The sequence below is a fragment of the Phalacrocorax carbo genome, chromosome 1, assembly GCF_963921805.1.
Source record: "Phalacrocorax carbo chromosome 1, bPhaCar2.1, whole genome shotgun sequence".
Lineage (NCBI taxonomy): Eukaryota > Metazoa > Chordata > Aves > Suliformes > Phalacrocoracidae > Phalacrocorax > Phalacrocorax carbo.
In genome coordinates, this window is record NC_087513.1 from 214133291 (window position 1) to 214409961 (window position 276671).

A 276671-nucleotide genomic window follows, 5' to 3' on the forward strand; every position below is an offset into this window, starting at 1 on the left:
ATAAGTGAAAGAGTGGGGGCACCAGACCAGCATGTTCATCAGACTGAAGGACCAGCTGTGGTTGGCCTAGCAGTGCAGAAGAGTTGTGGACATCAGCAAACAACTAGTCCTTTTGCTGAAGTGTTAAGGATCTGCACTGTGGCATTGAAGGTTTGGCCTCAAACGGCATCAGCCACCCTTGATTCCAGTTTGGGGAAACCTTCCAGGTGAGCTTTTGAACAAAGTAACATCTTCTACTGCTCTTCACCCTTCCCTAGTGAAAAGTCCAGCCATCCATCCAGTTCTGCAGCTGCAGATGAGAAGGTTGTCATGTCCAGCACTGAAGACATGCCATACAGAGCGAGCTTGAACTCCACCTCTGTCAGTTATATCCAGGACATTTTCTGAAGCAGCTCCGTAAGCCAGCCCAGCGAATGGGATTTACAGGAATCAAAGGACCAGAAGATGCAGATCTTGCCTAATAAGAAATTATTCTTCTCCCAAGTTACTAGTGACAGGATGAGAGGAAACAGCCTCAAGCTGCGTCAGGGGAGGTTTAGGTTGGATATTAGGGAAAATATCTCCCTGCCAGAGTGGTCAGGCCCTGGCACAGGCTGCCCAGAGAGGTGGGGGAGTCACCGTCCCTGGGGGGGTTCAAACACCGTGTAGCCGTGGCACTCAGGGACATGGTTTAGGAGTCCTGGGGGTGTTGGTTTGGGGGTTGGACTTGATGATCCTAGAGGTCTTTTCCAACCTTAATGATTCTATGATTCTATGATTCCAGCTCTCTCTGGAATAAGCACTGATTTATTTTCCAATAAGCACTGATTTTTAAAAAATTATTACAAGTCATGAAACCTAAGTAGACCTCACTAGTGCATCCAGCACTATTAATTCTCCCGGTCTGACAAAGGAAAAACTCAAGCCCTTCTATTCAAAGCAGCACAGATAAGTCAGACATAGGTTATTACTGAGAATCCCTCAGGATGCTTTAGAGCAGCAGGAGCAAAACCTAAGTTGGGTTCAATGAGAGGTTCACCCAAACGTACAAAGCATTCAGAAGAATCTGGGACCAGCTTTGATGGAGCCTTGGGTGAGGACTGGCTTTATTCTGAATGAGTGCAAATTATAACGCTTTTTGTTCCGTGCTGCAAACTTCTGGTCAGATCAATGCTGTCTTCTGGCAGGATATAGATCCAGCAAAATCCCTGGAGGGTGCAAAACCAGCAAAGCTGGGGTCCGTGAGGACAATGCAGATTTTGTGCAGATGGTTTCCTTATATATCACGCTGTCATTTGTCATCATTAAAATCACCCCCAGGAAGATTTTTAGGAAGCATTGTATTTGTCTGAGATTTTCCCTTTGGTTGCTTCTATCAGGAAGCAGCTTGAAATGAAAAAGAGAGAGGCAAGGCTGGCAGAAGAGATAACACCTTTTATTAGACTAACAGAAACAGGAAAGAAACCCCAAGCAGTCTGAAACAGAAGCTGACAGACCTGAGAAATCCTCATGTGCCCTAAAGCTTGGATGTTTTTACCCATCTATATCAGCTGACCTAATAAAAGATATCGTCTCTCATTTCAAACATTGACTTACACCTCTGGACAATCATCACCACAGCAATTCTGCCACCAATGGAACAAAGACACAGAAGTGACGAGTGGTCTGAAGATAAATTTGAAAGAAAGAGTGCTCTCAGAAACACCGAGAATAAAACCAAGGTTTTGGTTTGGTACAGATCTGGAGAGGTTATTTAGGCTCACTCTGATTTGAACCTCTGCATTAAAAAAAAACAAAAACGTAATGAAAACAGGCATCTGTGAGTGTTTCAATGCTGTGAGAAACAGTCCCACCAGCACTACATCTGTGGTGCTCTCCACTTCTGATATTTGGTGGATATAGGATATTAGAAAACAATGTCATGCAAAGATACTAAGCAAATATTTATGACCAATTGAAAAGAATAGCTCACGCTCAAGCAGGGTTTCAGGTTTGGTTTTATTTACCTTGCACAAATTACTCAGTGCCCAGAGATTGGGTTGGCAAGGAAGAAAATGCCACCCCCTTGGACAGATTGTAGACACTCTGATCTGACGTCGATGCATATGACAAATAGGGTCAGTGAGATGGTTTGGGATAAACTGTGCTTTAAAACAGCAGCACACGGAGGCCAAAAAGCTGTAGAAAAGTTTACTGGTTTCGATACGATCAGTTCGCAAGGCAGAGGCGGTCACGCAGGTGTGCGTCGCGGGGCTCCTCAGGGGTGCTCTGGGCACAGGGCCTCCTTTGGAAAGGATTATTTGGCTCTTAGTCACCACACAGATAGTATTACAGGAGGTGTGCGGTGGCAGCCAGCCCGAGTCCACCCTGCAACTTGCTGGTTGCCAGAAAACTAATGAGCAAACACTTCCGCTTTCAGGCCGTTCCCTCCCCTCTCCCTACACCTGCAACCTGCACCAGGGCTGTGCCTGGAGCAAACTGGAGCCTCCACAGCAGCGGCTGGGCTGGGAGCTTGGAAAAAACTGACTCAACAAAGGAAAAACAAGGGAAAGAGGACTGGAGCACGGCAGGGAGCCATCCTGCGTGTGGGGCAGGACCCGAGCACTGAGCAGCAGGTTTTCCCACACTGCTGAGCCGTCAGGTCCCGAGGGAGATGAGCATTTCATCAGAACACAAGCCCCTTGGGAAGCAGGTCACTGGTAGCCTGCATACGGTAAGATAAGCGCTCCGAGGCACGGTTTCCTCCTGTGGGATCAAAGCATCCCCTTTGGGCTATGTTAGAAGGTTTTTTCCCCCCACCTCCTATTTTGAAGACATCAGGGCATGCCAGGTACGTGACCAAGAAGAGGAGTCTTCTGTGTCTGACTGCGACCTGTTTGCACCAGTTTGCTTACAGAAGGGCCATGTCCCTCGCAGGCATACAAGATCTGGCAACAGCAAATAACCCTCCTTCTCCTTTGACAAGAGGTGGAATTAATTTAATATGAACTTTAATTGGTCGTATCCCTAAATAAAAACCTGTTGCGAGTTTTGGGGGTTTTCAAAAGTCCTTAGAGCCTCTAATGATGCAAAAGCTGCCTTGTGTTGTGGATGTGCAGAATCATCAGCTGGAAGCAGTAGTTTTCTAGCTCTAAGGGAAATGAACGGCAATCTCAAGACCAGCAATGTACTACCTAGGCAGAAATCAGGAACAAGATCAGATGATGTTTTCCTTTCCCACTCTTCTGCCCTCAGTCTGTTGCTGACCAGTGTGTCTTCTCTGTTGTAGCTGTACAGCCCCTCCACCAGACCCCTCTGTCTTTAAAAGATTCAATGTTCTTGTGTTTCATTTTTCAGGTGTAGGTTGCAAAATGCTTCCCCAAGGAGGTAACTGTTTTGCAGATTAAAAACTGGGGCACAGATAGGTGGAATGATGTCCCAAGTGCCACCTCACCGGCTAATTACAGAGCTAGCAATCAGCTGGTGCCAGTATTACCAGTCTGCTGGGAACCAGTTCGGTCCCAGGCTAAAACCATTAATCAAGATCTGAGAACATAAGGTTAGTTGGGCTACTGTATTAATGAGGGACATGTTATCCATTTGTGTTAGGGACAAGCAGCATGAAACATCTGACTTGCCATGTGAAAAAGGAGCAAAGGCTCAAAAGCATGAGACCCTCCTATCAAATAATCCCTGCTGGGGAAAGCTGTTATTATCACTTGGACTAACGACAAATCTCCTGACTGAGAGACTTTGCTACAGAAACAGCTTTGGGCTATGTTCTTCAGTGGGTGGAAATCACCAGACAGTCTCAGACAGAATAATTTTTTATGTCTCCTTGGCCCTAGTGTAGATGATTGCCCTTGAGACCGAGCCACCCACACTAGGGCAAAGCAATATTCCAGCTGGGTCTTTGGCCTGAATTTTCTGTTGTTTCCCTGGCTTGCCTAGGCTGTGAGCGATTTTCTGCTAAATCTGACAGCTTGCTGCTGTTTAAAGGGAAAGTCTCCCCCTGCTCCAGGTTGTCTGTTCCTAGTTCTTTTCTTTTGACAGCTCTGGTGCTTGTTAAATCCTCTGTGAGCCAATTCAGCTCACTAAGATGAAAGAGAGGCAGAGCTGGCACGAGGTGAGCAACAGAAACACGTAGGTAGGTACAAGTGTGGAAAGGGGAGCGGGCAGCACGATCTCCCTCTCCTCTTGGTGTGAGCTGTGAGATCAGCTCACTTCATCCCGTGGGTCTGTACCTGTGGGGTCCAGCTAAGCCCTTAAGTACTCACTTCACGTCAGGCATGTGACTAGCAGCACCCAAGCAGATCCTGGCATGATCAGATCCAAGAAAGAGCAGGTGAGCTCCTGGAAAAAAGGACCATTTATTGACTCATGCCTTCGCAATGGCAGGTGTGGCCGTGGCCAGGCATGTGACTTGCATTACAGCTGTGACGACAGGAGGGAAAATAACTGCCTCCTTTCTTCCCCCTCCTTTTCCTCTACTGAGTACTACAAAAAAATGACAGAGTACAAAGGGAGGCTGTTAAAACTCTTCAGCACTGGACTGTTGGGAAGGTCAGACTAGACACCAGGTCCAGCTTTCTGGGCATTCAGGCCTCCTCCAATGTGTTTCAGGCAGCAGTGGCGTTAATGCATGGTGAAATAAATCCAAACAAAACTCCAACCTTTATATTCTTCCTTCTTAAATCCATGTCAGTTGGCATGAATGATTTCCTTTACTTCCTAGCTAAAGCTATCATACATTTTTAAAGTGCTTCGCTAAACAGCTTCTGTCCTCCCCCTCTGACATGCTTGATTTTTGTGCCTTACTTCAGTATTTATAACTAAACCCCCAGATAAGCGGAAGCCAATTCCACCCATTTCTAAAGTTTCAAAGAGCTTTTGTTCCTCCTCTGAAGAGAAAACATGAGCTCAGGTGAGAGGAGTGGGGCTGCACAGCTTTGAGCTCGGTCCTTGTCCCTCTGCACATGGGGAGGGTGAGAGCTCAGGTCACTCTCGCTGGAAGGACAGGGACCAGCAGGGACAATGCTTGTGTGGGGCTTAGATCAATGTCAAATCCTGTGGTCTCTGACAGATTCCCTGGGCAGGGTACTTCTCTCTTCTTCATGGGCAAAACAACATTTTTGTATGTCCCAAGGATGTGGCAAGCACTCAGCCATTTGGAAGTGCACAGGTCTCTGCTACTCTGGTTAGGAGGCCTGTATAAACATCCTGCTTTTAGCAATAAATGGGGTGGATGTTCGCATCTGATCCCCAAGAGATGGGGTCTCACACCTCCCTTCACACTGTCATTTCAATTTCCATTTGCAATGGCTTTTTTTTTTTATTATTTTCCTTGACACTTCCATGTTGATGGCCTCGGATGGGTAACACACGTGGCTTTTTGTCCCCTTGTGATATCTGCAGTTGTCACCAATCGTGGAGTTAAATGTCGGCGGGGAGATGTACACAACAACGCTGAGCACCTTAAAGAAACACCCTGGCTCCAAGCTGGCAGAGATGTTCACCGGCCAGCCCAAGCTCAGGACTGACTCCGAAGGGAGGTGGTTCATCGACAGGCCAGGCACCTATTTCAAATACATCTTGGAGTACCTGCGCAGTAATCAAGTGCCCACCCAGTGCATTCAGGACGTCTACAAGGAGGCATTGTTCTATGACATTGAACCTCTAATCAAGCAGCTAGAGGACTCCCCGCAGATTTTTGGGGAACTTGTGGCGAGGAAGCAGTTTCTGGCTCGTGTGCCCAACTATAATGAGAACATCGAACTGATGATCCGCATTGCGAGGGCAGAAGCGGTCGCATCCCGCCGGTCCAGCGTCATCGTGTGCGTGGTCAGAACTGAGGAGGACGCGGCCAGATGTCAGGATGCCTTGAACAACTTGGACATGGATAAAAAATCTGTGGTGAAGTTTGGCCCCTGGAAGGCAGCGCCAAGTATTTCTGATCTGCTGGACTGCATTCAAATGGATGTTGAAGCCAAAGGGTACAAAATATCCTTTCAGCCCCATGTTGCTGAAAAAGGTTTTCGCTTTAAATCGCATGACTTCTTCTACAAGTTCCTGTTCACCTGGTGGTAGCAAAGTGCCACCATCAATGGGGAACAGAAGAAAGCAATTATTAAAATAAACTAACTTGTTCCATGGAGACTAAGCCGTGGACTAACGGAGGGACAGGAAGAAATGCATGGCCCAATGAAATGATCTCTTTGGGTCATTTGCCAAGTTAAAGAGCACTTAAGAGCTACTGTTTTGTTGGGCTTTAGGGGATAACTGTAGGATTTAAAAGGTACCAGGAAAAGGAGGAACTTTACCCTTTCAGCATTGCTGACTATTAGGTAAGTTCAGAGGACCAGATCTGAGGGTTGAGCCAACCTCACTCCACCTAAGAGAAATGAGTAATCCCAAATGCGTCTCATGAACATGTAGAGTTGGTCTCTCAGTGCAAACAGGAACAGGTCACATATGTGCAATTCCCGACAGAAACACTGATCGCTGCCTTAACACATGCTCCAGTTAAATTTGGATCCTTAGTGAGAAAGCAAAAGCTCTTCTTCTCATTGCTTTCTACACTAGAACCTAGGTTAAAAAGGATTTCAGTGTCCCATGCTCTCTTCTTGTTCCTCCAGCAGACAGCCTACTCTCTAGCCAATGTATTTATTACCATTATTTATTATTTATTCTGAAGGAAAGGTGGAAAACCTCAGCTATGGTCCAGGACCAACAAAAGGTAAAAATACCATTGCTGATCTGAGGAGTTTATAATCTAAGGACACGCACTCCTCTCTCATTCCACACTATTTCAATCTTTTTCTAGTGTCATTCATTATTACTATGACATTATCTCTAAATATATAAGTTTCTGGAAGAATAGGGAAAACCCACCGCGATTTGACGGGAAGGAAGTGCTACTGAAGTGACAGTCTGGGATCTTAGTGCAAATTCTCCTTTACAGAAAATGAATTGAGTCCTACACTGTGTTTTAGAAATCTTAGTATTCAAAAGTTTATTTTTATACTGGAGATGGCTGTTAGCTTCATTTTAATCACTCTGAAAACCATAACGGCTAATTTGACTATGTTCATACTTCCTTTATTTCTCAGAACATGGATTTCTTCTAGTTAAGGACAGCAACCTCTGGGATGTTAAATAAATAACTTTTAAAAGCTCTTTGAATAATACAAAAGTACTTTATTTACTTACACCCCCCCCCCAAATCCCTAATTCCTAAAACCCTGAAGTTTTATGTTTATGCTAATGGATTTGAATCTTTCCTAATTAAGCTTGGTTTCAGATGTGCTCATCCTAGCATAGATTTCCCCACCATGAAAATCATGAGTCACGCCACCGATCTGCTGTAGGTATATAGCGACTCTCTGAGACCTCTCGCATTTATAATCTTGGTAAGAACTGATACAATCAGGGTCTGAGAAGGCAAAAAGGTTTAGAAATGATCATATCTATGATCATAACCAAGAGGTTGGTGGTGCTTAGCCTACAAGAAGAGAGACCAAGGATGCCTCCAAATAGGCAGGAGGCTGCTTTAAGGAGGAAATCAGTTAGTCCTTGTATGTACTAAGGTTGGAAGAAGGGTTAACTGGCTTAAGTCACAACAAAGGTGATTGAAATTAGATATTAGGAAAAAGAACCTGACTGTAGAGTAGTTAAAGCCTCAAGCCAACTAACCTCCTAAGACTCAGGCTGCTGTCATGAGAAACTTTAACAGTTTTATCAAGGATGGTCTTATGGAACAGCCCAGGCTGCAAGGGATCTCAAAGGATCATCTGGTCCAATCTCCGGTGGGAAGGGGAATCTGGATGAGACTACTGAGCACCCCATTCCATCACATCTTGAAAATTCCCAGTGATGTGGACTCCAGCATGTCCATGGGGAGGTTGTTCCAATGAATGATGGTTCTCACTTTTCTTTCTTATCTTGAGAAGAAACCTCTCCTGTTGCAACCTGTACCCGTTGACCCTTGTTTTCTCCACATGGCTTCTTGTGAAAAGAGAGCCATCATCCTCTTTGTGGACACCCTTTAAGTACAGGGAATGCTGTGCTGAGGTCCGCGCAGGCAGAAGAGACCCAACTCCTTAAATCTTTCCTCATAGGGTAGTTTCTTCAGACCTTTGATCACCTCCCTGGGACTCCATTGGAGCCTTCAGCCCCTTCCCAAATCACCTTGTCCCCAAGATGCCACTGAACTGTGGCTGCCCCTGGCTGCCTCTAGCCATGCAGCACCACAGATGTACCTGCTGCCTGCATCTCCTGACATCTAAACATAGCTCTGTCAGGAGACTCCTCAGTGCCAGGGCCTCCTCCCCCTCTCCTCGAAGGAGACATGTTTGAAGGCTGTGATAAGCTTTCTTGTGCGTCTAATACAAGCGGTGTCTAAAATGAGCAGGGCTCAGTTTTGAGGCCAGTCTTGTTTAATGTCTTTATCAATGATCTGGATGAGGGGATCGAGTGCACCTCAGTAAGTTTGCAGATGACTCCAAGTTGGGAGGAGTGTTGATCTGCTCGAGGGCAGAAAGGCTCTGCAGAGGGACCTGGACAGGCTGGATCCAGGTGTCAAGGACAATTGTATGAGGTTTAACAAGGCCAAGTGCCAGGTCCTGCCCTTGGGTCACACCAACCCCAGGCGACGCTCCAGGCCTGGGGCAGAGGGGCTGGGAAGTGCTCGGCGGAGAAGGCCCTGGGGGTGCTGGCTGACAGCGGCTGGGCATGAGCCAGCAGTGCCCGGGTGGCCAAGGAGGCCACCAGCCCCCGGGCTTGTGTCAGCACTGGTGTGGCCAGCAGGGGCCGGGCAGGGATGGGGCCCCTGTGCTCGGCCCTGGGGAGGCCCCACCTCGAATGCTGGGCTCAGGTTTGGGCCCCTCGGGACAAGAAGGACCTGGAGGTGCTGAAGCGTGTCCAGAGAAGGGCAGCGGGGCTGGGGCAGGGTCTGGAGCACAAGTGTGCTGGGGGGCGGCTGGGGGAGCTGGGGGGGTTTAGCCTGGAGAAGAGGGGGCTGAGGGGAGACCTTCTCACTCTCTGCAGCTGCCTGAGAGGGGCTAGAGTGAGGAGGGGTTGGTCTCTGCTCTGAGATCACCAGTGACAGTGTTGTAAGTAACTAAAGGGTTAACTTGAAGCTTGAGCCATTATTAATCTAAACCCACATCCTGAGAAATATAAACAACCCAATGAGCCAACTTGTGAAAGGAATTCAAGGTTCACGAGCTGAGAAACTTCAAGGACCGATAACAGAAAGAAACATTCTCCCACAACGAAGATCGAGAGATGCCACAACCATGAAACAATGAAACCAGTGAGAATCACAATAACTGGGGGAAAAGTAACTCTGGCAGGGGGAGATTGTGACCACTGACTCAGTTGAGGGATGAGAATACTACTCCCTGGCTCCTTTCGAGTATGCGCAGTGAATTAAAATCACACTGTAGCTTTAAACTTAAGTGGAGAAGATACAGACCAATGGAAGAAGAGGGTGCTCAGTCGGGTCAATGATTATGTATTAGATAGGCATGGTGTGTTAACTTTCATGTATAAATGTCAAAAATGAACTGCAGTAGGTGTGCCTGTTAGGAGGAAAGGTCCCATGCAGCTGGCGCCGAATAAAATAATACCTGCTTTTTAACATGCCCAGTGTTAAGGAGTTTTATTCCTGGTTTTAGGTGACAATAGGACAAAAGGAAATGGCCTCAAGCTGCGTCAGGGGAGGTTTAGGTTGGATATTAGGAAAAATGCCTTCCCTGCCGGAGTGGTCAGCCCTGGCACAGGCTGCCCAGAGAGGTGGGGGAGTCACCAGCCCTGGGGAGTGTGTGTCAAAAAACGTGTAGACGTGGCACTTCACGGCATGGTTTAGGAGTCCTGGGGGTGTTGGGTTGGTGGTTGTACCTGATGATCTTAGAGGTCTTTTGCAACCCTAATGATGCTATGCTTAAGTTTGCCTGGAAACAACAAGCCATATTATTTATATTTTGGTCTCTATATGGTCTAACATCCCATACTAACGAAACTGGTGGGTATCTTGGGGGAAAACTGAGCGTGGCTGAGCCCCTGGCAGGGTTTGGCTGCGGGTCAAGCCAGGCCGCAGCCGCCATGTTCGGCCTGAGTTGCCATGGCAACGGGAGGCCGCCCCCTCCGGGGCCCTCCCGCCTGACCATAGAGCGCAGCCTCCAGTTGGGAAGGGAGAATGCTCCTTCTGCCTCCTCCTTGCTGGCAACTCTGTGGTTTCTCTTCCGGGTTTCGCGTACGGCGGCCGCGGAGGGCCAGGCGGCGGTATGGCGGCGCACCTGAAGAAGCGGGTGTACGAGGAGTTCACCAAGGTGGTCCAGGTAACGCACCGCCGCCAGGCCGGGCCGAGCGGGGCGGGGGGACAGTCCCGGGCTCTGCCGGGCGGCGGGTGAGGCGGGGCTGTGGGAAAAGCTGCCGGCCTAGCCCTAAGGCCTATGATCAGGGGAAGGCCTAGGCCTAGCCCAGGGGTGCCCGACGCCTTGAGGCGGGGGCCTCGGGACCGGGGAGCAGCGGGACGGGTTGGACCCGGGTTTAGGGAGGTTGGAGGTGGCGGGAGGGAAGGGGGGTGTGGAGGGATAGCGCTGTCCTCGGGCGCGGAGAGAAGAGGGGAAGGACCCGGGCTGCCCCCAGCCCGGGGTGGGATCGAGGGAGTGAGTTTCTTGGGTGCTTCAGGCCGGTGGGCGTGGGGGAAGCCGTGTTTGCGCTGGGGTCGTATTCTGGGGTTTGTCCCAGGCTGGGGTGGGGAGGGGCTGTGATTCTCGGGGGTGGGGGGCACCCGTGTAGGGCAGGAGCAGCCCCAGGGGGGTGAAGGTGTGTTCCTGTTCCTTCCCGGCCGAACATGAGCCAGCAGTGTGCCCAGGCGGCCAAGAAGGCCAACAGCCTTGGTCTCTTCTCCCGAGTCGCTAGTGATAGGATGAGAGGAAATGGCCTCGAGCTGCATCAGGGGAGGTTTAGATTGGATATTAGGGAAAATTTCTTTACTGCAAGAGTGGTCAGGCACTGGCACAGGCTGTGCAGAGAGGTGGGGGAGTCACCATCCCTGGAGGCATTCAAAAAAAAGTGTAGATGTGGCACTTCAGGGCATGGTTTAGGAGCCCTGGGGGTGTTGGGTTGGTGGTTGGACTTGATGATCCTAGAGGTCTTTGCCAACCTTAATGATTCTAAAATTTTAGGATAGATGAGTGAGACACCAATGACTGCCTTGGGGCACAGGAGCTTTCTCCGGCTTGTTCACTCTGGGAAGGAGTGGGTCAGTGTTTGTGGTGTGTTTCTGAATCTCATCTCTCTGCCCGCAGCAGCAGCACGAGGACCTGTCCGCTAAGAAGCTGCGGCTGACCAAGCCCAGCAAGTCAGCGGCGCTCCATGTCGACCTGTGCAAAGCCACCTCATCTGCCGATGCCTTGCAGTACCTGCTCCAGTTTGCCAGGAAGCCTGTGGAAGTGGAGAGTGTGGAAGGGGTTGTCAGGATCCTGCTGGAGCATTATTACAAGGTAGTGAAGCTGGGAAGCAGGTGTGCTTCCAGAATCCTCCTTTTGGTTTTGTTTTCTTGGTATTGGATGTGGAATAGAGCCACAGGCTTCTGGTCCTGACTCAGCTGCCAGCAGCCTGGGCTGTTGGAAGCCCTCTGTGAGGGGAGCAAGGGACTATAGTGCTTTACTTGAGTGATTCCTGATCATGTTACTTGGTCCCTTTAGCTGGTGGCTTCAGGAGCTGGTGACAGGGATGTGACTGTGTTATCCCCGCAGATGGCCTGTGTGACTAGTCTTAAATTAACAAGGGACAAAGACATGACAAGTTTTCCAGGGAACCTGGCTGTCAAAGCTGTCTCAGCTCCATCTGAATCATTCCTGACTGATGTTTCCTTACCTTGCTCTTAATTTCCTCTAATAGCAGAGAAACTTTTTACCTGTTGCGCTGCAGACAAAGCACTTCTAAAATGATGCTTCTGAAAAACTTTTCAACAAAAAATTCTTAACAGCAAAGAAACAAATAAGAGAAGCAATATATGCTTTGTAGTGTCCTGGTGTTGATCCTTCACTTGATAAAGCAAAACTTTATTGTGGCTGACAAAGCTGCACTGTAGGCTGAAACATTTCTCATAGAAGTCCTTGGGCTGTTCTTTTTTACTTATTTATTTGTTTGGGTTCTTTTTGGTTTTGGGTGTGTTTTGTGAGTTGTTGTTGTTGTTGTTTTACGATTGAGCCAATTTTGTTTTGAACTTGCACTGAAACCATTAAGCTGAATTTTATCTATTTCTGTACTCTACTGCTTTGGCTTGTGTGTTGAGACTGTTTTACTTTTTTTTTTTGAGTGGGAACTTACTTTCATTATTGGACTCAAGAGTCCACTCAAAAGAGTGTACAACTCAAGGAGCCTAGTGGTGTATTTCCATAGCTTTCTATGAAGAAAACTGATTCCTGATCAAATAACACAAGTTATTTGGTGTTTGAAGTTTGTGTTGTAGCCTATATTAGAAGGAGACTCTTAAATCTACAGATTAGGTCACGTTTTCAGTGCACGGCCTGTTACAGAAACCAACTTTTAAAAAGCTACAGGATTACAAAGCATTGTAGCAGCAGCGGGGACAGGATACCGTAAGCTGGTGTTTCTGTCAGCAACCATGTGTCCTCAGACAGTGCCTTGGGGTGATTCTGAAAGTCCCTTCCTGACTCCTGAGGGTGGTCGGGAGGAGGGTTAGAAGCACCTTCACTTACTGGTGTTTTGGTTGTGGAGATGACGATCAGACCTGTAAACTAGAAAGATAAGTTCCTCTGATTTCCTGCTCATGAACCGTTAGGAGGAGGGAGAAAATGACATTTGGAGTAGGGGGCTGCTCAGAACCTGGTAACGAAAATGTTGCAGACATTATTCGCAAGGCTTTAAAAAGTGCCTTTGTAAGTCATCTGTGTTTGTGGAGAGGGTTGTTCTTTTATTACAGGAACATGAGAAATGGTGAGTAAATATCAAATGTGTTACACTGTGGGAATCTGTGCATCCTACTGCTGATGTGCACTGTCCAATGACAGTAACTGTTGTTCAAACACATAATTTTGGCCCTGAAAAAATGCTTCTCGGCTCAGTCGAGAAGGGGATTACTCCCACAGGTCTCACATTTGTCACCTGGGGAATGTGTGTGGCGCTGAAGTCTCCTAAATGCTGTTGAAAACCATAAAAGTTGTAATCGTAGTATTTCTGCACCTGTTCAGAGATGTAATATTTGTAAGTGTAATGTTTCTGCACCTCTGCGTTCAGCGTTGCAGAGTTGCTACATAAGATCTAAGCATGAAATCCAGACTTGTTTTTGTCTTTCTACCCTGTATTGGGTATCATTGGCGATACAATGAAGGAGAGAGCTTCTTGTCATGACCAGAAGTCTTGTGAGCACAAGTCTGTAGAAGACTCAAAATAATAACTTTGAAATGCATGAACTTAAAAAAATTCATTTAAAATTAATACGAATTTGTGAAGCTTATTTCTGTAATTATCACCTGTGACGGTTTCTGCTGTTCCTGAAATGAACAGAAATGAACAGACATATGCAGTTAACATATGCTTCTATTATTATTTTTTTTTACCTTGTTGGGCTTCTTTCTTTTAAAAAAGTTTGGCAGGATTCCTCCCCACGGTTAAGAAAAACAGTTGTTTTCTGTACCTTGCTGCTTGGCAGAGGCCAAGAGCGTTCATCTTCTAAAATCCTACCATTTGTTCATTAAAAACATTGCAAAGACATTAATGTTACCAATACTGAATTTTCCAGCATGTGAGGGTAATTTTGAGGAATTATGAGTAAAAGAATCCTTTTGACATGTACTGGAAGCTGCCACGTAAACATTCTGGTACAGTTAATTTTCTGTGGGGTGTGCTGTGGATGTATGGAGGAGGAAGTACCCTGAGAGTAAAATTCAGACCCTTGTGCTGAATTGTCCTGCCTGTGCGTCATGTTTTATGCTCTTCAAACTGGAAAATGAACGAGGGTGTCTGCCGTTTCCTTCCAGGAGAATGACGCCTCTGTAAGATTGAAGATTGCTTCTTTGCTGGGCTTGTTATCGAAGACTGCAGGATTTTCCCCAGATTGCATTATGGATGATGCCATTAACACTCTTCAAAATGAGAGTAAGTCTCGCTTTTCAGGTGGTGCTTGAGGTCGAGGCAGAATCACATAGTCTTTAGGCATTTAGAATGGTGGCAAGGCCCTTATATTTCAAGTGTATAATTGGGAATTGTTGCTCAGAGTATTTATTTTCTGCTTTTGTGAATGATGACAGAAAATACCATGTTCTGAGGAGGAGAAAAATGTTCTTCAAACCTGCCTGCTCTATCCCTCTGTTTTAAGGCAGTGCAAAGTTCGGTTTTCCATCTCTGAGATCTGTTGTTTCTGAAGTGCTCTGTTCTAGACAGCAGTCTTGGTTAAAGTGGAATCTTGTTTGAAGAGTAGGTTTTTTTCTTCCCATGCGGCAGGCTAGCTTGTCAGAGCTAATGCAAGAAGTTATAAGTTCATTAGCATTGGATTAGTACTAGACAGTAAAATATAGGTTGTCCTGTTTGTGGCTTCATTAAGGTCCATTTTTATTTTCTGTGTTATATTTTCAGTTTGTATGTGCTTTACTTGATGCAGTTTAACTTTATTTTAAAGAATCAAATAATGGTTTGGGTTGAAAGGGACTTCTAAAGGTCGTCTAGTCCAAACCCCCTGCCATGGGCAGGGACATCTTCCACTAGACCAGGTTGCTCAGAGCCTCGTCCAACCTGGCCTTGAACACTTCTAGGGATGGGGCATTGACCACCCCTCTGGGCAACCTGGGCCAGTGTCTCACCACCCTCAGTGTAAAAAATTTCTTCCTTATCTAAACCTACCCTCCTTCAGTTCAAAACTGTGCCCCCTTGTCCTGTCCCTAGAGGCCTTGCTAAAGAGTCTCTCTCCAGCTTTCTTACAAACCCCCTTTATAGATTGAAAGGCCGCAATAAGGTCTCCCTGCAGCTGTCTCTTCCCCGGGCTGAACAACCCCAGCCCTCCCAGCCCGGCCTCGCAGCAGAGGGGCTCCAGCCCTCGGAGCATTTCTGTGCCCCCTCTGGCCCCGCTCCAACAGCCCCATGTCTGTCCCGTGCTGAGGAGCCCCGAGCTGGAGGCGGCGCTGCAGGGGGGTCTCACAGAGCGGGGCAGGGGGGCAGCACCCCCTCCCTCGCCCTGCTGCCTGCGCTGCTGGGGATGCAGCCCCAGGCATTGTTGGCTTTCTGGGCTGCGAGTGCACATTGCTGGCTCGTGTCCAGCTTCTCATCAACCAACACTCCTAAGTCCTTCCCTGCAGGGCTGCTCTCAATCTGTTATTCACCCAGCCCGTATGTGTGCTTGGGATTGCCCTGACCCATGTGCAGGACCTTGCACTTGGCCTTGTTGAACCTCACGAGACTCACACGGGCTCACCTCTCACGCCTGTCCAGGTCCCTCTGGATGACATCCTGTCCCTCAGGCGTGTCAACTGCACCGCTCAGCTCGGTGTCATCGGCAGGCTTGCTGAGGGCACACTCAACCCCACTGTCCATGCACTTGATGAAGATATTAAGTAGTATTGGTCCCAGTACTATTGTCCCTTGAGGGACACCCATTGCTGCTGGTTTCCACTTGGACACTGAGCTGCCAGCTAACTGATTGGACACGGCCGCCCAACCAATTCCTTATCTATCTAACGGTCCATCTGTCAAACACTTTTCTGTCCAGTTTAGAGAAAAGGATGTTGGGGTGGTCCATGTGAACAGTAGGCTAAATGTGAGTGTGCAGTGAAGGCCCACTGTGTACCAGGCTGTGTCCGCAGGAGCGTAGCCAGCAGTCAAGGGAGGGGATTATTGCCTTTACTCAGCACGGTTAGACCACATCTGGTATATACCGCACCTGCTTTAGGGCTCTGGAGAGCCAGATAAGTGTTGGTAAGGTTGAGTGAGCTCTGCAGATGGCTGCTGACATGGTTGGGGGCTGGATGTGCAAGGAGATGCTGAGGGAACTGGGCTTGTTCTGGCCTTTGAACTAAGGCGGCTTCAGGAGGACCTTCCAACCGAAACGATTCTGTAGCTGGTGAGGAGCTCACTGAAGAGGTATGCAGCCTTTCACTGTTTTGTTTTGCAGAGTCTCACCAAGTCCTTGCTCAGCTGCTGGACACCCTGCTGGTGATCGGCACGAAGCTCACGGAGAATCCCGCTGTCAGGATGAGGCTGGTAGAGGTAGCCTGCAAGGTAAGGCGGCCTCCCTGGGGCAGGGAGCTTTTATCACTGCCACAGGGGAAAAAAAATGGTAGTCAGTGTTTGATTTATTTTTATTTTTCTCAATAAACTGTTATAATATTAACATTTTTTAACTGCTAGGAATCTTAGTATAATTAGCTGTTTCGAAGGGGTGAAAGAAGAATAGAATCCACTTAAGAATAACAACATCCAGTTACGTCTATTCTTCTCTTCCATTCCACAGCATCTGACAGATTCTTCCCATGGTGTAAGAAATAAGTGTCTTCAGTTAATTGGCTGTCTTGGACCAGTGGAAAAAGGCATTGCAAAAGAAGCTGAAAGCCAGGCTGCTAAAGATGTCCAGAAGATAATAGGAGATCATTTTAATGACCAGGACCCTCGTGTTAGGACAGCAGCTATAAAAGCCATGGTAAGGATTGCTCCTACAGTGGAATAAATTGTCTGGTGTTACATAAGGAAGCTGATAAGGGGTTGCAAACTAATCCAAAGAGGTTTGGGTTAGAGATTATTTAATTAATGTAATAAAAGTCCATTTAGCATATCAAAATTACTAGGAAAAATAAGCTCGGTTGTGAAATGTCAGAGTAGTGTGAGATCTCGAAGGGAATTTTAGTGATTCATAAAAATTTCTGTTTCAGCCATAGCTGAAGAAGCTTTTTAATTTTTTGGCTTTTTTGAGTGTATGTAGGTTCTTTTTTTATGAAGAAATATGTATTTCTTGATTTAGCATCGGTTACCATGATTTCAACAAGGCACTAGTACTCCAACGGACAGTAGAAAGCTGCTTATGACAGGAGACCTGAGTGATAAGTCCAGAAAGAAGTCTGTCTGTTTTTAAACAATGTTTATGTTTTGCCCCATGGTTGCATTCTCATTAGCATTCCTTACCTGGTTATGAGGTTAACTGGTTATGAGGTTAACTGGTTTTCACATGGGCTGGAGCATGGTAAGCTTTCGGAAGGTTTTAGCTTTGCAGAAATGCAAGCAAAGATCATGCACTTGAGAATTTTGCTTGTGAGTATATAGAAATCCCTCTGTTACCTTGAGGTTTACAACAATATCCCATCTAACCTGATGGTCAACAAGGGTATTTGAATTAATTATATTAAACTCCAAAGAAAGAAGCAGAATGCATCTGAGGAGATTGGATTGCACTTGAATCTGTCTGGGGTCTCCCTCTGCTGGAGGTTGCACTCATCCTTTTTTGCTTCCATCGGGGATTTTTCAGTACAATTCTTTTTTTTAAAGTCATTTGAGTGACTTTTACAAAGCCATTCAACCAAATCCATAGCAAGATTTATGACCTTGAATTGATAATTACAGCACAAAGTCAACTGTCTGTCACTTGCAGAAGCATCCTGAATGAATTCGGGGTCTCTAACCGCTCCTAGGGTTCTTGATCGTGGTTTTCCTTGCTACTGTGTGTGCGTTGTTTGAGTTTTTTTGGTTTCTGGTTTGGTTTTTCCCCTGAATTTTGTCACTGGCCTGTTTATTTTAAAGAAGGGGATCCAGAAAAGTAACCGTTTGCTTTCTTTTTGACAATATTCAACCAGATATTATCCCTTTGTTTATAAGTCAGGTTCGTGATACTATTTTATTCCAGATAGAAACAATGTTTAGCATGACAGTTTTTGCTATTCTTCTGGTTCGGTAATTGAAGAGGTTTACAGGGTGTGAAAATTAATCGGCAATGCTGCTTTTGGGCCGGTGTTTTAGGAGTGGTAGTAAACTGATCATTTTGAAGTTACCCGCATCAGTTGTAATTGTGGTTGAATATGGCTGGCGCTAAACAATTGTTGGAAGGTTGGGAGAATGGGCAGACAGTATTTCTATAAATTGTATTTTCCTAATCAGTCGCAGTATGAATGGCTGTGAAGTTTAAAAAAATTCTACTGAAGTCAAAATTATGATTTAAAATACTAAGATCATGAAATGCTTTAATTATAGCAGCAATTAAGAAATGCAGGCAACTAAGTTTACTCCAAGCAAGAAAAACAGTGTTGAAAACCTAGTCTCTGTCACTCAAACCTATAGTTACACCTTCCTGTGGCTTTTTTTTTTCCTGTAGCTGCAGCTTCATGAAAGAGGATTAAAATTACAGCAGGCTATTTACAGTCAGGTAAAACCTTGCATTAATTGGTATTTATTTGGTACTTGTTTGCGTATCTTGCTTTTTAGATTCTGTGACAACGTGCTTTGAGAGGAGGAGGGCATTGAACATAGGCGGGGGATTTTGCACTTAGGTTGCCTATATTCCCTGTTGCCCTGTGGCAGCATCTCAAGCAGTGCTTGAAGGCACTAAAGCATATGCTTTGATTGGAATTTATTGGTTATTGGGGGAGGTAATCATGGGAAGGGCGAGGCGTTATGTAATTGTTACTGTCATTTGGCAATCTCAAGTCTTAAACCCTTGTTCATTGGAGAATACACGTTAAGCCTGTGTGTGTTACGTCAATAAGGTTGCGCAGCTGAAGCCTGTATCAAATTAGTTCTACTACAGAGTCGCATTTTGTGCTTCCTGCATAGTACGGGTAATTCTGGAGTTTTACAGCATGTTCCCGATTGACTTTATTAGGACTAGCTTACCTAATCAACTTGGAAATACTAGGGGGTATGGGGGAAGGCTGAATTCATCCTGACTTCTAGTCTGCCTTAACTGATTTATGGTAAGGATCCTGGATCCGCTGTGGGAGTGAATGACAGCTCAGCTGGAGATGTTTCGGGTATATTGGACTGTGAATCTTCTTTCAGGCCTGCAAGCTGCTGGCAGATGATTATGAGCAAGTGCGCAGTGCTGCAGTTCAACTAATTTGGGTCCTCAGTCAACTTTACCCTGAAAGGTATGAGCTGTATGCAAAGTGATTCAAAGTGTTGCCATAGTAATCATCCTAATCCTGAGAGTTTTGTGCCAGTGAGTCTCAAGAGTAGCTGTTAGAAAACTGATGGGTACAAATTGCTGATACCTGATAAGAATGCACTGATCCGGACAAAGTTTTGGGTTTTAATGTTTGTTGTGCATCCGTAGGAATTCAGCACAGTTGTTTCTTGCTTGCTGCCATCCAGCATGGCATCGGATCAGCGTACTGATCTGTGTTTCTCTGTTAGCATCGTCCCGATTCCTTCTTCTAATGAAGAAATTCGCTTGGTTGACGATGCATTTGGAAAAATTTGTCATATGGTGAGCGATGGTTCCTGGGTTGTTAGAGTACAAGCTGCGAAGTTATTGGTAAGTTGCGTTCTTTTGTTTTCTCTGTCTGAAAATAGTTCGTCTTATGTTACTTCACTTTTCACATGTATTTGAAAAGAAATGGCAGGATGTTTAAAAACTGTATGGGTAAATGTCTACCAAAATTCTGAGAAGAAGGAAATGAGAGAGGTTGAGGAAACCCAGAAGTTTCTCAGCTGAACTCTGCAGTGATTGTTTCCTTGAGCATAGAGGGTTGGGTGTCCAAGAAAAAAACAAGTACTTACCATAATTCCCTCCCCCTGCTTCTCCAGCACAGGACATGTAAACCAGCTGAACTCAAGAAAGACTTTATTAACCTCAGTGGGAAAATAAGATGTTCTGACCATCTTAGAAACCGCTCGTGATGCTGGCATATGGTAGTTTAGAGCATTGTATGAAGCTGTTAGAATGGGTGGATAAGATTGGACGTAGTGTTTGGATAAATCAGGAAATTATGTGGCGTCATTTAGAATAATCCCATTTCTTTTGATTATTTTATTTTCTCTTTAGGGGTCTATGCAACAAGTTAGCTCCCATTTCTTAGAGCAGACCCTTGACAAGAAGCTTATGTCGGATCTGAGGGTATGTAAACGTTTAGGTTTGTTTTTACTGTGTGCAATGTAATAAAATCATGCAACAGGTATGTTAATGTTAAGTGTGTTTGCTTACCGCGTCCTTGCCCCAAGGCTGCTGAGAGTTAATTGATGATGACAAGTTCTTTTAGATTAAAGTCAATGAAGCAATTGCTAGTTTTAGATTTCATTAGCCGGGCATGTAATAAACAGCTCTAGGCTATTTGGGTTTTGCAAATGAGAGGTAAACGTTTGTGTTCTTCTGACAGCCTTTTGGCTAAAAGCTTTATTTATTGCATACAGAAAGATTGCATCCTAGTTTTAGGAGCCAGCTTATGGGAAATTCCTGCAAGATCTGACCAGTAGAACCAGGCATTTCAGGAGACGTGAGTAGCCAAAGGCTAGGACCCCTGAGCCCTACGAGCAAAACTCTTCAGTAAAATCCCTTCCTTAGGCAACTCGCTCGAGGTATTAGGTCCAGTTTTTCTGCCTAAAAAAGAACGATGAAGCTTGAGCTGCTAGTTTTTTGTGGGCTGCTTTGTGAAGTTCCTTAAAGAAAGTGCTGCACAGCTTTCGTTACGGTGTGGGGGGAAGGAAGATGGACTAGTGAGCATGCCAAATGAATAACCCATTTTACAACTGCTGAACACTCTGTAGTATTGATAGTCATTAAAGTATTTAATTGCTGTTTAACAAGTTGAACTGCAAAGTGATAGCATCTGGTTTTGCAGATCAGTTATTGGATGCTTAACTAGATGGGCCTTTACTCTGGCCCAGTTTGGCTGTTCTTTTAATGGAAGTCTAAGAATACGTTAATTAAAATGTATTAGCTGTTACCCTTTCCCAGCATCAGAAGTACAGAGAGTTACTGGCAATTAGAAATATTCATCGATGAGAAGGTTTTATTTGCTTTTCCTAGCATTTGCCTGTCTCTGCCCATGTCTAAGCCTCTAGCTACATTTATTTTCAAATCCAATAAAGCCATATAATATTTTGTTCAGTCATCTTTAAAGTTTACCATGGTTGTAACTGAAAAAATTATTTGGACAGAGGAAGCGCACTGCGCATGAACGAGCCAAAGAACTCTACAGCTCTGGGGAGTTTTCAAGTGGCAGAAAGTGGGGAGATGATGCTCCCAAAGAAGAAATTGATACAGGTGCTGTAAACTTGATTGAATCAGGAGCTTGTGGGGCTTTTGTTCATGGCCTGGAAGATGAGATGTATGGTAAGTGTTAACTTCTTATGGAATGGCTAAAGGAGGGGATGTGTGCTGGCTAATAAGCTTTGGGGTTTAGGGGTTGTTTTTTGGTCAAAATGGATCACTTGGCTGTTGTGTTTGGGTATTTTTAACCAGTTGTGGACTTCGGGGTGGTGAGTTTAGTCCGTTGTGATCTCTGATACGACGTTTGTTTCAAAGATGCTATGGTGTGGCACAGAATTTTGGACAGAACTGCTCCATCGAGTGGCCAAACCCAAATAACTTCCTATAAACGGTAAAGTTTTAGTAAAATATCTGGTAAAGAAGTGGTTGTTTATATTATTCAGAAACCTACTAGGATTATTATTATTTTCTTTTAATTGACTTAAATTTAACAGTTGCATGTGGCTCTAAATTGGCAGCATTAGTTGCTGCTGTTTGAAACTGGAATTTTCCCTGCGGGAAGGAAAACCAAAATTTACAGAACTTGTAGTGCTGTATTTTAAACAACCTGTGGTGTCCATGGAGCCCAGCAATCATTCATTTTGTTAACATAGCAGCTTCCATCCTAACAACGGTTAGAACTAGTGGAGACAAACCCATGTATCTGTCAAAATATGTCAGAATCTGCCAGCTCCAACAAACAGAAGTTTTCTCTTGATTTCTGACCCGGTTTCTTCCACTGCCAATTTATACCCATTTGATCCTAGCCAGTGGAAGGTTTCATATTAAATAGTTGCTACTTCTCTTGGGGTCTGGCTTCCCAATGAGTTAATAGACAGCTCTACTCTGCCCTAGTGAGGCCACATGTGGAGTGCTGTGTCCAGTTTCGGGCCCCCCAGTTTAAAAGGGATGTGGAACTGCTGGAGCAAGGCCAGCGCAGAGCTGCCAAGGGGATCAGGGGACTGGAGCATCTCCCGTGTGAGGAAAGGCTGAGAGACCTGGGTTTGTTCAGCCTGGAGAAGAGAAGGCTGAGGGGGATCTCATCAATGCCTATAAAAATCTGAAGGGTGGGTGTCAGGAGGATGGGGCCAGGCTCTTTTCAGTGGTGCCCAACGCCAGGCCAAGGGGCCACGGGCACAAGCTGGAACACGGGAAGTTCCCCCTGAACATGAGGACAAACCCCTTTGCTGTGGGGGTGCCAGAGCAGGGGCACAGGCTGCCCAGAGAGGCTGTGGGGTCCCTTCCCTGGAGACATTCACCCCCCGCCTGGACGCGGCCCTGTGCCCCTGCTCTGGGGGTGCCTGCTCCAGCAGGGGGTGGGACGGGATGAGCTCCAGAGGGCCCTTCCAACCCCCACCAGTCTGGGAGTCTGGGATTTTGCAAGGGGCTAAACAGGCTAGGCTCCTTTCAGTCTCTGCTGCTATAAAAGCTTTCCTCTTGGCCAGCTAGAATGCATTATTCTTAAAAACTGGTGACTAGATCTGTATGTTTTCAGGTACTTGAATTTCAAGTGAGGTCTTGCTGACATCTTTAGCAATGTTATTGATAATTCCTTAACGGAAATACCTGTGTTCCAAGATCACATTTACCTGTTCCACAGCGCTATTGTTTTGATCTCTTGAGGACTTGCTATGGTGGATTTGGAGGCCACAGTCTCCTTCCAGCAGATTAGATCTCATCTGTTCTTCTAAAGGGGGTGTGAATTATGAGTGTTGAACCGGAACACGGGATTCCTGAGGTCCTAAGTTTGGCTGTAGCACTGGCCATACTGACGGCCTCAGGAAAGTCTCTGTGCTGCCCCCTAAAGTGAAGATTTATATTTCTTAAGGCTATTGAGAATGGCTGGTATTTGCGCAGAACTGTGAAAATGCCGAGCTCTGAACGTTATTCCTGAATTTGCTTTTAATGTTACTGGAAGGACAAAGCTAAATTAGAAAGTATAAAATCACCATAATAAAAATATCGCTGTAGATTGTGTTGTAAAAGTTGGTTTATTGTTCCATGACTGCTGCAAATAAAAGCATGTTTCTTATAATGGCTAAACTCTCCTGAAGCTTGAAAATGCAACTTGGAGTTTTTTCTGACTAGCAGTAAAAAATTTTTCCCTGGCTCAGTCCATTGACCCATGAAACACGTTCCCCAGTTTCCTGTGCCGTAGGTCTTGTGGCAGCATGGTGCTATTGGGGAATGTCGATCAGATGGACGGACGTGGAATACGCACAGACCTTTTAATAATGGAGATCCCTCTCCTCCGGCTGCAGCATTTTTAAATACTGCTGAGCTCTCTTTCTTACTCACAGGGCTGCTTCATTTCTTGAATTCCATCTTGTAACTTAAATCTAGATTACTGTGTCAGCTTAGGAAAGCAACACTGGCAAAATGTTTTTCTTCTCTAATACCTTGGTCTTAATGACCTCAGAGACTCGTAGTTGTGACAAAGGCTTCATAAGCTGGGCTCTTGCTGTGTGTGCATTTTTCTGCTTAATCAGAATCATCAGGAATTGAATATGTTCTTTAAGAACAATAGGCCTAAAAGCTACACATGAGTTTAAATGTTTTCAAGATGAGCTAATTTGAATGAAAAATAAAAGTATGTTTAAAACAATAACGTTTGCAAGACATCAGATTAATTCTTATTTATGTGCCGGGATCATAAAAGTGTTATGGAAGCTAGCGAGGATGGCTGCAGGGAAGAGGATCTCATCTCCGCTAAAGCTTGTTATATTTGGGTATTCTTTGAATTCCTGCTATGTTTTACAGCATGAATATACTCTGGACACCTTTTGATGCTTTTTTGCTTAAATTCTGAGTAATTTTAATAACTAGGTAGCACCTTTTTCCTTTCTTGTGAGGAATCCAAAGTCACGAAGCAGGGGGACTTCATTCTGTTTACTGCCAAAATGCCGATACTCCAGGGCTTTTCAGCAATTCATAAAGTGCTACAGAGCAAGTTAAAAATGCAGTGAATGCTCTTGAGCAATTAAAGTGTCAGGAGGAATAAAACAAGCAGAGTTTAATTATCTAAATTAGTTTGCTGAAGATACTGGGGTTATAGCTACACTTGCAAAAGTGCTATGAAATACATATTATTTATTGCTGGATAGGAGATGTTTATTTTCACCCTCTCCTGATGCTTACGACAGCAGCAGACACTGTATTAGAAGTGAGGCTTTTGATTTGAAGACTTGCCTGTGAAAAGATCCCTAATGGCATGGGTCGTTGCTTAATCTCCAGCATCCTCAGTGGTCCCTTAGCATCTCCTGCCCTTAGCCCAGTGCTTGAATAATATGAGGCCTGGCTGTTAGGTGGTACGTCCTTTTAAACAGCACTGCTGATTAATTCCCTCCCTCCTTTTTAACAGAGGTTCGGATTGCTGCCGTTGAAGCCCTCTGTATGTTGGCTCAGTCGTCGCCCTCTTTTGCTGAGAAATGCCTGGATTTTTTGGTTGACATGTTTAACGACGAAATTGAGGAGGTGAGATTGCAGTCGATACACACAATGAGAAAAATTTCCAACAACATCACGCTGCGGGAAGACCAGCTGGATACTGTGTTAGCTGTCTTGGAGGTAAGAAATTCCTCAGGAGTTAAAAAATTGTATTCCGGCTTTCTTAGAGGTGTTACTATTATATAAACCTAATCAGTCCCTTCCTCTGAGCTGAAACTGTCCACCTTTCTGTTGGTTTTTTTTTTTTTTCCTTCTCCTTTGAACACCCCCAGAGGCTCCTGAGGTCTAGTAGCTTGTATATCTCCAGGACAACAGAATACTTATGAAATAGATGAATTTCACGTGAAAGCTCTTCCCTTCATCACTGTGCTGTTGCCTCATGCGTGTTTCCCTCTGTCTTGTTTTGTGGTGCAGCGCACTGCACCACTTCACATCGAATACAACTTTGTTTTCTTTCCGTTTCCTTTGTTCAGCTGCTTTGGCTACACCTTTGCTCGCCAAGCAGACAGGGCGTGGGCCCAAGATCTCCCTTCTGACTCTCAGTGGGTTTGTTAGTGTGCTCTGTGGTACAGATTTGGCCTTTCTCAGCCAGGATCCAGGGGACAGCATGAGTCAGCTGCTGTTCCTAGTTGATGGCTTTGATCGGGAAGGGGAGGAGATTTCACCTGTATGAACAGTGCTGTCTTAAACTGCTCCCCCTCAGACCTGATTCATTTGCTGAGCTATAGCCCCTGGGGTATGGTTTTTCGTTCTGCTGCCTGTGGAAGGCAAGTTTCTGCTTCTTTTGGTTAGTCTTCCAGCCTCAGGCAGCGCTGCAAATCTGCTATTTCTGCCTTTTCACCTGCTGTTTGTTTGACCCAGGGCAACAGTGGCTTCTTTCAGTTGTGCCCCAGTAAGAAGCAAACGAACTAACCTATTTTATCAGTCTAACAAACGCTATGGGATGTGATCTGAATTAGCAAGCGCAACTATGAGTTTCAGGTGCCTCGAACTTTTGTGTAGTTGATTTACATTTTTCAAGCTGGGGGCTTTTGCATCAAGGTATAAAGATGTCCCAGTTAGGCTGGGGTTCCATCTTACGTTTCTGTGCTGACTCACCACGTATGATAAATCATATGGGTATTATGGTTTATATTTTCATAATTATTATCAGGTATTAGCATAGCAAAAGTGCGAGAATAACATTTTAATGGACTTGTCTGACTCTGGAAGGTGCTTGCTTTCTGTAAAATCTATCTTCCTGTACCAAAATAAAGGATTTGGAAAAATAGCATTAACTTTGGTGCCTAAATTTGTTCTGAGTGTGTAAATAGGGAGCAGATGGGGATGGGGTAACTTCTGTTTTCACCCCACCACTTTGATTTTATCTGAATAACTCTACCAGCTATTCCTTGCTTTTCTGACCAGGCTTTGGATTCTGCTTTCCCTGGTGTCCTTGATCTCGGTTTCTGTTGACTTGTGCTCATCTCTGTCACTTCATAGTCTTCTGCCTCGCTTTTCTCAGTACTGCCCTTCCAGTGGTCCGTACAACTCACCTGGAGTATTTGATCTCCATGGTCATTTCATTGCAGTCCTTAGAGTACGTCCTGTCTTCTGGTCATAGTCTGCCTTCCACCGCCAAAATAAGGAATGGCTGCGCAGCCCTGCTGTGCTTTTCTCCTTGGATCATTTATGCGTGTTGGCCGTCATTTAAGAGTCTTTACAAGAGGCCTGCTCTTTCTTCTTTTGTGGAAGACTGTGATGAATGAGCTGTTGATACTTTGCAAATTATAATTAAAAAAAAAAAGAAATCCACCACTGAAATGCATCCAGTTCTTGTATCCTGTCAAATTTTCACACTCTCTCCAGCAGTGCCACACAAATGCTGATAGCAAGGAAGTATAATACATTGATATGGAACAACAAGGTGGGTTTTGACAGAAGGAACGTAATTAATTAACCTGGAGTTCAGCCATAGCACTTCTAAAGACACGGCTCGGAGATTGCAAAAGCTCCTCTGTACAACGTCACGCTGGCCTGAAAAATAAAATGGGTGTGATGTGACTTTAGGAGTGGTACGTTAGGGAGCCCCTGCGATAGTAACAAAGTTCCTGACTGAACTTGTAAGTGTGTAGGGCTTTTTTTTGTTTGTTTGGGTGTTCTTTTTGTTTTTGTTTTTGTTTTTTTTTAATTGCCCATTTATAAACCCGTAGTTAGGTCAAATTCCATTATCCTATAGATGTTCACTGTCAGTCTGGTCTCTCCAGCCATTGATGTGTCCCCAGTGCTTACGCAACCCCCCTGGAGGCTGGGCCCTGGGTTAAAGGCTTGTGGAATTGAGCTTCAGCTGTTGAATGACAACGGCTTCTCCGAAGGCGATAAAACAATCTTTGGTGATTGTTTTGCTGAGTTACCCAGCGCCTTCCTTTTCTGTTACTGCATATGCCTAAGGGTACAACATTACCCGAACCAAATAGTGAACTTTTTGCTCTTCTTGAGAAGGTCAGCGGTGAGGCAGTTCCCATTCGTTCAGTAAATGAAGCACGTGGGTGGATGAGACCAGCAGGAGACGCTGCGGCCATGGCCTGGTCTGCCACTCCATCTGTTCTTAGCTATGATAACTAGAGAGGTGCGCTGTTTTTCAGATGCCTCCAGCACGAATTCAGCGAAGGAACAGGAACTGTATGCGCAGGCACGTCTCCTCTCTTGGCACTCAAAGGTGTCTGGGTTGGTTTTGGTTTTTTTTTGTTTTAGGATTCTTCAAGGGACATTCGGGAAGCGCTTCACGAGCTGTTGTGTTGCACCAATGTCTCAACTAAAGAAGGCATCCATCTTGCGCTGGTGGAGCTGCTGAAAAACCTGACTAAGTATCCCACAGACAGAGAATCCATATGGAAGTGAGTGTGCTCAGTGTCCTTGCGCGTCTGCTGATTTTCCTGTTCTTTTTAGTAGTTGAGGCATTAAGCAAATATTGAGCTAGCTAAGGAGGTAACAGGTACTGCAGGTATACAGCCCTGTTATTCTATATATAATTGGAATAGTGACTCTACTAAGCATTGTACGTATTCGTGACTGATGTGGAGACTCTGTGGTGTTCTTGCTTGTCGATACTTGTACTCGCAGCCCAGAACTGATGACTGCTCCTGGAAACAGCCCTATACTACCAGCACTCAAAGCATTCCCAGAAAAGATTAATTCAACCTTCAGTTTAAAACCTCATCTCTTCTATGCGACTAATGTTTTGTGCTTACTTGTCACTGCATTAAATAGTAATATTTACCAGCAGCCGATTGTGTCAGTTGTGACAAGTGGATTTGGCGATGTGGCTTTATGCTGTTGGAGGGACGACTTCTGTCTGAGCAAAAGTAACGAACGTTTGTGTGGGGTGTTTTTGGTTGTTTAATGGAAGCGACGAAGGAAGTGGTGCTGCAGCACACGTGGTTTGAGATGGAATTCTTGGGTATTGTTAGAAACCCTTATTGTAGCCTGCTTTGTCTTCCAGTGTGCTCTTATATTGTTTTTGGAGTTTGAGGTTTTTGGGTTTTGTTATTTGGTTGGGTTTTCACCCCCTCAGTCCTTTATTTCTGGAGGAAAAAAACACACTCATTTGTTAGTGTTTAGGATTAAAGCTTTTCTTGGGTTGTATAGCTCCAGGTGCTAAGTATTTCTTGGACAGTTTAAATAAACAATTTATATTACTGCTTGTTTTTTCAAGCTGCCCTCTCAGTTTTCTTGGATCCTATCAAATATTAATGCAAATACTCAGCCGTGAGGAGATGGTGGGCTTGGACAGTAGGATTTTGATGCTGACAGGCACCTCAAAGTACCCCTGCAACATAAAGTAATAATGCTTTAAAATGTTGTATTTTGCAGTGTACATGTTTACTAAGAAATACTTCGATCTGTGTATTTTCAGATGCTTGAAGTTCTTGGGAAGCAGGCATCCCACCTTGGTGCTTCCGCTAGTCCCAGAGCTGCTGAGCACACATCCCTTCTTTGACACTCCGGAACCAGACATGGATGACCCAGCCTGTATCTTTTTAATTAAGCCAGTTGATCATTTTGGCTGTAATAGATTTATATTTATGTTTTCCTGATGCTCACATTTGTTAAACCATCTCAGACTGCACAGACAATCCTGTAGCTATTTCTGAATCCCTTTGCCCCTTAGTTTTATTACTCAGCAACTGGTGGGATAACTGTTATCTGGAACCATCTTCATAAATACCAGTGTGGCATAATTGGCCTTTTTTTATGCTATGATGAATAATCTGTTAATAATCAAGCAATTTGTCAAGGTTTAGGCATTGCAGGTGAGTCCTTTGATGCGAAAACATTTGTCTAGTTAGTACTAATTTTGAAGATGCTTTAGCTTTTAGATAAGAAGGGTGGGTTTCCTTGTCTGTTCTCTGTTTAGGTAGAATATCTCCTATCCTCACTGTTGTGCAGTGCACAGAACAGCACCGTCTCTTAGTACAGCAGTGGCTGAATCCCCATAATGCTATAAATTTATCATCTTTTTGAAATAATTCAAAATCAGAAATCCTTATATTAATGTTAGCTCTCTTAGTGCTTTAGAATACAAACTATTATTGTAATACCATTATCCTTAACAATAGGAGATGCCTTGGAAATGCAAAATCCCATTTTTCCATTGTTCATTCTCCCTGCTTCCCTTCTGTGCAATTGCAGAATGTAATGTTATTTCTGATGCGTGCTGAGGCATGTTAGACTGGAACAACTCCCTTCCTCTGTGAAACTGCTCCGTATTTCTCTCACCAGTCACAGGCCAGCAGCTAGAAATTCTATACAGATTAAATAAATACTTTGTGGGAACTGAAAAGGGCTAGAATCGGATGGAGAGAAAGATTAATCCTTAATCAGATGCTTGAGTAATAATTTGAGTATATTTGTCTTATGAGTTCAGAACTGAAGGAATATTGGGGCAGGAGAAAGGTGTTGTTTAGCTCAATGCACCCTCCTGTCCCGAACCAAAAAATATTAGTTTAGAGAATGTTCTGGAGGTAACTTGCCACCGCATTTTACGGAGGTATATTATGTTAAGACAGGCCTGGGAGCCAGAAACTACAAGGTAGACCTGAATGGTATGTTTCCAGAGTAAACTGTTAATTAGAAACAGGGTTTTGTTTGATTCAAAGCACTTAGCAGGTTTGAATCAGGTTAGTTGAATAGCTTCAGCTGAAAATTTAGAAAGGATTTGGGTAAAGAGGAGAAGTTGGTTTGTCAAGTGGAAACCTTTATGCTTGGCAGCCCACGGATGCGGAAGATTTTTCAGGAGGTGAGAGAGTGGATTCAGTCCCTTCTGTGGCTGAACCTACCTCTTCCCTGTGCAGGCGAGTGCCCAAACGATCATAAGCTTTGCATGGGGATCCTTTCATGCTCTCCTGTTAGAGATCTTACGCTTGGGGTCAGCCCTGGTGCAGGTGAGTGCCCCCAGCCTTTGGGATAACTGATTAAAGCCTTTGGCTGCCATCCGCATTTCTTGGGCTCTCAGACTGTGAAGATGCTTTTTTTTCTATTCCAGAATCATCTTTCCGTGTTTGATTCTTTGGTTTGTTTTAAATCTGTGTAAGGGGGTTGTTGATCAGGACATCATAGGCAATGCAGCAATTTTCAGAGACTCGGGCGTAAATGTTTCATTTTAGGTGGTGCCTGGGTACCAAACTGGTAAGCACGGCGTAAGCTTTGAGGAAGAGTGGAACTCCACCTAATGAGCCTGTTCTGCATTTATAATCCCTGGCTCCTGTCCTTTGTGTTGTCTCTGAGCCATCCCACATTGGCAGTAACATCCTTCCTCCAATATGGCCCATCCTGTGATGTTTGTGCTCTGTACTTGTTTTCCACTGCTCAGACAGCCGCCTCTTTGGGTTTTGCTCAGCCTTCTCCAACCGTAAAAAACTTCCTAAACAATCTCCAGCAAAGAAAGGGTTGCTGAGTTGTTGTTTTAACTTGCCATCCCCAAGGAGCAATTCTTGCCATTGTTTATTTTTCTTTAACAATCCATTTCAATAGACATTGCCGTTCTGGTTCTGATTTTTAATGCTGCTAAAAGTTGCCCAACAATGCCTGCCCTGTTCTCTGATCATACGTTCAGACATTACGCCTATCTTCGGGACAGTCTCTCTCATCTGGTTCCTCCGTTAAGAGTAAGTTGAGCCGCTTTGGTTTGCACTTTGCCACTCTGTTACAAATATCGCTGGTCTCTTCTGTGTCTGTCAGTGTGTAACACTTCGATCCTACAAGGTTTTTCTCCCAGGCACCAAGCGAATGAATATTGAAATGTACGTTAAGTAAGGAGAGCCAAATATTAAATTGTTACAATATGGATTTTGTAATATTTTGGGGAGAATAGCATTCTCAAGTGAGACTAGCACATGGTTTGCTGGTTGGGAAAGAATACTGGGAGGGCAGGAGTCCTGGGAGCTTTCTGTAGCTCTGGCTGTGTGGGGAAGGGGAGCTTAGCCTTTGTAGATCTTCCAACGTTTGACTTGTGTCCTACCTAAATGGTTTACTCATGGGTGAGACATGTTCCCTGCTGCTTTGAAGCATGCTTCTCCTGCATGGAAGTACAGGTTGGGACCGAGGTTGGTCGTAAGTCTTGTTACAGCTCATAAAATGAACTGTGGTTTGTGTGGTCTTGGACTTCCTTTGACTTCACGGTGCCACACTTCATAGATGAGGAAGATGTTTCCCTCAAAGGGATGTTAAAGTTTAACCTCAAGATCTCTGCAAGTGGATTATAAAATGGAGAGTATTAACAAACAGAGGTGCAGAGTTGAGAGCCTTGATATAAATTTTGATATTTGAGAAATAAATTTGAGCTCTCAGTTGGTAGTTGTTAAATAACACGACAGCGTTTTGCAATGTCGTTACTTGTGTTACTGTTCTGTACGTGTGTGTTTCTTCTTGCTTAGTTGCCAGGTAGAAAGCTGGTGTCCTCCCCTGTCTCTCCCAGTATTACACCACATGAAGATCCTTCCCAGCAGTTCTTGCATCAGAGCCTGGAGAGGGTTTATAACCTTCAGCACCTCGACCCGCAGGGCATACAGGAGCTGCTGGAATTTACCATCCGGTAAGGCTGCGAGCTCACCTCTTTGTGGGGAGATGGGTTGCGATTCCCAGCTCCTCTGGAGCAGGTGCTTTGCCTCTGAATGTCAGCGTTGTACTTTGCCATCGGGCGCTTAGTCCGAGCCTCCTTCTGGAGAGTGTTGTGATAAGGCAGCATTCGTGGCCTATTTGAAACAAAACTGATGGTCTCGGCTCTGGCTCTGCTGCACTGAATAATCAGTGTGGGTTTTGCGGGGACATCTTTTCAGAGCATGGTGAGAGTCGGGTAAGGCTGCTCTTCCTGGACTGTTCGCTTATGGTAAAACATGCTCTCAGTTTTTATGGATGGCAGCCTTGTGTGACATTGTTAGTTCTCTGTCCCTGGACGAGCCCCTCATTTTGATCATATTAATTTGAATGTACATGCACAAGGGGGGTTTTTGTTTCATTTTTTCATGGGAAGGAGAGGTTGACCCCTTTGCTCTTCCAGTTTCCACGTCCTGTGGCCTTTCGTTCAGCACGAGAGGACCTGCTTTTGGAGCATCGTTGGGTTCTTAGCACCAGTCCCACTTATAAAGGACTTTGGCATTCTTCATCAGTTTGAAAATCGGAGAGAGATTTCCCTGGAATAGGCAATATTATTGTGTGTTGCTGTCTGCGGTTGTATAGATAAGGGCATATGGTATGGCTTCTGACTGTGGGTTTTAAGCTGCATCTTCCATTTCATCTCTGGACTGATTTGTACAAACAAAACACTTGAAAAGGATCCTTTCAATATGAATCCTCTGCTTGGAAAGAGGAAAAGAACCTTATTTTGAGAGTTAGAAAAACAATCTAAAATGCTTTGCTTGGAATATGGAATTCCAAAAAGCTTTATTATTTTACTTCCTCCCAAATAGGGAGCTGTCTGTGTAGCTGCAAATCGCTTTCACACCCACCTGCAGTGGAGAATAGAGCGTGCTTCTCACTGAAAACCCAACTGTGAAACTATATGGTTTGTCCTCAGCTGTTTGAAGCTCCTGTGCGCAGCCTAAAACATAGTCTCAAAGCATTTAATGCACCGAGCGCTTGAAACAGGTGATCCCTTGGCAGAGCATCCAGAATCTTGTAGGCACGATTAAGGTCTGGAAACCTCACAGGCCGTGAATGTTTTCGGTTTTTGAGCATAGGAATCGCGTTGGAGATGGCTGCGCGTGTAACTTATGTGCAGTAAGGACAGGAATGCTTTGGAGTTGATGGAGATTATTAGCTTGGCTTTTTTCCTGCTGCGATCACTACCCAGGAACCATACTACACCAGCTGCTGTTTTCCACCCTTAAGAAAAGGGAGGATTTCAGACAAAACAAAACAAAACCTTAAAGGTTATTTTGCAGAGGGCAAGAGTTTCCTGCATCAATAGCTGGGCTGCTGAGAGAAGAGGGGTAGAAGAAGCTCACAGCAGTGGGTTCTGCAGTGGGACGTAACTGCCTCCTTTATCGTTATTGTCATCGGGAGAAGTAGAGCAGACCTTGTGGAGCTGGTGTCTGCTTGGGACTTACATTTCTAGCCATGCTCAAGACTGACGCTCTTCCTCCAGGCTCTGCAGCTGAAACTGCAAGACAGGCTTTTTAGCGAATCGGTCTTTGTGGTTTAGTTTCTCCATCTATACAACAGGATGATTTTTTTTGTTTGTTTGTCTTGCAGGGATGTTGAAATCTGTTTAAGATTTGTCAGGAAATAGAATTAGTGGAATTGGGAACCGTAGACGACTGAAAAATGGAGTATCTGCTTGGCTGTTAGCTGAGGGCTGACATCCTGTTCCCCGTTAGCGTGTTGTGATGCATTAAGCGTGGCACGGGAATTAAGCACCCAGGAGTCTGTTCTTTACTCTCTGGGAAAAGATGAAATGGAGTCACTGTGTAGGGCTCAGGCTGGCTCTGCTGTTGTTGCACTGAAGGAAGGCACAGCTCCCCTGCTTCGGAGAGTTCCCCTTGGCTGCATATTCTACAGAAAATCTCATGGGGTTTTTTTTTGTTTTCATGTGTCCGCGCTCAGCAACCTTCTGGTTTGGCAGAATCAAAGTTTCAGAATTGCATCATGAATGCAAAGATAAATCTAAAATAAACAAAAGGAAGGGGTCATCTGAAGAAAAAAACTTCCTTTTTAATAATGCTGTAGGAAACACAGAAGTAGAGTGACAATTCTAGTACACTTTGGATCAAAGCAAAATGCAGAGAGCAGAGACGTGTTGAATCCACATCATCCAACCTATTTTCAGTTCTATAACAAAAAATGAGTTTTGTTTTCTTAATACACGCTTTTGATTTTAAAACATGTCTAAGAGTAGAGAACTAAAGCCTTTTTGGGTTCCATTAACTGTCTTTTTTTTCTGTGAAGTTAAAAGCTACTTCTATTGCTGGGTGATTTACAAGAAACACTTACACCAGACAGCACACAACAGCTCCTCGGGCAAATACCAGTACATTGGATTTCAGCTTGTTTTAAAAAGGCAGCTATATTTCAAATATGCTCGGTTGCCTGAGCCCGACATGTTCCGAACAACCTTTCCTAGTCAACAGGAATAGTTAGATTTCCCAGCAGCGTAACACAAATGGGTCGTTAGCTGCTGTAGAAGTCTGGAGCGTTTTAAGTTAAATCTGGAAGTGCTACGCTGTATGGTTCCCGTAGGGCTGCAGAGTAATGTGGGTTGACAGACTTACTGCTTCCGCTGCTGTGCCTGTGTCAGCCTCCAGCAAGGCAGGAGATGCCAAGTCCCAAGGTGCAAATGGGTTTGTAGGTTTTGCTGCTGTTTCTAGTGCTTGTCCTGAGGATAAGAAAAAAGTGAGGTGCAGAAATAGCTGGCTTCATCATTGCCGCTGCTGCGTTCTGAATGCATTTAGATTAACTTGCTGTCTCAATTGTGTTTTTTTCTTCCTTTTTTTTTTTCCCCCATGCTTCAGGGATCTTCAGAGGCTTGGAGAACTGCAGTCAGAACTGGCAGGGATGGCAGATTTCACTGCAACTTATCTTCAGTGTCAGCTGCTCCTCATCAAGGTTTGGCTTCATCTGGGTGTTTTGGGCTGTTCTTCAAAAAATGCCCCTGGTCCATCTTAGCGGTGCACTTTCGTGTTTTGGAGTTTGTGCTGAAAGCTGATCTCCGATGAAAGCGCGGCTTCTGAGGATTTCTGATAGTCCTGCTTCCCTCCGGTGGCAGCTCATTTATGCCGTAACTCTGCCAGCGAGTACGACAACGCAGAGCTCTGCTGTTGTACCGGGGGCTTATGTTGGTTCACGGGCGTTTTGCCGGCGCAGTTTATTTTCTGACAGAAATCACAATGGAGGCAACCACTCTGTAGCCTTTTATGTTACAAGAATAACTTTTCTTTGCCGGTGGCCGCTGGAATGCTTTTTGCTAAACTGTTGCTATAAGTGGAGATTTTATAGGCAGTGTTTTGTAGACAGCTTTTTTGGCACCAACGTTGAAGGAATTCTTGAGCCTCTCTTTTACAGTGCCGAAATGGTGTATCTATGAGGTATTAGCAGATGGAGTCGTTACTTTGACACCATGGCAGCGACCCTTTTCAAAGTCAGCTTCTTGCTGTAAATAGGAACTGATTTCTTGCTTCTCAAGCTATCAGCTGGCAGTAGGATTTAAGTTAATCTCCTGGCATTCATCAGGTGTTTGAATATAATTTATACGCATGTAAAGCAAGAACTAAACCAAGCAACAAACAGGTTTCCAGAGGGGACTCAATAAAAGCTTTGTTATGTAAAATGAAGGAGGGATTTCAGTTTCTTTGCTAAATGCATAGCTGCCAGTTGGCATATCTCGTGGCAGCCCTCAAATCCTCAGAATACATTTATCACCCAAGGAAGGTATTTTAGCTGAGTGGTGCTACAGTTCAGTACATTCCTAGTGAAATCCAAAACTTTTGCCAAAGGAAAATGTGCTGTCTGGGCAGCGGAGCAGCATTTGGAGGTGGTTTTGTTGCCCTTCTCCAGGGCTTGGCTGGAGCGAGCTGGCGTATGTTAGCCAAGAGAGCCGTGGTTTGCGTATCTGGCAGAGTGCTCCGTTTGGGAGAGGGGGGTAAAGGCTGCACCAGCCACGCGTGGCTCGAGCTGTAGGACAGGCAGTATGTCAGCGAGGTAGAGGAGTCAGTAATGTGGCTGAAATGCAAAGTAACTAGTAATATCATACAATTAGATATTCTGATGTGGCAGAGAGAACCTGAATGTCAGAGCAGCGCTTTTCAGGAGATTTCTTTCCACTTGCTTCCTTCCCCACCAGAATGAAGCAGCTGGGGAAAAAGTGTATCTTCGTTTCCCAGCCTCTCAAGGCTCAAAAGGTTCCAGACCTTTAAAGGCTCTACATACCCTGTGATTTTAGGCGTGGTTAACTGGGATTCTGCGGCCGGCCTAGGCGAAGGATATAGCCTGTATGTTCTCGAGCTTTGGCTACAGCCAGCTTTGTGTTCAGCTGTATCTAAGGACAGGCAGCTTCAAAAAGGAGGCAGTGATATAAATCATCCACTCAAACTCTCTTCATTTTTTTTTAAACATAAATCAAAAAGCAAATAGGGTTTGGTTGGGTGGGTTTGTTTGGGTTTGGTTTTTTTTTAGTATGAATATCAGTAGTTGATTTACACTTGGTATTCTTAGTAACTCCAGGATTTTTGGTGGGGCAGAGACTCTCAACAGGAGCGTGACTGTGTAGGTGTGTTTCTGGGGACAGTTATTGTTTCCACTTTTTGCCTGCAATCTGAGATTACCCTGATCTTGGTTTCGGGGAGGCGATAAAGCAGCAGGCTGTTGTTTTTCTAATAAGTGACTTCATTCTGCATAAAGTTCTCCTTAAAAAGTACCGAGGAATTTGGCTCAGCCTGTCTCTAATTCATAGTTTTGTTAACATTATTTTCAACTACTGTTTTATAGCTGTGTAGGTATTTCTGTGTATTTATAGAGCAATACATATTTTGTAGGCCTTGGTTCCCCACGTTGTGTTTAAAAGCACAAAAGAAAACTCTGCCCTGCTTTTTCAACCAACCCGTTGGCGTATAGCCGAGAGACGGCATCATCCCTGCTCCTGAGCCATCTAGCGCAGCGTTGTAACGTTTAGGCTGAACTGGGTATTTATCGTTTCATGTTTTTCCTCTGTAGGCCTTGCAGGAGAAGCTGTGGAACGTGGCGGCCCCTCTGTACCTGAAACAGAACGCGTTAGCATCTGCTGCAGCAAAACAGGTGGGGTAGAAGCAGCTGGGTCTGTGCGGGGGCAAATCCTTGGGTACGAGGCCTTCCTTGGCCATGCATCAGTAATGCGCTTCTGACCCTCCACTGCCATTGTCTGCCCAAGTACATGTTAGTTCCCAAAAGGGGAGTAATTTCTCTCATCTTTTGAGGATGAGGCAAGTGGGGGAGGTTCACGACAACTGCAAAAAGGCAAACATCACACCTGTCTTTCAGAAGAGCAATGAACAGCGTTCAGAAAAACCGTGGGCTGCTTGGCCTTACCTCACTCCTGGCGAAGATTATGGACCAATTCCTCTTAAAAACCATTTCTAAACAAGTGAAGGTCAACGAGGTGATGTGGAACAGCCAAAATGCATTTCCCAAGGGCAAACTGGGGGTGCTGGGGATGACCCAGCTGGACATGACCCAGCAATGTGCATTTGCAGCCCAGAAAGCCAACTGTGCCCTGGGTCGCATCCCCAGCAGCGCGGGCAGCAGGGTGAGTGAGGGGGTGCTGCCCCTCTGCCCCGCTCTGTGAGACCCCCCTGCAGCGCCGCCTCCAGCTCGGGGCTCCTCAGCACGGGACAGACATGGGGCTGTTGGAGCGGGGCCAGAGGGGGCACAGAAATGCTCCGGGGGCTGGAGCCCCTCTGCTGCGAGGCCGGGCTGGGAGAGTTGGGGTTGTTCAGCCTGGGGAAGAGAAGGCTGCGGGGAGACCTTAATGCAGCCTCCCAGTGCTTAAAGGGGGGCTGTAGGAAGGATGGGGGTGACCTTTTTAGCAAGGCCTGTTGTGACAGGACAAGGGGTGATGGTTTCAAACTAAAGGAGGGTAGATTTAGACTGAATATAAGGAGAACATTTTTCCCAATGAGGGTGGTGAGGCAGTGGCCCAAGTTGCCCAGAGAGGTGGTCGATGCCCCATCCCTGGAAACATTCCAGGTCAGGCTGGACGGGGCTCTGAGCGACCTGATCTAGTGGAAGATGTCCCTGCTCACTGCAGGGGGTTGGGCTAGAGGAGCTTTAAAGGCCCCTTCTAACCCAAACCATCCTATAATTCTAGGAAATTATGCCTGACCAACATCTTTGATCTCTGTGATGAAGGGATGGGTGCTGTGGACAAGGGGAGGCAGTGGATGTCACATCCCTTGACTTTAGCAAAGCCTTTGATGCAGTCTCCCATCGTTTCCTTCTCACCCAACTGGCAGGATTCTGGCTGAGCAAGTGGGTGTAAAGGTTCCTCCACGCTGAGGAGCCAGTCAATATGCTGGAGGGCACAACTGCTCTTCAGGTTGGTCTGGACAGGCTGGGGAACTGGGATGAGAGGAACCTTGTGATGTTCAGCACAGGGATCCTGGTGGACAGTGTGTTGAACACAAAGCAGTAAAGAAAGCCAACTGCATCCTGGGCTGTCTTAGCAAGAGCGTAGCCAGCAGGTGTGTGGGAGTGATCCTTCCCTGCTATTGAGCTCTGGAGAGGTTGCATCTGGAGGGCTGTGTTGTGTTTTGGCCTCCCCAGTAGAAGGAAGATGCTGAAAAACTGGGGCAAGTTCAGCAGAGGGCCACCAAGGTGGTCAGGGGCTGGAGCACATTCCCTGCAAGGAGAGGCTGAGGGAACTGGCCTTGTCCAGCCTGGAGAAGAGAAGGCTTCGGGATGGATTTGCTGCTCTCTACCACTGCCTCATCGTAGGATATAGATGAGACTGATCCAGACTGCTCTGGACACAAGTTGGAATGTGAGAAACTCTGACTAGATACAAGGGGGAAAGAAACTACTGTAAGGGAGGTTAAATACTGGAAGAAGTTGCCCAGAGAGGTGGGGGGAATCTCCCTCCTTGGAAGCATTCACAGCTTGATGTGGCCCTGGGTAGCTGGATCTAATTACACCTGCTCTGAGCAGGGGACTAGGCTAGATGGCCTCCAGAGGTCCCACCAGCCTGAGTCATCGTGATTCTGTGATGTATAAATGGTCTGATCTTGGAAAAATTGAAGATAAGCACTAAGAAAAGGTAAAGGAGAAAGCAAGCTATTAAGTAATCTGGAAACAAATATGGAGTAAAAGCAAGTTCATGGATCTGCTGGGAAGCTATGCTAATGTTTTGAGTATTCAGTTAATTAAGATGTAATAAGAGGCAGGTACTGCTGTGCTTCAAAACTGTCTGTGCTGTTGGCAGCTGCCCCCAGGGATAGCAGAAACAAAAGCCTATCAGCTTTTAAAATCTTCTCTAATTGAACTGTCTGGGTGCCCTTCTCAAGTAGCATGTGAACCCCCTGGGAACTTCTATGTGTTGTGATTGTGAAGGTAGAATGCTTCCCGTCAAGGCAAAGTGAGGGAATATTTCCTATCAAATAGCTTGCAAGTTCTTGGTTTCTATACAGTCATACTGAACTCAACTGTATTAATTTGAGCACTTCTTGTGTCTACTTAAGCCCATCTCTTCGACAGATAAAGTACGATGAGTAAAACTGTGCAATGTGCTGTCTAAGCTTTTAACTGTGTATCTAAAATAACCCAGAATGGTACTTATCTTGTGATAGTTCCCATCTTCAGCTGCAGTACCTGAAGTGTCATTGAATGTAAAGTTGTTTCCAAGGGAACTTTGTCAAACATTGCTCCAAAAATGTAAACCTGAGCAGGACCGCTGAGGTTGCTCTGTTGTGCTGCTCACGTCTTGTATTCCGGAGCGGGCAGCGGGAGTCGGAGAGCGCTCTACCGCTAGAGATCTAAAATGCAGTGTCAAAAGATAGACTCCCTGCAGAGGGAGTGCTTGATTTCAGGCCGAGTTTCATGAATTGTTTCTTTAATGTAGCCCAGATAACCTTTCGGTATTAGGTGCCACTTTACGCTGCGAAGAACTTCACCAAAAGAATGAGAGTCGTAGATTGTGTTCCTTAGTATGAGGAAAAATACCAGAATCTGGTGATCGTGCTTGTGCAAGAGTTTGACAGAGTCTGAAGGTTTGTTACCCCTGTGGTGTCTGTCTGACAGATCTTGGAAGAAACGTATAAAATGGAGTTCATGTACAGCGGCGTGGAAAATAGACAAGTGGTCATTATCCACCACATGAGACTGCAGGCGAAGGCGTTACAGCTTATAGTGACTGCGCGTACCACTAGAGGGTAAGGACGACCTGGGGAAAGGACCTTCTTAGGGTTAACTGTAAGCTTAGTTTCCTCAAGTTTTGTTTAAAAAAACAGCAAGGATAAATTGGACACGTAAGACATCACGGCATGCCGATAACATTTGCTAAACTACTTCAGCACTTTGGTGTGGCTGTAGAGTGGCGCAGTACTAAATTAGATGACAAAATTATTAGGAAGACGTGTTTAGGGCATTGAGTTCTCTCAGCTGTGAACGTATTAGGTTAAAAATGTAGAGTGTGTCTTAGAGTTGATATTTGGGACCTATTTAAATGAGGAAAAGTCATGTATTAAAGAATGCACTGTGTTTGCTTAGTCAAGTATTAGTTGCTGAGTTTTTAGCATCAGAAAAGACTTGTCTTTTTGACCGATCTGCAGCTGATGTTGGTGTGAGTCGGACACAAAACGCCCACGTGTGTGCGTGGCTCAGGTAACAGGAGAGGCTCGGTGTGGCTCGTTTTGGCTGCTGAGGTCAATGGAGTTACACGTGGGTTTGGATGGCTGTAGGATTAGAACTCCGTTTGGCAGAATTCGAGCAAAGTGGTTAGTGTCCTAATTTGTTTACTTCTGTTTTGAGTTTGTTGTCATCAATTTACTGTGTTGCCGCAGAGGTCCATAATAATTTTGCCTCTTAACCTCCTGTTTTATAGGTGGAAAGTTAATATTTTCTAGCAGTGGCTTTGGGACCTTAATTAGTGCCTTACGCAAATGATATTTTGTGGGAGGGGGATATGGGTGTGGGGAGGAAGAAGGCAATTAATTTATATTTTTTTCTCTTGTGGGGAGCCCTTTCTGGCCTTACCATTGTAAGATCTTTTCAGTTTTAGGAACTTGAACTGAATTCCAAAAGACCTAAATGTTTATAACCATAGAGCTAATTTTCTTTATTCAAAACTAAACCAAGGAATGTTATCTTCATTACAGAGTGGAACCCCTTTTTGGGATGTGTGAAAAATTCCTACAGGAAGTGGATTCCTTTCAGAGGTGAGAAACTCCATTGCTTCTTCACTTTATGTTAGAAAGTCCCCCCACCATTGTCATCAGGGAATATTCCGTTTCTTTTTCATCTCTTTGTGTCTCCTTTCCGCTGTTGGTGTCCCACATCAGGGACTGCCATCATGAGATAATGATAAAGCAAGAAGTAAACTCCCTTCTAAATGTGGGATCAATGGAAGAGCTGTCCTGGGAGAATGATAAAATGGGGAATTTCCCTTTTCTTTATCACAGATTTCTAAATCGTAAATGAGAGAGTGAGCCAACCACCTATACGCACAAGGTGGGAGTGATCTTGCCCGGGTGTTGACGTTTGCTTTGCAGACCACTGCTTATGAAGCACTCGCCCAGCTCTCCTCTCGCTGCAGAGGTGGTGCTCTCGTCTTACCCTAATCTAGATGTCTAAAATAGATCAGATGAGGGATGCCCAAGTTTCTTTTGCTGACTGAGGAGACCCAGACACACAGGTACCCAGAGCTGGCTGCGCAGAATTCCATCTCTAGTTCGGATTAAATTCCCATTTATTTGTGGTCCGTGTGCTTGGCAGTTGTGGCTGGTTAAGTGATGAGAAAAGGGAGCCAGATCTGCCCATTCCCTAACGTTTAGCTTATTTGGTAGCTAATGACTAGAACTGTTCATTTGTTTTGTATCTTGTCTTCGCACTGAGTCTCAGGATCAGCAAAACTTACCGCTTTCCCTTGGGAACCTAACTCCTCCAGGCAGTGTTGAATCCCACAAAGGGGATCTGGGTGATGGTAGACCTTGTCAGTGTGCTGTAAGGTCACCTGTAAATGCTCGGACGTATAAAATCCCTGTGTGTAGGTGATGCAGCCTCAGCATGCCAGACTCTAGCTGCATCCCGTGACAGATTAGTTGAAATTTGCTGTCTCTAGTGGCAGCCATGGGAACACAAGGATGAGTATTCCTGCACAGCCCTCTTACCACGCACGGGGTGTGATTTTTCTCCACCCTTGCCAAGTCAGCAGTGGGTGCTCCTGCAGAGCACCACCAGGATCCTGGAAAAAACCTCACTGCTCGGGCTTCAGGACCTGAAGCTGTTTTGGGCATGTCTGGTATTCCTATCCAGGCTTTTTAGACTCAACTGTAGGTGAAGATACAGCGCAACACCAGACTTGACGAACGGGGAGGAGAGAGCCTTTTGTTCAAGATGCTGTTCACCTACCCAAATGGTGCAGGTTGTTTTTGGTTTTTTTTTTCACCAAATTGCACAAGTATTTGCTAGGCTTACAAACCTGCTAAACACAGCGGGAATGTTGCTGATAACAGCATAACCCACCAATGACTCAGTCTAACGCAGCATCTTCTGCATGCAGGGATGTAGGGTAGTAGCCCAATTTTACCTCTATATAAAGAACAAGAAATCCCAGATGCTCTTCTTGTGTGAGTGGATGTTGACCCAAGCTGTAGAATGGATTCTATTCTCTGATCTTGACCGCTAGAACTAGCTTTTCCCACCTGCCCACCACCACTGATTGTAGTTTACTATCAAACTTTCACTCCTCAGATGTAATGCAGATCACATTGTAATGCTATAATGTTCAGATGTTTGGAGATGACACCAAATTGGGTGGGAGTGTCGATCTGCTGGAGGGCAGGAAGGCTCTGCAGAGGGACATGGACAGGCCGGATCGATGGGCCGAGGCCAGTTGTGTGAGGTTTAACAAGGCCCAGTGCCGGGTCCTGCCCTTGGGTCACACCAACCCCAGGCAACGCTCCAGCCTGGGGCAGAGGGGCTGGGAAGTGCCCGGCGGAGAAGGCCCTGGGGGTGCTGGCTGACAGCCGGCTGGGCATGAGCCAGCAGTGCCCGGGTGGCCAAGGAGGCCACCAGCCCCCGGGCTTGTGTCAGCACTGGTGTGGCCGGCAGGGGCCGGGCAGGGATGGGGCCCCTGTGCTCGGCCCTGGGGAGGCCCCACCTCGAATGCTGGGCTCAGGTTTGGGCCCCTCGGGACAAGAAGGCCCTGGAGGGGCTGGAGCGTGTCCAGAGAAGGGCAGCGGGGCTGGGGCAGGGTCTGGAGCACAAGTGTGCTGGGGGGCGGCTGGGGGAGCTGGGGGGGTTTAGCCTGGAGAAGGGGAGGCTGAGGGGAGCCCTTCTCGCTCTCTGCAGCTGCCTGAGAGGGGCTGGAGTGAGGGGGGGGCTGGTCTCTGCTCCCAAGTCACCAGTGACAGGACAAGAGGGAACGGCCTCAAGCTGCGTCAGGGGAGGTTTAGGTTGGATGTGAGGGAAAATGTCTTCCCTGCCAGAGGGGTCAGGCCCTGGCACAGGCTGCCCAGAGAGGTGGGGGAGTCACTGTCCTTGAGGGGGTTCAAAAATGTGTAGACGTGGCACTTGGGGACATGGTTTAGGAGGCCTGGGGGTGTTGGGTTGGGGGTTGGACTTGATCCTAGAGGCCTTCTAATAAGCGATACTCTCAGAAATACTTGTAGAGAAAACCATTCTCGAAGCTTTGCTGCAGCAGAAGGTCAGACAGCTCACGTGTTGGCCGTGTGGGTATGTCAGATCCTGTAACGGAGTCAGCTATTTAGTTGGCCAGATGGAAATGCACAGTGTAAAGAATTAGGCATCTGCATGTCTTCTCTGAGAAGGACCAATTTCAAAAGTTTGCAGGGTGACTGTAGTAGGAATGACTCTTCCATTCAGCTGTGTTTCTTTGCTGAGACACGGAGACTGAATGCAGAGTACTGGAATTGCCTGTAGTCTCATTTCATTAGCACTCTTACTATCTAAATCACATTACAGCTGCACATGCAGTCTCAGCAGACAAATCCGTGCAGTATCTGGTTCTCATTAATGTGGTGTTGATGGGCACCTCTGCATCTCTAGTTCCTTTTTTGTGGGTCTAGGCCCTTTGCCTGCTATACTATGTACTCCTGAAGGATGTGAGTCCTGCGTAGCCCTTGATGTTGTCAGTTTGAGCACAAGGTGTGGTCCCAACATAACTGTTCAAAATCATCTTCATCTTACGTGTGGGCATCACAAGAGGAATCCACGTACCTAATTCTGACACTGCAACTAAATATAAGGATTAAATAGCTTGGCTGAAAATAACAATACTGTTGAAAATGTTGAAAAAAAGTATTTGATTTTTAATTTATTCTTAACGCAGATGTTTCATCTCTGAGCTCCCACACATGCAAGGCAGTTTTGTAGACAAATTGCTGGACTTAATGCCCAGACTCGTGACATCGAAGCCTTCGGAAGTCGTCAAGATTCTTCAGACAACGCTGCGACAAAGTACCTTCCTCCATCTTCCTCTTCCAGAGCAGGTCAGTTTAACACAGAGAATTAAAACACAATATCCTTGCAGAGTGACTCGTCTTTTGACTAGATCCTAATGTACCCTGCAGCTTTTAGAATTCAGGTTTTTGGTCAGTCCCAAGTGTTATTTCTTCAAAGGCTTTCTTCTTCTTACCTAGCATCCTCGAGGCTACTGCTAAAAATACAGAAGGCTTAATAATTTCTGGCAGTATCTAAAAGAATCCAAAGTTCATGCACAGTTTTTCCATTAAGAACAGTAACGATTTGTCTCTTTTTCTTTCCTCCTCCTCCCCCCACCTTACTTTTGCCAACCGCTTTGCCCCTAATAGCTCCATAGAGCTACTGCCAATATCATTGAGCCTACCGGTGAATCTGATAATCCTCTGAGGTTTACATCGGGGCTGGTGGTGGCACTGGATGTTGATGCAACTCTGGAACATGTGCAGGATCCCCAGGGAACCGTGAAAGTTCAGGTAGGCAGTTGCTTGATGTAAGTACAAACAAGATTGTGTCTTAGGGGGGGTTTGCTTAAGGACATTGGTACTTCTAAATTGCAAATAATTGTGCACTTCATCAAAGCTGGAGTAGCTCAGCTGGGAGAGTGTTAGACTGAAGATCTAAAGGTCCCTGGTTCAATCCCGGGCTTCAGCAATGGTGTAAAGGTTGGACTAAATGACCACTGAGGTCCCTTCCAACCTGTGATTCTGTGGTAATAAGTCTTGGATTTCTGCATTTTAGCCACACATTCAGAAACTGGCTTGTATATAGTGTGTCGAGTTGGCTTGCCTACAGTTCCTGAGAGTTTGCTTTGAGCCCTTTGATGCCATTCAGTGCTCCCCACGCGCTGCCCTCTGCTTTCACGTCTTCTGGGCATGTTACGGACGTGAGCATAAGTAAATGCCTGAACTTCCAGCTTGCGTAGTGGGAGAAGGTGGCACAGAAGAAGCTGTTCTGAAGGGTACAGAAATACCCAGGCTCTCGGCTCTCTGTATTTACAACTTAACTTTCTTCCTGCTGCTGAATCACTAGTTTCAAATGCAGCTGAAGGGGTGGGTGTGGTACAATGCTAGTAAAATGTGCCAGTTCACTGTGTAACAAAGAAATGAAACCCGCTCTCTGCCATGTGGAGGAAGAAGCTGATGTCTGTGTGCGCTTTTTCCACCTGTGCTGTGGGTCTGCATGGCCAGCGTGTGGCCGTTAAACCTGGGGCAGCGGGACTGCTGGCTCCAAGATAAAGCACGCCTTCCTGCCTTCCGAACTCAGAGAACACCAATGTAACGCCCGCTGTGTAAATCCCCAGTCCAGTTGTCATTCAGTTGTTTCCCTTTTTTGTTTTTCCTCCTATAGGTATTGTATCCAGATGGACAAGCACAGCTAATCCATCCTAAACCAGCTGACTTTCGAAATCCTGGTCCTGGAAGGCACAGGCTGATAACTCAGGTTTACCTCTCACACACAGCATGGACAGGTAACGTTAATGATACGAGTTCATGTGATTTGTGTTGCTGCACCTTTCTAAGAGTGTGTCTTGCTTGATCCTGGTCTCCTGCATGTAAGACGTACATGCCCACAGTCTCGGGGGTCTTAGAGGATCCTGAAGGCTACAGCTGCTGTTGAAGCTGCCATTAGTGTTGCTCAGATTTCTGTTCTCGCAGCCTTTGAATGGTTCCGTCTCCCTGGCTGACAGGGCGCTGCTGCTCCGTAGGTGACTCGAGGGGCTGCTGTTGCTGGAGAGAAGGTGCATGCTGGGGGCATGTGGTGGGCTGGCCCTGCCACGCCACCCCCGTGCAGGGCTGCGCCTGCAGCCTTGTGGCTCTGGGAGCCTTTACGGGGGAGCACGTGTTCCAGGTGAGGCCACCCGCTCCTGTGCAGGGCAAGGTCAGTCGCAGGAGTCGGGCCTGCATCCCTAAAGCCAAGGAGCGATGGTAACTGGACTCGCTGTGATGCATTGGTTTAGACCTGACAGGTATTTGAGCAGGGCAGAAAACCTTTGGAACTGTCTGTGTGTGCTCAACTGTATAATTTCACTGCTGATTAAACTTTCACCTTTTTAATGCCCTAAAAACCACCCTTTAGCTCTGATGAAATATACGACTCAAATTCATGTCCAGGCTCAGCTGGCATTCACGCTTCTCCATGAAGGTGCTTCAGTAATTGGTTTGTGGATTTCAAACACAGAAGGCAGAGAGTATTTGTTCATGGCTCCCTTTGTCCTGTTTTCTTTTAGTCCTTTATTCAAGTGTGGATTTTTTTTCTGAGCAGTTACTAATAGGATTTGTTGGTTTGTGGGGGTTTTTTTGTTTTTGTAACCAACAGTTTTGTTTAGTGCAACGTTCTTTCACGTACTCCTTTTCATGTAGCACTTCCGTGGTGTACTCATTCATCCTGCTATCCTTGTTTTGTTCTGGAGAAGTAAAAAATGGTATTGTTTCTATGGCTGGAAGTATCTGGATTGAAAGGTTGATCCTGTACCTCAGGGAGCTGAACTGAGTCCTTATTTCTGCTTCTGCAGCGTTCACTGGAAGGGCACTTTAAGCGTGTTCTGTTCTGGTGTCTCCCCATGCCGTTATTTTAAGTATCAACTTTGGTATTGGCACTTGAGCATGTGAAAGGGGGAGGACACCAAACTGGGAGGGGTTCAGGGAACGGGGTCAGAATTCAAAACAGAGAAAATGCCTTAATTCAAGACAATGAAACTTAATTGAAGGCTAGTAAACGTCATGCGAGCCACTATGAAGGGAAATTAACTTTACCCCAGCCAAAACCAGTCCAAGTCCATATGGAAAACCTAAAGGAATCACATTTTTCAGTCTAGAAAGGAAAATTCTGATGGGGATGTAGTCTGGCATGCTGCTCAGCGTCACGCTGCGTAGAACGAAAGCCCATTTTTGTTATGACCACTGGGAGAAGAACAAAGTGAAATCATCTTAGGGACAGTATTAGGAATATCTGTCCAGTTGCTGAGATGGTAAAAGAGTGGAAAAGGCTGTCTTGTAGCGTCAAAAGCTCCAACGGAAGAGAATCTTCAGGTAATCTCCTGTGCTGTAAGGCTTGTTAGACATCATCTGGATTTACTTGATCCTGCCATAAAAATAGAGGTAGCAAGACCTGCTGGTTCTGTGGTCTTTCCAGATTGTATTATTATTTGGTTTGAGCAACTTTTAACAGTTACTTTTGAAAGTCGCTATTTGTTACTCGTGAGATTTTCTTTTTAAGCGATGATGGAGGGGACGGGACGGGACGACAGTGCTTAGTTCTACCACGCTGCATGTAACGAGAAAGTTGTATTTTCAAACACCCGACTGGATTCTGGTCAGCCCAGAATGGCTCTGTGCTTTACCCAGCACACGGAAGAGGAAATTTCATCTGGTATTGGTGGTTCTCTGTGCCATGACCGTAACGTTTGGGTTGTTCTGGTGTTTTTTTCCTCTTTGCAGAGCCGTGTCAGATCGAAGTGCGGTTGCTGCTGGCCTACAATTCCAACAGGAGCAAGGCATCTGCTAAAATTCCTAAACCTACCTGGAGCGAGAGCTTGGAGGCTCTCCCGCAATCTGAAAACGGCATAGAGGGGACCATACCCTTCAGCAAACCTGTCAAAGTTTATATAATGCCCAAACCTGCCAGACGGTGAAGTCTATCGCTAAAAGAAATATATTTAAGGGATTGTTGGGTTACATGAAAACAACGTACTGTGTTCCAAGACAACGAACCAACCAGAACAGTTTTATAGTTGCGTAAAACAAAGTCAACCGTAGAAATAAAGCTGCTGAAGAAAATGGTTCTCCTCTGTTGAGAAGCAGATAGACCAATACAGGAGTTATTCAACTAGTTTCAGGAAAACGCAGGTGTTTCCATATTGAGTCAACAAAGTCAAGACAGTTCTCAGTCAGCATTCCAGTAGTATTTCATGGGGCAGCATCTTTAGTTTTCACTTATCTAAAGTTTCTCTACAAGGCCTCTAGGTTTTCTGCTGTGTATTTGCTAAGGTATTTACTATGTAAATGCTTAGGCACATAAATCGATGTTATTTTTACAGTACTCTGAAATGAAGCCAAGGAGTTCAGGGGGGTTGTGTGGGATTTTTTTTGGGGGGGGGTTCATTTGGTGTTTATTTTTTTTTAATGTCTAAAACTTAGAGTTTGTGCATTGGTACCAAAATTGTTAGTTTAAAAAAAATTTTTGAAGCGCAATTGTTCTTTTGTAGGAACTGTATCTCAAAGTGAAATTGTCAATTGCTGTAGGCTAAATCCCGAGCTATTTTACTGCCTGTACAGCTGTACTGAAGCTAGTCTGGTTTTGGGGAGGGCTCGGCTTGTTCGCATTGCGGTGCAAGCAGCAGAACTCCAGTGAGCGGGACATGGAGTTTAACTGAGTTATAGCCGCAAAACAATGTTACTATTTTTCGGTTGTTTACATGAAATGGAGTCAAACATTCGTCTCTGAATTGTAATACAAGCCACTTGCACATTTGTACGCCTTCGGGAACAATGCAATTAAATACCTTGGGTTGAAAAAGTACTGACCCCGTCCCAGCAAGTTTTACAGAATCGGTTTCTGCGTGGTGAACTTGGCCTGAACCAATCTTACTGAGACGAGAAGATCTGTTCCGCTTTTCAATCCAGCAGCAGTTTTGGCAGTCAATGTCTTTCTGATGGGGCGAAGTAGCCAAACACGCTCCCAGTTAAGCAGCAGTCAGGCAGCGCCTCGGTGTTCCCCGGAGCGGGTGAGCTGGGAGTACAGAGGGACGGGAGCTTACCAAAAACACGATCCTGCTGGTCGTCCTGCTGGGAAGCGTACCTGTGCCTCGCTGCCTTGTGCAAGGCTTCAGCAGACCGAGGAGCCTCCTTTGATTTGTAGCGATCCCTTGGTAGGATTTTCGAGGAGCACTTAATGTGTGAAACTTAATAGTGCAGCAGCCAAATATTACCTGTGTTCGTAAATTTTTAATATTTTTTTTTTAAAAAAAGTAAATCAGTAAAAAAAATTCCATGTCAAATGCTGGTTCCTTAACACTGTATTCTTTCCAAGATTGACATTTACCTTTGATTTCCCTGCAGACTAGTAAACATGGAATCATGGAATGGTTTGGGTTGGATGGGACCTTTAGGGGCCACCTAGTCCAACCCCTCCCCTGCAGTGAGCAGGGACAGCTTCAACTCGATCAGGTCGCTCAGAGCCCCGCCCAGCCTCACCTGGGATGTTTCCTCTCTGGGCAACCTGGGCCAGGGTTTCACCACCCTCAGTTATATCTGCTTTGCATCTCCCCTCTTTCCATTTAAAGCCATGGCCCCTCGTCCTGCCACTGCAGGCCCTGGTAAAACATCCCTAACAAATACATGACATTGTAGCGGGCCATGCTGTACCACACGCCACCGCTCGTTGGCTGCTATTCTGCACCCTTTCCCTTAGTACTGAACGCGTGTTTGCTTTTGTTTCACTATTGTTTTGGTTGTGGTTTGGTGTTTGTTTGTTTGTTTTTCTTAACTGCTTACCTTGATCTCCGATTTATTTTAACTTGCTTTCTCTTAAATGCATTCTCACCCCATGTTCCAACATACAGGAAAACAGAAAGGAAATTTGTATAGAAGTATTCCAAGATTTTCTTGTAGTTGTTTAGATGTTGACCTTTTGCTGCCACCCCCAGATTTGAGACATTTAAGCTTTTCTGCTCTCAAAAATACAGGAGTTCATGTTCTCTGTGGTGCTCCAGGACTTGCCATCACAGGAGCATCTCTACCCCTTCACCAGTTGCCCTTTAATTTTGGCAAAGCGTCGGACTTCGACGCTGCAATAGCCTAAATGATCTTAGACTGAGAAGAAAAGCAAAGGGCTGTACTCACGCAGACAGATAATTTGTCTTTCATCTCTGTTCAAGAGGGAACAGAGGCCTTCAGCTGACGATCACCCAAGGGGGGGAGATCCTGGTCTCTCAGGCAGTTGCAAGTGTTGGAAGATGGCACCAGTTCAGAGCTGCAGCCGCAGGGAGACTGAGCAATCTAGAAGCAAGGGCAAATAATTTGCTAAAAACTAACAGCACTCAGCCACCCCTCACCTCCACATTTCACCTCCTAGTTCGACATAAGGGAAGAGGGTCAAGAATCTGGCAGAGAGAGGAAAAGGCTGAACTCAGGTGAAAGGGGTGTACCTTGGCATTTTGAAAATGCGCTGTCATGTTTACCGTTAGCTCCTCAGATTTAATTATACATGGTGCATGCATTGGGGGGGGCCTAGCTCTGAATGCTATTAATGTGAAACTCATAATGAGCTTGCTGGAGTCCACTGAAATTCATTAGGCCAATTCTTAGACCTCTTAAAGTAAATAATGCAATTAGCAAGTCAAGAATGCTTAAAACAAGGCCTAGTTGGAAAGCAAGGTATTTGGAACAAAGTTGAAGTTATGAGATATTAACTCTTATTTTTAAAAGTACAGGAAACCTAAGCGGGCGGGTACAGTCACCGCAAAGAGTACAAAGAAGGGTCCATGGAAGACGACAGAATGGGGCACATGTTTAAATCATATGACATCATCATGGGTTCCAGCTCATGGAGACGGGTTTCCTCTGGATTCCAGTCTTCCTTATCTGGGTTCTCAAATCTTTTGACCAAGTCAGAGGTACAAGCACTATATTCATCTTACTGCACTCGCATCATCCAGTTTATCCTCAGTAGCAGGCACCAGGAATGCGGTAGCGGGCTCTCTTTTTACTTCACAATTCGCTAATGAAATATTAGCGGGACTTCAAAATCAAGCTGGGCTTTGCACAAATGCTGCCCGATGTCCCTTAAAAATGCCGGTGGTGTTGCGTTCGGTGCATCTGTGAGCCTTTTTATGGCCTGGTTCTCCTGGCTGCCAGCTCGTGCGTGCTGCTTCACAAAGATAAGGGCCGGGGACCGACCCGCTCGCTCAGCGGAGCAGCTGGGGTGGAATCTTCCTGGCGCCCAGCCCAGCCGCGGCTCTGCTTTAATGACAGCATCGGGGTGGGAGTTCTCTGCCTACTGGGAGATCGTTTTCCTGGTGGGAGGCAGAGAAGCGGTGTATGTGAGAAATCCTGCCCTATAAAAGCACATTCCCATGATTTGGGCGATAAGCCCATAATTTTAACAAATTATTTATGGCTCTAGCTGAAAGCAGCGATTTAATAAAGATACTGTTTTGAGCTCTGTTTGAATTTTCTGATGAATCAGTCCCAGCTGTTTCCACCATGTAGCAAAGCAATTTCAGACACCAAGAAGGAAATTGGGCTTTCAGTGACTGGAGCAGCCCAAGTGGAGCAGAGGCTTTTTGTGGGAGCTGACAAAGCCGACCGAGGAAGCCGTTGCGAGAGCAGTCACGCAAGATAAGGAGGGAAAAGACGCGCAGTCAATTATCTCCTTGTTGACACCAAAATTTTGTACTGATGGTAGCAAAACTTTGCAGTTTACCTTTAAAAAGGGAAATCTGTTTCTCTGGACACTGCGGCTCCCCGTTTTAGAAGTGGAATCTTCTGTATCCTACCGGTTGCCAAATGAAAGGAACAATTAAGAGGCTGCAGCACAAAGCCGGGTAGGGCGCACCTCTGCAGGTCACCTGGCGATGCTGAGCGGGCTGCGCCCCTCTCGTGCTTTTTGGGAGGATGAAACACGTAGCAACAGAGCAAGGAGCCCACGTGTTCTTCTCAAATGCAGGACCTGGGCTGAGCAGTTTTGTTGAACGTGGCTTCATCGTTCATGTGCCACACTAATATGAAAATATATAAAAAAGGGGGGGGGAAAAAACCAACCTGGAGGTGAAAGATTAGATTTTTGCTCAATTTCTCCCACCAGTGTAACACACACACTGCAGTACTTAAAAACCTGGAATTGTCCTCTCAGTAAAAGCCTTACAAAGCCTCTTCCTGTCTTAAGGCCCAAAAGCTCATGAAATAACAAAAATATATGACAGTGATCATGAAAGTCAAACCATCTCCGCCATAAGATAACGACATTTCATGCAAAAAGTCTTCACGCTCTGCAGACTGGTAGGAACTGGTTCTACCGGCATTCCCTTGGGACGATGATGGTCTTGCGGGTCAGTGGTTCATCTTCTATGTGACACCACGCAAGTTCTTCAGAAAAACATCACAGCAGGACTGACAATCCCTGTACCTGCTGCTGTGTCAGAGAGTGCAGCCGCAGCTGGGAAGGCAGTTCTTGCTGCTTTAGGTAAGCTGTTGCCTCAAATCTAGCTCCACTAATGGGAAGCGTTGCTGTCATCAGGAGATCGCAAGATAAAACTTTAAAGTACTCACTCTCCCTTTGCTTTTACACCGCATTGTATTTTATCAGATAAAAGGTTTCAAGCGATTACTAGAGCAAATAAACAGAAAAAGAACACAGTATTTTGTGAAGGGTTATTCTTGGGGCTTGGGAAAGTCTGCGCACTCTCACACCGATCTAAGCCTCTCTGCTACTGCTCGCATAGCTCCAAGTGCCTCAGGGCTTTTATAGTGTCATCTTGGTGCTTTTAATAAAAGACACAAGCTTAATATGCACGGATCAAGAATTAGCGAGCCTGATGGGGGAAAAAACACCTACAGTAGGTAACTCGTAACTGGTAATATTAATAGAAGCCCACCAAGAACAACAACTGAGAGACCTTTTTAATTTTTCTGTGTAATAATACACTGTTTGGTGCAATGTTTAAATAATTGGATAATGATGGCCAGTAAGAATTCTCACATCCACCCCCAGCTTGCTAGCAGCAGCTTAGACTGATTTCCTAAAGATCAACATTTTATGTTGCAGGCTCCAGTCTTGTAATGGATCTGATGAATTTACGCACATAAGGACTTTTGAGTAGATATGTATTGCACAACCCAATCCTCACACTTCACAGGAAAATTCTTTAAGGTCTAGATTTTATGTTTATTCCATCCTTATTTTCTTTTTCCAGGTTTAATGTAAAATTTAAAAGTGCTAAATTACGTGAGGTTCTTGAATCATAACAAACAGGTCTGCATAGCCAATACTGAAGTCGCCAGCAGGAGGCAAAGTTGTATGTTCTGGGTTCGCTTTTTAATTTATTTTATTTTTAACTTATTTATACAGCAGTGGTAAAGAGCTTCTTTATGACCACTTTGTATCCACCACTTGATTTCACTCAGCAGCTATCTTACGGCTGCATTCCAACAGCCATTAATGTGATTTCAGGCCATTTCCTAATAAAATGTATTTAAAGCCTATTATCTTAATTTAGCCAACAGGTGAAAAGTTAAGTAACCAGAATACGGACAGTCTTCAGAGGAAGATTAGGTCAATCTCAGGAACATATGGGAACGGTTCTGTAATTAAATGATTTCATTAACAGCCACCTTTTGTGAGTGCTCAGTTTGTTTAAATCCTGAACTAATAAGCTGCCCTTGCATTTTAGATTGTCGGCACACAAACGCCTTGGCACGTAAGCCCATGCTCTGTTGACTGTAATTTGATGCAGCGGAGAGGTGTGTCCGTGATTCAGCTGCGGTCGAGGAAGGCGGAATGAGCTGTAAAGCTTCAGCAGGTTGAATGGAAGACTCCCCCCACTTTGACACCCTGAGCAGCCAGGGCATTGTACTTTTCCACAGCCTTCTCCGTTTGCAAGACCAACACATCGATCCCATTTTTCTTCAGATAGTCCAGGGTAGATGGAGGAACCTCAGAGGAGAAAAGGAAATCGGAAGAACAAGTATTAGAATCTTTTCCCCCTACGCTTAAAAAAAACACAACCTGGCATTTCTTAGTAGATGCACTTAAGTGACGTAGTAGCCAGACTGTTGATATGCTCAGATATTTCCAAGATTGATATAATTTTTTTTCTCTTCAATAAAGCTACTTTTACATACAAACCTCCCACCGCTCCTTAACATGGTTTAAAATGCAGCCCTCTTTTAAGAAAGGAGATAGAACAGGTGTTAAAGGTAATTAATCTATATAAGGTGTTGCTCACTTTACCAAAAAGCTAAAGAATTGTTTCTCGTGAAGCGAAGCTCAGCACTTCTGAGCTTTCTGTAGCTAGTTTATCTGCTGAAATGACACCCTGCCAACATTAGTAACAAAAATGCCTAATTATCAAAGTATTTACAGCAGGCTAGACAGCTAGTTCATAACCTATTCTAAGAGGGAGGAACATGACACTGTAAAAAATTCTCCTTGTTTAAATTGCCCCTGTAGCAGAACGTAAACCTGTTCACTGCCTGACATTGACACTAACACTGAGTCGCAAAAATGATGTTTCTTTCAGCGACTCCGGGCATGAGCGCAATCATGCTAATTCAGCATCCTGAATTTTTTCTCTTTTAGTGAAGTATCATAGATTTTGTTTTTCTTAACCCCCTAATCAGAGGGAGAGGGAAAACAAACAGTTCTAGTTTCTCACAGAACAAAAACCTACCTGCAAAGCCTCGCTCATGCCACGACCAATCACCATAGTTTTAACACCCTTCTTGACAACTTCTTCAAGGTCAGCTGGTTGCACTCCTGGAGAATGCTAAGTGGCAGGGGAAGAAAATAATAGTCTGTGTACTGACAGCAGCAAGCAGGAAAGCTTCCTCTGTGTGGTTTGAGACCATCCAGAGAGTAGTGGGGTAAATTAGCAGCACCAAAATGTAACATAACACCCTTTTCTGCGTACTCACGGTAGATAACATCGGTAATTAAAAAAGGTTTTTTTATATGCAGATGAAGGATGATAGTTAATCGATTGATGGCAATATTATCATTATTAATGAAACATTAAATAAAAAGATGCATTATACATTTCTAAAACATTTATGTCTAACAACTAGCGTTTTATAAATATTAAAAGTTAAAGTGAAATGAGTAAACTGCAACATGTTGCCATTTGTTTTCAAATGAACAAAACCTTTCTGTAGTAAATATTGTGGCAAAACAAAGTTTACTCACTTCAATTACAAAGAGCTCCTCAAATAATTAAAACAATTATTTTCTTCTTTAGTTTGCAAATCTCATTTACTAAAGAGGACTGAAACATATTGGTTACTTCCATTTCAGTTAACAGCTTCAATTTCTGCACTATTCTTATTTTTGAGAAAGGGATAGTTGAAAGCAAACTCCTCAAAGAAAAAAAGAAGAGCTTTAACAGCATGTTGATTGAGTTTTTAAGTACACCCGTTTGCTACTAGTACTCTTTAAACATATGAATCCACAAATACACCTGTAATGTTAATATAATCCTCACATCGCGCTAATTCTCCTGAATTCAATTTCTATGCACCTCTCTATGGCAGGAGTAAGATGCTGTACAACCTGGGGCTAGAATTTGGCCCCTCTTTGGCATGCATTATTTTTTTAAAACCAAAAATACTCTTTCCCCCACATTTTTTTTCTTTTCAGTAAGATTCTTAAGCTCTTTAAAGGACTGAGATGAGTTTCTCACTTGAAGTAGGCAACACCATGGTGGACTCCTGGAGAATGTTATTTTTATGGACATGCCCATACGTCTCTATCCCCTATACTTCCAGAAAATACTACATTCTCCAATGAATTAAGATTAAAGCAACAGCTTAACAATTGGCTTCTGCTGATCCATTAGTTAGTGAGCTTTACTCTTGCATGTTCTGGGGTCCTCTACTATTCTTTTTCCCAAGTCGTCAGCAGCTGATGCTGCAGCCTCTCACAATGTGTCAGAGTTCTCTCCTCAGCCCTGTCACTGCCTCAGCTTGCAGATCAGAGCAAGCAAGTCTTTTAAAGCTGAAACGAACACATAAGCTCCTGAAGTTGCAGGTGAGGGAAACCTTCCATGGTAGAGCGCCACTTCCAATGAGGGGATTGAAATTACCCCACCAGAAGGTCTTCAGCCTGGCTGGTATCTGGAATTTCAGCAACAGAGACAGTTCACCTTTATGGTTCTCCAAGTTGTGTTCCCAAGTCCGTTTACATTTGATATCCACACCTAGAACGCAGAGGTCACTTCAGCATGCAGAGCTTTCTCAGGCCAAACCACCGCAAGAACACGTCTATGGCAGAACAGGTAATGCTTTTGCTCTGGGGGTGTAAAGGTAGACTCAAAACTTCGACAAAAAGAACTGGTATGGTTTATTGCAGTTGTGATAATTAGATTGCTGGGGAAGGTTTGCTGTCATATAAATACTCCTGAGGCATTAAAGCCATGGAACAAAAAGACTTTCTTTGGTTACACATGACATTCTGATGCGGGGCTTCCACTTGTTTTGAGGAAACTAGTGTCATTAGAGGAAACACAAACACAATGGAATAACTGTATCGTTGCTATTTGGCAGCTGGAGGGAAAGAGAAAGGGCAGCAGAATGTCTTGGCTGTTTTGTTCTCTGGTCTTCCTTTCAGGATTCCTACTTCTTTTCTCCCATTAGCAGATGGCACTGAAATGCAGCCAGCCAGGGAGGCTGCCTTTAATCCCCAAGGGTTAAGGCCGTAAGAACTATTAATGCTTAGTTACAGAATCTTGCAGGGCCACTTATACAATTTTCCCAATGGAAGAATTATGCGCTAGACAGCGGTCTGACAGCAGAGAAGGAAAGGAAGCAATTTATTTCCAACTAGAGTGTGGGACATGACCAGCACTGCTTGTTTCTCAAACCTCAGCTCCACCCACCCCAGGACAAGCATGCTCCGAGAAAGTAAAATCATAGAATCATAGATTGTCCTGAGTTGGAAGGGATCTACAAGGATCATCAAGTCCAGCTCCTGTCCCTGCACAGGACACCCCAAATTCACACCAGGTCTCTGAGGGCCTTGGCCAAGTGCTTCTGGAATATCGCCAGGCTGGTGCCATGATGCTTCCCTGGGGAGCCTGTTCCAGGGCTCCACCACCCTCTGGGGGAAGAGCCTTTCCCTAATACCCAGCCTCACCCTCCCCTGGCACATCTCCCTGCCATTCCCTTGGGTCCTGGCGTTGATCACCAGAGAGCAGAGACCAGCCCTGCCCCTCCTCCTGCCCTCGGGAGGGAGCTGCAGAGCGCCATGAGGGCTGCCCTCGGCCTCCTCTGCTCCAGGCTGAACAAACCCAGGGACTCCAGCCGCTCCTCGTACGGTTTCCCCTCTAAACCCTTCCCCGGCTCCGTGGCCTCCTCGGGACACTCTCCAGTAGCTTTATACCCTCCATGTCCTGCGGCGCCCAACCCTGCCCACAGCACTCGAGGTGAGGCCGCCCCAGCGCGGGGCAGAGCGGGACAATCCCCTCCCTCGCCCGGCTGCGATGCAGGGCTTGGTGTCCCCCAGGGCACGGTTGGCCCTCTTGGCTGCCAGGGCACGCTGTTGGCTCATGTTCAGCTTGCCAAAGTAGGCATGGTGTTGTCTATCATGAGGAAATGCGCAGGAAATATATCTGGTGAATCCTACTATTTCCAGTGAGGTTCAGATTAACTTTTTTATAGTTGCTCTGGAGTTGGAGATGCAGTCTAGAAAAGCTTAGTTCTAGTCTTACGTTTGTTGCTTGCTATTAATTTTTAAACCAAATCACCTAACTGCTCAGAGCTTCAAGGGGGACAGAACTGACCTAAAGCAGAAGCTTCACAAGTAACCTATATAAGGCAAAACCTAAACAGGTATTTTTTACTCCCTGATGATATAAAAAGTATGCCAGAAGACCTACCTCTACAAATAACCCAACTTTTTTTTTTCTCTCCTCTGATTTTAATTTAACATAGACTTGTTTTTCTTGTTTCAGTTGGAGGATTCCTCTAAGGACTTTTATGGACTTAAAGCTCTTATCTGCCACCTGAAGATATCTCTTGTTAGAAACTCGAAAAGGAAAGCACAGCCTCCCAAATGCTAGAAGGTGGTTACAATTTGAAACTAAAGTTTTCAAGCAGCCAGAATGAATATCAGACTAGTTGGGAACCTTTCAGCTACTGTATCTGTCCTGCCTCTCCAGTCATACGTGCATATAAATCAGAAAAACAATATTGTCAAACAAACAAAAAGCGACTCTCGCCATATAACCCCCCCCAAACGGCTAGTGAAAACTTCATTTTTTAATAATTAGACCATAAATGAAATATATTTAAAATATTCTTAATACAATAGTTATTGTGCTGCTTCTAAATTTGGAATATCAATACTACTTCATGTACTTTTATACAATTCTGATACCATTTACAGATAAAGTTTAAAAGTTGTGAGGGCAATTACTTCGTAATGGCTACCAAGAGAAGTTGTTGGGCGGTTAGCCAGACTGTGAGCTTCTCACAGGGAAACAGGTGCATATGACACCGTATCTGTGTATATTTCCTCTGAAATAATTACAAGGGACCCAAGGAAAAGGATGTAAACTAAACCACAGGCATTGTTATCTTCCAAACACGTGAGGTCACAAACTGTCGATTTACCTTCCCATAGTTTTTTTTCCTATCTTGCTCAAGACAGCTTTTGTTTACACAGTCTGAAAAGAGCTTGTTACCAGCATCTTACGACAACTGCACTCTCCATCAATCGCAGAATGCTGGCCGAGAGCTCTAAGGTGTGTGGGAATGGTCTGGTCGGGGTAGCCGTGAGGACTGGTGGCAACAGTTGCTACATCCTGTCGCCAGTAAGGCGTTGTGTGTCTGCGGTCCTCTGGCCTCTCCACACAGTCACTTCTGAAACACTCACATGGTTCTTACCAGAAAAAGTCTAACGATTAGATGAAAGCAAAAGGCAGCCCGCTGGTTTCTGGCTGGAACTTTTAACAACTGTTCTCTTGACCATTCTCAGAGTCCTAATTAAAACGCAGGTTCAACAGTAAACAGCAAACTTACATTAGTCCCAGTTTCTCGCCAATCCCAGGTTCGGCTTCCTCCCGGCCAGACTTTGCAGTCCTTATAGGTCGTAGAGCAACCTTTTACCTTCATCTGACCCCAAGAAAGGGAAGCGATCTCAGGGGAAGACATCGCAAAGTTGAAGCTAAGTCTGGAAAAGGGAAATTTAATACATAACATCAGGCTAACATATGCAGCACGTTAATAAAACCAGAAAATTCTGTCCTTGCCCCAATGAGCTGGGGAGGAAACACTGTTACAGGCTTTATCCATGTGATTTTGTGACAAGAGAATTGAACTGAGGATCAGCAGATTTGTTGAATTACCAGTCCTCTTGGGATTTTGTGCAGGATTTTGTGCAAATTGTTTTACTTGCTAAATCTGCACAAGTATTGGGTGCAGAACTTCTAAAACTATCAACAGGGATCAGGGTCCCAGAATATCCTCTCGTATCTGGGTTTTAATCATCTTCCTAAAACCGACAACGAAGATGATAATTTCCTAAAATATCTGAGAGACACACTGTTTCTTTTGGCCCTCTAAACAATACGGCATGTATAGGTTTAAGGCAGTAAATGAGGTTTAAAAAAATCCCAAAAGAACAAACCCAACGGAAAAGCCATCAACAAAACAACGGCATTGCCATATTGCTGCAGCAAACAAGACTTTCAGAGACCTAAAGGGGTCAAGCCTCCTTTCCCTAGTCACTCCCTACAGAGGCCAAGTCTCCCTAGGTGATGTCTCAGGACAGTTTAAACACCCAAATATCTTTCCTAATGTTTGACCTCAATCTTCATTGTTTCAACTTAAAACCATTACATCTAATCCTTTCTGTGGTGGACAAGGAGAACAGCTTAATCTTTGTATTTTCCGCCATCTTTTGTTTCCCTGAGGACTTAATGCTTGGTCTTTTTCTCCTTCTTTGAGATTAAATAAACTTCACTTCCCTTCAGTCATGTTTTCAAAATCTTTCCTTATTTTCTCCTTCTTCCCTGGAAGCCAACAACTGGCAAGCATCTTTCTTTGATGTCTGTTGCCTAAAACTGGACAGAGTGCTCCAGCCGAGACCTTATCAGCACCACTGATAGACCAACCATTTTTTGGTGTTAAGCGCAGTAATTGCTATCACAATCACAGCTGGGCATCAGCAGGGCAAAGTCTCTGCCTCAGAAAGGACCGCCTCACCGCGCCACGAAAGCTTACGCCCTCTTCGCTGTCTTTCACAGTGATGCAGCCTGATCGCAGGTGTGATTCTGGCACTTGATGGCAAGATTGGAACCACACTGCAACACCCTGGACGCGTGTCAGACTCGAACAGCACTTACAACTGCCGCGTCTCAAGGGTACAGTCATCCTTCTGCCCTTCCAGTTCAGAAGGATGATGGTCTGAAACCTGCATATTGAAGAAAACTGGTTGTTCCTGCGGTAAAAAGAGCTCTGCTCCTGGCTGATCCAGAAAACCTCAGCGGCAGATCCTTCTAGTTACACAGTTTCTCACCCTTTACTTTTAAAGAGTTCAAATTCACCAAGGGGTGGCGTGGGGGGAATCAGTCACAGGAACCCTGGTGGCAGAGATTGAAGAAACAGCCCTCACAAAAGAGAAATCTTTGGCTTACCAGGCTTCCAGTCCTTCTGGAAGCCTCCCTTCCTTTCTTGTGCATGCTACAGCAAACCACTGTACAGCCAGACAGGACACACTCTTCTTGGATTGCCAGGAGCAGATCTCACTATCCCGCTTCAAACGTTGCATGAAGCAAAAACTGCATTATGTTGGATTCGGCACAGGACTGAGCCTGCCAGAGGTGCTTATTCCACAGAATAACAGGGCCATTCTTTTATTCCTTGCTCCTTTGAGAAGGTAGTGGCACACGTGCCCTGGCAAACAGGAAGCCAGGCAAGCAGCTACGGGGGAGCGAAACTTGCCTGGATTCATATATTCTAGATTCTCTCATTACATATCTGCAATGCGATGGGTTCAGACAAAGGTTCGTAAGACTATTTTTCAAAAAATCTCCTCGAAGGGAGATTAAAGCAGGAGAAATAACCAGCAGGAGTCCCAACAGAACGACATAACCCATCAACCAAAGAGTAAAGGCTGAATAAACCACCCAGAACCTGGCTCTGAAGAATGAAAATAATTTTTGCCTGTGCTAGTTTTGAGAGGAAACGGCAGAATTGGATCTGGTGGTTAGACAGAAGTGCATGAACAGTAAAATTATTAGGAATATCAGGCTTCCCAATCCAAATAGTACTACAAGGCTGGGACTGTGCAATCAAACAGGCACAAACTGCAGGTGGGAGAGCAAGGGGTCCATACTATCTTTTCCAAACAGCACAAAAATAAGTAAATAGCAGAAAAGAAGAAAAAAATTTAAAAGCCATAAATAAAAAATTGTAAACTAAAACTATTTCCCAGAATACTGCCAGGGAACATCAGTAAGGCCAGGTTATTTCTAGTAATAACAGTATCTTAAATTGGAGTAAGAATGAACTTTTTAACAGGAACTTTGGACATTCCTGACTGAATGGTCTGATCAGCAAGGAGAAGGAAAATATTTCCCCAACAAATGAGCTGGTTTTTTAATTATTCACTATGACAAACGTAAAGCACCAAAATATACAGTACCACTTAAGATCAAAAAAGACCATGAACGACACGACCCACAAGTATAACCTCAAATAGCAATTTCTGTAAATGGCATTAGTCCAAACACAAAGATGTAAGGAGGAGAAATGGTTCAGGAATCTATAAGCAAAGTTATGAGCATTTAAAAACATAGGAAATAAAGGAATAAACCTGTCTTCTGTGAAGGTAAACATTGTTTTGGAGTAGCACCCACCGGCAACAAACAGAATAAAGAAGGTGAACAAGAGTAGAGCACCAGAGAATATTTTACTGAGAGGCTGCAGAAGGAAAGAATGTTTCATAAAATCCAAGGCGCAACCTGAGATCAAAGAGGAAAAAGGTGAAGGAGTAAATTGTTGTATGTCAAGTTTCAGGCAGAACAACTGCTGTCAGGAATCAAACGACACGGCAGCTCTCCAGCGTGGCCAGGGAGCAGGGTCAACAGGTGAAGGCAGGCGACTTCCCTGAAGCCAGTGCAATTTCAGAAGCAATAGAGCAGCTAGAAAAGCAATTCAGGATTTAAAAACTGACAGCAAAAAGGCAAGTAGAAAGGACAGGCTAAACTTCAATGAACTGGGTAGGGAGGGAGCAGATGTCACTTTTAAGAACTAGGAAAACATTTCTGGGGAAGTCAGTAACCTGATTTTGCTGGGGAGGTCATGGAGGGTGGGGTGCTGCTAAGAGGGGAGGGGGAAGAACAGCATTTTATAGAATCATAGAATTGTTAAAGTTGGAAAAGACCTCTAGGATCATCAAGTACAACCCTCAACCCAACACCACCTTGTCTCCTAAACCATGTCCCCAAGGGACATGGCTACACGTTCTCTGAACCCCCCCAGGGACGGTGACTCCCCCACCTCTCTGGGCAGCCTGTGCCAGGGCCTGACCACTCTGGCAGGGAAGACATTTTCCCTCATATCCAATATAAACCTCCTCTGACACATCTTGAGGCCATTGCCTCTTGTCCTGTCACTGGTGACTTGGGAGCAGAGACCAACCCCCCCCTCACTCCAGCCCCTCTCAGGCAGCTGCAGAGAGCGAGAAGGGCTCCCCTCAGCCCCCTCTTCTCCAGGCTAAACCCCTCCAGCTCCCCCAGCCGCCCCCCAGCACACTTGTGCTCCAGACCCTGCCCCAGCCCCGCTGCCCTTCTCTGGACACGCTCCAGCACTTCAATGTCCTTCTTGTAGTGAGGGTTCCAAAACTGAACACAGCGCTTGAGATGCTTAAAAGCTATGCGGGGAGAAGGAAGGAGGGAAGGTTGGAGAACGGAGGAAAGCGCCGGGCAGGGGCGGGCGACGCCGCTCCCGACCCTTCCCCTCGCCAGCCCCCAAGGAAGGCCCGGCGTGAGGCGGCGGCGGGGCCTCGGGGCGCCTCTCCCCCCCGCCGGGGGGGCAGCGACACGCTCCACGAAGCGCCACCCTCCCGTGGGGCCGGGAGTCGGGCCAGGCCGGGCCATCCTCCCCTCTCCTCCCCTCCCCTCACGCCGAGGGGATCCGTTACGACCGTTACGCGCCCACACTCACCGCCGGGAGCGCGACCCCTACCCCGCCGGTCGTAACCTCCACCTGTGGGAGCTGGGGGGGAGCGGGGGGATAGGAACGCCCGCTGCCCTCTCATTGGCCAGCGCCACCAGCCGGCCCCGCCCCAGACCGCTTCGATTGGCCAACCCGTTGGCCTATCCCCGCCCCGCCTAACCGCCACCCCGCCTTGTTTTCATTCCCTGGGCCGCACGAGGCGGAGGGCTGGCGCCTGGCGCCGCTCTAGCCAACGCCCCCCGCCCCTCCCCGTCCCGGCGGTGCATTCTGGGATCGTGGCGGGGCGGCTCGGCAGCGCCCCCCCTACCTCCCCCGCCCCCTCCCCAGCTCCTTCTCCATCCTCAGGGCCAAGATGGCGGCGGCGGCTCCTCCAGCTCCATCTCCGCCTCCCCCTCCTCCGGCGGGCCCCTGCTGCCCGGGTTCCTGGCCCAACTTCGCCGTCGTCTGCTCCTTCCTCGAACGCTACGGGGCCTTGTTGGACCTGCCCGAGCTGCCTTTCCCCGAGCTGGAGCGCGTCCTGCAGCCGCCGCAGGAGCCCGGAGAGCAGGGTGAGCGGCCCGGACGCCCCCCCCACCTCCCCGCCTTCCCCCCTCAGTACGCCCGGCTGAGGGGGGCCGGGGGGCGGGCGGGGGGGGCCGGGGCTATTCCCCCCCCGCCTTCTCCCGGCCCTGGGGGTGGAGCGCGGTGAGGGAGAGGAGGGGCCTGGGATTCCCGGAGCGGCGCTCCGGGGGGAGGGGAGCCCTCTGCCCCCCCCCCAGCACAACCCGTCTATTTTTGAGGGGGGAGCAGCTGTTTGTGTTTCGGGGGGGGGGGTGGGGTGGGAGCTGCCTCTCCCACAGCGGAGCACGGGAAGGAGGTGGGGGGGACCCCCACCCCGTCCTCCCCCCCCTTAGAGCCGGCCGTGACTCCCCCCATGCCCCCGCCCTGGTTCCCTGGGTTTGCACCCCAGCTTCCCGCGGCTGGGACCCCTGCAGAAACGGGGATAAGCTGAAATAACTATTTTTGCTCAGCCTGGCGCTGGTAGTGGGGCTCTTCCATCTCCACCCCTCCCCCGTCTTAGGGGTCGCCCTGCAGCCCTCCCTTCCCCCCCATATATATGTCCATTTTTACTTCTTCCCTGAAACAAGGGGACCCCCACGCCACTCCCCCCCCCCCCCCCCCCCCCAAGTCAACGACCTGATCCTCTTTCTTCCCCCCTCTCCTTTCCCCTCTGTGTATGTGGGGTGAGGAATCGGGGGGGCTCACAGAACCCCTGAACCTCCCCCCCCCCCCAGCCTGCTGTTGAAGGCCATCTTCTCCCCACAAACACAGACAGCCATTGTGTGCCATCCCCGTCCTTCTCTCCTCCTCCCCCTCGTCCCCTCTTGTAGCTGGGGGGGGGATAAGCTGGCTGCTTGCTGCTTCCCTGTCGCCACCTGAGCTGTGCGAGGTGGAGGGATGGGTTATGCACTCCACTGTTTTCTTTCAAGCTGCTCCTCCTTTCCTCTCTCTCTCTCTCTCTCTCCCTCTCCCTCTCTCTCTCTCCAGTAGCAGATTTGGTTGCCAAACTCTCTAATTCCTGCTCCATGCAATGGATGTGGGAGGGCCCAGGCCAAGAGAGCAGCCTGGGGAGGGCTGTGTGGAGGCGGTGGTAGGAATATAGAGGGGAAGGTGCTTGTTGCTCTTGGTCTCTTGTCTCTATTATTGGTTTGGTTGTTGCCTCTGCACTCTTGCCACATAGGGAGACCGTGGAGCTCACAGCGCATGCTCGGCAAGGCCCCATAGAAACTTCCTGCTGCTGGAGGAGCCCAGCTCAGGGCTGCTTTTGGTCCAACAGCCCTTGCTTTTTCCCCAAAAGGCACTTGCTCTCGCCCCCCTCCCCACCAAACCTACCCTCTATGGGGGGAGTTGGTGCAATTAAATCAGCGTGTATGTACTTCCTCATATAAAGGAAGCTGCATTTCGCAAAGTGCAGGCGTCCTATCTGTGAGTTCACAACAGCTACTGCTGCAATATAATGAGATAAGATTAATGTACTGTCGCCTAATTGGTATGAAAAAGGCAGATGAGATCTGCTAACTTCTAGAAACAGGGTTAACTTTCTAGAAAATAGGTATTTGTATTAAATTTGCCAGCACTCTTGTACTTTTTGTGTTATATAAAGGACTACTTAGAAAAAGCACTGTTTTGTTAAACTGTTGCAGAACTTATTCATAAGAACCACCGACACACTTAAAAGTTTGAATTTTTAATGAAAAGACTCCTTTTAAAGTGATGCCTGTAAATAAAACTAATGCTCGTACTGTGTGACGCGACGTAAGCGGGTGCATAAGTGTAATTTTCTTGGGTGAACTGCAGAATAAATTAAAATGAAAGGATGAGATAGTGACCTGTGTGTTTAAGTAGATGCATTTGATAAAAAAAAATTCCTGATAATTTTAATTGCATGACTGGAGGGTTTATCAATAGGACAGTGATTACTGCATAATTTTATTCTAAAAAGCTTTCAGATGACTTGCCTTGCGGGGTTTGCATTGTGGGTTGATTTGATACTGGCCAAATTTTTAAACTTCTCTCTGTATTGCCCTTCCTTTTTGGCAGGGGACAGGTTATTCTCACTGCTTTAGAACAGCCCCTCCCTCAACAGGAGCAGTTTTAGCTTTTGAAAATGTAGTCTCTAAATTACTTGGGTTTTTTGCCTGTGTCTGGTGTAGATGATATATCAGCTTGCATTTCCTCATATCTAAGAGGTGTGAAAACCAAACTTGGGTGATTCTTGAGGCTTTGTGTGATAACTTGTGACACAGGTTTTCTTTTCCTTTGATACAACCAGCTCGTTGGGCCTGGGTTGTCGTGCTGGTATCTGTTACCTGTATATTTTATGCTTTTGGAAAATTGGTTGCAGTGACTAAATTCTCTATGTGATTTTTTTACTTCAATTAGTCCCCAAAGTGGTGTTTTTAAGGGTACAAGTCATAAAGTTGCTAAACATTGATTGAAAACTGAAGTGGTCTTTTTTTTTTTTCTGGACATCTGTTATTTACCAACTGTATATACTTTTCCTTGGATAGTAAAAGGGATTTTGATGTCAGTTATATACAGTTAGTTTCACTTTTGGTACCAGCATTGCTTGACAGTGGATTTGCATGGACAGTAATACATAACAAAAAGCTAAGCAAACAGCTGTGAAACCTCAACGTGGTTTTTCATGAACTTCTTAGAATCTGGACTAATTTCTAAATCCCAGCTGCCAGGTAACAGCTATTTGGAGCTCCTATCCACATTAATTTTGCGATCAGGAAATCAATAGTTTCGGGGGGTTGTTGATTACCTTTACCACTCTTTTGATGCTCAGCAGTTTCAGAAGTGTTTTTGTGGGTGCTTTTCTGTTTTCATTTTTTGTTTGTTTCTTTTGTTTTTAAAAATATGGCCTCTATTTTCTTGTCTGAGGAGTTACTCTTGGAAAATGCCAGTAGAAGTTATTTCCTTTGTATCGGGAGCCTCAAGGAGAACGAGGAGCTCAAATCTGAACGTTGTTCAGTAGTTGTATAACAGTCGTATTTTCTTTCCTGTTAATAATTGGAACAAAGGGCTTGTTCATTATTAAGGAAACAAGGTATAACCTCCCCTTACAGGAAGGGATGCTGCATGGATGCTGAGCAGATGTTGACAGCTAGGAAGCTATCAAATAGGTTTTAGAGGGATTTTACGTTTTTGTTAAATTAGCGCTTCAATTTGCCATATTACCTCTCCTACATGAGACTTTCAAGACAAATAGTAATGACAGCAGCGCTCAAGTAGGAATAATTTTCCTTAGTAGTCTGACTAGTTTAGATATCAAACTAACCTGTAATAGTAGTGGGTTACGTCTGTTAACTGTGCGTATGCAGGTGCAGTCTTGTCCTAAAATGTGCAAGCCAATGTAAAATGTTCTTTGGGATTTGGTGGGTAATGTAAATCACACTTGAGTAGGAAAAGAAGAACACGTGGTGTTGATTTCACCCGTCGCTGTTGAATGGTGGGATAAACTGGTAGCTCTGGAAATAGCCTGCTTCTTAGGAAGGCTGTACAACAAAATAGTTTAATTGTTCCTGCTGGTGGTTCTTTTGAAAGTTGCAGCTTTTCAGATGAAGTAATGAGACCTATGGTTATCTGGTGAAGATTTTATTTTATGAAGAATAGTTATCCTCCCTTGGAGAGCGGTTATCCTTGCTTCCTGTATAGTATTGTGACTTCGGTTGCAGTCTTAAACTTATTTGGAAAGAATGAAGCCGAGTGTCTATCAGGATGAATTTGTGAGTTGATATGCCTCAAAAAGTAAATTGTTATTAAAAAGCAGCCCAAGATATGATTTTAACTGAAACTTCTGAGGGCTGGGAGATGTCATTACCCCTGTGTTACTGTACTTTTTAGATGCAAAACTAAGGTTACAATACAGATCATCCTACAGTGTGCGGTACACTGTACTGTACTGTACAGTGTACTGTATTTCTTTTGCCTCTGCTCGCTTCCAAAGGCAAAACTGTGCAAACTGGAACAAATCATCACAGGAAACCAATGCTTGTTCTAACAAATACGCACTGTCTTTTCTACTAAGAGTTTTACTTGCTACAGAAGAGCGGTTGCAAATTCAAATATTAAATGTATGTGATACAGAGATACTTCTTGCTCCCCTCTATTTAGGGCTGTGTTTAAGGAACCATGATATCAAATCACCACCTTCTTTGTGTGGGTAAATAGCTTGAGAATCAGTATAAATGTTAATTAAGCACTTGGTCTCTTGTGAATGAAAATATTAGTAGAATGTTAGCTCACACAACAGAGATCTAATTTTACACATGACTACGCAAAACGCTTGCTGGTTTGCCAGGTTCCCCAGCGTGTGAATGGAAGAACCTCTCCCAGAGGTGAATGGCATCTTCTGAAGTGTGTTAGGCTGTGTTAGCTCATCAATTTTTGCAGGCTTTTCTTAGCAGTATGGGGTTTGATTTGTTCTTGATTGAAATGGTAACAAGTATACATGCTTTGCATATTCCTTCAGCAAAATAGCTAACTTGCATCAAAATCTTGCTGGTAATGATTGTGCTAAAGGTGGTCTTGAAAACAGTGAGTGTTTTGGTGCGTGGGTTTCCAGCCTGAGGCACTCTCCTGCATCCTTGCTGCAGCTCAAACTTTATCTCCTTTGATTCTTGACGATTTCCCCCAACAGACTGACCCAGCCGAGAAGTTTGTCACTTAATTACAGCATGAATGTGTTGCGTTTGTTTGGAGTTTGATAATAAGAACATCCTTCATGTGTTGGCTTGGGTTTAAGTGGTGTAGAGAAAGACATGATGAGATGCAGATGCCTGGCAGTAGGTCTATTTGTGTAAATCTTTTCTCCCCTTCCCTTTTTCTGTCTTTATAACAAGAACTGAGGTTAACGGCAGGTAGCTGGTGGAAAATCTGTGCAAGTTGTTTATAGTTTCTTTAATTTTTTTCACTAGAGAGTCCCTGGCACTACATTGCAGAACTGAAAAAAATATAGTCTTTGGAGCTACGGTGCTTCAAAGCTGTAAGTTATGTTTTATAAGCTGCTGTGTTTTTTCTAAATCTTCTAGACACCTAATCTTTTCTCTTTTCAAATGAATTTGGATGCTGAAGTAATTTGTTTCACTGAGTTATGTCAGGTTTTTTAATTGTCATCCCAATACTCTGGGAAGCTTTACAGCCTTAAGCTTAAGGGTTCTTACCATTCTCTGAAGAAATTAACAATTAATGTTGACTTAAGCTGCTTTTGAATATCAGGGTGGGAGAAACATACCCAAAGCTTTGTGGCTGTTCAATACAGCAAGCAAAAGCCAACCATATCTAATGACAAGGTGTTTGACAGACTTTCAAGCTCCAGGTTAGGTATGCTCTTAATGAAGAGGGTAGTGAAGCAGAGTGTTCTCTTAATGTGGTTGAAGTTCCTCGTATTTTATGTTTGATATCAAGCATGTTTGTGTAGTGTCGATCAGAGGTTATAGGGTTTGATGTGACCCAAGTCACGTTATGTTGCAGTAACATGTAATACCCACAGTAGATTGGTTAGTATTAAAGGTAGGCGATAAATGTGTTATGGAAGTACTGTCAAACACTATTTCACTTAATTTAATAATTGATACTGTGCTTGAGATTTATTAACTGCTCTTCTGATTCTCTTCCCATCCCACAGGGGTGAGGGGAAGTGAGCAAGTGGCTGCATGGTGTTTAGTTGCCGACTGAGGCTGATCCATGACACTGGTTTCAGTGCGGAAAGATTAATTAATGTGGTGTTCTCTTATATAAATGAACAAGTTCTGACATCTAATGTTGGTAGTGTCTGTAATGCTGGATGGGCGGAGTTTATTCACACACTGTTACTGAATCTTCTTCATTAAACATACCAAGCATGTAAATATGTTGATGTTACCAGCTTGCTTCTGCTGTAAAGCTGTATCAGCTAGTCAGAGGAAGCTCTTTTCATCTGCTTTGCAGGTCTGAGTGTTCATATCTTTCACACACTTTCCTTTATGAGTAAGAAATGTAACTGCTGTTCTGAATCAGACAAGTGGTTATCACCTGAGTGCAGGCTGAACTTGTATATATGTGGAATGTAAGTAGATCATTGCTCTCCTGCTGCACCTGGGGACTCAACAAAAACATATATGTCAAAGCTGTTAATCCACCACCTTTTAGTAAAATGCAATATTTTTAACTTATCAACAAACTATTGGAGAATAAAAGCGTGCCTATTACTTCTGTGCTTATTTCGGTTTTAAGTATGATGAAAGCTCTACACCCCTAATGTTTCTAGCCATCAAACTATTTGTTGAAGGTAGACTCCAGTGGCTTGGAGCTGAAATTCTCAAACAGACTAACAGGGTTAAATTTTGAGAAAATCAGTAGCAGGGGCAGCCATTCTTGTACTGACTTCATGGCAAATAAGCCTCTAATGCAGAAGAAACTCCTCTTGTCTATACTTCAGTCACCCATATGATTCTAAGGTCAGTGTACCTTATCCATATATACTTTTCAGCTCTTCATTTAAGTCATGAATTAAGTTTACGTTGGAATTAATTATCTCATAATAGAGTATGGATGCATATCTTTGTTTTAACGATTCCTATTTTATTAGTTTTTCCATGGCGAGACTACTTATCTTTGTGTACGTTGAGCTGGAGTGTCAGCTCACCTGAGTGCGCTCTTGTGTTTAGGCTGGCAATGCCAGTTTTAACTAGACTCCTCATCATCTCATAGAAGATAGGAAAACACTGTACTTCTAGGGAGGCAAGCATTTCGGTCTTTTTCCAGCAACAACTGCCCATCTGAAAGAGATGACAAAATGCCACGTGGCATGGAAAAAAGGAACTCGGGATGCTGCTCTGCAGGCACAGATGAGCCATGGCAGGACATCCGAGGCCCACTGCCAAAGCTCAGCCCTCCTAGGGGTTGTGCAGGTTCTGTTGGACCATGTGCCTCTGCTGAGGAAGGGTGATACACTTTTGGTAGGCAGCTTGGTTGAATTCCAGCACGCTTTGAACGGTATCGAACTGGAGGAAGAACTTCTGACATTACTTCCAAGTCACAGACTTAAGGCTTATTTCAGGAAAGCAAGTAAGATTGGGAATGCTGGTGGGAATTTTTTCAAGCCAGTGTGAGATGATATTTACTGAAAGAAGCTGTATCGTGGTATATCTGTATCAGGGAACTTCATAAACATCAAAGTGAGCTGTGTGTGACACCACCATCGCAGACTAAGCCAGAGGTTATGTTTTGTCCGGTGATCAGCACTGTGCCTTCTCCTTGGCCCTGGCCAACTTCAGAGGTCTGCAGTAGTAAGAGTTTGTCTGAATAATCTCCCTGCATCCACGTTTGCTGTTCAGGGGCTTCCTGAATTTTCTACACCTACCATGAACACAACTTTTTTCTCTTGTTTGGAATTACTTCAAGCTAGTGTTGTCTAGTGTAAGAACAGTGAGTGGATACACATGTGCAATTACCAGTGCTGGCTGCCTGGTGCGCACAATTCTGAGCCCATCCTAAAGCTGACATGTAGATTAGCTTGTTTGTGGCCTGTACTAAATGGAGAAGCTCATGGGAACTTCTGGAAAACTAATAGTATTGTTGATATGAAGATGAAACCAGAACAACTATTTGGTGTTTCTGTGCTCTCCAGTAGCTGATCGACTGAATCCCTCAGGCAGAAACCTGGTATATTTGGGGTGTGGGTGAAGAGGACCGACTTTGTGACTTGGTAATATTATCCTACTGGAGACAGAAGACAATGACAGAAAGACTTCCTTTGTGTGGGGTGGAGGAGAGGACAGGAGCTACTGAAGGACTGAACTGGCACTAAGGGGCAGATGATGGGAAGATGACAAATATGCTGAAGAATATCGTGGCTACGTGCTCACTGCTGCCTCAAAGTCAGTTGTCTTGCAGTTCTTTAAAGTATCCATTTTAACATCAAGATCTCCCTCTAGGCCATATAGTACTTCTTAGCAGTACAGTTGCGTTCCTCCAGGTTTATGGCAGTTGGAGTTGATAGAGGTTTTCACGACTCCAAGTATATCTGCCCTAGGTGGGATAAGTGTCCTCTGGTATCCTCACAGGCTGACCTCTGCTGCGTGCTCCTCTGGGAGGAAATGCAGGCGTGCAGCTGGCGAGAGAGCTGCAGCATTCCAGTAGTATCTCCTGATGCAGAGTCTGCACCGGTGCACTGCGATGGTCACCCGCCCCATGGCAGGGAAGCTGCCAGGCTGCCCGACGGCCCGGGGAGCATCCTCCCCTTGCCTTCCCGACTCAGGCACAGGTGCTGGGGCAGAATAATGCACCGATGGCTTTGACTGCAGGGTGCAATAAAATTGTCTGGTTGGTTCCAAATGTTAAAGTCATTGTGAAATCATAAAACTTGTACAAAGGTGTGTAATTTTTTTTTTGTTTCCTCCAGTCTTTCAGTAAGAGTGTGGTTTGTTCCAGTTGTGGAATAGCAAGGTCTGTAGTTGTTCGTAACACTAAGATGGTCTTTCCACCCTATTCTATGACCCTTTCTCCTCTCCCCCCAAATCGATGAACTCTTCTTTGCTCCAGTTGTTCTACAAACATTTTAGCATTAAGTATTTCTTAGTAGCCTCTAGCATTTGTCAGTCTCTCATATATGCAGTTTGCCATCAGCCTGATACAGTTATTTCTCTTCCCCAAGAGCCAAACAAAGCTCTTAAAGCTTGAGCAGTGGAGATTTTCTCAGAACTACAGTAGAAATTGCGACCCTGTTGATTTCTGTAATGGTCTGGGGAAAACAAACACTTTCTCAAAGCGAAGGAAGGCCTATTTCTAAAGATTCCTGTGTTTCAGCAGCTGTGCTTTAGTATTAGATTTCTTTCCATTATGATCATTTGGATCTTGTAGTACCTCGGAGAAAAGCGCTGCTTAGCCTTGCACTTGCAGGCTTGATTGATATTTGAAGAATAGGTAACAAGCAAGTTGTACCTCACCAGTCCCAGCCTTGCAAACCCCTCTTTCCAAGAAAATGATGGCTATCAGCATGAATCACTGCGGCTTTTTTGTTTGTCTTCGGCTATATTGTTGTCCTATCCTAATGGTCTGTTCTGGTTGGCAAAGTCCGGAACCTGTAGTATGGTGAATGACGTTGGTTGTTAAAGTTTGTATGCGATGAATAGCTTGATTTTCTTCTCTACTCAGTCTCCCTCTGGTACTATCCTGGCTATTTTCCAGCTCATCTACGGCTATCTAGCAGCAGAAGTGCCAGGGCATGTTCATTGCCTTTTAGTATTAATGACTACCAGGATTATAATGGTTTCCTCCTGAGAACAAACTGCAATGGTTGACAAAAGCCGTATTAATTAGTGGATGATAGAAGTGTGGAAATTTTAGTTTGATCCTAGAGCTTGTGGTGTGCTGTTATTATAATTATCAACAATAAGTTGCAAGAAAGAATCCAAGGTGGAGAGGTGCGTGGCAGGATGCAACAACAACAAAAACAACGCACCCAAAAAAACCCAGAATTACCTGGAGGTGGTAGCTGAACGGGAACTAGCTTAAGCTGGCTTAAAGTGGCCGCGTGAATGCCTGGATTTGTAAAAGATACTTCCAGTAAGTGGCAAAACTATGCCTTAAAATATATATTTAAGCTTAGACAAATTCTGTAGCAGGCAGTATAGGCTGACCTCTGAAATAGCCCATTAGCAATCTGTATGAAGGTTAAGAAAGGGTAGGAGCAGGTAAGGAAAATTGATGCGATAACAAGGGAGCTTTTGGAAGACCTAACCTTTATAAGAAGGAAGACCAGAAGTCATAAGTCAAGGAATAAAACCGCTGACTGTGTCCTAGATGCAGTGTGGAGGTCTCCAAGTGCATGTTAGTCTGACAAATGGGAGTAGAATGGTGAAGATAAGCATAGAGGGCTAAATGTCCAAGTTTTTGTGCCAAGCAGAGCTGTTTGAAATGTGGAAAACTAACCCTGGTGAAGTCCGGGAGGAGAACCTCCTCCTAGCTGGCAGTAGAAAGAAGGAAGCTGAAAAGTCCAAGGTGGATTTGGAGAGCATATGGACAGAGAAGTGTCTTACATAAAAAGAACAAAAAATCAGAAATGTGGATGTCTAAAAATCATCAACTACAATACAAAGATTATAAAACAAGTACGTTGCTGACAACTTAAATAACGTCTTTGCGTAAGGTGTCATTATTAGGCTAATTTGTGATATCTTTATTGTAGTTGTACTGCCTTTCTGGCAATAAAGATGAAATATGATAAAACTGACGTGTTAGGAAATGATGTACTGGAACTCGCTAATAATGTGAAAGCGCACCAAGTTGCCAGGCTTAGGTACTCATTCAGCTTTCTGAAAAAGTTTAGAAATACAGATGTTGAAAATATACAACCTTGTACTAGAGTACAGAATTGGAAAACAGAGTGACTAGCACATTTTAGAGAGTCTAACAAAGATTTAGGGAATCAAAAGTGAGGAGCTTTTACATCTGGTTTTGATAAACTTTGTGAAATTGTAATTTCATAGTTCTGATAGTTGTGTTACTTATTGTCCAAAGAATATTCTGCTGTTTCCTTCTGAAGCACGGATGGATGGATTATGCTTGACAGATACTTACATATAGATGCAAAGTCTTTCAAGGAGGTCACTGATTAAAGTGGTTGACTTGTGTTCCACAGCAACCTTACCCAATAGGATCAAAACAGTAACTCTCATGCCCAGCCCTTTCTTTAACATTATTCTTTGTGGCAGGAGGAATCAGGTGAGCCATTGAGTGTGTTTTTAGCCGTTGTGGACTACAGCCCAACACATTAATGCAAACTGATGTTGCCAGTGGTCTGTGTTCATGCTGTCGATTTTAACTTAGGACTAGCTGAGGAGTGGGTTTGCTTTGTGCTCATCCCTGATAGCCTTCCCTGGCAGAGGGTTACAGGAACATTGAGGAATGCATCACTCAACCGTTCCAGCTAAGTCAACCACTGAACATGAGTCAGCATCTAAAGCACCCATCGGTTGAGAGGGAAAACATCATCCTAAACTCCAAACTGATTAACCAACAGGAAGTTGGTTAGAAAAAGAGGGGGTTTTTTTGGTCATTGTGGTGTAAGTAAAGTAGAACTCAATTTTTTTCTTTATGGCATGGGCAATTAATCTTATTTGCCAAGAAAACAAGACGGAGATGAGTTGTTTGAAACAAGATCCAAGGCAAAAGCTGGCTAATCCTGACTAAGGGGAAACACTGCTGTGGATAAAACAGTATTGTGAATTGACAACAAAACTGCAGATGATACAGAGTTACAAGTATGCATTAGAAAGGAAACTGTTTATGATGAATGGATCTCAGAATATTTAAAGTTATCCATTAGCTCAACAAAATATTCTAGGTAGTATTGTGATAGGTCAGAGGAAAGTGCCTCTATTATATGGAGCTGGACTTTAAAAATTAACAAAATACCAGATAGAATCACAGAATGGTTTGGGTTGGAAGGGACCTTCAGAGGCCATCTAACCCAACCCTCTGCAGTGAGCAGGGACATCTTCAGCTAGGTCAGGTTGCTTAGAGCCCATCCAGCCTGACCTGGAATGTGTCCAGGGATGGGGCATCGACCACCTCTCTGGGCAACCTGGGCCACTGCCTCACCACCCTCATTGTGAAAAATTTCTTCCTTGTATCCAGTCTAAATCTACCCTCCTTTAGCTTAAAACCATCACCCCTTGTCCTGTCACAACAGGCCTTGCTAAAAAGATTGTCCCCATAATAGATAGCACAAAGAGTGGGCTGAGAATCGCATGTAAGACTTGGAGGATATTTTATTTTGGGTATGTGCATGTACATCCTGTTCTAGCATGTGTTTGCCTTCATCTTGATTCTGGTGCTTAGCTGTGGCTGCTCCATCTTGGAGGGTAACACGGGCAGATCAGAGAACTAGGGAGGACTGTAGGGAAGTTTCTGCAGGAGAAAAAAGTTTTTAAAAAATGGGTGCTGTTGACTTCGGAGGAGATCTTCAGAAGCAGACAGAGCAAGGCTCCTAGATTTGCATTCTTTTTTGTAACAGTTTTAGCTGGGAGAGAGTTAACTTTCTTCCCTTTAGTTGGTATAGTGCTGTGTTTTGGAAAAAATGGTGTATCGAGTGAAATTGAGAAGTATTTCAGATTTGTATGTCTTTCATGTGTTCATTAATAGCAATTAATTGTTGCGAATTATTACTGAGGCCAGAGCTCGAAAAGACTTAAATACTAATGAATATTGAGTTGCAGTGAAAATAGTTAAAAATAAAACTAAGAACATGAAGTTTCTTGCTTCTACATTAAGCCAGGCTGTAACTAAAAAGAGGATTTAAAGATAACCTGGGGACAGGTAGTTTCGTATGTGTGTTGTAGGGTTTTGTTACCCCTATTCTGAAACAGCAGATAGGGGTCACTGTCAAACCAAGTGCTGGATTTGTTCTCTGCAGCTGCCTGAGAGGTGGTTGTAGTGAGGGGGAGGCTGGTCTCTGCTCCCAAGTCAACAGTGACAGGATGAGAGGAACCGGCCTCAAGCTGCGTCAGGGGAGTTTTAGGTTGGATATTAGGGAAAATGTCTTCCCTGCCAGAGTGGTCAGGCCCTGGCACAGGCTGCCCAGAGAGGGGGGTAGTCACTGTCCCTGGGGGGGTTCAGAAAACGTGTAGACATGGCACTTGGGGACATGGTTTAGGAGATGTTGTAGTGTTAGGTTGAGGGTTGGACTTGATGATCCTGGAGGTCTTTTTCAACCTTAATGATTCTATGATTATATGCAGTGTGGTTTATAATTTTCTTCTCCAATTGCTACTCGTAAACACATTTTCTACCGCCAAGATTTTTTCTCCTTTCTTGCTGTTTTGTGCCATACAGGAAGGGAAGGACCTTCTGATGTCAAAAGTTTTATGCTTTTCAGACATATCGGGAAGCCGGTTGGGTGGGAAGGCTCTTGTGCATGTTACATTGTGGCACGCTCTTTTTGCCTGCAACGCGAGCTGCCAGGCTCTTCCCCCGTTCCTGATAGCATCTACGTGTGGTTGTTTAGGTTGGAAGGTTTGTGTCTCAAACACGAATTTTGAGTGATGGCAGTATGCAAATGGTAGCTAGAAACTAATATTTCCTTCAGGCTGTTACCCTCATCTTTCTTTCTAGCCCACGTTAAAAGTTGTCTAAAAGGTGGCTGGCGGCAACCGAGCCCGAGTTATGGAGAGGTAACATTGCTACCAGTCTGGCAAACTGGTCTGTGGCTTTGAGTCTGCCGAGACAGACAGTAGATAACGTTGACCCCAAAGCTAACAGTCTTGGCCACCTCTCTGAAGCTGCAACAGCCCCAAAGTTATAACCGTTTCTTGCAATTAAAAGAATTAAGTTTATGGGGGTAGATATTTTAATAGTGTTAGCAGGTCAAAACATGAGTTTGCTCATAGAAGTTCATACTTAAGAGTTGGGTGTTTCAAGGAATGAAACTTCTGTGAATCCCCACTTTGTAGGAGATTCAGATACCAACTCACATAAGGACATAAGTGGTTGGCTTTTTCTTCAGGACTAAATAAGTCTTTATTTTAGACCTAAGCTTCAGAAAGTTGTTAAAAAAACAAGACTGTGTTTTTATGTGCTGGTAGCATTTTGCCAGGCAATTGTCTTGGACAATTTGGCTTCTTAAATTTCTATTCTTGCTTGCTTCCTGGGTTTCTTAAGAAATAATAGAGAAAAAGTTGCTACTAGCTGTGAAACCATCTAAAAGAAACCTCAAATTCTGTGCTAATTGGCTTAAATTGTTAAAATTTTAGGCTTGTGATCATGACTTAATCTGCAGAATTACGTTTGTCCAGCTGTGTGACTACTGCCTTTCAGGGGACTCTTCATCAGCTGCTAGAAACGGTGCTTTATTATGACTGTTTAGGCCAAGTCTCTGAAACGTGGTGCACCTTTTTCCAGTTCTCTGGTATTTCGTTAAAATATTTTAAATTTTCACATGCACTGCTGATAATATAATGAACTGACCTGACCTTAGAGCAGAACAAATGTGCAGTTACTTCCAACTGACGGGGCAGTGCGTTCTGCATTGCAGAATGACTTGCGTTGGCTGCACCTTCGAAGTTTGCTTGTGCTGATCCTTAAAGAAAACTCGTGCTCGCGTAATGCTGCTGGTTGTAAAATACCGAATGCTTACCGAGTAGTACTCGATTATTTTTTTTCTACAGAAACTAGTCACTTACAGAATGCTTTGCAAAATATAAACTGTACAGCTTTGTAGCACGGTTATCTTGTACTTCTTTAAGGTCCAGTAAACTAAAAATATATTTTTTTTTTACTGGGAAGCTTAAGTTTGCAAAGCTAGGTTTTCAAGAAAAGGTGCCTGCGATATTTGACGGTTACAGAGAAAACTGCCAAGAAACATTCACCTGTTGATATTGTTCAGCAAAGTTGTTGCATAATTGAAAGATGAAATGGTGGATCCCAGAGTATAAATGAGACATATTTGAACTGGAGGTTGGATCATCAGTGACTGGAGAAAAAACATGCTGTTTTTAAAGTTGAACCTGACAAAGGGCAGTAATGTCTTTGTAGCAGATCTCATCTGATATATAAAGAAGGATAAATCTTTGTTTTGTTTTTTCCCACTGAAGACTGAGGAATGATAACTTCTAGCCTTGGTAATAAAACTTGTTTTAGAAAAGTGATTTTTATTCAACCTGTTCTGATTTTTTAAATATTGCCCTTATTTTCAAGTGAGAGATGTGGGAGAAAGTGATTTTATATCATCATCAACATCCTTCTTCTGTTAACGCTGAAGAAAACTCTCAGACAGTACCTGAGAAATTTAGCAAAACTGACACCAGTGTGGTGTTTCTAGTAACTAAACAAAGTAAGGAATTAAAAAGCATTTAGATTTGTCCTTGTGTTCATATAGTGAATGAAAAAAGGACTTGCATTCAACTTATCCTCTAACAGAACACATCAAAAGACACTTGTTACATTTCTTTTGTGAATAAAACTTAATGAAGCTGAAGCCTCCTTAACTACTGATGTATGCAACTCTATGTTTGTATGTCTAAGCTTGATTTGCACTTATTGCACTGCACTGAGGATAATTTAGTTTAATATAACAGAATATATGCTCCTTCTCTTGAAGGTAACTGCTGCCATGCTTAGAGAATTGATTTTGTCTGCCAGAAATGTCTGTGCGTGGATAAGCCTTATGAATTAAGGTCAGATCTTCAATGGTAATTCTGTGTCTAAAGGGGAGCATAAGAGCTTAGGCAACTGTTTAAGAACGAGATGTACCCCCAGTACCCAGTAACACTCCTGTACCCCCAAGACCTTCCATACATTGATTTTTCACTGGAAAAACTTGCCAGGGGCTCCACAACAGAATTAATCTCACCAAATTTATTTAGCAGAGCTCAGATGTTTACTTTAGGATGAGCTGACTCTCCCTAAAAGTGTCTTTTTCTCTGTGTATATGCGGAATATACAGGACCAGCTCAGGTGTAAATATCTGCATTTGCTTAGATGAATCCTACAGCTATGCTGCTGCCCTTTCCAAGATTTTGATGGCAAAATACCTACAAAATTCTGGTAGCTAGGAGTAGGGACTAAAGCTCAGGGTCCTTTTTCACAGGAATTAAACTCACATTTCCTTTTTTTTCCTTTCTTTGGGCCCTTGAATCTTGCATTTCTTTTCTAGCTGCTTGCCTTGTGGTTGGGCTGCCCTCCTAATAGCGGGAGTTGTAATTTTGAACCTTCTGAGAGCGAACAAAGGTGTTGAATTAAATTTTTAGGGTTTCTCGAATGGCCATGTAACTACTCAGTGTTAGAGCCAAAGGTAAACCTTGCCATCTCTACTCCTTTTGCTTACATCCTTTTTGGTAAGCGTGAATGGGTCGTCTGTTGCTGTACTGGTCTGCAGGTGCCTCAGTCCAGGCTGACATCTGGGAGTAAATCTCCGTTTTGCTACTGACCTTTCCAGAGGGGGTTGCGTTGCCACATACATGCCTCTCTGGCATTTCCTGCTCTGTAGAGTTGAAGAATCCCTTCTGATCAACCCACTTCTGGTTTATCTTTTTTACTAGGGCTCCTAACTCCGCTTGTGCTTTCCGCAAGGCACCTTGGTGCCTAACACGGGCAAAGCAGGGCACCTTACATCTCTGCCGTGTGCGTCATTGTGCTCTGCAGCATGACCCCAAAGGCTGGCTCCCAGTGCCTGAACTGGGCATGCTGGTGTCATCTGCTGCCACTCTTCCCTGCCTGGGTCTTCTTGCAGTAGAAAAAAGCCAAGCTACTAAAACCTCTCTGAAGCGGGCTTACCCGGGTGTATCGGGAAGCCATGGGGGTGCACACTTGCACAGAGGAGCTGTGAAGTGCTCCAGAGTCTGTGAAGCGCAATCTTTGTGATTCCCTTTCACCTTTGTCACACCTCCCCGTTATCTGAGAATGATAACCACGCGGTTCAGTGCTAAAGAAGGAAATGAGGAGGGTTTTCTGCACGTAGCCTGAAAGCCTTGGTTACGCTGGAAACTGAGATGCCTCCATAGGCAAGAGAATCCCAGAGTCATTTTAGAAGACTTTATTTCCTGATTATCCAGAATGGAAGACACTTGTGCTGCCGTGTTGCCTGTTTTATAGGCTGCGGTCCCAGCAGTTTCAGACAGTCAAGTGCTCGCATATGCGTGAATTAAGGATCAGCGAGTTAACTGCTCTTGGTTTTAGATAGTTGAAATGCACCCTGCGGTCACTGCAAGTGACTGAACTGGGAACAACGGCTGTCTCTTACCATTTCAGATGTTTTCAGTACCTGTTTTTCAGTGCAGTTTGCCTGCTTGCACATTGCTGCCACAGCCTGATTTTTTTCCTCACTCGCTGTTTGTGTCCAGAGTTTGCGGACTGGAGCCCATTTTTGTATTCAGTACATTTTTGAGGCAGTAAACTGGGCTTTTATTTGCTGTCTTTCCTGGGCTATTTCCAGCTTCTAAAATAGATCATGTGCTATTTTTTCCTGCATTGTTTTCAAAGTAGTTTTCCTTTTCTCTCTTTCTACCTCCATTTCTTTTTCGTGCCACAGTACAGCATGCTTTTCTTCCTAAAAACTTATGCTTTATTCTAACATCAGTCTTGCTTTTGTTAACCTTTCTGCTGTTGCTTAATATGTTAGCTTAAAAACCCCCAACATTGCTAGAAACTTAATATCCAGAGAATGAAACAGAGGACTTGTGAAAGATTAAACCATCTTCTGACTGCTAAAGGGCTGCTGAAAAACAGCTGTGTGTGGATTTTGTTTAGGTCAGTATGGTCTGTAACTCCAGCTTCCAGTCATGCTGATGACAACGCATGTGACTTTTTTTTTTAAATCTCAGTTTAAAGTATAGGGAGAAGGTGACTGAAGGTAGCAAGGGCATTAGAGAGCACAGATATAATCAGATTGATTTGTGGGCAATGGAAGAGGGTAGAATAAAAAAATGGGAGGAAAGGGTGCTCAATAACAATTTTGACAAATAGGTGACGAATTTGAAATATTTTAAAATATTTATCTCATAGCTAAAATTAGAGTGGAATTTTAAGGTCACGTCCCAGTTGCAGCAAGGACTAATGCAGTGAAGTCGGCGTGCAACTCTGACAGCAAGGTCTAACTGTTAGGCTGGTGACAAAACTTACTAAAGGAACCGGGGGTGGAAAAGGCTTTTGGGTCCCAGTTCTTGGTCGCAGCAGTGAAAGGGGTGATGTGCCAGGATCCTTGCATGGGAATGGGTGGGAGGGGGGTTTATCGGCAAGATAATCTTAACTTTGAGTAATGTTAGAATGGCATGTGCTCTGAATAGCCAGGCAAGCAGAGAGTCTTCTACTTGGTATTTGTACAGATAAGAGATATTTGTATGAAAAATTATGTAGCTGCTGAGCATCCAGATTTCAGAGTACTTTCCCCGGATAACAATGTCATTTAAATGTGAGCGTGGTTTGTTTGTTTTTAATGCCTGCCAAAATCTTTCTAGGAACAGGATATAAAACTGCTACTTGGTGACTTGTTCTTTCTGTTTTGATCTTTGGTTTAATTGCGGCATGTTTGATTGCTCTTTTCATTCACTTGGGAGGCAGAGCGGTTACATTTTTTTTCCCCTTTCCTGTGTGTGGTTTTTTATGGGCACAGAACTTGGAGGTAGGATGATAATACTCATCAAGTGACTCAGCTTGAAAATAAGATCTGTAGATTGTCCTTTGGAACAGGAGCTACTGCTTTTTCATCTTGGGAAACACTATAGAGGTCAAATGCTTCACATTTTTTTGTGCCAAGCTTGCTGTATGAATACAGGGCTCCTTGTTATCACAGTTATTTGTTGGAAGTTCACTGTAACTTCTTACCTGGTTCATACTAGAGGTTTTCTCCTTCCATTTATTTATCACGCCAAGTTCATACCAAGGCCATAATTTTTCTCTATGGTCTATAAACTTCTTAATAACACATCCTAGCTGTAGGGGTCTCCCGTTTTCCTTATACTAAGAAACAGGTTAGATAGTTCCTAGAGAAAAATTTATGTTATCATAAACCAGTGCTGCGGCTGAAGATGATACTATTCCCTTTTTTCTTAAGTATTTCGCTGGCTGTTTAATGAAACAGATGAGGAGCTTGTCTTCTAGATTAGTTTCTACCAAAGAGGTGTTTGCTGCCTCAGACTGCTCGTGAGACTTCAGACTTGCACACAAAAACAGAGGAGAACATCAAAGGTGTTAGAGAAGCGGTCGCTTGGCTGTTGGGCACCCTTGTACCTTTCGTAGGGATGTAGCTAACTGGCTTTAAGCAAAGTTCTACATAAGGGCTTGTCTGTAAAGGGAATTCAGTGCATGGTTAGTGTGTGCTGGGCTAAGTGGTGAGTTGACAACATGGTAACTCTTCACCAGTGTCTGAGTGGATGCTCTTGCCTTTCCACATGCCGCTAGTACGGCTCCCTCAGCACCAACAGCAGAGGGAGCTGAACATGGTGGAAGCTGTCTCGTGTTTGCTCGCCGTTAAGCTCTTTGCATGGGGTGTCAGTACCTAATACACATCAATTTTGTACCGGTTACTGTGAGCTCACCTTCCTTAGTAGAAAAGAAGGGGAGGTGGGAGATTATTAATGACCCTGTCAATCTCGGCTTCCACCTGCTTTGCATGGTTTTATTTGGCAGTGAAGTCGTAGCGTGCGAAGGTAGTTTTGGTCAAGGCAGAAAGATGAAAAAGAGCAAACTGTTAACGGAAATATTTGCCCTGTGTATCTTATGAGTCACTTTTTTCTTCCACTTGCCAAAACAAGTTAGCATGGAAAAAGGTTTTACTAGTATAACTGGGAAGACCTGTTTTTGTTTGTGAAGCATGAAAATTGCCAGCAGACTTTTCATCCCAAAAAGTTGCTACTTGTTCCCTTCTCCCTGAGTCCCCACAGCTGAGGGGCTCGCTGTGCTTTTCCCGTATCTCTGGGGAAAGGGAGGAGGCCTGGGCTTTGAGATCCACTTCAATGCCAGGGCCTCTGCGTGCACCGTGGTTCTGATCTTCCCTTTTTTATTTGTAACCATTTTCTGAATAACAAGTTCCCCCATCCTCCCTCCAGACCCAGGGCTTTGTCATCTACATTTTCTGTTTTCCTCCTTTATTGCAGTTTTGTTGAGGTGAGCGTTCAGCTGCGAGCCTATTAATTCTGGCAGGGAAAATAAGTAGAGGTGAAATGAGGTTATGGTTCGTTATACGATAAGGTGTTAATTGGTACCCACCACCAGGCCTTTAATTTGCAGTTGTGCAGGTGTTTGAAAGTTACAGCTTTTCTAACCGGGTGATGGGTTTTCCACATATTTGTACTTTCTCTCTTCCATCTCAATTTTCTCTATTTCATAAATTGATTAGACATGTGTGACTGATGGATGGGACATTCCCTGAAATGCTGGAGCAGGTAGAACAGTGTTAGAAGGATATCATGAGGCCCAGACAAGAGCCTGCCCTCCAGGGGAGTGCAGGACTTAACAAATGGGCTAAACTCCACCAGAAGCCCTATAATTGTGCATATAGTGACTCATTCTTTCTGACTCATGGCTTCTTCCTATGAAAAGTTTATAATTTTGAATATTTAGCAGATGGCACTATGGTTTAATTATATTTGATTCTTTGAAACAGTTTTTCTTTTAAAATAGCGCTGTAGAATTTTAATTAGCCCTTTGCACAGAGTCCTGGTGTTTTCTCCACCACTTCAGTGTATTCTGTGAAGGGTTTAGAGAGCTCCTGTATTGATTTCCAGAGAGATCAAAGTTTCATAAAAGTTTGAGAATATCATTCAGATTTAGGGTTTTTTTTTTTATGTGGTCCTTCACACATTTTTGGCCAAAACCTTATGCAGGATGGCTAATATGCAAAAAAGATGGTATGTATTCTTCCTTCTCTTACGTGAAACTTAAAAATGCAAAACGTTATTAGGTTATTATACAGGTTCCTGAAATGAGTGATGCAGGTGCCACTTGAGATGATATTTCACAAAGGAGGTGAGTCTACTGTTATATAAAAAACCCCAAACACCACCACGACCCAAAAGTAATTGCATCTCATGTTCATTAGCTTTGGTATGTTATAAGTAGGATTAGAAGAGTGTTGGAAAAATGATCCGTATTGATGTCCCACTCCACCAAACTCCTGTCAAGAATTCTCTCTATATTCTGAACAAAAATAAGTTAGTTTAAGGTTATGGAGGTTCAATGCATTTCTGGTACGACCGAAATGTTAGTCTCGTTTACTAGCGCGCTGCTACTCCTTGCCAGAGAAGCGTTCTGGGAAAGGATGGATTTTCTACCACTCCCTAGCCTTCCTGCCACTGCCTCTGAGAGGGTATTTCTGGGCGAGTCGGATGTACGCTGCCGCGAGTGAGCCGTACGCTACTTACAGTTACTTTGCTTGTTTCTCAGTCCTGTAGGCTTCCGCTCCTGCTGTAGTTGGGGCACCCTGGCTGCTCAGGCTGTGCTTCACATGCTCCCTACTTTCTGCCTGCAAACTGGACATTGGTTTGATTTCTCTGAAATTCCCACCTCGTTCCTTAGAACAAGGATAGTGTGTGATTCCTCTAAGCACTTACTAAGGAACTTGCGAAAAGCCACCCTGGAGATCTGGTCATTAATATTGTTGTAATACAGGAAAAACATCTCAGAAGGGTAATAAAGAAATGCAGAATTAATTTGAAATGCTTTGTGAAGTTTATTTGTGAAAATAACTGCATCGATAGATCGTCAAGATCTTGGAAGTGCAAGAGCTGAAGTGCTGGAATCTCAGAAAAGTGAGGTTTCTATAGGTACGAACACAAATCACAGCAGGTGCTGACCAAGGATGTGCAAATTACTTCCCATTTTTTGAAATTTTTAACATTCTCAATTTCTTCTAAGACCGATGCCCCAGCAAAGATTTTTGGTGACTGGCGATTTGATTATTCAAAACAAATCACCCGTGCTTCTTTAAACTAGGATTCCAATCAGTACGTACCCATTAAAAAAGCGATCTGATGAAAAACAAAAAAAGATGCAGAACAAAAGCTTTGATCCAGCAAGATTTTGAATACTCTGGCTTGGTTCCATGTCATACAAACAGAAGCTGAGGTTTAATTGTATGAGGTGACTTTGATAGAATTGCTCATGTGTATAAAGTGCTTTGTGCTTAATTCTGTCAGTGCCAACTGCTCGGCACCTGGCAGGGTTGAGACCTTTGATCTTGTTCCTTTTAAAATATGTGGTAGTTTAAAATTACAAAATGCATCAGTTTTCCTGAAAACGAAGGCTTCTTCAGTATGTAATGGAAATAATATAAATGGAAAGAAGAGAGAAAGTCAGATCTAGTTTACAGTTGCTTACAGATTATTTACATTGAAGGGACATTTCTTTTGGGGTATGAGGCTGCTACTTTATGTATTTATTGAAGGAGTTTGTGCATTAAATTTCTGGTTACAAATCAGCAGTAATGATTTACTTCTGAAATAACACAAGCATTTTCATCAAACTGCTATTTTACCAACTCCCTACGTTCACCTGAGAAGAGGCATTTGATTGAAAGACAAATACCGGTTAGGTGAAATCAAGTTAAATATTGGAAAGCTTCACACAGATACTAAAATGTTGTATAAAGAAAGAGCATCTCTGTAATGGCTCGTGTAGAACAAGCACTCGGGGTGTCCCAGCCGTTTATCCTCTGTCAAGTAACGCTACTGGACCAGCAGAAAAACCGTAATCATAAATAATGATCGTAAATGTTATTGGGTTTTAAACTTGTAAAGTGTGTGTGCAGAGAGTAATGAAAACATTTTCAGAAAACAAAATTGGATGCAGAGCATAGAAATAAAAATACTGGAAAATTTTGTTTCTTTAAGGTTTTTCTCAGCAAATTACAAATCGGAAAGCTTATGTCACTGGGCATCTATAGTTGCATTAATAATTCAGTGGCATATTTTTAAAAAGCTGTACTACTCTCTAGCTTATAAAACTGATGTTCTGCAAATTTGCCACTTGGTGGTGCCAGATTGATTTATAAATCACAGATGCGAGCTGAGGCGAGATGTTGAAGCTGTACCTGAGGAGTTCACGCTAAGGGATAAGTCAGATTTGGTTGGAAACCTTTGGTTCTGTGGCAGCACTGGTGCAGCTGTGCTCGGCGGCAGGTCTGGCCTCCGTCCCTGAAGCCCCAGGTCTCAAGTCCTTCTCCGTCCCTCCAGTACGAAAGAGAGTAAGTACACAGCCACGAGGACAAAGTTTCTCGAACGTTTCTCCCGTGCACACGCACCCAGCCAAAAATAGTTTGGAGTCGGCGATATTCCAGGCGTGGGGCAGGGTTTTCTGGAGGCAGCCGCAGGTATGCCGCTCGCTGTGATGTGTTTGTAGGTATTTGACTGGTGTAGGTCCTCCCTAGTTGTTTTAATGATGCCAGAGTTTCTGCGTATTTATCACTGAGGTCTGTTTCCTTGAGTTTAAGGAAGGGCACAGGAAGGGCAATGATCATGGTAAATGTAAATCTAAACAAAAAGACCCATGCGATTAAATTAACCTCCTTCCATCTCTCCGTTGTGGGGCTGCACTTCAGCAGACTTGGAATTTACTATGTTTTATTAAAATTTCTCAATTTATCACAGTGTTATCGGTGTTTAGCATTGATGTCTATTTGTACCAGTCTTCATAACTTTTTTTTTTTCTCTCTCTCTCTCTCTCTCAATACTGCAGTTCCAAAAGAATTGGTGGAGCTTCACTTGAAACTGATGAGAAAGATTGGGAAGTCTGTCACAGCAGACAGATGGGAAAAATATTTGATCAAGGTACAATATGCGCGTTGTGTTATTCTGCAATGCTGGAATATGGTTGTGATGAGCTGTTGTGTCAGCAATCCCTGGTATGAATTACAGCGAGCCTTGGGCTGTGCTGGGGCCAACATGGATGTGCGTGCCCAGACTTCAGTTGCATAAGATCCCAGCTTAACTTTCAGTCTGCCTAGGCTTGTGTGAAAAAAGTTTCTGAAAATAAACCATATCTCCGCACGTAAAAGAGCGTGCACCTTCATACTTGGTAGTAAAATGCTTTTTTTGAGCATTAAGACCCTAAATAAAGAAGATGTAGTAGCCTGTGAATGGGCTAAATTGAGCAGAGAGATTTATGCAGTAACAGTTTCTTTGTGTATCAGTTGTCTGGATATGATGTCATTATTGTGATTTGGTTGGTGTTCATACAGGTTGTAACCCTACGGAGTTCTTGTGGCAGGTGTTAACAAGAAATGAAAGTGATTTATATCTGAGCGTCCAGAATGGCACAGCTAAGATGATAATGTAGTTGTGCATCAGTGACAACAGAGCATCCCGTTGCTTTACGTAATTCTGCACTGGCATTTTAATTGTGGCGGTGCCATTGTTGGCACCTTACGTGCAAACGGTTTTCAGTTTAAAGAATTTATGCTGCTTCAGAAAATAAAAATATGGAGCTATTCAAAATTAATAGGTTACCATTTCCCCTCCAGACATGTTCCATGTGTCTTTGAATCCACAAAGATGTAGTCTTGGCATTGCCTGTACAGGCATGATCGCATCTTATGTAGAAATACAGCATTATGGTAATAGCAACGATACAAATAACGGCACTTGGCAAACCCAGCTGCAGTTTGCCCCCGTAAGTGCTCTCTGTAACCTTGACAGAGGCGAGCATTTGGCTGGAGGTTTGTGTAGTCTTAAGATGATGTTTTTAGGACTGGGAGTGTGTCAGGAAATAACCTGCTGAAGGGCCTCAGGTCAAACCTAACCTCTTAACCAGTGGTTAAGTATTTATGATGATGCTTTAAAATAGTAATGTAATAATATAACTTTTGTGTAGTTTGTACATTGCCAAGCGCTGTGGTTACTGAATTGTGTTCAATTCCTTAATATACCGAAAAGCCATTGCAGCGAGCTGAGAAAACCCAGCTGTGATTAGTGAACTTATGTACCCCACTGAAGCCACTCGAGTGGTAAGCAGAAAGCAGAGGGATAAAGCAAGTTTATGAGGGAGCAGTTTGGAAAATCTTCCTTCAGCAGGCACTGAAAGGATGGGAAAGCGGTAAGGAAACCCTCCCACACGCCCCTGTTAAGACCAAGTAAGCGGTAATAAATTCTACTTCATTTAACAGTCTCCAGAGCTCACTTGAAGCTTATTCTTGCAGTGGTTCAAAGGAACCTTGGAGAACAAAGGAATTTGAATGTAACTAATTAGAGAGGTATGCTAATATTGTCCCCATTTCAAAGGAGTATAATTAATTTAGAAAAACAACGATGAGCGTTGGGAAATGCCACAAAAGCCAGGAAAAACTGAAAAGGTGTGGACCCAGTGAGAGCATTCTTCCTAGGTGCCTGCAGTACTGTTTGATGTGTTATCAACGTACTCTAAGAGGCAACGTTGACCTGGTTTTTCTTTGTTAGAAACAACTAATGTATTGCTTTAATAAACCAGGTTTGATACTTTCTGGGTGTGATCATTTTCTTTTATTTAGGAGGAGATTTAAAGTGGGGGCATTCAAACTTACATGCTCTTAATATTTTAACATTTAATATAGTAACTGTTATATATATATATTATTAACATGTTTTGTATGCCAGCTGGTTATAAGCTATGCTTTATTTGACTGTCATGCTTAAAAAGAGCGTAAGAAATTGTCTCTGAGCTGCGGCTGGTATTTTGACAGATGAATATACTTTGGGATAGGAAGTGAACGTGGCAGTTGAGAGTTCTTTCCCCTCCCTCTGCTGATGGTGAGCCACCAGCATATATGCTGGTCTTTGTTTCTTTTTTTTTTTTTTTTTAAGAAAATGGCTGTAGGGCTCTAGGAATCTGACTTTTCTCCTCTCTGCAAGGACTGTATGTGGTCACGTATGACCAAGGTAAAGAAATGGCTTGTCCCAAACATTGTACTAAAAGGAACTGTCCGGCTTAGCTGTTTTTTGCGAAAGGCATAGTTGAGTTAATTTAGGCTGCACTGTCTCCCGGCAAAATGCTTTACTTGACTGTTGTCAAATGTATTTTGCATTTTTATACAGGTAAGATTTCTCTGGACTGGTCCATCTGGAACCTTCAGCTCCGAAATCGGCACGTTCTGAGCACACTCTTTTCTGCCCCGATTATTAAACTCAGGTGTCTCTAGTCCCACCCAAGCAGACTCCTCTGCTGTGTCTTTCACCTTCCTGTTTTCGTTGTTTAAAGTGAACGTTTGGAGCATGGTAATAGTAAGTGTCAGACGCCATCATAGCTGCTTGGGAAATATTTGAGAGGTGTGTTCCAGCGTCTCTTCCGCAGGGTGGGAAGGTGCTGACCGCTCTTCAGCACACAGGAGCCAGCGCTCCCACAAGCTGCAGGGTTTTGGTCGGTGTGAAACACCCCTCTCTATGAAGGCAGAGACTAACAATTCAGCGGAGCCTGAATCGATGAGGTCTGTAGTTCAGGATTGTGACAGTACTTGTCAGGAGAAAGCATGATCTGATTTTTTAATTTTCAAAACGTAGTCATTTCAGTTTGAACAGATGCTTCATCAGCTCTGATGTCTCTGAGCTTTTGTTTTGACAATCATATGCTTCCGCAGCACGTGAAACTTCTCATTATTGCTTTCATACTTAATGAGGAAGTAATGAACAGTGACTGGCACGTGCCCTTAGCAAAGGTTTTGGTATGCAGCTTCCCAGCTCTCTTCACGTTACATGGTTGAAAATCAGAGCGAAAGCAGAGCAAAGCTCACTTGTTTTGGGAGAGAGCCGCGATTGTGCCTCACTGCAAGCTTTGGCTTTGCATCAGAGAAGTGCCTGCGTAATGTTCCTTAACCTCGGAGCAGGAAAAACTGCTCCCCAGCAGGATTCGTTGTGACCAGAGTGCACTTGCTTCACCCTTCTCTGTAGGTTGTAGTTTATAGTCAGAGTGTGATTTATGCCGTGGCTGAGCCGATGTAATTGCAGGCTTACCCTTGGGTCACGCAAGAACCGGTGTCAGTACTAGGGACGGCGGAGGGTAGGTAGTGCAGCTGTGGGAACTGAGGAGGGGGAGCGGCACCCTTTGTGGTTGTAGCCCACGTGGATTTTTACAACACAAATCAGCTGATCTGTACTTGTGGTGGGTGAAATGTAGGGTTATTTTTGCTGCTCTTTCCAGAGAAAGCTGCTTTCAGGTGTGATTTAAAACTTTTTACATAGTTTAGTGACTGGTTTTATGTTGGAGAACAATTTGGTGATTGGGAGACTACACTGTTTCGGTTGAGCCCATTCAGCAGGGCTTTGCTTCCATGCAGATTGAGGGGTGGCAGTACCTTGTGTGATTGTTTGGATGGTTGTGATTCAACAGTGGCATTTCAAAATAATCATGACTGGAGATGTAGCCTTCACCTCCTTCTCACGGGCATTCCCACTAGCACAGCCTCACTGGCTGGAGATCCCACTGCGTGTCCTCAGCTGATAAAGCAGCTCTTCTCTGTTCATGAGAGTTGTCTCAAGCATGTCTGAGTTGTTCAGGAGAGGGAATTCCTTCTCCACTGCTATTATCAATCTATTTATCCTCTACTGCCACTTTTTGTGTGTTCTGGTTGGTTTTTTCCCCATATTTGTATAGAATCATAGAATGGTTTGGGTTGGAAGGGACCTTTAGAGGCCATCTAGTCCAACCCCCCTGCAGTGAGCAGGGACATCTTCCACTAGACCATGTCGCTCAGAGCCCCGTCCAACCTGACCTGGAATGTGTCCAGGGATGGGGCATCGACCACCTCTCTGGGCAACCTGGGCCAGGGTTTCACCACCCTCAGCATAAAACATTTCTTCCTTATATCCAGTCTAAATCTCCCCTCCTTTAGTTTCAAACCATCCCCCCTTGTCCTGTCACAACAGGCCTTGCTAAAAAGAATCATTGAATTTATTTGCTTTAGGTAAACTGAAATAGGCTGTATTTATAATATTTTAAAATATTTATCAAATGGCTTGAGGCCCAAGATATTTAGCATTTTCTAAAGAATAATAATTCCACAGTGTGGAGTGAATATCAGTTGCATTTGTTATCTGCCAGTACAGTTGTAGGACCTTGGGGCCCCAGGAGAGCTCGGCAGCGTACGTGCTGAGTGCTGTAAAGATGTGTAATAAGAAATCACGTCTACCCGAGAGAGCTTATATTCTACATAGACAAGTCAGAAATTGAAAAATGGGAGATTTTGCACAGCAAAGACAAGGATACCTTCCCAGTTCAGAGTTGAGCTGCCTAATTTAAGAGGTGTAGAGAAGGTGGTGGTGATTGGGACCTCGGCGATATGAGGTCCTTCTCTTCCATGAAGATTTGCCGGTGCTTCCCAGCCTGCTCCAGTTCTGGTTTTTATTTTTGTGTAAGGCTTTGACTCACAATGCTGAAGAGAATATGTATCACTGTTGCTGCAGTAAAATGCTATTAATATGAAAGTTTAACGTTGCTTTTATCCGCTAACCCTACCAATCTTTTCATTACGTTTGTGACAGATCTGCCAAGAATTCAACAGCACTTGGGCTTGGGAGATGGAAAAAAAAGGATACCTAGAAATGAGTGTTGAGTGCAAACTGGGGATTCTGAAGGTAAACGCTCATCAACTAAGCTTCTAAATTACTTTTTCGGTATTCACTTAAATATCTTGGAGATTTTGCTTTCTCACTCACTCAAACATCTTGCAAACGTAGCGTGACTGAACCGTAAGTAGCTGCATGAAATGTGGAGCTGATTTGGCAACAGCGCGATGCTCGTGCGGTGGGCTGGGCCCACGCTGAGCGTAACACACTGCATCTTTTTTTACACTTTGTATGAAACTTTTCTATGAAAATCATTTTGTACTTACTGTTTTGTCAGTAGCTATTTGCCTATGCGGTAGAATTTTTAAAATGTTTATTGGCTTGCAGTTAGATAAGCTTATCTGAATTCCAAAGGCAAAGATGGGACTTCCATCTTTTCAAGCCTTGAGAAAACTTGTCAGGGTTGGTTCCAAGTTATGTACGTGTTTTATTGTAGAATGAGATCATTTGTAGTATGTAAAAAAAAAAAAAAAAAAAACAAACAAACAAAATAAACTTTTGAAGCTGGCTGGGGGAAAGAAAAAAAAACAACACTAAATAAAAATATTGTTTCATTTTAAAAATGACATGGTCTGGGAAAAAAAACCCAGTAGCTAGAGCTAACTCACAGATCCAGTGGAGAGAGGCCCAAAAAGAAGTTCCAAATTACACTGAAAGGAAATGAGGTGATTTTTCTTATTTCTTGTTTATGTTTTGATATTTTAACAGTCTTTCTACTCTCACTTTTCCAGTATCTCTGCGAATGTCAGTTTGATGACAATCTAAAGTTTAAGAATATAATTAACGAGGAGGATGCTGACGCCATGCGTCTGCAGCCCATTGGTCGAGACAAGGATGGCCTGATGTATTGGTATCAGCTGGATCAAGAGCATAATGTCAGGATGTACATAGAGGAACAGGATGACCAGGACGGATCCACGTGGAAGTGCATTGTTAGGTATTCCCTCGTTCGTTCGTTCTTTCCCTCCCTCCCTCCTTCCCTCCGTAGGATTCATGACAGCGGGATTTTCTGCCTTGACATATATGTTCAGTGAAAAAAACATATACAGAAATAACTGATTTGTGGGTAACAGCCACCGTGTGATTAATTTTCTGCTTAATCGAGCTACAACGGATATATGGAAAGGGAACCAAGAGAGGGCTCTGTTGAGGGCGATGGCTCCATGTTGCTCGCTGGCCAGCTAAATGCCTTAGGAAATGGAGGAGGACTCTTGCTTCTCTAACTTCTGCCCTATTAAGACAACTACAAGTGGACAGTTTTGTTCTTGGGGGAATAATATTGCGCTTTTAACTTCATGGAACTACAAAACTGTTGACAATGGAAGTAGGCACAGATGATCTTCTGGAGTAGGGTTCGGTCATAGGTCACTAAAGATGAGGTGCATCATGTGGATGCTGAGTGACGTGTACGTGACTCGGTGCCTCTGGGTCTCAGTTGCTGCAGGCTGGTCTGTCAGTATTTTAATGATATTTTAGCTTCAGGTTTATGGTTTTTTTTGTAATTCTTGCTACATACTTTGTTTCTCCCTTTCCTACTCTACGCAAAGTATATGGGATCTTTCTTATGGGGAAGAAGAATTAGTTTGAAATTTGGTTCATATCTACCAGTTACCCGTTTTTAGTTTATCTCCATGTAAACTTCTTTTAATCTGATTAGTTCCAAGTGGATTTTAAGCTGGACTCAGCAGAATAACTGTGAATTAAAAAGTAAAAGGAGATGAAAAAATAGATCTACAAAAAAGTCAAATGATGGTTATTTTTCTGTTTGTAAATTTTAATTTTTATATCTGTGGCTTATCTACATATCCATAACTTTAGTACCCAAGGGAGCTGTACAGAACTGTTTAAACCACTATTAATGGGCCATAAAATAAGTATTACTACCAGTGAAATTATGACAGCTATTGTGGGTGAATAAAGTAAACGTGTCTAAACAAATCAAGCAAGAGCTGGGCAATGTTTATCTCTCTTTGTGCATTATAGACTCCGGAGATTGTTGCCAAAAGCAGCAGAAAGCAGGGTTCTGCTGGGAGAGTTCGGACTCTCCACACTCATGGCAGACAAACACATTAACACATTGTAAACTCTGAAATGGTTTTAAACCCATGAGATCCCACACCTCGGGGCTGTCGCACTTCCAGGCTTCCTTTTTTTTTTCCTGTAAACCTGGGCAAAACAAATTGCTGCATGTTGACTTTGGAAAAAAAAAAAATGTGGAGCCTTATTTTTCTAGTCTATTACGAAAACAATGACGTTATTTAATCATGGCTCAATTCCATTATACAATAATGTGTTTTTTTGTAGTTGGATGTCCAGTTTAAATGAGGAGTTATAGCGCGCTGAGATTCGCACGCATAGAGATGCACGAACACTTTCTCGCCACTGTAACTCGAGTAGCTGGAGTTTTCTAGACAGCTTTGTTTTGTTTGCTCTCTGTGCTTAGGATGGGTGCTTGCAAAAAGTATCTAAATTACTTAATTGCTCTTGAAAATGTCACTTGAATGACGTGGCTACTCCTTTGGTGCGTAAGCAGAAAAGTACAACTTCCTCTCTGCTGAGAGAAAAAAGAAGTCGCAAAGGAAGATCAGTGAGGATTGGCAAGAGACTCATAAGAAATAAAAGAATATCAGTAGCAGCTTGGATCCAGACCCAACGGGACTTGAGATAGATACGGTCCTTCCAGAAAAAGTTAGTTTGATGTGGATAAATCGGAAGGTTTCTGACTGCGAGGTTTCAGCCACTCTGGTAGGACAGGCGTTTCACTACGCTTGTATATAAGGTTTTCAGCGCAGTGTTCATTGAAGCAGATGGTGTTTGTTTATTTTTTATGAATCCCTTTGGGGTGAGTAAGTGGCTTATCAGACACGATGGGTTTTTTTTTCTTCCATCATCTAGAAACCGCAATGAGCTTGCCGAGACCCTCGAGCTCTTGAAAGCGCAAATTGATCCTGCCCTGTTGAAAAACAACAATTCTCAGCAGGAGAATTCATCACGTGAAAGCCCGAGCTTAGAAGAGGAAGACACCAAGAAGGGTGAAGAACCATCTACACAAGGTTTTCTGCCTTCTTTTCTCAAATTTTAAATGTTGTGCTGTGGCAGTGTTAGAATTTTCAACTTTCTGAGAAGTTACTGTGTCAGATTAGCACTTAAAAAAACCCCAAACACATAAAAAATGTTTCTGTTCAAAGTAAATCAAGGAAATACTGAATACTTTGAAGTTATAAATACTATTGGAGGTTTTTAGTGCACGTTTAGGCTCAAGAGTTTATAAGAGAGCTGTGTATAAATTGTTTTCGAAGTAATTTTATTTTTGCTGTACATTTTGTATAATACTGTAAATACTCATCATTGTATGTTTCTGTGGAGCGTTGAACTGTTGCCAAACTCTTCCTGTTCTAGCAACATTAAAATTTTAAAACGAAAAAAAAAATTGTTTGTGCAATGCCATGATTGAAATCAATACAGTACTGGGTGTGTTGTTTGGTTTTGCTTTTGAGTTTGAATCAAAAAAGAATAGGTTTCTTCCTCAAATGTGTCGTAATCTACATGATTTTTCAAGAAGATGTGAGCTTCAGTTAGAACAATTTAAAATACTTAAATATTTCAGAATTGGTTCATGGCTGCCTTCACTGTCCTTCTTAACAAAGAATCTTTTTTTTGCTTCCATATTATCATGTCATTGCACGTATTTAACAACTCACCTGGCTTGTTTGTTTGTGCATTGGTTTTATGAAGTCAGTACCAGTTTGCCTGAAGTATCCTGTGTTGTAAGAATCTGATCTTGTTTAGGTTATGAAAAGCTAAAACCTTGTTATCCCAAGTAACTTTATGCAAGTTACTACCTGGTATTATAATTTTGTTATAATACAGGAAAAGATTTTAAAGTCGGAAATAAGATTTAAGGATTCCACCGTGTTAGTATGTGTTTCTTCAAAACTGTTTTAAGTTAATTTGAAACATGGAATTAGCCAAGACCTGACTTTGGTCCTGAGTATCAGACAGAAAGACTTGCTATTTTATTCTCATTCTTTGCAACAAACAGTATAGAACAGAAAAAATAAAACGTTTGGATAAAATTTGAGTTGTTGTGGAAGCATTATAAGACTGCTGTAGGAATTCCAGCAAACCGTGATGAACACCAGCAGAATTGTCTTTCAGTCTAGGGCATTTCCAATATCTAACAGTGCACATAAGTGACAACGTAACCTGCAGAATTAATCCCAAGTACCGATCTTGCCTTTGTCTCACTAAAAATCGGCCAAGCCAGTGTAAATTATCTAATTACGATCTCTACTTCTGATATGATTTTACTGTACGTTGAATCTGGGAGGGGCCATTTGAAAATGTTTTATTAAATGTCCTTGCTGTAGGTAAGTCCCCAAATCCTGTGGCACACTCGCCTGGGTCAGGACTTGCATTAGGCTGTGCATCAATGCAAAATCCCTCCTGGCTCTGGTCCCACGTATGTAATGACTAATGACATTTATTTACATGTGCAGAGATTTAAGCGCAGTCAGTGTATTCACAGAGCACCACTTAGAGCCTTTCAGCTGGGAAACTTTAGTGGTTCTCCCTGTTAGTCGAGGACCGCAGAGCCCTTCTCAGGTACAGTGAAAACGCATTGGAAGACCTGATACCTGTTTGCTTTGGCCGCTTCCCAAATAGCATTAAATTAGTTCATGCAAAAATAAGGTAAACTGAACCAATGGTCACATGTTTTTCACCTGCCTGATTGATTGACTTGAATAGTATGAAGACAACTTGTCTTCCAGCTGAGTCACTTTGTATATATGAAGGCTTTATGAGCAGTTCAGGGAGTTAAACTATCAAACAGCTGTTGATCGTCAGTATAGAGAAGTCTTGGGGATTCTGGTGGTCTGTGATGTGAGAAGATTGGGAGAAAGCAGTAGGTGATGGGAAGAAAGGGTTGAACGAAGTTTAGACAGAAGGAAGTGAAGGGAGGATGGAAGAATTCGGACGCAGGAAAAATACCCCGCTCTCACTGTTACAGACAAATGTCTTTGTCTTTAAAGAGACAGCTTTTATGTTACAGGGGCTCAGAGTGGGGACCGCTTCTGTGAAGGGGAGAAAACAGCCTTGAGCCTTCTAAATGTTATCACTTCCGCTGCCTTAGGGGTGCATCTCTCACTGCTGTACTAATTGCTGAGACTTACTTGGATGCATGCTTTGTAGTTGAAATATTATAAAATCTATGAATTCTTCCTCACCACTCTCTTCTTTTCCAAAATGCTTATTTTCTTTAATGTAACTAAGTTAGCTGTCACGTACTTTGCCCTGTATGTTTCTCACCACTTTGGGAAGTTCTCATCGGGGAAAGAATTACGTGTTTGTCCAGAGGGTGAGGTAGAAGAGAAAAATCATCCTTTTGTCTGGAGTTAGGGCACACTTGCAATAGCATCCTCCTCCATCTGGAAGATGCTGTTACAATATATGCAGTGCTATCATATTTGCTTTTTACTAATTAGCTCTATCCCTAGCTGACTCAAAGTATGGTAAAACAAAAAACCCAGAGGTATTAAGAGGCTGCGGTAATGATAAATAATAGGCTTAAGTACATAGTAACAAAATAGATGTATGGTTTCTTCTGAGCACTGGAACTGTACTTTAAGCCCTAATGATCTAAAAATGACTTGGCAAAGTAGGCATAGCCTAATTCTTTAAGCTCTGCAGGTTTTTCTGGCATATGCTACTACTCCCTGTGCTTGTTTTTAGAAACAGCAGATGAAGCAAATGCAGAATATTGTCTTTTACTTGTGTTCGGATAGCACACAGGAGGTGTAGTCACTGCCCAGAGAACCTACGTGAATTTTGCCATAAGCTATTTGTCGAATGTTTTCTCTTTCCCTCTGAACTGTTGAAATACAATAGTTAAGTATTTCTTGCAATAAAAATATGTACAAACAGGGGACTGATCTCTATGTTGTATTTCACTTGAAGATCATGGAATCTTACACCATGTTCTGGTTTGTGAAATAATTCAGAAACTCAAGTGAGACCTGAAGTTGGCGCTTGGCGCCCTCACTGCTTGTTTTACGTATCCTCTGCAGGTATTGTGGTACTACTGAAGAAGGGGCTGAGATGCCTGTACAAAGAAGGATGAGTCTAGAATTCTGCTGATAGCTTCCAAAATTTAGATTTATCCTGGTATATAATTAAACTGAACTGTGATTCTGTAGCTAAAAATTGGCAGCCCGCTCGTTTAATGACAGTGTTAGACAACCAGACTGCTGATAATGCCATGGGAGAAGATCCATTTGAGGGTTATTGGGTTTTTCAGATATGCCTTTGTTTTGATGGATGCTCTTCGTAATCCTGTAGGTTCCCTGGTTGTTTCATAGTTGTTTTTCTCTGTCAACAGAAAATCAATTAAAAATCAAAGAAGAAAAAGAGGAGGTGGAGGAACAGTCAGTGGAATTGGAAGGCCTTCCTCTTCCTGTGGTCAAAGACGATGAAAATGTGCTGAAAATGGAGAAAGTGGAAGAAAAAGACATTATAAAATTACCAGTAATAGTAAAATTAGAGAAACCTTCAGAATACAATGACGAAAAGCAAACCGTCAAAGAAGAAAGTGACTCCTTTAAAGAAAACGTCAAGCCCGTTAAAGTAGAGGTGAAGGAAAATAAAATAGAAGCAAAAGACTTGAAAGAAGTAAAAAGTACGGACAAAATAGCAGTTCATGAGCCGGAGAGGTTAGAATTTTGTGTTAATGTCAAAACTCCACAAGAAATTGTGGAGAAATCTGTGGAGGAAAGTGAGAAACTTAAAAATGACCAGCAGGCAAAAATACCGCTTAAAAAGCGAGAGATCAAGCTGACGGATGACTATGACAGTCCTATAAAGGGGCCCCTGTGTAAATGTGTTACTCCAACAAAAGATGTCTTGAAGGAAGAAGGGAAGCCAGAAGAAGAAGCTTTTAAGAGAGTCCCTACAATTACTGCTTTATGTCCTGATGGGAAGGTACTGGTAAATGGAGAGGTTAGCTGTGAAAAAATAACCCCAAGTGTCATACAAAATAATAAGTCAGAACACTCTGCTAGCACAAAGGAAGACAGCGGCTCGTTAAAAGAGAGAAATGGGAAAAGTGGGGAAAAGGTATCAGACTCCCTAAAGGTATCCGACTCTGTCAGTAAAATTATAAAAGCTTGCGAGGTGGAGAAAAATGCGGTACCTGTGGTGAAAGAGATAGGGGCTGTGGTCTCTGAGGTTTCTAATCAGAAAGTGCCTTTAAAGGAGGAATCTAGTCCTGTGGAAAAAGAGTCCCTTGACAGAATAACAGCTGAAACGGTAGCGGAAGAGTCTTCTAACCCTGAGGACTGTGCCAAAACAACCGAAGAGAAGCTAGCCATGAAAATCAAAAAGGACGGACTACCGTCCCCCAAAGAATGCTTAGAGAAGCTAGAGAAGTCCACAAATGCATCTGCTCCTGCAGAACTGCCCGCGCTTGCACTATCTGAGGAAGAGACTTTGAAAAGTAAAGGCGAGTCTGAGGAGAAACCTCATTCTCCGAAAGCTGCTGAGACACCCCCTTCATCTACATCTCCCGTTACTTTAGAGAAGCCTGTTTTGGAAAAGGAGGGCTCTGACAGTAAAATGGCTCTACTGGAAGAGAGCAAAGTAGAAGAAAAATCCAGCCCTGAAAAACAAGAGGAAGAGCCGGAAGCTGCCAAGACAGAACCAGAGACATCAGATGATGCCCATCCTTCTAACCTAGAGGACTCCTCAGAGGGTAAAAAGGAATCTCCGCTACCCAAGAGCAAATTTAAATATAAACTAGTTTCTGAAGAAGAAAGCTGTGCCACAGATAATAAAGAAATAACTTCTGAAAGGCAGAAAGAAGGCATTAAATTAACAATCAGGATCTCCAGTCGGAAGAGGAAGACAGAAACACCGCCAGAAGAGGTCAGCATTGGCCGCACATTAAGGCGATCTCCAAGAATATCCAAGCCTAGTCCAAAAGTTGTGGAGACTCGAGATCAGAAACCTGACAAAAAACGACCTGAAGAGGAAGAGGAGAAACCTGCAGCAGCGCAAAAACCGGAACGAAAAGAAGATGCAAAAAAACAAGAGAAGGAGTCAAATTCTAAGGTGAACAAGGTAATACAGTTTTATTACCCGGGAATAAAGAATACCCACACTCTTATCTATAAGGAGAATATACGCTTACATAGGAATATTGAGGATTTTGTTCCTTTGGTCAGCTTTTGCAAGGAACTGGCTTTGCAATCCAGTTAGTGGACTCAACAAATCTAAAAACACCCCCTAAGAGAGTGTTGACTTACCGGTTTATAAAATCTGTCATTTAACCTAAACTAAGTAGACCAAGTCAACCAGAGTGAATTCTTCTAAGAAATGAAATGATCAGACCTGATTCAGTCTGGCTGAGTGGCTGAATGGAGACTTCTAGCTCCTGTGGATTTACTAGATGGATACTTGGTGTCTGGTTGGTCAGGATGATCCTAAGCCAAAAAGGAACCAACAAATGGTGAAGAATAAAAATATTATGACTTCTGTTTCTAGGTGAAGCTAAAGTTATTGTTGTGGTGAGTTCATGATATAATTTAGCTTTTCTCATACATGGGATATACACTTTACTTTGGGTGGAGGTATCTTTTTTTCACGATAAAATCTTGCTTATGCAGCACAGACCTTAAAAGTTTGCCAGGTGAACATAACACAAAAAGTTAAGCGTACAGATGTATAGTGTCCTTCTAAGTCTATGTAATTATAACCACCATTTACTTATTTATCTTCCCTTTTTTTTTTTTTTCTGGATATGGAGTGCAAAAGAGAATCAAGGAATAAAAAGTCTGTATTTTTAAGTGTACTCTTCTTATATCAACTTGAAAGCCCATGAATTTTTCCACTGCTGCACGTTCCCTACTGATTTTGTAGTTCTACCAAGACATTCACTTATTTAGGATGTTTTCTTTCACGTGCTGCTATATTGAGTAATGTTCATAAAATGAAGAGTTTATTTTACAATGAATAATGTTTATACTGAAAAACTTATACTGAAAAATTTTGTCATATACATAAAGAAACAAAATCAATTTTCACTTCAAAATTAATATTAAAATTTTCATGAAAATGAAATTTAAATTGTAGTGAATGCCAGTCCTACAAGTAATTTTATTTTGAAGCACTGTTGCTATAGAACCTCTTTTTTTGAAAGATGCAGAGATGTAAAAATACTTTTTTAGAGACCTTTTAAAATAAATATGGTAGAGGAAGAAGTTTTTTGAAACTAGTAAGCTGCTGTCATTTTATTACGATAAAAAATACCCAAATCTTTAAAAGGTTATTTTATATTTGTTTTAAAGAAGGGCCTTTAAAAAAGGTTTGAAATGCTGAGGATGACATATGATGAAGCCTAGACGTAGACTAATAGTATCATGGTTTTAAAGTACATTTGCTACTAAAGTTTAGTGAACAGCAAAATCAGTAAAGAGCTGGAAATTAATGCTGAGAACCTGAAACAAAATTTTACCAGTGACAAACACTGCTTTGGTCCAAGTCCATCCTGCAGGATAAATAGAACGTTTTGTACGTCTCAGTTCATTCAGCTCGTTCAGGTCAATGCGTAGGTTAGTCAAAGATGAAAAATGTTTTGAGTTGGAAAAGCTAGAAAAGTTATTTTCCTTTATCAGTGACTGGTGCGGGAAACAGTTGTGAGAGAAACACGTCGGTTAACGGGAAGAAAAGGTGTTTTTCTGTTTGGTACGTTGTTTTCAGTATAAAATATCCTAGCTGCAGAAAGTAGCTTTAACTAATACAAAATGATATTCTGAATTTTAATTGAATTCTGTTTTTCATCCAAAAGATATTTAAAACAAATAACCAGTAGAGCTTAAGACATCTAGAGAATGAGAGATGTCATTTTCCACTGTTTATAATTGAAAAGGTGGGAAGTCCAAGTAAAGCCTTGGTAAGGCACATGGTTGCTTTGCTAAGGCAGATACAATACAGAGGGGAGAGGCCCCTTTCATTAGCAAAAAAGAAGCATCGACTGAATCGGTTTTCACTTAAGAAAAATAATAGAAAAGTATATGTGTGAGAGACCACCTTGATATAAGTTATGCACTTAAAAAGTGCCTTGATTTTATTTCAGAAAAGTATCCCCATCTTAGAGGAGAGTACCAGAAACAACTAAATTAATGTATTTGTTAGAGTGCAAACATGTTTCCTAAAGCAAAATAAAAGACAAACTGTAGGGGTGGGGGAAAGAAAAGATTCTCTTTCGATTGCGGAAAGCTATCATCAAAAAGTCAGAAAGTTTAAATGTGGAATTGACCATGTTCACAAGCAAGTTTGCCTTGTCAAAACAGAAAGAAAAGGGCTGAGTGACACATCTGTCTTCCTACTTTTAAACCTTATTTGAAAATTTATTTCTGCTGGGAGATATGAATTGTTCTCTCTTTATTATCCTGTTGCATTTTAAGGCTCTTTGGAAGACGATCGGTCGTTGAAATGCTCTGTTGTAAATGTACTGCCACTGTTCCGATGGAAATTAATCACTTCACTGTAGAGACAAATATTTTTTAAGATCTGGGAAGAAACTCTGTAAGCTTCCTTTGTGTTTTCTCTTTGAAACGGTTTGTCTTATAGAGAAGCAAAGTTCGGTGGACGGGTACGCGAACACGTGGCAGGTGGAAATACTCCAGTAATGAAGAAAGTGAGAACTCGGACAGTGAAAAAAACTCGGAGGAGGAGGAAGAAGAAGAAGAAGAGGAGGAAGAAGAGGCTGCACCTGCTGATGACGATGAGCCGTGCAAGAAGTGTGGCCTTCCCAATCACCCTGAGCTGGTAGGCGTTTGGGGGAAGCTCCTGTTGGCTGTTGTGTCAGGTTTGGTGGGTTGGCTTTGGTGGTATCTAAAGGCACATCATCCTCCGAGTTGGCTGCATGCAGGAGTCGATGAGTTCACCTTTATTAAGGAAGGAAGGAAGTTACTTCTTCTGTTATGAGGTATAACGCAGTTTAGCCCACTGAGGATGAATCGGGGTGAGGCTTTGAGGTTGTGCCTGCAATCTCAATGAATACAGAGGAGGCAACATTAAAAACAACAAAACAACCCAGCAGTGTAATGTAGGCACTCCAGTGCCTTGTGACGTGGTCACAGCTGCACTGTCATCCCTGTTGGATGCAGCTGCACATCACCCTGAGGACTGGGTATAGCAAAATCCCGTACAGGAAGGGCACAGTGAGCTTTCACTGGTTCTGGTGTTTATGGTCCTGGCTCGTCAGCGCAGATATCATCATGAATTCTTCTGCTTATCTTGGAAATCATAATGTGCGGTCCTGCTGTGAATCCACAGAATAAGCATGCTCTTGAGTGCATGACAGATATCTCAGCGTAGTGGAGACACAGTTTGAAATTTTGGATGCTGGAGATAAATATTCCAGTAGATACTCGCAAAGCTTATGCCAGCTTTTTCCCTCAGTTTTAATGGGAAGGGATGTCTCAAACTTTACCCGGCTACATATGGACTCTAACTGTTGCCTAGTTCTGTATACCTCTCAGAGTCTGCGAGGCTTTGTATCCACCGTCCTGGACGTAAAATCATCCTGACTGAGGGAATGGCCAGGTTTCCTTCACATGGACGTGAGCGTACAGGGAGAACAGTTCGCACCGCATCTTGTCTAGATGCATTTTTCCACTTACTCCAGGGTCTGGAAAGCATTACCAGATTCTGCACTACGGGCACGCAACCTGCGCAAGCCAGTAGTACTTAGAGCCTAAGAACACATGGGAAATCTGGTGTTAAAACTGATACATAAACTTCCCCATAGAACCCCACCTTGCCCTGGAAACATCTAGTGATAAGTGACACAGGGTTGTGGGGTTTTTTTGTTTGTTTGTTTGTTTTGGCATATTCCAAAGTACTTCTAAAGCGCTTCTGTGTTGGCTGGTGAAATGGTTCTGGAGCTTGTTGCATGTTGTGAATGCCAAAAGATACTCAGGATTTGGTTTGTTTTTACAGATTTTGTTGTGTGACTCTTGTGACAGCGGCTACCACACAGCCTGCCTTCGCCCTCCTTTGATGATAATCCCTGACGGAGAGTGGTTCTGCCCACCTTGCCAGCACGTATGGTTCCTGTTTGACTTCGTTCTTCTCCTTTTCAGCTTTGCTTGCGGTTGTGGACATTTGTTGAGAGTTTAAAATTTCTTTTATCAGTTTTCTGTTAACGAATAGACTGTGATGGATTGTAGGGATGGTGATCTTCCCTCTTGCCTGTTAGTAAAACTGCGTTTTTGTGAGGTGGTTTTCCTTTCCCTTTCTTTTTTCTGCTCATGATGAATGACTGACATGTAAATGGGAATCTCCAACCACCCTGGTCTTCTCCCATCTTTGGTTAAATTACCTCAAGGCTAACATAGTACTGAAAATGTAATGTCTTAGTTCTCCCCCAAAAAAGTCACGTTATCATCCTGGAGGGGGGAAGCAGCAGGCAGCAAGGGATGGATCCATAGCTGACATGTCCAGTTTCATTTAACGTACATCTGAAATAGCAAGATTTGCAGGGGAGCATCAGCCGGAGAACATCTTATGCTGTTCTTGATAAACTAATGGGGAACCACTTATGCACATTTTTCAGAATAATCCGCCTGATCCCAACCCCCTTCCTTGCTTTTAGGAAAATCCATTGCCAAAAGGGCTGGTGCCCTGCAAAAAGCTAGCCACGCTGGACGTGACGCAATGTGGCCGTATCGAGTGTTGTTTTTTACTTGTCTTCGGAGGGGTATTTTTAAGTAGTTGATGATCCTGGATATATAAGAATGTTTTCTTTACACAGTTTGGGATTGCAGCTGGTAGTTAGAGCATCTCCTGGCTCTATTGCTGCTCAGTCATTTTCAATATGCGGAATGGCAGATTTGCAAAAGTGTGAAGATGATCCTTGGAAATGGTACGATGAGGGCATTAACATGGCTTTGTATGGACAAATTGTACCTTATTCCATTTTTACATATGGCTTCTCAAGTATTAAGTGGCGTTCTAAGATATGGAACATTTGGTAAGAAAATGATCCAGAACCGTGTCTCTACTTTTTATTGCTGTGTCCACAGACTCATCTGTTCTCCAAAGATTAGGATAAGGGGCAAACAGGTATCGCTGCGTGTGTACGCACTCAGCCGTCTGAAGGTGTACTGCGTATGTCTGTGAAATCCTCGGGTTTCTCGAAGGCAAAGTTGTAAATACCAACAAAAGTGTGGTACTAGTTTAGAAGTGGGTTTATTCCAAACATCTTTAATACGTGCTTTAGGCACGTTGCTTCCTACAGTAAATGCCACTTAGTGGGGGGACGCGTCTCTATAGCAGTTCGTGGCGAAGCACGTGTGTTTTAGGAAGACAGTCTTTGTTGTAAAGCCTTGTTTGTCAGAGGAGACCCCAGTGTAGCGAGAGACTCGCCCTTCTGCCAGGCAAATATAACTATAGCGAATGAAGCGTCTGAACTTTAGTTCAACATGAAAATAGTTGGTTATGAAAGAAACTAATACTGTGTTTCATTCCTTTAGAAATTACTCTGTGAGAAATTAGAAGAACAATTACAAGATCTGGATGTTGTCTTAAAAAAGAAGGAGCGCGCAGAACGCAGGTACTACTGTTTGGTTGCGTTCACAGCAAGCTGCTGTGCAGAGGGGCAGTAATAACTGAATGAGCGTTAAAAGAACTGGGGATGGGGGAGGAAAGTAGCGATGAGACTGGGAATCGGTAAGACCAGTTTTTACTTCCCGCTGATTATCGGTGGCACAGTGCTGGGAGAGCTTGCAAGAAGGGAGGAAGAGTCCAATAATTGGCAAAGATGGGCAAATACATTTGTATTAAACTGCGGTCAAAGTGCCTGAACACAACTTTAGCTTTCCTGTACCAGTAGTTAAATGGTTTTCAGCACCAGTTCAGCTGCACGTGTTAGTAATACTGTCAGCCGTGCGCAGAGTTCCTGCTGTAAGCAAGGTTAAGTCCTGACTTTGTTACAAAGGCTGTCCAGATCAATGTGCTTTTTGAGTCCTGTTGCTTTAGATTCTGTTAAACTTTGCTGAATTTACAAGATGACGCAGTTGCTGTAGTGTGGTGGGTCAGCTGAATTACAGCTTTGAATGAAATTTTGTGTCCGCCCCTGCCATTACCAAAGGCTAAATGCAAACCGGCCTACTGCGTTGGTGAACAACACCCGTAATGCTTGGGACATCTACTCTGCAGTTTTCAGACCTGAAAACGAGGGACGTGAAACACAGTCTGCATAATTTATACCTTTTAGGACTTCTATTAAGTACTTTGCAAAATCCAATAATATTTGTATGCATTATCAAATAAAACTTTGCAAGAATTTTATCTTCAAAAGCAAATTTCACCAGAAGATGAGACCCTTCTAAAGAAAGTAATTGAGCAGGCTTATTTTGTAGCGGGTACTGTAACATCACGTGGGATGTAGTGATTCGGTGCTGGCAAGAGCGGAGCACAATCTGTGTCTGTTCTCAGCTTCCTTCCAATCTCCTGTTTGTTACTGCTGTTGCGGCAGCAACGGCGATAGTGACAGATCAGGTACCAGCTGTGCCCAGCATCGCTACTTCTGCTCAGAGCGGATCTGGACCACACCGTGGTAAAATTAGCCGTGGCTTCCCAATGCTAGTGAATTTGTAGCTTTGGGAATGAAACTATTAGCTATTTTTATGAGTGAGCTCAGCTTACAGCCGGCTTCCGTCTGTGCAGGAGAACAGGGGACGCAAGAACTGTCTGCTGCTCCGCTTTATAGTGGGGAGACTCATTACTGGTGAACAACGGTTTTGAGCCTACTGTGGTAAATGCTCTGCTGGCAAACATTACATGGAACGCAGGCTTTTCCCAATCTGTTCTGCTTACTTGAAATCACTAGTGTTGGATAAGAACATGGTCTTCTAATGGTTACAGGAGAGCACACAGCTGATATTATAGCACTTTTCAGTGTCTGAAACAAATGTTTGACAACCATTTTGCAATCTGAACCCAATATTGCAAATGAATTGCAATTCATTTGTTCATTGCAATTTTGCAGATGAACCCAGTATTTTCTATTGTATACAAGACTGGTTTTTACTTATTATTAATTTTTAAAAGTCTCTTAGAGAAATGAGCTTAGGTTATAAAAGGTTTCATGATACATTAGTTGAATATTGAAGTCTTTCTTCTTAATGGTGTATATTTTAGCAAATTATAAGGTAAAAAGGCTGAGAAATCATAAGTCTAGAAAAATTATAGTCATTACATCTCGGTGTAACAGTTACAGCAGGTTGTTTGTTTGGGGCACAGAAATATTTTAATGTAATGTTTCTGTAAAGTCACAGTATGTCTTTTTGGCAAAGAGGAAAAAAAACAACTGTCTCTTCAAGGGCGCATGCACTTAGGTTCTTTGAACCAGTGTTATCATCGTGCTTTTTCAAACTAGCGATGCTGTCGTGCTCTTTCAGTTATTCTCTAGCCTTCAGGAAGGTGACTGCAATTGATTTTGCTGCTCAGCTACATTCTTAGACATCCCCAAAGTGTTATTTCACAGATTGTTTTTGTTTCTTTTAATGAAAACTTTGATCTATGTTTTTGTGAGTCAGTGTGATATCTAAAGTCATACATTTTAGGTTTTCTTTCCTGTTCTACTGCAACAACCTGGCGGCATTTCAGGTTTCTCACATACACGCTAACTTCTGTGATCATGTCCTACCACCAGCTAGAGGGAGTGGACACGGATGCTTTTACGGATGCCCCTTTTAGTTCATGTTAGAGACTCTCGGACATTCTTGATAGAAGATCCTTCTGGGGACTAATTCTCTACTTCTCCCAAGCCAAATCAAGCGGAGTACTTCCTTTCATGCTCCACTTTCATGACTTCCCTGTAGCAACTTCTGCAGCTGCTTACATGAGAGAAAATGTGTTCTGGATTCATCTAGGAAGAGTTTATAGCTAGTGAGTGCTTATCTGCACCTACCATTGGAGACCTGTTGGTTCAAATGGTTCAGCCATTGGTTAAAGTGTGGAGCTTCATTGTACGACATACTAGTAAGGAATGCCTTAGGTACTTCATTTTGCATTTCTTTTTAAGGCCTTTACCTCAGCAGGATTGGCTTGTTTCATTTGTGGATTTCTTAAGCAGTGTATACTCAAGCCAGAGAGAAGAAAAGCGGATCTCGAAAGCCTCACTCACTGATCCTGTTTAAAAACAGAATTTTTCTCGTCTCTTCTGTCTCTTAATGTTCTGCATCACAAGAAGTGTGAAGTGGAGGAAGCTATCAAAGACACTGGCTGAATACGAAAATGCTTACGTTTCTAGTTTAATTCTTGCGTTAGGAGCTGTGTTCCTTGACTTAAGATGCTATTTTAATTCATTTTCAAGAGCAAAGTGATTTTGCAGGGTGGGTGACAAAATTCCTCCTCACCCAGCCAATCTCGCGGTACTCGGGTGAAGATTTCTTTTCATCTGTCAGTTTGGAGAACTGACATTAGGAGACAAACCCAATTACCTTTATAGGCAGCCAGGAATTTCAATTTAGATATAATGATACAGAGTTGTCGAAGTTCATGGTCTTTTTGGCTGTAAAACAACCTAAAATCCATGTTTGCTCTTTGTCAGTATGACTTTAAGAATCGTGCTTGTTCATGTTAAGAAAAACCACTATGCTAGATTCTGTCGGTAAAGAGTTCTCCAGGAGGTTATTTGGATAAAAATGAATAGTGCAGAAGACTTAAAATTTACTTAGATTCTTTATAAAATAATGAAAGTATTGGAAGTGAAATTTTCACACGTAGGTGCCGCTATTTGTAAAGAACAATGCACATATAAGGTAAACGTATTTAAAATTAATATGTGTCTCAGGCGTTTGTGTACAGGTGACTTCGCTTGTGTACGACAGTTGTGTACATGACGCATCCTGTCGCGACTCAAGGGTCACGTGGCGTGTGTCTGTACAACTGCTCACGGTAACTTCACAAGTCTGATGCCGGCTGACTGAGACTCTTCAGCTCAGAAGCCCAGGAGAGGCTAGCATTGGTTCTCGACGGATATCATGTCAACTGTAGTGATGCTTCACTGCATCGTGGAACTTGGGGGCTGCTGGCAAATGTCTAGTTTGTCCCTTGTCCCCATGCAGGATTGTTCTTCAGCGTGCGTGGTCAAAGGGTGGTCAAAGGATTGGGAAGCTGCCATCTGAGGATAGGCTGGGGGAGCTGGGTTTGTTCAGCCTTGAGAAAAGAAGGCTCAGAGGGGATCTCATCACCATGTGCCAGTACTTAAGGGGTAGTTACGAAGAAGATGGAGAATCCCTTTTTACAAGGAGTCCCATGGAGAGGACAAGGGGGATGGACACAAGTTGCCCTTGGTGAGATTCCGATTGGACACCAGAGGGAAGTTTTTCACAGTGAGGACAGTCACCACTGGAATAATCTCCCCAGGGAAGGGGTTGGCTCGGCCACGTTGGACACCTTTAAGGGTCGTCTGGGCAGGGTGCTGGGCCGTCTTGTCTAGACTGTGCTCTTCCCAGAAAGGTTGGACTAGATGATCCCTGAGGTCCCTTCCAACCTGGGATTGTGTGAAAATACTGTTACTCAAAATAATTTTAAAATCTGTAGAGATGTGGCTTGGTTCTAGAGTTCTTGCAGAGCCCAATAAATGCCACCAACTTTGATATCCTCATTTGTTTGAAGTATCCCTTGGTTTCCGAGAAGGCGGCTAGTAGGGTTGCTGTGGCGGTGGCAGTTTGGTTACCCACCTCGGTCTGTTGCAGTACCTAGCTGTTCTGGCTGGCAGACTGCTTTTTTGAATGCTCAGGTCAGTCCCCTGAACATCAGCACCCTGTGCTGTCTGCGAGGTGCTACAGGGTATCCAAGACACCTCTAGTTGGGTCTGACAGATACGACAAGACCTGTGGGAGACGCAAGTATTTCAGGAGCCACAAGCATCCCGTCTTTGTGTAATTTTTGCAGTTCAGTGTGATTCTTAATTCCCATTTTACCTCTCAGCACCTCCAACGTTGGTGGCAATTACAGATCTGACAGCATAAACTTGATCACAACATTGTTATTTTTCAGTTGTTTTTTAATTGCTTTTTACACCCCAATTCAATCATTTTTGTGGTGCCCGCAGTCTTCAAGTACTGTTGTTTGTCAGAACTCTTTGGAAATCTCTTATATTATGCGTGCAGGAAAATGTAATTATATGAGATTTAGCACATAATTCCAACTAAAATAACTGTTTTCAGTAGGAGCATCCTCTTGGGATGCCTCTGCCTAGTGACAGTAAAAGCTTCAAACAGTGCTAATTACAGCATTATTTTAGATATCTGCAATCTTTCTGTAAGCTTATTTTCATTTTTTCTTTCCTAAAGAAAAGAGCGATTGGTGTATGTGGGTATCAGTATTGAGAACATCATTCCACCTCAGGTAAGTTACAGTCTCTGTTGTATTATTGTTTTATTTTCCAAACTTCTCAGGGAAGAAGTTTCTCCGTGGTGCGTTAGAAGTGCTAGTAGCATCTTGGATAGAAAAAGCAATCTATATGCAGGTCAGAGATAATGCCAGACCCTTCGTTTTAGACTGAGATTGGGTTTAGCAGAGAAACCAAGAGCGCTTTATTGTGTTTATTAGAGCCAAGTGGTGCCACACAGAGTCCGCTGTCAGTCAAGGGTCGCAGAATCACCTCCCTACCCGTTACAGCTGGGCTTTGGGTCGAGTGCTCTGCCATTAACTCTGGTGTCTGCTATGTAGTTATCTAGGTCTGAGCTAACTGCCATAGCTTCTCTTTGAAAACGATGGAAACAAATGTTTCTGGCTTACGATTCAGTGAGAATGTGTTGCATCTATTAGAAGCATAATATTTGCCTCCGACAAATGTGGATTGAAGTCACATGTGGTTAAGAACTATAAATATTTTGTGTTTTATTAACAGACACTTTTCTATGGTTTCCCTTTACAGAAGAGGAAAAATGTTTTTATTGATGGGGACAACAGCCTCTTCTCACTTCTTGAATACATTTTAAAGCGATTCTCTTGAATCCTTTGCCAAATGCCTTCATCCAAAATTATATAATCTGTTCCTTGCATGAGAGTTGAAGATGAAACTTTTGTTTTTCAACATAATAAAGCCAACTTTCTCCCCTTGTCTCCGGGTAACAGAATAATAGTAACAGATTTTAAAAACTTGCAAAAAAGTCTGTGGCTGGGAGCAAGCATGTGAAAAATTCAGCCTGGGGGCAGATTTTTTTTAAATTAATAGGAAACTGTAATAAAATTAACCTGTGTGTCCCTTTACTGGAAGGGCACCATGTAAAGGTGTCCCTGCGCTCAGTATGTGGAGACGCTAGCAAGAGTTTGTTCAGCTGCTGCATTTATTAGTCCTGGGAGTATCACCTGAGGCACGATCTCGGTGTTGTACAAGCACAACGATACAACAGCCTGAACCCTTAGACTCTGCATTTGTGAAATTGTGTAGCCAGTAAGGGCAGTATGTGCAAGCGTTCACGTGAGCTCTGTTGTAACGAGTCATTATATTAGAAGCCAAAATGCGTTGCGTTGGGCACGTCAGCTTTTTAGGTTGTATGAATATCTGTATCATAGGAGTTCAGTCATAATGAGTGTGGAGGGAGAGGGGAGATAAAGCTGTTTGACATTTCTTCTGTCTTATGTGAACAGGAGCCAGAAATACCTGAAGGTCAGGAAGAAAAGAAGAAAGACTCTAAAAAGCCAAAATCAAAGCTGCTTGAAAGGAGGTCTACCAGAACCCGAAAGTGCATAAGCTACAGGTCTTGTTTAAATAGCTTGTAAAGCAAAGTCAGTCATACTGTTGTTTTCTCTCTCAAGCAACCCACCACTTCTCATGCACGCTCTTACATTTCAAAGAGAGGCCCAACTAAAGTGTCTTGTTTTTTTCCTCCGAGCACTGGTTATGCTTGATGGCTGTCAAAGCGTATGAGGTGGCCTAGTGAAGGGGGGATGCATAAAATATACAATGTATATGGTACTTTGTTCAGGAATACTGGAGAAGGTTTGGTGTTGCTGCAGCTTCCAGAGTAAGTTAGAGGAGGTGAATTATACCTCTCCTTTCTGTTGGGAGGGAGATGTACCCTTGTGTCTAAAGGCCTTAAATTCCTCTCTTAAATGAAAAGGGGCGTGAAGCTTAACATGCAATTATGAGACAGTGCATCTAAAAATGATCTGTAACTCTTTAGAGAAATTGTGATAAAAATGCAATTAGTAAATTAAAATTCCAATATATTTAGATTCTCTGCATTCTGAAAGTAGAACAGGTCACCAAAGGTTCCAAAATTTAGCGTGGTCTTAATGTTACCTTTTGTTCTCAGTGCATTGCCAAGGTGTTTCATAATCTATTTTCTAAATAATACCTTGAGGTGTTCAGTATCCTCTTCAGCCCACCAGGCAAGCAGGCTGCCTTTTGGGGTTAGAGAGAATGTGGTTGCCTGAGAGCTTGTGGGTTTGTGTCCCAGCAGCATTAGGGGAATACTAAAGAAAAAAAGGTATTACCTTTCCTGTACTTGCTCTGTGTATCATAGAATCATAGAATGCTTTAGGTTGGAAGGGACCTTAGAGGTCATCTAGTCCAACCCCCTGACCTTTATCATCAAAAATTAGAACATTACAACTTCCAAATCCTTCCAACAATAGCCATGGTTAAAACTCCCAGTCAGTCTGGTGTTGCTGGGGAGGAGAGGCACTGGCGTTTGTATACGCTGAGTTTTCCAGCCCGTTCAGAAAACTCAGCCTGGCCTTGCTTAGCTGTTGATTTTCGGTAACTTTTTAAATTAACAGCAGAAGCCACAGTAATGAAAACACCGTTGCTGCTTAGTTCTGTAGGAAACATGATACCACAGGCACGATTATAGAGATGTGGTATTATGTTCAGGCAGCATCTGACCAGGAGAAAAAAAGTCTTGCCTGTGGGGTATCTGGGATGACTTCAGCAGGACACACATTATTGTGCAAAGACAATAATTTTTACTGGAAATAATGTTTCATGTAATGTTGCTCTGGAAAAATGAAATCTTCCAGTACGAGGTGACATGGTCTTTCTTACAGACCGTGTCACACGCACAACTTTGAGCTGGTGACAATATTACATGTGTCAGTGTGTCACTTCAGACGGACACGTCCGCAGCGAAGTCCTGCTAGTGTCAGTGATATTGTGTACGCTTCCCTTCAGCGGGGGAAAATAAATGCTAAACATCTTATTCCGCTTACAGACAAATCTGTATTGTGCAGCATTCTGGTTCTCAAAGATACGTAAGCCTTTATATCACCCGAGTCATCTGTTGAGTCCCCTCATGAGGAGGGTAGCAGAAACCTGCATTATGAATAAAGCACCAGCAGGAGAAATTATGTTCCATTACGCCTCATGGAGAAGGGGCTGTCAGCTCGCGTTTGAGCTCAGGTTATTTGTTACCAGGCTTTTGAAAGCCTTAAGTAACTTATCACATTTTAAAGAGAGCTTGGGTTTTTTAGTGGTGTGGAGGGAAGATAGTGTGTGAGTAATGTGGAACTAATCTTATTGATGGAATAATCTCAGGGTTCCTTTTTGCTGTGTAAAGCTGCCTTGAACATGACGTGCAGTTGTTCTTAGGGAGTACAGAGAGACCAAAAATCCATCACCTTATTTTTAAAGGAGAAACTGTTTTATGCTTAGTATTGGAACACAGAGTAATATTAGACTATTCTTTTCTTCTGCTGGAGGTTACTGTGGTGGACCAAGATAAATATAACTGTAATCTCTCTTTCGTGACTGAAAAACTGAATCTTTAATGAAAGTATTGTCCAATTGGTCGTTGTTTGTGTCTTTAAAAATACCAAAAAATTTATTTTTTAAAAAAACAAGAAGAAGAAAAACTTGCATCTAAATAAAATATCTTTCCTATATAGTTAAAAAAATTTGTACTTCAGTGTGGTATATCTCAAAGCATCTATTTGGCGATACAGGCAACAATCCTATTGCACGGGATTTGAATTCATAACTGAAGAAACAAACTGAAGTCATCTGTGTCAATGGACTGGATCCATTTTCCTCCATTTGCTGCTCCCTTTAAATGAGCGACTCACCGTGCAGAGATTTATGCAGTTTTATAAAAGCTGCTGCAGGACAAACATACTCAAATATTTTGCTTTTGTTTGTCCTGCTTAGTTACGTGACATTGCGTTACAGCTTATTTGTGTATAATTCCAAAGAACCGCAGACAGTATGTTTTATCTGTTCAGCTTAGGGTGTTGTGGATCCATAAAGTATAATTACTGTGAGCTTTAAGAGGAGAAAGAAGCTCTCTGAAATAAGTTTTCCAGGAAAATTTAGGCAGGATGAATAATTTTACTTTGACTTTAATAGATGCTTTTCAGAAAGCCTCTTACAGATTGGCAGTGTGTGTGTCATCTAATAAAAGGTGGGGAAAAAATGACTAATATTGTGTGTGAAAAATGCCACTGATACCATCTTAAAGAACTTTGAAATTATATGTTGTTAAATTCAGTGGTATGTCATGTAAAATGGAAGTGGTTTTCTGTTCACATAAATCAAGAGTAAGACAGCCAGGCAATGATAAATAATCTGCTAGCAAGTAGAAAGAAGAAACATACCTTTTAAAAAATGGCTATTTTATCATCAATCCAGGCCATTATCTTTGCTATTTTATTATATATCCAGCCCATTATCTGTGCAGTGTGATTTAGAGCAGCTTTAGATTCTGAGGTATGTTTTCATAATGTAATTGAATTAGGGTTTGCTTCAAAGTGGTAAATGAAAGCTGTTACTTTTAGGTTTGATGAATTTGATGAAGCAATTGATGAAGCAATTGAAGACGATATCAAGGAGGCTGATGGAGGAGGTAAGTTCCTGGTGGTATTTGTTTTACATTGCAGTGGTGGTAAGATTGAGACCAAATTTGTTTTGATATAAGAAACAACAAATGCAATCCTCTCCCTTAAACTTTGTAGTTTACAGTTTTTACTGCTGTATTTTTGGAATCAAACTAAATAATTTCCCTTGGGAATGGCCATCCCAGGCTGCCAAAAGATGCCAGAAAGTATTTGATCTTGATGGTTAAATTCAGCTTGTGCATGTTTTGATGTATCAATGCAGCGAATGACAAGAAAACTTAGAAGGAATTTGCTAAGTTTTGGATTTGAGATTGGAATGGCAGCGGGCACTATTGACATTTGTCCCCTGTAAAAATTGGGGTCATAAATTGGTCCGCAGTTGGACTCCCTAAAGACTGGGTCTACAAAGTAATCTTAAATATATTGTTCCACATCTATAAGTGCTTCTCAGCTGAACGTGAGTAAAGTGTAATTATGGTCTTTGTTGCCTGTTAAGGCAACATAGGGGACCAAAAGAGAGATCTTCAGCAGAGTTTGAGAGAGGTGGATGGGTTTGTGCTTCTGCATCGCCTTAACTTGCCTGGAGAAGACCACCATGAAATGTTATACCTCAGTTGTTTGGCTTGTGGCATCTTCATAAAGACACCACTTTTCAGAAGCTGGGGGGATGTATGCAGACTGCCCGGGTGTCTGGGGGTGTGCAACACAAGACCCATATGGTAAACGTAACTAAGTCTCAACAGTAAGACCAGCTTTTCAGGAACTTCACTCCCTGGCCAATCGGTAATTTAAACACTTCACCTCCCAAGAAGGATATTCAGCATTAGGAAGCTGTATTTTCTGATAACTGCCCTACTCAAAAGGCACTAGCGTTGGTAATCGCCTGGCTTGGGGTATCGGAATACTGACACTTAGCCGCTGTCTTCTGCAGGGACTGCAGTATTTCCAAGTGACCACAGCTGGGCTCTGTGTGTGTGGTAGGAACAAGACTCCAGACAGTGTCTTGTGTGGCAAAAAAAAATACTGCGTTTTACAGAAAATAAGCCGAGGCTAGAAGCCTGGAAGAAAGATATAAAGTTAAACAAAAAATAAATTCAATTTTTTTCCCCTTTCTGTCACCGAATTCAGGCATTGGCAGAGGCAAAGACATGTCAAATATCACAGGTCACCGTGGAAAAGACATTTCCACAATCCTAGAGGAAGAAAGGAAAGAAAACAAGCGACCGCAAAGGGCTGCTGCAGCACGACGCAAGAAACGACGGCGACTAAACGACTTGGACAGTGACAGTAACCTGGATGAGGAAGAGAGTGAGGATGAATTCAAGATCAGTGATGGGTAGGTCTGCAATGTAACTTCCACCACAAGTCACAGACAGCTACAGGCTTCTGTGACTCTGCACTGCCCATGAAACAATCATTAGGAGCGTGTGGCCGGTGCTGGAACAGCACTGCACGGTGCCAGCAAAAGTCCTCCTGGCCTAGGGGAGCGTCATGGGACTGGAAATACTGCGCTCTGGGTCCATGCGCCGAAATCATCCAATCTGTATTTTAAGCAAAACACGTTCTGGAAATACTACGGGTATGTTTGAAGCCTCCCTGTGGAGTTCTGTACGTGGTTATGTTAGTGAGGGAGACAGGCGGGCTCCGTTCTGACTGATGCGACTGTTTAGCAGAAATCCCTAACAAAGATGTGGCTAAAAGGAGGCTTGTTGTTTCCTTCTGAAAATATGTCCTATTTTGTGGGATTTTTATTGGGCCTGATTGTCATTTAGAAATTGGAAGAGTAAAATTCCCCATTTAGAGCGTACAGAACTTGACAGGCAGGTTCTGAAATCAATTCTTAATTTCTGCTCTCTGGGAGGTAGAGTTTGAAAACAGCCAACGAAGGGGTTTATACTGTAGAAAACAAACACGTGTCAGGTGAAGCTTTAAATGCTAAATGAGTATTGCTCGGGCTAACGGAAGCTTTCCATGGCATTTCTTATTGTTCAGTCTGGAGAATTCCTAATGTTCAAACATTTAGTAATTCTTTTAGACATCTTTAATGCCTCAGTGAAGAAACTTAATGGAGCATGAGGTCTAGGGTATTTACCACCAACGTTTAAAGCTTTACACCAGTCACTGAGTCAATTTACTAAGTGTATGGATAATCTGTCCAACAGAAATGCAAATTTTAAGCTTTGTTTTTCACCTGTGACCATGCTGAGGACATTTCTGTGGCACCCTGCATAGTTGAGCTAAATGAGCAGGAAATTTCCAATCAATGAGCGTAGCTTGCGGGAATCTCACAGAATTAATTGTTCATTGATCTGTTAAAGTGCGCTCACGCATTTTCAACCCCATCCTCTGTTGAATGCCTGCTGGATGTTATACTGGAATTTACATTCGGCTGGCGGCCAAATGCAAGTGACTGCGTGCCTTCAGTGCTCAACGGTTTTCAAAAAAGCATTTGTTCACTTTTGAAGCGACGTGAGTTACACGCTGATAAGTTCGAGAGATGCATGTTTTGCATGAGAGCAACAGTTGTGTGTTAAGACATTATATTCTAATTCGCAGAAGTTACGTAGGACAGTGCTTGGTTCATGAAGGGCTGGACATCTCTGGCAGAGCACGGGGGTGGGGCTTTTCCGTTGTGCAGGTGATGCTCATCCATAGTTACTGCTATGCAGATGTCATGTCGCAGTGCGCTGCAGGAACACTCTAGAATCTGCTCTGTGTATGCATCACCTGCAGTCTCGGTTTGACAGAGTGTTTATATTCACCTGCTGTTCTAATCTGCTGTGTAATCCCCTGAAAAGCTACAGCCCAAGTACACAACTGAACCCTAATGTCAGTGATGGCGGTTTGCTCTCTCTGGATCTTTGCTCCACATTATTACTGTAAGATTTGTGTAGTTTTTTGTGTAAGACAATACTTATTTTGCATATATCGCTTGTAAATAGAAGTACCGTTTCCATCCTTTGTTTCCAATACCCATCACTGTTGTCTGTGGTCTCTCTCTGAACAGGTCTCAGGACGAGTTCGTTATATCAGAGGAAAATCTGGATGAGAGCGAAGATGACCCACCATCAAACGAAGACAGTGATTCGGAGTTCTGTGCCCGCATATCCAGGCGACACCTCTCCAGGCCCATGAGGCAAAGCAGGCGGTTACGAAGGAAAACAGTCAAGAAAAAATATTCTGAGGATGATGAAGATGAAGATTCTGAAGACAATTCAAGCAGAGAATCTGGTGAGTATGAGAGTCTTAAACACACTAAATTACAGGAGAGAGGAGTACGGGAGAGAAGTAGTGGAAGTCTCGGTGTCCTGTCACGACTGACACTAACTTGTTTGGTTGCTTTGGTCGATTCAGGTGCCATCTTTGCTCCCTGTCTGTAAAGCACTTTGCTGCCTGTTCTGCTGTGAATATTCTGCAGGAAACTAGTACTGAGTACGAAGTTCTTGGCGTTTTAAGTAAATATGGTTTCAAATGAATGCTCATGTTACGATTCAAAAGGGCAGCTTGGTGGACGGTTACAGCTATTCTGGATCTTCCTGTTTGGAACACGACTGCAGGGAAGGGAAAGGATGGAGGCAAATGTGTACTTCTTTCTAGCTTCCGAAAGAAACATTTTCCCTCACTTTGTATGGAAGAAAATTCCTTCAGTAGTACAGCATTCTGTCTTCTCTGGTAGGCTTGAAAGCAAACTGTAACACCTTGAATCCATCTCTGATTATCCTTTTTGATCTTTAGTAACTGAAGATCCTTGCGTCACAGGAGAACCTCCTGATTCACTTTATTCTACTTGTGCTTCAACCAGTTTGTTTTCTGTCTGCGCAGTTTGAAGTGTGAGGATGCATGAGAATGCAGTACGTGCATGTTTCCGTGATCAGTGTCTTCCCCTGAAGACTGTCCTCCTTGTTTCTGCTTCATTTGAGAACAAAGTCCTCAAATCTCAGAGGTTTTGAGTCCTAGAAAGTGCCAGATATATAAGCAGTTATTTTTGTTGTGTACTAAATACACAGGAGTGGTACCTTATTGCAGTGTGTGTTACCTTTCCAGTGTTTTGCCTGTCTCTCTAGAATATAGATGATGAAGATGTCAGAGTCAGTTGCTTTGAAGTAGTGGTCCCCAAAAGGCGGGTTCATGCATGGACAGGTGGAGATTGCCATGTGCGCTTAAAATGGTTGCTGTCTCCCTGTCCTGAATGCGTCTGCGCACTAATCGTAAGCTGTCACCAATGAAGAGACTGGCAGAAGCCTGAAGAGATCGCTCATCTCTTCTGTAACACACAGGAGCAACTTTGTTTCCTGGTGGACACACATCTGTGATAAAATCAGCTGACTCCAGTTTTATTCCTTTTGTGTCTAAAAGTATAGTCCTAACTCTGTGTTCCTGTTTTACCCCGTTATTGTCCCTGTTCTGAGCTAAGGAAATAAGGTACCCTGCGAGTGGCTTTGTTTTCAGTCTCCATGGAAGGAGTTTGTTTCTGAAGGTGGCTGTTCTTTTTTACTTGCATTGATTCTTTCTGTAATATTTTAGGGAGTAAAGAGGATGCCACTCTGATCTGTGACTCATGTCAATCACTAACTTAGGAATAGTATGTGACATATATAGAAATGTATCTGGGGATAATTGTTCTGGCACAGCTCGGTGAAAAAGCAGCTGAAGTTGGTCCAAGGCTACTTTCAGCTGCTGTAAATAAATTTAATTCTTAAAGACACTAGCTGCAGTAGACTGCAGGAAGAACTGTGAGCAACGGTAAGTTTCTCCTGTACAGTTTCTGTTTTAAGCAAACTTACAATCAAGTGAGACTGATTGTTGTTGTTAATTTAAATTGTGTAACTCAGGTCTTACCTGGAGTTTCATCTTGTCGGTGGTTTTTCATTTACTTGTTCTTCAAAGTGTTTAAGCAGATTACTCGCTAGTAAGCTTTGAATATTGATCGATAGTAGATACAATTTATTTAAATTTTAAAATCAGAAGGGGCTTTCCAGTGTCGGCGGTAACGTGCATCAACAACTCCGATGCAGTAAGGTGGTTTCAGCTGTCAGGAATTGTAGACGAGGCATCTTTGGCACCAGTAGAGATGAGGGAGCAAAAACACCAGAAGGAAACGTGTTCTGGAGGAGTCTGAGGGAGACAGGGAAAAGGTTTGTGAGAAAATTTAAAAATTTAGTAATTCTGTGCTGGCGATGAATGGGGGAGAGCTGCTGCATAAACCTGGACCAGGTCAGGGTAATGAGGCATGATGGTTGAGACTCTTCCGTGCTGGAAGAGCCCGTGATTTTATTGGCGCTGGTCTAAAGCTTATCTAAATTGTGCAGTTTTGCTTTAATGGAATAACGTGAGTCACTGTTGTTTTCTGTACAGAGAGTGGTGAATACACAGATTACAGTGATGATGATTACCTGGAAACTAGAAGGAGAAGATCAAGACGGAATCAGAAGAGACAAGTTAATTATAAGGAAGATTCAGAAAGCGATGGCTCACAGAAAAGTGTCCGATATGGGAAGGAGTTAAGAAGAGTTCATAAACGCAGGCTCTCCACTTCAGACAGCGAAGGTAAAATAAACAGTCCACTGTTTGCAGGAGCTGGTAGATGTCAGCATTGGCATGAAGACAAAACTGTATAGAATTCAGAGATTTTGGAGAATCTTCTTTTTTAGAGTTCTGTGATGCTTCTCAGAAGCTTTTCTTCTGAAACAGTTCATTGGTGCACTTTATGATGCACTGTTACACTCCTCAAAGTTATCATTGTCCCTAATCCTGGCTTCCAGGTCCGAACTTACCATGTCTGGCACAGAGCGCTGGGATTCCAAAATCGGCGCTGACGTAACACTTTCACCACTTCTCTGTTGAGAGGTCACAAAGCTTCGTCCCACGAGCCTTTAAAGATTCTCTTTGTAAGCGAAAGGGTATTACTTCTGGTGCCCTTGACTGTATTTGTGCTGGTAGTTCAGACTCATTCGATCTCCTGTTTGAAGGAGCTGTGATAAGTACAGAGGAAGCCTGCTCTCAGTCATGTCAGTCACACCAGGAGCGACTGGGGTGTGTTTTGGTGTAAAATTAGCATTTACAAAAGCAACCACTGACGTTGGCTGCTTTGCATTCTGGGAGCCCAGCTTATGAGACCTTAGGCCCGGCTTTGAGGGATGCTGAGCGGTACGGGTTGCAATGGATGCCAGGCTTTCCCCAGAAAATCAGCCGTGCCTGACAGGCTGAGCGCCTCTGATTTGTAGGTAAGTTTTGGAAGTGCTGGCCTGAGTTTACAGAGTGTTAGAGGATCCTTTTAGATGAAGGGAAACAAGTATCCAATGCAACCATATAGCATCTCAAAAACTTCATCTTATACTTCAGTATAGTCTGTGCTCAGAAGTACAATGTATAGGCTTCTCTGCTAAGAATATGCTGTATGGTGGCCGAGCTTTTTTGTTGCCTGCACGTGAGACTTTAAACAGTGCCTGACTGACAGTGTCTCTTCTCCATGAAATCCCACTTCCTCAGGTATTTTTCATACCGGCTTTTTTCAAAGTAAAATCAGCACCATTTAGTACCATTCCAGTACTCTCCCACAGTGATAAAATATGTAACAGTGTTACTGGAAATGTAATTACGCTGAAAATACAGGAACTCTGGCAGAGTCTCTGGCCACTCAAACCTACATTAAATAATACCCTTTACCATGACAATTCACACTCATTTCTAATGGAAATCACAAGGAGACATCAAGTGGCATTTGCCATTTGATTCTTCAGTCTCTGTCTTCCCTCACTTAAAGCCACCAAGGGTCAATGTGTAGGCAATATTCCAGTTTTCCAGAAAAAGGCCTCCCATTAAAGGGCAGCAAACTCCAAGTGACATTTAAGCAGTGTTTGTATGCTTCGGAAGAAGTTGTATATAATTAGGGGGTGGCGGGGGCATAGTACGAGTTGTGTGCCTGTGTGTGTCTTCATGTATATGTACCCTTTTATGATAGTGCAGCCATTATCTGGGCTCTGAGTTTCCGGCAGGGTGTAAAGCAGGTACCGGGAGATGAGGGATACAGTTCTGTGTTACTCCAGGCACGCAGGTATTACTTTCGGGGGAATACACCTGCCTCCAAAGCCTCTGGTACTCCTCAGGTTGGAAACAGAATATCAACAAAGTGTTGGTCTTTGCTACTTGGTTTTATTTAAAAAGTAAAAAGAACGCAAGCCTTTTGACATGGTTGGGGAACCTGGGGAAGAAGAGGGAAATGTGTGTGGTGAGAGAGATGGCTTTTTTTAATGAGTGTGAAAGATGAAAAATAGAAAGGTGAAATTGTTTTGGTTGCGCACAGACTCGCTAATGGCTTTAAGTCTGCTGCTTCTTCCAGAGAGCTACACATCCAAGAACTCAGAAGATGATGAATCTACGAAGGAGTCAAAGCGATTGATTCGGAAACGTCGGCGAAGTACAGACGGCTACTCTGAGGAAGAAGGCGAGGATGAGGAAGATGAAGGGAGGCCTGTCCGCAAACGGCTGAATCGAATCGAAACAGATGACGAAGATAACTGCGAAAATGCTAATGATGACGCAGAAAACCCCGCTCCTGCAAATAAGCTGCCAGCACCACAAGCTCCTCAAGACAACACCAAGAAGCACTGCTACCGGATAGAAAGCGACGACGAAGATGACTTTGATAACGTAGGGAAAGTAGAGAGCCCTTTGGACTACAGCCTGGTGGACTTGCCTTCCACCAACGGACAGAGCCCAGGTAAAACCATTGAGAACTTGATTGGCAAGCCGAGCGAGAAGACCCAGGCCCCCAAGGACAGCACGGCCAGCGCCAGCCTGGCGCCCAACGGGACGGGGAGCGGGCAGGAAGTGGTAGGGCCGGAGGAAGATGAAGATGAACTCTTGAGAGTGACTGACCTTGTTGATTACGTCTGTAACAGTGAACAATTATAAGACTTCCATTTTTGTGCTAATTTATTCCACGGTAGCTCATACCAGCGGGCCAGTTATTAAAAGCTGTTTTATTTTTCCTAGAAAATTCTCCACTACAGTATCACTTTTTAGAAGCAAGAATTTCACCAGTCCTGCAGTCTTTCTGTGAAGTGACCAGTTTTGAACTTTGAAGATGAATTGCTGTAAATTCCCTCTCTTACCCCCCCTTCTCCTTCCAAGTCCATGGTCCTGGGTAATTTCACTCACAAAAACCTTATAACAACAAGAGATTTGTATATTTTTGACTTTATATTTCCTGAGTGCATACAAATTTGTGGAAATGGGTGGCCTAAGAAAGCATTCCAAATCGGTCAGGGCCCAAATGGGAACTGGGGTGGGTTTGGCTCAAGGGGTGGGGGGAGTGTGCAGAAGCACTTGTGCTTTAGCTTTTTCATATGAGATATATATTATATTTAAATGTTCACAACTTAGATTACAACTTAACAGACAGTTAAAAAAAAAATTAATGTCTGTACTGTCGCATTTTGTGAGTTGTAGGTTAACATACCATAGCTCATTTTAGTAATCACCTTCATGGAAGCAGTTTGATTTTAATACTGGAGGCAAACAGAATTATTAGAGGCCAAGAAGGTACCATAAACAAGAACTCTACTATCCATTATGACTTGCAGACTTTCCTAATAAACATCCTTTAAAGTGTTTGTACAGTAAAGTGTACTGTAATGAAGTTTTTGACAGTTGAAACACGCTAGCCATGAATTTATAAAGCTGTCTCATGCATAGTTCATCAGACAGTCTTCGATGCACAGTGTCTAGTGGGAGGACGTATCGATGTGAACAGTCTGTAAGTTGGACGGCATCTTGACGTGCTGCAAACTTTTACAGACAAAAGAACCCTGCGGCAGCTGCCTGGCCACTCGAGTTTCACCGTCTGTTGGAGTATTCTGAATGAAATGCGTTTGTACGAACGGCATTGACCACAGAATGACAGTGCATCAGAGGAGTGAGGGATATTCAAATAAACCGTGACTGGTCCATTCATGTCCTTAATATCTACTTCAAATTGAAGTAAACCAATGGAACAGTTTTCCTTTTGGAGGTTTTCTGTTTGGGGTTTGTGTGTGTTTTTGTTTTGATTTTACTTATCTGCCTGGATGTATTAGCAGGTTTTGAATGTAGTGTTGGCCTTTGGCCGTTAGAATTTTCTTAAAATACATTTTAATAATTGTCATGTGACCAACTGATTTCAAGAAGGCAGTATTTCTGAGAGAAAACGCTTGACTCCAAGACATTTCATCAACTTTTGAGTGGGCATGAAATGATAACGTGCTTTTATTCAAGAAAAAAAAAAAGAGACAACAAAAGGAGAAAAAAAAAAAAAAGAAAACCCAAGACGGGGCACATAAAGAGCAGAGCTGAAATTTGTTTTGGGTAGCATTCAGTTTTCTCTTTCCTCTAATGAAGATGCAGGCTATAGCGTTTGTATGTGTTGTAGCACCCAGACAGCTCAAATGGATCTGCCAAACATTGAAATCCAAAAAGGTCACATCTATTAATCCTTTTGCTCTGAGATTTGGATTTTTGACTGGTGTTTTATGTCCATTGCCGGCAATGGATGCACCAAAACTGCTGCTGCCACCGAGGAGTGAGTTCTCCTTCCCTGCCCCACCTGACTCCCTTCCATTATATTGTATTTACTGGTCAGTCATTAAGCACTTCTGTTTTCTTGTAATAAAACCGGCATTAGGCCTTTACTAAATACCTCTCTAGAAAACCTAGATCCAAAAATTGCCTACCTTCTGGCCTTGATAGTCTTGTTTTTGTTTCCCCACAAGTTCTATCAGAACCACTTCGTGACTTACTCATTTGGGTTCTAGCAGTGCACATATCCTGCTATAAAACTAGAATCAGCAGAGCCGCAAAAAGATGGAACTCGCTCCTAATCTGCTGTGCTAAGCAAGCTTGTGATTTAAAAAAAAAATGAGAAATCACTCTCTTTCTAAATGAGAACTTAATCTTCACTGGAATTAAGTATTTTTCCACCTTACTGATGCTAAACAGTTTTCATGAGCGGATACTAAAACAGGGTAGCGAAAAGCCACAGAAGTTTAGAATGAGTTCTTAAAAGCACATGTAGCATTTTAAGCTACTTTAGTGGGTTTTTTTTTCTTAGGTGATGCATAAATGTAGTCCTTCTACACTTCTAATATATTTGTGTTTTAAAACAAGCAAGAACATACAGCTTCCACTTCTCAATGTTAATAATTGCTGAGCATTTTTAATGCTTGCAGTGCAAACTGATTCGCGTGCAGCAACACTGTGCAACCGATGGTTTCTCATTTGTTTTGGCAGTGCCATAATCGTTTTTGCTGCCTGATGGAGCGTTTTAGTATCTGATCAGTGCTGTAGCAAACATTCTGGCTTTGTAGAGTCAACCCCAAATGTTAAATACTTAGTGGGCAAGTAATTGTGAATGTAGGAGAGGAGTTACAGTACTGAATGTAGCAACCAGGGAAAAACTGAGCACTGAGTTAGGGAGCGATGTAAAAGCAGGAAAGCCCAGGAAGCTGAATCGGAGCGTTGAAGCTTACGTCAGGAGCGCCGCGTTTTGAAAATGCGGGATGACAAGTTGTTACCAGATTCTACTTTCTATAGGTCACTTTTTCAAAAACGATTTTCCTGTCTTCTAAGGAGTCACCTTCGGTACCTGAGACAGCTTCATCCCCCAGGATCCAGAGTTCCCCCATAGACCAGTGAGAACGTTGTGCTAGTAAAAACTGCAAAAAAATGCCCTAGAAAGACTTAATGTTTTCAAACTCTTATTTTTTCTCATTTCTAAGGCTTCCTGCTTGCTGGAAAATGTACGGTCTCCTATTTGGAAAGACGACATTTTCTGAGGTGAGGCCAGCTGACTGCCACGCAGGGTTCATGCTCTTACAGTGTGTGTATGTGATTCCAGAGTGGAAATGTCCTCCTGGTGTCCTTACAGTCTTGTGCCCTTCTGTACTCGTCGTGAGATCAGGAGTTGAACGTCTTTGAATAGTGATCTTCAGGCGTGGCTTTGGACTAGCAGAAAGCTCAAACCGTATGAGAAACAGAGTTAAAACTGGCCAGGGATTATTTTTTTAACATAATGGATTTAAAAGTACAAGAACAAGCAGCTCTTGGCTGAACATGTGAAGCATTTATTCAATAAACTCTTGTTTATTCCACACAGGTTGTCACTAGAAACTTTTAACTGCAAACTCTTCAGAGTATAACTGATGGAGAAGAAAGTGAATTGATGTTGATGTACAGTTTCAGTATCATTGGTGAGGGGAAGAACCTATAAATCGAGTGGAGGAACACTTTTCTTGTGTCACCAAGATAAACGATGGCTATTTGCTTTCTCGCGTGCAGCTCGTGTGACTATTGGCGACACAAGGTGCACAGTAGGTCCGCTCTGTAGCTAATGAACGTGGTGCGTTAATCTAACCAGAAGGGTGGTAGAATTAAGAACTCGGTTTCACCACAGTTGCTGTCTTCTAGTTATTGAGTCTTTTAAACCTCAGCATATTCTTGATTCAAAAATGGAAAATGACATCACCAAACTACCAGAAAAGCCTTTTGTGTTGAAATCTTGTAGGAAGATCAGTGCTGAACAATCAACTCTTGGATAGTTTGACTTTAATATGTTGAATTACATTACAAAATTACTGCATCTGACTGATTTTGAAGAAAAGATCGCTCAGTTCTGACAGCACTTGAGAGAAACATGCTTTTTTCTAAATTGCTCATTTATCAAGTATGTCACCTTCAAGATTTCTGTGCAACGGTGTGTCTCAGTCACTCTTCACATAGCGGGAGCTAATGACTTAGCTGGACCTGTTTTCTGTTCGCTTCTGTTTCCAAATTGCTGTGTCTGAACTCTTGGCGAGAGACCTTACTCAGAGAACCTCAAGGGTAAAACCTGTATGTTCACAAAGAAAACCTGTAGGGTAGTGGTACACTTGTTCTGATTTGTCTTCACATCCATCATCTGAACTACGTTGGTGTCCAGATGCTGCGACTGTTTAATAATTTTAATAGTTCGTTGTCAGGGTGTCCATTTTATACCTCTCTTTTCAGGTGCTTGTAACTTAGTTTTCAATGATCTTCAGTAGGAAGGTCTGGTCTAAACTTGCAAATAATTGTTTCATATTACATATTTTCACAACCTTCTTTTATGAAAAGTAAACAAGGAATTTCTGTGGCACCTGCTTTTTTAATTCACTTTGTACATGGTGATTTAAATAAGTTATGGCAGTAATGCTAGCCCCCAGAACTGGTCTGACGAAGAGATTTGTACCATCTAGTTAAAAATGGCAATACGTAGGCCTTAAATTGATTTTGGTACATGTGCAGTGACTACTATTCACAAGCTTGTAACATGGAGATAATGTGCAGCGCGCACCCTAGATATGTATTTACATTTGTCGTACGCTTCCGATTCACTGGGTTTATAAAAATCCTTAAATATATAAATATATATATATATAAGGTCAAATATCTTCAACCAAACCAGTAACTTTCTGAAAAAAAATTGTGTTGAATATGGTGGGGGAAACTCCAGCAATTCATGTGAAGGAGCACAATTCTGCAGTTCCTTAAGCATTTAAAACTTCTGTAGAAGCATTTAGGAGAGCATCTGAAGTAAGGATTTGCAGGATCAAGCCCACGTTTCCTGGTAGTCTTTTCTTCCTCCCCTTCCCTAACAGTTGGGGTAGGGACTATATCTCACTTAATGTTGGAAGGCAGAAAATCAAAACTCCAACAGAAATGATCCTTTTTTTTTTTTTCCAGTATATACTGATGTAAGAAAAATTCTATATGACTAATTTTTGGTGCTTTACAGTTGAGTACCCAATCTAAGACCTAGCGGAGAGATCTGGCTTCAGAAGAATTTATCAGTTGAGAATTATTTCTGAAGCTAGGCACCCAGCAGTTGGGGTACTGAAGATTACTAGTCGCTTCTGAAAACACGCATCACTTACCAAGCTCTTATTTTAGATTAGGTGTAACTAACTGAGATAGTTCCAAACAGCAAAAAGGTGTGCTTGGGAACTGATTGTCCCAATGCTTCAGAGTAATTTAACTTATTTTGTATATTGCAAAAGATGTATATTGCTTAGTATGACACTTAAAAAAAAATTGTTGTACAGCTTCTGGGGGAAAAGAATAGAACACTCTAAAGTAGATAAGAAGTTTTTATAATTGAGTATGTGGTGTAAAGGCTCCAGATTTAACTGCAATTAAAAGGAAGTCCTACAACTCGGGTTCTTGACTATCATTTTGTAAATGCTGGCACCCCGCGCCTGAGCTGAGCAGCAGGAGAGGGGACACGTGCTTAATGAAGGCACGCGTGCCTGCGAACCTATCTACTATTGCTACGTATAACCCCAAAGGTTACTAACGAGAACTGAACGGTAGAGTCGCTCTGTTCGTTCAGTTGGTTTACTTTGTGCACTTTGCAGCACTTTGTGTATAGTCAGTCTCACTGGTTCCCCAGGTGCAGACAGAGTCGCTTTCTCCTGCTGTTCGAATGCTCTTTCGAATAACAGCAGGAGATGGGGAATGGATGGAGGGAAGCGGAAGGGAAAAACGTGTATGCAAACCCAGGCCATTTGCAAGACAGGCCTTGGACAGGCCTAAAAACTACTTCTGACTCGCCCTTTAAAGACTGTATTTCCAATGGAAGGTCTCCATTTAGGAGAGTCATCCCGCTACCCTCCTTTTCTCATCCTGACCTTCGAAGTAACAGGGAAATCTACTTGAGGTCTCTTTCCTTGAGGGAATCGGTAACGTTCCATCAGCGCAATGCGGATATGGAGAAAATTAGGATCAGTCCATAGAGTATTATGACAATGTTTGCCTCTGGGGACGTTGGTCGGAGTCCGCACAGTTTGCTTTGTTGTTTGTTCCTCTTACTGTGTCCCACACAACTTAAACTTAGTCTGTCTGAATTTGACATAAATGATTCCATGGGGATAAAGTCCTTCTAAAACATATGATAGGCCTAGTTACCAGTGCACCATTTGTTAGGTAGAGCAGTTAAAAGTCCTTAATAGATACTAATCTGCTACTCAAGTTAGTGGTAGAAAAGGAAATCAAATCATAAAGCTATAAGCCTTGTTTAGCTTTTCATTTCATACTCGTTATATGGACTCTAAACTCGTGTACAGTATCTTATTCCTATACTATATTCATTAAAATGGTACTCCTCCCCCTAACCGGCATTAAATCGATTTGTCATTAATGCCAGTGCTGTTGCTAGTTCCTCCCTGTGTTTCACAACCCTCCTCCAGCAGCCCGGAGATGGTATGTGACTGATTGAAAAGCGTTAACGTCACCGTTCTCGGTATGCACGACAGTTCTCACGTAGGCACAGATCCTGTGTATTAGACAAAGATCGGGTATATTCCTTGTCCCAGGTAACATAGAACAGGTTACTCGCTAGCAGAGTGGCTATCCTCCGATATTCTGTGAGAATTAGATCAAATCTGCCAGACAGGTCTCTTAAAATTCAAGTACTTACATGAAATACAGTTTTTGTCTTATTCCTGTGTGCTGTTTATACATTTGCAAAGAAACCTTGAGTTCCTTAAAAATGGTCTCATTCACAGTTGGCCTCATTTTTGTTTTCTTTCTCTAAAGAGTTAAGGTGGTAAAGTTCCACAAGCTGAGCTCTTCATGTAGAGCTTAACCCTTGTGTTTCTTGAGCCCTGAACCTTGGTTTTTCGACCTCTTTAATCATGACTTGCTATGATATCAAAGGGAAAGGACTGAGGGGACGCACACTGTGTGTGTGTGTGGGGGGGAGATATGTTGGAAAAACTGGAAGTGTTATTCTTGTTGCACATAAACCGGGTGGTGCTTTCACTGTCTTCCCCCACACCCCCCACCCCAGTAATATCACGTGCGTGTAAAACAACGATGCATTAAACCCTTTTTAAATGGAAGTCATGGTGGCCTCAGTGCTCAAAGGGTTAACTGCAGTTTATTAACAGCTAATGTTTTTAGATTTGCAGTACACAACTGTTTAAATACTGTATTCCTTGTAAATGAAGTAAAAAAATAATGTTAAGGCTGGTGCCAATATTTTTGTTAATGACTTGTTCAGCGTTGTCTCTCACTACAGTCTGGTCAGAACTCTTTGTGTATAAGCTGGGCCTGAAGCCATTTTATAGCTTGTAGGCCTAATTGTGTAACTTTTCTTTCATAATGTTTTTGTTATAATATCTACTGTCATTTCTTTCATATAAATATGACATGTAAATTGTCATAATAAAAAAATTGAAATAACTTGATGTACAAAGTATAATGTGTATTGAAGAAACAAGTGCTTTTTTAATGGTCATCACATGTGGAGGAGGGATTTCTTTTTTACTTCTAAAATAAGCAGAGTAATGGCTGCTGCATATCGTTCCAGCCTGTGATGGTGACGCTGCCTGCACCGGGAACGGAGAACTCACCTTTTCTGTTGATTTTGTTACGGCAGCTCAACTGACGGTTTTTCTTTCTTTCATCAGCTCTGGTTGACATTGGGAGACCCGATGGATTTATTTTTGTGATGATTTTCTACCTGTCTTCCATCTTCTACATAATTTTTATATCGAATTTCATAGTGATGTTAGTCATTTGACAAAAAACAGTAGTTTGTACAGGGTCCCATGCTTGCCTTATGCTACCATGCCCATTTTGTTAGCTGTTGGAGGTGTAGAATGGCTGAATTAGTGGTGAATTCTTACAGCAGCTAGGGAGAAAGCCTGCCTGGTTGTTACCAATACTTCTTTGCACGGGCCATACCTGCAGCTGGCACCGTACCCAGCTAGGCTGTTCCAGCAGACACCTGTGAGGTTTCCACGTGGTGCTAACGAGAGAGGAGCTAGGTTCATTTACTGAGGCCGGGACGTGTAAACCACTACATGGAAGCCTGCGGAGAAGCACTGACAATGTGGATTTCTGACATGTGGCTACAGCAATGGACATCGATGACATTTTAGGAGTTTAACAGGAAAAAGTCAGGGAGAGAGAAGTGAATCGAAGAAAAGGGTGATTTGTCTCTGTGTGAATCAACGAAGCCTGTCACTTTTCTCTGAATGTGCCTGTGGTTATAGTCAAGCTACTGTGTGTTCCTGTAGTGATGAGAAATTGCTGTGAAATCCATCCTCCTGCTCTGAATGAAATGCCAAAATCTTACATTTGCATTTTTGACAGACTCTCGGTGTTTAAGTCCGAACTGGCCACCATGCAGCAGGCAGCGCCCTGCAGTCAGCGGAGAGAAACAGGCCCCCTCAGGTGGCGAGTCCTACCTTTTGTACTCACCTAATCACCCTGTGAAGGTACCTGCTTCTCTCTGCTGCCTCTAAACTCAGCCCTGGTTGACTGAATCACTCTTGGACACCCAGCGTTCATGCACTGGTGTGGGGGTGGATCGTAACTTGCTTTTTAAAGCTCTTACAGCTGAGGTTTGTGAACTTACAGGAAATGTCTGTCTACCCACTCTGAACTTCTGTCAGATTCTAGACTCAGTGCTGGGGTATGAAGTACCTGGATCCTGTAAACGAGGAAGATGCAGATTCCTCCTCCCTAAAGCCTCAAAACCATCTTCCCAGCCTGCGCTTAAACCATCCTTTTTCCTGTCATCTTTCGGAAGAGCGGTATGTGACACAAGACAGACTCACATTTGTGCGTAGGAGGAGAAATGAACTCTCTATTGCTCCACCGCAGCTTCAGTCATTCAGAAACTGTAATTCCAAACAACCTAAAGGAGTTGTCATGTGATTAACTACGGAGGTGGTGAGGGGTCTCCATGACTGATACGGGCAGCTGCATTAGGTAACGGGACAGACAGGAGCAGGAATATTGATTTATAACCGCTAAGCGTAGCGAATGGGTGTTTCCGTGTATTGGCATCTCTTCCCCTGAGCTGCTGCAGCCCGAATGGTATTCACAGGTGAACAGCAGATTTCTGCTTCCGGAGGAGCGCTTGTCCTGCTGTGGTACACTTGAAGATGGTCGAGAAACTTCCTTTTCCTCATCTCCTGTTGCCTCTGTTGTTTTTTTCAAGCTATTCCAGCAGTGTTTATATATCACTTCATTGTGAAAGTTGCTTTGACTCTGGTCATGGTGGTTATTTGTGTGAATAATAATTATTTGCATAATTACAATCCAAAATGGGTTGGTGTGGCTGAGGAGCTTTCCAAAGCATTTCAGAAAGCTCAGCCTAGAACAGCCACATTGTGTTCTTGTTCCCCCTGGTTTCTTCACACGTTTTCTTTTTCCAGAATGTGCTGCTTTGGCTCTTTTCTATCCAAGACCATAACTAGGGAAGTCCAGAGAAGGGAAAGACGGAGACCTAACTCTGCTAATAACTGGTGTTTGTGAGAACCTGGTTTTGTGTACATGTGTATAAGTGTCTCCTCAAAAGTAAATTCAGACTGGTGAAAGGGAACCATGAAAACAAGGTAACAACTGCATGGGCTTGTGGTTATGTTTCTATGGCAGGAGCATTTGCCAACCTGAAAAGTCAGGGAGAAGATGTTTGCAGTGGTGCTGCCTCACTGATAGAGTGATCAGGGGCATTCCCTGACAAAGATGTACTTCACTGGTGCAGACTGATTGTTACCATTTATTTACCCACACGGTACTGGTGTAATCCCCGTTTATCATTGCAGTAGCATGTGTCATAAGAGAAACTCGCTGCAGAAATGGTGTAAATCCATAGAAGAAGCAGAGCAGGTGCTTGCGAGGGAGCGGCAGCCTTGCCGTCCTGCAATCCGCTGTCCCAAGACTGTCCCCAGCTCCCTGATGGCAGCTCACCAGGTCCGTACTGTAGGAGCATCGGGCTCCTGATCCCAAGTTCATCACTGTTGAGGGAAATCAACTGGACATCCTTCAGACAATTCAAGTACTTGTGAATTTCTTTTTCTTCTCCATGAAGTTATACACCTGTATATTATGTACAGTGTATATAATGTATACACCTGTACAATGAATATGTGGTAGATACATGTGTACCTACTGGGCATTGGGTGCTGGCCATCCACCTAAAATTCCTTTTCCAGCATCTGATAATGGTCACCAAAAACCTGCTGTGTTTGTTTTTTCCTTTGTTACCCATCCAGCAGAGATTTACAAGCTAAAACACATACACTGCTTATCAGCTGTCATCGGGCAGTACGGTCAGTCATAGAATCATTAAGGTTGGGAAAGACCTCTAAGATCATCAAGTCCAACCATGATCACCTCAGCACGCTCTTTGCTTCTCTCTTCCAGATAATTAAAATTTTATTCAGAAACTGCCAGAAACTGCTCGCGGGAGACCGACTGCATCGCTCTGGAGACCCACCACGACTCACCCTCAGGAACACGGACGTTTTGGGGTGAAACACCGCCCGCTCCCCTTGCGGGTTGATGATGAGGGGGAAAGTCCTTCAGGGAGAGCGACAGCCCTAGGAGGCGCGCTCGCTCCCCTCAGGCCCGGCCCGGGCGGACGACGGCCGCCCCCGGGCTCCAACATGGCGGCGCGGCGAGCACTCGCCACCCGCCCGCACCATCGAGACGTGTCCCTAGAGAGGCCCGGCGGGGCGGGAAGTTCCGCTTCCGGCAGCGGCGGCTGCGGCGGAGATGGTGGAGGAGGGAGGCGGCGGCGGCGCCATGAGTTTCCTCAAGCGATTCCCGCCGCCGGCCGAGGGCGTTCGCCACCAGCAGCCTGACACGGAGGCGGTGCTGGCGGGGCGCACCCTGGGCACCGGCACGCTCTACATCGCCGAGAGGTGAGGGGGGCGGCACCGGCGCGCGCGCGTGCGCGTGGGTTACGGTTGTGGGTGTCCCGTGGGCCTCGGGGTGCGGGGGCTGCCCTGAGCGGTGGGGGACCGTCGGGTGGGGGCTGCCGCGGGAGGGCCCTCCCTGAGGGGGACTGCGTGGATGATCCTGAGAGGGACGAGCTATCCTCCCCTGCAACCCGTGGGGGCTGGCGGAGACCAGGCTCTGTGCGTAGGCCTGTCTCCTGAGGGATCTTCTCCCCCGGGCTGTGGGGGCTTACCTCCCCCAAGGGGGGCTCCCCCTCCACGGAGCTTCCCCCAGGGGCTCGCCCCCGGGGCTCCCCACCCCCTCAAGGCTTCTCCCCCTCTCCAGAGGGTCTCCCCTTCCCCCGCGGTGACTTTGGGGACCAGCCCCAAGGTGTTTGTGGGGGTCTCGCATGAAGAGGGCCCATCGTGTGTGGGAGGCCCCCAAAGTGTGCTCCGAGGGGTCCGTGTTCCCCCACCCCACCCGTTATCCCTGCTCGAAATGGTGTTTTTACACACCGCAAGAGGGAAGCGCGCAGCGAGGGAGCCCGGCTGGCCTGCACGTTACAAACACGGCACCTCTCCCAGCGACGGGGCTGTTGGTTTTCCGCGGTTATTAGCCACCACGAAGTCACTCATGTCGTGTTCATCGCATGGACGCCGTATGTTCTCATGAGGCAGAAATTGGTTTAGTTGTGGTGGAAGGTGTTACCTGAGCCCCTTACGCTTTCCTTTAGATTCTCTCTGCGTTATGCAGTTCAAGAAGACAGCTCGCTGATGAAGGCAACATAATTTTCTTTAACTGTGGAGAAGGACTCTAAATATGATGCATTGCTCTAGTGGAAGGGCGTTGTTAGAACAAAAACATCACCCAAAACATGTGCTAAGGACTGAATTGTCTTTTAAAGTCTTTGCGCTCTGAAATGCTTCTAAAATGGGTAATATTTGAGGGGCTTTACCCCACCTGAACCTGTTAGCGATGTCACATTCCTCTTGGAGGGGAATCTGGAATTTCAGTTACTGTTTTGTTTAGTGGTTTGGTTGCAGGTACGAGGGCTTCTGTTCGTGCAGTGTCTGCTCTCGACGTGTATAATGTTGAGTTTTCTTCTAACTTGCTTTCAGTAGATTTCTGTTGAGGCACGTACAAGTCTGCCAGCTTCCTCCCAATATGTCCCGAGTGCGTTGCAGAGATTTTACCACAGTCACTTGCTGGTGATGAATAGAAAATGCTAGCGTTTGCAGGAGTGTCGTGCTGTGGGAGAACCGGGTACCTGGGAGGACAATGTGGCTTTGGATCCACGTACCGACTCGATGTCCACAGCTGTAAACATTGAGAACCAGCTGATCGAGGCTAGGAAATAAATTCCTTGCTCCCACATCGCTAGCTCTTGCTCTCAGCCCTATTTCCCAAGGCAAGGAGTCTTCTGTGACCTTTTCGTTGGCTTTTGTTCCTCCACAAAACATTGTGAGTGCTGCATTTTGCGCATGGCAGAGATCTCACTTTCTGCCCCTCAGTATTTCTCTTCACTGTGTGACCTCATTGATCACAGACACCTAAAACTAGCTTGGGTTTGATATCTTGGCTGCTGGAAGGACATTGATCTTTCTGATTTGAAGGAGGTGGCAGCCCAGTGGTGCCAACTCATGCTGCCTCTTGCTCTGGTCAGGGATGAGAGTGAAAACGGGGAAGCAGAGGTTACAGCACGCAAGTTGTGAGAGGGAAGAAGCCGCAACCTGGCTTTATTAGCTCTGCCGATCACGGAACTGGTTGTTCTTCTGCACACAGGCTATAGCCACATCAGATCTATAATCCTCCAGAAATAACCATTGTGACTTTCCTTTCATAGTGTTCTCTTTATCTTGAAAAACTACAGAACGTTTGAGGTCTAAATCACACTCTGGAACCTCTGTAGTTATCTTTGGGATGATAGAAAACTACAGGGAGGAGAAAATGAAGAGGAAGGGAGAGAAATTCAGGTTTTAGTGCAAATATGCTAAAACTGAAATGCGTTTAGGGTGCTCAGCTTCACATTCCTTAAGAAAAGGTTTCTTTTACCTCAGCCATCGATAGTTATGCTGTTGCCTGGACCTGTTAGGGTGGATCCAGGACTGTATTGGCGGAGAGTGGGGTAAGTGCCTTGCCCAGAATTACTCCCTTCATTGTGGTTGGTTTGCCTTTCTGCAGGTGTGGGTCAGATACCTCAGATTCTTCTGTTAGTTTCCAATTTGTCTTTTTTTTTTTTTCTCCCCTCCCCTTCCTCCTTCCTAGTCGCCTGTCTTGGCTGGAAAACTCCGGAGCTGGCTTCTCCTTGGATTATCCCACCATAAGTTTACATGCCGTCTCCAGGGACCTGAACGCCTACCCGTGGGAGCACTTGTACGTCATGGTGAATGCCAAATTTGAAGGTATGCCCGGAGTGTTGCTTAGCGTTCCCACGTAGTCCTGAGCTGCGCGATTTCCTCTTCAAAAAATGTAAAATTTTGTTTTTAAAAATGATATGTTTCATTCAAGTCACAGCTTGTATTTTTGTTTTCATTTCCCTGAAGGATCATTATTTTAGTAGTATAGCTTTGCCCTTGCTTAGAGTCACTTCTGAACTGTTCTGCTCTCAGCATGTGAATACCTAGAGCTGGAGCCACTGAAATTGCTTCTCTGCTCTCTTACGCTCATTTGAAGCAATTTCAGTTCCTCTGCAGTCTCCCTGCGATTCCAGCTTAGGTATCGTTTTTGCCTTATTGAATTTATGTTAATGTTGCTACCCTCTCCAGGCTTCATGAATTCCTGCTGTTGTCCATTAGCCTGCCAGCTTTCAGGCATTTTCTCCCACAGCTTGCTTAAAAAAAAAAGAAAAAGACAATAGCTCATGTTACCAGGCTTAATGATTCTTTGTGGATTTCCCACAAAACCAACCTTTTGACCATTCTTGTTTTGACCTAGAAAACCAAACTTTCTATTTCATTACGTGAAGATTTTCTATGTTTCTGATGAATCGCTTTTTTTTCTTCCGGCAGACCTGGTGGTATTTTCAGTGTGTCATAAACTGCCATCTCAACTGAAGAGTAAAGAGTGTTAACTCCTGAGCAGGTCTCCTTTCCCCTTCATGCCTAATAGTCCTTGTAGTTAAAGGTTAAAATCTGGTGTTTCACTTTCCTTTAAGTAGTCTATATAGTGACAGTACTGACAAGTCCGTGAGGAGGCAGAGGCGTATTTAAGCTATTAATACTCTCCATTATTTCCTTCTCTCCTGTTACTAATATTCTCTGACAGTCTGTTGCTACAAATAATAAGAGAACGTGTATGTACACCTCTTGGTTCATCTTCCTCACTTTTCTTAAACTGTGCTTAATTCTGAAGTAAACCAAGCCTAGTCTGAAGAAAGATGTTGTTTCCAGCTTTTAATTAATTCTGATAATGGCGTTTGAAAAAACTGATATCCTGTGGTAGCCTTTGTATATAAAGCCTTAACAGGCTGATCTTTGTGGGGGGTTTTTTGTTTTTTAATATATGAACTCTGGCTACAGTAAATCTTCTACAGCAAATAGAATATTTGTTTAGTTATCAAGCCTATCCCTGGCCCGGGATTTTAACCGCTGAATAGCGTGAAACCCAAGCCTCTCCACTACTTTGGCTGCAAGAGTCACCATTTCTTAGTTGGGTAGAGTACATTTTGTTCTTCCTCTGAAAGTTTCTGCTGTGCTCTCGTGTGTATGTGCCTTAATCTCACCCTGTTTTTTAGAAAAAGGCGGTCAGAGGTTGACTGCATTGAAAACAAAGAGCTGGGCTCAGCGGTGACAAGCTGTGCCTGCGGGGGTCAGTTGGAAAAGGATTGGGTAGCTTCTTTGGACACTTCATTTTTTGGGGGCAGCTGGCTGGCAGCTTCTTGGCTTCTTCATGTTCTTGGTGGTGCCAGTTTTGTACATGATAAAAGCCACTCTCCGTGGAACAGCCTTAGCTGTATTCCTCTTTTCCTCTAGAATGTAATTATGCACTTCTGAAGCTGTCAGTGCAGTGGCCCCAGCCACAAAGCGATGAACTGTAGCCATCTCCTGTGTGGTTTTTATATTTACAGAAAGTAAAATGTCCCGTTGTTGCTTGCTTAATCATGTACGTAGTGCACAGAAATCAGGAAGCGGAGTTTTGCCCAGCTGTCATCGGCTCCTGGTGCACTTTCTACCTCCGACATCTGTCTGTCTGGCGAGGAATGTCAGAAATCGAGTAAAGATCTTCTGTAAATGTCACGGTCCGCTGTGAGAGTGGGTTGATTTTGTGACAGTAGTGTTATGGATCCAGTAAATTAAATTGATTTTAAAAAACACAAATATAGCATTGTGCAAGTAAATGATGATTGTGAATTGTGGGGGGTTTTGAGTAGTTGTTTTTAATAAGAATCAGGCAGTGTTCCTGAAGTACCTGAACACACCAGGTGACTGTTATGGAAATCTGAAGTCCTAAAATTATAAATAGAAAAGTTTTTGTGTGTGTTGCAAGTGTTGTTGAGATGCTGCGAGAGGACCTCGTATATCCCTAATGTGGATGGGAGCGGGTTGGTTTGTGCCTCTCACCACTTGTGTCCTGATTTCTGAGTTGATTACGTGTGTGTTCCTGGAAGAATAAACAAACGTGACTTTTTTTGGACAAAATAAACATGTTTCTCTTAAATCTTTTGATTCCCTAAAAAAGAGGAGACAAAAGAGGCTCCCATGGCTGAAGGCGAGGAGGAGGAGGAAGACAGCGATGACGATGTTGAACCAATTGCGGAATTCAGATTTGTACCTAGCGACAAATCAGCCTGTAAGTGAAGAGGGAAATCACGTTTTAGCTTAGTCGTGGCTATATGTGGAAGACAGTGCGGTACAGAGGTGTAAATGACATGATCCTTTAGTTTCCTTCTATAACTACTTGGTTTCTGTCAGCTGAGAAGAACAAAGCAAATTGTTTTTACCTTGTTAAAAGCCAGAGTATTTTGAGCAGCTGCTTCTCAAGGAAAATTCTAGTGCTGTAAAACTGAGACTTTTAAGTATAAACATGTGACACAGATCATCTTATCTATATACATTTGCAGAGAACTTGTATGGGGAACGTCTTTTTTAATTACAAATTCAGTGATATTTGAGTCAGCAACAGTTTCATTAGGAACATGATAATGTCCAGACGCTACTGCTGGAAAGCAGTTGTGTCCCGTCCGATGCAGAGCTTACAGTTTGATCCAAGTTTTAAGAACCTTATATGTCTGGTGCTGCAAGGAATCCTGTAGCGGGTAACCACAGGCTGAATTGTCCAGAGATAAGCCTTTGTCATCAGTGAAATAATGGGAAGGTGCTGTTGAGAGGATAAAGCACCAGGCTGGATCTAGGAAACCTGGTTTGGGGCTTGCATGGCTGCTTGGACAGTGTTTTCAAATAGGAATTCAGTGGTCGTTCTGGTAAAGGAATGTTCTTGATCTCTCAGATCGCTCGGTCTGGGATTTCTTGCCTGTTGTTCTGGGGTATTGTTGGAGAAACGAGGCAGGTTTGTGTTCGCTTGTGTCCCTGCAGTGGAAGCCATGTTTTCGGCGATGTGTGAATGCCAAGCTCTGCACCCAGACCCAGACGATGAAGACTCAGACAATGATTACGAAGGGGAGGAGTACGATGTTGAGGCCCATGGTTCGTAAGGGTTGTTTCTTTTGAAATTCCTAACAGTACTTGGATACGTGTAACTTCTCCTACAGTATCCGTCATGAGAACGGTTAAGAAGTTCCTTGTCATCTCGCCTAAACATTCTTTATGCCACAGGCACAGTATAAAAACTCAGAAATCTGTAATTTACCTGTCACAAATTACTGGAATTCAGCAAAATCATTGTTCTCATTCTCAAAATAGCAGCCTGCCTTGCTCCCAGTGGATGTGCTAGCACAAGTTCAGTGCCCGTCCTGTGGTGTGGTCCATTCACATCACTCTGTACATGCTGTGGCTGATGCAAACAGCCTTTTCATCTCAGTCAGTTAATCTGAGCGCACCTCGCCTCGTTGCTGTCCTATTCCTCCACCCCTGCTTGATCCAGGCTCCTAAACTCAGGTCTGATAAACATCAACTTGTTTTTGCAGAGCTAGAACAAGGTGACATCCCGTCCTTTTACACTTACGAAGAAGGATTGTCGCATTTAACTGCAGAAGGTCAGGCCACCCTGGAGAGGTTAGAAGGCATGTTAGCCCAGTCTGTCAGCAGTCAGTACAACATGGCTGGAGTGAGAACAGAAGACTCGATAAGGGAGTTCGAAGGTAAAAATGCTTTTGTTTTATTAAAGAATGTATGAAAGCAGTGGTTCTCCAGTCGGGCTAATCCATAAACACTGGGACTGAGCAAGTATCACGCTGTGGGTGATACCTTACTGCCCTGTGCATGTCAACAGGCATTTTATCCTTGTTCACAACCACAGGTTATAAAAATGCCTGTGGCCCTACAGGCAGCATATTGCCTGCCGTGGATCGAGGGCTGCTGTGTTACAGCACAGTTAAAGTTAACTTCTCCCACATTACTAGTGATAGGACAAGAAGAATTGGCCCCAAGCTGCGTCAGGGGAGGTTTAGGTTGGATGTGAGGGAAAATGCCTTCCCTGCCAGAGGGGTCAGGCCCTGGCACAGGCTGCCCAGAGAGGTGGGGGAGTCACCGTCCCTGGGGGGGTTCAAAAATGTGTAGACGTGGCACTTGGGGACATGGTTTAGGAGGCCTGGGGGTGTTGGTTTGGGGGTTGGACTTGATGATCCTAGAGGTCTTTTCCAACTTTCATGATTCTATGAACGAGTGAGGACTACTGCGTTAAGAATTCTTGATTCTTACTGGTGTGATTTCCTGGAATAGTGGTAGGTAGAAGTTGATTTAGGATTAAAAAAGAAAATTAAACTTGTCAGTCTATGCTGGGATTAGGAAGCAATTTCCACTCTAAACTGGTAATAGTATTTTTCTTGAAAATACCCTAAATCATAGGTTAATAATTTCTTTACAGAGTTCAGTATGAATTCAGAATAATCTCTGGAACAGATTTAAAAAACCTGTTTTTCTGAAGGATGCTGTCTCTTAATGCTGTTTGTTTTTCAAACATGTATTTAAGGAGTAAGGTTTCGTTTTGTCAGGGGGAAAAAACCCCACTCTCTCAAATTTTGCCTTTTCTGCATGCTGGCTTCACTGGAGCAGTACATAACCTGGGAGAAGAACGAGGAAGTAGTTCAGGACTCTTGCGTCTTTTTTTACTATAAACCTCAGTGTTTTAGTATGGCCCGATGTTTTTGAAGGATGAAAAATGATGCTGCTGGTGTGGATTTCTAGCTGTCAGCTTGCCCAGAGTAGTCAACAGAATAATGACCAATCTGTTTGGATCCACATGGACGGTTTTTCTAAGCTTTATTTGCTTTGTCAGTCAGTTGTTTACAGGTTCTCTTTGTTCCACAACTTTGAATAAATTTCTGTAACGTAAAGATAACCCAAGGTGATGTACTCGTGTTTTAGCAGTGCCCTTCATCTGAAAATTTTTTCAGGTTTCTGAACCCCAAAATTTTGAAAATTAAAATAAATTGGAACAGCAGGTACGTCACATGTCTCGAAGCCGTCTTCATCAGTTTTATTTGCCTTCCTAGTCTTATTTGTTACAGTACCGCTTCTTGATCTGCTACAATTATTAATATCCCCAGGGCTGCTCAGTTTCAGAATTATGATTTTTTTGACATTGTAGCATAGAGCAGTTGTTCCTTTTTTTCAACTTTATGATGCCGACAGCAGTCTCAGAACAGGATCCAGCCTCTTCCTGTTAGAGCGTAATTAAAGCTATTAAAAGGAATCATGCTGAAACTTCATTTAAAAAATGAAATAGTTTTAAATCCGGTATTTAAGCCTTTTAATAAGACAGAGTGAGACGGGTTGTAGGAGGTGGTGACATCTTTAAGGGACTGACTGAGAGAGCTGGAACAAACCCACGAACCTGTGAGCACATCAGTTTCCGTTGGCCGCTTTCACAAGGTCGGCAAAGGAGCTTTGTGCTCTGGCCATCTCCTGACAACAGAGGGCACTCGCTCTCTTCCCTGTGATAACAGCGTCCGCTTGCGAGCCTGTGGTGTTACATAGCATAGCGTTGGCGGTTGTTTTTCAGATGGGATGGAGGTGGACATAGCACCGGTAGTTGCGGGGCAGTTCGAAGACGCAGAAGTCGATCACTGAGGAGGACCTATGCTGCTGTAAGTTCTTCCGTCTTCCAACACCAATGCTTTTCAGTCCTGCAGAGCCTTCTTCCTCTGTAGTTGTGTAATGCAAATGATCCCATATCTCCTACGGGAAGTATCTTGTGGTGTCAGGATGATGGTGGTTTAGGGAAGGAAAAGGCAGCTCTAGTTATCACAAATACGGAAGGATGTTCAGTTTTCTGACCAAAATTGCCTGTTGGCATAAACCATCACGCTGTGTGGGTAACCCACGTGGACGTGCCTGTCTGGAAGACAAGTCAGCCATTTGGTAAATTAAGAACTGTCTGACCTCAGAGGCTCGGAGATGCTGATGTACCAACGCTGCAGCCATTGCTGGCAAGTCCTTAGTATCCGTTATTTCACCCTTAGCGTGCAAGATTTCTCTGGCCTTTCAAGGGGGCAGAACACTTCACAGCGCTGCAAGTCCACCTCTTCCTTCACTGTAAGTGGCGCAGGAACAGTCCCCGGTAAAGTTACCGAGCAATCCGGATGGGATTGTTGTCAGAAGTGCACGACTTAGAGCCAGCACCCTGCTTAGGTGGTTGTGCCAGCGTGCCCTGTTGCCTGTCATCACCTGTACTGCTTTTCTCCTGTCAGAGGCATTACAAGATGTGCCAGCGTTTCCTCGCTGGCGCTGGGTGGGAGAGGAAGAGCAGCTTATTCTGGGCCTGGGTTTGTGGGGACGCGCAGGCACAGCGGGGCTGTGGTTCATGTGCTGCTCAAGCAGTGGCGCGTTGTCCTAGTTGTTCTGCCTCACTAGGAAGCGAGACCACCAGCTCTGCCTTAAAGCGAGCGCAGAACTATCCCTCTTGAAATGCCGGAAAAAACAGTTGTGGGGCAGACAGCTGAAAGCACGGGGGTGAAAAAAGGAAAAGGGCACAAAGAGGAAGAGGACAGGCTGAAAAAAATCATTGGAAACAGGTTAGGTGGTTAGGGATTACAGTGTCACTGAGGAAGAGGCTGCAGTCCCCCAGAAGGGCTGTTGCAGAGGGGCGGTGCATGCAGAGGTGTGCTGCCATCTTCTCGGTATTCTGCGGAGCGGCTCAGCCCTTTCAGCCTTCTGAACTGCAAAAGCCATCTACAAGAACATCTTGTTGGTGATCCTTTAGAGAGCAACGCGCTGCCCTGCCTCTAAAGTGATGCCCTTGTGGGATGCTCCTGTTGCATGTCACTGCTCGTTACCCAAACGAGATGCGACAGTTGCCCGCTGAAGCTCCTGGAAGACTTGCTGACAGCTGATATGGGACATTTCCACTGGCCCTGTAATAAGCGGCGTTTTTGTCTGTCACATCACGAGGTTGCAGGAATTGTTCCGAAGCAGCTGGTGTGTCTGTGTGCGGTGCTGCGACGGGGTCTGCCGGGGCACGGGCGTACGACTGCGGACGGGGAGTGCACGCTGTCCTTAGCTGACCTGAGCTTAGAGCTGCTCGCGCAGACAGATATGCTCAGCCCTTCTGAAAATTAGAGGGTTCGTGGTAAAGTGCTGTCCTCTGTGACTGCAAACGAGGGAGAGCTGCTACTTAGGAAAGATGACATTTTTATTTTAATGCCAATTATGTAAACTTGGTGTCTTCTATCTTTCAGATTCTTCTTGTGGCACTTCCAGAATAAGCTGTAAAACGGAAGGCGTTGCAGTGACTATCGGGAGTTAACCTTTCCTTTAATGACCTAAGCTTAGCCATCCAGGTCTATAAATGCTTTTATAGATGTTTAAAACAGAGTGACATTTGTGACCACTATGGGGTTATTTAAAACAAAACAAAAAAAACCAATAAACCCTCTCGCATCTAACACTTGAATGGGGCTAATCAGGGGTCGTTTCAAAGAAGCCTTTGTAGGAATTCTAGGACTTCGGAAATAAAACTGTAAGTAGAACAGAATTTTAGATTGTCCTAGAATTCTCCATATTTTTGTACCTCTTCATTGTGTCCGTGGAGTAGGATGGGAATAGAAAAGTTATGAAGTTTGACCAAAAGGAAATAGTCAGCTATGGATTAAAAGCAAAGCTAAATTTAATGCCCCTCAAGTAACTGCTTTATCAGTTCAGTCCTATCCCGTCATTTCTCTGAGAGCAGCTTGGGTGGTAGAGATGGAATAAAGCCTGTAAAGCCCTGAAAAAGAGAACTGTTTTGTGTCTTTGTATTAAATGTTAACAACATTGTTAAATAAACTAAATTTTTGTATCTCACGACCACCTCTGCGTCGCAGCTCTCAGTCCTTTGCTTCAGCGAGTGGCTGGCAACTGAGCGGGCAGCTCTTCAGCTTTAGTGCTCCCTCCTCTAATAAAACAAGTGCAGCAAAGGCGCTTTTGTCATTTACCTGGATGGGAGAATAAAAGGGCAGAACGCTTGCAGAATTAGTCTGTGACTGATGTGACGTGCCAAACCCAGCTGCAGGCTGCCACGGGATTAGTCCTGCAGGAGCTTTTAGTTTCACCTCTCTGCGTGGGGCCACAGCAGCAAATTTCAGGGTTTTATTTTTTACCCCAATATTCAAATGAAAGTCTGATACTAAACTTGTTCCGCTTTCATTTGAGTTGAAGTTGACTTGTGAGGTTGTTTTTCAGTAGAATTATGTTGGTATATGACCAGTGTTCTTCAGCAGTCCTGCACTCTTGGCATAGTACTGAGTGGTCCTGCCCCGCTTTGCACCTTGGGATGTGGTTTGGTTTCAAGGTACGTGAAAATTATAACCACTCTGTTGAATATTCGTTAGAAATGCCAGTCAAATTAGTGATGAGTTAATAGCGAGCTATTGGCATTGCTGAATACATGAAGTATTTAGGATGTTCTGCAACAAGACGTTGTACAAGAATGTCTTTCCTAGCCGCTTTATGGGCATTCATCTATAGATTTATGTAAACGTATGCATGCTTTTGTTAGGGATACAGAGTAACAAAGGAGGGTGCACAGTGATCCTTTAGATTTTCCCCTGGGATTTGGAGAATACTCCCATGGCGAGGCTTCGGGATGACAAAGGAGTAAACTCGACCTAACACAATGGTTTAGAAGAGCAAGCTCAAGCAATTCTAAATCACTGTTCAGCCTTAAAACAGGTTTGATTTTTTTTTTTTTTAAGTGTAAATCTTAGTTGCCGGAGTGTGGCCTTTCTGTTGTTTTTCACATTAAACTGCAGACTACCTGGCATGTACCCGGGGAGATGGGCAGCTGGACTCAGCTCGGCCCCTCTCAGTACTCACACTACGTCCGAGCAGTAAGAAGCTCCAGAGAATTTGGTCTGTACTAATGCAGAGCTCCAGGAGTGGACATTTTATGATGCTTCCAGTCAAATCCATGGACTGAGATTAGTTTCGGTCAGGCAGAAACAAAGCTGGGTGAGTCCTGCAGGCAGTGTTGAGAAGTGTCTTGGGTGGATTTACAAGTTTTATTTTTAATAAAACTTTGTGTAAGTGTTCTGGGAACACACTTCCTAAGCTGTCACTACTTTGAATATAAAGTATAGATTTTTGTCTGGCTACCAAAACCACTTAAATTCTTCAGTTCCTAACGGTTTGTTTTCATCCTGTCCACTATTTTTTTGCCTCAGTTCAGTCAATTTAAGGCTTGACCATTTCATAGTAACTTTTTTAAAAAAAATTCTACTTCTAGTGGCTATAAATAGAGGAACTACTTGTTAATCACCCACAGAATCACAGACTGGCAGGGGTTGGAAGGGCCTCTGGAGCTCACCCCGTCCCACCCCTGCTGGAGCAGGCACCCCCAGAGCAGGGGCACAGGGCCGCGTCCAGGCGGGGGGTGAATGTCTCCAGGGAAGGGACCCCACAGCCTCTCTGGGCAGCCTGTGCCCCTGCTCTGGCACCCCCACAGCAAAGGGGTTTGTCCTCATGTTCATGTGGAACTTCCCGTGTTCCAGCTTGTGCCCACGGCCCCTTGGCCTGGCGTTGGGCACCACTGAAAAGAGCCCGGCCCCATCCCCCTGACACCCACCCTTCAGGTATTTATAGGTATTGATGAGACCCCCCTCAGCCTTCTCTTCTCCAGGCTGAACAAGCCCAGGTCTCTCAGCCTTTCCTCCCAAGGGAGATGCTCCAGCCCCTGATCCCCTTGGCAGCTCTGCTCTGGCCTTGCTCCAGCAGTTCCCTGCCCTTCTTGAACTGGGGGGCCCAGAACTGGGCACAGATTTGTACCATTTTTGTTTTCAACTACTATCTGTTATGCCAAAATATACAATGTAGACATGGAGAAGTGAGATCTGACCTCTTTCCTTTATGGACTTTGCTTTTGCAGGCCGTAGAAAATAATGTGGACTTAGGGCCTCTAATCTAACAAACCTTGGCTGCCTGCAGGGCTGTAGCTCTGCTTCCTCTTTTCCCTGGCTGCCTGTTTTTATGCTCTCTGAGGTTTATTTTTGAGACCTTTACCCCGTGGGCCTCAAGGAGATGTGCAAATCAGTTCATTACGTGAGGCTTATTTCCGTAAGACATGAGACTAAAAACTGGGCTTCAGTACATCAGTAAAGGCAAAGCCCCAGGGAGAGGAAAAAAAAATCTATAGGGTATGGCTCACTTTAAAACCAGGTAAAAGGGATAAAAAGCAGTAAAGCAAGAACGTGACCGGCAGAAGCCTCCCAAAGCATGTGTTTTAGAAGCAGTACATGGTATAAAAGTATGTGGTTTTCAGAGGTCTCATGGATGGGTTTCTGCTCTGAGCAGCCCTCCACAGCCGAGTTATAAATAAGTAAGTGGATAAATGTAAAACCAGCTGAAGGATCGCCTCTTAGAGCCTCACAGCGTGGCGGTGCGTAGGCCGCGCCGGCAACAGTTTTGCCAAAGAGAAGGTTCCTTTAGTAGTTTCCTGCTCAGTAGTAGTTTAGTAGTTTCCTACCACACTATTATCAAAGAGCTGCTGACCAAAGTTCGAGCTCTCTTCAGACTATTGGCAGCCTCTGTTTTTTTATTTTATTTTAAAGACTGAATACAGGGTCATGGATAAGACTCTTTTCTATGAAAAGCATGTTCGAACAGTTGATTTCATTTTGCAATCTTAAAGGTACCTTGGAAAATTAAAACAAGAAAGGATTTTATTACAACAAGTAAGAAATTACATGAAAATGTTTACTTCCCGAAGTCTTGCAAAAAAGATAGCTGACACCAGTAGCTGTCTAAGGCTCGGTTCATGATTTTACTGTGGAAAAAAACCCTGTCTGATTCCCTCCTCTTGGAATATGGCCTGCAGGGTGACTCGGGTAGTGAGTCGAGGGGCCTACTGCCGAGATCTTTGTAGAACTTGTCAATCAGCTCTCCTTTCAAACCTAACAACTATAAAGTGAAAACTTGAATTTGGTCTTAAATTTATCAATGTATTTCGGTATATATAAAAATTGAGGCATCCAGGAGAAGAAACCTCATTCTACAAACAGCGCTTCAGAGGAAGGTACCTATTGGTGCTCTTCACCTCAGCTAATGCTATAAAGGGCGTTTGTGCCAGTTTGGGTTTGTAGCTTTCCTGTGGTTTTAGCTCTTTTGTTTATTCTCTTATATTGCAAATTCATTTATTTAAAGAAAAATATCCGATAAGAGTTACATAAAATCAAGTACAAATCAAGTTCCACATGATTCATTCCTATATACTGTGTCTATTTTACTATGTGAAGAGGCAGCAGTAATCTCAGGTAAAGCAGGTTGGGTGGGTTTTTTTGCCTAAAATGCACTTTTATGTGTGCGTCTACAGAATTTTATGGTACTTCGTTACCACTCTGGCCAACCACGACACTCCGCAGACTATAGCGAGACCGGATGGGGCAGAGCCTTCTGGAAAGGAAGCGAGGGGTTACTTACCTGCGCTGGGGTATTATTAAAACAGGGCTGGTCCTACTGACTTTGACTTTTGGTGTGGGGTACCTCTAGAACAGAGCTGTGGAGACTCTTCTAGGGAGTGGTGCGGCCTTCCTTCCTCTTGGAGGTACGCGTATTGCAAGTTAGGAATATGATGAGGTCACTATAAGAATGCAATCTTCAGCTCCTTTTTTGCAGGTGCCTTCTATGGGAAGAAATCCAATAAAATCAAACCTTGAAAGGATTGGGTATTTCTCGAAAATTAGTTTTGCATGCTGTTGTACTAACGGTCAGCAAACGGCACTTATGGCTAAAGTGACAATGTTTCAATGTTTCAACAGTCCTTCGCGTTCGTATGGCTTAACTGAAGGTGTGGGCGGATATTCCCAAAATCCCAGTACGCTATTACAAAATAAGTATTCGGATACAAAGTTGTAAGTCAGATATTTCAAACGTGAAATCCGAAAATACAACTGAAAGGTGGTGTGGAAGTCCTTGTCAGCAGTTTTCTGAAAGCTCCATGTCTGCACACGTTGAAAGTATTTTTTAGTATAGTGCTGCTAGATTTCAGAATCTGACATCTCAGGATATCCGAGGAAGGATTTCATCCCATATAAAAGCCACAAGTATTGTACCTGGAACGAGAAATTACAGAAAGGACCTTTATTCACATGTACGTGAGAAGGACACGGTATTGGTAGTGAAAATAAACATGTTCACGGATTTGAGTGTCTAACATGCAGTACAGCAGGGCTTGCAGAAAAACGGAATCTTCTGGTGAAAGGGCTGGAGGCCCGTCGGTGCTTTTTGCAAACACAATCTTCTTCACAAAGAAAGCTTCAACAGACTGTGCAAGTGAGCCTTACGAGTTAATAAGCTTGTTTGAATTCTCTGTGTAAGCTGAGCCCAAGGCAGGGCAGTTTGACCAGGCGAATCCAACACGTGCTCCTTCTAGCTGGATGTCGAAATGGCTCAACCAGCAACTAAACCTCCATTCCCCGGCCGATAGGGTAAGGCTGCATTTGCTACTTGTGCCTGCTTTGATAACCATGTCAGGTTTAGGTGATGCAAATGGGTATAAAAGAATGTTGGGGGAGTTGGTTTTTTTGAAGACCGTTCTAGTTAAGGGTTTATTCTGAAGCTGAAAAATGGTAAACCTAGGGATTGTAGATTCTTCATGACAAGGGCACCTGAATACAGTATTTTAAGACCATTTCTTTTTCCTCCTGGGAAAAAAACCCAGTATATTCTGTTTCAGAAACGGATTCTGGTTGAGAGCATTTCTCAGCCATTGCTTGTATTTTTTGAAGCTTCCTAGATCACAAAAACACTTAGCAGAAGGGGTCTCTAGTCCAATCTCGCACTGAGTGCAGGACTACTGCCCATGCTGGATAGGCCAGCATCCTGAAAAACCTCCACAGATGGAGACGGTAGCACTTCTTGTTGGTTGCTGGACCTTTCTCCTGAAACCTTTCCTGCAGTCTCATCTGGACCTCCACACCACAACTTGCAGCTTTGCATTGTCTGCTAGCACCCAGAACAGTTAATCTCCATCATCCTTCTAAGTACTCTTCAAATAACCATTGACTGCTCTTAAGTCACCCTTCCGCCTAATTTGTGTCAGCTTAAACAAGTCCAGTTCCCTCATCTTCACCCTCTCCTCACAGATCAGGTAGTCCAGGACCCTTCACCATCTGGTAGTCCTCCACTGGACCCTCTCTCTTCTCCACACTTCTCTTGAACTGGGGGTCTCTAGGCCACCTCACAAGCATTGAGTAGAGACAATAACATCCTGTAGTCTGCTGGCCCCAATTTTCTAAATCGTGTGGTTTGTCTTACTTGCAGAGGGAACAAACCATCGTAACAAACCCACATTCAGGACACTGGCGGACATACTGAGGAATATCAACTCCAATACTGACACTAGGAAACTGCATGTTACCAGTCATCAATCAACCAGATGTCAACCCACTGATACGTACATTTTGAAGTCAGTGGTTTGGCCAATTTTTATTCCATCTAACAGTCTTTTTGCGTGACCCCTACTCCACTATTGAAAAGAGCCTAGTCCCATCATCCTGACACCCACCCTTCAGATATTTATAGGTATTGATGAGACCCCCCTCAGCCTTCTCTTCTCCAGGCTGAACAAGCCCAGGTCTCTCAGCCTTTCCTCACAAGGGAGATGGTCCAGTCACCTGATCACCTTGGCAGCTCTCCACTGGACTTGCTCAAGCAGTTCCACATCCTTCTTAAACTGCAGGGCCCAGAACTGGACACAGCACTCCCCAAGTGGTCTCACAGGGCAGAATAGAGGGGGAGGGTAACCTCCCTCGCCCTGCTGGCCACACGCCTTTCCATGCCCCCCAGGGCACCACTGGCCCCCTTGGCCCCGAGGGCCCGGTGCTGGCTCAGGGTCACCTCGCTGCCCCCCAGCACCCCCAGGGCCTTCTCAGCAGAGCCGCTCTCCAGCAGGTCCCCCCCAGCCTGTGCTGGTGCGGGGGGTTGTTCCTCCCCAGGGGCAGGACCCTGCACTGGCTCTTGTTGAATTCCCTGAGGTTCCCCTGGGCCCAGCTCTCCAGCCTGGCCAGGTCTGGCTGGATGTCAGCACAGCCTGCTGGTGTATCAGCCGCTCCTCCCAGCTTGGGATCATCAGCGAACTTGCTGAGGTTACGCCCTGTCCCATCATCCAGGTCACTGATGAATATGTTGAACAGGACTGGACTCAGCACAGACCCCTGGGGAACACCACCAGTGACAGGCCTCCAGCCAGGCTCTGCCCCGTTGATCACGACCCTCTGAGTTCTGTTGTTGAGCCAGTTCTCTGTCCACCTCACTGTCCTCTCATCCCATCCACACACTTCCTCAGCTTGCCTGTGAGGATGCTATGGGAGACAGTGTCGAATGCCTCACTGAAGTCAAGATAGACAACATCCACTGCTCTCCCTTCATCAACCCAGCCAGTCACGCCATCGTAGAAGGCCATCAGGTTGGTCAAACATGATCTCCCCTTGGTGAATCCATGTTGACTGTTTCTGATTACCTTCTTGTCCTCTACATGCCTGGAGATGACCTCCAGGATGAACTGCTCCATCCCCTTCCCAGGGATGGAGGTGAGGCTGACTGGCCTAGAGTTTCCCAGGTCGTCCTTCTTGCCCTTTTTGAAGACTGGAGTGACATTTGCTGTCCTCCAGTCCTCGGGCACCTCTCCTGTCCTCCATGACCTTTCAAAGAAGATGGAGAGTGACTCAGCAAGAACATCCACCAGCTCCCTCAGCACTCGTGGGTGCGTCCCATTGGGGCCCATGGATTTGTGAGGATCCAGTTTGCATAGGTTATCTCTGAAGTTCCCTGGCTTCTCTTTCTCCTCCTCATCGTCCTTAAAAGCCGGCATAGTATTAGCACGTTTCCAAATGTCAGGAAGCTCCTCCAACTGCTGTAACCTCCCGTAAATGATGGACAACAATGATATCGGCCAACTCTGCCTGTATTTTCACGTGAATATCAGTAGAGCCAATGGATCTGTGTTCATCCAGCTTCCCTGTCGCTCCTGCCTTGTTGCTCCCTCACTATTTACTGCCTTCTTTCCAAAACCTTGCTGTTCTACTCAGAGGTCTGGGAGCAAACTCTGCTTGGGAACACTGGGGTGGGCAGAAGAGAAAGAGTACCCCAGCCTTTTCCACGTCACCCATCACCAGGTTGTCTCCCAATCCACCCATGCACCTGCATTTTCTCTGGACTTTTTTTGTGATTAGTGTATTTGTAACCTCTAAGTCCCTAGCCTTAGTCCCAGCTGAGCTTTGACAGTCCTGATTTTGTTCCTAAGTATGTGTGCAAAGCTTTTATACTCCTCCTTTGCTGCCTGTCCCTGTTTCTACTCATTGCATGCTCTCCTCTGTTCACAGGGAACCTTCTTGTCTAGTCAGCAGGGAAAGGCTTTGCGTCAAAATTCCCAGTCTAACTACATGACAGATTGTTCCTGCAGACTAAGAACATGTTACTGAGCTCTCACTAAGCTTTTTTTGAAAAATCACCTTTCCATGGGACACTTCTGCGATTTGTGGCAGCTTCTGAGGGAATCCCTACTGACCTAGCAATTCCCTAAATAAGCAGAGCTTTGTTCTCCTGAAGTCCAAAGGCCAAACAGCTCTGCTATTTACCTTCCCAGTTTTCCTCTGGACACCGACCTCTGGCGAGAACTACAACCCAAGTGGCCACACTCACCACCCATCCTTCCCTGTTAGTGAGCAGGTCAACTACAGGATTACCACTCACTGGCCCTTTAGTATTTGAATTAGAATTAGACTTGATTAGTGACCGTTTTCTAGGAACTCCCTGGATTGCATTCACTCACTGCATAAGAGTTTTGCTCTGCCAGATGATGTCTGCATAGCTGAAAACCCCTAGCAGGCCCAGGATCTGGGAGTAGGAGGCTTCTGCTAGTTGTTTGTTGAAACCCTGTTTTGCTACCAAGTCCCTGCGATGCTGATCACTTCACCGCACATACACTTCCAATTCTGATTCCTTTGCTAGGCTCCATGCTTAAGTGTACTGAACCTGATGGAACCCCCCGAACACCCTCTCCTCTCAGCAGACAGGTGAAAGTTTCACCTGTAGTCTTCTCCCTAGCTTATCTCCTTCATTTACGTCTACTGCTAAGCAACTTTTGTGGCACTTATTTTCTGTCCTGATGGTGAAAGAACATTTTCTACTAAGGAACAGTATTAGTCTTTCTGGTAATACTGATCTATAGAAATGGGCATTGATTCTGGTTTTATAGTGTTAGAAACCTAGCAGGATGCTAAGCTGGCACCTGGCCAGGAAAGAACATCCCCTTTTACTGCCCTCACATCCAGTAGCTTGTCACGACCTCTTCCATTCATAGCTGCCATCTCCCTGGTACTGAAAAAGAAGGGTTAGCTAGGTCCCCATCATTAGTAACAGTATAATCGTGGCTGGACAATTAACATGAATTCCTTTGGCAGCAAAACAGAAACTACCTTTGTTCCACTGGTACTTACTGCTTCTGTGTTCACAGTGCAGAATGTAGGCCTGCCTATGCTAAGTCATAAACACCTGCTGACATCTATATTTACTACAGGAATTAGCTGTTTTAATGCTACTGGAAAATCACCTTCACCAAAACGTCAGTGAAGCCATTTTGAAAAATGAGTTCTTAACTACAGTTCCAAGATTATATTAACGGAAGATCATAAACCAGCAGCAGATTTGTTTATCCTAAAAGAAAACTTCTACTTCCTCCTCCTCTTGTGAAGGTGATAATCCATCTTCCTCTTGTTCTAAGCATCCCTTCTAAGAAAATTGTTTTAAAGTTGATGGTTAAGAACTTGCTTACAGCTAGATCAGGATATCTGTTATATACCAAATGTCCTTGTCCCCATGGGTATTTGCTATGCCCATAAATGAGATCATATTGCACTTTGCACAGGCGATTTGAAGTTCCACAGTACGCCTGTGTATGGTTCTGCATATGGTAGTTATTACAGCAGATGACAAAAAAGAATTCCCCCAAATAAGTACAAAGTAATTTAACCATCTAAGATGCTGATGCTGGGAAAAGTGAGACATCAAATTAGCATATCGCTATGACTCTGCCAGTTTCTAGGAAGTGTGAAACAGTGAAGCAGTATTTCTGCTGACACATGGATTCTCAAAGTAATTTTTATGATTAAATCTAAAATATCCCTTCCCTCATCATCTACTTTTATAATTCTGCTTAGAGGTTCTTTTCACAAGATTTTTATCATCATCATAACAGGTCATTTTCTTAGATGCCTCACCATTTGGTCCAATTTTGGAAGAAAAAAAGATCCAATTCTTATTTTCAAAAGGTGTCAAGAAAATTAATTTCTTGTTAGATTTGTAGATCTGCACTCCTGTATTCATCAATTCAGTTTTGTATCACCTCTATACTTCCACCTCAGACCCCTTACATTTGTTTACAACTCTTAGTTTATCCGTGAAGCACCCTTGTTTTGTAACGAGATATTTGAATTTCCAATAGACTACTCGGCCCTTCAGGTGATCCACAGACCTGAGATCTGTAACAAAATGGTTGGCTACAGTAGTGACACTGCACAAAAAGTGATGTGTCCTCAGCATTCTCATCTTTACAACTGCTTCGTCTGGAGTTCCTTTCCCTCATAAATTAAGGGACAGCATTCAATACATTCTGTATGCATTTTCTATATCTTAACTGACGATAAACCCCTGTTTATGGATTTCCACAGAAATGAAACGTAAGTCCCTAACCACATTCTAAATTCCTCAAGCCTCGGTTCCATTGGAGTTAACGTCTGCTGATTTTCTTACTCAAGTCGAAATCACCTGAAGGCTTTCCTTCTGCTGAGTAGTTCTGCAGGATGCATCTTGCTAAATAAGTAGAACATGGTGTTTCAGAATTCCTCCTCTCTCCCTAGGTCACTTGCTAAAACGTTAAATCTCAAGTACTTATAACCTGGAAAATCTCAAAACAGTTATCGGGTTGAAATTGGTTCATATACTGGAACGCTAAACCCGAATTCTGAGAGATAGCATGTGTTCTGTTAGGATGCAGGTGATGCTCATGAGCTTTGCCTGAGACATTTCATTAGCTACTAACTGGAACGGTGCATGGGCTTTTATCAAGCTTCCTCTATTGTTCAGTCCTCCTGTTTGGATATCGGATTTAACAAAATCATACTACAGTGAATTTTAGTTAGACTAAAAAGTCTGTCTCCATTTCTCACTGACTGAGAGTCAATGCAAGTAGAACATGCACAGACATGAACTCAAACAAGAAAAAGAAGTTATTTGTTACAGCTGGAGCCCTTTGAGATGTTTCCTGTGTTTGTTTCACATACTGTTGTACCTTCAGCGCTGTTGTACCTTCTAATAGGATTAAGAGTCATGGGAGAACTCGGGATTAGCAGACTGCTGCTTTATATACCCTCTAAGCAGAGAGCTCAAGATTTGTAGGGACTAACTGTAAACAACCAGCAGCATGAAGTAATATATGGAGCATTTTAACCTGCACACAACTAGAAGTTGTGTCACTAGCTTCCCAATTAAAAGCATAGTTTAAGTTAGAAAACTTCCAGTTACTAATATTCTTTATTCTTAAACTAAGAACAGATTCTTTCCAACACTAATGGGGGGGGGGGGGGGGCGAGAGGAGGGGAACATAGAATAGGAATTTCAAAGTTTAGACACTTATGGAGATAAAAAAGATTTGATATTATAATAGTCATAATTGAGAAAGCATGTATTAAGCACTTGTCCTAATACCTGTGGGTTTTTTTTCTTTTTAAATTAATCATACCTATGTTCTTGCATACTGTCACAAAGCAAGACACAAACTGTATGCTAACCAGTATGTTTCTCTTTTTGAACTTAAATCAGGCTAATATTTACTTTCAGGTAGCCTCTTCTCCTTTCTGATATTCTGCTAGAATCTACCAGTGGGCCTTTGGCCAGTGCCAGAACATGCAGCATACCTCAAACAGGGTGGATTTTAATACCAAGGCATAAAGTCCCAAACAACAGGCAGCTTCAAAAAGCTCACGTTCCCGAGTTAACAGCTGTTGGTTTATAACAAACTAGTTAACCCTAACCTAACTAATTATATAACATAATATATTGGGTTTGTGTGGCAAGGTTTTGGTAGCTGGGGGGGGGGGGGGGGTACAGGGGTGGCTTCTGTGAGAAGTAGCGAGAACCTTCCCCCATGTCCAGTAGAGCCAACACCAGCTGGCTGCAAGATGGACCTGCTGCTGGCCAAGGCTGAACCCATCGGCAATGGTGGTAGCACCCCTGGGATAACAAATTTAAGAAGGGGGTGGGGAGAAACTGCCCAACTGCAGCTGGAGAAGGGGGTGACCTTATATGAGAGGAACAACCCTGCAGACACCAAGGTCAATGAAGAAGGAAAGGAAGGAGGTGCTCCAGGCACCAGAGCAGAGATTCCCCTGCAGCCTGTGGTGAAGACCATGGTGAGGAAGGCTGTCAGATATCCACCTGCAGCCTATGGAGGAGCCCATGCCAGAGCAGGTGGATGCCTGAGGAGGCTGTGACCCTGTAGGAAGCCCACACCAGAGCAGGCTCCTGGCAGGACCTATGGCCCATGGAGACAGGAGCCCACGCTGGAGCAGGTTTGCTGGCAGGACTTGTGACCCTGTGGGGGACCCACGCTGGAGCAGTTCATGAAGAACTGCAGCCTGTGGGAAGGACCTGCGTTGGGGAAGTTCGTGGAGGGCTGTCTTCTGTGGGAGGGACCCCACGCTGGAGCAGGGGAAGGGTGGGAGGAGTCCTTCCCCTGAGGAAGAAGGAGCAGCAGAGACAATGTGTGATGAACTGACTGCTCAGGGGGAGAAGGTGGAGAAATTGGGAGTGAAGTTGAGCCTGGGAAAAAGCGAGGGGTGGGGGAAAGGTGTTTTTAAGATTTGGGTTTATTTCTTATTACCCTACTCTGATTCCACTGGTAATAAACCCATGAGCTTTTCATTGTATTTTCTCTCCCTGTTCTAGCTGAGGAGGGGGAGCAACAGAATGGCTTTGGTGGGACCCTGGGATCCAGTCAGGGTCAACCCCCCACACCTGACATGGGTGTTTCTTAAAATAAACTGATCAAAACAATATATGTTAATTTTTGAATAGAACTGGTGTATAAAACTCAGTATTAGATGCTTGATTCACAAAACAGAGTGTTACAGCTGCTTTATGTAGAGCATTAAAGGAGTTTAAAATACACAGCCTACATCTGCAAAATGAAACCATGATTCCAAATTACTTTTACGCATAAGTTATAATTGACTACTTTCCAGATTTCATTTAAAGCAGAAAAGAAGCAGGCTATCAAATAAAGAATACCTTTTTCCTGATTTCTGAACCACATACTAAATAACTCTCTCCCAAATACATAAAGTATTAAGAACTTACCTAAGGATGGTGCTATCCAATATACTAGTGAGTAACTCAAGAATTTGTCATAGAAACAATTTGCATGTAATGAAAAAGCCAATGCTGGGTTAAATAATGCTCCTGTGAGATTGCCACCTGCAACAAAATGTAAACAACACGAAATCAAACCATCTTTCTTAATATTTATTTTAAATTGATATTGAAATGCAGATACAAATACTACAAGGAATGTACACCCTGCAATAAAATGAATTAGCAGAAAACATTTGAACAGATAAACTCTTCTGAAGTTGTTTACCCAATGATATGTTTAACCCTTTAGCTTTTCTAAAATGCTTTAAAATAACTGAAGTGTAGGCTATAACCTCCTTTATCTCTTTCCAGCAAATACTCTTTGAAGATGTGGGTTTGGCTAATGTTGAATGTTTCTATTGATAAAACTACAAGCTGTGCCATGAAGAGCCTGCAACATGCTTTTCGAAGAGAGAGAAATTACACAAATATTAGGAAACAAATACTGAGCTTTCATTACATCCCATGTCGCATGTAACACATATGCAAGATAAAGGAAAAAACTGTCAAGCGCTGTTCTTGCTAAGCTGACCTCTCCGCTTTCTTACTGCACACTAATAATATCATATCAATGTACAGAATGCTAAGATTATCATATGGTAAAAATTTGGGGAAAGGCTTTCACAATCATTCCATATGGTGTTTGAAGAAAATAAAAGCGAATGCCACTCCGCTCTCTTGAAAAGGAAGCTTAAAGAAGCCAAGCATCTTTGCTTGCCTCTGACTCACCTAAACATTCTCTCAATAACTTGATCTGAACATACTACATCATAGAGACCAGACTTTAATTACACTGCAGATGAAGCTGGACGTAACTGGTTTTAATTCTGACATATGTTGTTTCTCTCATTGCAATCCTGCAGAAAAAGCATTACTCATAACAAAATTATCTGTATTTCTGTACTATTAGTTGCTAACTACCCCATATTTATTTTATCTATTAATCTATTCCCATAAAATATAATTGTGTCTGTCTAGTTTCTTAAAGCTTATTCTTGATTTTCCCAAATAGGTTAGCGTGAGCTTCAAACTTCTTTGTATAAAGACCATGCTGCTGTAATCCTCATTGGTTATGAGCATGCAATGATTTACCAAAAGTTTTAGGAGGGTCTTTGTCGTTTTCTTGTATTTCTCTTTCTATATACTCATTACCTCTTTAACTGTGATTACAGTTCAGGAAGGTTTTAATCTTTGCTGACCTACTCAGTTTACTCTGGCTCCACACTTGCTCTCAAGTGCAACTCAGAGTTACGGTGCAGTCTGTTCTTCCGCACCTTGACACATTAACAGCTTCCACCGTTGCCAGGAAGGCCATCTACAATAATTTACTTTGCTTTAATCCATTTATGAATTCACTGCTTCTGCTTTCATATCCACAAACACATATTTAAGAGTAGACTTTTGCTCTCAGGATGCAGTTGCTGTTTCTGAATGTTAAACATTAGACAGAGTTTTATCCCTCTATTTTTTCAATATTCATTACTAAAAACTACTGGAATAACAACCACAGGCCAGGGCCACTACTATAAACTTATGTTAAAATATTTATTAAACATCTCAGTCTGCGTACCAGAAAAGATAAACAATTTTATGGCAAAAGTGTAACACCTTTGCAGTTGTACACATAAAAACTTCAAAAGGTGAAGTAATGTGTGCTCCACACAATGTGTGAGAAAGTAATTTTAACTTTTGAAATGACTAAAGGCAAAGCCAAAAGCAGGAAGTAACTTGGAATTAAAAATACATATGTCATTTTTACCTTGATATGTGAGGCTCAGAAATATCTAACCAATGTCATCACTGTAATATTGCCTGTAAATGAAAAAGCCCTCAAAAAGTGTATTTTTTCTTCCCCTAATTAAATATTTTCCCAAAAGAAATATACAAAGATATTCTTTACCAACGTGTGTACGGTCTGCTCTTTCGTTTCCGAGTCATTCCCTTAATGTGAAAAGACATAATAGTCTCTTTTTCCTTCTATTCAGTAGAAGCAGCAGTGAATGAAATATTGGAGCTTTTGTGTACAGTATGCACTATTACAAAAATCTGGTCTGTGTTCAGTTGATATGTGAAAAAAATCCAAATACTTTTAACTATGAAAATGTAGAAGAAAAACTAAAGGCACAGCTTGTGATTTTGAAAATACTTGCTGTACAATCTGATGTTATTTGTTGCAGTAAGTTGCATGACATACCAAAGCACTTTTAATGGGCTACACACAACAGTGACTTGTCAACATTTATTTTAACTTAATTTAGTCAACCATATAAATACTATTTAATGTTTTTGAGCCGCATATGTGCATCAGTGCACTTAGATGGGAGTAAGCCATGGGGATACGGCCATCCTTCAAAATTTTACGTAAACCAGATTTGATATCGAGTAAGAGACATTTCTTCTTGCAGTTCTTTTTTAGACTGCGATCATTCCTCTTATAGGATACAGCTATCAAACATATAGTAGAACATAATTCATGGAATGAAATATGATGTACTATGTATGATAAAGATTTTCTAACATTTCTAGTTCATACAGGACTGTAATATACCTGGATCCTGAAGACACGATTCAGTTTTAAAACCAGGGTGTAAAAATAAATCATTAGCATGAATTTTATTTTGTAAATTTAATGCACCTTTCCAAGCTCCTAGCTAGAACACCATCAAATTAAAGTTTGAAAAAATCATTATTCATACAATATTCTAAACTATTTGCTGTTTTTGTAGGAAAAAGGAAGAATGCTCCTGTTTGCCTAAATTAACATTGCTTTGTTAATTGGCACTGGTTGTCTAGCCCTTTGGTGCTGGGTGAGCAAGAAAGATCCATTCCTCTTAGAATCATCGAATAATTAAGGTTGAAAAAGACCTCTAAGATCATCAAGTCCAACCCCCAAACCAACACCCCCAGGCCTCCTAAACCATGTCCCCAAGTGCCACATCTACATGTTTTTTGAACATCCCCAGGGACGGTGACTCCCCCACCTCTCTGGGCAGCCTGTGCCAGGGCCTGACCCCTCTGGCAGGGAAGGCATTTTCCCTCACATCCAACCTAAACCTCCCCTGACGCAGCCTGAGGCCGTTCCCTCTCGCCCTGTCACTGGTGACTTGGGAGCAGAGACCAGCCCCCCCCTCACTCCAGCCCCTCTCAGGCAGCTGCAGAGAGCGAGAAGGGCTCCCCTCAGCCTCCCCTTCTCCAGGCTAAACCCCCCCAGCTCCCTCAGCCGCCCCCCAGCACACTTGTGCTCCAGACCCTGCCCCAGCCCCGCTGCCCTTCTCTGGACACGCTCCAGCCCCTCCAGGCCCTTCTTGTCCCGAGGGGCCCAAACCTGAGCCCAGCATTCGAGGTGGGGCGTCCCCAGGGCCAAGCACAGGGGCCCCATCCCTGCCCGGCTCCTGCCGGCCACACCAGTGCTGACACAAGCCCGGGGGCTGGTGGCCTCCTTGGCCACCTGGGCACTGCTGGCTCATGCCCAGCCGGCTGTCAGCCAGCACCCCCAGGGCCTTCTCTGCCGGGCACTTCCCAGCCCCTCTGCCCCAGGCCTGGGGCGTTGCCTGGGGTTGGTGTGACCCAAGGGCAGGACCCGGCACTTGGCCTTGTTAAACCTCACACAACTGGCCTCGGCCCATGGATCCAGCCTGTCCAGGTCCCTCTGCAGAGCCTTCCTGCCCTCCAGCAGATCGACACTCCTGCCCAACTTGGTGTCATGTGCAAACTGACTGAGGGTGCACTCGATCCCCTCATCCAGATCATTGATAAAGATATTAAACAAGACTGGCCCCAACACTGAGCCCTGGGGACACTGCTCATGACCGGCTGCCAGCTGGGTTTAGCTCCATTCACCACAACCCTCTGGGCTTGACCATCCAGGTAGCTTTTTACCCAGCAAAGGGTACACCCATCCAAGCCATGAGCAGCCACCTTCTTTAGGAGGATACTGTGGGAGACAGTGTCAAAGGCTTTACTGAAGTCCAGGTAGACAATATCCACAGCCTTTCCCTCATCCACTAAGCAGGTCACCCTGTCATACAAGGAGATCACGGTGGTCAGGCAGGACCTGCCTTTCATGAAGCCATGCTGGCTGGGCCCGATCCCCTGGTTGTCCTGTACTTGCTCAGGGAGCTTACTCAAGATGAACCACTCTATAACCTTCCCTGGTACAGACGTCAAACTGACAGGCCCGTAGTTCCCCGGATCCCCCTTCTGGCCCTTCTTGTAGATGGGCGTCACATCAGCAAGCCTCCAGAAGACCGGGAACACTCTTACTACCAGACGTCTGGGAAAGCTCTTAGAGAAGCACTCAAGTTCCTTATAAATTGTTAACAAAGAGGCCCAGAAGGTTTCCTGAGAATGATCCAGCCCAGTTAAGTTAAGCATCTGCCTATCTTCACGCCTACAGACACGAACTTGGCCTGCTGGCGGCCGCTATCTGTAATGCCTGATTCGGAGGTCACCCTTCCTACTGCATGTACGACACACCGAGAACAGACATGGCTAGGCCTACGCTACGAGACCCGCAGGATATACTGTGGGTCATATATATGCACCAGACGCAGGTCATGGCCACCTGCCAGGCCCTTCACTTTGGCTGCAGCTACTTGGCATGTTGTCAGGAAGCCGTGCTGACAGGCTGTGAGAAGGGGCTCCTCAGCAGCAGCCACGAAAACAGAGGGGGCAGGAGAATGGAGGATATCCTGGTGAACACGCGTGTGTGTGTAGATGTGGGCAGAGGGAAAGAGGCAGCAAGAAAGGTCTGGGAACCAGGAAGGTATCCTACGTGTATCTACCTAACCTTCCACTGAAAGAGGGATCTGTTACAGTGCAAGCCTGTGACTTCACCAAAGAAATTTATAGCAGCAGCCTGCTCCCACACTTGTTGTGTAATAGCTCCATGATAGGAATCTTGGGGTTTATGCCCTCCTCCACTTCAGGAGGCTTCAATCCACATCTTGGACAGTAAGCACCAGGCTCATGACATCTGCAGAGGGAGGATGGTACTTTTCACCTCTCCTTTTGAACCTGAGTGTACAGCAAAGAGTGCAAACCTTAGGAAGCTTGGAGCAGAGTGAACAAGAAAGCATTAGGTTTTCCAATAAGGAAGAGATAAAACTAGGTTCCGAATCTCCTCTCTGGAATGTAAAAATGAGAAATGGAAAGAAATGGAAAGAAATATGTCCAGGCAGCACATGTTACAGCACAAACTGTGCATGCAAAAGAGGCCTGGGCACAGTAGGTCTGATGTTTCCTAGAAGTATGTGAAGATCGATTGCACTGGATAGTTGTAACAAGTCCAAGTTTATGACAAGGAAGGGGATTTCGTACACAGCCTTCTCCCACTAGGAAAGGATATGAGGCCAGCTTGGCCAATGACACTGGGCATGAATTCTTTGTATGAACCAGCAAAGAGAAAAGCAATGTGACACATGTTATTTTATACAACTATTTGCTAAGCAGGAAAGGAATGTTAAGAATCGGGAATCCAGCTTTCTATGCTTGTAGAAGAGGTAGGATAATCTTTGGCTACACTTACTGAGAAATTCAGAAATACATTTAATGTGCTAAAATGCATTGACACCTTGCCTCTGCCTTCAAAAATTAATTTTAGAAAGTAGTTCAAATTGCCAAGTTAATTCTCAAAATTCCCCATGGGCTGCTTTTAATCTTTCAGATATTAGCTAATTTCAGCTAAACATAATGAGCAAAGGTTTTTTCATTAATGTATCTGAAAATTCAACTCTACTTTATACTAGTATATGGTATTCTGTTAGACAGCATAATACAGTTAAACCTTTTGGACAAGTTGCCAATCACATTCCAGATATTTGCAGATAAAAGAGTGATCTCCCTCTCTCATAAATGGATTTGATAATTTCCTAGGTGACTTCCTCTGTGGTGGGGGCTGTAGCACAAGCAAGGAGCTCCATAACCACCTCTCTCACCTCCCTGCACCCCACACTACAGAATCTCCTTCCTAGTACAACCCACTCCCTACAGGGCAGTCCTCAAGTGACGAGTGACACAAGTCTGGCACTTCACTGGGGACAACAGGGAGCATCAACCATCAGCAGAAAGAAGTTCAGACTGACTTCCCTCAACTCTTCCTCCCCGCTGATCCAGAGAGGCTGTGCAGGTGACAGTGTCCCAGCTCTGGGAAGCATGAGGTGACAGTCAGGCAGGGACAAGGACGTGGACACATAGAGCATTATAGACAGAAGCCTCTTGTAAATGCCGTGACACAACAGGCACCTGGGTATTTTTTCTTTTTTGCATTTGGTTTCATGAGGTATTATTTGATAATTTCTGCATGCATTCTACAAATCACCATTCCTGCTTCTGATTTAAGGATTTAATGCAGTTAAACAAACTGCACTGATATGAATTATGCATTACTGAAACACCAAATTTCCATATTAGCGGTCTGTACCCCACCATTGTACAATCAGCATTTTTCTGATGCAGACACTATGCCACTTAGAAATCAGAGCACAGAGTAGGAAATCTCTCACGCTACATATAGTCGAATTATGAAACGATCCTTCACTGAGATACTTTAACAGTGTTAAGTGAAACCCTGAATGTTATTTACTTGTAGATTTGACACAATTTTAAATTCTTAATTCATTTCATTCTTAACCCTATACCTGCCTGGAATCTAACCAGGCAAACTTTACATAAACTCCAAATGAACTCTGCATATGTAGTACCATGCATTTGTTTTGGAGTCTAAGAAAATAGTATTAACACTTCTAAGAAAATGAAAAAAAGAACACCTTCTGTTACAGCTTTATTGCAGGAACGGAGAGAAAAAAAAAACACTGACCTGCATAAACGAGCATGGTGCTGAGAAGAGCAGTCAAATGGACTTTGTATTTGGGATTAACACTTTCCACTCGCAGGACGGTCAGCTGGAAAACAACAGAAAAGAGCAGCTCTATGCAAAACGCCTGCATCTCTGTAGTCTGCATAGGGTTGCTGCAGCCCTTTGAGAGTGCTCCAAAATGTGGCTCTGCCATTTCCAGGCTCCAGATAAAGTGCATAAACGCTCTAGCAAGTGCTGCGGCCACGAACTGAGCAGCGATCTTGAGTCCACCCATCTTGACCGATATCCCACCTTCCCACATTGGCTGCAAGGTGCCACAGGGATTGCATGTGCAACCAGTCAGGGTCAGGCCGTGCAGGACGGTGAAACCGTAGGTGAAAGTCAGGGCGATATGCTGCTTCAGCTCCACACTGCTGAGCAGGGACAGCTCGTTAGTGCAGGCGCAAATCTGGAAGGTGCTAAACATCTCCAAAAGAAAAGTGCAAAGGCGCCGGCGGTAGCGCAGCCGGCGGCGGGTCAATCTCCTGCACAGCCCCACCGCTACCATGATGCCGGCCATCATCAGGAGCGAGGTCCCGACCCCACCGACAGCCATAGCAGGGGTTTCACAGGCCGAAGGACTCGAAGGAAGAGTTCGCCCCGGTCCAGCCCCACCACCTATGGGGAGAAAGAAAGCGGGAAAGAGAGGGAAAACGACCACCCTTTCGAGGTAGGAGCCAGCTTCTTTCCCCAGCTGCCAGCAGCCTGCGAGATGTCTGACTCAGCCTCCGCCTGACGGGGAGCAAAGGGCAGGGGAGCCCAGCCTGACAGGGCTGAAAGGGCAGCGGGATCCCTTCCCTTCCTCTCCCCGCCAGGGAAGGGTTCAGGAGAACGAAGGACTCTCGCTGCGGTGAGGAAGAGACACTTTGGGGAGGGAGAAGGGAGCAATGCCTTCCTTCAGCCCCTCGGCGCCGGGGCGGAGGGAGCTCCCCTCAGCCCGCCGGGGAAGGGGGGAGCCGCTCCCGCCCACGGGGGAACAGGAGACGAGCCAGTTTCTCGGTCGGGCGGGTAGCGCGGCCTCTCAGCAGGCAGGCAGACGAAAGCGGTTAAAGAATAAGCTCCGTCCACCGCGGCGGGGTGAGGCGAGGCAAGCCAAAGCGAGCTGCCGCCTCCTCCTCCTCCTCCTCCTCCTCCTCCTCCTCAGCCCGGCGCTGAGGGACCCAGCGCGGCCCCAGCCGCCAGCAGCGCAGGAGAGAGCGGCGGGACTGCGCATGCGCGCGCGGCACCAGGCTCCCCGGGTGGGGGGGGTAGCGAGGTGTGCGTGCCCTGCCCTTTCCCGCGCGCGGGCCCTTGGTACTGAGGTGAAGCGAAGTGAGGAGCGGTCCCTGCCCTCCGGCTGGCAGGCAGGGAGGCAAGACCAAGGTGGTATCAGCAGCTGCTGCTGGCCTCAGCCTGGCTGAAGGGTTTTAGAGAGGTTTCCCTTCTTCGTGGGGACCTCGCTGCGCAAGGGCAGGTGTGGGGGTTAATGCAATCTTTTCCTCCCACTCACTTAGCTGGGAGAAAGGCATTTGACAGGGTGCCAGGAGGAGGCAGGTGGTGATTTTTTGGCTTTGCCGGTAGAAGTAATGCTAAAAATAGGTGTTGTCCTCATGCTGCAGAAGGTGGTAACATTGGCTTTTGTAGCAGGCCCCAAATGGCCTTGGGATGGCCCTGAAAAATAGGCATGGCCTCCTTTAGGATAATTTTTTGCCTCATAACTGAGAAGAGTAAGTCCAGTGTGAAGTATTGGTGTAAATGTCTCCAGTCCTATTAGGCTTGGGCTGAGTTTTTCCTCAGTCTCTACCTCAAGTGCTATTTTGCAGTTATGCCTCTGGAAAAGACCCTCTGGAAAAGGTACCTCACCGTGAGTGTTTTGCAGGGGGATAGAGAGAAATAAAATGCGTGGGCTCTGTGTGAGGGATTTTAGATGATGGTCTGTGTAGGGCCACGATGGAAAAATCACAAGCTGAACAGAGCTGCGAGAACACAACCTTGAAGAAGGGAGCTGGGAGGATTGTTATTGAACAATATGTTGTTGCAATCTGCGGGCTGCTGTTCGCCGGCAGAGCACGCACCTGGCAGGCCTTGTTGCACACACTGGCCGTGCGTGCGGCAATGTCTAGTCACTACTTTTCCACTGAATCCGCTGAGGGTGTAAAAAAGCGCGGCTCAAAGCGGAGAGAGGGGCGAAGACACAGAGCACGCTTTATGAACCACAAGGGATGCCCTGAAGGTGCCGCACCTACCTCCCTTCTCCATGATGACCCTGCTAATGGTCACCCTCCTGCTCAGCAGTGTCTGGGGCGTAGTCCGGTTGGTAAGATTTTCATAAAGGGAAAACAATACACTAGTAACTGCTTATGCCAGGCTATAATAGAGCAATAAATACTGTTGTGCTTTTTTAAATGTTGCGTGTTGGGTGAACTTTGTGCATAGGAATCAAAGGTTAGACTAGATGGTCCCTGAGGTCCCTTCCAACCTGTGATTCTGTGATTCTGGGAATCCTGCGGACCTGTTACAGGCTCTGAGCACAGAAATCATTGTGCCATGTGTCCTTTGACCGTACCACTTTAGTTTTCCCCCTGTAGAAAGAATAAATGCATTTTGCAGTGCTTTCTCCTGCTTTCCATCCTCTCTGTCACTGACTGGTGCTGCATTTTTAGGAGTGCCAAAATCCTGGTTTTATGAACAGTAAAACTGAAGCGCCGCTGGCAGCGGTTACCTCTGTGCCGCAATTAAATCCACCTGCAAGGAGGGACAAATGTATTTCTAAGTTCCAGTATTTTTGCCACAAGGTGGCATCAAAGCTGACAGTTGATCGGACCCAGCAGGACCGACTTTTTCCTGACCGAGGTCTGCAAAGAGGCAATACACAACAATATTGCTTCCAAGCAATAAAAGCAAACCTTTACTTTAGGTGAAGGTCAGCCTACCATAAAGATCAAAGTTGCAAAACACAGAATCGTTTCTCTAGGAGGGAGTGTTATGAAAAGCTCTTCCTCATTTGCAGCAATGTAGGATCATCGAGACATCTGGTCTTGAGAAGTTTGGGGCTATTTGGAAAGCTCAGCTTCCATGAGGATCATTTGGCTATGAGAAATAGGGATGTTTTTAACAAGAGTGGGAAAAACCCAGTAACTGAACGGTGACAATGTAGAGAGAGGAAAGGAGAAAATGGCAGTGTGGTTAATATTTGGCTTTTATTGTTTGTACAAGATTAGATGTCAAGAAATGTGAGGCAAGGCAGAAGACAACTGTGTTAAGTCATTACGTAAGTCCCAGAGCACCTTCATGAAGACCCTGAATTGAAGCAATTGCTTTTTTCAGAAGCGATGTTCTGTAACTGTAATATGGAAGAAAAGAAAAACCAGTTACATCCTTTATGTGTTTAAGCTTTTGGATGGAATTAAGGAATGTCCTGCTAGAAGTAAGGGTCAGCATAAGAAAGCTGGCTTTTAATATGTATACATAGGCTCCTCTTTTTTCTTTTCCTCTCACCACAGCTTTATGCACTCTGTTTTGAATTAATTGGTGATGATGTACACAATTAGAGATGTGCGCAGCACTAACTTGGAAAAATTATCTATTTTTCTTTCCTACAGTGGTATTGTAGTTTTTATTAAGCACTTGTATTAAAGTGACATCTAGACAATGGGGTCTGTTGGTCTAGGAGCTCTCTTGCGAGTGAATGTCAGTTCTGAAGAGCTTATTTTCCAGAAAGGTAAAGCAGAAAATTGCTGGTAATAGCTTTACGTTTCATTTGGGAGTAATTTGGGAATATAGTATTGTGTTACTTCCTTTACTTACATAGCTGAGCACAGCAGTGTGTGTTGTTCCTATTCTTGCAGGTTGCCAGAGAACATAAAAATTATCGCCAGTCTGTTTCAGAGCCTCAGACAGTTCCTTGCGCTTACGAGCAGTCATGAAGGCGTCATTTTAAAACACAGACTAATAAGGTGGACGTGTCATTTAACAGCACGGGCTCGAGGTGCGTTACTGAAGTGTGAATGGGAATTGACTGCATATTTTTTTAAAGTATAGTTGCTGCCAATGATGTGAATAGGGGATCAAACAAGCCATAGTTATCTGTACGGCCAGCTCCAAACGTTTTACCTTTCTGGTGTGCATATATCTGTATTTTTTGACCGCCAGAGGGTAGTGTCATTCCAAACAATTGCTGTTGGCGGGATCCTGGAGCAGCTTTATTTTGCATTTTGCCACTGGTAGGTGAGAATGTAGATCTTCTAGACGCAGGTGTAAGCCCTTAATTTTGTAATTTGTAAAACCTAACATTCAAGCTTGGAATGTCTTTTAAAATTCATTTTACAACATACAGTTTCTTGAAACTGAACAAGTTGGGCTCATCAGTTTCTTCTTCCTGTGGCACTGCTGGCTCCGTGTCTCATACCAGGTTGTCCTTGTGTCTGCTCCATGTGCCAGACGCCTTCATGCTCCTGCCTGTGCTATACGGGGATGTATATAGTTACCCTTTTCTCTGATACTCCGCACTTTCTTTCCTCACTTCAAAGCCCTTCCACATCTTTTTCTCCCATTTGCTCTACCATGCATGTTAGTGCTTGCATTTTCTTTCATATTTGTATGTGTTCCTACTTTCCTTCTCTGCCCAAGCCCTCATATTTCCTGCTTTTTCTGTAGCAGTTACGCAGTTAACTGTTCTTAGCTCTGTGTATGGTTTCAGCGCCCTTCCTTCCTAAAATTCCCTGATCTACTTCCTTTTCCTATGGGAGGCTGAGTCATTCGGAGGGTACCAGCATGCCAAGAATTCTTAGATGGGTTTTGCAGAGGTGAAATTGGACATTATCGTACTGGAAGTAACTGGCAAAGGCATCCAACCAGTTTAATGTTAATGAACAATTGCAGAGGGGTTGAATCTGTAGTGCCGCTGACTGTATAGCAGGGAATTAATGCGCTCCTGTTTCCTCTGTTGTGGTTTAGTTGGTTTTCCCCCAAATCAGTAGCTTTCCACTGACATTTAAAACTGGAAATGGATTAGATACAGAAACTAAAAGCAGGCGTAGTGCCTCCAAACAGAAGAACCTTGTTAAGCACAGGCCCTGGCAAGCTGAGGCACAGCTTCAGCATAGCTTTTCTTAGCAAGCGGCTGCGGAGGTTTAGGACGTTACCCTTTTCTGGCGGCTTTTCACAGCAGCTGAAGGGCTTAGCACCAGAGGGCACTCAGAAGCAACGCTGCACCTACACTGCTATGCAGACGGAGGGAAGAGCCAGGGATGATGCCGTTAGGGGAATTGCTTGGTAAACATGAGTGTGAGCTTTTAGGCAATATATCTGAGAGTGCTTGATATCAGGGCAAGAAATGCCACCACTGCACGTGCAGGCTATTGCTGTAAGGACCCGGTGAGGGTATTAGCACAGACAGAAGTTTGAAAAATGTACAGGCTCTTTTAAAGTTCTGCCGATACCAGCAAATTAAACAGCATCAGGATGTTCCTGAGCACTGGAGCTCAGTTGTTTCTACTGATTCTCATTAATCCTTCCGTGGTTTTAGCCTGGGCCAATAAGCAGCTTCCCAAAATATGCCAGGACACGGTTTAGGGGATACATCCTGCCATCCCCAATAGGCAGATTGTGTGCTTTCACTAACTTTTGGAGGCTTTAATAGAATGGACATTGGGAGTCCTGCGCCAATTGGCTTCAGGGGCAGAGACTGGCCCCAGACTTGTTTAATTTACTAAGGTGGGTGTAATCACTGTGACTAGGCCCAGCCATTGGACTGAAAACTCAGATTTGCAAACCCTGTTGGGTTTAGGCAGCAGCAACTGGAAAGGGGTCACCCTGGTCTGTTCCCCTGCTCTGCTACCAAAGGTTGCAGCCTTGCACCAAGGCCCAGAAGTTTATTTGCTCTTCAGTCATGACTGGCCACCCTGTGCGGTAAATGGGTACTACCACTTATTTTTTGTTTTCTGCTCATGCTTTTAGCTTTGATGGGAAGCACTTTTTTCCTAAAAATATAACAAGCAATGCTATTTGATCATAGAATCATTAAGGTTGGAAAAGACCTCTAGGATCCTCTAGGATCATCAAGACCAACCATCAACCCAGCACCCCCATGGCCTCCTAAACCGTGTCCCCAAGTGCCCTCAAGGGTCAACGGGCACAAGCTGGAACACGGGAAGTTCCACCTCAGTATGAGGAGAAACCCCTTTGCTGTGCGGGTGCCAGAGCAGGGGCACAGGCTGCCCAGAGAGGCTGTGGGGTCCCTTCCCTGGAGACATTCACACCCCGCCTGGACGCGGCCCTGTGCCCCTGCTCTGGGGGTGCCTGCTCCAGCAGGGGGTGGGACGGGATGATCTCCAGAGGCCCCTTCCAACCCCTGCCAGTCTGAGATTCTGTGAAGTGCCACATCTACACGTTGTTTGAACATCCCCAGGGATGGTGACTCCCCCACCTCTCTGGACAGCCTATGCCAATGCCTGACCACTCTTGCAGTGAAGACATTTTTCCTAATAAATCATGGAGAAGTGAAGTCTCTAAACTGCTTTGTGTTCATCGTCTCTGATGTAACAAGACATAAACAAATAAATGTAAATAAAATCATTATTCTGTAATAATAGACACAGCTTTCAATGTTATACAAAACCAGATATTTTGCTGTAGAATCCTACCTGTTATTACTGCTGTAGGCTGTGTAGACTTAGGATTTTAAAGAAAATTTTTAATACAACTGGAGCAAAACCATCATTTTTAAGTAAAGGAGGTTTTGAAGTAGGTCCTGTTGGCAAAAAGCCCTTGCGTTAACTGATGCTTGATTTTCTTATGAGTGCTACAGTATTTCTCCTTTCTGCCTGGGACCAAGATCCTGAATTGAAGTAACTGTATCTGCCAGTTTTGATTTAAAAACAGGAGGATCTAACTTTCCTGGTTTTGACGACAAGCTCACAGGCATAATCCAAAAGGCTAAAAGCTAAAACAAACGAAAAACTGAAGGCAGAGGAAAAAAGCTTCACATTTTTTAAAGGCTTTTGTTTTTTTAAGCCGATTTCTGGGTGGGGCTTTTGTTTCCCTCTGGGCTGTGTAACACAAAATCATCCTTAGCTTTTCCTTTCCTAAGTGTTGCTGTTAGCTGCCACGGCCCCGCTCACAATACTAAAGTGACACTTGCTAACAAAAATTGCACAGTGTGCGGTCCTTCAGCTTTTGTCCATATCGTGTTGCTTTCCATCTGTTTGAAGCTTGTTCCAGAATCTAATTGCTTGCCTTAAAACATGATCCTGTATTGAACAGGGAGTCCCGGAAGTGAATGCTTATTGTCCTAGTATAGCAGTTGCACCCAACTTTCAAAATACTTTTCCATAGAACCATATTTCTAAGAATTGTAAATGCTGAAAAACCAGTAGAAGGCCCTGAGGTGAAATGACTAGTTTTCAAGTGTATTTAGAACAACAGTATCCAAAACAACAAACTGAATTCTCTGCTTCTCTTTATTATGCGTAGTGCCATAGATCAACAGAGTTATCATTGCTCTGTTATCTCTTTACGTGTGGGTGTTTCTGAGAAAAATAATTACATAAGAGCAAGACGCAATATTCTGCTGAACTTGTAAAGAAAGGGAGATTACTGAATTCCGGCTGCTGTCACTGCTAATTAGTTTTCTCTGACTCTGTGAAGTGCCATGGAACAAAACCAACAAATAACGTGGCACTGCAATTTACAGTGGCTCAAATTTAGCATTTTTGTACAAATCTGGTTTCAGGGCTAGAAAGAACATTAAGAGGGACTACATTGTCTCGCATAGCGCTAAAATAGATTTAAATATGCATTTGTGTTCTGCTGGGCTGAGTTAGAGACTTGGAGTCCAGCAGCCTTTTAGCATGCCATCTTGCTTTTAGCAAAAGACTTAAACTCTGTGAAAACTTTTAACCTGGTTTAAAAAAAAAACCCTAAAGCTAGCTCATTTTTGGCTTTGTCCTTCACAGGTCTGGGTTGTGAGTGGCATTCACTGCACCGTGTGAGCGGGAGGGCTTGTGCTCGTAGTGTTTCGTTTCACACTTGCTACCAAAGCAGTGTTTTGGCCCAGGCAAAGCAGCTCTTGAATTAAGGTTTAATTGTAGGTAAACAGTATATTCGAGTATAAATCATCCCACTGATGTCAGCATACACCTGCCAAGTGCCCTTCTGAACCTGCTATCAGCCATCACCTTTGCTTGACAAGTATGGAAGCCTTTATCAAAAAACGTATGTTAGCAAGCGTGCCAGAAACTTCTTTGTGGGAAAGAAGTGAGTTCTTTTGTTCTCCCTCCCTCAATTGTGAGCGATAATGACTCATGCGTTGCTTGTAGCCCTGAAAATACAATAGCAGTAGTTCAGAAAGCAAATGGGAGCTCTGCTTTTCTTTATGAACAGGTGATGAAAGATTTTAAGAGAAGGAGGCAGCCCATCTTAGAAGGATTCAAATCAGACAGCTGCAGCAGCAAGCTTGACCAAAGGTGAGCGAAGAAGCCGATATAAAGGGAGTAATCACAAGCTTTATTTTGCTCTGATGTCATCTGCTTCCCATGCCAAAGGAAAGACTGCAGAACTGTGGAAAAGGAACATGACTATGATTTATGCCTGATTTTATATTTATGTGTTCCGTTTGAGCTGTACCGTGCCTGTGTCCTGTGTGTTTTCCTTCAGAGAGAGCATTTTGTAAGCTCATCTTTGCTGGAGTCCCTGTTGGTGAGGTGCATTTGTTCATTGTCTGCGTCTGGTGCCATGGAGCTGAAGCAAAGGAAGTCTTCAGCGTTTGACAGGAAGATCAATTTGAGTGAGTGGCTCCCTGTGGCAGAAGTTTATGTCAGTGAAGTTGTTGCTTCTAGCACCAGGAGACATCTCATGCCTGTTTATCATTGCATTCATGTAATTGCTTTGCAAGTTTAATAAGATTAAAGCTTTATTAACACAACTGTGTTTCCCCCATTTCACTCAAGCAGATGCAGTACTTTACCTATGGGGGGATTGCCAGGTCTTTTGTTTGCTTATATTTTATACTTTAATATATATTTTTGTCCAGTGTAAGAAGAGGTGTTGAGTGGACTACTTCTATATAGTGGTCATAATTTAGTTGCGAGAGATGAGGTAATCTGGTAGCAAAGCTCTCTTTTTTTTTTTTTTAGCTTTTCTATGAAAAGCTAAAACAGGTGAGGTGTGTTAGTCAAGAGAGATGCAGTCTAATCCTTTTTGCTTAATTACTTGTGTTATGGTCCTGATTTGATTCCTGTTCTGCTTGTCTGCATCTTTCTCCTTGTCAATTTACAGTATAAACACTTGGGTGCATGGATCATCATCGCAGTGTGGCATGCAGTCAGATCTCAGACAGGATCTCTAACCCTAATGTAATACAAAGAATTAGTAATGTCAATGATCTCAGAATATTAGATAAACATTAGAAGTATGTTTCACAGCCCGTTACAAGGTGCAGTAGAAAATGACTCATTTTACTGGGTAAGTACATCAACAGACAGTTAAATGCCTTGCCCATGATGACAGGAAGGCTGTGGATTATATGGAGGAACTAAGCAGTACTTGACTCCCAAGTTTCTACCATGATCACAAAATCAGAGCAAAGTATGGATCCCCCCACCGCAATGCTCCCTCCAGCCACTGCAAGTTATTGGTAAACCTGCGAACTGCGCTATCAGAAAGCGTTACCCAGCTCGTGTACGGAGAGCGCACAGTCTGCACTGAGGTGACTGGGTCTTGTTGGTTGTTTTTTACCTTCAGCTCCTGCCACTTGGGTGTTTTTGGCCAAAAAAGTAAGCAATGGCTTTGCTGTTTGCTCTGGACATGCTGGGCCCAAGCTGCATCAGCTGGAGCTCTGAAAGTTTTCATGAGGGTAAAATGGGGGCACTGAGTGTAAAGAGACTTTCTTTCCTCAGTAGATGTTAGGCAACATCCTTCCAGACGGATAATAAAAGGTAACTTAAAGGACAACATCGAGACACCAGATCTTTGAAACAACTTCTGTGCCCAGCCTGCCACTTCTCAATTATTCTGTTTTCTACCTTTGTATGAGTTTTAGCCTGTTGCGAGGTGCCATGTTAAAGTCTCTGAAGCCTGAACTTCCATGTCACCTTTAAACAAAAATTGGTTTGGGGTCAGATTCAGCCAGCACATAAGTACAGACAATTGCTAATTTTCTGTGATGCCACTAATGTCCAATAATTGAAGCTTTTGTTATAAAGATCCATTTTCTCCCACCTGCTCCGATTTCTAGCCCTCAGGATTTCAGAAAACAATTCAGTATGTGACTGAAATGAGTTTTCAGAAATCTTGGGAAAAACAGTTCTGAGAAGCACGAACGGCTGCCTTTCTTGTGAGCGGATAGCATTTCTGAACTTAACAAATAAGATAATTTCACCATAGTTGGAATATCACGGAGGAATTGGACTGAAGTGCCATCACGATTTCCTAGTCTGCCTAGTGCCCAAGTAACCCTGAACAGCAACTTTAAAGCTGATAGAAGATCTTTGATGGAAAAAACCGACAGGAGCAATAACTGCTGTGCTGCTTAAACAAACACTTTTTTTTAATGAGATCTATGTGGTTATAGGCTTGGCAGTGTTTATAGCGAAGCCAGAGAGCAGTAATACAATACAAACAAACCATACGAAAACAGTAAATGAACAATATTTTCAGGGCTAATTTTCAGGCAAGACAGAATCTGCTAATTGAATTTACTGATGACATAAAATTGGAAGACAATATCAAAACAAAGGAGAACTGGAACATCATATAGGAAGCACTGCATAACCCTGAGGATCGGAGTAATAGAAATCAGGCGGAGTTTGATAGTATGAATCAAAAGTTGTATACTGGGGACTAAGGGAAAAAAATGTGATAGAAGAGAGGAGATTTGCAGAAAGAGTAGAGGTAAAACATCTGGCTGCAGTTGCCAGCTGCTAGTGGACTGTGGACCCACACTAAGGCGTGCCTGATGAAGGCAAATAAAATCTTAAAACGTCTCTGATCGCTGTTTCAGAATACATGGAGCAAGCGAATGCTCTGCGGAGAGATGGCCTGTTAAATGTAAAAGACAATGTTGACACAAGAACAAATGGAAAGACGTAAGTGTAAAATAAAAAGTAGAAGATTTCTAACCAAAACCCAAACACATCTATTTTAAGCTTTGATTCCCATGCTTCTAGTAGCAGAGAACACGAATTCATGATTCCTTTCCAGTCATGTTACCAGCTACGTTCCCAGAATCTCAGCTAAAATGTGTGGGCTCATTTGCTGTCAGTAATGCTTTTCCCTGCTAAAATGTAGCAACCTCCAAGGGACCCGGGAAGCAATCTTAAAGAAAAGCCAAAGTCAAGTTACCAATTGTATTAGGGTTCACTAAGCGGTGCCAGAGCAAAACTGACCCAGCGTAATTTGTCTGAACAATAAATATAAGTGGGAAAAGTGGATTTTAATTAAGCTGAGGATCAGAGGATCTCAGAAATGCAATGCCTCTCCTAGTCTGCTTTTGGCAGAGCCTTCAGCCCAACCCCAGAAAGTAAGGATGTGGGAAAACTGACTTGCGTGTTAGAGCAAAATTGAAACTGAAGGTCAGCAAAAGGAGAAAGATGTATGTTTTCTTTCAGAAGTAAATATACCTTAAAGAGACACAGCCTGAGCTTTTTTGTATGAGCTAGGACTTAAAAGAAATCCTGGTTGTGTGGGATTCTGCATCACTGTCTGCAAAAGTGCTTGCCCCAGTCCAATTCCACAATCTCAAACTGGTAAACCACCAATAACAAGGATAATAAATACTTAAGATTCCAAGACACGGACTTGTAACGAACCACGGAACTAGACTTGGTAATACTACTCAGAAAATGAATCCTGCTGGTTCTGAGGAAGAGAGAACATGGAAAATAAATTTTAAAAGAAGTAGCCTTTGCATGCTGAAGGATGCAATGCATTCAAAACATACTTAAAACGTCTTCAAAACATAATAATTAGCTGCGTGGATCCCCTTGAGTGAGGTATTCAGCAAGAGCATGTGCAAACCTAATTCCCTCTCTTAGTGTTTAAAATCTGAGATTAATCTGATGTCAAGAGTCAGCAGACCATAACTTTGCAGATTTCTTCAGAAATGTGACTGATCTCTTAGCAGGGTTATCACAACTCCTATGGAGACCATGAAAAAAGCATATTTTTAAATAAAAATATTTTCCTTTAACCAGTTGTAATGGGGCCTCTAATTGAAGCTACCTATTTAGTTTTAATTAACTCTAGTGTTTTTCAGCCAAGGGTCTGTCTGGGGCTGACTCATCCCCACTTCCCCTGAAATTTCAGCCAGAGCTGTTCAGTCTTTTCCCAGCATGAAAAGAGAAGAAGAGGTTGTTTTTCAGTTTTAAAACATCTTAGAAGCTCGGATGCTTTTGTGTTTTTTTCCAGTTTGGCAAGAGAACGGACTGTGTGTTCAGGACCAGGCCTCATGGGCCTGTGAAAATTGACCTGAATTTGGCCAAGTCAGAAGCCTTTGAAAAAGAATCTCACTTCTCGTGTTCTGGGGGGACGTGCTGAACTTCAACAGTAAAATAAAACAGTGGGTGGGAGAATGACAGAAACTGGGTGAGAAGATGGTGGGAGAGGGGACATGAACAGGAGACTAGGCCTGGCCTTACGAAGGTGTTGGATCAGCCATGGGGGAGTGGAGGCAGATTTACCTACACGGGCTGGTGTGCGTGCGGAGAAATATATTGGACAAACAAACGAGAAATGACAGTATGTATGGAAGTGAGAAACTGGGACTGATCAAGAGCTGTTCCCTTAGGACTGGAGAGAACACTTCTCCCCCTTCTAGGGTGTTACAAAAATAAGAAAGAAATGCTGAGGTTCTGTTATGATGAAAATCATAGACAACTATAGAATAAACTAATGTTTTCTGTCTTCAGGTTTGGCCACCTTACAGTGGTATGGCATTGGAACGTGCATGAAATAAGGAGGGAAGAAAGGAATCGAGCTGCTTTTGCTTTAAAAGGTGAATTACTGCCACATCCCTGAGATACCTAAATTATGGTTTTGTACGTTCTTCATGGTAAGATCTGTATTTCAAAAAGAGATTCAGTTTATTTAAGACTCAGACTACCTAAATTTGGTGCAGAAAGACAAATGGCACCCATCTCCCCCTGAGTGGGCGTTGTTCTTGTGAACCAAATGAGGAATCAGGGAGCTGTGGAAAACCAGCACCAACTCAGATAATTAAAATCCATTATAAGGCATATATGCAGAGGGCATTAATTAAGGTGGTGCAGCTGACATTCGCTTTGGCATTTCGTGGCCTTCAAATGCTTAGATTTGCAAATTTCATTAGTGTTTCTTTAGCATGCTTTTTGTGTGTTTAATTAATGTTGTGTGTTGTTTGTATAGAGGTTGAGCCTGGAAGCCCTAGGCAAGTATTGTACAGCTTTGCAGTCACTACACAGAATAGCTGTCAGAAGCCCAGATTTTTCAGTTACCTCTGACTTGGGCTACATTTGAAAAACACCTGAGACGTATGACCTTAGTTTTGGGAACATGAATAGTGGTGTGTAGCCCCTGACTTGCCTGTTTAGACTCCGTGCTTTTCAGTACAGGAGGCGTGTTATGTCTCTCCAATTTCTGCTATCATGTGTTACCACCTTTGGGCTCTAAATTCTGTGGTGATAAAGATGGTTGGTAATAATTTGTAATATAAAACCTTTTAAAATCCTGACGCCCCACGGGTGCACGTCGGAACTCCCCTGCTGGATGTTGCAGGCTGAGCGCTGTTAACAGACAATACAGATTGTCATTTTGTTTCATTGTAAATGCTTGTGGTTTTGAAGAAATCCATTCTTCTCCTTCCCGCAGAGCTCAGAGCGATTTGGGCAGGCAGTAGTGACCGGGAAAGTTTCTGGCTTCTATACATTTCTTACAGTATTAGATAAACTGCTTGGTTTTGTAACACATGAAACAGCTAGAATCGTCTTCCCTGAAATCGCCTGAGTGACCGTCGCTCATCTCCTCAGGCAGACAGGCGGTCAAGGACAGTCTGGCTGTCTTGTTCTTCATCCTGCAGTCCCCTCTGACTGAGCTGGGAGAACAGGGCTTCCTCAGGTCAGGAAGCTTGTCTGCAGAGCTCGCTCCCTCTGGATGCCAGCCATCGTTCTGCTCCAGCTGTCTTCAGCTCTCCGGGTGCAGCTCTTCAAAGTCAAAACATTTTTGGCAGCTCTGCCTCCCCCTTCTTTAAATTTCTTTGGTATGTTTCATACAAGGAGGTTGTGATATCCACTGAAGTCTCTACCATATCCTAGAAGCCTGGATAAAAGATTTAGTTCAAAAAAAGATAAGAGTAGGCTAAATTTGTCATGGTCTGATTGCGTGGAAGTCGGTAGACTTACACCTGGCATGATTCTGGTGTCATGCATGTGGCAAACGTGTGACTGACAGGAGAATTTGGCTCAGTTTGCAGGTGTGCGGATGAACTGCAGGATCAAAACTTTCCTTTCCAATTGGAAATAACAAGAAAAGTAATTTCGCGTGCTCAGATAAACTTTGGTTTCATCAGCTGCCTTCTTTTGATCTGCAGTAAGAACCAGCGATCACACTTTACATGATTATTTTGTTATATAAGGGAGAAGTGCTAGTGTAGATGTTCCTAATGACGCCTCCCCTCCCTGCCACAGAAGGTGACACCACAGCAAACAAAAATAGTGGGCATAGCTAGCAAAACTGTTCTCTCGCCATCAAAGTGTAAGTAACACTTTGACATTGAGACTTCCCTGCTATATAATGCTTTCTCTGGGACTGCATTGTAAGCAAAAAGGCAAATTACTTTAAAGAAAACCCAAATCTCTGTGGAGTAGAGGTCTCAAGCGTGCTATTTCTTCGCTGGCCACCCTGCTTGGTTGCAGCGCAACCAGCAAACTGCAGCTTAGCCAGTAAATCTCTCAGCCCCACTAATCTGGCCTTGGAAGTGGAGGCTTTACAGCAAAGCTGGAGAATTTAGAGGCAAGTGGAGATCAGGTAAAAAGTAAAAGGAGATAACCAAAACAGATAGTATCAGAACAAGGGTATGTATTTATTTTGTCAAATAACTGATCTTTGTGCAGAAAAATATGATCTCTCGGGACTTCAGTGAAGTAGTTGGTGTGTTGCTACGAAGTAAACTGAGCCAAACAGGCAAAAATGAGGATTATGGCTTGAATGGAGACGTAAACAGGCGAGTTCAAAGTTCCCTATTTGTTTGGGGTTTTTCATGATTGTGTCCCGTGGGCCCATTAAACTGGTTGTTTTGTGCCGCGTTATCTACGTCAGACTAACAGCTAGTGAAGGAAAGACTAATGGAAAACGTGCAGGTAAACAGCAAAGGGAGCAAACTACATCCCGGGTTTGCCAAGCTCCACCTGGGCTGCTGACTAACAGATGTTGGGATGTCATCACTGCGTGTGTGTAGGTTGTGCAGGTTTTCTGAGGCCTGTGTGATTTGGATATGCTGAATTGTCAATGCTTGGATGAAGGGACTGAGTGCTTGACATGGTATGCTGGTAAGTCCTGGGCAAGGGCAAATTCCTCTCTCCATATAGTATCTATAAGTCTACAAAAGGTCATGTTTCTGGTATGATATGAAGTAGACTGAGACTTAAGTAGCCTGTTTGGGAAGTGGTTTGCAAACTGGACCTAAAAGGGAAATTTCTCTGTCAGTCTTGGTTTTATCTATCTGATTTGTATGCTTGTATCTAGATATGCTCAAAAAAACCCCTGGGAAGTAGACAGAAAAGCTGAGTTCCTTGTTTGGATTGGGTGAGCTCTCTCCCAGCCTTTGGAGTGGGTGAAGGGTAGGACAGGTAGGCTGAGACAGTCAGAAGGCAAAGGGTCAGTCTGGAAAGAGAGGTAAGTTTTGGCAGCAGCCCAACACGGTTTGTCAGGCAAAACAGCAGCGTCTTACATTTGACAGGCAGGAGACTTGGTCTGTAGTCGGAATCTGCTAGAAGCATTCCTCGCACCATGCAAAGCAGTGATTTCAGCTGCATTTCTGCTCACTCTGAACACCTGCAAATAACTGTGCTATTAAAAAAAACCAAACAACCCTGGAAGGCTAAAGAGGAGAGAACACTTTGGAAATGGAGAGCTTCCTATACAGTTTCTGAGGACTGAGGTTGCTTGCTGAGCTGATTTACTTTTCTAAGTCACATGAGTTTATGAGTTTAAATTTATTTTTCCTTACAAAGTGGGCCTTATAACCTGCTGCTGTTTTGTGATCATCTTAGTCATCACATTGTCTTACAGGGTTTGGGGAAGAAAACAGGGAAAAGATATAGCCGCTGGCAATCTGTGTTCTAAATTTGATTAATAATAGCATGCTGCTTACTTCTTTGTCATGTTTCCCCACAAATACTCTGTTTCACCTGCACTTACTACGCATGAGGACTGTCTGCTGAAGGAAACTTTGCTCTTGTAGCAGGAGGGAACTACAGGCAGTCCCTACATAGGTGAACAAAAGTGTAAGTGGACTTACTAGTGGTGTGAATATAGTAGCAGATACTCTGAAGTTGATTTTTGTAATAGCTCGGTTTTGTGTATGTACATATGGTGCAGAACAAAATAGAGGTTAAAAAGAGGTGGTGAATTCTTGCTCTCCTACTTTCTGTCATAACACAGAATCATAGAATGGTTTGGGTTGGAAAGGACCTTTAAAGGCCATCTTGTCCAACGCCCCTGCCATGGGCAGGGACATCTTCCACTAGACCAGGTTGCTCAGAGCCCCATCCAACCTGACCTGGAATGTTACCAGGGATGGGGCATCGACCACCTCTCTGGGCAACCTGGGCCAGGGTTTCACCACCCTCATAGTAAAAAACAATTTCCTTATCTACAGTCTAAATCTACCCGGCTTTAGTTTAAAACCATCACCCCTTGTCCTGTCGACAGGACATAAATGACTATGAAGGGTACTGAGCAGAGGACAATCAGGCCTGCTTAGCTTATTAGCTCTTTTTCCTGGGTAGATTTATGATTCCTGTTCATTCCAGAGATTAGTCATATATTTGCAATGCTGTATGGTTTTCCTCCATTTGTACACAAGGATGTGCTGCTCTCAGTGGAAAAAAACACAAAGTAACCTCCTCCTCCCTTTAGTACCAGTGGTCAGCTGGGAAGGGGTGTATCGTGCTGGAGCTGTGAGTTTGGCTTGGCAAACTGTTATTAATCATAACGCCAATCTTCAAAAAGGGCAAGAAGGAGGACCTGGGGAACTCTAGGCCAGTCAGCCTCACCTCCATCCCTGGAAAGGGGATGGAGCAGTTCATCCTGGAGGTCATCTCCAGGCATGTAGAGGACAAGAAGGTTATCAGAAACAGTCAACATGGATTCACCAAGGGGAGATCATGCTTGACCAACCTGATGGCCTTCTACGATGGCGTGACTGGCTGGGTCGATGAAGGGAGAGCAGTGGATGTTGTCTATCTTGACTTCAGTAAGGCGTTTGACACTGTCTCCTATAGCCTCCTCACAGGCAAGCTAAGGAAGTGTGGGTGGGATGAGTGGACAGTGAGGTGGACAGAGAACTGGCTCAACAACAGAACTGAGAGGGTTGTAATCAACGGGGCAGAGCCTGGCTGGAGGCCTGACACCGGTGGTGTTCCCCAGGGGTCTGTGACCTGGGGGAAGGGATAGGGTGTAACCTCAGCAAGTTCGCTGTTGATCCCAAGCTGGGAGGAGCGGCTGATACACCAGCAGGCTGTGCTGGCATCCAGCGAGACCTGGCCAGGCTGGAGAGCTGGGCCCAGGGGAACCTCAGGGAATTCAACAAGAGCCAGTGCAGGGTCCTGCCCCTGGGGAGGAACAACCCCCCGCACCAGCACAGGCTGGGGGGGACCTGCTGGAGAGCGGCTCTGCTGAGAGGCCCTGGGGGTGCTGGGGGGCAGCGAGGTGACCCTGAGCCAGCACCGGGCCCGTGGGGCCAAGGGGGCCAGCGGTGTCCTGGGGGGCATGGAAAGGCGTGTGGCCAGCAGGGCGAGGGAGGTTCTCCTCCCCCTCTGCTCTGCCCCAGTGAGGCCACATCTGCAGGGCTGTGTCCAGTTCTGGGCCCCCAGTTCAAGAAGGGCAGGGAACTGCTGGAGCAAGGCCAGCGCAGAGCTGCCAAGGGGATCAGGGGCTGGAGCATCTCCCTTGTGAGGAAAGGCTGAGAGACCTGGGCTTGTTCAGCCGGGAGAAGAGAAGGCTGAGGGGGGTCTCATCAATGCTTATAAATATCTGAAGGGTGGGTGTCAGGAGGATGGGGCCGGGCTCTTTTCAGGGGTGCCCAAGGACAGGCCAAGGGGCCACGGGCACAAGCTGGAACACGGGAAGTTCCACCTGAACATGAGGAAAAACCCCTTTGCTGTGCAGGTGCCAGAGCAGGGGCACAGGCTGCCCAGAGAGGCTGTGGGGTCCCTTCCCTGGAGACATTCACCCCCCGCCTGGACACAGTCCTGTGCCCCCTGCTCTGGGGGTGCCTGCTCCAGCAGGGGGTGGGAGGGGGTGATCTCCAGAGGGCCCTTCCAACCCCCGCCATTCTGTGAAATAATTCTGTTATGATGGTGCCTACAAGCTGTGGCCTTTGAGGGTACCGTGGCCTTTGGGGGTACCTTGGCCTTTGGGGTACATCAGATGGAAATCTTGATCTTGGTCTGTGTCATACACATGTGGTTCAGGTATGATTTTTCACGTAGGAGCATTTAACAGAACTTTAATGACTGTATGGCCTAGGATAGGCACATGTTTTGTCTGCTTAGTTTTTAAGTCTGAAATGCATCAGCCACAGACTGGCATCCCTTGTGACTATGCAGTGTATGCAGAGAGTAAGAGAGAAAGGCTGATTCCTGTCTTTTTCTGTTCATGAAGAGAGATAATACTATGAAAAATGATGATGATTAGTAAAATAAGCAGCATTTCCAGCAGACCGACTGCTTCCTTGTGGCTGAGCGGTAGGAAAGCATCATCCTTAACCCAGATTTTATTATGGTGGGAAGGAGGCTGTAGTGTTGTTCTTATGGATTTTCTTAAGTTCTTCCTGTTGAAGGACAGTATGGGAGAAAACATCAGGGTGTTTGAGGGAGTTCCAGCTTGATGAATAATAAACAGTGATACCTGGCAGATGGTCTTCCCCTGTTGCTCTAGATATTATGCCCAGCCTAAGGGCATTCAGTGAAGGTGCAGATGCTGCAGCTGCTAGAGGGCTGTGTCTTTGATCCGCTTGAACAAGCAAATGTGAGCACCAGCCCGCAGTGATTCTCTTTCTGTGACTGTAACTTATGTAATTTATTTGTTCCAGTGGTGTTCCCTAACAGGAACATCTAAGGATCAAAATATTTAATTTTAAGAATGATACTACTGGAGTTTAGCTTTGCAGGTTCACAAGCACGGTCCTCCAAAATCACCAGGCAAGTGATTTCTTTCTGGCTGGCAAAGTTTCTTGCACTCAGAATTCTGCACATCAGGCTGGATGCTGCCTTGGCAAGCAGTCCGGCTCCTGTATTGCTTTTAGCCCTACCCAGAATCCTCAGAGTAGGCGTTCCTTTGTGTCCACTGAGGGTTGCGGTCTGGAAGATGTGCTCCAGGCACACCTGCCTCACAGGGGATAGTGCTGAACTGAACAGAGTCACTTACATTGGGGAAACAAGTAAATAACCAAGGATGCAGCAGAATTGTAATTAAGTAGTCGAGAGAACTTGCACCAAGACTAGCTCTCCTTTTCCCCTGGGGTGTGCTCTAACCCTTAGGCTCCTTCTTTTTGGCCTAGTAATTCCTAAATTCTTTGTTACTCTGTGACAAAAATCTAGTAGAAGTTTTCTTATCCTTATTTCCCTGGGCGTTTTCATGCTCATTTGCAATTCTACTTTCGTCTTAACTTCAGGCATTGATTGATACACTCCGGTAAGTATCGCCATGGCAGTTTAAGACGTGACTGTTTGTTCTGCCCCTCTGGTGTGGGTTAGTGCTTCACATCAGAGGTGTCAGAACAAACACATGCTGGGGCTTCTACCTGACGACAAAGCCGAGCTCGTAGATAGATGATAAAGATGAATCTGAGTTAAGGCGCTGGATTTCAGAGAGGAGCAGGCAAAATGTAGGCACATGTTTCCTTCTGCTGACTTTGCTAGAGGGATGGGAGCTCCAGCCCTAGGTGACAGCTAGCAGCTGCAGAATGGAGACATCTTAAACTGATGCAGCTGTTGCTAAGTGACTGAGCCAAATTTAGCATTTTAATTTAGCAAATTTAACAAATTAGTTTAGCATCCAGGTGTTAATTTATTATCTTAACTATAAATACATTTATGTTCCTTTTTTCCTCTTTGCATTTGAGACTGCCTGGCAATAACAGGAGAAAATTAATTTGAATCCCTAATATTGTCATCCCTAATATTGTCTGGTTTCACCATTCTTTCCTAGCTGATCCTGTGATATGATTTATATCTTGCCATCTGATTCCTTAATTGCAATTTGCAATGAAGAAAACCATATAATGCTTGAGCTGCAAGCTAGTCTGTTAGAAGCAAATGAAATAATTATTTGGAAAACCAATCAGGAAGCATTCAAATCTTCCTTGGTGACATGCCTAGCTTCCTTCTAGATCGCAAACATCAGCGTTAAGATTAGCCTAGCATTGTGAAAGCGCTTACTCAACATTTCATCATCAGGATGAGTACTGCTGGATTTTGTGATAACTGCTCCTCTGCCAATGTCAAACGGATTTGGGCATAGCAGCGCTCACGTGCTCATGCTGAAACCTGGTCCGTCCTGAAACAGCATGTTAAAACAGGAGCTTTCAGTTGGATGCACTTTGCTTTGAGGATCGGCTGAGAATTCAGAGACTGATATGGATACCTTGCAACTGGATACCCATGAGAATAAAAGAGCTGAACTGAAAGAGATTAAGCAGCTTTTTGTACGTTCTCCGCTGTGAAGTGTAAAGAACTGAGAGCTTCATTGTTTTATAACCTCTTAAAAATTAAAGGGGAAACCCAATTACTTCAGCACGGTCCTCTTGAATATGGTTTTATTAAATGTGCTCTTCCCAGAAATCTAGGCATACGTGCAAAAAATAAGAAATCCTCCATACACAGATTTCACAACAGAGCATTGTCCATCATGGAACTTAAATGTTCCCAACCCCACTTCCCCGTGAGCAAGTAGCTTTCCCACACTGTTTCAAACACAGTCCGCATACATCAGCAGTTGGCTCGCTTGCTGCACTCTTTGAAAATTATTTACCTTACGCCTCTAGGCCCTTTTTCTCTATACAGCCATTTACATCTTCCTGTCTGGGTCGGATAAAGGCCACCGTCAACAGAAAATAAGTTTCAGTATCGTGTTTTTCTGCAAGGCTGCTGTCTGCTAACACCAAGCCTTTGGACAGAGGCTGCCAATCTGATGGAGACGGCAATATTAAATGTTTCTTCACAATAGTTCACCTGCCTGCTGAAGATTAGTTCTCTGTATGACTGCACTGAGTCAGGTCTGCTCCACTAGGTTTGTATCTGCTGTAACTGGAAGCATCCAGAGGCAGTTTAAAGGATTGAGCTAGTCCGGGAACAGAACTGGGAGACAGGAGCGCCTGAATTCAGGAAGCATAATTGCAGTGGTTTTGCTGCACAGCCTGAGGCTACTGGTTGAGCTCTTACCTCATTTTCCCCATCTGCAACAATGCTCATAGGATGGTTTGGTGATAAATTTAATGCTGATGAAGATAATTATTTGGTAAGAATTGAATAATTTGATAAGCATCTCTACATATCCCAGAAAATGTGGCAAAAAGGAAAAGAAAATAGCCAGCCCCAAATCTGTTAATTAACAAACCCAGACAAGATGGTGAGATTCAGGACCAAAACCTCATCAGAGAGATTATTGCCAGTTACAGTGGTGCCTTTTGTCTAAATTGAAGATCCTAGATGAAGTTACTCTTCCATGACTAGTGCAACTTGACGTTCCTCTGGTTCCAGAGGCAGCTTGACAGGAATGTAAAATTAGAGGATGGCATGTTCCCGAAACCTCAGTTTTATCCTGGCGGTTTTGGAAGATCTATAGTATGCTAAAGTAGCCAGTGAAAAAGCTCAGGGGGGTTGTATGTTATTTTGCAGTTCCTGCAGGTATATACGAGGAAGCAATTGGAAAAGATTATGCAATAAGATTAATTTATTCAGATTTCCTGTGTCCTGCAGAACAATCCATGACTCATCAGTGATTTGGAGAGCACCGAGATGTACATCATATCAAAGGAATTCTGCAGGACCGGCTCTCTCGGCAGGCCTCAGGTGTGATCTGTATCTCCAGTGTAACTCTGGTTTTAGTGTGACCAACCAGTATAATTAAATTACTGGTGTCACTGTCCTCAGCCAAATTGCCCTTGAGCTTTTATAGCTCCCTCTATTGGATTAACTATCAAAGCTGCTCTTTACCTGGCAAATGGGTGCTCCATCTCTCCAGCCTTTTGATGAGTTAATGTTGCTCCACAAATCTGAATTATCTTGCTGTTTTTATGATACTTTGCGTGCTCTGAGTCAGTACAGATGATGTTGCTGAAGACCTTTACGTTGCACTTTAATAGAATTTAACTGCACCAATATTAGAAGCTGCCATGAAATATCTCAAATTCAGTGAAATTTTACCCCAAACATCTGAAGTCAGCTGCTCCATAATCTTTGTGTTATGATCCACTTAGTCCATCTCGAACACAGTGCAAATAGGTAGAAATGAAGGGTGGTGGGTTTGTATTTTCACAGCTTGTGAAGCATCTGAAACGCCCAGAGACTCCCTGGCTGTCAGCGCTCTGCAGTTTTTGGTTGCTATTCATGTAACCCAGTGAGGCGGAATAGCAGAGATAAGGGAGAGAACAGGGGAAGATTTCTCTCTGCAGTTTATTCTCCAGGGTTTTGTTCAGTCCCGTTGTAAATGGCTCAAGCTACTGAAGTGGTTCAAGCTATGACATTTTGGCAGGGTGTGAAACAAAATCTGGCAGAGGTGCTATGACTGAAGGGCTGGTTTTGTTCTCTCTGAAGTGTGCGGCAAATCTCTCGCTGGCTTCAGTCAGAACAGGATCGGGTCCTCCGAGTCACTCAGTTTGAATAAGCTCAGCAAAACCAGGAAAAGAATCTGGGTTTGTTACACCATTACACTGTTACAATCTCTTTCAGGCTCACCCTCCTCTGTTTACTGTGTCCTCCAATGCAGCCAAGACTTTCTGTGTAGAAAAATGAGCTGCTTTTGTTAGGTTTTGAGTAATAAATAGCCCTGGATTAGTAGTCCCTGCCTGATGTCTCATTCAGACCGTCTGTTGCATTACCTAGCCTTTTTTTTTTTTTTTAGATCCTGATACTGGAAGCAGAAGGTCTCCAGAGGCCTACTTTAAAAAAATCAATAAAGAGAGGAAAAGCTAATGGATTTTTAAATTATTTTAATTATTATTTTCTTTATAAGGTAGCCCATTAAACTTGGGCAGTCCCTAATGAAAGGTAAGTTCACTGCAGTGTGTTTTACCACGCTTTCAAAGTCATCTCCCTTGTTGCCTGGATGTTATACCTTTCTTTTTTATTTCTCCCCACTTATAGGTAAGGGAACATTTTAAGAAATAACAGAGTTCAGGATAATTTGGATTAATTTCACTTTTGGAAGTGTTTTTCTGGATTTCTTACTGGTTCGGCGGGAGTTGCTGAGCTCAAGTTACGCATTTCTAATCCATTTCTACTGTGTCTTCCACGTGCTTACAGACAAGGATTTATCTCATTACAGGTCTAGAGTAAAACAGACAGAATAAAATGAGTAGAAAATTATAGGACAGAAAGGTGGTTCCGAGTGTATGTTATAGAACCATCGCAACTCTGTAAGCTGAATCGTGGAAGGAAAACCTGTCACAGAGTTGTCTGCTGGAAACACTGTTCTGGGCAGCAAATTTACATTTTGGGCAACATGGTGCTATTTTTTTTTTTCTGAATTCTTTGTATTGCAGTGGGAAGATGCGAGTCATGGTTCTGGGCCAGTCCAGAGAACCTGTTCACACCTGAGGCCAGGACAGTCACCCAAACCGATCTCAGAAGGCTCTGACACACAATGTTGCAGGCCAGGGCCGCTTGCGTATACTGGCAGCTGGGCAAGAGGCAGCAACGGGAGCTCGTTCTGCGATTTCTGCAGGTATTTTGCCAGTCTGAAGATGTGCTCTCATGTGTTTGGGATGTTTGCCTTTACCATGCTGCTTTCCACACTTCCTGCCCTGTCAGCAAGTTCCTTCATGCTCCAAAGGCCCAAGTGAATAAGTGGTATTTATGACCTCCCCCTTTCCCCCCCCCACCTCTCAGTGGTGCCCCTTTAGCTCTCCCTGGGTGCCTCATTCTTCGTCTGCAGCACTGCTGTAAAATACTGCCTGTATTTTACAAGGCAGAGATGCTGCCATGATTTCCAGTCAAGATGGAAAGCTGATCACTAAAGGAGTATCTATACTAGATGCCTAGCCTTGCCTTAGGCTGGCTGGGTGGGATCAGGAAGGGAAAGGACTTTTGAAGATGAGGTGAACGATTCAGTAAGGATGGGGTGATGGAGGGAAGGGGGGACAGGAGGAAGCAGGACTAGAAACACCTGAGAAGAGTAGGGGCAGGGATGGATAGAGGCTTTTTGGGCTGCAGGCGGAGGGAAGTTCTGACACAGGGAGTATAGTTGAGAGATTAAAAAGAGGAAATTCTGACTCTGGCTTCATGCCTGCTTTTGGAGCACGTCAATACTGGTTTTTAATATCTGAAAGCAGGCTTTTCTGCTGTGGCGCTCATCTCCACAGATTCTTGCACAACCTAGGATTAAAATGCAAAATCATCAGTCAGGTTCTGGTGTGAATTCGCGTAGTTCCGGTGACTGACCCAATGTGTTTGAAGCTTATGCCCCACCACCCACAAAAAAGCTTATGGCAATTGAATATGTTTTTTTACGTAAGATTACCAGTGGCTAGTCATATTTTTTCAATAAAAAAACCTCTTCAGATCACTGAGAAAACATACAAAATTTAAGTCAAAACCAGGATCCAGTACAGCTCCCCAGAAACTTACAGCCTGAGTTAGCAGCATGGCTCAAAACTGTGATATGTGTGCTTAGATTCAGCTGTTAGCTAATGAATCAAAGACTGACCTCATTGTTAAGCCATTACCCATCTGTATTTTATGACTTCCAGAGATACACAAGGCTTCCAGAATCAAATAGTCACTTGTGGCTTCCCTAGTATTCACCCCGACTTGCTGACTGCTCACCAAAGCACTGAGTGCTCTTAGCTGTCTCTCTGCAATTTCCTGGCTAAAGGAGATCTGGAATGTAAAAACGTATTCATCACCAGAGGTTTTGCCAGATTCCAGGACTTCAGTGAAGCAGCAAGAGATGTTTTAAAATTGGAATGGCATGAAGATTCCTCTGAGTTTTCAATCAAGTATAGGGTAACTTAACCAAGAAGAAAGTAACCCTTAAGGAGAACCTGAATGATTTGGGGTTTCAGCACCAAAGAATTGTACCAGGTTGTGATTACTGTTATACCTGTCCCAGACAGACCCTGACTCTTTACTGCGAGCCTCTTGCTACAGAAATGAAGGGCCAAGTGGCAAGTGGGAACACGTCCAGTATGACGCTCTATCCAGAATGCAACAACTGGATATAGCCAAATACTGAGAAATGGAAGTGTGTAAGCTGGATTTTCAGTTTCAATTGATAAAACTGCAGACAGTGCTAAGATCAAACAAGTGTAATCCAGAGCCATCTTGCCTAAAATGGCGGCCGTGGTTCTTAGCCCTGTGTTTGAACTGATTCTAGGCAGAGAAATCTTAGCAAACCTGTCTCCAGGATGGCAGGAAATGCATGTCCATGTTAAATACGCACCCGATGCAATGCGCTGCTTCCATACTGATTCTAGAATCTGGAACTGATTCTAGCTTCCTTTGCGATGGGTATTACACACCATCTGACATCGGGATGTGTAAGATGGGAACCGGGGGCTGCTTCCCACCAGCCAGGTGTTCTGGCCCTTTTGTTATTTTGCTGCTTTGCTTTTCTGGCACTAGAATACCCTGCAGCTCTACTGAGGAAATGAAAGATTGTTGCTGATGTGCTCTCGTGTGTTTCTTTAGAGAAAATGTTTACTCTTGAGCTTCATAGATTTGTGTCCAGAAACACATTCCCCATTGCTTTAATCTGTTACCTGGACAAAGTAGAATGAAAAGGACATAGTTCTGATTTGGAAGTGTTTCATGTACATTTTGCAGAGCTGAACAAGCTTATACGATATGTAGGGCAGCGACGAATCACGGTCTGTCTTCTTCATCGCTTCACACCACTATAACAACATTATTTTGCTGGACTGACTTCTGATTTACAGGGTGAAAAACCTCCAGGCAGTAGTGTGTTGACCCACCATCACCTTCAGTTTTGCTTGCCAGTGCTTGCTGTTTCTACATCTTTGCAGTGAGATCTTTGGCTGAGGAACTTCGTAATTGTGTATTGTACAAGACTCCATTTTTCTTTTTGTCTTTTTCCAATCCTTACCTGGCTACTAAGACTTAAAAACTTGTAATTAGTTTTCAAGTCATTCATGAACTCTGGTTTCTTCCTTGTAGGCTGAGGAAAATTTGTCTCTAATTGCTAGAGCAGAATAAAGGAGTGGACAGAAGATTGCAGGGGACTAAGTTGGTAGGTCATAACAAGTTGCTGTCCCTCAGCAGAGATTTAGCTTCTGTGATTTCACATGCTCTTGCGTTCCCCCTGTGTTGTGTCAGACAAGGTACTTGGGGATTTGATGTGGCTGAAAAACACCCGGGAAAAATCTTAGGTGGACCAGTTCCTTGATCCCTTCCATTACATATAGCTGCCCAAATAGCTGTGCTGGCACAGTGCGGGGAGTAGCTCAGGCACAGGGTAAGAACTATCAATACTGGTGCTGCTGACAAAACCAAATCATCGGGCTGTGCCCTACGGCAGCCGGACTGCTCATTCTGCCATACGTCTGAAGGGAAGGAAAATGCGGTTCTTACATGATCACTGTAAAATCAATTGTTCAACAGAGCTGGTCTTTGAGGCTGGGGCCTGGTGCCAGGCTTCTTCCCACAGAACACAAGAGACCCTTCTGAGGTGTAAGAAATCCCCTTTTCCCCTTGGTACTGGAAAGGGGCCATCTGACTTCACCCTGAGTAAAAGGCAAGATGGATCCTTTCCCTGAAAACCCCGAGCACCTTCTGTGCTCTGAGTGCTTAGAACGCAAATAAAATGATCTACATTTCACTCATTCCTTTCTCAAGTACCAAATTCTGGTTTGCAGCGGCAGCTCTGTGTCCCATTCCAATGCTGTTCGTGGACATCCCAAGTTCCTCTCCCACCTTTTGTTTGGGAACTCCCTCTGCAATATCCAGCAGTAGTTGCAGACAAAAGAGTCTTAAAATTTGGGTAAATTCATAAAACTATAAATATCGTAATCCCAGGATATCCCCTCAGGGGATCTCTAGGATTCCGCATTACTACAGAGTAGGATAATAATTAAATGCAAGAATAGAGTTCTGAACGTTTTGCTGAGATCCCTTGGCAGTGAAGATCTGAAGATTTAGTTGAAACAATTTCTGAACTGAGTTAACCTGCGTATAGATGAAGTCTTTTTTCATCCTGAAGTGGCTTTAAAAGCACCTATAATTAAAGTCCTGGTTATTTCATGCTGCTTTAAGTACCTTTATACAGATATAAATACAGCGATAGCAGGGGCCGTTAGAGCAATACACCAGTTGTACGGGGCTTTAGGGCAACCCCTGCTGTTACCTTACACAGCCGTTCTCCAAGTGGTTGAATGAACATATTTGCTAAAGTATCTTGTCAAGCAAGGCATGTTTATGAGTATTTTGAACCAATCTCTTGCCTGGCTTCAAGATTTATTTTTCAGACTATCAGGGAGCATCCGTGACTCCAGGGCTGGAGCCCCTCTGCTGCGAGGCCGGGCTGGGAGAGCTGGGGTTGTTCAGCCTGGGGAAGAGAAGGCTGCGGGGAGACCTTATTGTGGCCTCCCAGTGCTTAAAGGGGGGCTGTGGGAAGGATGGGGGTGACCTCTTTAGCAAGGCCTGCTGTGACAGGACAAGGGGTGATGGTTTTACACTAAAGGAGGGGAGATTTAGACTGGATATAAGGAAAAAAAATTTTACAGCAAGGGTGGTAAAACCCTGGCCCAGGTTTCCCAGAGAGGTGGTCGATGCCCCATCCCTGGAAGTGTTCGAGGTGAGGTTGGACAGGGCTCTGAGTGACCTGATCTAGCAGAAGATGTCCCTGCCCATGGCAGGAGGGTTGGACTGGATGGCCTCTGAAGGTCCCTTCCCACCCTAAACCATTCTATGATTCTGTGTTTCTTAAAGGGCTTTGTGATTTTGAGTGTGCTACAAAATGAAGTTACTCTTCAGGTCTGAAGGGCAACTGGTCAGTTTTAACTCCAGCTTTGTGGATCCCACGTCCAAGCTGAGCCACACAGTTTTTCTCCTCCTGCAGCGATCATGTATGCACAGCTCCCACGTAACTGGGGGATTCTTGATACGGGCTGATCGCGGCCGCCTTTGCAGCGAAGCGACCGACACGCTGCCCTGTACCCACATAAGCACCGTTACGTTGCAGCCAGACTGCAGACTGCGGCCGGGCCGTGCTCCGGGGGAGTGCGCACACTGCCTGTGTGATTTGGAATCCAATTTTCAATGTATCCAACAGAGGGAAGTAATTCTAAGCGTGCGGTTCCACAACAGGTTAAGCTGATCGAAATCAGCTCTGCTACAGCCCCGCTCTCCCTACCAGCCCCAGCCTCGTGTTCTCACTTCCTCCATTTGTTTATTTTTACGGGGTTAATTTTCTGCTGGTTTAGCTCCCAGACAAACTTATCAGGGGAACTGATAAAGGTTGGTACAAGGGGGAAGGGCAAGACTGTGGCAGCGCTGTCTTAATCTGTCGTTTATGGACAAGCTGTGTGGGTATAAAAGGCAGGTCTGGGGTGGTGACCTGCCTCCCTTTTGCCTGTATCTACCTGCTTCGCTTAACATTTTACTTTTGTATGTCTCGACAGCACATTCCAAGCACGCAACCCCAGCGTGCCCATGCTCTGTTCTTGCGAGCGGTGCAGCTGTACGCCTGTGCAATCAAATCCCTCCTCTTTCTCCCTCAGCAGAGCACGAGTGCTGAGCCGAAAACTCCTCTTAACCAGGGCGACAAGTTTCCAGCGAGCGTTGGATCACAGGGAGAGCAAACACCCGTATCCCCACGATGTAAGGTACAGATGTCTCGCCTCGTGCAGCGCAGAAGCAGGGTAGAGCCCGTTTTATTCTCGCCTTTTTTGGATCTGCATGCACACGGTCCCTAGCACAATGGAGCCGGCTCTGCGATAGCACGGGCTGCTGCGAGTAACAGAAATAAAGTCACTACGGTGTTGCATGCCAAGGGTGTAATTGCCGGTGACCCGCTCCCGCGTTGTTGCCCCGTCGATGGCGTGATCACCCATGACTTTTACGTCCCAGGCCAACGCCGCTCCCTCCCTCTGCCCTCCAAAAGGTGCCGGATACGGCCCGCAGCTCCCAGGTGCGGGGCTCCGGGTGGCAGCCTGCAGCTGCAGCACGGCTGGAGCACAGCCCACGGATTTCCCGAAGCAGCGCAGAGGGGAAACAAACTGCGGGTTCCAGATCTGCTGCACCGGGAAGGTAACACCCCCCCCCACCCACCCCCAAACTTTTCACCCTGGGCCACTCGGCCGCGATGCTGCGCCCCAGCGGCGGCTCCCCACGCCCGGAGGATGTGGTGGGGGGGGGTGTCCTGCCTCTCCCCCCGGCTCCTGCCCCGTCGAACCCGGCTGCCCACCTTGGGGGGCGGCAGGGGGGGCCCCCCCGAGCCAATGGCAGCGGCTGGGGCGGGGAGGGAGGGGGGAGGCGGTGCCCGGCCGACAATAGGGGCGGCTGGAGGGCGGTGCGGGGAGCGGGGAGGGCCGGGCAGCACCTTGCGGCGGGCGGAAGGTGAGTCCCGCCGGGCTGGGGAAGGGGATTTCCTCGACTCTTCTTTTGTAGCCGAGAAGTTTGCAAAGGGATCGAGCGGCCGGGTTGTTTTTTTTTTTTTTTCCCTTTTTTTCTTTTTTTTTTTTAACCCCCCTTTTCTTTTAGAAGGGGGGGGGGGGGTACCGAACCTGCCTCCCTCCTCCTGCCTCCCTCCTCCTGCCTTCCCGGCTCATTCATTTAACAAAGGGAGTTGTTCTTCAGCCCCCGGGCTTTGCAAGCGGGGAGCCGTTTGGGGCCGCATGCTTGGGGTCCCGGGGCAGAGCTTGGGGTGGGAATCGGGGCTTAGCCTAGAGTTTCTCCTGAGCACCCGGTCCTGGCCTCGGTTGGAGGGCCGGGTGCTTTGGGCACACACAAAGAATTGAGGAGCTGGACCCTTGCTGGGCGGTGGGGAGATGCAGCCCGGGGCTTTGTGTGGCTGGTGCGCAGGGATGGAGAGGTGGGAGCGTGTCTTGTAACCCCCCCGCCCCCTCGTTCCCTGCCAGTGTGCGTATGAAACCGTGGCTTTTTGCTATTAAAGTATTCAAAAGCAAAGCTGAACTTAGGATCGTGAGATCATTCAGATTGGAAGGGACCTCAGGAGGTCTCTAGTCCAGCCTCCTGCTCAAAGCAGGGGCTTCTGCCTGGGGAGTGGGTGGCAGTGAAGGGACATCGTGAGATGGGTGGCACCTCTGGGTGCTCTTTCCACTGTGCGTGAAAATGCCCCGATCCACAGCTCTCCCATGCCTGCAGACCCTGCTCTTGCCGCTTTTGTTATCCAGCGGGCTTAAAATTCATGATTGGTGGGAATAGCTGGCTCCATCCGTGTGTGTGTCGTGGTGCATCTGCTCCTGCTGAGCACTGCTTGATCCTTACTCCGAGATTACCCCCAGGAGTTTTTTCTTCAGGAACAAGATTTATAAATAGATGTCAAAACGTGGCTCTTTGCTGGGGACCTGTTACCGGCTGTAAGGCATATACACTTTGTGTGGTGATTAAGTAGTTTTTATGTATCTGTCTATATATATGTACGAACAACTGGAAAAGCTGTTTAGTTAGCCAAGGTTTTCAAAGTGAAAGCGGGTATTGTAGTTGGGTGAAATGGCTGTGTCGGGCACGGGAGGAAGAGTGTTCTCTCTGCTTGCGATTACTCTTTGTACAGTGACTCATGGATGCCTTTCACTGAACTACCTCCCCCTTCTCCATACCTGGAGTTTCCTGGTGTTGCACACATTACCTGACAAAGCAGGGAGCATCTTCCCCTCCGCTGTTTTAACATCTCGTAGTGTGGGTGTGTTCATCTTGCTCACAGCTTTTTAGGATAAGGCTGGGAAAAGTCCTCCTTGTGGAACAGTTTGTGTGTGTGCATCGCCACTGAATGCTTAGAAATTGCTTTTCCCTGCACGTTTTCTGTGGATAAGTCAGAGGAGTAAAACTCATCTCTGCGCGGAGAACAGAAGGTACAGTGGAAATTTAAATAAATCTATTAAACTGTGGATTGCCTCTGTCTTGTGCCATGGGACAAAATTTGTTCTTAGCTGTACTGTGTAACAAAGCTGGAGTTCAAGAATTGGGACTGATAAGCGGGGTGGGTATTTAGTCTGTCTGAGTCCTGTGGGGAGGGACCAGCTTCTTTAAAAAGGGTGATACGACTACTGTTCTTTGACTTGGAAAGGAAAGCCGAAAATAAAATTGAAGAGGAAAATGCTTTTGTAGCATGACAGCAGGAATGCTTTGACTGATTTTAAGGAATATTGTGTGCTCTGGATGTTGCTCAGAAGAGTAGGGAAACGTAAGGCTTTTGGTTCACGCTTTTCTATGCATCATGGGGATATTGGAAGAAACGTGTGACAAGTCCAGCATAACTTCCACAAGTGAAAATATATTGCCTGTTTATTGTGTTTCTGACTGCCTTGCTTGCACTGGATTAAAACCTGATGCTAGAGCTCTTTTTGCCCAAGAGCTCAAAGAACCGTTTAGTTACTGCTGATACCTGCGTATCCTTTTCCAGGTCTGTGCAGACCTTTTCTCTCAACTTTGACTACAAGTGCATGAATTTCTCCTAGTTTGCTAATTAGTGTTTTGGGGTTTTTTTAAAAATGAGTGAGCTGCAGTGTAGCTTCATTCCTTCTTTCTCCCTTCTGTGCACCTGTCTCGCTTCCTCAGCGTGGGAAGTTTTGTAATTTCAAAAGCCAGTTGTTATGGTCCAGTTCTCTTATATTTTTAAGAACGTACAGAACCATCTAGAGCTGAAACAGATTTTTCTTAGTAGAAATATATAGAAACGATCCAGAGCTCCACCCTTAAAGTGGTCTGGGTTTACAGTTCATCCTGTCAACAGCAGATAACAGAAGTAAATAGACTTTGTAAAGGATCTGAAAAACAACCACCCTTTTGTGAGGAGGTACTTGAAACAGACTGAAACCAGGCGACTAAAATGAGAAGTCATATTTCTTTAAACCCTAGTCCATCATTAACCCTTTGACAGGTACAAGAATATCTCTTGTTGGCTTTTACCTCTATGAGAAAGCAAGAGAGTATTGTGTGCCAGAATTGTATTGTGAAAAGTGCCTTTTTCTGTGCCTGGCAGGGAGCTGAACTCATTTTCTCAGCCTGATGTCTTGGCCTGTATAGGAACTGGGGAGGACATAGACATGTTCTGCTTGATACCGAGGGCTGGCTCTTACAGAGAAAATAATTTGTCTAGTGTGTGGCTTTTCTTATGCACTTGCACAGCTCTGACCTGAGGGGGGGGAACTGCTTTGCACCCGTGTTCCCAGAGATGGGAGTGGCTGGGTCCTTCCCCTTTGGCAGCACAACTGGGACTGTCAGCAGATGCTCACTCATGCGGCACATAAGTCACTGTGATCAGTTCTTCCCTTCTAAGCATAAGGCATATGATGCTCTTTAGGAATTAATAGCTTAAAAATGTCTGATGCTGCTTTTGCTAACCAGGTTTTTACTCAAACTTAAGTCCAAGCTTGAAATTCCCGCCCTTGGGTGTGGCTGTGCACGGCACGTGTAGACGTGGACGTTATGGACGTTATGGCCGTGAGGGGTAACGCTCAGTGCTGCCACTGGTGATGCCTGCTCCTGGCTTTGTGCAGGGGAGGCAGCTTCCTTTTGTCCTCTTCCTCCTCAGGCACATCCTCAGAGCTACAGACAAGTCATGGGGTCCTCCCACGTTCTGTCTCCTTTTCAGCACGTGGCAATGGGGCGTTTGTCACAGTTTCAGGGCCCTTCGTGGGATTCACTTGATGAAAACATAGGTGCTCAGAGCTGAAAGCGTCGATGCTCAGGGCTGAACAAGTCTCTCCAGGGTCCCATATGATCAGTAGAGAGGAAAAGGCCCTTCTAGGGTGTGGTCTGTATCATCCTCCAGTATGGGTTTAAAAATAAGTCAGAGAGTTGCACTCTGAAAATGCTGATTCTTTTTTGTAGACACACTGGCCTCCTTTATCTCCCCTGTGTTGTCTTGTACGCGGCAGCAGGTAGCTTAGAGGAGTTTCACTTATTTCTCCCGCTCTGGGAATGCAGGCAGGCAGCATTGCTAACAAATCCACTGACAAAAGTACTGTAGGAGCACAGCTTTCACGAGTTCCCCTCATTTTAGCGCTTGTTTGTTGGGGTGGGGGAAGGGGAAACAAAAATCCCCCATCTGATTAAGTGCATTTCCAGGGGAATTTGAAGAAAAAGTGGAAGTGTTCAGTTCTGGTTTGTGTACTGATATACTTCTGGTAAATTGTCCAGGCTCTAGAATAGCTGTTCAAACTGGCAACCCAGGTGTCCCGGCCTCCAGTTGTATCGCTAACGATGGCCTTTCTCTGACTCTTGTGTCTAGTCGGAGATGCAGGTTAAACAATAACTTTCTTTCCCTGATTTCTTTCCTCCTTGCACTCTTGTGCTCTTTGGACCTGCTGTATAGCTAGTTCACTTTACTCCTAAGCTGATATAACTGCCTTAAAGTCATTCTACTTCCTACTTCCTGTCTAGAAACAGTGAAGTAAAGTGGTGGCGAATCAGGCATCCTTTTATCATCTTAGTTTTAAAAAAAGGAGGAGAAAAGAAAGTTAATGGGATAGAAGAAAGGTCCTAATCTGGGAAAATCAGGCCAGAAGACTGCAGAAGTAGTAACCAAATGTACTTTCTGAAAATAAATAATTTCTGCAGTAGCCTTTTGTGATCCCGGTTACCACGTGAGAGGCAATGCGCGCAGAGTATTGTGACTACCTTGAAGTGTATGACGTCTAGCTGCAAACATCTCCTTGATCTAGGTGGGCCTGTAGCTGTGGGACTACAAGCAAGTCAAGCGGCAAGTACGTGCTGTGTGCAAGTGGGGCATAAAACCGTGTTTCATGCCTTTTGTTCTCTTCTTTTTCCAGAAAGTCAATCAATACCTGTAATCTAAATGGAGAATGGGGGAGGAAAAGAATCACTATTCATATTGTGTGTGTTTCTGGGGGCGGGGGAAGTCGTCCAAGTTTACCCTAAGGCTTTGTCTCCTGCTCTCAAGACCTTATGCATGTAGTTACAGCGTGCCTGTAGTTACTGCGGATGGCATCTGATGACTTTACAGATGGCAGCGGAGAGAAGGAAAATCAAATGCAAAAGGTTAGGGCGCAGTTTGACAGACTGGCTTGCTGAGGTGTCACAGCACTGCTTTGGGACTTTGAGTTACTTCCTCTAAGCATCAGTAGGGCTTCGAGCTATCAGTCCTCTTAGTGACTCTAAGTGGCACACAAGTATTTCAGGTGATGCCTCTCTTACAAGATGAAGCCCATTTCTCAGGGCTTATGTTCTATTCAGGAAATAGGAGCTGGGGTGAGAAATATTATTTGAACTGGTGCCTTGCTTCATGTGGTTTTTCTCCTCATTTATATGTAGAAAGCTTAGTGTAATGTGAAATACCTTATCACTTCTTTAGCATAAAGAATTTCCAGTGTGGATTATTTTCTGCACCTACATATTCCCAAATGTGCATTCTCTGCTGATCTTAAAATATGAGTGGCTTGGCCACTTAACCCAAACTCCTCTGTAGAAAGAGTAGAGAAGCGATTCCTTTTGTAAAACTTGAATTTAATTTCCCCAGTATCTGTAAGTGAACATTCTGCAGTTTCACCGACAAGTTCAACTTAAGGGCTTTGTGCCAGGATGAATCTATCATTTGCCTTTAGTAGGTATTTCAAGAATGTCTGATTTCAGTTGTGCCTTTGAGAGGCTAGAAGTCACAGCTGAACGTAGAATTCATGGGCCTCCATAGTTCAGACTTGTTTGGGATGAAGAAAAAGCTGATCTCCTTCAGCAGCAGCAGGGAGAAATATTCCAGCCCCGCCTTTCCCAATCCTGTCTATGCTACTGAAGCTGCTGGATTCGTTTCTGCTCAAGGCCCGGTTCTAACCTCCGTGTAAGGTGCAGCACGTGTTTGAGGCCGTTACTGACCTCTGTAACCCCAGCGTGGGGAGGGAATAAAATGAGACCAGGCTCGTAATGTATTCTTTGCTTTTCTAGTTCAGTAAACTGCTCACCTGAGTCTGAACTCTGGTGTCCCTTCCTAACAGGAGGTAGATTTAACAGTCAGGTAACAGCTGCAAAGACCACAGCACAAAAAGGAATTAGCAGCAAATGCAAAAGCATCAGCATTTGAAATGCAATATTGATTAGCTCATTAAAATTAATAAGACACTCAATTAGAGAACTCCCATTACATTTTGCAGTTCTGGAAACAGAACAATTTTTATGTCCTTATCCTTTTAGGAATAATTCACTCAAGACAAACTTCAATGTCATTTCCTTTGCAAACCACAGAATGTGTTAATTGTTAGCGGAGCCCAAGTTTGTGTTTTATTTAGTAAAACATTGTTTTTAGTAGAGTGGAAGGCTTAGTCACAGTATTATGTACTAAAAGTTGCTCTAACTGAAAGTGATCCAAATTGGTGTATAATTGGGCTAATGGCACTGTAGTTAGGGTCAAAAGCCCAAAGGCAGACAGTCGTATACTGGCTTACTGGCTCGTTTTCAGCAAATCAGACAACTCTGTTTCAAACCAAAGCACACAGAGGGGAAACCCTTTGATTCAAGCTCAAGGAACATGTTTGTGAAAGGGAACGTTGGTTTGTAAAAAGGAGAATTGTCACATTTTCCCTAACCCTTAAGAAATATGTATATGGCCTCCATAATACAGAAACGTGATTTTCAGGCTACAGATTTTCAGGCTACAGATTTAATTGCCTTGCAGAACCTTAAAGCTGGATTTCCAATGTGAATCTCTATGCTTTCCTAAGTATTGTACTTTGTTAAACAATATCTTTAATAAAGGATTTGCTTTAGAGGGTTCGAGCCACTTGACTCAGGGCACTTCTTGCTGAAATGAGAAATTGCTCTAGGATTACTCGGTTCCTGTGCAAGAGGTGGGCTGGAGGAAGATTAAGGTGTAAAACGAAGATCCTGGAATGATTTCTAAGTGGCTGGCACTTGTCATGGATGCAGCCACTGCTGATTCTCTTTTCCACAGGAGTTTGATTGAATTCTCTTGCCACGCTGCCCAGGAGAGCTAACTCTTCTGCTTAACCACAAAACGTTAACGGCAAGCTTACGGTTCACATCCCTGTTTTGCCCTGCCATCGTGCTCATCTTCAGTCCCACTGTGGAATAAGGTGCGAGTTTAATTTCGTGTTGCTTCTCTGGCATCGTGATCGCAGCAGATCACAGATGGTAACGGAAAAGCTTTGGGAGCTGAACTTAAAGTGGTGGCCTAGAAATGAATGGTGATAATGCCGCATAGCCCTTCATCGAAACCACCCCTTTTCTGATAACCAAAGTAATTGGTAAGGTTCTTTGGTAAAATGTATGCATGTTGTGGGTGTGTGCTAAGGTGTTTGATGCTTTCTGTTAAGCTCCGAGATTCTGGAGATGTGAAAGCTATGCAAAAATCTGTGTCATATAAAAGAGACTTCTCCCACTCCTCTCTGCAGAGAGAAATGACAGAATTTGATCCAAGTGTGCCTTAAAGACTTAGATAATGAAAGTTAAGCACACAGAGGCTTTGGTTTGAGCCTCCAGTTCCTAATTTTGTGGGGGGAAGTGAGGGTATCTACTGTATCTTAACAGTAAGTTGTTAATATTATAACTGAATTCTCCAAAATCAGTGAAAGCTTCACGGGGTAGCCTTACAGAAAGCCAGAGGAGTTGTGAGGGGAGGAAGGAGGGGGAACTGCAGCACCAGTGACAAGTTTTGTGTCACCGTTATGTTGAGCTAATTAAAAAAAATATATCTTTCTTTTAATTTCTGGCTCATCAAATTTCTTCTTGTTGCATCAGTCTGTATGTCTCGGTAATAAGGCATCTGGTAAAAATTGCAGTCTCTTACATTTGTATGTCTTATAAATTCTTCTACACAGTTTTGACTCCCTTGGCAGCAGAGAGAATGATTAAAAAGGCTGTACCAAATTCACAAAAAGCAGCAGGAGTCTCGTCCACTACCAGGCCAGTGCCAACAGAGTCTGAAAGAGTGGGACTAGTACTACTTTTCCAGGCCTGCTTTAATCCCTTAGTTATGTTCCTAAACCAGATTTTGAAGAGTATGAACAAAATGAAACTGATGCTGTATCTTGATGAAGCTGTAACCTCTAATGTCAGACTAGCGTCTCTCTGCCCGTAGCTGGGAGCCCTGACAGTCATACTGAGCTTAACTTGCAGCACGTATGTGGGAACTAACCTCTGTATTCTTCCTGTTTGGTTGGTTTCTTTTCCCTGTCTCTGTTCCTTCCTTACATCTCTTAAAGCCTTTTTTGGTTGTTTTGTTTGTTTGTTTTCCTTTTGCCTTTCTACAGAAGCATTGTTCATCTCCTGCCTATCTTTACTTTCCCTGGCCACCTCTAAGACTGATGAGAAACAGAGTTCTCGTACATCTGTGATCTTGAAGATACCGGGCAAGCACAGATGAACGGCAGGGAGGTTAAGGTATTTTGTCCTCCACCCCAGTAAGAAGCAGCCTCTTCAGGGCTTGGGAGGAGGATGAAGACTGGATAGGGGATGAAGCCTTAGGCTCATTCATTGCCTTCCTCTAGCAAGCAGGCAGTGCTGCTGCTGACATACCTGGAAATATTTAAATGTGTAGATTTCATTTAGAAAGGCTGAGGGGGTGAGGGTAGGGAATGGCAAAAGCAGGACTTTTTTTCAAGAAGAAAAGGCAAAAAATTCAGATTGCTTCCAGGCTCTCCTGAAAGCCGGAAAGTAGAATGCAACCAGTATATCCTTCTGTACAGGCAGACGGTCTTAAAGAAGGATATGGTATATCCTTCTTTATATATAGTATATCCTTCTTTATATATAAAATATCCTTCTTGAATGGAGGCAGACGGTCACAGGCAGCGTTTGAATTCTAGGTTCAATAAACGCATATCCTTCAGTTAGGCAAGGCAAAACAGTGTCGTTTGTTAGAATTCAAAACCAGTATCTAAATGCCTCAACGACTTGTCATCCAGTGACTCACTGCTCTGTCATAGTAGGACTTCTGGCTTTCCCATGAAAGTTATACTTGCTGAAACAGCGTCCTGCCAGCTCATATTAACGGTCCCCCCCTCCCAGGCTCATCTCCAGTTTACTCATGGTGAAGAGGGGTTTTGGGGGGGACAGGGCAGGAGAAGGAGGCAAGGGTAGGTTCAATGGTCAGAAATCTCATTGCCTCTTCCTTGTAGACTTCTGAGTGCCGGCTTTTTCGTTTGTTCCGTGCCTCTTTCGCTTGTGTTGCAAAAGAAAAACATTCAGAAGTGATGAGCTGGCCATACTTGTAAGAATTTAGTCATTTACTTGGTCCAACCAAAAATGTCTTTTCTTGTGTGCTGTGTCTTCTTTTAAAGTTATTGGCTACTTTAAAAAAATACCAGTGTTGAAATGGTCTCAGCTTGATTTCCTTCATCTCCTGCAGCTGATTAGGGGATCATCAGCCTCATGGGATTTTTTTCTTTTCATTCACATCATCAATTTTATTTTAGATGCTCTTTGCTTTTTTTTTTTTTAAGAGCTGTTCCTATCTAATACTAGGTACATCCTGCAAGAGCCCTTCCTGCCTTCTGATCCAATACTTATTCATCCTGGGACCTAGTCCAGATGCCACCAACAGTGCTTGTGTGGGCTTTTCTTGTTCGCTTCAAAAACATTTGATCACATGCCGACATGTGGCCGCATTAGATGCACCGTTGTGCAGTACAGGAGGTGATGGTCATGGAGACTAAAAGAATCTCACCTGAACAGCAAGTGACTTTCTGCTCTTAACGTCGTACCTATTTCTGTCACCAAGCTTTAATTTCAGTATTACAGTGGATGTCTGTCATATCTGATAATGTTCCGTTTGTCTTTGAATCCCACCCTGTTATTTTGGCTCAGCATCGAGGAGCAGTGATTTCAACAAAGTGACCTCATCCGACGCGTGGTGTAGTTGTGTTTGGTTTTGAAGCCGTGAGATTCTGTTCCAACTGCACTTCCTGTAGCTGTAGGTAAATCATCGAAATCCAGTAGGATGAGCATGTGTGATCTCTGTGGTCCGCCTGCCTCCTTCCTCGTGAATTAATTCACACGCTTTGCTTCTGCGGTGGGGCTCTTGTTAGCGATGTTTTTCTTTTCACTGGGATGGGAATGGGGCGAGCGGTAAAAGGTTTCTGTATAACGCGTGACCTGTGCTGCTTTCAGCATAAAGACTCTTTGACCTCTGTGAGGGCTCTGATCCTAAATTCCTAATGAGCTACCTACAAATTTGGAAGAAAAGAGCCTGTGGTTGCCTTTGCATTCTTCTTAACTAACAGATGAGAAGCTTGTGTTTGCTTTTTTCCAAAAAAACATCCCTCCCACCCCCCAATCACAAAACTATAAAGCAAGGACGTGGCTGTCAGCAGCTGTTTTCCTTTTGATGTGGTCAACTCAAAATTAATATTAAAAGTGTAATTCTGAACTTGCGTTTTCTTGGAGACCGAATGCATGATGAAAGGACGTGAGGGTTCTCTCTCCGCCTGCTGGGAGTGTGCTCTTCCCTTGAGTTTTTCTGGGAGGCTGGATCAGAGGGTGAAGCTCGACACAGCTGAGCTCATCGTGGCACGCAGCCACCCGAAGGCAAGGGTGCTTTTCCCTTTCAGCGCTCGGCTGTGAGCTGACCTGGCAGAAAACTTCACAGAGCAACATGAGCGAATGTAGCTGTGGTGTAGTATTAAAGATCCTGGAGATCTCTGGAGGTTTGAAACCTGGGTGTAAGGACTGTTAGACGTATGGCTAGATCTGGTGGAGTTTAGCTTCACAAGTAAGTGCCTTTTTACTCTTGAAAGATCTGTCTGTCATTGTGGTACCCACCGTACACGGCTTTTTATTTTGGTTATTTTGTTCTTACCTTCCTCTGTCCCCAAGCTCTCTGAACCTTTAGGCCCTGCCCAGTCAGCTCCTGCTGGTCCTGCTGGACCTGAAAGTCCTTGCTACAAAATGGATTTTGATTCCTCTCTAACTGGTTCTCTGTCTTTAATAAATGTCTTTGGGAGAGAGAGCCTGACGGGACGTCACAACTGGATCACGTATATCTCCTCGCTCCTGTTGCTGTGTTGTTCCGGCTCCTCCTTTGATCCGGTGTGGAAGCATAATGCTTGTAATCCCTGCTGTGCTGTAGGGACTCCCACGCTTTGCCCAGTGGGTTCATTTTTAGTGTAGCAGAGCACTTTGGGGGTTTTCCCATCACCTACCTGCATAATGTCTTGCGTCCTGTAAGTGTTATATATCTTCCTGTAATCCTGAAAAGACGATTCAGAATTGAAAGGATGTTTTCCCCAGCAGGTTATAAAATGGGCCCAAACTTCTTGCTGGTGTCCAGCTCGAACTATAATTTTAATCCAAGACAGAATTAGGTTGTTAATGCTGTTGCCAGTTACACTAACTAACATTTTTAAGTAATCCTACTGTTTTGTTTGCTCCTTCTACCTCGCAGTCCTTCAGCTCCTAGTCAAAGTGCTATATAGTTCAGGAGTCATCTCTTGTACAAGTGCTCCTGGCTTATTCAGGGAGATGCTGAGATTCCTTATCACCTTCCACCTACATACATACTGCACATAAAAGCTCCTAGTGAGCATAAAAACATGACTATGCTGGAGAAGTAATATGCTTTCTTCTGTCAGTAAGGTGGAAAGGGCAAGCACAGAAGCGGCAGGCACAGGGAGGAACAGGAAACCACATTTCTGGTATAGCACGATGTTGCTTTATCTCTGAATCCCCCGAAATATGTACAGAAAGACTTCGGCAACACTTGTGCCTCAGAATTCATAGTCAAGATGAAAACAAGACGAGAAACTTTCATGTTGTCAGGATCTGTGCAGCCGGTATTCAGTAAGATCGTGAGGCTGGGCTTGAAGGAACAAGAAGAAGTTGTGGGGGTTTTTTTCCTTCATTTTTCTCTTTTTTTTTTTCGTTACCTGGGGACATAACTCTCCCAGTAGCCTATGGGTTTCAGTGGGAACATTCAGGCACTGTCTTTGCAGCACTTAGGGAGCCTAACCTTGAGAACAAAAGTAGTGTGTTTCATGTGGTTGCATACTAAAAGAAGTGGGTAGGCATCTAGTGGGAATCCAGAAAGCGCGTGGGCGCTCGATTCCCTCGGAAACTGTTGGGATTTGGCACCTAAGCTGGTAAAGTATTTTTAAAAACTCTTCAAAATCTTTCTGAAAATTGGGTCTGATGTTGCTAATCAGTGTGAGGGGTAGGGGGATTTTTTTTCTGAAGTAATTGCGGCCTTTGATCCTTGTTACTTTCTAGCAGATAAACAGGAGGGAAATGAAGAAAAGCAACAGAAATTACTTTGGGGCTGGAGGGATTGACGCAAAAGGAAGATAAAAGAGTTATATACTTGTGTAGTTTTATAAAATGAGGAGGAGGGCAGGACTGTTTATGGGTTTCTGGAGAGTGTAAATGCCAAGAAATGGAGGGTGTGGAAGAAGGAAACTGTTTTGGTCTGCACTCTGCAAGTGCCTGTGCAGGCAGGTAGCTTCACACACAGCCTCATCCGAAAGGACCATTTTCATCGAACTTGTGAGTGTTACAGGGACGTGCTGGTGAGGAACAGAAACACTTTGCGTGGCAGCAAGGAAAGTGCCTGCTTTAGTACTTCAGTCAGGGTAAGACATGTAAATCTGCAGTCGTTTGCACCTCGGATTGCCTGGCATCTCTCTGTGCCATCGCACTGCACAGAAGTTACCTTCCTTTTGCGTCAGCCTTCCGGATCAGGAGCCCAGACAGAAACCCCACTTCAGGCCCCGATAGCTCCTGTCCCAGACTTGCATTGTTAGGCTGGGATCTCCACCCTGTGTTAGAGCGGAGCTGGTTACCATGGTGACACAGTTTAATCTCACTGGCCTCTCAGTGGTATCTGAAACCTCCTCCAGAAAGGAAAGGAGGGTGACAGCCGTGCCAGGACACAGGTTGGTATGAGGGGGAGAGCAGGGGCAGCAGGCAGGCAACACAGTCTGTCTTGGGACTGCTTTTCTGAGATGTTAGGACTTTGCTTTTTATATCCATTAGGGCATAAATGTTATATACATTAGGATATAATCCATTAGGATTAGGGCAGTTTGGGGAGTGCTTGATGAACAAAGGTGTAAAAGGGTTGCTTGGAGTTGGTAAAGCCATAGCAGAGAATATCAAGTCTATGAAGAATATATCATATTCTATGAGGAATATCAAGAATAGGAAGGTGTTAGAGACATCCCCTCACCAAGTGCACTTTTTGTAGCCAGTAGATCAGAGAAATTAATTTGAGATAAATACAAAAGGAGAAATTAGACCTAATAGATAAGTTAGACATTAATAAGTCACCGGGGCTGGACAGCGTTCAACCAAGGGTCCTGAGGAACTTGAATGTGAAACTACTGAACTACTGGCCAAGCTGTATAATTTATCACCACAGACGGCTGCTGTGCCAGAGGACTGGGGAGTTGCCAATGTAATTCCTAGCTATAAAAAGGGCTCTAGAGGGGATCCTGGGAACAGCACACCAGAGAATCACACTATCAGGAATGGAAAGGTCTGTAAGAAGGATCTCGGAATCCATAGATGAATGTTAACTGTTGGGAAAGAGTCGGCGTGGCTGCTGAAAATGAAAACCCTGCTGCCCTACCCCATGAAGTTCCGTGGGGTGTCAGAAAGAAGGAGTTAAAGTGGATGCAATATATTTGGATTTTCAGAAAACTTCTCTCAAGATCTTGAGCTCCTACAAGTTTGGAGGAAAGGTTATTTTTATAGTTTGAAAGCTGCATGAATAATAGGAAGTAAAAAATTGGGGATGATTTCACTTTTCAGGATGGAGAGGGAAATATCACTGCAGTAGCAACCAAAAAAAGCTGCCATCCTCATCAGGAAGGAGTTGAAGGGTATTGTTTTGCTTCTGTATAAATACCTGATGCACCTCCGTCTTGTGCGTGAAGTGCAGTTCTGGTCTCCACATCTCCAGAAGGATGCAGTGGCATTGCAGAAAGGCAGCTAAAAGGGTCAAAGAGATGGGCTGCCTGCCAAGGGGAAGCTAAAATGGCTGGGGCTCCTCTGCTTGGGAAGGAGGAAAGGAACATGGGTGAGGTTTAATCAGCAGGGAGAGCTGAATATTGTAGAATCATAGAATCGTTAAGGTTGGAAAAGACCCTTAAGATCATCGAGTCCAACCGCTAACCTATCACTGCCAAGTCCACCACTAAACCATACCCTCAAGCACCACGTCTGCCCTTCTTTTAAATACCTCCAAGGGATGGAGGCTTAACCACCTCCCTGGGAATATGAAACATCCATCAGCTCCCATGCTATTACAACCAGGGAACTTTTGACCAAACCAGATGGTATTTGATTTTAAAATAGATGAAAGAGGTTACTAGTGCAGTGGAGGAATTGGCACTTGTGCCCTCAGAATAGGTGGAATTTGGTGGTGGGGTTTGCAGCTCTCACCCATGCAGGGCAAATCCACCTGCATTGCCTTTGCAAGAGAGTCTGCGTGACCCTTCCTTTCCTTCCTTTCCCCAGGGCTCTCTTCTGCAGCTTTTCATAGGAAGTGATTATCCAGGTGGCTGGCAAGCGTTCGACACTCCCTTGTGTGCATGCTGAGGGTTGTTTTTTTTTCAATTATAAGTGACTTATCCCTCATAGAAGTGATTTTTTTTTTTTTAAATGCTTCCTTCAGCAGGGTGTGCATGTGAACTTTATTTTAATTAAGGGTGAGGAATCTGTTTTACATAACTATATCCCAGATTCTCATGAGAGAGTGAAAACAGCCCGGAGGGACTGATGAAGAGGCCAGTGAAATCAGTTGCCTCACCAATGGAAGGCCTGATTCCAATCTGTCTTAGGTCCTCTCTACCCGTGGGACTTGCTCTGGGCTGGCTGACAGCCAGAGGGCCTGGACTGATGGAAAGGGACTGACTCCTCATAGCTTTATTTTGGGTCACTAATTTGTGGTTCTGGGCAGATACAGGGGTGGCACTTGCAGCTCTGCCTGGGGGTCTTGTCCCTGTGGTGGGAATAGCCAAACGGGATGTGAATCTGCTGCCAAGCCCTTTCAGCTATGGTTTGATGCTAGCTCAGACAACTTCTGTGCCATGCCCGGTGCCAGGGTATTGCATTACAACGCTCGGTTCCCCCAACTCCTTAGAACAGGAGCGCCTGTTCGATCCCAGTCCCCAGCAGCCGGTTGGGTCGCGTCAGATTTAATAGCGGTGCTAGCAGGATTGGGTCAAGGTGGTTCTTTGAATGCAAACAAACAGCACTGGAAGTCACAAGCGAATCTTTTAGGGGTGGTTGGGTATTTCTTGGGTTTTTTTTTTTTTTTTTTTAAATGCTGTCAACTAAAATTTGGTTTTAGTTGTAAAGCCTGAAAGGGACAGGGAGCAGATGAGTAAAATGTTTCTGTGTCATTAAGGAGGGAGAACCCAGGGTGTCTGCGTGGTCTTTTTTTTGTTTGTTTTTTCTTCTCATAAGAAGAAAGAAGCAATAAAGGTGTTAAAACACAATTGTTGCAGTACTGGAGGTAAGGCATGTAAATAAAAGAGGATCTCTCTCTGTGCGCAAAGAGAAATATGAAAAACAAACCACAAACTCTGTAAAGATGCTAATGGATTCTGTGAGTCAAACCTGGCATGTCGTTAGCGTCTGCTGCTTGTTTACAGTGGCTGAAGTGAGCATCCCTTTCAGAAAGCCTTGCGTACTGGAGGTAGTTTTACTACCCTGTTATCAAAATCTCACTGCAGTGGTTGAAGAAGCTAAACTGTTGATAGACCGCGCAGTTGCAACCTCGTGGTGTCCTGCTGAACCCAGTGGTGGCTGGCAATTACTTTTCTGAAGCAAAAGCCCTGGAGAGGTTGGGCATGTCTGTTTATTGCATCCGCGATATAAAGGGTAGACACCTCTTCTTGTACCGGGATTAACACAGCCAAAAACACGGACGCCGTTGAGAGAGGTCCCTGTTGCTTTTGTTACACCTGTTCTCTGCCCCAGGAGCCATCTCTAGAGAGTGCCTAGAAGTGTGGGGTTCTCTTGTCCAAAATAGTCATCTTACATGAACCAAAGGAGGGTTTTGATGCTCAACTCTTCCATTTTATTGACGTGGCAGTTCATGCCATTGATCCTAAAAGTGTTTAGGGCTTAAAATGGGTGGGCAGTAACTGGTGATGCCGGGGCTTTACAGTTGTACACAGCTGATGGGCCTCTGCCGTCCATCTCCTGTGAAAGGAGGAAACATTTTGGAGGAGCAGATCAGCGAGGAAGTGGGGCAAAGATAAGCTGGTCAAAAGAGATGGATGTTTTTCAGCTGTTCAGCAGCGCAATGTAAATGAGCCCACTTCAGACAAAAGGAATCTGATGGTCGGGTCACAGCTTGGATGTGCTTTGCTGTGGGGTGAGTTGGAGGTTGGAGCATGTGCTTCTAGTGGAGGTCAACAGAGATTCACCCTGGTGTCAGATGGGGGAAGTGGGGAACAAGGTCAGTGTCAGTTGTGTAAATCTGAGAGGATGTGCCAAGGGCTTTAAGCACCAGATCCCCGGTCTGTGCCTTGCTCTGGAGTTGCCTGCAAAATTAGCATGGGGTTGGAGGGTAGAAACAGAAGACCCAGAACCAGAGCAGGATCAGAGTATGGATACCCACGTGGTGTTCGTCCTCTGCTGTAAACTTGTGTGACCTTTCCCAACTCACTTAAACTATGTCCTCATTTGAGAACTATTGTACGCTTTCAGGTATTCTGTGTTACCTGGCAGAAGTTGTTCCTTCACCTGTATTAGTAACATTTTGTAACCAAGTAGTGTGTTATGGAGGGATGGTTTTCTGTTCATGGCTTAAAATTTAGAAAAGGATCCTGAAATTTTATGAGCCTCTAGTGTAGGCAAGAAGGAGTTGACCAAGGGGCTGGGGTAGGAGTATTGTCCTTTTCTGCAGAAACTCTTGCTCATTTTCTCTTCCAAAGCTATTTCAGGGTATTTCTTTATTCAAAGCATTTGTTGATTCATTGTGCAGTGAAACAACAGATAGTTGGTTCTTTTTGAAAGCTGCACAGATTAGAATATGAATTAGAAATATTGAATATTGAATGCGTAAGCCAGAAGTGAAGAATAAGAACATCCTAAGGAATAATATGAAGTGTGATGCTTTCTGGACTGCTGAAGAGTTGTAAAGTGATGGTGAAGTGAGATTTTGCCTGCACAGATCTCTTAAACCTCAGTACTTTGAGTTTTGCTTCATTTTCTTTGGCTTCAGAGACAGCCAGTGTCTGGAACTGAGGCACTCCGGTATTTCGCTTAGTGTCCCCAAAAGACCTGCAAACTTAGCCAAGCTTTTGGGTTTGAAAGAGATGAGCTTGAATTGCAACTGGGTGCCTCTAGTTCTGGGAGGCTGTAATGACTGCGACCTTTTGAAACCTTGTTGAAACTGGTTTTGTTGCACTCAGACAGGAATGTTACATTCTTTGTTCCACCTCTTAAAAGGCAAGCCTTTTTGTATAAGCTGCTTGCAGCTTTTACAGCTTGATATATATGGGTCAGGGGAGGAAGCAGGCATAGTCTGTTAGATGTTTTCAAGTGGCTGAAAAAGTCCTTCTGAGTGTGTGAAGGAGGTTTTAAGATCCCAGCTGAATTTTTGCAAATAACCTCTGTCTTGATTAGGAACAGAAGTAAGCCCCCAAATTTGAATTGCTTCCAACTTCTGTGCGCACAAGCAAGTGGGCCGACTCTACAGACAGACAGGCTTGTGTGGTAAAGGGTTCCATGTTTAATTCATAGAATCATAGAACGGTATGGGTTGGAAGGGACCTTTAGAGGCCATCTAATCCAACCCCCCTGCCATGGGCAGGGACATCTTCAACTCGATCAGGTCGCTCAGAGCCCCGTCCAACCTGACCTGGAATGTCTTCAGGGATAGGGCATCGACCACCTCTCCGGGGAACCTGGGCCAGTGTCTCACCACCCTCATTGTAAAAAAGTCTTCCTTATACCTAGCCCGAATCTCCCCTCTTTTAGTTTAAAACGATTAGCCCTTGTCCCACCACAACAGGCCGTGCTAAAAAGTCTGTCCCCATCTTTCTTGCAAGCCCCCTTTAAGCACTGGGAGGCCGCAATAAGGTCTCCCCGCAGCCTTCTCTTCCCCAGGCTGAACAACCCCAGCTCTCCCAGCCCGGCCTCGCAGCAGAGGGGCTCCAGCCCTCGGAGCATTTCTGTGCCCCCTCTGGCCCTGCTCCAACAGCCCCGTGTCTGTCCCGTGCTGAGGAGCCCCAAGCTGGAGGCGGCGCTGCAGGGGGGTCTCACAGAGCGGGGCAGGGGGGCAGCACCCCCTCCCTCGCCCTGCTGCCCACGCATGATCTTCCCAGGCACAGAGGTGAGGCTGACGGGTTGGTAGTTCCCAACTACCAACTACCTCATGAAAAGTGGCTTGGCAACTACACCAGCCAATTCCCTCAGGACTCTGGGATGCATCTCATCAGGTCCCATGGACTTGTGTATCTTCAGGTTCCTCAGGTGGTCGCAGACCTGATCTGCTCTTACGGTGGCAGGGACTTTGCTCCCCCGGTCCCTGCCCTGCCATCCCTCCACTCGGGAGGTGTGGGAAGAGAGGCTGCCAGTGAAGGCTGAGGCAAAGCAGCTGTTGAGTACCTCAGCCTCCTCCTTGTCCATTGTTACCAGTTTGCCAGTCTTGCTCATCAGGCTTTCTTTGACCTTCCTTTTCTGGCTGACATTCCTGTAGAAGCACTTCTTATTACTCCTTGCACCCCTTGCCAAGTTCAGCTCCATCCACACCTCGGCCCTCCTGACCCCATCCCTACACAACCGGGCAGCATCCCTATACCCTTCCCAGGATACCCGTCCCAGCTTCCGCTGCCTGTGCATTTCCTCTGCCCTTTAGTTTGACCAGCAGGTCTCAACTCAGCCATGCTGGTCTCTGGCCTTTGTTTCCTGATTTCTTACACCTGGGGATCGAGAGCTCTTGCGCTCTATGGAAAGCGTCCTTAAAGACCTGCCAGCCCCGTTCTGCTCCCTTGTCCCTGAGGGCAGTTGCCCAGGGGGCCCAATGGACTGACTCCTTGAAGAGCTGGAAGTTTGCTTTCCTAAAATCCAGGGTCCTGACTTTGCTCTTTGCCTGACCCACATCCCTCAGGTCTGCGAACGCCACCAGTGCGTGACCACTGCAGCCCAGCTGCCTCCAATCTTGACATCATCAACTAGCTCACTTCTGAACTCTTCCTTCCCCTGGAAGAAAGCATCCAGCATCTCCAGTTATCATTACTGAAATGTCATTGTTTTTCAAACAGAACAGAAATGTCTGTTTGGTGATTACAAATAAGGTAAAGATTTGCACTGCCTTTTGAAACCATTGGAAGTGCTCTTCTCTATGCCTGGACGCGTTAAGGTACATGTTTCACAGAATCAAACTGATCGAGGGTGGAAGGGATGTCTGGAGGTCATCTGGTCCAACACCCCTGTGTTCAAGGAGGGCTACCCAGAGCCAGCTGCCCAGGACTGTGTCCAGACAGCTTTTGGCAACTGTGGGTTTGGCCTTAGCTTTAAAGCCTGCCGGTAATGTGGCTTTAAAGCCAGGACACCCCTTTTGCAAAGGTTCTCCTGGTGTGTGGAGCTTCTTCCAGGGTGGTGGTGTCATGCACACATACGGTTTGGTGTGCGTAGCCCACGTGATGCGTTTCCTGCTGTGCCTGGCTGAGGACGTCAGTCTGCCACCAGGACCGACTGTGCGACTTCGGCTCAGACTGCCTCGACTCATGCTGTTTGCTTTGGAAATTATAGTTTCAATTGCTGCTGATAACCCAGCTGATTGTTGTGTTATACATTTAGCAGTGTCTTTTTTTAGTTCTTTCCTTAATTACTTATGTAAACAATTTTAGAAGACTTAGCATTAATTTTGGGGAAGCTGGCATATCAAAGGCTGTGAGGCTAGCAGCAGGTGCTGTAAGTAATCACTCTTCTAAATTAAGCAACACTTTCCAAGGCAGTAGGTTAATTTTTGGGTAAGCAGCCTGCATACAGATTCTTCGAATCACCTGGGATGTGACCCAGCAAGTGACTTAGGGCTGTGTGTAGCTTTAATCTCATAAGTTGTCTTCCTGAAGCCTTCAATTTTTAGTGGAAACTGGGGCTGTGCTTGAGCTTCTGTTGAAATAGCGCTATCACATTGAAATCTCTGTCACCGAGAATCACAGAATGCCCTGAGTTGGAAGGGACCCACAAGGATCATAGAGTCCAACTCCCGTCTCTGCACAGGACAACCCCAAATTCACACCCTGTCTCTGAGGGCCTTGTCCAAGTGCTTCTGGAATATCGCCAGGCTGGTGCCGTGATGCCTCCCTGGGGAGCCTGTGCCAGGGCTCCACCACCCTCTGGGGGAAGAGCCTTTCCCTAATACCCAGCCTCACCCTCCCCTGGCACATCTCCCTGCCATTCCCTCGGGCCCTGGCACTGGTCACCAGGGAGAAGAGATTGCCTGGCTCCGTGCTTGTCTTTGTAGCTCGGTCTGCCCTGCATTCGGAGGTGTATTTGCAGCACGAGCAGCAATGTCACGCCCTGGAGTCCAAGGTATGTATGTGAGTGACTAATGTTTACGCTGAAGTCTGTGCTGCTGTGGATTTTCTGTACAAGAGCAAGCAAAGTAGCGTTTGTGAGCTTTGTGCCATTTCCACCTTTTCTGTGTGCAAGTGAATTTCTACAAATATATTTCCTCTAATATCTCTAGGGGAGATCTCTTGGGATCCATAAGCAGTAACGGTTGTCCTGCAGGGCAGATTCTGCTCAAGTGATGCCGTCGTTAGCCTCTCACTGTTGCATTGTCACAGCTCCGGCCAGCAGTGTTCTTGCTCAAGGCTAGGAGGTCACCCGCAGAAGTGTGGCCTGCTCTTTGAAACCACTCCAAGCCCACGAGGCTGATGGGGTCGGTGGTGGTTGTGACTCGATCACTGCGTGATTTTCATAGACTCTACGGGGCTCTGAGGAAGTTGGTAAGATCTTTACTTCTGTCATTACACAGAGCGTATCTTTGTCTCACTGGTGGAGTAGGAAGTTGCAGTTCTTACAGACTCAAGCTCCCTTTAGAATATATCATCCTGCATGGAGATTGTTCCAAAAAAAAGGGGAAAGGGGGAATTTGTACTTCAAAAGGAATCCCATGCAAAATGGAATAAAGCTGAAATAACGTGTTTCTTCCAGGGACTCAAGAGAGAGCAAAAAATGGATTTTTGGTGCCTCCACGTGACTGTAGACTGGGACTTGTCCCTCCTCTGGCTTAGAGCTGGTGCCTCTTGTGTCTCTGGATGCTCAACTTAGTTAACAAGCTCCTGCTTGGAATCATACAACTAGTGAATAGTTCTGAAGCCACTTTTCACACTCAGCTTGATTTTTTTTCTATAGGCAGTCATCTTCAGAAATGCTCTTAGGCTTGAAGCTCAGTGTTGGGATAGAGCCCTTTCAGGTTTAAAAAATAATAATCTGGATGACAGGCTTCTGAATGTTGAGCTCAGTTCTTATGGACAGTGTTACAGAATGGCATGGATTTTGTATTTGGCTTAGGGGTCTGTAATCTCTTTAAATAAATCTCTTATCTTCTTGCTTTCTAGATAAAACTTTACTGATTCTGGTTTAGTAGAATTAACATTTGGATTGTTAGACTGCACTAGGATCTTGCAGTATGAGCAAAAATATTCTTTCAGTCTCTGTTCCTAGAGGTGGTTGCTTCTATTTAAACAAACACCTTGAACAAATGAAGAGTAGGGGTTGATTCCTCCGGTCATGTCTGTCAGGTAGTGGCAGGTTCTAACTCTACGTTCAGGAAGCCTTGTCTGGTGGAGAAGGTCCTTTCCTCCAGCTTGAAGAACCCGATTGAGTTTCCCGCTCCATAATGGAAACAAGACGGATAAGTGACTTGGTTTTTCAACAGCTCAGCTTTACTCTGAAACCTGAAATCTCTGAAATCTCAAAGTCGTCTTGAAGTGACATTCCAATTCTGTGGCAATTGGAACCAAAACATCTTTTAAAAGAAATAGTGAAGAGAGCACCGTACTTGCTGCTTAACGCTGACTCCGCGCTGTAGGGATCTTCTGACAGTGGTTGCCCTGTGGGTTTAACACACTGGCCGAATGCATCTTGATGCACTCAGATTGTCTAAGTGTTCTCTGTGAAGCTGCGAGATGCCTGCAAGACTTAGAGAGTTGCGGGCTGAGTTGCAAGTCAACCCAGAGAGCTGGGCGGATGGTCGTTTGGTGATGGGAGCATAGAAACATGCTCATCCTGCACAAGTTTTCTGGGCAGCCTTTTCAAAAGGGGTCAAAATTTGATCTCTTTTAAATACTGTGGGGTCAGAGGCAGCAAAATCCGGTTTCTCAGATGCTTGGACTCTGCGTGGGTTGCAAGAATTGAAAGCGTTGGGTAATGCAGCCACCAGATACTTAGCAAATTTCTTTCAGGCTGGCTTGCTGAATGGACTTGTGGAAGAGAAAGCAGAGAACCGCACATCATCTGCTCCTCTGCATCTTTCTTACTAAGAACTGCCTTAAACTCAGTCTATCCACATCTTTTTTCCAAGCTGCATGAAGAATCTGTAATACTTTCTGTTATCAAAAGCAGAACTTGAAGAAGAAATCCCATCCCTGACAAAGATACGAATGCTGCATCAAGAGACTTGGACACGTTAATAACAACAAAATATTACTCCACCAGTCTGTCCTCTGAAATAAAACATCAAGCAAATTGCTGTAACATTAGACTGAAACTTGGCAATTACGTTTGTGTGGCAATTTGATTCTGTTCTCCTAAAATACCCCTGGAGAAGGTCCAACTGTAGCTCTGCTCTGATCTCAAGACTACCCTGTGAATGCCCTGAACGCTCACATGCACATGTTAAGCAGCAAGCTCCGACGGCGTGGTCTGCAGAGTTGTTAGAAAGCTTCAAAATCTGGTTTGCTCTCCAAGGGCTTTCCATTTGGGAAAGAGGAGCTGATACCACCTCAATTTTAACTCTGGAAAAGGAAGGGAAAATAAAAAGCTTCAGAGAACCAAGGTTTTGCCTAGGCTGTGGAGCCGGCCGGGTGTCTTGTTCTGGCTTGCCAGCCTGCCTTCTCATTTGGGGCTCTTTCTGAGCCGTCAACAACTGCATTCCTGCCGTGAAAATAAAACCGCTTTCGGTGTAGCCTGTGAGCCCTGGCCCCCCACGACCATCCTCAGTCACAGTTGTTGCGATGAGTGCCTCACTGACCAATATAAATGCACAATCTCCTCTCTTTGTCCTTTCACAGTCATTGCTTGAAAAGCTTTCTGCTGCTTTTCCTTAAAAATTACTTTTGAAGGTAAGGGTCCCTTTTGTTTTATGGACTATAAAGCGTGCATGAGAATTACAGGACAATTGCTGTGTTACTTGAAATACTGCAGGCTTTCTGGAGGACAAAACCCTGCTCCAAGCAGGAGCAGTTCAACTTCACTCACTCAAACTCCAGGGACCAGGGACGAGGAGTTTTCTCGGTTTTCCTTTCAGCGGTGACAGTGGTATCTGTGTGGCTGCTGTTTATTACTCTGTAAGTAATAGTTTAATGGACTTGCATGCAATAAATTGCTATTTCGTGTTGTTATGTGGTTTTCAATAGTATGTCAGAGAATTACTTATGCCTTTTAATTTGCATCATTCAAGAAGGCAATATTTTAAAAATGTGATTATATCAAGGGTTCGTCAAGGGGAGGGCAGGCAGGCTTTTGCTTGCTCCAGAGATTTCCTGTGTAGAGAATGTAAGTCATGACAACTATGGGAATTTTTTTTGCGGCCCCTCCTCTCCTTCTTTATTTCTTTTTATTTTCTTTTATTTTTTTCTTTGAGTCAGGGTTCTTTCCTACTCCTGCACTCAGATCATCTTGAAAAATGACTAGTTTCAGGGTAAAATGCAAGCATACCAGCTAATCTGTGGAAGTTTCGTCATTTCATAACTAAGTGCTGCTTTTAAATTGGAACCTGTCTTGTCTCTCAGCAGCTCGTGCACTTCATTTGACTCTTGCTCCAAAATGAGTCACGTCTCAATTCCTGAAAGACCCACCATCCCTTGGCTATCTCTTAAACTTCTTTTGTTTTGTTTGGGGTTTTTCCTGGTGGTTGTTGCTGCGGTGCTGCTGTGACAGCTAAAGAGGCTGTACCAAACCCTTACATACTCTGTCCCAGTTGCTGCACTGATTATGTACAAGGGTACAATCTGGCTTGCACCGTAGGTGTTGATCCAGTCACGTGCAAGCCCCTGCTGCCTCCAGGGATCCAAATAAAGGATCCATTTAAGAATTAGATGCCGCAGACCCTATGCGGTTGTCAGTGAAATCAGTGCCTTCAGTCTGGGCAGGATCCAGGCCCCCCGTTCAGAGCAGCGATACTGAACGAAGCCCTTGGCTCATGGAACACATGGTAGTTGCTTGGCTTACTACAAAATAAAGGTCGTATTGGGTTGAACAGGGCTGATAGCCACATTTCCCTCCAGGGAAATGTTCAACGCAGGCATATTGTTAACTAAAGAAATATTGACCGGATAAGAGTGTGGAACAGGGATGGGAAAGACTGTCAACCAGTAGCCGACTGGTTTCCCGAGCACCCATGCTGTTAGATCTGGGTGCAAAGGCACCGTGTGGACAGCAATTGGCTGTTGGACCTCAACGCCTGGCTGTAAACCCATCCACCTCATGCCAGGTCACGCTGGGGGTGGCAGTAGTTATTCTGGGGCTGTTCTGGAGGTATCTGTGGGAGATGACGACAATTTGGGAGGTGGTGCTGGGAAAGAGGTTCTAGAAAAGCGTCTGTCTGTTGTTGGCGTTACTTATCTAATCGCTAATAACGGCAGGGAACCAAACGTGGGGGTTATTGCACAAGTTCAGTGATGTCCTGGATGCAACTGCTTTGTGGGTGTTTTTGCTTTTAAGAGTCTGGTTTGTTTGGCATTGAGTAGCTTTTGGAGATGCGTTTTTAGCCACTGCACTTTTGAAGTCAGTGTGCTGAAAACCCCGTTAACGTGGAATTGCGAGAATACCTGCGTATGCAGACACGTATTGGCTGAATTCAATTGTTACAAAATACACCCTTGGAAGCCTCATCTCGGATGTTGTTGGCATGTCCTTCACATTTTGCCAATTTTCAGAAGCTGTCAGGTAGTACTGTGTGGGAAGTGCTACAGGGCATGATGGGATAAATCCTGAAATTCTAATTTGGGCCAAACTCCCACTGTTTCCAGTGGGTGGCTTGCTGGCGTTAAGGCCAAGTCCCCCTTAGCTATCACAGATGACCTTTCTGTCTTTCTGAAGTCAAGGAGGCTGAGAACTGGTGCCTGTACCTTGTATTACAGATCAAACTGCAGGATTGCAGCCCTTAACATTTATACATGCGCTTGGATTTATGAACAAGAAGTTGGTTAAATAAAAACATTTCCAGTAACTGTTCTTGAGATTCTCAGTAATGCTGGTGAAATGCCAGAGATCTGGAAACAGAAATTAGCTGGTGATTTAGAGCAGTGCATAAAAACCCCTCTCATTCTGTAGGGCAAACGCCGATGTTCTGAAGAATGTACTTTTCACAGAGGGAGAAAATATAACCGCTTTTATTTTAAAATGGTAACTTTAAGTTCTTTCAAAATATCAGCAGAAATGTATTGAAACACTGTTTGTTCAGATAACTGATGGGTTTTTTTAAAAAAATGTTTCTATGAAATGCCTGCAACTCTTGTCAGAATATTGCTTTCCAGTAGGAGATACTGAATTGCATAAGTTTTAGAAGTTAATAGTTTGGAAGTAGGTACCTGAAGGTCCTGTCTGTCACCAAATAGTTGAGATCGTATGTTGGTCTGGCCTCTTCTGTTTCCGCAAGAAAGAGGAAAGTGTTGCGTTTGTGTTGGCAACACTCTAAAAACCAAAACAATATCCCAACAGTAAAAAAAATGATTAAAAAAAAGGCCAAAAACCTGTTAAAAACTGTTGCTGTGCAAGCCTTGCCTGGCAGGAGGTGTTCCCAGCTGAAGTAAGAGCTCCTTTACTTTGCTCCTGTGGAGCATCATCATTAAAGTCTGCCTGAACCCATCTTGGTGTCAGCCTTGGGTGTTGTGCAAGGGCAGCCTGAGAACTTGCTCAGCTGCAGTTGAAGCTCTGAAGCCCACACTGTATTTTCTTCCTTCCCCACTTCCCCCTAGGTGGTCTCTGCCTATTTGTACTCCAAGCTCTGGAGGGCTCTTCTGTCCCATCACCTGGGCCCCAAGGGGGCAGAACGGTTTTCCCATCCCTCCATGCCCCCTTTACCCTCTGCCGTTGAGTTCCCCATCCGGATTGCACAGGCAGTTCTCTCTTTTTTTTTAACTAAGAATGTGTTTCTTGTGGTAACTGAAGTTGCAGAAGCACCTGGAAGGGATTTTTTTCATGCTGTGTGCTCTGTAACTGCCTGAAGTGCCTTTCCTTTAAAGAGGTGATTGACTGATCGGAGGAGGGCAGAGCAAACAAGAAGTACTCGCCCTTTCCACCCCCCGCCCCTTGTGCCTCCGAGATCACAGACGAGGTCTGTGTGAGAACTGGGACAAGGGCTTGCATCTCCCAAGTACCAGGACTGTACTCCACATGTTAAAACTCAAAATAAGGGTGTTGTAGTACTGATTCCAACTCTTTTACTGATTTTCTGCACAAGGTTGTCACTTATCACCCCTTTTAATTTGTCTTCAACACTAAACTGGGGCCTTGGATGCAGTTGACTAGAAACACTTTCTTCAGATACGTAGTCTGAATGATGATCTCGCCTTTAGAGCCTCCCTGCCACTTTTTGTGGCTTGTAATTGCAGAATTGGTGAGGTTGGCAGGAACCTCTGAGGATAGTTTAGTCCAACCCCACGCTTAAAGTGGCAGCTGGAACAGTTTGTTCAGGGGCAGGTCCAGTGGGCTTTTGAGCACCCCCAAGGATGGAAACTCCATGATATTTCTGGGCAACCTGTTTTGTGGTTTGGTTCCCCTCCCAGGAGAAAAGCTTTGGGTTTGGGTTTTGGTTTTTTGGTTTTTTTTGCTTTGGGTTTTGGTTCCTCCCCCTGCCCTCTCCTTCTTACATTTCAATGGAATTTCCTGTATTTCAGTTTCTGCCCATTGCCTCTTGTCTGGTTGCTGGATACCACCAAGAAGAGCCTGGTTCCGCCTTCTTTACACCTTCCTCAGGTATTTATGCACATTGATAAGATCCCTCTGAGCTTTTCCGTCTCCACACTGAACAGTCCCAGCTTTCTCAGCCTCTCCTCGTATGTCCGATGCTCCAGTCCCTTCATCATCTTTGTGGTACTTTGCTGGACTCTCTCCAGTATGTCCACGTCTCTGTTGTACTGGGGAGGCAAGCACTTGACCCAGCGCTCCAAGATGTGTCTTCCCAGCCCTGAGCAGAGGGGAAGGATCACCTCTCTTGACCTGTTGGCGGTGTCCTTCCTAATGCAGCCCAGATGCAGCAAGAAAGGTCAACAGCAAAGGTGCTTTGGAGCCTCGTGGTCAACTTAATGTCCACTAGGACTCCCAGGTCATTCTCTGCACAGCTGCTTTTCTGCCAGTTGGCTCCCAGTCTGTGCTGGTGCCCGGGGTTATTCCTGCCAAGCCGCAGGGCTTTGCATTTTCCTTAGCTGAACTTCACAAGGTTGGTGTTGGCCCGATTCTCCAGCCTGTCCATATCCCCCTGAGTGGTAGCACCCCCAGCTGGTCTGTCAGCCAGCCCTCCCACTCTGCGCCATCACCCATAATCTTTCCTTTACAAAGAATCCAGAGCCCTATGTGAAGTGTTTTAATGAATCAAATCTCTCGACAGTTCTTGAAAAGTATATTGTCTGATTTTTCCCCAGTGAGCAGCAGAGATGAGGTGACTTCCCTAGCACTAGAAGACCATTAAATACTACACCTTGTAGTGAAGGACTTCATAATTATTATTTAAGACTTTAATTCCTTGAATCTCTGCTACTTCCTGCAATACCAGCTCATGCCCTATGCTAACGCCATAGCAACCTGCTGGAAGTGTCACTATGTAATGTTGCTTGTTGGCCAAAAGCTGGACGAGGAATGCTTTCTAGGGTAAGAAATCCATGGGGTTGGTAGTAAAGTGCAGCAGAATGTAAGAAAAATGCTATTGTAAATTAATAGTATTGCAAAGTGATTTTTTTTCCCCCTAAACTGTGCCCCAGAGGAAATAGGGGCATCAACTGAAATTTTCTCAATGCTTTATCTATACACCCCTCCCCCAAAACCTACACCCTAAGCACAGTCTAAACCTCTGGGCTAACAGATGGTGTTGAGAGGGGGAGGGAGGGGGAACAATTTGCATCTAAATAGCTGACATAAAAAAGGGTCATGTCCCACAGACCAGCCCCACTCACCTGCTGTTTAAATCCCCCTGAGAAACAGGCAAATGCGCTTGTGTTTTTTTAAACGTCTGCTTTGGCTGTACTTACCCTCTGAAGCATTCTGTCCTAGAAAAGCTGCGAGCCCATGTATCTTGCTGGATGGGGATTGTGTTCTGGCCCCAAAATGATGAACTCTTAAGGATTTGGTTCTTTGAATGCAGTTGACAGCTGTGCCACTTTTGTTCAGCCCTCCCATCAGAGTGACTGCTGTTGGCTGTCGTAATTAGTGCAGGCGCTAATGGTATAGAAAAATTTCAAACCAAAAACTACGTCTTCCCTCAGCTTCATACTCGCGTGGCTGCATGAGTCAGACACGCTCTTGCCATGTGGTCCCGTGGCCCAGTACCGCAATATTCTGCACTGGGTTTGTGTGTGTAGGTGAAGTGGGCTTTGGCCCTAGTGTCCCCCAAGCTGCAGCACGGCGGCGATCCTGGTCCTGCGACGGCGATCCTGATCCTGCGGGACGGTTCGGTGTTGGACGGCCGTGCTTAATCCTGCGTACGTGCAAAGCCAAGTTGCTCCGGCTTTCTGACTGCGTACTGTGAAAATTTGCTAGGTTAAAACTAAGACCGTACTGCTTTGTAATGATTTTTTCCTTGAGTGTAAAGGTCTAAAAGTTGCCCTGGCTGTTGTTCTTTTGGGGGTGGGGAGGGGAAAAGAAACACTCACCCACCGCTTCTGCATAGTCATGGAGGCTGCTCTGGGTCTACCCCCTGTCCTAGCAGCAGGCAGTGAGCTTTTGTCTCTTCAGGCAGACTTCCTCAAAGTTTAAGCCTGTAATAAGGAAAATCTTCCTACTTCACCATAATCACGTGCACTGTTGACACACTGAAACCATCCTACCTGATTTCCCACTGGTAGTTGAGGGACGCAGGCTGTGGAGGAGGCAAGAGGGCTTCACAGCTGGAGTTTAGTCTCACTACTAAATACCAGGATGAGCGAAACCTGTTTCTACCCACAAGTTCCTTGGAATTCTGCACTCAAATGTTAAAAATAAGTAACATGAAGATATTCCAAGTGGTTCAGGAGCTTTGTTAGTTACATCTGTTGGCATCTTCTCCACCTCCCGATAAGCCAGAGGCATTCGGAGATTGAGTGTGGCAGACCTGAGGGCTCAACCGGACACAGAGCGGTGAAGGAGATGGCTGGGGACCCACCACTGTCTTCTGTGCGGTGACCTGGTAGAACAAAACTTCTGCAGAGGAGGATTTCTATTTCTGGAACTGAAAGTCCTTGAATGCCTTCTTTCTTCAGCACAAGCCTAAAGGGAAATCATGAGGTTATCCTTTTCTGAGCTGCCTGGCCCTTCCTCCCACAAGTGTCTTGGAAGAGGAAACGGACTCAAGAAGTGCCTTCATTTTCTTTTCTCTTTTGATGATTTCGATGGAGTGAGTGGTAGTGGCTGAATAACTTGTATGCATGAGGTCAGCATGGATTTGGGCAACAACCTTGTTTATATGCCTCTGGGGAGTCGGTTTATTTTTTTAAATTAATACGGATTCCATTTAGTTGAAACAAGATCCGGTGTATGCATGCTTACAGAGGTAACTAGCCAATGCGTAATACCAAATTAGATTAATTCAGAGCTGTCTATTGTACTTTATAACTTTTTATAGCCTTTTTTTTGTTGTTGTTGTTAGTACTTTATATCACTTGAGGATAATTATGTTTTATAAACAGTCATATGACGCATACTCCCTGTCCGGGAGCAAACAAAATAGGTGAGTTACTTGCATAGTGCAAGTTACACACAGAGACATGCGCACATACACCCCTGTGTACTATGTACGTGTATATAGGTATGTTTATACATGCACACGCTCTACCGTGCTACATACTCTGCCTCTGCCCTGCTCCTGCCGCCTTCCTTGGGACCCCAGGTCAGTGACGCACGCAGGTAACTGGCTCTGGCGGCTGTGCTGGCTGGTGGTGCTGTCTCCTATGGAAAAAATGCCTGTTATGCAGCAGAGCTGTACAGAGCATGTGAGAGCAAATCCAGAAATGGAAGATGATTTTTGAAACATTTCTTTTCTCTCTCTCTCTTTTTTTTTTTTTTTTTAAATAAAATCAGGTAAACTGCAGCTGTAGAAGAGGCACGTGTTACTTTTTGACAAAGGAGGCAAAGGGTGGAAATAAGAGGAAATAAGAGGCGCCCTTTGAGTTGGTATTTGCAGGAAGTGGGGTGAAGAACAGGAAAATTGTATTTGTTGGCCTGAGGTGTACACTTATTTTACTGTTTTTCTTTTAATTTCTTTTCTTAAGTGGCTTAGCAAGTGGCTGACTGACATTGGAACATTTATTTCTCTGTCTTCCTGGGCTTTGCAACTGGGAGAGGAACTTGTACAGAAAGGACCATTCTGGTAGTTTTCAGTGGGTTGGTTTTTTTTTTCCAATCACTTTCTGGTCGTGGAACTGAAAGATGAAAAAAAGATGTGCTGGGTTGGGACCATGCCTAAAGCAATCCTCGGGATAATGGGATTATTTGACTGATTTTTTACCTAAAATAGAATTCTAACTAGATTGTTTTGAGCATACATTCAGCTCTGGTTTGTTGTTATTGGTCTAATTGCCTCCTAAACTAGAGATACCAATATTCTAATTCACTGTCTTCCTCTGAGGACACTGACATTAAGACGTGCTATGTAAATGGTATACAGGCATGCAGGATAGAAAACAGCTTTAAAGGCATTAGCCAAAACTTAGGTTTTCTCTTTACCTGCAGTGTCTTGACAGAGAGAATGATGAATTGATATTGTTCTGTATTTATTTATTTCTCTGTCCTGACAGGTCTTTTTAAATGCTTAGAAATGTAGTCTGAGAAAAATGCCAATAATCATAGCCTTTGAGGAAGGAGCAGTTAATGAATCTCCAAGGAAATACCCGGAATACGGATGCTCTGTGGGGGAGAGAAGGTTAGGAGCCAGCAGAGCAGGGGCTGGAGACTGTAAATCATCTCAGATCTAAGATAGAAGCTGTCTGCTGATAACATAAGATATTAAAATGAGAGCCTTGCGGGCTGATTTGCTCAGGGCTGCTTTTTGAGAGCCCATTTCAAAAAGTCGTGATTTGGGATTCGTCCACTTCTATTTGAGATGTCTTGGTTCAGCTTTGTCAGAACAAAAGCATTAGGTTTTTGCAGATTCTTAATTGTGTTAAGGATTGAAACCCTCGGGGGAAGTTTCACCTATGGGGATGTAAATTCAAACCATGCTAGACATTTAAAGAATATATCTTAGGCTCAAATCCAATTTTTATTTTTAAGGCTAAAAGGACTTAGCACAATGGCAGGCCACAGATTTGGATGTCTCTTTTATAACATTTGACTAGAGACACAGAGGCTTTCAAAACTTTGAGGCTTTAGTTACAGTAGAATATTTAGGCTGCTCAGATAAAACTAGATACACACTGAAGAGCGTTCATAGAAAAACGACAGTTATTTCCAGCCTGAAGTGACTTTTCTTAGAAATAAAAGCAGCCAAATAAGCGTATCTTGGGAGGCTGTGAATCAGCACCTGTGAATACCAGCAGTATGAGAATAACCAGGAGTGGAGGAAAACTCAGCTCAAAGGAAACTACTGGAAAGAAAGAGTGGCAGGAGCAACCTCAAACTTGCAAAGGAGACAGTTCACTTAAGCCATCAGGTCATCCCCTGTTCTGGATTGATTTGCAGGATCTCCTTTCCCACAGCCCACGTATTTCACTTCACTGCATCCCTCTGCGAGGAGCGTAGGAACAGGAAAGGAGGAGTTAGCGCAGGTTGTGCCGCAGTGGGTGTACGAACGCGAGCTTCAGCGAAGAGGCAGGATGTAAATGACATAAAGTGGATGGAGCAAAATTGGTTTGGGAAGTGCAGCCCCATGCATTCCTCCTGTGTATGCTGGGGACCAGTGCTGAGGTTTCTTGCGGGCTGTGAAATAGCTGTTTCCAAAATTCACTGTCCTGTTTGTGTCTGAGTTTTATAGCGAACAGAGCTGTTGCTGTAAAGCTGAGCAGTGAAATTGTAGTGTGCTACCTACAGAATTTAAAATATCTATCTCACTTTACACTCTGTTGCCTTGGATTTACAATAGGAGAGAGAGGGAGTGCGGGCAGGTAGCCTGGGGGGGATGCTGAAATGAGAATTGGTTTGAGTGCCTGACCACCGAGGAAGCGTTAGGGTTATGGGTAGGTAGCAGGAACCTCTATGAGAGTGTGCTGGTAGCAAACATCCTTGAACCTTAATTATCGGAATTAAGGAAGGATGATCAGAAAACTCTGCATCTTGATCTGCTGCATGGTGTGCTCTCGTAGGGAGGCTAATTCACACGCTGATGACCTTAGCGGGAAGTAGCTGTGGGACTTGAGCTAGGTGACTTACAGCGATGGGAGGGAATGCTCCTACTGACAAAATGCCTTGGCTCATATGCCTTCCTAGAACATCGCTCTTCGGTTGTCGTCAATTTGGAAATCTGGTGAGTTTTGGCTAGCACTTAGAAGAGGTACAACAAACCCTGTCTGAGGAGCTTCTTGGCTGCTCAGTAGTGACCGTAAACCAATTTTTTGCATTTTAAGTACAGAGGGGAGATGCAACCAACCAGACAAAGCAGTCTTGAGATGAATAAAACATGCACGCTGGCAATCCATCCATCAGTGAAATCCAAATTCTGCTGAATTTGCAGTTCTTACTGTTGCTAATTTTATGATGTAGATGCTTCTTTCAATCCAATTCCCAGTGGGCGAGCAAGTCACTTGCTGCAGATGCTGACAGGGCTGCGTACAGGAGCTCGATCAGTCTCTGCTGGATTGAGTTTTGTGGCTGCAGCCGATGTCACTGCTTCGTGAGAGAGAATGAGTTTTAAATAGGTAGCAGCGAAGGTCCGTTCGTCCTATGTAAAGCTGCTTGGATAATCGTAGCAAGAACACAGGATAAGGTCATCTGTGCCCCAGAAAGTCTTGCACAAAGATATTGAGGAAAACCTTGCCTACTGTTTCTGGTCCTTTTATTAACTCCTAATTACACAGCGCCTTAGAACGGGCCTGCTGCTGTAATAAGTGATGTTCTTATATTTTCTTTTATTCAACGCAGTAAAAATAGTTCACTCGTCTCATGGGCTTTATTTAACTGAGCGCTAATGCAGAGTTGTGTTGTAATATATTGCAGAAACAGCAGTTCCTTTGTACCAGTCTGATAGAGCTTTCTTTTCTCTACTGACATACAGTAAGTATGACTGGGATCTGAGTAAATGATGTGATAAAAGGCCTGATGGTACCTCCTTAAAACAAACGGCTGCTCATTAAATTAAACGATGATGATTCTAAATGGACTAGCGAATGCTCTGCAGTCCATTTGGTGCAAGTGAGGAGGTCTAGGAACACGAGACCTTGCCATGGTATCCTCACTACGCTTACTTCTGTACGTACTGGGATTATAAAGTAGGTACAATGGGGCGTTTTGCTAGATGGCTTATAATTATCAACACAGAGCTGATGCTCTGCCGACAAAGGAGGCTCTACTGTGAAAGCTCAATCAGATGGAAACACTAATCTACCTTAGGCTTTTTCATTTTGCCTTTTAAATGAACTGCTTTTAGAGCATTACGTGTATCATAATTGAAGGAGCAATCATTGCAAACTTGAAGCAGATTTATGTGCAGTTCTCTAGTTTTTTGTCTTTACTGATGCTAAAATAGCTCTTTCTGGGTATTTGACCGTGCTTTCCTTGTCTCTTAATTCAGTTCATCTACAAATAGCTCGTGTTTGATGCAGAGCTCATTCTGTCTTGGGAGAATTATTCATTCTTCCTCTTTCCCCAGCTTTGAAGAAGAACCAAAACTTCAACGAAGCAATGTGAAACTGAAGCGATCTTATAGATTTTGGTTTTTTTTTTAATTGAAAACTACTGCCAGTATGAAAATCCTGGCTGGCAATTAAGAGAATGTGACAGCTTTGCCAGTCGTTACATAAATACTGCAGAGCACAGGGCTTCCTACTGTCATTAGCTGCAGTACACACAATGGAGCCATACACAGGAGCCAGCGCTACTCCGATGATAAATGTTTGCATTTCCAATTAGCGCTGAACTGTTGCGGCATTTCCCTCTCAGTCTAATTGAGGCTCTTGGATGCCTTCGTCAGCTAACGATGCTCGTGTCGTCGTCTTGCTCTTTAGTCTCCCAGTGAGAAAGGAGTTGGACGAGTTTTGCTCTTAAGAACATCTGTTTTCTCTTTGCAGGTCTCTGTCTTGGTGTCTCTTCTCTTCAGAAAGACTCACATTTTGCAGGTTAATGCAAACTTTCTGCTATTTACATACCCTGGCTTTTTGCGAACCGCTGAGTTACGGTGTCGTCTGCGCGTGTGAGATGTTGTTGACTTGACCTGACCATGTTCCAGTTTTCTGACATACTTCTTACCCCTGCCCCCATTGCTAAGTGGCAAACGCCAAATCTCTGTGTTTAACAAGGTGCGTGCCTACATGCTGCGCTTTTGCAAATACTTACATGTATTTAAAACGTGAATACCTGGTGCTGGGAGTTATTCCATGTTAAGGGATAGTGGGGCTGAATTCTGAGCCCTGTGCTCTATGTTCTTCTTCTGAATTGGAAACTTTTGAATGGAAAAATGATGAATGATTGGTCTGCTTTTAGTTGCTGTTTCTGCTAACGTGCGGTTTGGACTTAGAGGCAAGTAACTTAGGTGGGGAGTAGTGGGGGGGTGTTTAACTGCATGTGTTTAATATATTTTCTTTATGCTGCATCTAGTCATTTCCTCTGGAACACAGATTTCCTCCAGGAAACCTGCTTATATGGGCTTTGGGTATGCTTTAACATAAGAGGCCTTGATTTTTCCCACCCTGCTTAGCAAGCTCTGACTCCAGTGGCTACTTTTGACTTGTGCGGTTAATGCCCTGCCTTCCTGTGAGCAAAAGTGGAACCAGGGCCAAGGCCGCCCCGGACCGTGCTGGAAAACGGAGCCTGTACTGACATCTGCAACAGCAAACTTGCTTGTTCAGGCATGTAGCTGGGGGAGGGGAGACAGCACTTCTGGAGATGAGGAAATACGGAGGATGATTTGTGGGCTGAGAAGTTTTAAAAATGATACTCTTGGTTCCTTCTGCCTCAGCTTGGATTTTCTTTTTTTTTTTTTTTTTTTTAAATATGGATGTAATTTATTTCTCTCGGGCTGTTTAAAAGCACTGTTAGAACAGGGGAAGTGCTTGGTCAAAGTGAGCAGGCGGCTGCCCGGGGATGGGAACAACTGGAGCTGGTCTCTGCAGCTCTCAAAGCCTGAGCTACCCAACTGGAGCACAAGTAAGGCGAACTCATCGTGTACTCCTGGTACTCGGGCACAGCTGGCCTTGGCTGCAAAGTGGTTATTGTTTGACACAGCTGGCTATTCGTGAAACAGCCAAAGCTAAGTCAGAGCGTGGCAATTTAAGCTGGCCTTGCCTCTGCAATTTTGGACTCCAGCCTAATCTGGTGGAAAGGGCTTGACCTGCCACAGCGCTACTGAAACCTCCCATGTGTCTGGGTTGCTGCCACAGCGGTCACGCGTGGGCCCGCACCGCCAAGGCTGGCAAAAGCTGGGCCTTGAGATTTAAAACAAAACAGAAAGAAGCATCCTTAACTTGACTGAAAGGAGAACTCTGCTCTGTTGCTAGGAATCGAGGGGTTATAATTAGGCTGTTCTTCTTTAGAAGCATCTCTATGCAGAACGATGGGTTAGCAAGTGTATCTGCCCAGGGAAAGGTTTTGCAACTCTCCTGCCCACAAGTAGTGCCCGTTGCGGTGGTGTCCATGTCCTCCTGCAAAATACAGGCTGGGGAATCCCACCCGGCAGGTCTTGCATTTAGCCCAAACAGTTGGGGTTGGATTAAAGTGGGTTTTTTTGTGTTGTTGGTTTTTTTTTTTTTTAAAAGGACCCTTCTGGCTTTTAAAATTCCAGGCCGTGGAGTCCTCCAGCATTCCTGTTGGGCTGTAACTGGTCAGTCATCCTTTATGTCTAGCACTATGGAAATAACGCTGGCACTGGAGCAAGACTGCAACCCGTTGGCCAGCTGCCACGAGAGAGTGTCTCCCTTCCCCCTCCCCACGCCCCCACCCTGGCTGTAGCAGTGGATGCATTCTCTTCCAAATGTGTGCTTATTTTTACTGATGATTGTTTCATTTAATTTAGTGGTTTCATCTGCACCTCTGGGTGTTGGCAGCACCTGCAGGGACCTAACAGGTAAATTCTAAAGATAGAAGAGCAAACTCTGCTGTTTTATAGTTCTTTCTTAATTAGAACTTTATGAAAACCTGGGGTTTTGGTTGGTTTTTTTTTTTTAATTCACATGTAAATGTTGGGTCTGGGCTGATGCACTGATGGCCCTTGACACTTTTTTGTTTAATTGGCACACTTGCACAGCACTCAGACGGGCGGTAGCTGGCTGGGGAGACAGCTAGATGCTACAGTTACTGGGGAGTTTTTTTTAATCACCTCTAAATGTGCCGATCAGTCTGTCCTCCCTCAGGGTATGTGTATTGCTGCTGCCCTTTTGAGTGACAGCACGTCCCCCACATCCCATCCTCTGTCCGGTGGAGGAAAAGGACACCTCTGGCCTCTTTTTCAGGTGGAACATCTGTGGGGTGCCTTTCCTTCAACGTGAGACTGTGTTTGAAACTTAGTCCCACATAAAGTGATAAAGAAAAAAATGATGAATGTCTTTTCATCCTGTGTCGAAACCCAGCTGGCAAACTGTGCCGCTCGTTTTCTGCTGGGATTTGGATGAAAGTGCGGCACACGGGGAGGGAATCTGCTGCTTGCAGTGTGTTTGAACAGGGCAGGGGATGGCCCCTGCTCCTTCCCACCAGGGCAGTGCAAGGAGATTTTAACTGCGTGTGTGCACGAGCAGACTCTAGCCATGGTGCGGAAGGGTGCAGGGATACTGGTGCAGAGGTAAAACGCTTGTTCTGATCGGGATGAACTCAATTAAAAGTCAAGACTCCTTCTGCCTTTTCTGTGGGCCGGACACCCTTTCCTCACCCTGGCAACAACAGAAAAATACCATCTTGGAAAAATGTGAGGTTTCCTTCTGGTAGTAGACAGAGAGGGGAAAACAGTTGCTGAGCATCTCCCTCCCCCCTTTCTTGTTTAATATAGTTTATTCATCTGTAAGTTGTAGTGAGTAACTTACAACTACTGCCTTGCCAGACTGCATGAATTATAGATGGCTCTTTTACGAGTTTTCGTGTTGACTCCAGCAATTAGTATGCGTTGGACATAGTTATCTTTATGGCATCTACTGTAGCGTAGGTTTCAGCTCCTCTGACTTTTTAATTGCTTTCTGTTTGAGCAATCAGTCATCTGCCTGTCTTGCTGAGGAATGCAAAGAAAATACAGCCAGCTTGATAGAAACTTATAGTTCAGTGTGGAGCATCAGGTTTGAAATGATGTGGTTTACCAGAAGGAAAAATGACATAAATAGAGGATCTTTGTTCTCTTTTTTTTTCCCCCCCTTTCGTGTGCCTGTGTGTTACACACAGTAGCACCAGAAGGCTCCACGTATGTTGGGGTCCCACTCTGCTAGATGAATGGTTCAGGAGCCTGTGCCTGTATTACAGGAAAACTACAGCCATAAACTTCATGATTTTTAGGCCGTATCTACAGTCCTGTGCGGATCATCACACGTCTGTGCGCTCCGAACTCTCGGTCGCCGCTGTTGGCACCTGTGGGTGCCGTCTTTTGTTCGGTACCGCCGCCTGCTCCGTCTTGAGCTGCGAAGTGGTTTCCTGAGGCTCCTCTCCCCTGTGCGTGGTTGCCTGTCGCTCCTTCCTGTCTGCAGCAGCATTCTGTAGGTGTGAAAGGAGAGTTTGTCAGGCCTGCTGTTCGACTCTGCTGAGGCTGGGGTAATCTAATCTAGCTAACGGGCTTCAAAAGTTGATGGGCAGGGGCAGGGAGCATTTGAAGGCCGCCATAACTTGACTTATGGCAGTCACAGGTTGCAGTATGTAATAAAACTTTTAAGTACTCTGTGCTGAAACAACTCAAACTCTCAGTGCTCTCAAATTGCTGCAGAAGCAATAGTCCTACATCACGGCTCTGCCTTCCTAGGGGTGTCTGTGGGGTTTGGTTCGAGCGCTGCTATTTTAACATATATAGTAGTTGAGGATAATTGTGTCTGCAGCTAAAACATGTTCCCTCATCTGACTCCGGCTGAAGAGTTCATGTGCTGTTTCATTGGTTCCGCTCTTGGCTTCATCACTCTGAGTTTCTCAGAGCAGAGTCGTGCCAGTGCGAAGAGGTGGCTCGGACCGGTGGCGCTTGGCATTCCTGCCAGGACGGATCGCGCCGAGCAGGGTGACTCCCTTCCGTGGCGTAGCGCTGGTGTTATGCCGGCCGGTGAAGCAATTGCCGCGTGCTCTGAATCTGAGCAGGGTCTACGCGTGAGGGGGTTGTTTAAAGCCTGCTTACATGTGAATTGGCAGGAGATTATTTTAGGAAGAAGAGAATTTGCACAGTCAGCTGGGCTATGGTGGCTGCCTCTGCAACAGCTCGGCATGGCTCCGGGCTCTCAGCTGTGCTGTAAAGCCCTGGAGAGGCGGGTGTAATTCTGTCAGGACAGGGTTTCATCCACATAATTTGAGGCCAACAGAAGTTTGAAGTATAACAGTGTTGAGTTTGGGGATAGACCGCGTCTCTGAATCACAGTGGGAGGACCCATGTATGCGGGTTTTTGGTTTTCCCTTCAAATATCTAGTGGGAAAAGGTTTTGGGGAACCCTTTACGATAGTATTGCTATTACAGGGGATCTCTCTCGCCCCCCATTTCCAATCAGATTAAATAGTTCTTGTAACTCTAAACATAGGACTTTGATGAGGAGAAAGGTCTTGAGTGACGGGGAAGAAAGGAGAGGGTGTAGGCTTTGTCCACGTAAAAGTTGTGGTTATCAAATAGGTGTAAAACAATATTGTTAAACTATGTAACTATGTAACATAGTATATGTCACATAGTATATGTAACAAACTATGTTTGTTAAACTATGTAACTTCTCAGCAAATACTTGCTCATTCAGGGAATAATGTAAGATAAACAAGAGCTTATAACTGCCAGTGTTTCTAGCCCTGGTAAAACAGCGATTCACTTGTGCTCTATCCTTTCCGACTGAACGATTTTGAAAAACCCTCTTATATTGAAGAAACTCTGAGCAGATGCCCCTGGGGTTTTGCACTGGTGGAACTGAGAGTGAGGATGCTTGACATCCAGAGGTTTTTATTATGTTTTCATGGTTGGTTTTGTTTTTTGGTTTTGCTTTTTTTTTGTTTGTTTTGTTTTGCTTCTGTTCTTTTTTCCTTCCCCCAGCACTAGGCCAGCCTCTGCCTGTAACTGGGGGGGGGTGTGTTTCTTCCTCGTCTCACTTCTTTTTCTCCAGCCTGGAGCCACACGCTGATGTATTCTCTTCCTTGTACTGCCCTTCAGCCTGATGTTGCATCTGTTCCCCAGTGCAGTAAACTTTGTTCTGTCCCCTGCTTAGTCCCACATCTCTGACAGCAGGTAGCAAGCACCGATTCTCACCTACTCACCTCGCTGCTTGGTGAGAGGGGGACCCAGCAATGAGGCAGTCTCCCTGCCGTCTCAGTCATGCCTGCAGCTGCAGCCAGGCTGGCCGGTGGGGGAATCTTTGGATGCACCTTTACTCAAACCCCTGGGGGCTAAACCAGGGTGTCACAGCAGCAAATGTGGTGCCTGCTCCTGGGGAGGGCCGTTTGGCAAGCACAGAGCTGCTAACATTTGTTTTCCTTCTGCTTCCCTATTTGCAGCTTATCCTATCACCCTCCCAGCAATTTGCTTTTTTCCAGGTTAAATAAGCATCAATGCAAAGAACGCAGCTTTTACATGGCCCTTCTGCTTGTGTCATTTCAAATGTTTTACTTGTGCCAGTTCAGTACCAGCCACCGATGCTGCGATGTGCAAAGCCCGTCAGTGAGGCCTCAGTATCTTCATGTTGCACAAGATATGCATGCAGCAGTGGCTGCCAAATTTACCAGCTGGGTTTTAGTTTAGACTTTTTTTCCACTGCTTAGATGGGGAGGGTAGTCATTTGCACCACTTCGTGGCTGGCACTCCAGCTCTCACTTAGTTCTGCTCTGTTTTATACTGGAAACCGGCATGAGGCTGAAACATGAGTGACGGGAGATGCACAGGACACGTGCCAAAACACGCCCAGACAAAAGCACAGCTGATTTCCCCCCACCCCTCCAAAACACCAAAATCATTAAAATCAATACCCAAGTGCTAGTCTGTCATATAAAATTCCATTGCACAGTTGTGTCGGGAGGAAGCGGGGCTGGGGGCAAACCTCTATGAAGCTCCCTGTATGTGAAGGCTTGTCCAAAGCCTTACGGGCTGCACAATACTGCCAGCCCGCCCATTTAACAGCAAGTGAGAAGAAACCAGGAGCCAAAAAAGCGGGAGGAGAAGGTGGTGCTGCAGACGAGCCACGGCTTGGTAGGCAACAGCTAGGGAGCCGCTGCTTTCAGCAAAGTCTAATGTTGCCCCTGAGTGCCTTCTGCAGGCCTTTCTTAACTCCCTGCAGCTGTGAGAGCAGAGTGCCCTGGGTCCAAATCTCTCCAGTTAACGCTGAGCATCAGTAGCTTGGCCAAAGAAGACTTTGAAGACTGGCGGGGCGGCGTTGTGTGGTCGTAGGTCTGTCGTGTGGTTGTGGGATCTGTTTGGAGTGTGAGCCAGTGTGGTTCCTCTGAGTCCAGCCTATGGAAAAGCAGTTCCCTGGAAGCCAGCAGCGATGTCGGTGTTGAAACCGGACTTCTCACTTGTGGAGAGCAAACCGCTTTTGACTTTCTGCCACCCAATAATTCTCCCTGGGTGAAACACCTTCCCTTACTGTTTGTGAAATTCTTAAGGCTGTTGAACTGCCTTTTCCACCCAAACAAACGGTTCCTGCTTTGGTCTTTGTTCTGCAGTTAACTCCCAACTTTCTTTTGAGAACATAATGCGGACAAATTCCAGTTTCCAGAAGGATCTCGCTGCAACCAGGCTGTGTCTGGAGTAACGCTGATCTCATTTGGGTGGAACAAGCTAGTTGTTGCAGAATAATCTATTACCCTGTTCCAAAGCTTCCGTCTTTAAATCCTCACAGCAGGGATTATTTACTTAAGGATTTATGTGTGTGTTGGGGATCTAGTTTTGTTTGACCCTTCCAACAGAACAAAATGCAGTCAACTTTCCGGCAGTTCGATTTGCAGCTGGAGTGTGCTGCTACCGCAGGAGGGCCAGGGCCGGCTTGGGACCGTGGCCCTGCATCTCCGTGGGTACAGCTCTGCGGCTTTCCTGCCGTCCCTGCCTCTGAACCAGTTCAGCAGCTTTTTAGCAAAGGAGCCTGAGCGGCTGTGTTGAAATTCTTTGAGCGCAAATTTCAGTCTTTCTGCATCGTGCTGTGCTGGAGGCAGATACAAACTTTTTTACATAGTTTTTAGTGGAACTAGCACGGACCTGAGAGGTCTTAGGAGCTCGGCAGCTTGTTCACTCCTCTTGGGTGTCCCTGCTCTTTGCTACCTTGTATTTACCACCCTGCCTCCCCACCCAACGTTTCTACTCCGTGGTTTGCTTGAGAATTGGCTGTATCCTGAAACAGGCTTTTCTTGATGACTAAAAACTCCTATGCTTGAACATAGTCTTGTTAACAGAGAAAATTTGGTGGTCGAGTAGAATTTGTTGCGCTGACACTTGGTCTGTGTTGCTCTGAGGTTACAGGCTAGCCTGCAAATACCTTTGTGTGTTTTATTTGACAGCGTATGATTCTAGTTCTTGAAAAATAAATAATTTCTTTTTATTTCTTTTCTTTTTCCTATTCCTAGTAACGGCCTTCCCAACTGAAGATGTCGAACAATGGAGTTGAAACAGAAGACAAACCGCCTGCTCCTCCGATGAGAAATACCAGCACTATGATTGGATCGGGAAGCAAAGACGCTGGGACTTTAAACCATGGCTCAAAACCTTTGCCTCCCAACCCGGAAGAAAAGAAAAGGAAGGACCGATTTTACCGGTCCATTTTACCAGGAGATAAAAGTACAGTATCTTGCCTCTTCTGATAAACCTCCTGTCTGAAGGACCTTAGTTAAGCGCCTGATGCTTAGTAGCGGTTTAGGTTTTAGAAAACTTTGTGTGTTTGTTTCCTGCACAACTGTCTCGGTCATTTTGGGGTACATAAAGTGCTGGCTGCAGATCTGTTTTTTTTCCTAATGATTAATCCTGCCACATTTAATCCATCCCACTGACTCTGTTTTGTGCCTTTTTTTCCCCTTATATCATTAGAGCAGCATCCCTGAATACCGGGACTAGCTCTGCCACTTCCCAGCCTGACTTTGTCCTTAATGGTCTCGAAAAACATGCATTTTTGTACCAATTACAAGCTAGCCCTTTAAAGCTGGCATTGGCAATCCCTTTGGTGGGGAGTGGGGAGAGGTTTTATGCTTGTTCATCATTTTAAACAGCAAATAGTTTGAGCTAAGCATGACTAACAGGCCGTCTCCTGCCAGGCCTGTCATACGTTACTGCATGCTCACTTGCTCTGTTCTAGTGTTTGGGTCAGGCGTTGTCTATTCGCTGTTAAGAATAATCCGCTACTGCAAATTCTTGCACGTTTCTTGCAAACTGAATTTTTGTCCTGTTATCGGGAGCGCAACAGATGGGAATGGAGATAGGAACTGTGAACTGTACGTGAAATTCTAATTTTTAAGATCAGGATATTTTAAAAAACTTTTTCTCTCTTATATGAATCTTTTGAAATGATGTAAGGAAAAAATCTCCATACGCTAATATGAGCTGGTTTCTTTTATATCTGGCCTATTTTTTGGAGTTCCTCTTTCTAATACATCAGGTTTTTTGCAAAGTCTGCATTGCAATGGTATCTGGACACTGGATAACAAAGGCAAGCCTAGGTATCTTCAAGTTCCTGGGCTTCAGGAGGGAGGCTGCCTCCTTAATTTTTGTTGGCGAAAAGTCTAGTTGGAGTGATACTTCCGCTAATTGAAATAAGCAAGATCTAGGATCCTTTTCTACAAAATATTGCAACATTTATAATAATAATAATAGTAATTATTATTATATACCTTCAGCAACTTTGGATTATTTTAGAAACATGGATTTTTGATTCTGCAATCCAGAAACCCATGAACTCTGTGTTAAAAGTTTTGCCGGATTCGGTTAGAACTTGCCATTATGCGTATTAATCCTAAAGAGCTGCAGGATTTTTCTGTCGCCTTACTTAAGGGAGTGGGGTTTTTAAACCTCTAGGCTCAGCAGTTGCAGAGAACAAAAAAATCAGCTGAAATTTGTAAGAGAGTAAAAGAAATACAACCTGAAATGGTGGCTTGAACTGGATTTTAAAGGACAGCTGCAGTGAAAGGTTCAGGTAAAATCAGGGACATGCTGCCACTGATTTGAAGATGCGTGCGTTTACTGAAGATTGGCCAACGTGGCAGATGCTTCGAGACATGAGAGATTTTTGCGTAGCCAAGCCCAGCAGAGCCTTCTGTTGCAATACACCTGCCCAAACGAGAATGGTTGCGTCTGTCCTCTATTTCCTGTCGAGCAAAAAAATACCTTTAACACTGTCACCTTCACTTCAGATCGATTGATTGATTTTCGTCTTATGAAAACTACTTCTAATCTCATGATGACAATTAAATTCCCAGTGCCTCCTGCAGCTTAAAATTAAATTCCCAGGTGTTAAGATAGTCTCTTTTGTCTGTGCCTGAAATAATGTGGGGGTTGTTTGTTATTTGGGCTGGACTAAATGGGGAGTTGGTCACCATTCAGTTAGAGGAATGTAGTTTTGGGCAAATCCATGATCTTGGATCCTAACCCGGGGAAGCCAGTGATTTGTGCTTAACCTCTGCTGGGGTTGCGAAGAGCCTGCGAAGAGCCTGCAAAGATCTGAAATGCTCGGCAGTTAATTTTGCTAGCAAATGTGGACATGGGCTTTTATGTTGCAGCCTGAGAGCTGCTGAAGTCGATGCTGTCAATCCTTTCAGAGAAGTGGTAGCTCTTTACGCTGGCGAGGGAACAGTTCTGGAGCTGGCACTTTATGAAGGATAGGTGGGAAGGATGGGTTGTGCTTTATGCAAAGGTGCAGCTCAAACACGTGGAGTCCTGCTGTGAAGCAGGCAACAGACCTGCTGAGAGCTTGTGGGTCCAGATCAGAGGGGAAGCCAACAAGGGGGCACATCCTGAGGGTGTCTTTTACAGGTCACTGGGTCAAGAAGGGCAGTTCTAGCTGAAGGCACTTTGGAAAGGGTCTTTTCCAGTGCGTTACCCCTGTGCATGAACAGAGCCGTGGTGTAAAGGACACATGGGGCTTAAATCCTGGGCCTCATACATGTTTGCATGCTTCTGTTGAGCAACATCCCCTTGCCAGGGTGCTCTGGACATAGTTTAGGATGTAATTTATAGTCCTGATTTCCTCTGTCCCAGCCTAATCCCCCAAACCAGTATTTAAAAAAAACCTGTCAGCTTAATACTAGGTGGGTCCTATCCAAACGGATGCAGAGCTTGTGTGACTTGTTGTTTCAAGAGGAGTTGAGAACATCTGAAGTTTCTTGGGCTCAGGGCTCATCAGTGTCCTAGTTGGGGGTACGAATTTGGCTTGACTGCGGCACATTTAGCTCTTCTGAGCTTTGTTGACCTTGGCTGCAGCTTCGCACGGAGGCAGGGTTTCACCCACAAGGTGACAGTTTGCAGCGGCCGGGAGCCCTTTCCGTGGTGACAGGGGGAGCGCTTTACCCAACCTTACCAGTGGAGAAGACCTTTCTCACCTCAGTGTGCTTCAGGATGGGCTCAAAGGCTTGCTTCTCAGTGGGACATTGTGCTTCCTAGCTGCATCTCAGAGCATCATAAAGAAATTCAATGGGTGGCTCCTGTAACAGCATCAAACGTGTGAGGTTTTGAGTGAGAAGGTGATAAGGTGTTGTGGGAATAAAGCGCTTGGTGGTAGGTAGGACTTCTTAATCAGATATATGATTTCTTTTGTTTTTGATTTAAGATTCTTCAAGGCTTTTGACTCATTGCAAGGATAATATAATCACTATAGAACGTGGATTAAGTGTTTAGCAAGATTGGGAGTGCCCATCTCTTTAATTCTTTTTGTCTTATACCTCCCGCTGTGACATAAATATCTGCTGCAAAAAGCAATTATGTTAATAATGTTTAATATATTTAAGCTTTTAGATCTGTCAGATTTTGGATCAAAAGCTTCTGAAGTCCATTGTCCTCCGAGACTGCTGGAGGAAAATCTCTGAATTCGTGTGCCAGCTTCATGTGCGTTCACATGGTGGTGAATTCAGTCTGGGCGCTGTAAAACCCTGAGTGCGGCAGGCAGATTTAAAGGAGCCTACAGGGCAATTATGGTTTCACCCGCTGCAACGTCATCGCTAAGGCAAAGTGGTTTCAGCGTGATTTCTGGTGTCTGTCCCAAAGGGTTGTTGAGAGTCAGGGAAAATGCGAAGGACTGAGAAGTGTAGGAAATGGTTGCAGGAAACTAAGATATTTGGGAGAATATTAACTTCTTCAGTGGGGTATGAAAACAACATAAGCCATAAATGCAGAAATATCTCTTCCTGTTTCTATATTGCATTGTAGCCCTACTGAAACTCTCTACCTATGTGTTGAAGAGAGAGCTGGAGTGTTGATGTGACAGAGGCCATTACATTATTTAATCAGTCCCTCCGGAACTGTTTGTACTGCTCTGTGTAGCTGAGGCTCGTTCAGGCCATCGTCTCCTGCGTTGGATGAGTTAGCAGTCAGCAGTCATCTCGGTTTGCCGGTTGAATGGATACTGGAACAGTTGGTTGCAGAGAAGGTTGTTGGGATTTGGGTGTGCAGCAGGGAGCTCAGGCTGGCTGAATGTAGAAGTTGAAAAAAAGACTTAAGTGTATTGACTTCGGGGTAGCAACTTAATACCCTTTGGCTTTTTTGGGGATATGTTCGTATCTACTATGGCAGCCGTCCGGGACCATACGTGGGTGTGTGTCACCCATGCAGCACTCCTGCACAGTGGTGCTCATACAGGTGCCCTCTCCTTCCTCACCTGCGTGTTGGGCTTCTAGGCTGAGCAGACACCTTACTCTTTGGACTGGAGAAATCACAGAATCACAGGTTGGAAGGGACCTCAGGGATCACCTAGTCCAACCTTTAATGGACTGGTCCTGTAGACAGGCCTATAGAATTTGGTGCTTCTGATGGCTCTCTCTGCATCTCTTCTTCTCTTGCTTTCCATCCACCCCTAGTGCATGCAGCTTTTTCTGTGTACCTGCTGGATGCAGCTGCTTGTTCCTTCTTTGGCAGGCCTCCGTACTGCAGATGCTCACCATCTGCTAACCAGCAGCTGCTTCTGACTCCTTCTATCTCCCCCCTCTGTGATGGCTCCTCCAGCATGGCAGCTTTCTCTCCTCCTTCCCCTTGGCAACTCTGTCGCTCTTCTGCAATGCAGCTTCCCCCATCCCCTTTGTTTAAAAGAGGAATCGAAAACAATCTGTTCCATCTTCATGTCCCAAATGGAGCATCTGATCCTTTACTTTCTCCAAAATTGCTCTGTGCAACGGTAACTCTGTAATGATGCAGAGAACAGTGCCAGAGCTGGCACGGAAGGAAGCAGGATTCGGTCCTTTGGGGCAAGCTCTGACCATCTCTACGCGACTAACCACCAGCAGTGACTTAAATAATTGCAGTATTGAGCACTAGCCTCGCAAGTTTCTGAAATACCTGGGGTTTGGCGTTCATGTTGCCAAAAACGCACTGGGGAATGTCAGCCATGAAACAATTTCTATTTGGCTTTAGATACAAAAGGTAGCAGCTGGGAAACATAAGTGGTTTAGTCACCTTCTGCTGGCTCTGCTTATTTTATAACTGCAAGCAGCAGCGGCAAATCAGAGTAGAACGTCGCTCTTCCTTAAACTGATCTCAATTTCTTCAATACAGGAAATATTAAAAGGAAGGTGGAGTCCTTAATATGTCATGAATGTGGATTAACTTAATCCAATGTATAATGATAATCTTTTTTGAAGACCTGACTTGAAAATTTGCAGGGTGCTTCTGCTTTGATTTATTTCCTTTCCTGTTTCTTCATGACTTCTGCTCATCGCTTCTGCCAGATTCTGCCCTCTTGCTCTGTGTCTTCAAAGCTTGTTATTAAAACCATGTTTAGTTCATTTTGTGAGCAGGAAAATATAAACGGTTTTGCTCGTAGAAGATTTTGTAGCAGAAGCGCACGTCATATTTGGTTTTCTTCATCAACTCTGTTTTGAGGATGCAGGATGAAGGAAGTGATTTATAAGCAGTATTTGTAGTTAATTTTGTCCCTGTCAAAATATGGGGGGGTGAATGTAGATTTAACAGCACGTTTTTTTAGAAGTTGCTTAAAACAACGAACAAAAAATTGTGTTCAAAACTGCAGGGCTCCAAATTTCTGCCACTTGTGGTGCTTTTGACGCTGCCCTGTATAAGTTTGAGTGAATATTTTAGGTAAATAGCTCTTGTGCTCTTGAGTCTAGCCCTACTGGTTGATACTTGACATACCCAAAATATCAGTTTCCTTGTCTTACGCTTGTCCCATGTTACAGAACTTTGATTTTTTTGTTGTCCCCTCACTGTGGATTCTCTTAAATGAGGCAACAAAGTTTTAAAACTTGCTGTTTGTCTGCCCCAGATCAAACTCCTATCGCTAGCAAAAGGGGGGTGTGTTTGGGTAGGTAAATTGGAAGCTGTTGGGGAGATTTCAATTCTTGATGGATTTATGGAATTTTGTTGTTGTTTCTTCCAGCCAATAAAAAGAAAGAGAAAGAGCGGCCGGAGATCTCCCTCCCTTCAGACTTTGAACACACAATTCATGTGGGGTTTGATGCAGTCACAGGAGAATTCACAGTAAGTGAATCTGGAGGAAAGGAGAACTATGTGGTTTGGCTTATGGCTAGGAGGAGCCAGGACCCATTAATCTTTTATATAGTAATGCTGGAAGGGCTATTACCATCATCTAGTCTGATCTCCTTTGAAACACATCTGCAGAGGTTACCCACTAATTCCCACTGAGAGACTGTTTGTCAGACTTGGCACATCTCAGGAGCTCAGGCTGCCAGCAAACTTTTCCTTTCCTGTTTTTGTGGCTGATGTGGACAGCAAAGCATGGTATATCTCTCCTCCCTTCCCCTCCCCTCCTCTTCTAGAGCTGGATTAGGTCTACAGCATATTCTGTGTCAGCCAAACGGGGCTCCGAGAGTTCCCCTTTAGGGGAGACCCTGCCTATGACAGAATGTGGATGTGCTGTCCTAAGGCTAAATGGCAGATGCTTTTATGAGTTGCTTTTTTTATTGACATGCAAAATGCTAGGAAGGCAGAGTTGTCTTTCATCATATTATTCTTCTGAATTTGATTATGAGATAGTATTCAATAACAGTAGAAGTCGTTTGTGAGCAAGCTTTGCTCTCCTAGCCTGAATCGTGTGTACAGTTCTGTTCTGCATGTCAGCCTCTAGGCTTGCCCAAGTTAACCTGGATGTACCAGTGGGGCATTACCTGAGTGGTGTATCCAGCCACCCTTTTGAACAGGGAGGGTAACTTCATTGATAAAGGATCCCAGTCACTCACCACTTCGTCTGTACAAACGGTTATTCTTGCTGGTGGCGAAAAGCACAAGTCACTTGTACTCCAGATTTATCTATTTTCTGACTGAAATGATGTCCCTGTAACGAAATTCGGAGCTTCATATGGGAAGTTAACATCTCTGCTTTCCCAGCTCTGGTTACAACAGACACCAAACCACTATTTGAACTCTAGTGCTACAAGAAGACCCAAGTGAACGTTGCATATTCATTGTCCTAGATGCTATACAGCGTGTGTTACTTCTGTAGTCTTTCTTGGATGTGTGTAAATATGTGTGTACCTGTGCATAAAGGGTTTTTTTTTCCCTTAAGGCTCCGTTCTGTCTTTTGAGTTTTGGCCTCCAAAGGAGCTGGGACTCACCCAGAGCCCTGTGAGCAGAGTGCCTTTGCATGTCCATGTAAGGAACATGTGACCTCTAACACAGGCAGTGGCTGGGAAGGCATCAATCCACTGCCTCTTTTCCTTTCCTCTCCTCTTTTCTCCCCGTTTCCCTCACAGCACTGAGTAACCCCAGAAACTGTGGCAGAACTGCGGTGGCGGGGGCGTGCTGTGAACCACATTAGGCTGACTGTGAGCTGATGAGGTGTATCTCCCCACAGGGAATGCCCGAGCAATGGGCGCGTTTACTGCAGACTTCCAACATCACCAAGTCGGAGCAGAAGAAGAACCCCCAGGCAGTGCTGGACGTGTTGGAGTTTTACAACTCGAAGAAGATCTCCAACAGCCAGAAGTACATGAGTTTCACAGGTACACGGTGATCGTCTCGTATGGCTGATTTCTCCAGCTTACCATTAGTCACTGCGTGTGCGGTTTCTTGTGTTTAATCAACAAGTAGATCTGTCTTTTCAAGGAAAATATGAATGAGACTCTCTGGCTGCTCAAGCACCCCTCTTCCTTTAAATTGCGGTTCTGTTAATCCTGATGCCCAGCATAGCTGCAAAAGAGGAGGTCAGTCAACTGGCTAAATCCCCAAAACACATAGGTGTTCTGAAGCTTACAGCCAGCATCTGGAAGGCAGATCCCAGAGGGCTGGTGTTGGGTTCCTGGTCATGGAAATCCCTGGAGAAAACAGGTGGCTAAATTTTGCACCAGTTTCCATTTCTGGCGTGGGTGTGGGTGTTGCTTAGTGCATGCCTGGGGAGAGGGTCTCTCTGCTCCTGTGTGCCTTATTTGAGGAATACACCTCGGCTGCTAGGTGCTTGACAACAGTTGGCTGGATTCCTCTAAAAATCAAAGCTGCCAAGGTTTTGTGCCTTCTTTGTATATGTTACCTGTTCACCGGAGGACTCCTGCAAGCAGCACTCCTTTTCCCTTTCAACTCTAACTCCTTCCCTTTCTAAATATTAATCCCTGCTCTGGCTCTTTTTAAGAGTTTAGAGCCATGTCACCAAAACTGGTATTAATTAGGAGGGCTCCAGGCAGGGATGAAAGCACAAATCTTCCCCATGTGTGCCTGGAGAGTCAAACAAGAAGCCCACCAGTTGACTTGTGGGGTTCTCTCTTGCTATTCCATGAAGTTTAGGTGGCTGAGACTGAACACCCTGCAGGCCTTGGGCTCACCGCAGTGCCTCTGCTGGTGATTTAGCTCATTGATGTTATGTCGTGTAAATGGATGGAGGACAGTATTCCTTCAGGTGTTGCCCGGGGAAATTCCGCCCTCCTGCAGCAGGGATTTGGGGCCGTTGCATTTATCTGCAGAATTTTTTCTCCTCTCTTCCCATATCTCCAGGTGTCAGCTTGTTCTGGGGAGCTGAAAGTAATGCCTAGGTTTGGGAGCAGCCTTTTTTCCTGCTCCTTCCGAAGGGAGCTCGTCCCTTTCTCCTCTCCCCACTGCTGCTGCATTTACAACTCATTTATAATGGCATTACTATCTGTCTCTTTCAGATAAATCAACAGAGGATTACAATTCATCGAATACGTTGGTAAGCCTTATACGTTCTGTCTTAAGTTTGGGGATTTAAAAGCTTGTGTTAAGTAGTTAACTGCAGGTAAACTTTTAGTTTGCTTAGTGTTTTAAAATCAGAACTATATATTTGTATAGTGAATGCATTTTTGTAAAAACAGGTATGCTCCTTCCACATTTTTTTCAACTGGGGGAGAAACAAGTAGCCAGAAGTAGCTTTTAGTGAATTAGTGAATAGAAATAGTTCTGTTTTCCTAGAATTCCATCTGTTCCTGTACCTAGAATTTGATAACCGTTCTGCTTTCAGGTTTTATATGTCTCTATAAACATCTGTGATATAACAAAGTTTAATTACTAACCTGCAAGGTCTGATTGACCAAAACTAATGGAGGTGAGTGTCGATTAACCAAACTAATCTCCAGCAGAAAAGGAAATAAAAGGTTCCCCTCCTCTTTGCTTGACCTTTACTCTGGCCGTACCAGGGCAGGAACCGCTCCTGTTTGCTTTGTTAGGAGACACAATACGTTTCTGTATGTTCATGTGGGATGGAAGAAACAAAACTTTCAATTTAAGATGATTCATAAAAACCCACAATTCCCTCATCTCTTGTTTTCTCACTGCCATGCCATTATCAAGAGTTGGCTTGTTCTGCTCCCTTCCAGAGGCAGCATGTGCAGATCTGGCTGTTTAGGATTCTCCGCAAAGAGAAAAGGAGAATGTTTCTGCCGTTGTTCGCTATTACACGTACGCCAGTCCTCGGGAGTTTAGAATATCTGAGGCAGTTGGATTTTAAAGTAAATCCTGGAAAAAGTAATAGTTACCAGTCTACTGAGATAGCCTGATGTTTCTGGAAGACACTGGGTAACCTTTAATTTTGGGGATATCCAGGAAATCCCCAGTACATAGGTGGTTTTTCTTGTCGTTTTTAACAGGCTAAGCTTTTGTGTTAAGGCAAGGGCACTTCAGCAAGTATATGTCAGTATATGTTAGGACTTCGAGTATTTTAGGTTCAGTGAAATACTACGTTGTTTTCCCCCCCTCTCAAAAAGAACTTAAATACTTTTTCCCCTGCCACTCTTAGGGAACTGATGATGCATAAGCAGAACTGGTCTAGTGGGTTGAGGATCTCGCCAAGTTTATTTTGAAATGTTTACAGTGTAAAGGATGCCATGAACTTCAAATCCAGTTTCAAATTTAAAAAGTTAAAAGTGACTTTGATTTCTAATTAGTCATGCAAAAATTCCAGATAATTTTTTTAACCACTTATGAAACTTTTTTTAAAAACAAAAAACTTAAAAAAAATCATTGTTCCTATTTTTCATAAAATTTTCTTTTAGAAAGGAATTTTAAAAGGGATTTGAAAATATTTTACCTGATTCTGCTTCCAAAATCTCTCATTACTGAGTTCTCAGTCACAATACCAAAGCTCATGTTAACTTGACCACCCAACTTTTAAAGAAAGCATTAAGATTTTGATGCAGATTAAAACATTTGAAGACTGAAATCTCCAATCTGCGTGACCGGGATTTGAAGCAAGCAGCAAAACAAAAGAGGCAACATAAATAAGGGCAGATACTTCCAACGGCAGAAGTTGTCCCCAGAGTTGCTGGGTCTGCCGTGTGGGTGTCGGGAAGGCAGTGGGAGAGCCCGGGTGGGTTTGGGTCCTTGGGAAGAGGATTGCCGTCACGCAGGCAGATGACGAGCTCGGTGTGAACCGTTGCGTCAGGCAGTGCTGGACTGCCCCTCCATTTCCCACGAAGGCTCAGGATCTTTGGGGTTTTGAATTTTTGCGGATATTGTAACTCGTTAACCTGTTCTGATTATTATTTTTCTGCGCTTGCTTCAATGCAGTCTCTGTTAGGAGCTTAGTCCAATATTTGTGAATTTGTTTACTACAAGCAATTGGGTTTTTATTTTTGCCATTTGTGTAACCACATGCAGAATGTGAAGGCTGTCTCTGAGACCCCTGCAGTGCCCTCAGTGTCTGAAGATGAAGATGATGAAGATGACGCAGCTCCACCCCCTGTGATAGCTCCACGACCTGAACACACAAAATCTGTGAGCAGAAACGCTTCCTTCAGCCCCTGCCGCCGTAGTGACAGTCGGGTCTTGACGGTGGCTCCTCATCCACGCTGCGTGGCATGGTGCTGAGCCCTTCTGGGGAGCAGGAGGGAGGAGGTGGGAGCCACTCCTTCTGCCAGCGCACCTTCATATTATCACGTGCCTGGTTTGGGGGGGGGAGGACAAGAGAGTCCTTGCTTAGTGACGTTAGCTGTTAACTAAGTAGCTGTAGAAATGTGTCCCCGACAACAAGAACAATAATGAAATTAACAGAAGTGTTTAAGTCTTCATCAGATTTGTATTAATATGTATGTTTTTCTCAACAAAATTAGATATATACCCGCTCTGTGATAGACCCCCTTCCTCCTCCTACCAGAGATGTGGCGACTTCTCCTATTTCTTCTCCCTCGGAAAACAGCACAACGGTGCCTGACATGCTGGTCAGGAACACAGAGAAACAAAAGAAAAAGCCAAAAATGTCAGATGAAGAGATCTTGGAAAAATTAAGTATGTCATTTTTGTTTTGTTTTGTAGGGTTTTTTGATTGATTTAAAAAAAAAAATTAAATTCCAGATCCTGCTGTGTTGATTTCTCAAAATCTTAATCAGCTGAAATGTTTTGACATTCCCATTTTGAGATCCTTTACTGAAGACATTGCATTGTGACTGTGTGCCAAAACTGGGGGCAGATGTAAGGGGGGAGCGCAAATGTAAGCTGAGCACCGGTGATGCCAACTGAAGCCCCCAGGGAGTTACAGACCCTCAGGCTCCGCAGAACATGCGCTGAATAAGAAACATCTACTTAACTATGAAGTCTGAGGTTGTTCCACATCCTGATACTCCGTAGCTCTGGAGCGGGGTTGATTATATTGAAATGTTAGATGTAAGGTGAGCAGAGCTTCCTACTGTGTCTTAAAGATGGAGAGAAAATTAACGCATCCCCCCAAGTTCACCTTCCACGATACCATGATATAAAGCGACTTGGTTATTTTTAAGTGCCCTGACATCGTGTGGGTACCCAAATTAGTAGTTGTTTCTGAGAAACATGTCCCTCTGTTGTGTCCTGGTGTCTTTAACAGTCCCTGCCTTCAGTTCATGGGTCTTCTAAAGTGCTCCTCTGCTGCCTGGTGTTCTTGGTGTTCTGTGGCATATCCAACAGCTGAACCAGCTCTTCTGGGCAGCTGGTTGTTATCCTGAGCCTGGGGCCTGTTTTTATTAGGGTAGAGCATTTCTAATTCTTTGAACCACTAATCCTGTATTAATTACATACATGCCTTGCTTGTCAGTCGATGTAAATTGTGTTAGCACCCCTACAGTCAGGCTGGTCTCTTCGGTTGAGGGTATAAGCGTAAAGGTCAGTATTTTATGAAGCAAAGACTAGTAGCTAGATGAAGGAAAATTTAATCTGAGGGTATAACTTAAAAAAAAAAATGGCATCTGGGTACCTCATTCCTCTGAATAAAGCCTAAATTGAATTGATGACATGTTAACTGGAACTGCTTGCTATTGGAAAACTCATACCCATTGTTTCGAAGCAGCGACTTCACTCACTTAATTATCAGGACCTTTGTATCATTAAAGATTCAAGCCATTTGTGTGACCAGGTAGGGCAAGCAGGGGCTGTGCCAGGAAAAAGGTGCTATTTTAATACCGACACCCTGACTTCTGTAATGAAGAGAAATGGAAGTGCCACTCTTAGGAGTGGCGGGTGTCAGATGTGCCTTCTTGGCTTGCTCCAGCAAGTAGTGTTCAGTGCTGAACTGACTCTTCAGCATTGAAATGTTTTGTTATAAATATACGGGTGTGTGAAGTTCAGTGGCTGCTCTTGGGTGTCACCTTCTAGATGTGGGATGGTCAGAAATATACGATGAAGTTTAATGCTGTTGTAAACTGGTGTTTTTCCACTGAGGGCAGTGGAGTTGTACTTGTGCGAAGACTTATTACCCTTTCATGTTTTGGTTTGACATGTGAATGAAATGACTAAAATCTAAAAGCATATATATGTTTACACATACTGAAGATAGACAAAGGTTAAAAGGAAGCTGATAAATCTCCCCCTCTTAGCATTAACACAGCATCGAGGCAAACATTAATGAATCCTCAGCTGGCTTTTTGGGAGGTAGGAAACACTGCCGCGCTTTACAGATGACACCGTTAAACAGGGTAATATTGGCAACTGCCTTTTGTCACTGCGGCACTGTCCTGTCGCTGCCGCAGGGAAGCATTTGCCCCTCTCACAGTCTGAACTTGTAGCCTGTGCTAGGCTTTGAGGGAAACTTTACAAATGTTTGTTCAGGAATGCTTGTCCTCAGGGCTGACAGCACTGCTTCCATAACGTACAGTGGGGTTTCTATAGTCAGATTTCTCTTCCTGCCCTCCTCTCCAAACATGGACCATGTTCCCTTCCTTTACCTCTGTCTCCTAAATCCTGTGGGTCTGGCTGCTCTCCAGTAGTGTCTGAAAATAGCCACCTCTTATTCTGCTTGCTACTGGATTTCTTGGCCTAATGACCATGAGCAGTTTCTTTGCCAATATACATCTGTTTAGGCTCAGCCCTAGACCCCTGTGAAAGCAACACCATATGTTGGCAGCTTGAGTGACCTGCAAACACCAACTCAGATGCAGCTCTGATCCCTTGATTAGCCATCATGGTGCTGTTAGAGAGGAGACTTGCTCCCAGCTGATCTCTAGGAATTGTTGGCTCTGATTTCTTCAGCCTAAAAAGGGTGTGATTCCTGCCTGCTACAAGGGTGTTATGGAGATCAGTTAAAGTTTGCAGGGAGCGTTGAGTTTCAGTGATGCCCCTTTTGTCAGCTGCTCCGGTTTACCCCTTGGCAACCTGCCATACCATTCGCAGGGCTCCAGCGCATCTATACAGCCTGCCAACCACCTGCCCTTGTGCTGAGGGCTCCCTCCCCTCATATAGAAAACATTGCGTTCCTCGGGGATACCGAATCCACCTTGAGCCTGAGCGGCCCCTCGCTGCCCAGTGTTGCAGAACACCAGGCAAAGTGCTTTTCCCTCCGAGGGATGCAATAATACTCTTTCTTCTGGCTGAACAGCCACCTTAGGGGAGAAGGAGCTGAGATTGCCTCGGGTTGCTCTCCAAAACCAGAGCAGTGCTGCCAGTCGTGTGGCAACTGCTGCTGAAACCTGTACTGACTATAGGGTTCCTGGAAGAGCAGCTGAGCATTGCCCAGGCCAGACCAGGGGAGATATGGCTCTGAAGGGTCTCTCCAACTTCCCCTCCCCGAGTCTTGGGTCAGGAATGGCTATGGTCCTGCTGATACAGATAGATACATCGTAAATTACTTTTGTTCTGCCAGAAGTCGTCGTGGTGGAGGGAAATCTTTGGCTAGATTTGCAACAGACTGTTGGCTCTGAGATGAACGAGGCCCTGGCCTCCAAATTCAGAGGATGTTCCAGTGCAGGGGCATCTTAGGTCATCCCGTGTGTAGAAGCTGGGGGTGACTTGCAGGTTTCCAGCAAAGAATTACATTTCTGTGTACAAGGTCTACACGTGCCCATCCCATGCCTAGCAGTGTGCAGTCACTGGCTGCTAGTGAAGATTAAACATGCTTAATGTCTGTGTTCCACCATTTCTGAGCGGAAATACCTGTGAGAGGGAGGCTGTGGGGTCCTTCCCTGGAGACACTCACACCCCACCTGGCTGCGGCCCTGTGCCCCTGCTCTGGGGGTGCCTGCTCCAGCAGGGGGTGGGACGGGATGAGCTCCAGAGGGCCCTTCCAACCCCCACCGGTCTGGGATTCTGTGAGAGGGGAATGCCACAGTTGGTGGGTGTTTAAATAACTGAGGACTTCCTTGGTGTTTGTGTGCCTCTGGATTTCTGGCAGGTGATTCACGAGGCTCAGCTGAGCCTGCCGTGGCCGTGGGGCTGCTCTTAAAGTACAGGTGGTTCTTATAGCTGTACAAAAAAGTACTTATAACATCCTCTTGTGTTTGTTTCTCTTTTTTTGTAGGAAGTATTGTGAGTGTGGGTGATCCAAAAAAGAAGTACACATGTTTTGAGAAGATTGGACAAGGGTTAGTATATGCTCCTTCTCTGTTCTCTACCTTTCCTTATGCTAAGAAGGGAGCACTGAAACCAGGCTAAATTAGTTTGCTGAAAAAGCTGTTGGTGATGCTGGAGAGTTTATTTTGTTTGGTTGGGTTTTTCTTCTTCTTTGGTTTCAGGTTTGGGGTGGGGTTTTTTTGGGTTTTGGTGGGTTCTACCCCTCCCCGCCCTCTCCTCCCTTTCCTGACAAAGTCTTGAGTCACAGGGACTGGGGTTTTTGTGCAATTGTCTTTTAATGTAAGAAAAGATGTCATTAGATGATCAGGTTGCTAAAAGTAGCTGTGATCAGGGAAGGAACTGCTTATTTTCAGCATACAAGACAGTCTTCAAATTACGGATTTACTTTCTGAATTAACTCTCCTCAATGGCAGTGTTGTGCTCCTCTTAGCAGGGTAGGGGGAAAACAGGGGTTGGGGGAGAGGCTATGGTGAGGCAAATCACCGAGAAATCTGCTGTCAGCTCCATGTGCTGAGGCTCAAAACTCTTGTTTCCCTCACTACAAATGCCACATTTGTTTACTTTAGCTGATCCTATCTGCTCCGTAATCATGTTGGGCAGTCTGCAAGCCAGGGCGGTGCAGTCATGCCAGTTTAGATGGGATCAACTCACGGTCCTACAAGCTATGCTGCATTGCTGGTTTAGCGGCAGGGGTTTGGATGACCATAGTGTCCCATACTAGGAGCCTTGTTCCCCAGAAATTCTCTGGCTTCTGCTCCAACAGCAGTCTCTGCTCAGAAATATATCAGGTGATAATTACCACTGGAATTATTGCATGAAAAGGAATGGGACTGAGGGCACCTCAAAGAGACAAGTGGGAAGGCCAGGTGTTAAGCTCTCACTCTTGCTATGAGGCACCACTAAGTGTTTTTTTTCTTTTCTCTCTTTCATTTAGAGCCTCAGGTACAGTGTACACAGCAATGGATGTAGCTACAGGACAGGAGGTAAGTGCTGCCAGAAGACCACAGCGGTGGCGTTGGATTGTGTGTGGATTTTGGATTGTGTCCTAAAAGTTCAAGTTGATGCTACAAAGTACAGTCTTTCAGGGGTTCATGACATCTTATTTTTGATGAGGTATTTATTTCCTTGCTAATGAGGTGTGGTCGAGTGATCTGGGCAGAGAACTGGAAAAAAATGATTTCCCAGGTTTTGATTCCTGAATCATTTCATATTTGTAAAGAACCTTTCTGTGACCACAAAGGCTGGAAGCAAATGTTCAGACTGGATAGTTCCTCGTGGAAGTTTCTCTCTTCATCCCCAAGATTCCTGCCTGTCCCCATTTAAACTTTTTTATATGCCCTCTGCTCCTTTGCTTCCTACGCTTATACTAGTTGACTTGTGTAGAAATAGTTCTTCTCCCGCCCTTTGCCCACTTGCTTCCTGCCCTTGAATTGAGAGATGAGGAATGTCTGTCTGTCTGGTTTTTGAAGGTTTTTTTGCCCTTCTTGAATATTGAAAAGCGCCCTGTGTGTTGCGTGCGTCCATAACAAACTAGTAGTGACAGATATGCAGCATCTGTGGAAACCATTATTGCTGGATGGAGGATTTTTAAAGAGGAAAGTGTATGCATTATCCCAAACATATTACAGAAGTCTGCAGCAATGCATATCTACTCAGCATTTGTTCAAAGTCAGGGTTAGCCACCAGTAAATTTCTTAACTTTGTTTTCTGCTAAAACTCCTTCACCCCCTTTTCTAGTTCCTGAAGAGTTAATACAGTTTAAGCGCAGCCCCTGAGGAAGGGGTGCTGCCTTTATTTGGAAGCAGTGAGAAATTTTATAGGAGCAGGAACTCCTCTGATGGTTTTCTGCTTTCTTTCTGGACCCCTTCCGTGACCCCCATGTGAATATTTAAACCCTTACATTACAACAGACTTTTAAATCATTCCCACTACACTACTGTGATCGGGCCCTGGATTTTTAAATTTGCATTTGGGATCCCTGTAACCTTGGCATGCTGTTGACCTGTTCCTTTCTGTGAAGCACGCTGCTACCAGTCCTTGAAGCTCAGGAGCTCAGTGAATGGCAACACGTTTTGGAAGCACTAGAAGGCAACTCCTTTATTTTGCACTATACAGGAGCCTTGGGCAGCTCCCAGGGTTAAGAATACTGAAGAAGTTCACTGATGATAGCTATCTGGTGTAACTATGGCTGTTTATTTTGTATTCTAATGTGTGGGACAGTCTTAGATAAGGAAAATGCCCCTATATTCACTTGGACCACGGGCTACCTCTGAACAGGAGTGAGGAAGTACAGGAGCCTCTCTGAAGCTCCTTCAGTATTGGTCTGGGATTTCTTTGTCTACATCAGATGCCTTCCCTCCCTTCATCTTTCATTCTCCTCTCTGGTCTTGCACAAAGAGCAGCATAGGGTTTTGGGGTTTTGTCTTCTTTAAGTACTGTTTGGCAGCCCTCGTAAATACTGTGGAAAACCAGCATGGTGTTTGCCCTTGCCTTCTCATGTGTTGGGATTTTTCTATAGTCTCCCTGGCTATACTATCAAAATGCTAATTGTATCCATCTATATTGGCGCTCTGGCTTGTTTCTTTTAATCCTTGCTTTTGTGAGCTGGAGTTACTGGCTCCCCTCCATTCACCTAGGCCTCTTTCTCTGCAAGCAGCAGTTTTGTAACGGCATAATTACATTTAGTTCCCTTTGACTAAATATTGTACCAAATACAGTTGGGTTGTAACGTCTATGGAAGTGTTTCTGCCTCCTGCTGTGCTGAGTAGTCTTATTGACTTGAGGGCTTGTCTGAGGGCTGTGTGCTCTCGCCAAGTGCTGGTAGTGTGGGGAGTTGAACAAAAGAGTTAAAAACTTGTTGTACCCTCCTGCCTTCTGCATATATATACACAGAGTAGGTATCCTGAAGCAGGCAGAAAGCTACTAAGCCAAAGGGCTACAACTGACAAATCCATCCCTATTGCCCTTAGTTGTGACTGGGAATAAAGATGAATCCAACTTACTTATTTTCAGCCTTTTATCTAAGCACTGGTGCTTCTTCCCCCCCAGGTCTTGCTGTGACAGAAAAAAATAGAATTACCACCTCAAAGTACTAAGCTTAGGCTACATTATTTACCCCTTCCACGCATGGCCGCCCTGCTGTAGATTTCTGGAAGCAGAAATTTGTATGGTAGCAGAAAAAAATGCAAAAAAAACACCTTCCAGAAACATCCAATCCAAAATAAAATTAATAAGAATCATTTAAGAAATAAAAAGGTTTTGACATATCAGTCCATACTAGAGTAAGGGGATCTTTGTTGTTACCAAGAAGCTGGAGATGGTTATCCAACTGTAACATAAAGGTCCAGTAGAAATATAGTAATTCCTCTTGTCCTCTTTGGCATTAAGTATCCTCCAGTGTGTGTGGAAATGGAATGGCTGCAGGAGCTCACAGGGTTCCTAAATGGCCGAACAACTCGTGATGAAAAAGCGTTTTCCCGCTTCACGTGAATGTGGGACTAAAATAATCACCAGCAGCGCCGGCAGGTTTCTAGGGGACTCCTGTAATAATGCTTTACTTGGTCTTTCTTCGCTGCAGGTCGCAATCAAACAGATGAATTTGCAGCAGCAGCCCAAAAAAGAACTGATTATTAATGAAATCCTTGTGATGAGGGAAAACAAAAATCCCAACATTGTCAACTACTTGGACAGGTATGTCATGATTTGAAGAGTTCACAAAAGGACTCTGAAAGACGCTTCCTTGTTACTCTCTTGAGTCATCCTGTCTCAGTTTAATGCAGGTATAGGACGGCCTTGCGTTGCTTAATGCATGTGGCAATGTTGGGGTGTGCGTGCCTTGGTGGTGTCTCTCCATATCCTAGGAGGTCGAGGTGACTGATTGGCATTAACGGGGTATCTAGGCTCTCTTCAGAGGTGCTGGCAGCAGAGGCATTAGCAGTATGCTGTCGGGACTCCATTTTTCATCTCTCTCCTTTGCCAAATTTGACACAAGCCATTTCCTTCCTGCTACTAGAGGAGAAATAGAAATATTTTGAACTGTTATTTGTATTTGCTTTCATCTTCTTTCCTCTTCCGCTGAGCAATGCTGACACAGAGCTTGTGGAGGAGCAAACTCCTTCCAGGGATAGATGGTGATCTCGCCCCTGAGGCTGTCCACCAAGGTTTTCTGCATAACAGTGACGAGGGTGAATGACAAGTAACACGTAACCAAGCAAGGCCGCTTTCTTGTGGCTGTGAGTAAGGGAGAAAAGGAGACCTGGCACAGAAGACAGAGGGAACAGGGTTATTCCCTGCTCAGAGCTGGGCTTTGTGGGCTCATACACGTGCTGTGGCATTGCTGCTCAGCCTTGGATATATTACACCCATATGGGTCAGCTCCTCCTTGAATCCCTACTACTCCTTACCTCAACAGCAGCACCTCATCTATGAACAGATCTGCTCTGCTTGTTCTTGAGCTGGTGTTCCTTGGACTGGGACAATAACAGAGCAGAAGCAAGCAGCGCAGTGACTCCTGTACTGAGTGTAAAGAGTTCTTAAAATAAGCATGTGTAGCAGTGAAAATTCTGGTCACTATAGCTCAAGGCAGTAAAATGCCCAAGTCTGCAAACAAACGTGGCCATGAGAGCCCCTCTTTCCCACAGGATGTTAATGCTGTGCATAAGGGTGATGGTAGCAATGTCACCATCATCAGCTGTTTGGAAGTTGACCGTTTCAGAAAGAGTAACTGGAAAATGCGCTGCCTTTGGAAGTGCAAGAAATTCTTGCGTTTTCCCTGTTCGGATTCCAGTAAAACAGTCACAAGCTGTCAGCACTGGAATCCGGGGCGTACTGAAAGCCCAGCAGGAGTGGCATGGTCGCTTGCATTCACGGTCAACATAACATCGGTGCGTTGTGCGAAGCCTGTGTCATTCACCTTATGTTAAAGATACAGCTAGTTCCAGCTGAGCTGCAGCAGGATTTTCAGTCTGCTGCACTCACGTCCGAATCCAGCGGTCCTGATGAACTCGGGTTTGGCTTACTGTGGGGAAAAGGGTGCTTAGATAGGGTGAGCTGCAGGCTTTAATCTTGGCAGCTCGTTTTTTCTATAGATGCAATGGAGGGATGTGACCTAGAATCTGTTTTGTAAATCTGAGAGAGTATTTGCACACTTGTTTGCTCTGCGTGCATATCAAAATCTCATCAGCTGTTTCTCTAACAGGTTTCTTTAACAAGCTTTTAATGTCTTAACCAACAAAAGTACTTCTTGTACACTGCAGCGTCAGTTGCGATGCTGAATTTATATGGTGCTGTGTCCTATGCATGGCTGTAAAGAGCTGCTTTGTTGAAGGGACAGAAAGTCTGCTCCTGAGATTTTGTGGAAGGGGTGTGGGCACAGGGGAGCAATGCTGGGCAGACACCCTCTTCTTACAAAGAGCAGAAGGTTTTTACCTCCGTAAAATGAAACAAGTGGTAAAGAAGAGTTAAGAATTGAATCTGGGCTGAAACTTTATTCCTCGTGGCTGATTAGAAGCTTTGTTTTGGCAAAAGCGTTTGAGCAACACGTTCTTCCCATTAGAGAGAGCATCGCTGGGTACATGCACTTGCCTTGTCTAGCCAGTACATCCCAGCTGTAGGATAGCTGCACGTCCTGCTGTCTTGTTCAAACTTCCAGCAACAAAAGCTGCTGCTTTTGTCCTCCACTTTCTCTTACTAATCTTTTTCAGAGGGATTAGCTTTTGTTTGAGTACTGCAAATGGACAGAGCGGCCACTGGGATGAATGTGGGGGTTCTTGTGCCTATTATGCCACTTCAGCTTTGCAACTGCAGGGTCCTGTTGCTGGGGAGCTGCGTCCCTCCTGCCTGGCCTAACGTGCCTGTTTGCTTCCCGAGTGCTGAATTAAGCTGACATTTGAATGCCGCTTGCTGGCTTCAGCCCACTGCTGTCACAGAAGGAAGTACGAGGAAGGATGCGCTTGGTGCTGTGGGACCTGGTTTCTTTTTTGCGGTTCTCCTTCTGACAGTTTCTCCCCTCCTGAATCCCTGATGGGAGGGAGAGCTGCAAGATATTCATCGGTATAAACCACTTCTCTCATTTCTATTTGCCTCAGCTCCTGCCCTTATACAAGGGTTTCCTGTGCCTTATTCTCTCTTACTTGCATGGCCTACTTTCTTGTGGTTAATACGGCCTTTCTGCTGCAGTATAAGCAACCAGTGTTGCACGAAGGTGTGCTGTGGCCTGTGAGGTAGTGACGTGGCCTAATTCAGCTGTACTTGGGAGCTGAATTTAGAAGCACCTGGCTCTGAAGACAGTGACACTAGTTGTCCTGTGCAGACAAGCAGCCACTTGTGCTCAGTTACCTGCTGGAGGTGCCAGTTTCTTTCTATGTGTGAAAAAGGCCCTCAGAGCCCTCCTTCTAAACTCAGGCATTTAAACACAGTCATCAGATGCCCAATGCCCAGAGCAGACTCCTGCCCTTTGGCTTCTTTCTTTCTGAAGAACTCTCCTTAACCTAATAAACCCCACAAATCCTCATTTTAAGTGGTAGCCACTAGTACCCTCACCCCAACCCCAAACTCCACTAGGGCTGGAAGGTCAATGAATAACGCTGAAGATGTATGACGGTCATGCTACAAGAAAACACTGATTTCTTTCTGGGCTAACTTCATGTTCGCATGTTGGAGGCATGTTACTTGTGCAGAAATCTGTAACATGACCTTGCTTTTCTGGGAAAACCCAATTTTATAAAGTTTATCAACAAAAAAGGGCTGTGACTGACTGATATGTGTTTGTGATAGGAAGGGCTTAGTGGGCACCTTCCTAAGGTATCCAAGTGGAAGCTGAGGAACACCTTACAGGAGCAGACATTACCTGCTCTTGCAGTGGGGGAAGAGAAAGCTGTAGACCACGTCCTTCTTCCTTAAAGACTTTCATCAGCTTGTTTTTACTGCCAGCCTTGTTTTGGAAGGTGACTGTGGATGATGAGGTGCAATACCATGCTATGACTGACATCACATGGCAAGCAGCACGTAGGTGTATGGACTTCCTGTGGCATCCCTGGAACTGCTGAGAGAGTGGTTTTGAGGCATGCCTACAGCAGGCAGCTCAGTGACTGAAACTGGCCTCTGCTGCAGCAAGAGAGTGAAAAGATCCCCGAGACAGCATCACCCAGTCTTCCGAAATGACATTTGCTTGCGGCAGCTGGTGGGAAGCCACCGTTAATTCCACCTTCCTGTGTGTTATGTCAGATCTATCAATTACGGAGGTGTCCGGGTCTTGGCACATGCCTTTGGCTGCTCATGGCACAACTTGGGTTCACAGTGTGATGTTCTTGGCTTGCTCCATCCCCTTTGGCCGTGGAGAGATACCAGCTTGCTCCCAGCATGTGTAACCTGAGATTGTCATGCAGGAGTGGTGGAGCCCATTCTGCCCACATCATTACAGTCAAGTGGGTTTGGGCTGCAGAGGGTGTAAGTGGCAATGAAGGGAAGCACTGTGATGTCCAGGGTGACACTGATTTGTTGAGAGGATGCTGAGAAAAATCTGGAAAGAGCCTGCTTTCGCAAGAGTGATGAAAAAGAAGCAACAGCATAGGGGCAGGAAGGAAGGGTGTGGATGGGGTGGCTTTCAGGGCCTGTTAGAAGGTAGGTGACCTGCATAGTTGGCAGGAGCGCTTCTAAAAGCAATTCTGCTGCTCCTCTGTCACTCTGAGGGGCTGCTGTGTGGGTGATACTGGTTTTGCTGGGGTCTGTGCTGCTGGGAAAAAACTGCATCAGTAGAAGAAGTGCACATCAGAAGAAGTGCATCAGCTTCTCTTGCATAGTAGAGTTGGAGACCTGTCTGCCCCAGGAGCATAGCCCCGTGTTGTTGGGCTCCTGAAAGAAACTCCAGGCTTTGCCTCCCTGCGTAGTCTTCAGCAACACCAAACAAAGATACCATCTTTGGCTCTGATATTAAAAGCTCTCCATAACTGCAACACTTCTGTCACACAGCTCAGATCACAATTCTTATTGTGGGGGAGTTTTTTCATCAGCTAAGGTGTTGGTAGTGTGTCCTTTTGGGGTCAAAGCCTACCTCCTGCCCACTCCTGTGATGTCTCACTCATTTCTGTCTACTTCCCATGCCAAGCTGGGCTTAACTTCTTTCTCCATCACTGTTGCTTTCTAGCTAATTGTTCGCTAGATCCTGCCCTGCTTTTTTGCCTTTGGCTCCTAGCAAATTCACTATTCGCTCTTCAGTAGGATCAGTGTTTCAGAGCAAACCAAACATCTGCTTGATCAACTCTAATGCCAGCAGAAGCTTTTAATTAGATTCTCGGCTCTCTCTCTTGACTCATCTATCATAGAATAGAATAGAATCGTTAAGGTTGGAAAAGACCCTTAAGATCATTGAGTCCAACCGCTAACCTATCACTGCCAAGTCCACCACTAAACCATATCCTCAAACACCACGTCTATCCTTCTTTTAAATACCTCCAGGGATGGAGACTCAACCACCTCCCTGGGCAGCCTGTGCCAATGTTTGACATCCTACACACTTTAAATATGGGAGGACAGGCTGAGAAGGTGGGTTTTCAAGCCAGTGATTCCTTCCTTCAGGAATGTGTCATCCTGATATATCTGTCATGGACGATCGTGTTGATGTTTTTCCAGATGGGCCCAAAAAGGCAGAAGTGGTTGGTGGTTTGGGTTTTTTTAAAATGAGTGAATGCTGAAGTCTTCATCCCAGGTCTTCTGCTTTTAGATGTAAGCACACACACTCCCAGCAGAGAATAATATTGCAAATGGCTGAGAAAACTTGCCCTCACCTCAACTGACGCCTCCCCATCCTCCTACAGGCCTTTTTGGACAAGACCTGCCCTTTTGGGCTTTCCTTTTTTATTTTAAATCTTTAGAATTGCTGTTGTATCCATCAAGATGTTCTCATTTGCCCTTATGAACCGTTCTGAATTTTTCATACAAAATCCCAAGCTGGTTTTGTACCATGAAAAAGATTGAGGTGATTTTCAAATGCATGATGCTTTAAAAAGAGTGTTCTTTCTCTGTTGCTCACGAACAGCGATCCATTCTGTCACTCAGGATTGTCCCTGGGCCTAGGTGAAGGAGGCAGTTGCTTACATCAGCAGGATGGCAGTAGTAACGAAGCAGCCCCCAGCCACCTCTTCTGCTGCAAAAGCCCCTCAAAAGCCGTGCTATGTGCCAGATGGCTGGGCCTCATGCTTGGACCCCATCCTTGGCTAGTAGCTCTTCCCCTTCTCTCCCAGCGGCAGCAGGAGTTATAAGGTCAGGTCTCCCGCTTAGTTGGGGCCCTTGTCATGGCAGAAAAATTCAGCCTTGCTTTTACGGCCAAGAAACTTGCAGCTTGTTCTCCCATTACCTCTCTCCTCAGCTTTCTGCACTCACCCTTCCCTCTGCTCATTCAGGCTGTGATCGGATCCTCCCAAGTGCAGAAAGTACCATGAGTGCCTGGTGCCCCAGTACTGTTAAATACACTGCCCAAGCCTCATGGTTTCTAAGACAGCTTTAAAACCCAGTGCGTTCTGGCTAGGTAAATGGTAGCACGCTCATACTTGCTGATCTTAAAATCTGATTTTGGTTCTTCAGTTACCTTGTAGGAGAAGAGCTTTGGGTGGTCATGGAGTACTTGGCAGGAGGCTCCCTAACAGACGTTGTGACAGAGACCTGCATGGATGAAGGGCAAATTGCAGCTGTGTGCCGAGAGGTAAAGCGGCACTCGCGCTCGGAGGGAGCTGCGATTGGGAAGGGGACGCAGGCTTCCCACGACCTGTCCCTGGCTCCATAGGAATAGCTGTCTCCACCTTCTGTAATGCAACACTCATTCTTTCAAAGGATGGATTTCACCTGGGAGGTTGCAGTGTACAATCCTAATGCAAGCCTAATATGTTTCACCCTAGAGGGGAGGACTGGAGTGCAAAATGGGGTTGGAATCCCCTTGGTTATCCCTGTTCTCCAGGTCTTTTGGGACTAACCTGTCCGCCTAGGACCTGCTGATCTCAGTGGGATATCTCTCTGTAGCCCTGCACATAGATTTATGAAAGACTCTAATATACTAAGCCCTTGCTACTGAAAATGCACGTTGTTGGAGTCTGTTAGTTGGCTAATTGTGACTGGTGAACAATTTCATGCACAGTGAGAATACCTCAATTATTTTATTCTTTTTCAGTGTCTCCAAGCTCTGGAATTCCTCCATTCAAACCAAGTTATTCACAGAGACATCAAGAGTGACAACATCCTGCTGGGAATGGATGGCTCTGTCAAACTAAGTATGTGGGGAGCATTGCTGGTGATGAGTTATCAGCCCAGGCCTGTTACCTGCTGTGGGCCAGCCCAGTTGGGGAGAGGGGTGTTTGAGATGCTTGATGCTGTGGCGATGAAGAGGCTGTAGAAATAGTCTTGTAGGTATTTTTGTGGCTTTGGTATTAATGGAGATTGGCAAGCATGAATCCCTGTGAACTGATAACAGACTCGAAGTAGGGTTTGGGGTTCGTTTAGCTTCGGGCCATCTGTTTTTGTGGAGTAAAATAACAGTATTTTAATGCTACTGCAGTCTAGAAAGCTGGGTTTGAAGGTGTAGGGCCAGAAGCCTTTATTTGTGAGCGATCTCTTCAGCCTGGAAAACACTGCAGGTACTTGAGGGGCAGGGGTGGTGGAGGGAGATTGAAAACTGTGTAACTAGAAAACATTTAATCTTACAACACCAACCCAGACTGGACTCTAAATGTTGTTTCCTCCTTGTGTTATCACCTGTAAAGAAGACCTTGAGGCTGTTCTGCCCTCGGGTGCTAAGGTAGCTGTTGTGCTTGTCATTGCCCATGCAGAGATAAGCCTAGAAACTAGTGAATTATTATCTTCTACCTATAGCTTTAACAGAATTGTGCTTCCTTTCCCTCCCTCCCAGTTCTGTTGGCTAGCACCCAACACGCATAAATAAATCTATTTTTGTCAGCGGTGACAGCAGATATGACTCAAAATTCACACAGTGCAGATATGCTGAGTAAGAAAGTGGGGTTTTTTTGTATATAATTGCTTTTTAGACTAAAGCTGTACTTTGGTACAGTCAGATCTCTGGAGAGTTAGTGATGAATAGCTGATCAGGGCCAAAGTGCTCTGTTCTTATGGAAGAACTTCTTTCAGCACAGTATGCAGGTACCGGGCTGTAGTTTAAAGTTAGAGAAGTCCCTGTGGATATGATGCAGTAACCTTCTGGACCTGAGCTGCTTATTGGCTCTGCTGGAAATTTGCTCTGTTTATGAACCATATGTACCTTTCCTGGTCGTTACCCTTGATGAAAACTCAGCTAGGGACCAGTTTTGTTTTCATCATCCTGCCTAAAATTAGACCCACGGTGCCACAGGGGGTCAGGATGGGCAGTGCTTCTTGCTGTGTTGATTCTGCTGGGCTCACAAGAACAGAAGTAGGGGGTTTTTTGGTAAGTCAAATAAAATCAGACATAGGACCCAGCAATCTTTATGTGAAGGCTTTCCATCTTTCTATCTATTTGAAGAAAATAATCAGTATAAATTTAGGTACTTTAAATTTATTCTGAACACTGCTCTGTAAACAAATCCTGTCTGAGGGATGATATATCTACTGGGGAAGTAATATCTCTGGGACTGAAAATATCACCAGACAGCACAGTAGGTGGGTTGGGGGCGTATCTAGATCAGTCTGTGCATTAATTTCTATTTTCACATACCCAGGAGCAGGCTTTAGACCATCTACGACATAGCGTATTACAGGTCCATAATGCTGCGCACACAGTCAAGTGTCGCAACATCCATATACGGTTATTTACTGGTTCCCATCGCTCACATACACAAGTCAGCAGCTCTGTAATCCTCATGGCCTCAGTGAGTCAGATTTAGAAACCTAGCTCTCAACACCATCTTCTGTATTAGCCACAAAACCACCCCTCCTTTCACAGTTGCAGCAGCAACGGACCAGGCAGCGTAGCCGGGTAACGTGTACTACAGCTCTGGCATCAGTAAGCGTTATTCTCGGAGAAACTTGCTGATTTTTATGTCTGTTCCTTCCCTGCCCCTCTCTAATTTTCCAGCTGACTTCGGCTTCTGTGCCCAGATCACTCCTGAGCAGAGCAAACGCAGCACCATGGTGGGGACCCCATACTGGATGGCACCTGAAGTGGTGACGCGGAAAGCGTACGGGCCCAAAGTGGACATCTGGTCGCTGGGGATAATGGCCATCGAGATGATCGAAGGAGAGCCCCCCTACCTCAATGAGAACCCCCTGAGAGTAAGCGAGTCTCTTTTGCCTTCAGGTCTTCACTAAGCCTGCTGATGAAACTGGGCTCTAAAGGCGGCAGGCGAATCCTCCGGTGCAGTTTCACCACCTGCAGCCCCGTATCTCCTTAGATGTTGCAGTGAGAAGATTGAGATGGTTTCAGTTAAAAGCCATAGTTTGGTCTGGGTAGCAGAGGTGTGGGTTCTTCCCCTTGCAGACCCTCTGGTCAGATCTGATGCGTTAGGTCATGCACACTCATAATTTCCCACTTTCTGGAGGTGCTGATAGATGGAGATGGTATGGAAAGAGTACCTGATGGCGCCAAAGCAGCAAACTTCTTGAATCCTTGTGCCCTGTGAGTGGGGAAGGGTTGTCCTTTATCTTCAAAAATACGATATGTTACTATTCTATAAGCGGAGCTTTCTCCTGCTGGCATATTGTTCCTCCTTGCGTGCTCCAAATAAAGTTACAAGCTTAAGAAATCTTTAAACAGGGCTTAAGCTTCCTGATGTCTTTCCCTTGTTGAGTTTTTAATGAAAGGGGAGCTGCTCTCAGTTTGTAGGGATGTAATTGCTCTTAATATAAGCCAGGTTTATGGCTTCTCCCTCAGCTACACAGGATGAGGGGATCTAGAAAAACTCTGTTTAACTTTGTCTCTGTCTCTTGCGCTGGAAGCGATTTTTGGGAGAAAAGAGCAGCAGCAAAGGAGAGTGAAAGGAAAGAAACTGGGTGTTGAGTTGAACGAGGGTGGTTAAGCAACAATACTTTGGCCTCGTTTAACTCAACCTGTGCCAATTCCCAGGCTATCAGACTGCTCCCATGGGATGTGCTGAGTGATGTGCTCAAAGGGCCTGCATATTAACAAGTCTCTGACAGATTTCCGTTTCCTTTGAAAATCTATCCAGGAAGTTTCTCGCATGAAATCTTGACATGGATGAATTCCATTGATTCTCAGAGGGGATTTTTTGTGAATGCTTCATTCCCAAGCAGTAGCAAAACTGCTTGTTTCTGCAGGATGTTAAAAGCTGCTTGAGGGTCTGCTGGACATCTTTTGTAAGGAGCCAACTGCATCTTTATAGTGTTGACTTTCTAGGCCTCTTTCACTCAGGCAAAGTACCGACAGAACAAAATCTATTTATTCAGGGGTACCTCCCCATGAGGTTATAGTTATTGCAGGAGTCTAGCACTGGTAGAGTCATGCCAGTTAACTTCCCTATGTAAACATGGTCTGGAATGTTGTTTTTGTCCTCCTAATCCCTTGAGAGGGCTGCAGGATCCAAACCCAGATTACGAGGGTAAAACAATAAAGGATTGGATCCCATCCACATAAAAATAGGGCTGGCAGCTGTTCTGTTTGCAGAAACTTAAGCATTGATTAGTCAGCCTGATATGGTGGGGTTTTATTTTCCCCATTTAACTGGGGGGAGGGAGAGGAGAAATGAGTGTGTCTGTAATCCAGAGATAGAATCCAACCGTCATAACATCCTGTATCTTTGGTGCTTGTTTTTGCTTTAGGCCCTGTATCTCATTGCTACTAACGGGACTCCAGAACTGCAGAATCCAGAAAAGCTTTCAATGCTATTCCGAGACTTCTTAAATCGCTGTCTTGAAATGGATGTGGAAAAGAGAGGTTCTGCGAAAGAGCTGCTACAGGTAGGTGATGGGGAACAGGGCTGAATCAATATAATGCAATCCCGAGTAAGGCCAGGCTTAGAGTGTGGCTCAGAGATCTGGTTTGGGTTCCTAAATACTTCATTGGCTGAAGGCACAAACACAGCTAAGGTAACCTGCCAGAACCCCAAAACCTAAATCTATAATAAAGTGTTAACAGACTACTCCCTTTTTATGCTGTACTTGTTACTGGCAGCAGCTGTGCAGCGTGTTCTGTAACCAACCTCAATAGCTGTGCCCCAGGCCTGCCAAATGCTGACCCCCTTCATTCCCGTGACCCCTTCACAGAGCTGGCCCTCACATCGCATGTGTTGTCATGGTCTGGCCTTGCTTGTTCGATTTGGACGGCAGGAGAGCTCCTAGCTATCGATGTTCTGGTTGTCTCCCTTCTGGTGGAGGGATCACAAAACTCTCTGGAACATGTATGGCTTGCATTGACTGGAGCAGTTTGGCATGACCACATTTTGCCAGATACTACTCCTTACAGAGGTGATGGAACAAAGCTTGTGAGATATCTTAACCATAGAATGGTTTAGGTTGGAAGGATCCTTTAAATGTTCTCTGGTCCAACCCCCCTGCCACGGGCAGGGACACCTTCCACTAGATCAGGTTGCTCAGAGCCCCGTCCAACCTGGCCTTGAACACTTCCAGGGATGGGGCATCGACCACCTCTCTGGGCAACCTGGGCCAGCGTCTCACCACCCTATCATCAGTTATTCCACTTAAAGCCTGGTGTCTTAATGTGAACTCCTGGGGAAAGGCGAGGGCCAAGCTGCCAGGCTTTTCACCAACATAGATGAGGGGAGTGGTTCGTGTGTTCCTTCTGTCAAATTTGCCATGGGGGTAGAAAATGTAGCTCTTTATAAAATAAATCTGTGATCAGGGGGACTTAGACCTCAACTGTGAGACAGTTTCCTTTTATGGTTTCCTTTCTTTCCACTAGTTTGTCTAGTGGATTCAGTTTTGGATCTGTTGCTGCCTTCTGAGGCAGTAATGAAGCATTAATCGCTGGCAGAATGGCAGTAGTTGAAAGATCACTTTTTCTTCCAGCCCTTCCAGCCCCAAAATATCAGACAGCAGTAATGTTCTGTTCCTTGGAGCAGGACAACATTTTGACTGTAACATTTCTGCCTGTTTTTAACTACCTTTTAGCCTCTGATATTTTTTTTTATTTCCCCCCCGTCTCTGAAGCATGTTGCCTTGGGTGACTGATCCCTTTGGATGCTCAGAAGTCCTGTGGGATATAATGGCTTTTTGTTTTCTGAACAGCTTGTGAACTTGCCCTACATGCCTTCCCTCTCATCTGAGAGCTGTTTTGATAATCAATATTGTTTTACTTAACAGAGCACCTTGTGTAGGAGACTGAATAGTTCTGTGTTGCAAGCTCTGTGCTGCTCTCCTAAATTCCAGCTGCTTTGCAAATTTCTGATATCCGCAGAAGGCCAAGGCAATGCTTTCACCAGACCTGTGACAACAGGGGAGAGAGAAACGAGAGGTGATCCCTGCAGGAAGCCCTGTGCCTTGTGTTTGAACTGCACAGGTTGTTTTTAATACACCTTCCTTCCACACAGAATTTCACAATAGATTTTGCAAGACTTTATAATTCCCTGGAGGAATTCACTGAGTTTTGCTTGGTCTTGAACATGTACAAACACTGGAGACTTCAGCATGTGTTGGGTGCAAATCTGTTCATCACTTCGGGCAAGCCCCAGAGGTTTGTGGTGCTTTCACCTGTTCAGAGATTAGTGTAGGATGTTAGACTTCATATGGGCCTAGGTGCCAATATTTTGAGTAGCCACAGACTTCTGGGCCATGTTCTAAAAAATTTAACCCTCTTCTTTTTTCTTCTTCCTAGCACCAGTTCCTGAAAATTGCAAAGCCTCTATCTAGTCTCACTCCTCTGATTATTGCAGCTAAAGAGGCAGCCAAGAACAACCATTGAAGTGGTGGAGTCAATACAGTCATCATGTCAAGACTTTTAGATGTTCATTTCAGAGACTGAATTACCTGCCCCTCTCCCCTTCTGCTCCTCCTTCACAGCGGTGTTCTTAAAACTTCGACCTGCCCTGAAGCGTGGCAGAGGTATCTTTCAGCTGAACGTGGAAGGGCACGCAACAGGCACATCGCTGATCCTACATAGTGAACTCTCTTTCCATCCTCGTGATGGGGGCGAGAGGGGAAGAGTAGTTTGTATGGTTGAGAAGATCTTTCTGAGAACGTCTGAACCTGACTTACATGTACCGAAGCCAGTTTGTTTTCATGTTTCTTAGTGTGTTTATTTTTAAAAAGAATGTGGAGCCTTAGACTCTTATCCAAGTTTATCTTAATAAATTAAATCTTTTGCTGGCTGGACTCCTCCTGCTTCTGGCAAGCTGCTGTGACACCGCTGGGGCCGCTCTGTGCTTTGGATGACTTGAGGAGCGAAGGGAGCAGGCACCAGAAGTGTCAACGGTTGTAACAACTGAAAGGGGAATGAAGGCGTGAATACGCATCCCTCTTGCAGCACTGCTGGATGCTTCGAGGGAGCATGGAGAAAGCCTCTGTGTGCTTCCTGCAGCTGTTGGAGACCTTAACTCACGGATAATCTTGTTGCCACATTGTGTGAATCGGGGCTCCCCTCTCCCCCTTTAGTTTCACCTCAACTAGTTAAACAAATCTCAGACATTGCTGATGTTCTAGAAGATAAATCACAGGAAAAATTGACAGCTCTTTTAGGGTTATTTTATCAGCTCTGTGAGGTTTCTTAGAGACCCTTGCCCTGTATGATAAAGCAAACAGAGCAATTACTGTTATAAAGATAAGATTTGCCTGCAAAATGATGTTGAAAACTCTTGTTTCGTAGAGCAAGTCCAACGGGAGACAAACTGATTGTGGATGCTGCTTTCTTGGAGACGTGGGGACGCTAATTTTCTGAAATGATAGTGGTTTCTTTATGCTACTGATTCCTTTGGTTGCGAATAGTCTAAAACAACAAGAAACCTGGAACTACTAGAGGGATTGGTTGTAAACACTGGGCTTATGTTCAACTGTGTAACAATTTTTTTTTTTTTTTTAAATAAAATGACTGCTCCGTTTCTTAACTTGGGGCTGAGGGAGGATTGGAGAATTCACTGTCACCGGACAAGTCTGTCGGATGGGGTTATTGTTCATATCGTCACCGGGTGCCTGAGCGTGTTGGATAAAGTGATATAACCTTGTCTCTCACCTCTTCTTCCGTAGTCCTTTGGGACAGCAAGTGGCTCTCAAGGGTGTAAATTTACACATAAAGAAAACCGATAAAAGATCTGTGTTATAACTGGGGGAGCTGCTTTCTCTGTACTGCTTTGGTCAGTTACAGGGTGAGTTTAAACCCATTCTGGATCAACCTCTCATCTCTCTCCAAAGCACCTGCGTGGCACAGAACCTCATTCCTGCTTCTTGCTGAGACCTGCCGCTGGCTCAGCCCTTTCATCCCTGCAGCTGGGATTTAATTCAAATATATTTTCCTGTCTGCTCCACAATACACGACGGCTCTTAGTAGTCACTAGTTTCACCAGGTGTAGATAGAGTTTGTGAGGTCTTTTGCTTCTGTGGTGCCTTCTCCCATCCTTTGTGCTCCAGGGTGGTCACTGCTTGACACAGGGCTGAAGTCCATTGCCAAAATCTGCAGCCTCTCTCCCTTTGTGTACATATCTTTCATCTCCCCCTAATATTAAGAGTTTCCCTTTGCAAAGCTTGTATCCAAGGATTAATTCCTTGGGCAAAACAGTAAAGCTGCCAGCCTGGAGATGGATATGATCTATTGATGAGCTCCTCTGCTTGGAGCTTAGGTGGAGATTGTGAAATGGAAGGCCCCTACACCTGAATAATTCCCTTTGATAAGGAGATTGCTTATATTTCCTCTGGGAGTCTCACGATGCCATATGTGGGAAGAAAGGAATTAGGGGCTAGATCTCACTTGATCTAAAGTCTCATACAGACTTACAGATTTGGCAGTTGGCTTTTTTTCGCAGCACAGGATTAAATCCAATCCTCAAACGTGTTTGTTTAATGTCTCTGACTTCTCTTTAACTCCCTTCCCTGCTCCATCCTTGGCATGCTGTTGAGATGAGAACCTTAATGCAGGTATACCCCATCTGTGAGCACGCACATGAGCTTATCTTTCTGCAGCAGGATTTCTGCTACATTTCCCTAAAGGAGGTAGTAAAGGTTATTTGTATATGTTTAAGTCACTTTTCAGGATTCTCTATTGCATCAGGGGAAGGAATCGGCACGAATGACTGTTTATCCCTGTTCTCATGCTAGTGATGTACTTCTGTCTCAATGACTTCCACTTTGAATCTGTCCTGACTGCTTTCTGTTAGCTGCTTGAGAGGGGTTTTGCCAAAAGCCTTTCAATCTCCACTGGGAAGCTGCGAGACTGTGACCATAGACGTGTGCCATCTTGTCCCAGGCTTTTTCTTCCCCACCCATGACGGGCGGGAAAAGGAGGCGACGGCTACAGCGTGCCTGGACCTAGTTTCAGGTTACCAGGCACGTCATGTTTTTATGTTCTCAGAAAATCTTAAAAAATTTGTAACTACTTTAAGCTTAGGAAAATGGGATTATTTTTGTTGTTCTGAAATACATCCTTTCCCCCGCTCTCTCTTCATCTGTGCATCGCCCGGCGTCAGCACCTTCGTTAGCTTTGACATAGCTCTTCATGACACCTTTCTGTCTACAGAGGGCTCTTAAATAGCAACTCTGACTTGAAAATTAACCTATGGGGCTTATTTTCCTCAGAACATCTTGGCTCTGCTGTGATTTGAAAGCAACTCTAACTAGGAAACTTCTTTAGTGGCTTTGCTTTTTTTTTTTTACATACTCTATGAACTGATTTGCCTGAGTTGAGACCATTTTTAATCACAGCACTTAATTATTTATTTGCCTATTAATATTAAAGCCTCGCTTCTATATTAGACCATGAAATATTAAAAATTTTGAGTGTTCTTTCTGAAAATTGGCTTCCTTTTTGAGGGTTCTCAAAGGATCCTATATCGGAAATGCTATAACATGCTACAGCTTACAAAGAACTTGGTGGAGGGAGGGGCTAAAACTCATGTCTTCTTTTCCAAAACATGGAATATTGTCTTAAAGTTAAGAAGCTACTGGTAGCTTTGACAAGACGCTTCCTACATTTCAAGAACAGGCATTGAGTTGTATAATTTTAGCTCTAGGTTTTCTTTCGACAAACAACTGATTTGGGGTTCACCAGGGCCGAGGTTTTGTGCGTGAGAGGGGTGCACAGACCTCGTGCGTGTCGAAGAAGGCGTGTGATGCTGAGGGTACAGAGCCAGGGCAGGGCGGGAGGGGACGGCAGAGCTTGGTTTAGTTACAGCCACAATAGCACACCTTTAGCCAGCCCTAAAATGTCTTAATTGAACGGACGTGTTTTTGAAGGACGTGATGCATCGTTACAGGCTTCCCTCTAGGCAGGCGTTATGCTCCTGCCAAACTGCGTTCCCCTTCTATACAAAAGGGGTGCCTGGTTTCCTCCAGCAAGGAGGCTCCTTGAGAAAGGAGGTTTCCATGGAGACGCTTACTTGACTTAAACAATCTGGTTAGGGCTTGAGAAGAGGCTTGGGGGGTAAACACCACATCGATACAAAAGCCGCTGTTTTGCAAAATGTTTTGTTTCCAACTTGATGCCTCTTTTCAGGGGCCTGGTTTTGAGAAAGTGCCAAAAATGTTTCCTGGTCAGAAATGTGAGGTGTGGAAAAAGCTGTCGCTTCTTAGCCGAGATCTCTGTCAGTACCCTAATCCATCTGTCTCTCAAAATGCCGCAGGTTGGTGTAAGTAGGGCACATTTGCAGCAAAGTACGGTGCAAGAGCGGGCTGCAATGGCCTGTCAGTCAGTGCTTGCTTCCTTAAAGCCTGCCATCCTCATCAGACAGTAAAATGGTCCAGACCAAATTCCAAGAACAGTATTCGTTTGAGCCTCATTCCTAATTAAGAGCTTACGTAATCCATTTGTACAGTGGATGATGACATCTTCAATGTTAAAATTGTTAAAGGTGAAGTCTGATTCTCCATTCATCTTCCCAACATAAAATAACAAGACTTTTTAATGGCTTCTTATTTCAGCAGCAACAGAGAGCCTGTGGATGTATTTTGGGGTCACGAGCTCAACTGCATCAAGCGTATGGATAATGAACGCTCTAGGATCTCATCGTTTGTTGCCAATGACAGCTCAGAATGTCAAAGATGGGATCTTAGAGAAGCAGCTGCGAACTTTTGACAGGGAAGAGCCAACAGTAACAAACCAGCAATAAAGGTGGGAGCTGGACAGAGACTTGTTGCCAGAATGGATGCCTGCAGAGAAGTGGTGGGAAGAACTACAGGAGATGGAGTTGGTCCAAAGGGTGCGGCAGTGGGATGAAGCAAAGGCTAAAACCCCGACTGCGCAGTTGCTGAGGATATTCAGGGGGTGCCACAGCAGCCTGCTGCATCTCAAGGCAGCAACGTGTGTGAAGGAGGAGAGCAGAAAGGAGCCTGGGAAAGGAAGAGGTGCTGGTAGCGGTGACTGGAGCAGCAATATGGCTTTGAGTCAGCCTGTGCTAAGAGAGCTGGAGCTAATCCAGGAGGTTCGCGAAAAAATCACAAAATTCAGCTGAAAAGGCAAAGCGGGAGCTAGAACGGAGGAGACGGCCTTGATGTGCCAAGGAACTGAAGGGAGAGGCCAGATTTTGTGGGTATGTGAGATGGCAGAAGCCAATTTAACACAGGCTTCTGTGGATTGGCAGCAGCTCATTCCCCCTTGCCTTGCAGCATCGGTACAGCATCTTTGCATGGATCAGCACTGCTTTGGGATCGTGTCAGCAGCCACCAGGCTTTGGTCTTCTGTTCGTAAAGAAGATTTTGTCGCTCTGCACCTGCAGGTTTCCGACTGCCGCTTTCGCCTGCCAGCAAATGTCTTTGTGTCCTCTTCGTCCTGGAAATACAGGGGCTGTTGCTGTTTTGAAATCAGCTAGATCGTGTGTTTCTCTTCATGCTGCCTTGGCGTAACTCTCCTGTAGTGCTGGGTTTGTTTAACATGTGAGGTCAGCTCGGCCATTTTTTAAATAAAATTGAAGTCTTAAATAAAACCTGACTGAATTACTTGGTTCTCCTTCACTTGCCGTTTCAATGACCCTTGCAGTGACAGTAGAACCGAGTGGGGGTGCTTAAAGGAGAGGTTGTGTTTCTCTCATCTATCTTAGATTAATCAGCTCTGATTTGATCGAGCAAAGTGACTATGCTAAAAGCTGTTGCAGCAAGTGTGATTTTTTACCACTCACATGTCGTTAATGCTCTGACAAACATCAGTGTGGAAGCGGGTTCTAGACTATGGCTTGAGGAGGAAGAGGAAGAAGTGGCTGGCAAGGGGAAATTGTTGCCTCCTGGATGCTTGTTTTCTCCTCAGGCAGATCTTGGTGTCTGAGGCTTCTTGTACGGAGGAGGAAATCAGGGGAGGCTTTGGGATAGGTACCTACAACCACCTTCTTTCTTGTGAGATCAGTAGGATGAGGCTGGTGACAAGAGCAGGAGTTTCATCCTACGTACTTGTTTGCTCAAGTGCCTCATCACAGCGGGGAGCAGGAACATCGTGATACGGGGAGGACACGTGTGCTGCCACAAGCCTCCTGCAGTTCATCTCCTGCTTGTAAAACATCTGACTCGGATGTTTTACTCTGAAGTCCAATAAACCCAACCCAGTGCTGAGAGGACGTTCTGAGGTCAGCCTCCGGGGAACGAGGGGGTGAGGAGCAGTGAGACGCTCTGCCAAGCTCGTGCGAGTCAGCTGGGTGCTGAGCCAGATTTGAGAGAGGGCGCTGGAAGAAAAGGGAACACCTTGCACAGGGACTTCACGTAACCAACTAGAATAAGGCAATTGATGTTACTTCATAAAATCTCCTCTGCCCAGAACAGATGCTCTAGCTGAAGATGGCTTTCAAGAGCTCTTGTCCAGGAAAGCCAGAGGAAAGACCTGTTTCTCTGTTTTTTTTGTGAAGATGAGGGGCCCTGTAGTTGAGCAAGAGGAACATTGCAGCCCTGCTGGCTGGGCTTGTGGGCGGTGCTCTTTGCCGTGATGTGGTAGCATACCACGTTGGCTGTCCTTGTCCCATCAGAGAAAGGAAATCTAACTGGGCTGCCGCCACCTCCTCTTCCTCTGATGCTTCACAACACAGGGTACCAGGCAAACTTATGATTCAGGCAATGTACCCCCTAAAGTGCCCCTAGAAAGGCTACCGGGTTGGTGTTTTGTGGCTCTACCTCCTGCCCCAAGGAGGATGCACCATCTATCTCTGACTAGCTACCATTTTCCATGATTTCTGTGAGGACTTTCTGTCTTGGAGGCCTCTTCCCTTCAGATGAGCTTGGCTGAATTACCCAGCAGTTGCTGTGGGTGGGAGATGTTGGACAATGAATGAGCTCAAGGCTTTAAGAAATGGTTGATGTTGATTTCAGTAAAGTGTAACTCATTTGAAGGCTCTTCAGAGCCCTAGTGGGCTTTCCCAAAAGGTGAATTCCTAACCAAACATAAATAATTACTGGGTTGGTTTTGTTTTGTTGGTTTTTTAATAGCCGAATCAGTTTTGGAGAGTCAGGTAAATAATTCTGAAGATTTCAGCCTTTAACAAACGTGTCTATGAAACTGAGCTCTCAACACATCTCCACTTAGGAACCCATATTGAAGTTGGCCCAGGCATGGGTTGCCCTCTCAAACCTTGCTGCCTGTCCATCGTGGGTCCAAACCAGCAATGGTGTTCAGCAGCGCTCTCATCGACTCTCACGTGTGCGCGGCAGGTTTGCGGTTGCCCCTTTGAAATGGAGAAAAGGAAGGACCCACTCAGCTGCGTGCGGGAAGGCAGACCCATGGCAAAGGAGATGAGCCTCTGCAGCAGTCCTGGCCAAAATGTCCTGGCTGCAAAATACAGCCCAGCCCCAGTTCTCTATTCCCAATGCCTCATTTTCTTCCATCTCCATAGGAGGGAAACCCCAACATGATGATCTTAGAAGGGTGTCCTGAGGCTACATGTGCGATTATCGCTATTTCTGTGACACATCCCCCCCGATCTTTAAATTTTTACTTCTTCGTTCCTAAATTTAGAGCCTTGTCTTCTTAGCTCCTGTGTGACTCTGGGGTAAGGTCTGCAGGGAGGGGTGATGCCTTGTGTTAGCCCAGCTGATCTATGGAGCGAAGAGGGGAAGAAAGATGGGGAGAAGCTTTGGGGAACACACACCTTCAGGTCTGGGCCAGATGGGATGAAGTGGCATCTAAATCCTAGTGGGAACAGTTGTTTTGTGTGTAACTGTGTAATATCAGTTTATTTGGGAGCGAAATGGGGGAATTAGTGGTAGGAGCAGCAATACACTGGTAGGTACAGCACAGATGTTCCTTATCACACGCTGCAGGGCAAACTGCAGCACCCCGTGCAGTTGGTGCTTTTACTGAGTACCTCAGTTTTAGCAGCACCCAGAAGACTTCTAAGCGTCGGGTCCCAAGCTCACGTTTCAGGAGGACCTGTCCTTGAACACGGTGAGCTGGGAACTTGCTGGGCTTTCCTGCCAGCTCCTCGCCCATTCCTGGGGCTGCAATGCCCTCTCCTGGCAGCTGCGCTGGGGATTCGAGTCTTTATATTGCTCAGTTTCCATGAGCATCATAAAAAGAAGCTTTTTCTGTTTCTTTCGGAGGATGCACGCTGAAGACAGCCAGCAGCCACCAGCAGGGATAAGGAGGTGGTCGTGACATGGGATTTGGTGGCCCAGTATGTCCATCCCCTGCAATCACCCCATCTCCAGCTTTGCCCCGTCTCATTTTTAAGTTATTATTTACACTTACGCATTGCAGCAGGCTCCTAAGGTGACCGTATCCCCCCCCCCAGGCCAACAGTTATGTGTGAGCCATCGAGGACAGGCCCTCTGCTCCCATCACAGCACAGGTCCTGGATGCTGGGTCCGCTCTGTATCAGCAGGGTGGGCGTTTGCAGACACCCCTGTGCTTCCTCCAGGTCTGGTGGGGCTTTCTGGTGGGCCAGGTCCATGCTGATGTACTGGTTAGGCCTCATAAGGCAGAAGGGGCACGTCCCCGCTGTCCTGTGACAGCTGGTGGGTTTGAGAGAGGCTGCGAGGCACTGCTGAGCAGAGGCTCGTCCCCTCCGAGTGAAGCCATGGGTGAAGTGAACAAGGACCCATCCCTCATCCCACATCTTGTGCCCCAAATCCCACTAACCTGCTAGCACCTCTGCTGGCAGTCAAGGTCAGGGTCCTGCTGGCCACATGTGCAGCTGTAACAGTGTCCAGGTCTCAAGCGCTCCATGAAGGGCAATGGGCAAGTAACAACCCTCTACTTTCTCACTAGTGGTGAGCTGAAATGCTCAACGGCTGCTCCTGGGGGCTGGAGCAGTGCAGGGGGGCAGTGAGCTGGGGGGCAAACTGCTCCCCCAGCCCCACACCTCCTTTTCGTTCCCCAAGCTCATGGCTGCATGGATGATGGTCCTAGGGGAGAAGCATCCACTACTTTCTTCTATTCCCTGTGTTTCCCAAACACCTCAGGCTCTAACCCCACTTCTCACCCAAGGTCTTTGAGTTTTGTAGGTACCCTGGAGCACCCCAGGCTTTGGGAATGACCCAACCCAGGGATGCTATAAGTTGCCCCATCTCTTTTGCCACCATGAAGAAGCCAGCAGGCAGGTCCCAGCCCAGGGAGGACAAGTGCAAGGTCACTGGTGATGCTACTGCAGAGCGAGCTGGTTGTGTCCCTACATTGGACACCATCCATCTCTGCTTTCCCCTTGCACTGGGGAGGGTGGGCTGGGTGCACCCAGGCAGGTGTGAGGGCTTTAGGCAATGCCACCTCCTCTGTTGGCGTGCTGGGGAAGGGATGTCTCATTGCTGGTGGCTTCCTCTGACCAGCTTGGCTCTGCTCATCCAGGCCACCCACCCATGTGAAAGGTGAGAAGCATCTTGTGAGGTCTCTGGCCTCATCCTGGTCATGACAAGTGCCACCTGAGAGCCTCTGTGGTGACAAAGCATCGTGGCCTGGGCTGGGAGAGATGGGGCGCAGCGCGGGCTTAACAGTCTGAGTGGTGGGAAACACCTCTGCTGACCCAAAATGAAGCTTCAAATCTGAACGCCCACCCCCCCCAAACTCATTGGGGCTCAGGAACATCACACACCTCATGGTTCCCTATAGAGCAACCTGTGTGGTTTATAGCCCTGGGAAAGGGGGAACCTCTCTGTGACATCCCTGTTCCCACCACCCGTGGAGAGAACATCAGGGAAAGGGCTAATGCGGTCCTCCAGATTCACCCACCAAAGAGGAGCGTGAGGCAGGCGGAGGCAGCACAGGGCAGCTGCCCAGGCGCTCACAAAACAAAACCCTGAGGTGCTTCGCTCCTGACATGCAGCATGGTCCCCCCACACCCTTTGCCACACGGCATTGCTTGGGTGCAGAAACAGATGGCCAAGGGATGGGTTATTGGACCCTCTTCTTCCTCACCAGCCCTTGCATCTGCTTTTCCCTTCTGAGACTCCCTTGGCCCTTTGGGGTAACTCAAGTTCCATCCTCCTGGGTGCGTTGCAACCCCCTGATTTCTGCCAAGAAGTAACAAAACAACGCCGTTGCATAAAAGACAGCCATAAAATACAGAAGAAGAGCAAGGACAGTCTCTCCCTCTCTTTTCACAATGCTGTATCAGCCAGTCTGTGGCGCCAGCAGCAGCCAGCCCCGCCGTGGGAGAGCGAGCGGCAGAGCTGCTGCAGCAGCAGCTGCGAGAGGCAGAGAGTTTGTCACTGCTGGACTCTTTGAAGGGCAAAGTGAAGCCCCCGCCACCCTCCATCCACACAGCATCGCGTGTATTTGTGCTGGGGGGCTGGTTCCCCACAGCTGGGCTGCACAGTGAATCCGCCCGGTCCCTCCATGCTGCCTGCCCGAGGGATGCAGCTCACTCAGAAACGATGCTCAGAGCCCCTCTCTGAACCCCAGGACTCGGCAGTAGCTGCCTGAAGGTGATTTTTTGAGTTTAAAGCCTGACAGTTAGGGTACATTTTGTACCTGGTCCACTGGCCATCTGCACACACTCCTGGACAAACCACTGGGTCTTTGGCAAGTCTCATGGGCTTTGCACCATTATTCACAGCCGCTGCCGTCACTCGGGAAGGGATGGCAGCATTTCTTGGGACGAGCGGGCTTCAGAATAACTCTGATCAATCCAAGCAGCCTGAGACATGGCGGTGAAGCAGATACCCTGGGATGCAGGAGCAGGGTCAGGCCCTGGCTTCCCTGGAGGCTGGCCAGCACCATGCAAAGGCTGCTGCTCCCCATTTGCACAGTGCCTCCTCTTTGCCCTGAGTTTTCCTGTACTGATATGTTGGGGGGGTGAGGGCTGATACTCACCTTGATTTTTGATGTTTCAGAGCCATGTGTCAAAGGGTTCAGGCTGGGAGGTGGAGAGAGATACCCCACTGCATCCTCGTCCCCCAGGGATCAGCGTGAAGCTGGCTGACATCATCTTTATACTTGGACACAGAATAACAGAATCATAAAATCATTAAGGTTAGAAAAGACCTTTAGGATCATCAAGTTCAACCATCAACCCAACACCCCAAGGCCTCCTAAACCATGTCCCCAAGTGCCACGTCTACATATTTTTTTAACATCCCCAGGGACGGGGACTCCCCCACCTCTCTGGGCAGCCTGTGCCAGGGCCTGACCCCTCTGGCATGGAAGGCATTTTCCCTCACATCCAACTTAAACCTCCCCTGACGCAGCCTGAGGCCGTTCCCTCTCGCCCTGTCACTGGTGACTTGGGAGCAGAGACCAGCCCCCCCCTCACTCCAGCCCCTCTCAGGCAGCTGCAGAGAGCGAGAAGGGCTCCCCTCAGCCCCCTCTTCTCCAGGCTAAACCCCCCCAGCTCCCCCAGCCGCCCCCCAGCACACTTGTGCTCCAGACCCTGCCCCAGCCCCGCTGCCCTTCTCTGGACACGCTCCAGCCCCTCCAGGGCCTTCTTGTCCCGAGGGGCCCAAACCTGAGCACGTGCCACATGTTGCAGGTCTGGTGGCACCTCTGCTTTCTTATGATGGGGCTTGGAGCCACCCAAGGCCCCTTTCTCCCCCCAGGCCATCCTCTGTGCC

General features: G+C 44.8%; 7 protein-coding genes and 1 non-coding gene across 22 annotated transcripts; 6 read left to right on the forward strand and 2 right to left on the reverse strand.

Annotated features, from left to right (window-relative positions):
• Positions 1-2428: 2428 nt before the first annotated feature.
• KCTD14 (potassium channel tetramerization domain containing 14) lies at positions 2429-7109 on the forward strand. Its single transcript, XM_009500649.2, has 2 exons — positions 2429-2692; positions 5374-7109. Exons 1-2 carry the CDS (start codon positions 2633-2635, stop codon positions 6043-6045), a joined length of 732 nt encoding a protein of 243 aa, XP_009498944.1. The 5' UTR covers positions 2429-2632; the 3' UTR covers positions 6046-7109.
• A 3063-nt stretch (positions 7110-10172) lies between these two features.
• Positions 10173-52000, forward strand: INTS4 (integrator complex subunit 4). The gene is made up of 23 exons (XM_064441495.1): positions 10173-10298; positions 11274-11468; positions 13974-14091; positions 16097-16203; positions 16436-16621; positions 18281-18331; positions 18964-19052; positions 19318-19438; positions 19949-20020; positions 21061-21235; positions 24513-24718; positions 27332-27474; positions 28494-28609; positions 30611-30744; positions 31513-31670; positions 34585-34678; positions 36782-36862; positions 39836-39966; positions 40912-40971; positions 44106-44265; positions 44587-44730; positions 45605-45725; positions 47695-52000. The coding sequence occupies exons 1-23, from the start codon at positions 10245-10247 to the stop codon at positions 47886-47888; spliced, it is 2910 nt and encodes a 969-aa protein (XP_064297565.1). The 5' UTR covers positions 10173-10244; the 3' UTR covers positions 47889-52000.
• On the forward strand, positions 44836-44908 carry TRNAF-GAA (transfer RNA phenylalanine (anticodon GAA)). Its single transcript has one exon. It is a non-coding gene; the product is annotated as a tRNA-Phe (tRNA).
• An 857-nt stretch (positions 52001-52857) lies between the features above and the next one.
• Positions 52858-63237, reverse strand: AAMDC (adipogenesis associated Mth938 domain containing). 2 transcript variants are annotated; one of them, XM_064441497.1, is made up of 5 exons: positions 63136-63237; positions 58987-59137; positions 56112-56165; positions 54645-54740; positions 52858-53908 (listed from the first exon to the last, which is right to left on the reverse strand). In XM_064441497.1, the coding sequence occupies exons 2-5, from the start codon at positions 59116-59118 to the stop codon at positions 53768-53770; spliced, it is 423 nt and encodes a 140-aa protein (XP_064297567.1). In that variant the 5' UTR covers positions 59119-59137; positions 63136-63237; the 3' UTR covers positions 52858-53767. The 2 variants fall into 2 exon arrangements, with proteins under 2 accessions (XP_064297567.1, XP_064297568.1); XM_064441498.1 differs by lacking the exons at positions 56112-56165; positions 63136-63237 and having other exon boundaries at positions 58987-59158.
• A 220-nt stretch (positions 63238-63457) lies between these two features.
• Positions 63458-129790, forward strand: RSF1 (remodeling and spacing factor 1). 2 transcript variants are annotated; one of them, XM_064441492.1, is made up of 16 exons: positions 63458-63695; positions 86845-86936; positions 91614-91706; positions 92429-92634; positions 94593-94750; positions 98077-99812; positions 102324-102521; positions 103698-103802; positions 105233-105312; positions 110066-110120; positions 111369-111478; positions 114492-114559; positions 115680-115887; positions 117559-117782; positions 119907-120098; positions 121891-129790. In XM_064441492.1, the coding sequence occupies exons 1-16, from the start codon at positions 63500-63502 to the stop codon at positions 122463-122465; spliced, it is 4296 nt and encodes a 1431-aa protein (XP_064297562.1). In that variant the 5' UTR covers positions 63458-63499; the 3' UTR covers positions 122466-129790. The 2 variants fall into 2 exon arrangements, with proteins under 2 accessions (XP_064297562.1, XP_064297563.1); XM_064441493.1 differs by lacking the exons at positions 63458-63695; positions 86845-86936 and adding an exon at positions 88827-89360.
• A 3288-nt stretch (positions 129791-133078) lies between these two features.
• Positions 133079-143680, forward strand: CLNS1A (chloride nucleotide-sensitive channel 1A). Its single transcript, XM_064441496.1, has 7 exons — positions 133079-133261; positions 135543-135679; positions 137955-138065; positions 138809-138919; positions 139360-139533; positions 141396-141480; positions 143071-143680. Exons 1-6 carry the CDS (start codon positions 133113-133115, stop codon positions 141461-141463), a joined length of 750 nt encoding a protein of 249 aa, XP_064297566.1. The 5' UTR covers positions 133079-133112; the 3' UTR covers positions 141464-141480; positions 143071-143680.
• A 2828-nt stretch (positions 143681-146508) lies between these two features.
• AQP11 (aquaporin 11) lies at positions 146509-164334 on the reverse strand. 2 transcript variants are annotated; one of them, XR_010371243.1, is made up of 4 exons: positions 163089-164334; positions 156218-156334; positions 147347-147915; positions 146509-147256 (listed from the first exon to the last, which is right to left on the reverse strand). XR_010371243.1 is itself a non-coding variant. In XM_064441499.1 (3 exons), the coding sequence occupies exons 1-3, from the start codon at positions 163681-163683 to the stop codon at positions 147863-147865; spliced, it is 765 nt and encodes a 254-aa protein (XP_064297569.1). In that variant the 5' UTR covers positions 163684-164334; the 3' UTR covers positions 146509-147862. The 2 variants fall into 2 exon arrangements, 1 of the variants encoding a protein (XP_064297569.1); XM_064441499.1 differs by having other exon boundaries at positions 146509-147915.
• A 27877-nt stretch (positions 164335-192211) lies between these two features.
• PAK1 (p21 (RAC1) activated kinase 1) lies at positions 192212-266741 on the forward strand. Of its 12 annotated transcripts, none has more exons than XM_064441515.1 (17): positions 192256-192784; positions 219712-219790; positions 227221-227268; positions 234839-235049; positions 240799-240899; positions 242233-242380; positions 243518-243555; positions 245478-245594; positions 245930-246104; positions 249577-249640; positions 250564-250612; positions 253207-253319; positions 259209-259326; positions 259789-259888; positions 261682-261878; positions 263382-263519; positions 265393-266741. In XM_064441515.1, exons 4-17 carry the CDS (start codon positions 234860-234862, stop codon positions 265477-265479), a joined length of 1635 nt encoding a protein of 544 aa, XP_064297585.1. In that variant the 5' UTR covers positions 192256-192784; positions 219712-219790; positions 227221-227268; positions 234839-234859; the 3' UTR covers positions 265480-266741. The 12 variants fall into 12 exon arrangements, with proteins under 12 accessions (XP_064297580.1, XP_064297585.1, XP_064297582.1 ...); XM_064441512.1 differs by lacking the exon at positions 227221-227268 and having other exon boundaries at positions 192256-192360; positions 192639-192784; XM_064441510.1 differs by lacking the exon at positions 227221-227268 and having other exon boundaries at positions 192212-192784.
• The last annotated feature ends 9930 nt before the right edge of the window (positions 266742-276671 follow it).

Bases quoted from the DNA above. Each gene is read 5' to 3' on its own strand.
- KCTD14 (XM_009500649.2), top strand. From the start codon at position 2,633: ATGAGCATTTCATCAGAACACAAGCCCCTTGGGAAGCAGGTCACTGGT. The intron at 2,693-5,373 runs GTAAGATAAGCG...TGATATCTGCAG, and splicing joins TCACTGGTAGCCTGCATACG to TTGTCACCAATCGTGGAGTT.
- INTS4 (XM_064441495.1), top strand. From the start codon at position 10,245: ATGGCGGCGCACCTGAAGAAGCGGGTGTACGAGGAGTTCACCAAGGTG. The intron at 20,021-21,060 runs GTATGTAAACGT...TTATTTGGACAG, and splicing joins AGCTTATGTCGGATCTGAGG to AGGAAGCGCACTGCGCATGA. The intron at 39,967-40,911 runs GTAAGGACGACC...TCTTCATTACAG, and splicing joins ACTGCGCGTACCACTAGAGG to AGTGGAACCCCTTTTTGGGA.
- AAMDC (XM_064441497.1), bottom strand. From the start codon at position 59,118: ATGTCTTCCCCTGAGATCGCTTCCCTTTCTTGGGGTCAGATGAAGGTA. The intron at 56,166-58,986 runs GTAAGTTTGCTG...TCTGCGTTCTAG, and splicing joins GGCGAGAAACTGGGACTAAT to GTGTGGATATCAAATGTAAA. The intron at 54,741-56,111 runs GTGAACTGTCTC...CCTGCCACTTAG, and splicing joins CAACTTGGAGAACCATAAAG to CATTCTCCAGGAGTGCAACC.
- RSF1 (XM_064441492.1), top strand. From the start codon at position 63,500: ATGGCGGCGGCGGCTCCTCCAGCTCCATCTCCGCCTCCCCCTCCTCCG. The intron at 63,696-86,844 runs GTGAGCGGCCCG...TCAATACTGCAG, and splicing joins GCAGGAGCCCGGAGAGCAGG to TTCCAAAAGAATTGGTGGAG. The intron at 102,522-103,697 runs GTAGGCGTTTGG...TTGTTTTTACAG, and splicing joins TTCCCAATCACCCTGAGCTG to ATTTTGTTGTGTGACTCTTG.
- CLNS1A (XM_064441496.1), top strand. From the start codon at position 133,113: ATGGTGGAGGAGGGAGGCGGCGGCGGCGCCATGAGTTTCCTCAAGCGA. The intron at 133,262-135,542 runs GTGAGGGGGGCG...CCTCCTTCCTAG, and splicing joins ACGCTCTACATCGCCGAGAG to TCGCCTGTCTTGGCTGGAAA. The intron at 139,534-141,395 runs GTAAAAATGCTT...GTTGTTTTTCAG, and splicing joins CTCGATAAGGGAGTTCGAAG to ATGGGATGGAGGTGGACATA.
- AQP11 (XM_064441499.1), bottom strand. From the start codon at position 163,683: ATGGCTGTCGGTGGGGTCGGGACCTCGCTCCTGATGATGGCCGGCATC. The intron at 156,335-163,088 runs GTCAGTGTTTTT...ATTTTGTTGCAG, and splicing joins CACCATGCTCGTTTATGCAG to GTGGCAATCTCACAGGAGCA. The intron at 147,916-156,217 runs GTAAGTTCTTAA...TTCTCGTTCCAG, and splicing joins TTGGATAGCACCATCCTTAG to GTACAATACTTGTGGCTTTT.
- PAK1 (XM_064441510.1), top strand. From the start codon at position 234,860: ATGTCGAACAATGGAGTTGAAACAGAAGACAAACCGCCTGCTCCTCCG. The intron at 245,595-245,929 runs GTGAGCAGAAAC...CAACAAAATTAG, and splicing joins GACCTGAACACACAAAATCT to ATATATACCCGCTCTGTGAT. The intron at 259,327-259,788 runs GTAAAGCGGCAC...ATTCTTTTTCAG, and splicing joins TTGCAGCTGTGTGCCGAGAG to TGTCTCCAAGCTCTGGAATT.